General features: G+C 38.4%; 3 protein-coding genes across 11 annotated transcripts; 1 reads left to right on the top strand and 2 right to left on the bottom strand.

Moving 5' to 3' along the window:
* The first annotated feature begins 62,260 nt into the window (after nucleotides 1-62,260).
* On the top strand, nucleotides 62,261-102,020 carry NOCT (nocturnin). Of its 2 annotated transcripts, none has more exons than XM_020967487.2 (3): nucleotides 62,261-63,021; nucleotides 97,682-97,951; nucleotides 99,971-102,020. In XM_020967487.2, the coding sequence occupies exons 1-3, from the start codon at nucleotides 62,757-62,759 to the stop codon at nucleotides 100,804-100,806; spliced, it is 1,371 nt and encodes a 456-aa protein (XP_020823146.1). In that variant the 5' UTR covers nucleotides 62,261-62,756; the 3' UTR covers nucleotides 100,807-102,020. The 2 variants fall into 2 exon arrangements, with proteins under 2 accessions (XP_020823146.1, XP_020823147.1); XM_020967488.2 differs by lacking the exon at nucleotides 62,261-63,021 and adding an exon at nucleotides 76,345-76,484.
* Nucleotides 102,021-108,544: 6,524 nt separating this feature from the next.
* On the bottom strand, nucleotides 108,545-234,254 carry ELF2 (E74 like ETS transcription factor 2). Of its 7 annotated transcripts, XM_078148942.1 has the most exons (10): nucleotides 196,505-196,710; nucleotides 187,793-187,845; nucleotides 168,821-169,057; nucleotides 166,230-166,395; nucleotides 126,416-126,529; nucleotides 124,745-124,918; nucleotides 119,956-120,042; nucleotides 115,415-115,607; nucleotides 113,109-113,456; nucleotides 108,545-112,639 (listed from the first exon to the last, which is right to left on the bottom strand). In XM_078148942.1, the coding sequence occupies exons 3-10, from the start codon at nucleotides 168,890-168,892 to the stop codon at nucleotides 112,012-112,014; spliced, it is 1,782 nt and encodes a 593-aa protein (XP_078005068.1). In that variant the 5' UTR covers nucleotides 168,893-169,057; nucleotides 187,793-187,845; nucleotides 196,505-196,710; the 3' UTR covers nucleotides 108,545-112,011. The 7 variants fall into 7 exon arrangements, with proteins under 7 accessions (XP_078005068.1, XP_020823139.1, XP_020823142.1 ...); XM_020967480.2 differs by lacking the exons at nucleotides 187,793-187,845; nucleotides 196,505-196,710 and adding an exon at nucleotides 233,865-234,254; XM_020967483.2 differs by lacking the exon at nucleotides 187,793-187,845 and having other exon boundaries at nucleotides 124,745-124,882; nucleotides 196,505-196,711.
* Nucleotides 234,255-258,607: 24,353 nt separating this feature from the next.
* Nucleotides 258,608-280,061, bottom strand: MGARP (mitochondria localized glutamic acid rich protein). Of its 2 annotated transcripts, XM_020967507.2 has the most exons (5): nucleotides 279,917-280,061; nucleotides 271,953-272,056; nucleotides 270,488-270,593; nucleotides 267,509-267,970; nucleotides 258,608-262,124 (listed from the first exon to the last, which is right to left on the bottom strand). In XM_020967507.2, exons 1-4 carry the CDS (start codon nucleotides 279,999-280,001, stop codon nucleotides 267,528-267,530), a joined length of 738 nt encoding a protein of 245 aa, XP_020823166.1. In that variant the 5' UTR covers nucleotides 280,002-280,061; the 3' UTR covers nucleotides 258,608-262,124; nucleotides 267,509-267,527. The 2 variants fall into 2 exon arrangements, with proteins under 2 accessions (XP_020823166.1, XP_020823165.1); XM_020967506.2 differs by lacking the exon at nucleotides 258,608-262,124 and having other exon boundaries at nucleotides 264,397-267,970.
* Between the last annotated feature and the right edge of the window lie 8,297 nt (nucleotides 280,062-288,358).

Here is a 288,358-nt window from a genome sequence, read left to right as displayed (position 1 = left end):
TTCATGCAAGTATTCCCATGTTTCTCTCAACTACTCAAATGGATCATTTCTTATGGCACAGCAATGTTCCATTACACACACACACGCGTGCGCACGTGTGTGTGTGTGTGTGTGTGTATTCCATTTATAATATGGAATAAAGGGCACCTAGGTGGCACAGTGGATAGAGCACCAGCCCTGAAGTCAGGAGGACCTGAGTTCAAATCAGTCCTCAGATCAAACACTTGACACTTACTACCTGTGTGATCCTGGGCAAGTCACTTAACCCCAATTGCCTAAAAAAAAAAAAGCGTGCTTTCTTCACAACAATCTCATGATGTAAGTAGTCTGATGAGATTTTTCTCCCATTTTGCAGATGATGAGACAGAGGCACAGAAAGTTTGCCAGGATTCACACAGCAGGCAAGTGTCAAAGTCAGGATTCAAACCCACATCTCCTCTACCTCAAATTCAATGTTCTTTCAATGTACCAACCACAATGACTCTGTGAAACAAAATTTGAGGGATACAAATTGAAATGAAGCATGGATTCTGCCTCCATCATGCTTCAACTCCAGTTGTGAGGGAAAAGATACATACACTTTTAAAAGGTGCCTAAAAATAGATGATAGTATAAGTTAAGTGTCAAATAGTTGATACAGATGATAAATGTCATCCAGTAGAGACTGTTGCAGTTATTGTATTTGTGTCTCCAAGACCTAGCATATAGTAGAATGTCACTAATGCCCATAGTGTTGTTGTTCAATCATTTTCAGTCGTGTCCAACTCTTTGTGGCCCCATTTGGGGTTTTCTTGGCAAAGACACTGGAGTGCTTTGCCATTTCCTTCTCCAGTTCATTTTACAGATGAGGAAATTGAGACAAACAGGGTTAAGTGACTTGCCCACGGTCACACAACTACTAAGTGTCTGAGAGGGGATTTGAACTCAGGAAGATGGGTCTTCCTGACTCCAGGCCCGGCACTCTATCCACTGTACCACCTAGCTGCCCAAATGCTTGTTGGCTGATTGATTAATATAAGAGTTTAGAGGGAGAGAGATCATAAGGGAGATGTGGTAGCCAAGGAAAACCTCTTATAAGAGGTGGAAATTGAATTAAACCTTAAAAGAAAGTTCATATAAGGAGACAAGAGGAGGAGGACATCCCAGGCCAGAGGCACAGCATGAATAAAGGTATGAAGACAAACATATGAAAGGAATAATTGGTGTGGAAACCAGTTCACCTAGGGTAGAACATTAGTGCAGAAAAATACTAAGGTACGGGAAATGAGGTCAAATGATACAACGATATAAACAAACCTCAAAGCACCGTATAAATGTGAGCCATTATTACTTCAGACTAGACAAGGGAGAGACTAAAGGCAGAAATTCCAATTAGGAGCCTCTTACAGCAGTCCAAGCGGCAAGTGATGGGGACTCAGGGGCACGCTGGTAAATGTTTAAAGCAACCAGATCTCCAAGTGGGAAAATGTACACACAAAAACACTTGGAAGTTGAATCTGTACTAAGATTTTCTTCACTGCTTTCTTAAGTCTACACAATCAAAGAAACAACAAATCAAGCCCTGATTTGTAGGATTTGCTGATTTTTGAGGTGTAAACGCTCACACTGAAAATTTAACAATCTCGGCCTATGCAGGTAAAAAATAGCTCCATCTGACACACCACCGTGAGGATTTAAACTAAGGTGGTTGTAGTGTGAGGGGAGAGATGGGAGAGATATTGCAAAAGTAGGACCAATAGTACTAGCAACTGATTGAATGACAAGGGAAAAGCCACAGATGGATCAGAGCTTTCAAGCCTAGATGACTAAGAGAATGATGAGGTCATCCATAGACACAGAGCAGTAAGCAAGAAGAGCAGGTTTCCAGAAAGATGATGCATTCAGTCTTGAATGTGTGGGGTGCAAGGTGCCGTGGGCATTTTGACAATTCTTTTTCTTGTTGGACAAACACCTCTTATTTTCCTTCTATGGGAAAAGAAAGCAACCAGCGGATGGAGACAGGGCATGGGGAATGCAGAAGGGGCCTTTTGATTATGTTCTTCTAGAATGGGGAAGTTTACCCTTTGAAGCTGGACCAGCTGAGCTGTGGCCAAATTGTAGCTATTTTAAGGCAAAATTCTTGTCTTCTATATATTAATATCTCTCTTATTCTCATCTTCTGTCTCTTTCCCTTCTGTCTATAAATAAATATGTTTAGGTCTCCGCTATCAAAATAAAGAGAGAGGGAGAGAGAGAGGGAGGGAGGGAAGGAAAGAAAGAGAGGGGGAAGGAAGAAAAGAAGGAAGGAAGGAAGGAAGGGAGGAAGGGAGGAAGGGAGGAAGGGAGGAAGGGAAGGAAGGAAGAAGGAAGGAAGGAAGGAAGAAGGAAGGAAGGAAGGAAGGAAGGGAGGAAGGAGGAAGGGAAGGGAAGGAAGGAAGGAAGGAAGGAAGGAAGGAAGGAAGGAAGGAAGGAAGAAGGAAGAAGGAAAAGAAATCTGTCTCCTGACCCTGATAAGCCATCAACTTACTGTCCTATCTCTTTCCTTTCCTTCTCTATTAAATTTTTTTTAAAAAGTGCTCTACGCTGAATATCTCAATCCCCCACAATATGCCTTCTGTCCCTAACCCTTTCTAAGATCTCTTCCTTCCAAGTTCACTTAACAACTTTATCTAATCCAGTGACTTTTCTTAGTCATCCTCCGAGACATTTGACGCTAATGACTTCTGATAATCTCTCCCCCGTGGCTTCTGTTACACTACTACCACCTGGTTCTCTTAACTCCCAGACAACTGCTTCTCAGTTTTCTGCCTTTGTTGCTTTCTCTTTTCATCACCCAAGTAGGACTGTTCCCCAAGGCTCTATCCTCTGCCATCTTCTCTCCTCTCTCTTTACCCTCTCCCCTAACAATCTTATCTATGCCCAAGGTTTCATTATTACCTTGATGCATATGATTCCCATATCTATATCTTTAACTCAGATATGGGCAATTATATTTTCAAAAGCCTGATGAAAAGGGCAGCTAGATGGTGCAGTGGATAAAGCACCGCCCTGAAGGCAGGAGGACCTGAGTTCAAGTCCTCAGACCAAACAGTGGACACTAGCTGTGTGACTCTGGACAAGTCACTTAACCCCAATTGCCTTAAAAAAAAAAAAAGCCTGATGAATATCATCATCTAGACATATTGACCACTGGATACTTCCAAGTCAAATGTTGAAAACTGACTTCGTCATCTCTCCAAAACTTTACCCTCCTCTTACTTATTTCATCACCATCCAAGCACCTGAGCTGGAAACCCTGAGGTCATCTTTTAACTCACTCTTCCTACTCTCTCATTCCCCATATCCTAAATTGTTAAGCTCTGTTGGGTCATCCTCATAATAGCTTACAAATCTGTCATCTTCTTGTTCCCCCTGCTGCTACCCCAATTTAGGCTGCCATTACCTTGCTTAGGTTACCATAAAACTTTCTCAATTGGTTCCTGAGTCAGTGCTTTGTCCAATCTATCCTCAAAGCTGTCAGAGTAATCTTCCTAAAGCACAGATACGATCCTCACTGCTTTGCTCAAAGAACTTCAGTGATTCCTCATTACCTATAAGATAAAAATTAGAACTCCTTACTCTGTATTCCAAAGCCCTTCCCAGTCTGGCTTCAATTTACTTTTTTTCTTTAGCCTCAGTTCATGAGACTCCCTTTCATATACTTTATGTTCTAGCCAAATATATTGTTCCCTGATCTCAGCTTGCCCTTTCCTTTGCCTATGTAGACACCAAATACTCCTGCTTAGAACAAAGGACCTTGTCCATCACTACCACCATCTTTAAAAATTCGGCCTATGGAAATCCTTCTCCTTCAAACTCCATTGTGGCTCCTTCCCCATCTAGGATGCCTTTTGTGATCCCTCCCTGCCATATCCCTAGCTAGCAGGGATCTCTTTTTCCTGGAATCCTTCAAGCCATTCTAATCAACTTCCCTATAAATTAAATAAGATATTATGATTACTTTCATACATTCCCATACCCCTATTAGATTCTAAGATTCCTAAAAGCAATGAATCTCATCATTCTTTTTTTTTTTTGCTCATGCATAGTAAATAACTAATGTTTGTTAAATTCAGTTGAATGACTCTGTAAAGTGGTCAGTTCCTATGCTTATGGACCTAGTTTTATATTATTTACTAACAGTTAGTAAAAACTCTTAGGAAATCCTTAACCTTACCTCAGTTGTTAACCTCAAGCAATCAGTCAATAAATATTTTTAAACAATGATTAATGCCACTTGTTGTTCAATCATTTTCCAGTTGTATACAATTCTTCATGACCCTTTCGGGGGGGGGGGTGGCAAAGATACTGGAGTGGTTTGCCATTTCCTTCTCTATTTCATTTTACAGATGAGGAAAACTGAGGCAAATAGGATTAAGTGACTTGCCCAGAGTCACACAGCTAGTAAGCGTCTGAGGCCTGATTTGAACTCACGTCTTCTTGCTCTATCCACTTAGCTGCCCCCATTATGTGCCAGGCACTGCGCTAAATGCCAGCTATTGAGAGACAGAGACAGAGACAAAAAGAGAGAGAGAGAGATAGAAACAGAGATGGGACAGAGAGAGAGAGACAGAGAGAGATACACACACAGAGGCATTTTTAAAAAAGACAGTTTGTGCCCTCAAGAAGCTTATAATCTAATGGAGCAGAAAAATAGGCGAGTTCTATAGAATACTGAACTGACATCTAGGCCACTAAGGGGAGGAGAAAGGTTTTTCACTAGGAGGGTTAGGAGAACTAAAGAGAGCAGACTATCCAGTGACAAAGGAATGATTCATGACTCTGGATTTTCTTGTTTCGTCAAAGCATCTCGAGTGTTACAGTCATGAGGACAGAGCCAGCCCACTGACGTGCTGATGACTACCAACAGGCAAATGCTTATCCAAGCTGAGTGAAGCGGAACAACTGATGGTCCTTCATGGTGGTCTGAGGATACTGAATGCCAGCGTGTCCTGATTTTATTTTATTTTTTGTTTTGGGAATTTGGTTGCCAGGTAAATAGATAGAGACACCCGTGACCTTCCATGACTACAATGTTGAGGTGAGGTGGGGTGACAGAATTAATCCCTGGGAATTTCAGGCCCCAGATACTTTCTTTAGCTCCTTTTTATCCAGACCCATGGGCAGCTTCCCCGCTCTTTCGAAATCAGCCATCTCTAACAAATCGCTTGGACTTCATCTCAGTAGTAAAGAACAAGCATGATTTATTTAAAAGAGTAAGCATCACGAGAGTCAGGAAGGACATCAACACCAAGAACTCTCAATACCTGTGACCCAAGGAGGCCACTTCATCTCTTCTAAAATCCTCGAGGAAACCGGGTCATAGATCCAGTCTATCACCATCATGTACCTGAGAAGATGTTGGGTTGGCCAAGACCAAGAAAGGACATATAATCAATACAAAAAAAATCCATAAGTAGTTAAGTAACATTAAATGGCTGGCTTAGCCTAAGTATTTGGCAACAGAGGGAACAGAATCTATTCTTGAATGTAACCGTACCTATATTTCAAACCAACTGCCAGTTCTGTAAGATTATAAATAGGCTGTGCTAACAGTAATAACTTCATTCCAGGAAGCCTGTTTATTACAGGATCCCAAGTGTCAAAGGAACAGACATATAGAGAGAGCTGTTATTAACCTGGAGCTGTAAAAAGATCGATGGTGTAGTGTAATATAGGAAAATGTGCTGAGCCAAGGAAAGGCGATGGCCTGTTCACAATTACTGGGAACATGTAGCCTACAGAAAATCACAGCTGCAACAAGGGATCACCTTTCTAAAGAAAGTGGGCCTTTCATTCTCATGTTATAAAGTCTTTTTACAAACCTGGATATTCTTTTCAAAGGGAAGGTGCTGAGACTGATTCACTCTTTGATTCTAGCATTTCTGGTCATCCTCACTGTCCCCCTCCCACCCAAACCCAGACTCTGTCCCTGGGACCCTTACCTCTGATATGTGAACTTTCATCTATCTTGTCCAAAACCAGCTCTCCACACTTACTTCCTTGACATTTCCAAACTATATCAACCAGTGGTGTGCTGATAAATATTTAACAATGGGCTCACGGGGAGGGAGGGAGTATTCAGAGAACATTTTTTAAGTTAATAATCTGCATTATTATTATTTTCTCCATTGCTTTCTTAAGGCTAGACAATCAACAAAACCATAAATCCAGCTCTGATTTGGAGCAGTTGCTGTTTCCCAAGGTGTAAATGCTCACATTAAAATTTTAACAATTGGCTTCAGGAGCCAACACAAGTTGGCTCCATCACCGCCCTGAGTCCACAGCAGACATGTACCTTTTTTGCAATCTTCACCCATTAGAATGTAAGGCAGTAACAGCCACATTGTACGATGACTAATATTGGTAGACTTAGCCCTTCTCAGCAATGCAAGGATCTAAGACATCTTCAAAGGCCTCATGATGGAAAATGCTATCCACATCCAGAGAAAGAACTATGGAGTTTGAATGCAGATCGAAGCATACTATTTGCTATTTTTTTTCTTCTGTTGTGTTTCATTTCCTCTTTCTGGTGGTTCCTCCTATTGGTTCTAATTCTTACTTACATCATCACTAATGTGAAAATATGTTTAATAGGAATGTATATGTACAGCCTATATCAGATTGTGTGCCATCTTGGGGAGGGATGGGGAGAAAAATTTAAAACTCAAACGCTTATGGAAGTGATTGTTGATAAATCAAAATAAATTATTAAAAAGATTTTTTTAAAAGGATGTAAGGGTGGACTTGCCTGCGGAAGGAGGGATTGACCACAGACACTATCTTTTTTCCATCTCCCCATGTTATAGATGAGGGAATTGAGGTCCAGGTAAATTAAATAACTTGACCAAGAATATACAACTGTGTATCAGAACTGGGATGGGAACAAAAGTCATCTGAGTCGGAAGCCAAGGCTCCTCTATACAAAGTTGCTTCAGAACTAATCCTTAAAAAAAAAAAAATACTTTTTACCAGCTAACAGAAAATCTGATGTCCCCACTTTCCTCTCCTAAAATATATGACCTATCTTTTTATCTTCTTCATCAATGAGCTGAGTGAGGATATATATTTTATAACGCTTAATTTGCTGAAAGCATGTTATAACACTTTTAAGAGCTAGGATAAAGCAAAGCTACAACTTTCCTGGGTCCTATGGTATTCTCTCTGTCTAGTCTTGTACAGCTTTTATAAATAATTATGTGTTAATAAATATGTTCAGCAAGGATGAGGATGGAGTTGCTGACAGAGAATGAAAATTGGCAGGCACAGAGAATACTAACAAAAAGTTACATTACCATTTAAGTACATAAAGTCTTCTGGTTTGGGTTTTTTTTTTTAAAACAATCCCTGCATTCTTTCCAATACTGTTTTGAATAATGTTAAGAAATTTGTTAAAGGTAGCTAGGTGGCATGGATCACTGGGCCTGGAGTCAGGAAGACCTGAATTCAAATCCAGCCTCAGACACTTAGAAGTTGTGTGACCCTGGGCAAGTCACTTAACCCTGTCTGCCTCAGTTTCCTCATCTGCAAAATGAACTTGAGAAGCAAATGGCAAACTACTCCACTGTCTTTGCCAAGAAAACCCAAAAGGGGTCACAAAGAGTCAGCTACAACTGAAACAAATGAACAACAAAACAACAGAAGAAATTTGTGCCAATATCCTCCTAGCTTGGATGATGTTCTTATTTCATTAAATACCCATGTGGGTATTTTTCTACCTGTCAGTTACTGATGCCTCCTTTAATCCACACTGAAAATTTACCCTTACTAGGGCATTCAGATTGAAAATAAAATAGGACAGTCCTAAACTTTAGCAATGGTTCCCATGCCCTGAGGCCTAAGAGAAATGAAAGTGGGACTTCTGATCAATTTTCTATGATCTGCCTCTCCTCTTCAAACATCAACATCAATGCCGAAAAACAGAGAGTTCAGAGTCATGGGACCTGGCTTCAGATGCCAGCCCTACCACTACCTTAGACAAGGTAATTCATTTCCCTGGCCCTCAGCTTTCCCATTTTAAAAATGAAGACTACATGACCTTCTGGCTTTAAATTTTTTTAATATATTAAGGTTCTAAGGTTGTCTACTACAGAATGAAGCCCAAAGGGGAAACAGTAAAAGGCAGAGATAGACATGATAGAAGGGTAAGAAGACTCTCTTAGTTAATGTGAGTGGTGCCAATGTAGGTTTCAAGGGGTAGGTAAGCTTAGCACGATGACTTGCATATAGTAAGCACTTAATAAACACTTTAATATTTATTAACATAGGCCAGAAAATACAAAACTGTCTTATGTAATCAACAAGACAACACACGTTAAGTGTTTTATTAGTTTAAAGTTTTAATTATTTATTAAAACTTTGCCTAAGCTTGCATTGTCAGCTATGTCCAATGAATTAGTTCATTTTGTTTAAACTCCAGAGAAGGATGAGAGAGGGCTCAGGGGAAAATGATAGGGATAGAATTAAAAAGTACCATACAAATGTTTTAAGCTGTTCCTGACTTCCCTGAATATAAATCAAGTTAGATAATAATGTACGTAAAATGCACTACAAATTGTAAAGCACTGTATAAGTATGAATTATTATTAAATGTGTCATGTAGGACACAGAGGAAAGACCACTAGTTATGGACTCAGAGAAGCTGGATTCAAATCCTTTATGAACCTCTCTGGGTCCTCAGTTTCCTTATTTGTAAAATGAAGGGGTTGGACCAGATGTATAAGCCTATAAATCCAAAGAGGGAGATGAATAGCGTTGCTACCTCAGGTTTTCTCCATAGGCTTAATGGAAGTTAATATAGAGGAGTACTGGAATGGTAGTTAGAGAAATTGTAATGTGTCAATATTATTTCTAAAATCAGTCCAATAAGCATTTATTACACTTGTGCTACACAGAAGGCATCATGCTTGACACTAGAGATACAAAGCATCTCTTGTCCTTAAGGCATTTATATTCTACTGGAGGATACAACATTTACACCTAGCAGTAAATACAAGATAATTTGAAGAAGGAGAAAGGGGTATTAAGGAAAACTTCCCAGAATAGAGAAGCACCAGGCTGAGCCCCAAAGAAAAACAAAGGATTCTAAAAGGCAGAAGGAAGGGGGGGGGAGAGAGAGAGAGAGAGAGAGAGAGAGAGAGAGAGAGAGAGAGAGAGAGAGAGAGAGAGAGAGAGAGAAAGAGAGAGAGAGCGCACACTCCAGCCACCAGGCACAGGCTGGGCAAACACATGGAATGCTGAATTCAGAAAACAGTATATGTAAGCCAATGTGGCTGTTAAAAAGAGGGCATAAAGTAAGTTGTGAAATAAGATATTTGTCCTCCACAGAATATCTCCAACCAGGTAATTGTCTTGTTTTGGGGTTTTTTTTTTCCTTAGGTGTTTCTATTAGAACAGAGAAAAAGATTACTGTCTGGCTGAGTTCAAGTGAGGTGACAAGGACCACCAAACAATCAATCAGTAAGCATTTATTAAGCACTTACTATGTACCAGGCACTATGCTAAGTACTAAGGATACAAAAAGAGGCAAAAGATAGTCCATGCCCTCAAGGAGCTTATGATATAATGGGAGAGAAAACACACCAACAAATATATAAAAAAACAAGCTATATACAAGATAAATAGTAAATAATTAATAAAGGGAAGGCATTGGAATTAAGAGAGGCTAGGGAAGGCTTCCTGTAAAAGATGGGACTTTAGCTGGACTTACAGGAAGCCAGGGAAGTCTGTGGGCAGAATTGAGGAGAGAGAGTCTTCCAGGTATGGGGAAACAGCCAGAGAAAATGCCCAGACACCAGAGATAGTCTTGAGAGGAAGAGAGGCCTCAGATCTTTATCTCCCCACCATGAGTGCCCCATAAGTGCATAACTCTGTTGTTGTTTCTATGTCTATTGTGTCTATTTTTTGCTGCCTTTAGGTGAAATGATGTGAGCTTCAATAGGTCAGGAAAGAGAGAGCTATCAGAGGTCTTGGAGTAGAGTCTGTTCCAGAATTGCCAGAAACCAGATAATCAGAAGTGAAGTCTCAACTTCCTTGACCTAGGCCCATCAAGGTGGGGTGGATGAGATATAGAGACTACATAAAGTTTGAGCCCATTCTCCCAGGCACCAACATGGTAGAGGGGAGAGTGTGCCCCCAAGCAATGGGGGGAAATGTTTGTACTTCTGTTCTTGCTTCTTCTAAGTAAATATTTCTTTGTAAAAGCTAGAAAGAAAAAAGAATCATGAGGAAATGGGGAAAAAGAAAAAAAAAACCTACATCCTTTAAAATTTTGAATACTGGTTTTTTAACTTTTAAAAAATTAGGCATTAAAGCTTTAACATGTGATGGGGCAATGCATAACTTTAGAGAAGTCCTCTGAGAAAACTCAGGCTTCCAGGGAGTTTGGTACACGTCTGAAGTCAAATTGGAAAAAAAAAAAGTCATCAAGGATTCCTTACCATTAGGAAGGAATTACTTCCTTGAGGATTGAGCATTCACTTTGAAATTTTCACTGAATACAAATTTGCCAGAACTTTTATTTTTAATATAGAAGATATCTTTCATACTGAAAAATAAGACAAGTATTTGCTTAGAATGAAAAATCAGGTTACTGTTAGAAAATAAGATCTTTTGATCAAGTATTCCCAAACCTCACCAAGGCCAAAGTGAAGCAAATATAGAGGATTAATCAGAGAGCCTGGTCAACTTGATGAAGTTAAAAGGATAATGCCATTGTTTGGGGGCTTTGATTATGTGAAGAGGATTCATAGGAAGGCAGAAATATCCCCATGGACCAAGGCCATAACTAGAGTAGAGCAATCACGATTTTGCACAAGACTCGGAAATTTAGAGGACTCCAAAGTCCCATCCAATATGGGCACTCCCAGTCTCCAGCCCTCTTCACCCCTGCCTTCCTGCTACCTGCTCAGAAGTAAACAATCTTTCAGCCCCACAGAAACATTACAGTGCCCTTGGGTGTGCTTTCTGCCCCCTACCCCAACTGCTGTGCTACAGGTGAGCTTCCTTCCTATCCTCCCCCTTCCTCTTTCCTTTTGCCCTGCTTGTTAAAATTCCTAGTTATGGTTAATGATAAGGACTGAATTTCAGCATTGAGGAGGATTTGATTAGAAGAGATTATTGTGTATTGGAGTTATGTTGTACCAGATCTATTCAGTCATCAGTATGCTAGCCTGGTGGACATTAGAAGAAAGCTAAGTCTGAGGCAGAGCAAAGAATGGACCTGGATCCCTAACAGACATGAAGGCTGTACATCTATCTGCCCAAACTCTCCATACTCCCACTGGTTACTAATAGCAGATCCAGAGAAGCAATAAGAAGCCTCACAACCAAGTGGGCCCAAAAGGCGGCAGTGGTGGAGCAGCCTGAACTCAGTCTTCTAGAAGAGTGCAGAACATTCTAGGGCTCAGTCTGCAGAATACAGAAGAGAAGAACCTAAAATATAGGCCAAGGTTGGAATCAGAAAATTTGGATTAAAATCCTGGCTTTTCTACTATTTGCAGTCTTGGGCAAGTCATTTCCTTTCTCTTGACCTCAGTTTCTTCATCTGTGAAATGGGAGCACTAAATTACAGGGCCTCTGAAGTTCCCTCAAGAAGTAAGTTGATGAAATTGGATTGAGTTGTACAACTCCTTCCCCCTCCTAGTTTCTGTAAAGTCAAGGACTCCCTTGTCTCCTTTCCCAAACATTTGCTGAGTTTCTTTTCCCTCATTTCCAATATTTATTTTGGTGAGTTCTTTCAAAAGTACAAATATTTCCTTAAGGTATTGTTAAAGAAAATATGCAAACTACTTTGAAATTTGGGGATGGATACTGGAATTTTAACTTAAGTTAGTGCTATGTTATGAGCCAGTTTGAATTTTTGTGATTCAGAAGAAGCTCATTATGAATAGTTTTGTTGTAAAAGGTAGATGCTATGCCCTATGCATTTGTAATCTGGATTGGATTTCTGTGTTACATTTAAAATCAATAAAAATGTTAGAATTTTAAAAAGAAGAAGAAGAAGAAGAAGAAGAAGAAGAAGAAGAAGAAGAAGAAGAAGAAGAAGAAGAAGAAGAAGAAGAAGAAGAAGAAGAAGTAAGTTGATGATCCTAGGATCCAGCTATGGAAAAGCGATGTGGTCATCTCTCGATCCAGGAACTGAGAGCAACTAGAGACAGCAGTAGAACAGGAGAGACCCTGGACCCAACCAGGTGGAGAGAAAGGGAGCAAGCATGTGGTCCTGAAGCTGGAAGAGCAGCAAAGGACTGAGCTATGACATGGGGGAGCAAATAACTAGACAGTGAAGATGTAGGAGAACGGGGGTTGTGTTTACAGCAACCCCAAATTCATTTCCTTTTTTGACAAATTCAAAACCCCTAGGGTAGTGCAACAAGATTAGAGACCTCCCCAGTGGGAAGATGGGACTTACCAACAGAAAGAAGAATTGTTTTTATTGTTTATGGGCAATTGTGAGTCCTTCATGTTTTGTGCTTTCTATAGAAGTGAAATAAAGACTGTTCTGTATCCTAAATATATTTTAATCTGGTTGCCTGCGCAGGAATTGAGAACTCATCAATCCATATCTGTAGAGACCTAGAAGTGAGATTAGCAGGGGAAGCTTTGGTAAGGACAAAATGACCTAAAGATTTTGGGGCAGCCTCATTGTCCCCTGCTACAGGTCTCCATAAGACCAGATCTCAGGGTACTAGGCCAAGACTTACACAAATATTCTAACTTTATCCCTAGCAGAAATAATGATAACAACATGATTCTGTTTGTCAGATTGGGGGGGGGGGACTTCCTTCCCCAGGAAGGATAACTAACAGACTAGTACAGACCTCTGTGTGAGATGTTATTGAATCACCATGAAGTATGTAATTATTATAATGGAGCCAGCAAACAGTGCCCTGTATGCTGCATGAGGAAGCAGAAATAGCATTTAAGAAAACAAGCATGTGAGGAGCACCTGTACTACACTAAGAATGGACAAAGAGGTTTCTGCTAGAGGAAGAGCAATTTTTCAAGAGTTGAGGGATCGAGTCTTTCTTTTCCCAAATAAATATCCTCTTCCCAATTACCCTCACCCACCCATCAGAGAGACCCCCTCCCTTATAAGAAAAAAAGGATAGTTAAGCAAAACAAAACCAACACTTTAGCCAAGTCTGACAATGTATACTTCACTCCATATCTGCAGTCTGCCACCTCTCTGCAGACAGGTGGGAGGCATCCTTCATTGCCAGTTTGAGGATTAGCAGCTAAATGCATTGAAAACACAAGCGCTCAGGAGATCCGAAAAGGAAGAAATCCCTGTGAATTAGAGCAAACCACGAAGGCTTCATGGCATGAGAGAAATCTGGGGCTGGCTCTTGAAGGGTGGGTAAGACTGGATGGGACAAAGGAGGAGGTTTGGAGAGATGGTGTGAGCAAGGGTTAGCCAAGTTGTGTTCCATGGAACCCTGGGGTTCTGTAAAATGAAAAACATAAGAAAACTTCAGTGCTAGTGGTAGTCGTCTTTATTAAGTTTCTTTATTAAGTTTCATTTTATATATGTATCGCCAAAGATTTGATACAGGTGTCATTTTTTTCAGGTGAAAACAGGCTTAATTTCCTCTGCTTTGCTACAAAATTTCCCCAACTCTTTGCCCCTCCTCCCCCACTCCTAGTCCATGAACTCAGTGCCTCCATTTATGGTTCTGTATTTCAAGCCCCAAAGATCTCTAAGACCAAATAAATCAAAACAATGGAAGTAAGTGAGACAGAACAAGATATGATTGGCAATGAGCTGACCAACCTGACTGGGCCAGAGATGGTTTGGGAAAAGGAATAGTTGGAGAAAAGGTGAAAATGTAGGTTGGAATGTTTTTATAAAGGGCCTTGAATTCTAAACCCAGGAGTTTAGACTTTATCTTACAAGTACTACTATGATATCAGGACCACCTCAATTTCACGAAAAAGAAGGTGTGCTTTTATTGAGACTGCAAAAGGAATGCGTTTGGTCACCATTTGGGGTTTGGCTATGTCGCTTCCTTTTAGGCAACAGAGAGCCATTGAAAGCTTCTAAGGTGTCAAGTACCATGATCCAAGACCTGTTTTAGGAAGATTCAATGTAAGGCAACATCGCACAGTTGAGAGAATTGGGAATTAGGAATTCGAGGACCCAGGCTGAATCCTACCACTTGATACCAGTGTGACATTGGGCAAGTTTCATAATCTCTTTTGGTTTGTTCCCATTTATAAAATGCTTTCCACTGGAAGCCCCTTGAGGTTAGGGCCTGTCTCGTTTTTTCTCTTGGAATTGTCAGCACCTAGTACAACATATAGCATAAAGTAGACATTGAATCAATACTTATTGATTTGGAAAATGACAGGGTCAGAGTAATTTATGATCGGGTTTTGTCAGCCTGGATTTTCTCTCTACTAATGCAGCTCCCAGCCCCTACACACCTCAATAGACAATCTTCCTGACTACCCGTAGCTCCAAATCTGTTACCTGTGGCCAACATGGTTATGAATCACTCTTGACTTAGCCAGGATGGTCTTGGAGGACACAAATACAGTCAATTTCTGGGCCAATACTCAAAGCTTTCCAATTGGATAGGGCCCTTGACAGTGTATGCTTTGCCAACACTCAAAAATTAAAGATCACTTCTGAAACATAATATGGCAAAGGAAGATTTCAGTAAAGGAATGTGAGAATACAGGGCAAAGGGTTTGTTTGTTTTTAATCTTACTGCATGCCATATTTTATCAGTACGATAATGTGTTCCTCTTCCAATTTTTTAATGTTCTGAGTACAACATAGGTAGTAAGCTGGAAAGAACCTCAGAGGCCATCTAGTTCGACATCCTCCTTTTACAGGTAAACTGAAGCCCAAGGAAGTGAAGAGATTTGCTTAAGATCACATGGGAAGTAAGTGACACTGATAGGACTTGAAGCCAAACCCAATACTCTTTCCACTGTACTATGTCAAGTCTTCCTTGACATGTTGATCCATGATAACAAACCCAAAATCATGTTGACATTTGGAGAATGTGACTATAGAAGCTAAGGGAAGAAAGCAAAGGTTTGGTTCTTTTTAAATCTATATTTATAATCCAAAAGTTCATTTACTTGACTATTCAGGGCCCTGCCTGAAATTTTCAAGTCCCATAGAATTCCCAAAAGGGTCATATGCTTCCAGTTGAGCTGCAAGACCCATAAATCTCAGGGTGTGCAGATAAAAAACTGGGGTCAAGGGGCAGCTAGGTGGTGCAGTGGATAGAGCACCGGCCCTGGATTCAGGAGGACCTGAGTTCAAATCCAGCTTCAGACATATAACACTTAGTAGCTGTGTGACCCTGGACAAGTCACTTAACCCCATTGCCTAGCCAAAAAGAAAAACTAGAGTCAAGTATTTGTGACTTTTTTACCCTTCTGCATGAAAGAAAAGCACCGTTTGACACACATACTGCCTCAGCAGCAGAGAAGCAAAGTTTGGTACCTGTTATCTCCTCCTCCTGCATCTCTCCCTTTCCCTTCCCATTCTCAATGAAATGTCTCAATTCATAAGATTTAATCAGGAGGGAATTTACATTGGAGCCTTCCACCTATGCTTTCGTGCCCACACCTACATAGTATTGGCAGCTAGGCTGGCATGAACTCACACAAGATGACACAAGAGTGAGAAATGCTAAGTTAAGAGACAAAGTAGGAAGAAAAGGAAAGGAAAAGAGGAAGGAACATGGCATGGTGGACCAATTCCTATGGAAGGTTTTCAAGAACCTGGAGATTTTTCCTCCTCTCTTACAGGGATTAAAGTCGAATACTTGTAGAATAACACTGAAGAAGCTGTGGGGATTTTTCATCTTCCCATTTGCTGTCTGCTTTGAGATTCAATGAGTTCCACACCCTATCCATCCATGAAGATCTCCCCCTTCCTTCATGGGAACAGAATTTCTAGGTCCTCTTTGAGTCACCCGAACACCATTCTGTCATCATTTTTCTCCTACCTGCCTGGATACTCCTTCTCAGTCTTCTTTACTGAGTCGTTATCCATACTCTGCTGGCCTAACTGTTGGTGTCTCCCATGGCTTTAGATAGATACTTTCTCTTTCTCAGGGAACACATCAAATCCCTGAGGCTTCAGTTTAGCAAATGATTCCCAAATCTATACATCCAGCCCTGACCTCTCTCTGAAACTCCAGGCTCACGTGACTAACTGCCTATTAGACATTTCCTTTTTTCTTCATTAATTTATTTATTTTTAGTTTTCAACATTCACTTCCACAAGATTTTGAGTTCCAAATTTTCTCCCCATTTCATTCTTCTTCCCATTAGATAATTTCAAACTGGATGGCACATAGCGCTCTCAAATTCAGTATGACCAGAACAGAACTTACTCATCCCAACTCACCAATCTTCCAAACTTCTCTATTTCTGTCTAGTGAACTACCATTCTTACAGTCACCCAGGTTCCAAACCTCAGTCAACCTTGACTCTTTACCCTCTCTTATCCCCAATACCCAATTGGTCGCCAAATCTCATTAATTCTACCTCTACTACTTTTTTCTCAACAGTGGCCTTCCTTCTACCTACACAACCACCACCACCCTGGTTCAGGCACTCATCACCTCTTGCCTGTACTGCTGTAACAGACTTCTAATTGGGTTCCCTCCCTTAAGCCCCTCCCCTCTCTAATCCATTCTCCATACAGCTGCCAAAGAGATATTTCTACCACAGATCTGACCATATCATTACCCTACTCAAAAAAAGACGGCCTATGTTTGTTTCTAAGCTAAATACACACTACTCCCTTTCATACAGTTCTCCAGACTGGCCTACTTGCAGTCTCTCATTCCGTTTCTCACATCCACGCCTTTGCAAAGGCCGTTCCCCATAAGTGAAATGCATTCCCTCCTCTTCTTATTCTCTGAGAATCTCTCGCTTCCTTCAAAGCTCAGCTCACTCACCACCTCCCCTGTAAAGCCTGATCCCTCCACCTGCCAATTCCCTTATTTATCCCTGAAATTACTTTGTACTTCATTTGTGCATACTTTGAATTTATTTATATGTGTCTATGTTATTTCCCCCAACAGAATGCATATTTTTTGAGGGCAAGAACTATTTTATTTTGGTCTCTGTATCTCCGGGCCTAGAAGAGTGCCCGATGCACAGTTAGCCTATAATAAATACTTATTGAATTGAAAAGTGGAGGTGGCATTTAAGTTGGGTCTTGAAGGATGAAAAATATTTCATTTGGCAGAGACAAAGAGACAGCTGGGTCATATGGTAGAGTCAGGGAGACCTGAGTTCAAAGCTGAATTCAGACACTTACCAGCTGTCTCCTAGTAACCCTGGATAAGTCACTTAATCTCTGTTTGCCTGTCAAATGAGGATAATAATAATAACACCTACTTCCTAGGGTTGTTGTGAGGACCAAATGGGATAATAATTGCAAAGTGCTTGATGCCCAGTAAGTGCTATATAAATGCTAGCTATTACTATTAGAGAAGATATTCTAGCAAGATGGTAGAGAATCATGCAGGGACTTGCCTGAGCTCTTTTCCAAACCCCTCCAAGCACCTTTAATTAATGCCCCAAAACAAATTCTGGAGCAGTTAAACCCATGAAAGGACAGAGTAAAACAATTTTCCAGCCCAAGACAACTTAGAAGGTTATCAGGATAGGTCTGTTGCACTGGGGTGAGAGTCCAGTGCAGGCCAAGCCCCAGCAAACCAGCAGTAGGCTTTGGGGGATGGGGGGTGGTGACTGAATCAGTGCTGGCAGTGGCAATTTCCAGACCTCTCAGACCACAGTTGGGAGGGGGAGGGGAAGGGAAGGTCAGACAACTCATCAAGAGGAGATTACATGGATCCCTTTGCTGGTACCAGTGGCAGGAGTTTGTTGCTTCACCCAGAATTGGATCTGGGTCACAGTTCTAGGTCTCAGTCCCAGGGCAAGGAGGAGCATTAGCAAACCAGAGCTTGATGCTGCAGGGGAGACTGGAACCCTAGTCAGAGCTCTAGGGTGGAAAAGAGTGCTTGTGGTCACCCGCAGAGCAGAGCACAGGCCAGGAGAGTAGCAAATACACCTCTCCCTAGATCAGCACCTTGGAAGAGCTGAAACCATACGGATCCTCAGAATTATCTCTGAAAAGAGCTGCACAAAAAACCTGAAGATTGAGACAATGTCCCCTTCATTCTGGAAGCAGAGCCCTATTTAAGCATAGAATTAAAAGGCAAGAAATAGGCTGGAAAAAATGAACAAATAGTAGAAAAGAATCCTGACAATAGAAAGTTTTTATGGTAACAGGGAAGATCAAAACACAAACTCGGAAGAAAACAAAGTCAAAACTGCTACATCCAAAGGCTCAGAGGAAAACATGAATTGGTCTCAAGCCATGGAAAAGCTCAAAAAGGATTTTAAAAATCAGGTAAAATAGATGAAAAATTGGGAAGAAAAAGAGGAAAAAAATAGAGGATATTCTAAGGCCAATTAAATCCTAGGTAAATCATTAGCTAAAAATGCTTAAAGTGTTATCATTCATAAGCTTTTTTTTGCATTTTGATTGTAGACTTCTAACTTTAACAAAGATGCAACATGATATATAATGGAAAGAGCTCTGGTCTTAGGGTCAGAATAGCCCAGTTTGAATCTCAACTCGGCCCAATAATTTGCAGTGATATTGTAAACAAGTTAGGCTTGGGGGTGAGAAAGGGGGAAAAATTGACCACATGTGTGACCTTCTCTTTGAGCCATGGTTTCCTAATTTGTACATAAGTTAGACTATGTGTTTAGCCTCATGCCTGGCACTTAGGAGGTGCTTTAATAAATGTAGCTTGATTGAATGACTAAAGTGATATCTATAGCCCCTTTCAATTTCAATTCCTATGATCCAAAAGAATAGACCTCCAATGATAGGACTGCAGGGAATGAGAAAGATATTTTTGGGTGGAGACTCCTTGGTGTTTCTTAAAAATCCCCCCATGAGGGACAGCCAGGTGGCACAGTAGATAAGCTCCAGCCTTGGAGTCAGGAGGACCTGAGTTCAAATCTGGCCTCAGAGACATGACACTCACTAACTGTGTGACCCTGGGCAAGTCACTTAACCCCAATTGCCTCACCAAAAAGGGGGGAAAAAAATCACCCCATGAAGGTATCTACTTACTCTGCCTACCCATAGAGCTCCTCAATACCTATATTCATAACTTTTTTTCTCTCTCAGTACAAACAATAATAACAACAAAAATAAATTAAATGAGAGTTAGAATTGGAAGGGATGTCAGAAACCATGTAGTTAAAGTTCTTTGCTTTACAGATGAGGAAACTTAAGCCCCAGAGAGGTTGTGACTTACCTAAGATCACACCGGTGTCAGAGGCAGAATTTGAACCCGGATCCTCTGTCTCCAGACTCAGCACTCTTTCCACTGTACCACATTGCTCTGAATCCACTCTGGGGATTCAAAATTCTAATTTAAAAATTGTGATCCAGTTCTCAGTTTCCTCTTCTATACAAGGAGGAGGGGAAGAGGGAAGGGTCAGACTAGATGATCTATCCCTTAGGCTCCAAGTCTCCGAATCTATGAATAATGGATTCACCTGGCTGAAGCATGGGCTGAGTATTATGCAATAAGCATTGTTTTCCCTAAGTACTTCCACATGAGGAGAAATCAGAAAAGAACTGACAGCTACATCCTAAAATAGGGATTTTGTCCAACAGTGGCTTGGGCCAGGTTGGTCTAAGCCAGCCTGGCGTTCATTAGGATTGCCATAGGTAATGACAAAGCTAGCTTCAGGCGGGGATATATGTCTCCTCCAGGAATCGCTGTCCTGGCGCAGAGTGAGAAAATTACTCTCTGGAGCTCCATTAATTACCAGGCCCCTGGCAACGGGTGGAGAAATCACATTAATGCTTCCTGCCCAGAAAGGTCACATTCAAGTGTGGGAAGTCAGACCCATGCTAGATCTTAATGCTGTTTCTAGTTATTTCCCTGATAACAGCTCCCAGGAGATGGGCCTGACTCTGTCCTAGAATCACCTGCACAGGGTAATTTGCAAGATTTATGGAGCTCAATTTTTCAAATAATTTGCTCTCAATTTTCATCGGGCAAATTCCTCTTTCTCTGATAAGTACTGGGACATATGGAGCAGGTAAATGTTTTAACACACAGGATATAAAATAAGATTTTTCTTCTAGATCTGATGGCCCCATTTAAGGCCTTCAATTCCCATTTTTCATTACAGCAAGTGTTCTCAGGCAAGTGGTGGGAATAGTCAAAAAAAAAAAAAACTCCGCAGGTTATCAAGTCAATCTTAATAATAGCAGCAGCAGCAGTAGGCAGCAACATCACCTCCAGCAGTCATGGTCTGGGACTGGCAGCCTGGGAAAGGGAAAGGGATGCAGATTTAGATTTCTACCCTAAAAATTATCCAGTCCAGTCTCCATATATTACAAATGAGGAAACTGAGATGGAAAGTGATTTAGTGTAAACAGAACTTTCCTTAAAATAATAAGTAGTATCTCTCTAAAACCAAGAGTAAACATTATTCTATAATGGAGATATGCTAGAAGCCTTCCCAATAAGATCAGGGGTGAAGCAAGGATGTCCATTATCACTACTATTATTCAATAATGTATTAGAAATGCTGGCTATAACAATAACAGAAAAAAATAAATTGAAGTTATTGGCTTAGGCAACAAGGAAACAAAACTATCACTCTTTGCCAATGATATCTTCATATTATTTATATTTATTTAGATATATATGTATATATTTAGAAAATCTAGAGAATCAACTAAAAAACTAGTTAAAATAGCTAACAACTTTAGCAAAGTTGCAACACATAAAATACACCCACATAAATCATCAGCATTTCTGTATATTACCAACAAAGTCCAGTAAGAAGAGATAAAAAGAGAAATTCAATTTAAAATAACTGCAGACAATATAAAATACCTGGGAGCTTACTTGCCAAGACAAACCCAGGAACTATATGAACACAATTACAAAAACACTTTTCAAAAAAAAAACACTTTTCACATAAAGTTAGATTTAAACAATTAGAGAAATATTAATTGCTTATGAGTAGGCCAACCCAATATAATAAAAATGACAATTCTATCCAAATTAATTTACTTATTTAGTGCTGTACTGATCAAACTATAAAAAATTATTTTATAGAGATAGAAAAAAATAAAATTGATCTGGAAGAATGAAAGGTCAAGAACATCAAAGGAATCACCGACAAAAAAAATTTGAAGGAAGGTGGCCTAGCAGTACTACATCTCAAACTGTATTACAAAGCAGTAATCATCAAAGCAATCTGGTACTGGCTAAGAAAAAGAATGCGGGATCAGTGGAATTTTAGGTACAAAATATCCAACAGTAAATGATCATAGTAATCTAGTGTTTGATAAACCCAAAGATCTAAGCTTTGGGGGAAATAATTCACTTTTTCAGAAAAATTGCTGGGAAAATTGAAAAACAGTTTGGCAGAAACTAGGCATATCAATATCTCATACCATATACCAAGATAAGATCAAAATGGGTGTGTAAATTCGATATAAAAGGTGATATCATATACAAATTAGGGAAGCATGAAATACTTTACCTAACAGATCTATGGATAAGAACTTATGCCCAAACAAGAAAAAGCATTACATGATATAAAACAGATAATTTTGACTACATTAAATTAAAAAGGGGCTGCATAAATAAAACCAATGTAGCCAAAATTAGAAGGAAAGCAAGGAGCTGAGGGGTGGAGGAAATTTATAGTGGTTTCTCTGACAAAGGCCTCATTTCTCAAATATATAGAGAACTGAGTAAAATTTATAAGAATATCTACTTTGATAAATGGTCAAAGGATACAAACAGAATGTTTTCAGAGGAAGAAATCAAAGCTATCTATAGTCATATAAAGAATCTTCTAAATCACTGTTGATGAAAGAAATGCACGTTAAAGTAACTCTGAGATACCACCTCACACCTATCAGATTGGCTAATATTACAGAAAAGGAAAATGACAAATCTTAGAGGAGATGTGAAAACATTGGGACATGAATGAACTCTTGGTGGAGTTGTGAACTGATCCAACCATTTTGCAGAGCAATTTTGAACTATACCCAAAGATCTATGAAACTGTGCATATTCTTTCACCCAGCAATACCACTACTATGTCTTTATCCCTAAGAGATCAAAGGGAAAAGAAAAGGTCCTATCTATACAAAAACATTTATAGCAGCTCTTTTTATGTTGGCAAAGAGTTGGAAAATGAAGAGATGTCCATCAATTAGGTAATGGCTGAACAAGTTTTAGCATATGATTGTGGTGGAATATTATTGTGCTATAAGAAATGATCAGCAGGATGGTTTCAGAAAAACCTGGGAAGATTTATATGAACTGATGCAAAGTGAGCAGAGCTTAGAGATCACTGTACATAGTAACAGCAATACGTAGGATGATCAACTGTCAACGACTCAGCTATTCTAAGCAATATAATGATACAAGACAATTCAAACAACTTGTGATGAAAAATACTATCCACCTACAGAGAAGAAACTGAGGGAGTCTAAATGTAGATCACAAACTTTTTTTTTAATTTTCTTTATTTTTCTTGCCTTTTTATCTGTTTTCTTTTGCAATATGGCTAATATGGAAATATAATGGCACATATATAATCTATATCAAAGTGCTTCCCTTCTCAAAGGGAGAGGAAAGAAGGAAGAACTTTGGAACAGAAAAATTATTTTTAAAAGTTTTTCAAAAATTGTTTTTTACATGTAATTGAGAATAAAAATAAAATAAAAACATTCTTAAGGGGGGAAAAAGTAACACAGGTCATACAGACAGAACTAGAATTTGAACAGAAATGTCCAAAGGCCATATCCAACATTCTTTCCAGAGCATCACCAAGTTTTCAGTGGATTTCTCTTTGCCAAGTTCTAACCCTCACCCATTACACCATACCCATCAGCTAGCATTCTTTCCCTGAGACACAAGTTGAAAAAAATCTTACGGAGTGGTGTGATGGTAAATGTTTAACACTTGCCTTTCCAGAGGGGAAAAATTCTACCTATGACTGACTTCTAAGTTTAATTTTCATTATCAACATTTTCTCCATCATTTTCTTAAGTCTAGACAATCAACAAATAATATATCAAGCCCTAATTTGTAGTTGGCTGATTTCTGAGGCATAAATGTGCACAAACAATCACTTAGGAGCTCATTTTGAGCTGGCTTCAGGATGCCCCTGGACCCAAGGCAGCTTTGCAAGTAAGTCTCTGAAAGGAAAGAATGATAATAGAAATAATTGCCTAATGAAAGGCAGTTCAATTCTCTTCAGTGGGTATTCACTGAGTGCCAACTATGTGCAAATTATAACACTGGGCACTAGAGATAAAAAGACAAAAATGACAAAGGCTCCTGTCCTCATTCTGCTGAGGAATATAGAACAATTAAGTAAATAAAGCATAATTTGAGGAAGAAGACTGTACCATAAACTAAGAAAATTAGAAAAGGTTTCCCTTAGGAGGTGACACCTAAGCTGAGTCTTGAAGTAAGTTAAGGATTTTAAGAGTCAGATGTGGGGAGAGAAAGCCTTTCAGGTATGGGTGACAGATAGCCTACGCAAAGTCATAGAGGTAGGAGATGGACTGCTGAGGTCTGCAGCAGCAAGTAGAACAATATGGCTAAAATAAGAGTGCAAGGGGCAGCTGGGGGTGCAGTAGATAGAGACCAGCCCTGAAGTCTGGAGGACCTAAGTTCAAATCTGCCCTCAGGCACTTGACACCTACTAGCTGTGTGAGCCTGGGCAAATCACTTAACCCCGATTGCCTCATGCAAAAAAATAAAAATAAAATAAGACTGCAAGAAGGGAAGTAACATCAAATAAGTATAGAGAGGAAGGCTGGAGCCATATTATACAGAACTTTAAATGCCAAACTGAGGAGCTGGCATTTCATCTTAAACAGAAGTTACAGGCAGCTACTAAAGATTCTTGAGCTATGGAACAACATAGTCATACTTAACTGCAAATGTTAAGGAAAATATATTTCACATGTAAATATGTCAGTGTGTTTGTACAGAGTATAAGGTTTTTGCCCTTTAGAACTAAATCAACTGCCGTTACTACTTTTTTAAAATAAATTTGATATTTATTTATTTTTAACATTCTTTTCTTTTTAAATTTCGAGTTCTAGATTCTCTCCCTCTTGCCTACTCTTTCCCCACCCACTGAGAAGGCAATCAAAATAATATCAATTATACATGTGGAATCATGAAAAACCATATTGGAAAAAAAAGGCAAAAAATAAAGAAAGAAAATTACACTTCAATTTGCACCTAAAGTTCATCAATTCTCTCTCTGCAAGTGGATAGCATTTTTTCATTATGAGTCTTTTGGAATTATCTTGTATTGTTGTATTGATCAGAGTAATTGCTATCACTATTAGAGTTTATTTTATTGACTGGGGTAATCAGAAAAGGGAGATCTGAGGCTTACCATCTGGTACTCTAATCTTGGAACATAGAGCAGGGGTGGGGAACCTTTGGGCTTGAGGCTCTAGGTCCTCAAGTGTGGCCCTTTGACTGAATCCAAACTTCACAGAAGTTACAACGCTAGAAGTTTGGACTCAGTCAAAAGGACACACTTGATGACCTAGAGGGTCACATGTGGCCTCGAGGCTGCAGATTACCCACCTCTGACATAGAGTCACATACGCTGATAAACAGCTGACAGCGCTTATTCCTCTCTTAGCTAAATAGGTTGTGTTACATTGTGAAAGTGAATAAAGTCCACTTGAAATCCAAATACACATTTGGGAATCTGGGTTTGACATTCTATCTGGCTACCATGCCCTGTGGTGTAAAACCCAGTCCTACATGGGGCGCAATGTTTACGTATATCTGATATTGCTACAGCTAAAGATCTACAAACTGTTTTACATACTTTATCTTATCTGGACCTCTTAACAGACATTTGAGGTAGGTTTTTTGTTGTTCATATGTCTTTCAGTAGTGTCTGACTCTTCATGACCCTATTTGGGGTTTTCTTGGCAAAGATACTGGAGTAGTTTGCCATTTCTTTCTCCAGACCATTTCACAGATGAGGAAACTGAGGCAAACAGGGTTAAATGACTTGCCCAGGGTCACATAGGTAGTAAATGCCAGAGGCTAGAATTGAATTCAGAAAGATGAATCTTCTGACTCCAGGTCCCATACTCTATTCACTGCTACCTAGCTGTTCCTTATTAGACTCATTTTACAGATGACGAAAATGAGTTCCAGAGAGGTCAAATAGCCTGACTAGAACCACACAGTTAGCATGTAAGAGGCCAGGATTCATAGGATCAGAGATCTAGAGATGTACAAGGCCTTAGAGACCACATAGTCCAACCCTGGAATGTTACAGTTGAGGAAACCAAGACCCAAAAAAACTAAATGACTTTCCCAAGGTCACATTGGAAGTGAGTAGCAGAGGTCATACAGAAGTCTATCTGACTGCAACTCCAGCACTCCATTATGGACAGGCTTCCTTATCTATCACAAAGTTCTTCTGCTCCTGCCCTGGGGCTCTGCTTGCTCCAGATTTCTTCCAGTTCTCCATAACTAGACCAACTCAGACTCACTTGCTGCTCCCCAACCACCTTCATGCGGCTGCTGGATACCACCCCTCATAAACACTTTCCCTCTCTAGGTCTTGGATCAACAGTCAAATCGGCAATACCATTCCTGGAAAGGACAAGCAACTCAATTTCCCTATGGCTCAATTCACCAAACCAGTGATTTTCCAGATCAAATTACCCCTCCACAGGCCCCTATTCCCATAGTTGTCTTCTTTATTCAGAATGTAAGCTTTTTGAGGTCAGGGATTTTGTGTGTGTGTGTGTGTGTGTGTGTGTGTGTGTGTGTGTGTGTGTGTGTCTCCAGTACCGAGCACCGTAGTAAACACTTAATAAATACTTTTTCATGTATTATTGCTTTTTCATTTCCTCAATCCTATTCAATAAGGCTTGTGAGAGATGATCTCTCAAAAGTGAAGCCTCCTCAGGGGATCAATAGTTCTTGTTAATATTTCTTGATGGTTGCTTTCAAAACCCTCCCCCATGCAGACCCTGTTTGTTTGGTTTTTTAAAGGCTTAGCAGAAAGAACAGCCCTGCCACCTTTTCTTGACTCTGGGATAAGGGGGAAAGGGGGTTAGGGAGGGGAAATTGCAATAAATTTTGGTTTCCTAGGAATTACCTAACTCATGAGAATTCAGCCCTAAACCCCCTCCTGATCACCACACCGCTGCTACGTCAGCATTAGGTTTACTAAATAAGGACACATATGTTTGATTGGCTATACCCTGTTTCCTTGTTCTTTATCTTTGAATTTTCGTGCCTAAGAATGTAAGCCCGCCTCCCCAGCCAATGGGAATAAGGGATAGTGGTGGTTGGAGGTTTGTTTGCGTTAGGGCATATAACCTCATTTTGCTTTCTGAGCCTTGCCTCTCTCCTCCTGGAAGTGTACCGGGGAGCAGACGCCCCTTCTCTTGAGATTGTAATAAAAAGTAACCTTTGCTTCCACCTTGAGAAGTCTCTGAGTTTAATTGATTTAGAGTCGCTGTCCCACACAGCCTGTATCAAGCGCTTTCAATGTTCAGGGGATCCCATGTTCTATACTACATCACCTTCCCAAACTGCTGCCCTTCTATTCCAGGACCTCCCCCTTATTGGTGGGAAGAGTAAAATGCTCTGTGGTCTTATACTATATACAAAAAGCATCTTTTTCTGTTGTAGTCCAACTTCAAAGGAGATTCTACCAGAACATTGCCCTGAGGATGTAGCAAAGTATCTGAACCTTTGAGCAAGGATATAAGTGGAGCATGCAGCTTCATCATAGAAGGGTATCAATTATTCACTGGTCTCAGAGTGTATATGGTAATAACTCTGCCAGTGAGGCTGGAGGGCAGAGGAGTTCCAAAAAGAAAATTTCTATGGGAAGTAGAATCCTACTGTTCACTCCTGCAATGTGGATTCCTCACAGCACCGAGGCAGGTGACAGTCTCAAAAACACAATCCAATAGGCCCACGTTCATTAGCAATGTCTGTGGTTGACATTCATCGCCTCCTCAGTCCCGCAGTAATATCTGAGCAAGTTCCAGCCCATCTTCAGCTTAGCAGTAGCATCCTACTCCATCAATCATCTCTCCAATCTCTTCCTCTTTACTGGTTCCTTCCCGTAAGTTTATAAACCTGCTTTTCTAGAGCTTTTCTTAATCTCTTCTAATCTTAAAAAAGAAAAAAAGAAAGAAAAACAGCTTTCCCTTGATCCAGCCATGATTCAAGCTATTACATTTAACTGACAAATTTCTAAAAAGGTCTATATTCATTGTCTCCTCTTAACCTCCTTTTCCTCCACCCCCCCCCGCCTTGTGACACACTCTTATAATTCTCCTCTCTTCCATCTCTTTCACTGATAGCTCGTCTTCCTCTTACCCCTTAAATGTGGGGGGGCCCCTGAGGATCTTTTCTTGCCCCTTCCTTTTTTCATCTACTCACATAGTTTTGGTTATCGCCCACTTCTGTGACAATGACTCCAGAATTTGGATCTCTACCCCCTAACCATCTCCACCAGGATGGACTGCTAACACTTCAGTCTCAACACATCCAAAACTGAACTCATCCTTCTCTTCCTCCTCCTCACAAACCTTGGCCCTACTCCTACCTTCTCTCTCTGCTGATGACACCACCATCCTCCCATTCCTTCGAGGTAGATACTTAAGAGTCTTCTTTGACTTTTCCCTTCCCCTTAATCCCCATGTTCAATGAGTTGCAAAGTCCTATTGATTCTGTCTTTACAGTTTCTTTTGTACCTGGCCTCTCCCACCCACTCCCCCTGCTACCACCTGAGCTCAGGCCTTTACCCCTTCTAGGAATAGTTTTTCAATTGTTCATCTCCCCTCTCTCCTATCCTGTCTCTAGACTATCCTTCATACAGCTGCCTGGGTAATCACTTGGGTGTGCCTGGCTGAGGAGTTCAGGGACCCCTTGCCCCAGGGCCAGCTCCTGGTAAGATATAAGCATAGCTTTCAGTGTCACAGCCTGTGACTTGTTTACATCTCTCCTGCCTTAGAGCTCCTACAGAAATATTTTCCCAGATAGGAGGTCCACACCAGATTCAAGTTTTAAGAAGGAGAAAAGTGAGTTAACAATTCACAAGACTCTTCTCTGAAACAATTCAGTGTTTACAAAGTATGTTTCCCACAGAAATACTATGAAGTACAAGTTTAGGGTGTTCTTTTGGTTCGGTTTGGTAGGGGGTAGGGGATGTCTATTTCTGGATTAGACCAAGTGTACATAGAAGACATTCATATTGAAAGAGCCTCAATTTTCGGGACATTGAAGGATCATTTCACATGCCAAAGGTGAGCAAAAGATCTCCAACTTTCTTAATAGCCCCCCAAAAAAGGCAAACAAGAGAAAATCAACAACTGTATGCTTACTCTCCCATTTAATAATTTTTTTATGAAAATCATCTAATGAAGGTTATCGTAAATGAAGGTATTAGGGAGAAAAAGCAGGTTTTCCCAAGCAATATTCTACGATAAACCATATCTTTATCATCACATAATGGACTTAAATATGTAGAGAATTCAAGACAGGAGCCTACTCTACCGATTATTAGCATACATTTGATTTGGTAAATCCAAATGCCATTTTAAAGAGATTTCTCCAACAAGTCATCTCCCATTCCTATGTCACAATCATTCAAGCTATTTCCCAGCTCCAACAAGGTATCTCCCATTCCTGTATCATAATCATTTCAAAGACATAACAGAGATAACCTTATTTATTGACCTTCTGATCATAAATATCAAACAAGGCATAAGGTCTTCCCCATGCTGATAGAGGATTAGGTCATCACAGAGTCTAAGAGGGCTGATGAAGTCTTCCAGATCTTCCAGTTTGTGGATATCCTCATCCCAGTTGCACCAAACCCAGAAACATTTCAGAACTTCCTAGAACATACCCATAACCATTCAAAAGAATTTAGCCTAGGGGCAGCTAGGTGGTGCAGTAGATAGAGCACCGGCCCTGAAGTCAGGAGGACCTGAGTTCAAATCCAGCCTCAGACCAAACACTTGACACCTACTAGCTGTGTGACCCTGGGCAAGTCACTTAACCCCAATTGCCTCAAAGCAAAAAAAAAAAGTTAAAAAAAAAAAAGAATTTAGCCTAACCATCCACATAAGAAAATCCAAGTGGATGAAGAGTGTCTATTGTCCAGATTATGACACGCAGTTAGGTAGACCACATTACAGAGCCCATCCCATAAACTTAGAGATTTATTTGGGGCACTGGGAGGTTAAAAGACTTGCCCAACACCATGTAACCAATATGTGGCAGAAGCAGAGCCCAAACCCAGGTCTTTGGGCTAATTTTCTATACCCTATACTACACTGCCTCTTTAAAAGTATAAGGGGGCACAGTCTTCATTAGTAAAGAAAGCCCCACAGTGGGAGCTCCCTATACTAATGAAATCACAAGTCCAATTTAAACACACACACACACACACACACACACACACACACACACACACACACACACATTTATTAAGCACTTACTATATGCTAGGCACTGGGAACTTTAGAAATATTATTTCATTTGATCCTCACGATAATCCTGAAAGGTAGGTATTGTTATTATCCCCATTTTACAATTAAGAAAAATGAGGCAGACAAAGGTTAAATGATTGCCCAGTCATACAATTAATTAGTCTGGATTTGAACTTAAGTCTTCCTTGCTCCAGACCCAGCAAATACTAAATACTAAAATACTACATGTGCACACACATGTATGTTCATGTGTACACATAAGCACATATATACACACGTGTACATATACATATCTTATATGCACATGTATAGTTATATATACATATACATGGGGCAGCTAGGTGGTACAGTGGATAGAGGGCCAGGCTTAGAGTCAGGAAGACCCGAGTTCAAATCCAGCCTCAAACTTTTACTAGCTGTGTGATCCTGGACAAGTCACTTTGCCCTTGTTTGCCTCAGTTTCCTCATCTGTAAAATGAATTGGAGAAGGACATAGCAAACCACTCCAGTGTCTTTGCCAAGAAAACTCCAAACGGGGTCATGAAGAGTTGGATGTAACTAAAACGACTGAACAACAACAATACATATGCCTATCTTAGACGGACACTACAAATGAGTTCAGCTCAAAATAAAACAGGAAGAAAAGAGCAGATTAGATTGCCTTCAAGAAATCGCAAATGACCTCTAACTTCTTCCAAAAGCAAATACTTATTTTTTCTTCGCTTTCTTTTTTCATCAAATCTAATTTCTTTTAATTAGCAAACTTTTTTCCTCTTCCTCCCATGTCCCCTTCCCCGCTAAAAAAAAAAAAGCCCTCCTTTTTAATATATTGTAATTTTGTAATCATTATGGTATTCTAACACCAGTATTGTAGCATATCTCTGAGTCATGAAACACTACAGCCTCCAAAGAAATGAAAATTAAGGCAGTAGAAAGATAGGTGCATGGCAAGAGCCAGCAGGCCGCGGCATAGGGTATATAGTGTGGTGCAACGGAAAGAGCACACTTGCTCTGTGATCTGAGACTTAGCTTCAAATCCTGGCCTAGAGGGATGAGCTAGACTCACTGGAGGTGTGACCTCTTCTTTGAACTTCTTTGAATCACCATTCTCCTGATCACTCAAGCCAGAAACTTAAGAATCATCCTTCACTTTGTTATTTGCCTCTTTTCTAATGTTTCTCTTTTTTTTTTTTTCGAGGCACTTGGGGTTAAGCGACTTGCCCAGGGTCACACAGCTAGTGAGTATCATGTGTCTGAGGCCAAATTTGAGCTCAGGTCTTCCTGACTCCAGGATCGGTGCTCTATCCACTGTGCCACCTAGCTGCACCCTGCCCCCTCAATGTTTCTCTACATAACCTAGGTTTCAAGCTTATAGTATTTGCATAAGGCTCTCCTCACTTGTGGAAATACATCATTCTCTCCAGAAAAGAGAAGAGTCTTATGCAAATGGCCCAGATTGGAAACCTGGGTTACATCTACAATAATTAGTCCCCTAAAGTCCTCTTCAGATTTCCTCCTGTCCTGTGGGGGTGACCCCCAACATCTCGAAGGCAATGTCAGAGGAATACGAGCACTAGCAGGTCCCGTCAAGCTAGAAATGCTTTGAAAATGAGCCTGGCAACAGACTATATATCTGTTCTCTGACAACCAGCTCAGCCATGTTCAGAGGAGCTCGATACAAGGCTAGTTGTATGAAGGCAGAGTTTTTTGGTCAGAGCAGCTTGAAACCAGCCTCCTAAAGCATGGAGAGGATACAATCTGTTCTGCTGCAAAGAGGGACCAGATGGATAAAACCATAGAACCTGGAGGCTTTAAAGGATATAGTACATAATAGTAAACACTTTTTCTTAAAACACTATGTGTATGGTTATGCATATATAACCTATACCAAATTGCTTACCATCTTAGGGAAGAGCAAGGATAGAGGGAGAAAATTCAGAACTCAAAATTTTATTAAAATTAAGGTTAAAAATTATCTTGACATGTAACTGGGAAAAACAAAATACTATTTTTAAAAAGACTGTGTAAAATTGTTGTTTATATGGGATGGCTCTCTGGGAGGGAAGAGGAAAAAAAAGAAAAGGGAAAATTTAGGTGATATAAAAAGAAGATATCAATAGCATTTTATTTTAACCCCAATTCTCTGAAATCTTGACATACTTGAAATCTTCGCATATCGTGTATTCCAGTTAGACTAGAATGAGGGAAAAAAGTCTTTCCCTACAATCTTTTATTCCTATTTGTTTACACAAAATCATCAGTCATGCCTGGAATATATTGCCTCCTTATCTCTTCCAGTTTCAATCTTTCTCTTCCTTGGAGATACAGTTCAAGAGCCACCACCTTCATAAAGCCTTCCTGGATTCCCTACCCCACCCTTCAAGTTAAAGGGTTCTCTCCACTCCTCAAATTTTCTTGGAGCACTTTGCCTAGATGTCTCCTTTGTCCTGGTCACACTCTACTTTCAACTGTACTTATCTCTGTGTATATTCTATACCCCTCTAGAAGATTTGTAGGCTCCTTAAAGGCAGAGATATATTGTTCTTCATTGTTGTAGCCATGGCACCTAGCACAGTGCTTTGTACAGAGAAGATGCTTGATGAAGGTTCATTAATTTCATATGACTTGCCTTTCAAGAAATTTACCCTTTATCTCTCCATTGTTTTCCTTGAAGGAATTCTGGGTGAACAAAGCTGTATTTCTGCACAAATTGTCTTCTTGAATTTCATTGGGAATAAGAAGAAAAGTTCTAATTTGTATTTAGGTTTTGTTATCCCACCATTAAATTCCACAAATTGCCTTCTTTTCTTATTAATAATCCATTCCCTTTATTTTTCCTGTCTAGGGGAAGGTCACTTGCCCTCCCTGTCCCTTTCCCCATTCAAAAAATGACTTCTGAAACAGTAAAATCTAAGTGCTGAGAAATGGTCCTCTAGAATCTTAATGAAATAAAATCAGTTCTGGAATCGCAGATATAGTAAGGTCTAGATACTTTTTTTTGTGAATGGCACAAGATGACTTTTGGTGGGATGACTTTTGTCTAAGTCTGAATCAAGGCCAAGTGTGAACTGATTAATCCTTGCAGTCATCTGGCAGCTAGAAGATTTAGGGAGAAGTTTTCGTGGACAAAGGAAAGTCTATTTGAACAGAGTAAAATCAACACGAGTATAAGTTGGCATCTTCCCTAAGCTACAAGGGGACTTGAGGTTTGGGGGACAAAAGCGAGCCCATAAGTGAATAGAAATCCCCTCCGCAACTTCCCTGGCAAGAGTTATCCAATATACCTCTTGAATAACAATAGTGAAGGAAAACTCATTACCTACTGAGATAGCTTGTACCATTTTGTTACATCTCTGTTAGGAAGTTTTTTTAAAAAGAAGTCTTAATTGATGTCTTTTGATTTTTTTACATCATGATGGTTTCTCTCAATATCCCTCCTCCTCCTTCTCCCAGATAGCTATGTGGGTTTTTCTTTTTTAAGAAGAGGAAAAACTCAGCGCATTGTAAGAGTCTGTAAACATGGGCAAAATACAACTCTGCAAAGGTATGAATGTTTTCTTATACCTCTTTTTTCAAGCCGTGCTTGTTCTTTATAATTTTGCAACATTCACTTTTGATGTTGAAAGGGGTGGTTATTCTTTCCATTTACATTTGTACAGAGAAGATGCTTGATGAAGGTTCATTAATTTCATATGAATTGCCTTTTAAGAAATTTACCCTTTATCTCTCATTTACCCTTTATCTGTCATAGTCACTGTGTATAGAAAGTTTTATTTTGTTTTTATCTTATATTAAATGGAAAAAAGTATAACGTGACCCAGTATAGCAGAACACCAGAGTCAAAAGCCTTAAATTCAAGTGCAAGTTTTCCTCCACCTCTAAAATGAGGACGCTGGATCAGATGATCTCTGAGTCCATCTGGCTCCATCATTGTGTATGTTTAGGCATCTGTGAAATTTGCTATTCAACTTCCTCCTACTGCTCCTAGTTTTGAACTCTAATGACAGCAAGATTAAGTCTCATACCTTTCCTGTATAATAGCCCTTCAAATACTTTTTTTCTTTCTATTTAAAATAAATTTATTTATTTTTACATGCATTCATAATCTGTTCCTCCCATTGTCTCCTTCCACCCCTCCACCTCTTCATTCAACAGTAACAAAAAAGAACCCATCCCTGCCCCCAACTTTTCCTTCTCCATCTAAATAAGCATCTCCTATCCCTCCCCTGGTTCCTTTTGTGAACTGTTCTCCAATCACAGCATGTATAAACACAGAGATGGTTTAAGAATTCACTCAAGGCTCTGGACATCTCTGAACTAGAAACTGATTCTAAGCAGACAGATTAACCACTAACCTACAAAGCAGAGAGCAGCTGACAAATGTTCTTTTGTAAATAAATAGAAACATCAAGAAAGGCAGAAATTGAACAAGATCCATGAATGACTTGAAAGACATATTTCTTAAAGGCCCCTGTCCAAATGTAGATCTATCCTCTTTAAGGAGTGGTAAAATGGTCAGACAAGGCAATGAACTCATTTAAACTGCCTATTAACCTCTCCCCGCTTAAGTTTCTGAAGATACTAACAAGATAGGTCTAAAGAATTAGCTTCCTATCATGTGCTTCCTCTCATGGTAATCTTAGCTATCATCCCCCAAGTTTCCTGTGGCCATTTTTAAGCACTTGGTAATCACAGAAATCAGCTTAGGAAATGTTTGAGCTATTCTCATGGGGACCTAGAAATGGCAAGATACTTTGACATCATTGGAGAAGTAAACAAAGATTTCTGGCAGATCTACAGGCTGGGGCTCTGGAACTGAACAAATTGAAGATCATGGCATTGACCGGACAGAGGTCAAGGTTAAAAAAATAATGGGACCAAAGAGGAGAAGAGGCCAGTTTTAAATAAAAGAAAATATTCAACAGATTCATAGCAGCATTTTCATTTAGTTAGCAGAAAACTTGAAACGATTTGGGTGCCCATTGATTGGGGGAATAGCTGAACTGTAGTGGTTTGACTTAATGAGATAGCCTTGAACTGTAAGATGTGTTGAACAGGAAGAGCTGAAAGAAAGCTGGGAAGATTTACATGAACCAAGGCAGAATAAAGGGAGCAGAACCAGGAGAACATGCATAAAGATTACACCAGGGTAAATGAAAAGAACACCAAAAGCCACACTCTGAAGGATCACAACGAGAGGTGGGGAACTGCAAGACCAGAATATTGTGTATATTGTCAGACACTGTGAAACTTAGTTTTGCCTAACAGGTTTTCTACTACAAGAGGAGTGTTCATGGCATAGAAAATGTCAGCACAGTGGGATGAATGGGGCATGTGGAGTCAGGAAGGCCTGGGTTCAAATCCCACCTCAGACATTTACTGGATATGTGACCTGGGCAAGTCATGTATATTATATAGGTCTCAGTTTCCTCATCTGTAAAATGAAGCAGTTGAAATGTATGGTCTTTCCTGCCAGTTTAAGCAACAAATAAGGATACTTCACAGAGCTCTAAAGACTATTGTCTTAAATTCTACAGCAACTTTTTGATATTTTGTGAAGACCATAGAATTTGTTGAACTTTTGAGACTTTCTGGTTTACAACTTTTCTAGAGTTCTTTGTTAAGCTGGAAAGGGAAAGCTTTGGTTAAAGCAAAGCTTACTCAAATTTGTTAATAATGGCATAGTCCAAATAGCCATTGACAGGAAAAGTAAAATATTTTAAGCATTGTGCCTGCCATTATTTTTTTAATGGTAGATTTTCTTTTTATTTTTTAGGGAAAAAATCCATTTGTAGAATAGGAAAAAAGCATAGTATATATTAAAAATTCAGTAGGAAACAAATATATTATTTTTTTAAGACTAAGTGAGAACCACTCTTGTGACTCTTTATTTGTTTACTTTTAGTTTTCAACACTCGTTTTTATAAGGCTGCCATTGTTTTTAAAGCACACTCTTTGTATCTGCCAGTGCCATTATCAAAAATCTTTTTTAAAAATATAAATGTATGTTTCTATTCAGCTAAAGTACTTAATTTAAAAGCATTATGTTGCCATCAGATGGTGATATGAAACAATTTATAATTGCCAAGTCATTTCAATTATTATTTATTTAAAGTAAAAAATGTAGAAAAGCAATTTGAATTACACTATCCCTTAATACTGTTTTCTAATACAGCATAGGAAATGTCCTGGACAGCAAAATAACTCTGCCAATAGATGACTAGTTATGAGGGAACCTATTTTCAGTTGCAAGTCTTTTGCTCATTTTAAAAACAATTTACAAATGTTTAGTTTTTGTATCTAATCTGTTAATTAAACTGTTCATAAAATTTATTTTTACCAAAGAGATGCAATTCATTATAATGAAGTATTGCAGGAAAAAAAACTTTGTTTTATAACAGAAAGAAAGAAAAAGAGAAAGGAAGGAAGAAAAGAAGGAAGGAAGTAAAGAAGGAAGGAAGGGAGAGAGAGAGAGAGAGAGAGAGAGAGAGAGAAATCTATGGTCTTTAAACTCCCTTCCAGCTCTAAATCTACAACCCTATGATTATGTATAAAAATGGCTACATTGTAAAAACATCAGGAAGAAGCCTTTTTACTTGGTGACTGTATAGTAAAAATTTGACTCTGCAACATTGCTCACCTGGAAAAATGAAGAATGAAGACAATATTACAGAATCTCTCTCCCTTACCATTCCCCCTCCTCCAGTACTCTGGAATACACGGTTCTTGTAAAATGGAAATCTTACTATTTACCTTGTAAATTGAGAAATAAATTGCATAATGAATAAATAATTTAAAGTATAAGGCATATGACTGAAACAAAGGAGAAAATAGATGAAAAAGTAAAGAAAAAATATATCAAGAGCTGTCCAAAACAGGAATCAGCGACCTCCAGAGGTAGTGGGTTCCCCTTCAGTAGAGATCTTCAAAAGAAGTTTGGATAATCAACATCCAATAAGCATTTATTGGGGTAGCTGAGTGACACAGTGGATAGATCACTGGGCTTGGAATCAGGAAGACTCATCTTCCTGAGCTCAAATCTGGCCTCAGACATTTACTAGCTGTGTGACCCTGGGAAAGTCACTTCACTCTGTTTTCCTCAATTCCTCATCTGTAAAATGAGCTGGTGAAGGAAATGCAAACCACTCCAGTATTTTTGCCAAGAAAACCACAAATAGGAGTCGTTAAGAGTCAGACATGACTGAAACAATAACAATAACATTCTCATAAAAAACTCTGGGAGATAGGTACTATTATTAATCTCCTTTTAAAGATGAGGGAACTGAGGTAGATAGAGGTTAAGTGACATGCCCAGGGTCACACAGCTGGTAAGTGTCTGAGGTCATATTTGAACTCAGGCTTCCTGACTCCAGGTCTGGCACTCTAGCCGCTATGCCATCTGGCTGCCCTGGAAATAGACAAAATAGAAAAGGAGCGGATTAGATATTCTACAGGCATGGTGGAGAAGTCAGAAAGAGTGTCATGGTAGTGCAATTGGGTGAGCAATGAGGTATCTGAGCTGAGCTTTCTCCTTAAATGGAGGTTTGGAGTTCATGGCCACATACTTCAATTAGAGAAGCAGAGGGTAGCAATGAGATGGAGTGTCAAGGCTTACAGGATGATGTGGTTATTCCAAAAATGAGCTTCACATGTCAGTTATAATGTAAAGGAGATCATTGTTCAGGCATGGATTGGACTAGCTGGTTTCAGAAGTCTTCCCGTAGGATGCTCTGATGCTCTGATATGTTCTTCTTAAAAGACTTAGCCCCTATTGCTCGCAAATCCACTCTAGAGAAGGAAGTTATTTTATGATTGAGCTCAAATTATGCTTGATATAAGAATGGGAAGAACTGTCAAATGTTAGGAATGAAGATTTGGAGAGCAGAGAAGCTGGTGCTTCAGTTCTTTTTTCTTCTCAAAGTCTTCTTGAAATTTTACTTCCAGAGACTGATTAGGTGGCTGATTCACATGGAGAGGTAACCTGGCTTAGTGGGAGGAATGCTGCTTTGAGGTTCAAGTCACAACTCTGAAATTTCCTAATGGTGTGACGTTGGCCAAGTCCTTTCTGAGTCTCAGTTCTCTCATATACAAAATTTCAGAATAAAGATCACCTGGAATGTGGTGAAAGAGATTGGGCATCAAAAGACCTGGGTCCTCATCCTTGATCTGCAACTTAATACCTGCTTGACTTTGGGCAAATCATCTCTCCTTTCTGAGCCTCAGTTTCTTCCCCTGTAAAATAAACAGATTGGACTAAATGTTTGCTAAGATATCTTTCTGCTCTAAATCCTATCATCATAGATTTGGAGTTAGAAGGGATGTTAGGGATTATTTCTCTAATCTGACCTCCTTAAAGAATCACAGAATTTGAAAGCTGGAAGTGACCATCTAGTTCAACCCATACCCAAAGAAATACCTGTTATAATTTGCAAGACAAGTGGTCTGCCAGCCTCTGCTTGAAGACTTACAAGGAGGCAGAACCCAAGGCTTTTTGAGACCACCCATTTTGGGACTACTTTAATTTTCCTAGTATCAAATCCATTTACTTCTTTGCAATTTCTATGGATTCTTTCTGATTCTGCTTTCTGGGACAAAACAGAACAAGTCTTCTCCCACACATCCACATGACAGCCCTTCAAATACTTGAAAACAGCTATCATGTACCCTGCAAAGTCTTCTTCTCTCCAGATTAAACATTCCAATTCAATTCATTCAACCAATCCCTATAAAGTATGGACTTGAGGCTCTTCACTATCCTGTTTGCCTTCCTCTGGACCCATTCCAGCTTATCAATTTCCTTCTTAAACTATGCCACCCAGAACTGAATAGAATATTACTCCTAGAAGCTATGTCCTTCCTTTCACTGAGGAGAAAACTAATACCAAGTGAGATTAAGAGACTTATGCAAAGTCACAGAGATAAGAAATGGCAGATTCAGGATTTGAAGCCTGATCCAAGATTCTCCCAATCCAGTGCTCTTTGCATTGCACTACACTGCCTCCTTCTAGTACTAGCCATTCCATGGGATTTTGAGAGGAAAACACTTTATAAATTTAAATAAATGTATGCTATTTTTATTTTAGTATTCATTATCTTGATTATCATCCATTAACATTTCCAAAACAGCCTATAAGCAATCACGTGACTATGGCCTGATGACCAAGCTATTCAGCAAGTAGGTCACAAATTGGGCCTACAAGTAGCCCAGGTAAACACAGCTAAGCAAGTTAGAAGTCATCAGATACCCCCAAAACAGAAGAAGGAACCCTGAAAAGATCCTGTTCTTGAACTTGAAAACTTGAAAAATTCTGAGAGCTCAGGGACCCTACAGTGGTACTATCAAAGCCCTTGATAAACTCAGTAACTGCTTCTGGACCTCAAGCCCTAGGTCCTTAAAGGGGCAATTCTGTTATTCTAATTCTATGATTCACTATAGTATGGTTGATGTGGGAGGGAATATAGGATCATAGAATTAGATCAGTGAGGTGGAGGTAAAGAAGGCATGCATTCCAGCCATAAGAAACAGCATAGGCAAATGTCCAGAGACAGGAGTTCAAATGTAGAGTTCAAGGAACAAGTAGTCCAGTTTTCAGGGAAGTAGAGCAAGGTTATTGATATGAAATAAGTTTGAAAAGGAAAACTGGATTCAAATTGTGGAAAGCCTCAAATGTCATGCTAAGCCTGCATTTTATCCTAGGGATGATAGAAATTGACTGAAGGTTTTTAATGAGCTGAGTAATCATGATGGCCACAATCTGGAGAAGACACTGGAAACAGAGCCACTCATTATGGACATATATTATAGTCCAGGAAAGAGGCTGGACCAAGGCAGTGGCTCTATGTGTGGGGGAGGGAGAGAGAACTAGAGAGGAATGCAAGAGATGCTGAGGAGCCAAAATAGATAGGACTTAACTTGTTATGTGTGATGTGAGACTGAGGGAAGAATCTAGCATTACTTTGAGGCCAAGAATCCAGGTGATTGAGAGAATGTCTATTCTCTCAACAAAAATAAAGAGGTTTGAAGGATTGAGTTTAAGCAAGAATGAGTTCTATTTTCAGGTTTAATCTGAGATGATAACAGGTCAGTGACATCCAGTAGGCTATTGGCAATGCAGAACAAGAGTTCTACTGAGTTTACAGCTTGCACATAAGGATTTGGAAGTCATCTGCATAAAGAAGGAATTCTTGTTCAAATTGTCTGAATACTACCACTTTCTTATTCCTGGAAGCTATGCCCTTCCTTTTGCTGAGGAGAAAACTGATATTGAGAGGTTAAGTGACTTACCCAAAGTCACACAGATAAGAAGTGGCAGATTCAGAATTTGAACCCAGATCCAAGATCCGCCCCCCCAATCTAGCTCTCTTTCCATTGTACTACATTTGGGAGGGGAAGGGGAGATGGAGGAAAAGCCCACAAATGAGATTGAAAAGCACTTTTTCCAAAAGAACTTTGCATAAGGCATGTAGTATCATCCACATTTTATAGCAGAGGAAATTAAGATCCACAGGTCACAAAGGTAGTGGGATAGGGATTGGGACCAACATCCCCTAACTCCCAATTCACCAGCCTTGCCACGCTACCAACAGTTCAAATGAGACAACTCGGCTGTAACTAAAGGTTTCTGATCAAAAAGGAAATTTCCCTTTCTCAAGTTTCCCTGGGTTTTGTTACCTAGGGCAACTTCTTTCTCTCACTTCTCCTCCTACATGTTCACCATTCTTCCAATCATTCTGGTTTACAATGTCAGATTCATCTTCATCTTTCCCCTCCCTCACCCCCCCATATCTATTTGGTTGCCAAGTTTTATTGATTCTATCCCAGCTATTTCCTTCTCTCTACTCATGTGGCCACCATCACAGTTGAGGGCCTCATTATCTCATCACTAAGTAGCCTCCTAATTGGTCTCTGCCTTTTCTCTCCCATTTCCAGTTTATTCCACACAGCTGCCAAATTGTTACTCCTAAAATATAATTTTTACCATGTCATTCCCCTAATAAACTCCACAGTTCTCTATTGTCTCTAGCATAAAATGCAATCTCCTCTCTGTGACATTTGAAACCCTTCACAAACTGGCTGTATCCAGAATTATTACACTTTATTCCCCAAAATGATCTACCTGCTATTCTTATACATGACATTCTAAAGTCTGACTCCATTCATTAGCATTAGGCTGACCCCTAAGCCTGAAATAAATTCCATCCTCACCTCTGCCTCTTAGATTCCTTAGCTTCCTTCAAGGGTGAGTTCAAATGCTCCCTCCCATATTCCTTGCCCCAACTTGCACTCCCTCCCCAAAATAGTTTCAGTTTACTTCGTGTATACTTTATAATTATTTATCTGGTGCAGGTTGTTTTCCCCTCCCCAAAAGAATATAAGCTTCTTGAGGACAGGGACAGATTTTTTTTTTGCTTTGTATCCACAGCGCTTAGCACAATTCTTAGCATGTGGCAGATACTTAATCATGCTTGATGAATGAGGAGATGAATGAATGAAGTGATTTCTCTCACCTGACCTCATATCCTTTATACATATCTTTCATGTTTATTTGATTTTTAGTCTACAAATCTGTGTAGGAGGCAGATGTTCCAGGAAGAGTCCCCAGAATACACAAGTATAGTCAGGTTCTAGGAAGCTGGGAAGGCTGTGAGTACTGACCCAGAAATGCGCTACATGTCTGTTGTCCAAGGACCAACCTAGCAGTGTTTGGAAAGATTAATCACCAGATTGGCTGTGAATTTGGATGAATTTTGAGGTCGTGACAACTTGTGAAACTACCTTTTAAGTCATATGTGGTTGTGACCTTTCTTGATGGATAAAAAACCCATAGTGGTGAAATCATGGACTTTCTGGTATGATGGCACTGAAGTATGCTTTTTTTTTTCAATTTGGGCGAAAGGAATATTGTGAATGTCAGAGAGACATGATAGAATTTGTAGCATTTGGCGAGGTCAATGCTATATTCTGTACAATGGCAGAGCCAGCCATACAGATGCATTTTTACTTCTATTGTGGGTGTCAGTAGACAGAGAAATTAAAGGAAGCAAAATAAGATTTTGCTGTTGGTAGTAATTAGACTGGTTGCAACTGTGAAGTCCTTGGGCCAATGAAGTTGTTTGTGGGAAGATTCAGACCCAGGTAAGCCTGCATATAAACCTCTCCATTCTTTAGTGGGCTCAGGAAAGGCATGACTGCCTTGTTTACAATGCCCAGGAGACCCTGCTGACATCAGTGTGCCTCTGTGTGTGTCTCTTGGTACCTCTGAAAAGGCATATAGGAGAGTTGTGTGGTATGTTTTATGTTCTCCCTACCTTTGGAGAATACTATGGCTGTGCCTAAAACCTCTCTAAGTGGCTGAAGGTTCAACCTTCTAATACAGATGAGCATACGGTAATAAAGATTTTCTGCAGTGGTCTGGGCTGTATCTCTGGGACAACATTTATCTGAGACTCTACCCCATCAATCTAGGGGTATAGAGAGAGCTCAAATTCATAGATTTTCAGAGCACCTAAAAAAGATTCCCCTGTGTGACATACTGGACAAGGAGTCATTCAACCTCTGACTGAGGAATTCCAATGAGGAGAAATTCCTTGACTCTGGTAAAAGCCCCATTACATTTGCTATTAGCTCTAATCATTAGAAAGCTTTTCCTTGTATCACACACAGACACAGATACACACACACACACACACACACACACACACACATACACACATGAAATTACCTCTTTGTAACTTCCATACATGTCTCCCAGTTCTTCCCTCTGAACTTAAGCAGAGAAGGTACAATTCATCTTTCACCTGAGGTAAAGTTCTAGAGTCTCAAAGATTCCCAGAGTAGGTGATGCCACCCCCAGGAGGTGCTGGAATAATAGGGAGAGGGGGTAGTAGTAGCCTCTGGTGCAATTGGGGGGTATTGAATAAAAATAAGGGGGCAGTGGAAGCAGTGGGAAAGAAGAGAAGAAAATTTTGAAAAACTACTTCTACATATTTCATCTGTAATGTAATAGAATTAAAGTTGTAATGATTATGTTATTTTCTGAATAAATACACAAAATGCAAGTTATAACCAATCAGTAGTCAACTCCACCAACAGGTCTTAACAAGCAAGTGTTGGCAGGTGAGTCTCATGCATGGTCAGGAAGTCCAGCATGCATCAGCAGGAATATGTGCGTGTAAGGCCCGTTTACAATACGATACTATGTGGTTACATAATGCAATATTGCATCATCAAAATTTCAATGCAGGAAAAAACCCACAAATTTACAATAAATTGTTAAATTTAAGATGTGTCTTTTTTAATATTTTATATTTTTTTGAAATGACACAAATTTTGGAGAAAAAAACATTAAGGGGTTAAAGAAAGTAGATTTCTAAGGTGGTGTTAAGCAATTTTTTTAAAAGGGGTTAATAGGCCAAATAAGTTTAGGAACCTCTGTTCTAGATAAAGCAAGAAGGAGGTAAGGGCCAAGAGTACAATAAGAAGCAAAAGTGAAGGGAAGCAGAAGAAAAGCAAGTTTGGGAACTCATCCCAGAAATCACAGTGCTGTATTGTGCTTAGGCTACATGAACCATTTTGCTCAGAGCTCCAGCAACTTTCCATGTCCCCCTGCACAGCTCCTGTCCCAATCCAAATTATCTGCTGGATGACACACCATCAGTTACGGCCACAGGTCTTAGTCCTGGAATTTGTAATATATATAATATATGTTATATTTATATATAAAATATATAAAGAAACCAGGCCGGAGAAAGAAATAAAGCCATCTCAGAGTTTCTCAGGGAAGTTACATGTTTTTTTTTAACTTTTTTTTAGGCAATTGGGGTTAAGTGACTTGCTCAGGGAAGTTACATGTTTTTTTTTAACTTTTTTTTAGGCAATTGGGGTTAAGTGACTTGCCCAGGGTCACACAGCTAGTAAGTGTCAAGTGTTTGGTCTGAGGCCAGATTTGAACTCAGGTCCTCCTGACTTCAGGGCCGGTGCTCTATCCACTGGGCCACCTAACTGCATGTTAACATGGAAACAGCAGAATATAAATGAATATATGAACAGATATACCCTATAGGTTTTGTTTGGTTGTTTGCTTTTTTTTTTTTAATGTTCATTTTGGTTATGGGGGTGGGGGAGCACTAAAATAAATTAGGCTGCAGAAAATAAAAATACTAATAAAGATATAAAATACCACTTAGGTCATTTCTTTATAATATCATCTATCATTATGATGATAGATGACTTGAAATATGGAAATAATGGTGGAAATTTTGTTAAAGGGAAAATATCCAAACAACAAATTTTCTTTCCAAACCTACAAAGTGTAGGTTTTTTGTCTCTGTATCATCAGTGCCTAGCAAAGAGTCTTCCACATAGTAGGCACCTAATAAATGCTGGCTGGATCAGATCGAATTGAATTGAAAACTTGGTTGCTAGATAGTCAACTTTCTTTTGCTACCTAAAAAGCATGACCTCTGCTAGAAGTTAATAAAGCCGCCTTACTAACCTCAGATGAGTTCCCGGCAGTCAAGTTGTGATTATTTTTAATTATTACTGTCATCAATTTAAACACAAAACAAAACAAAGCTCTGACACAAGGCTCTGAGTACAGCTCTCACTGTAATTGGTATGTATGTCTGTTGAGGAGCAACATTCCAGCCACCTCCTTATGTAATCCCCTCCCCTTCCTGGAGATGAAAGTACTTGGCTACATGCACTAGATACTGAGTGAGGAGATGGTAGACCTGGCTTTGAAAGCCTTCTGTATCATTATCTAATTGGCTACTTAGACAAGCTCTTTAACCCCTTAATTGGGGGGGGGGGGCTGGCAATCTCCAGTCTTCCTGATCTATATCTATATCTTGGACCCAGAGAGCTTCAGAGGAGAGAGTGAGGCTGGTGACTGCACAGCCCTCCCTCATTTAAATCCAATTGACTTGCAAGTCATGGCATCACCTTCCTGATGTCATGGTCCTCTTCAAGAACAGAGACAAACAAGAACAAACCCTTAATGTCTCCCATTCCTCATCAAGTAAAATGGGAGACTTGGAGCACTCAGATTAGATGACCATGGAGTCATAGATTTAGAGTTGGAAGGGATTTTAAATGCCATCCAGTCTTACCCCCTCATTGTACAGATGAAGAAACAAACTCTGAGTAGTTAAATGACTGCCTGTGGTCATAGAGCTAGTAAGTATCAAAGGCAGGATTTGAACCCAGGTCTTCCAGCACTCTATCCACCATGCTATGGAAATAAAAGTAGCTCCCCTCCCTACCTCACAGAGATGTTGTGAGGATAATACTATATAGCAACTATGAAGGTACTTTGGAAATGATAAGAAGCTACAAGAAGGTGAAGTATTATTAAGGGGCTGGATCATATTTGGGAAATCACCCAGTGCTTTCAATGATCCCAAACAATATTGTTGCAAAAATCTATCTCTTCAGTGGGAGTATGCCTCTGTGTCTATTCTCTCCAATCCATCCACCCTATAGCTGCCAAATTGACATTGCTACAACAGGGATTTGGCAATGCCATTCCCCTACTCTAAAATCTTCCATGGCTCCATATTGCCCCTAGACAAAATGCAAAATACCAATTCCTCAGCCTGGCATTTAAAACCCTCTAAAATATGGGTAGGCATCTGGGTGGCTCAGTGGATAGAGTGCTAGGCCTGGAGTAAGGAAGACCTGAGTTCAAATCTGACCTCACATACTCGCTAGGTGTACGATCCTTGGCAAGTCACTTAACCTCTGTTTGCCTTAATACACTAGAGAAGGAAATGACAAACCACTTCAGCTTCTTTGTCAAGAAAACCATCTGGACAAAAAAGACAATCTATGGGGTCACAAAGAGTCAGACAAGACTTAACAACAATATACATACAAGTGTATATACATATATATGTATGTATGTGTGTGTATGTGTGTGTGTGCTTGTGTGTGTGTGTATGCACATATACATTTGTATGTGTGTATATATGTTAAGTCGCTTAACCTGTTTGCCTCAGTTTCATCATCTATAAAATGAGCTGGAGGAGGAAATGACAAATCACTTTAGTATCTTTGCCAAGAAAAGCCCAAATGAGGTCACAAAGAGTCAGACGTGACTGAACAACAACAAAAATAAGGCCTTTGTGTAAGTTTCCAAGCTTTTTTCACATTACTTCTTTTAACGTACTCCGTACTCCAGTTAAACTGGCCTTCTTCTTTGTTCCCATATTCATTATTCCATTTCCCACCTCTTCATCTTTTTCACAGGTCATCCCCATATCTGGAATGCCCTCCTTCCTCACTTCTACTTCATAGATTCCTGATCATCTTTCAAAGCAAAATTCTGGTTGGGCATGTTACCAGTGGTGACTCAAGTGAGGGGAGTGACTCAGAAAAGACAAGGATTTGAAGAGAAACCTGTGAGGTTGCCATATAGCAAGAAGGAGAGACAAGAGATGGGCAGCAGTGTTACACTGATATTAAAAGAAAAAGAGAAGGCCTCTGGTCAGGATTTATAGCAAGATATGGACAAGAATCATACCAAATGAGAAGATATGGGGTCTTACAATTTCTTTGCAACTAGATGAAAGTTAATCTGACAGGCAGTGTTCTCAACAGGGAAGAAGCTTGAGGAAAAATTATACAGAGACACCAATCAATCAATAAGCATTTATTAAGCATTTAGTGTATGCCAGGGCACTTTTCTAAGTGCTAGGGATACAAAGAAAAAGTAAGCTTCCCTCAAGAAGCTTACAATTTGTTTGGCTTTTTTTTTTTGTGAGGCAATTGGGATTAAGTGACTTGCCTAGGGTCACACAGCTAGTGTCAAGTGTCTGAGGCTGGATTTGAACTCAGGTCCTCCTGACTCAAGGGCCAGAGCTCTATCCACTGTGCCACCTAGCTGCCCCAAGAAGCTTACATTTTAATGTATATAGGTGGACATATATGAGATACGTTAAAAAATCATATAAAGTAACCTTAGACTTATCCCATGGGATAGGAAACGGCAAGCAATTCTGATTACTATCATCAGAGGTCAGCTGCTCAGCTATCAGGGGCATGAATATATTTCCCTTACTCTTCATCTATGAAATGACCAATGTCGGAAGGAAGGAAGGAAGGAAGGAAGGAAGGAAGGAAGGAAGGAAGGAAGGAAGGAAGGAAGGAAGGAAGGAAGGAAGGAAGGAAGGAAGGAAGGAAGGAGGAAAGGAAACAGGCATTTATTAAGCATACCATGTGCCAGGAACTCTGTTAAGCATTTTACAAATATTATCTCATTTGAACCTCACAATGACCCTGAGAGGGAGGTGCTATTATTATCTCCATTTGTTCTAGTGAGGGAATTACAGCAATATATCATAAAGATTATATACTATAACCAGGCTGGATTTATACCAGGAATGAAGGGCTGGTTCAATATTAGAAAAACTATAAGCATAATTGACCTCATCAATTTGAAAACAACAACAACAACAATTACATGACTGTATCAATAAAAGAGGAAAGGCTTTTGACAAATTATAACACCCATTCACATTAAAAACACTAGCATACATAGGAATAAAGGAGCTTTTCTATCCCCATTTTACAGTTGAGGAAACTGAGGCAGTGATTTACCCAGGGTCACACAGCTAGTAAGTGTCTTAAGCCTGGATTTGAATTCAGGACATCCTGACTCCAGGCTCAGCATTCTATCTATTGAGTCGTCAATTGACTCTTACGGTAAATATACTATCTATTAATATATGTACTAATCCTTTAGAAGTCTGTGATCAATGTGATAGTCTTCACTAATAACAATAGCACATGAGTACATATTACTTTAAGATTTTCAGTGCTTTAATATGTTATCTCATTTGATTCTGATTATTTCTTTCAACAGTGTCTCCCAAGTTTGAAGTTACTTTGCATATATTTTATATTTATTTATCTGTATCAGCAGAATGTAAGTTCCCTGAGACCAGGAATCACTTTATTCTTATCTTTGTCTTTCCAGTGCCTGACACATGCTAGTCACTTCATTGATGTTTGTCAAATTGAATTTTGGATAAATCTCTCCTTCACTTGCATATTCAAGCAACTTCTCTCTCTGAGAAAATCTTTAAATTTGTCCCTCTAACTGCCACTAGCCTAGTGCAAGCCCCTTGTTTCCACTTGTCTGATTTATTGTACTAAATGTATCCTAACAGTTGCTCTCATTTCTACTTTCTCCCCTGCCCAATCCATTCTTCACAAGGCTTCTGATTTACCTTACTTATGTATAGATCTGAGAGACAGCACAATTGAGTGGGGAGAGAGCTGACCTTGGAATCAGAAGACAAGGTCAAGTCTGGCCCTATGACCCTGGGCAAATCACTTAACGTCTCAGTGTCCAAAAACAGTTCTATAAGACTATAAGTTGCAGAGAAGGTGCTGACCTCCATTCAAGAAAGGAGTTTCCTCACTGGGAATTCCCTGCATCAATGAAATCACAAGGTTGGCTACCAAAAAAAAAAGTCTGGATCTGATTATATCACTTATTGTAGTTCTTAAAACTCTTTAGCTGAATATTCAGAACACTGCCACATAACTCTAGATCAGGTCTTCTTAAACTTTTTCCACTTATAACCCCTTCAGCACTTCTCAAACTGTGGGTCCCAACCCCATATGGGTCTAGACCAGGGGTAGGGAACCTGCAGCCTCAAGGCCACATGTGGACTCAGAACAAATCATTTTATTAAGAATATGTAATAGTATATATTAATATTATATTAAGTAATATAATTAATTATATTAAATGTAATTGATCATATTACTAAGTAGATGTAATTTTATATAATGTATTAATATAATTAATAATATTACAAATTATTGCTCTGTGAAGTTTGGTTCAGTCAAAGGGCCACACTTGAGGACCTAGAGGGCCACATGTGGCCTCGAGGCCACAGGTTCCCCACTCCTGGTCTAAATAATAGATTATATGATTTAGATCTGGAAGGACCTAGACAACTAGTTGACTAAAAGCCATCTAGTCCAATCAACTTGTTTTATATATAAGGAAATCTATGCTCAGACAGGTAAAATAATTTGACCATCTTCACAAAACAGTAGAACCAAGAACAGAAATCAAGCCAAGTTGGACTAACCCACTTCTAAATGTATTTCAGGGGCAGCTAGGTGATACTGCAACTTATAGTCTTATAGAACTGTTTTTGGACACTGAGACGTTAAGTGATTTGCCCAGGGTCATAGGGCCAGACTTGACCTTGTCTTCTGATTCCAAGGTCAGCTCTCTCCCCACTCAATTGTGCTGTCTCTCAGATCTATACATAAGTAAGGTAAATCAGAAGCCTTGTGAAGAATGGATTGGGCAGGGGAGAAAGTAGAAATGAGAGCAACTGTTAGGATACATTTAGTACAATAAATCAGACAAGTGGAAACAAGGGGCTTGCACTAGGCTAGTGGCAGTTAGAGGGACAAATTTAAAGATTTTCTCAGAGAGAGAAGTTGCTTGAATATGCAAGTGAAGGAGAGATTTATCCAAAATTCAATTTGACAAACATCAATGAAGTGACTAGCATGTGTCAGGCACTGGAAAGACAAAGATAAGAGGTTAGGGGTCCTGGAATTCCAAAATCACGGCACATGGGTTCTGCCTACCAGAATTCAACCCAAGCCTTCTTTCAGCCAAAAACAAGGTTTATTGAAGATTCACCATATTAGCTAGACTCTTAAGGAATCTGAGTCTGTAAGCTATTGGCTAGATTGCAAAAATCTGAGCAGTGGCTAGATTTTAGGAATCTGAGCATCTTAATGGAGACAAGATGGACCTTATATACAGAAAGACTTCGGGAGGGACCTAGGAGTGGCCAAGTAGTCTGAGGTAACAGAGCTCCTCCAGGGGTGGCCAAGGGAGAATGGAGCCTAAATAGAATTAAGGGTGGGAAATGGCTGGGGGCCACTGGGAGGTAAGATAATGGAAGGCCAGGCTAGGTTAAGGGTAACAGAGATTAGGCATAGCCACAATAAAAGGCCAGTTGATGGGACTGTAGCCTCAGGGAAATGCCAGAGATTAGGCCCTGTGAAAAGTCCAGGGTTTTTCCTTTTGGGGGTCCTGATCCCATCTTGATCACTGTGGTCTACAGAGTGCTGGGCCTGGAGTCAGGAAGACCTGAGTTCACATCCAGCCTCAGACACTTAAAAACTGTGTGACTCTGGGCAAGTTGCTTAACCCTGTTTGCCTCAGTTTCCTCATCTATAAAATGCACTGGAGAAGGAAATTGCAAACTACTCAAGTATCTTTGCCAAGAAAATCTCAAACAGGGTCAGGGAGAGTCAGACATGACTGAAATGACCAAGTAACAAGAAGTGTGTCCCACACTTTCCCACGTCTATGACTTTGCTAGACTGCTCCTTTTACTTAGAATTGACCTTAAGAAATAAAGGAGCCAGGTTGTAAAGTGTTTTAAATGCCAAACAGAAATTTTTATTTTTGATCCTGAATATAATATGGAACCTTTCAGATTTATTGAGTTAGTGGGTAAAAGGACAACATGCAGAAGGTTGACAAGATGACAAGACCAGACCTGCATTTTAAGAAAATCATTTTGCCAGCTATGTAGAGTATGGTTTGTGACACTTAAAAAGTTTGAGAGCCATAATGTGTGGGACAGCGACCCCAACCCAAATTCAACTCAGAGACTTCTCAAGGTGGAAAGCAAAGGTTACCTTTATTACAATCTCCCGAGATGGCTGTCTGCTCCTCCAATACAAGTGGTGGGGAAGAGAGAGAGAGAGAGAGAGAGAAGAAGAGAGGAAGAGAGAGAGAAGAGAGAGAAGAAGAGAAGAGAGAGAGAGAGAGAGAGAGAGAGAGAGAGAGAGAGAGAGAGAGAGAGAGAGAGAGAGAGAGAGAGAGAGAGAGAGACCCCCGTAATAGGGGCCACCTTATAAAAGCAATTCTCCGCCCACCACAGCAAAGTCTCCACCCACTATGCAAACAAGTCTCCACCCACCACTATCCCTTACCCCCTTAACTGGGGGTGGGCTTACATTCTAACTGGGAGGTAGGGCTTACATTCTAAGCTCGAAAGTTTCTTCCTATCCCCTTAACTGGGAGGTGGGGCTTACATTCTAGGCACGAAATTCAAAGACAAGGAAAGAGGCCTGACGCCAAGGGCAAAGGGCTCAGGTTGGGGGTGAAGCAGGGCTTATTTTTTCTGTTAAGTGCTTAAAAACAGGGTCTGAGTGGGGGAGGATTTTGAAAGTCGTAATCAAGAATTATTTGACCCTTTAAGGAGCCTTCACTTCTGAGAGTTCATTTCTCACACTACCTTCTGAACCCATTACCTTAATTACACTGAGAAGTCTTCACTGGGACATCCCATTCAATAATTTCTGGGGAATTACTCATTTTATGAGGATAGGAGTTGAGGTGGAAAGTGAGACTGTACTGAGAAATATGAAATGACTCACCCAAGGTCACATAGTAGATTATGTGGCAGAATCAGTGATAGGACTTAACCATTGGCTCCCAATCACTGCCATCACAACCATCACACCATAGCTGATAACTGAATCTTTCTTTCTTTCTTTCTTACACTGAGATGTATTAAGTTTGGATAGAGAGAATCTGAAAAGGAGGCAACTAGGTGGCTGATGAAGGCAGGTGACTACAAAATTCAAGGTCTCTTCAAGTTCTGCAGGTGAGGGAAGAGGGGTGGTGTTCAAGGCAAATAGAGTCTGGAAGAGAATCAGTCAAATAGAATATCAGGCTCCAAAGAGAGGAAATAATTTCCATCTGGACATACACTCAAAGGAGATGGACAGTAGGACAAGTTTACCAGTAGTTTTCTGTCAAGAGTACTGAGGGGAATTAACATTATGACCTAGGCTTTGTGTGTTGGCCAGTGGTTGTGGTGGTAGTTGTTGTTATTGTTTTTAATATCTCTATCCCACTCAAAATAAACTCCTATTTATTCTTAGAGAGAAGTACAAGGGATTCTAGGAGATCCTCTTCCACTGGATCCCATACTTAAGAAGATGCTTCAGAGAATGTTGTTAACTAGAATACCCACTTAGTCTGATAGTATATAACTCATATGATGATGGTGGTGGTATATGACTTCTTATGGGACCCATAGCAAGGCTTTGGGGTATAAGACAGCAGGTCGTAGACGCTATCACTTAGCAAGTGGGATTATTTCATTAGTTTATATTTGTGTTGTGACTTAACTATGTAATATTCTTATAGTAGAAAGAATACTCTAGGAAAAGTCAAAATTAATAAATGGATGAAAAAGCATTTTTCTACCACTAAGACTATCTATGCCCAACAAAATTTTTTTTTGATTGCCCAACAAAGTTTTTGACTGCAAAGACAGACCCATATGTATAAAAATGTTTGTAGCAGAATTATTTGGAATAACAAAAAGCTAGAAACAGAATTTTCATTTAATCACTAAAAAGCATTCATTTAATCAACCACTTATGTTGCTGTTTAATCATTTTCAGTCATGTCCAACTCCTCATGACCCCATTTAGGGTTTTCTTCACAAAAATACTGGAGTGATTTGCCATTTCCTCCTCCAGCTCATTTTATAGATGAGGAAACTGAGGCAAACAGGGCTAAGTGAGTTGCCCAGAGTGACACAGCTAGTAAGTGTCTGAGGCCAGATTGGAACTCAGGAGAATGAGTCTTCCTGACTCTAGGCCTAGCACTCTATCTACTGTGCCACCTAGCTGCCCCAGTCAAGCACTTACCATGCACCAAATACCATACTAAACTCTAGTGAGATGGTAAGGTCCAGTGGTCCTTAGGGTGCAGTGACAGAGAAAAGGATAAGACCTAATAATCTTAAGGTGCAGTGACAAGACAAAGGATAACACATAGCCACAGAAAAGTAGCAAAGTCCAGTTGTCCAGATGGCAAGTAAACTACTTTGGCTGGAATGTAAAAGGAAATTAAAGTGAAATACAAACACATCTTCTCTAGTGTCATTTGCATGATAGGAAAAGAAAAGCTAGTCATATGACAAGAAAGGGATAACAGGTAAACAGCCAGAATGTTCCACTTGTATGCTGAAAATGTTAGAAGAAACTGAGCAAATCCACCCACTGTGGACTCAGAGTGAACCTTTGGGAAAACACAGAAAAGGGTCACATTGGATGGGCTGAAATCTTCATTGTCGGAGGGAGTTCCCAAAAGGTTGAGATCACAGATCCACTAGAGAGATTCTGCTACTATTAGTTGGGCATCGCTTAACCTCAAAAGATGTTAGTTTCCTTATTTGGGCAATAAAAGAGCCACATTAAAACATTTCCAAGGTCCTTTCCAACTCTGAAATTCTTCTAACTGTAATTCTGAATGACTGGTCTTGAGCCCAGATTTAACATTCTGAATCTCAAATTGAGTTGCTTTCCTATAGAACTAGACCTGCTTGAATCTAAATCACCACTTGTGAGCTGTGAATTAGTTCACCATTCTGGAAAACATCTTAAAATGATGCAAGAAAAGTAACTAAATTCTTTCTACCCTTTGACCCAGAGATTCTACCATGAGGAATATAACACAACAAGTTACTAACTGAAAAGAAAGACATAGCTGTATAAAAATGTTTATAGAAGCATTATTTGTATTCACAAAAAGCCAGAAATAAAATATGTCCAATGAGGAATATGTGCCCAGATTATGAAATATGAGCATCTTTGAGAGAACTATCACTAGGGCAGGGTGACAGGAGCTTTGCCCCACTGCACCATAGTTTAAATGGCATAATATTTAATGCACTTGAAATATTTCAGCAGCATAGAAGTCAGTAAGTAAATGACTCTCACTCTCAACTAAATTTGCCTTAATTAATTCTTAAATTACTTTCCCATCATGCGATGTTACCCCAGGCACATTTCTTGCTGGTTACCTTGGGTGCCAAAATTAATAATTCATTACTCTAGTAATGAAACATTACTGTGCCATAAGGAATTATGAACATGAAAAAGAGAAATATGGAAAGACTCATATGAATGATGTACAATCAAGAAAATAATCAGGGGCGGCTAGGTCGTGCAGTAGATAGAGCACTGACCCCGGAGTCAGGAGGACCTGAGTTCAAATTCGGCCTCAGACACTTGACACTTCCTAGCTGTGTGACCCTAGGCAAGTCACTTAACCCTGAATTGCCTCACCAAAATCATCATCATCATCATCATCAAAAGAACATTATAACAATGGCTACACCAGTCTAGATGAAGATGACATGGAAACCCTGGTCAAACACAAAGGTTAGTATCCAACTGTCAAAGTTGAAGGACATATCACTTAAACCACTGATAAACTGTTTGGGGAGAAAATGTACTTTGTTGATTTGAAAGGGGTTAAGGTGCCATTAAAAGCATTTGTCAGAAAGGGTCTGTTGTGTCAAAAACAAAATGTATTGGCAATTTTTAAGGTTAAACATGTTTGTGCTCTTATAAATCAACCCATATTAAAAAGTGTTTGCTTAACCCTCATTACCGACAGAGAATACTCTGCTTCATACATTGTTCACCTCTGACCTGAAATGTGGTACCTTGTTCATATAAGTTAGCTGATAGATATCACTCTAACCTTACTTGATTGCATGTGTTATAGGATTAGAGAGAATATATTGCTTCCCCAAAGTCCAAATCTGAATTCCTTTCTCTCGTCATCAAATTGCATAGGCAATGGTGCTTTATATCTAACAGGTAATGAGGAAAATGGCCAGGCTGGAGTGGAAGGTTACTAAAACCACAGAGAGCAGGTGAAATGGAAATAAAATGTTATATACAGTAACAGCAAGATTGTTTAAGAACAACTTTGATTAGCTGTGTGACTCTGGGCAAGTCACTTAACCCCAATTGCCTAAAAAAAAAAATTTTTTAAAAAAAGAACAACTTTGAGCAACTAAGTCATTTTGGCTATTATAAATACCCAAATTTACCACAAAGGACATGTGAAGGAAGATGCTATCTGCATCCTGAGAAAGAACTGACAATATAAATGTGTATAGAATGGTATATATGTGTGAATGCATATGTGTGTATGTGTATTTTATATATATATATATAAAATATATGTATCTAGTGTAGTCATCTCTAGGGTGGAGGAAAGGGAAGAAAAAAGGAAAAAAAGAAAGTTACATGATAACTTTATTATATATTTAAAAGGAATAGCAAGCTATACATAATAGATTTGCAGTTTTACGTAGATCAGCTTTTTTTGTATTCTATTATGTTATGGAAATGCTTGTTTTATTTCCCAAGTTCAGAATAAAAATAAAATAAATTTTTTAAAAGTTTTAAAAACTGAAAAAAAATGAAATGGATGAAACAAGATGGTAGGAGACTGAACTATAATGTCTGTAAAGTGTCATACAAACCTTAAAGCACTACATAAGTGTGAGCTACTTCTCAGGAACTCACTGTATGATACTCTATACTTATATCACTTAACCTCTCAGAGCCTCAGTTTCCCCATCTGTATAATGGTGAATAGTAATATTTACACTATATAATAATATTTACACTGCCTAACAGGATTGTTGTGAAGAGATCAAGCTTGCAAATCTTGGGCCTTAAGTAAACATAAATTCGTGATGCTCCATCTTTCACCTCAGTGCCTCAATGTGATCCCTCCCAGATATCTGTAATGAGCTCCCATTTCACCTCTATCTCTTGGAATCACTTGCTCCCTTCAAAATACAGCGCAGGTGATATTCTACATGAGACTCTTCCTGATTCTCCTAGTTAGTAATCCCTCTTGAACTTATTTACATTCACTTATCTGTGTATATGTTGAGCTCCTGTAAACTCTTTGAGGCCAGAGATTGTTTCATTTTTGTCTCTGTATCCCCAACATCCAGCACAGTGCTGTGGACCAATTTTACAGTCAAAAACAGGGCCGTTATCTGGAGCATCATAGTGAATGAGGGGGAAACAGCTAATAATGGTTGACATACATATAATGCTTTAAGTTTTGCAAAGCTCTATGTACTTATTGTACCTCATTTGAGCCTTGTGATAACCCTGTGAGATAGATCCTTTCAGAGAATATTATCACCATTTTACAGCTGGGGAAGCAGAGGTTTAGAGGGCTGAAGTGACTTCAGCACACAGCTAGTAAGTACTAAAGTTGAGATTTGAACCAAGGTCTTTCCAACTCCAAGACTAGCAAGTATCTAGGCATGTAGCATGTATCTAGCATGCATCATGTATCTACACAAGTATAGACTACTACAACAGTCTGCTGGAAACTGTGCAAGGAGAGATAACATGACCACTCAATATATTATACAAGCAATGATGACATCTCAACCCCAAAAGCTAACAAGCTCTTGGCCTATCTTTCTAGAAGCACAGTTTTCAGTATGAGAGATGTGAGCATACCACACGCATTACCAGGTAGATGAGTTTCCTTAACTTTCTCCCAAAGTAAGTTGCCTGAGTTATTTCTCATTAATTAGAATGTGGATAAGAATAAGAAATGTGTCCCCTAACAATGAGTTTTTTAGGAAAGAGGTGAGAGGGTTGTGGGGGCAGGGGATGGGGGGGGAGAAAAAGCATTAAAGGACATGAATGACCTGAGAAATCCAATTTCTGCTCCTTGGGAGGGTAGAGAAGGATATTATATAGTGAAACATCTTTTAAGTGTAACTATTACCTTCAAGATGGCCTTGCTTGTTTTCTTTAACATTTACTCTTTGTTGTTTGTTTTGTATAGTTGCATCAAGACTGAAAAAGATTATTCGTTAGTAAATTACAGTACAGTTTTTTTTAAAAAAAGGTCTTTTGTAACTTCACAGTTCAAGAATTAATCTTTCCTGCCTACGGCCATTTAAATGGGATTTCACCTTCCACAGCAACTCCCTCTCTGGACCAACAAGATAAAGTGTGTACTGGTTCAACCTGCCTAGTCCATTATCCAAGATTACATATGAGTAAACTCCTCTCAGGCCTCTGCATAAATGAAAAATCTTCTAAATATATGAGTCCCTAACAATTGAATATCTGAGTGATTGATCCATTAAAGATTATAAGATTCTTATTCAGTCAACCAAACAATTTATCATCATCACCAAGAATGTTGAGCACTTGATTCAAAAGACGTTTTGTTAAGCAAGAGCTGTATCACTGTTCTAGGATATAGGTTAAAAAGAAGAGCTGATTGATTTCATGGCATGAAACCTAGCCTTGAATTTCAGCTCTAAAGTATACTAACTAGCTGTCACATCTCTGAGCCTCAGTTTCCTCATGTGTAAAATGAGAATAGTAAGGCAGGTGCCACCCATCTCCTATGAGGCTATTGTGGCAAAATTTCTTTGTAGAACTTACAGTGATATCTAGATATGAGTAAGTATAATACATTCTAATCTATAGCAAAACCTTTTTAATGTACCAGCTATTAGTCTTTTTTTTTACTGAGATCTTCAAGTCATTTTGTAAGATTTTAATATTCATTAACAAGGTAAGTCATGTCCATATAGAGCTCTATTTTCCCATAAACCCTAAGTTCCTTTGTATTAGTCAGTTAAATGCTGCTGGAGCTGCACTAATTTATTCTGGCTGAATCTGTCTTTCTTTCATCCCGAGGTGTTCTCTTCTGAGTTGCTCCTATTGTTGCTGTTTGCCTTCTTCTCAAAGAGGACCATGACATCAGCAAGGTGAAGCTATGACTTGAAAGTGAATTGGATTTAAGTGAGGGAAGTTCTGTGCAAAGTCACTAACCTCATCTTCTCCTCCTGAGCCATCTGGGTCCAGCCACACAATGTCAAGTGGTGAGATATAGATTAGGATGACTGGAGATGGCCCTGGATGCAGTAGGAGACCTTGGTCTTTTAAGCTGAGATCTTTCCCAGGTCTCAGTTTGACTGAGGCAATGCCCATTCAGTGACTAAGACTAGATAAGAAATCCTGAAGCAGAAAAAGGTGGAGAGGAGGGAAGGAGGGAACCTTCTGGCCCTTGCTTTCTGGTTAAAGCTAATTGGTCGCTGTGTTATTCATTTGTAAATCAAGTTGCAGTCATAGGGGAATTGAAAGTGGCTATCCAGAAGAGGAACGAATAGAGATAGCTGTCCTTTATATAGTGTTTTACAATTTATGAACAGTTTTAAATAGTTTAACCAGGGCAGCTAGGTGGCACAGTGGATAGAGCACTGGCCCTGGAGCCAGGAGGACCTGAGTTCAAATTTGGCCTCAGACACATGACACTCACTAGCTGTGTGACTTCGGGCAAGGCACTTAACCCCAATTGCCTCACCCCCCAAAAAAAACCAGTTTAACCTTATTTGTATGTATTCTGTATGTGCTTATTTACATACAGCTGTCTTCTCCAACAGCATGTAAACTCCTTGAGGTCAGGAATTGTCTCATTTTTGTCTCTGTAACCCCAGTGCCTTGCACAGTGGCTGGAAAACAGTGTTTTAAAAAATGCTTGTTTGATTAATTGTTAAACAAAGGTCAATCTTTTTAACACCAAATTTGTTTTAGTCATACTATTTGGCTGCTCCTCATGGGATACTAGCTTCTTCAAAGAATGAAAGCTGATGATTGCCTTGAAGGCAAAGGAGAATCACGTGGTAGGTGAAGGCTGGAGTAACCTGGTGTGCTCCACTGTTAAGGTCAAGAGAATGAAAAGAATGTCCATGGCACATTGAGTGAACTCTCCATGGGGCAAATTTAGGGGAGGATGGATAGGCAAAAAGTCATGGCTTTAGACCTGGGAAGGATTTTAGAGGTCATCTAGTTAAACCCACTTATTTTATAACTAGGGTGAGAGAGTAACTGAAACTTGGGTGATGACTTGCTCACGATCTGGGACAGTAGAAGAAACAGAGCTATCCTTTGAACATGGATAAGAGTCAGCTTCCTCTCAAGTCAGTTGCAATTTTCATCGATGGAGGAAGTATCCATCTCATTGAGATCATATATCTATTAGAGCATTAGAGTCATTTCTTGTGAGCTGAATTTTCCATAATAATAAAAAACAATTCTACTTACATTTATAATTAATCACATTTTTAAAAAATAGGCCTTCAAGATTCAGTCTGATGTTTCTTTTTTTAAAGTCTTGAAACTCTAACCAACACTATGAATGATATAAAAAACACAAGAAGAAACAGGAAATATTTTTGCTTTTGCTCTTTTATTTCCTTTTTTTATTGATATGTTTTGTTTTTACAGTAATTCATTTCCAAATATATTCCTTCTCTCCAGTAATACACGCCTTGTTTAAGACAAAACAAAAATATTTTAAAAAAGAAAGGAAGCAGTTCAGCAAAACCAATACATCAACTATATCTGATAATTATCTATACCCACAGTTACTTTTGTATTTGTGATGATCTCTCAAAAAAAATGAGATTTATGTTTCTTCATTCCAGCATGCTATCCATTCTTTGAGTCTTCTAGAGCATCTTCCATCCCTAGTTATCATCTGAACAAAATAGGAAAACATAAAAAGGCTGATTTTCCAAAAATTAGAATAAATAATACTTTGACCTTTGAAAGATGTCCTGACATGGTATGATACACTAAGGAGGAGGGTGGGGTGAGACTTCCTCTCTCCTGTGGTTTTTTTACTTATTTACTTATTTGAATGAAACTCAAAAATAGAACCTAAAATTTTTACTTCTACCCTGATACAAATTTCTAAATTATATAGACTGGAGTTGGGTGTCTATTATTATTTCAAAGAAGAAAACAACAACAACAAAAAAGCTAAAGATCCTGTGGATGCCTGGATAAAAAACACCTGCTGCAAGGCCCCTGAAAAAAAAAAAAAGGTCTTTGTAGTAAAGGATGTGAGGGATAAGAGTCTCAGAAGGATTTAATGCACATATTTGCAGGCCATTTCAATTAGCTTCCTGTTCAAATGCAAAACATAATCCCCTGGGACTCTTGTTTTCTTGGGCTCTGGCATAGCCACACACCTAACTCTTCCAGCTATGGTTAACTGAACCCCAAATTCACAAGAACCTGAGAACTAGACCCTTCTCCCAGGCCCTTCAGAATGGCAGATTTCATCCTTACTCTTCAATGTTACTCTTCCTAACTCTTCAATTGGTGCACCCCTTCCCAATATAAAAAGTAAAAGGAAATCCTTTAATTTTCCAGATAATGTTCAAGATGTTTGTGGTCCTGTCTTACTTCAGTTGGCACAGTTGAAACAGGCATAAGTTTAGGAGTAGCATCCCATTTTAGGAACAACAATTCTAAACCCGACCCCCTTCGTGGAGTTTTTGTGAGGAAAGGAATAGAGAAATGGGAGATAATGAGTTGTCATGGACAGGCTCCAACTGGATAATTTCTTCCTCAAGAATCTGGGGTGTCACAGATGTGGCCGTTCCCTTCACCTATGCAGATTGCACCTCCTTTTCAACATGGAGGAACATCTTTGCTAGCGTCCATGGCCCAAAATGCCCTTAACCTGTGGGCAACCCCATGATAAGTCTTTCCAAACAGAACATTATGGTTTGACCAGTCCTCAGAAGGAAGTCCATCAGTCACTTAGCCCATATTCAAATGCTTTATAGCTTAGTAAGGATAATATTAAAATTTGAAACAATCATAGATATTTAAATAGCCCTTTAAAGTTTACAAAGTGCTTTTAGATACATGATCTCATGTGAGCCTCACAATGAGATTGCTATTATAAATATTCCCATTCTACAGATGAAGAAACTGAGGTTAAATGACTTTAAGTGGACTTGCCCCAGGGTCAGAGGCAAGCTTTGAACATAAATTTTCCTGACTCCAAGATCAGTTATTTTATATCTGCTACACCAGGGCCTACACAATGCCAGCATAGCCTTCAAGAACCCAAGCCATGATGAGGCTTCAAACAGAGAATTCTGGTGGCAGACTCCAATAACTATTCTCTTTAAACTCTGTAAATCTTGATAAAACTGTTATACACAAGAGAAAACAAATGCTCCAATTTTTTATAATTTTCTGCATGAAAAAACATAGCATGCTTCATATGTGTTTGTGTGTGTATAACAACCTCCTAAGGAAAGCACAACTTTTGAGGTGCTTTTAATAATAACTACACTTCAAAAGAATACTAGGAGAAATATTTTGACAATTTGTGTCAATTTGACACAAAAATCTACTTGATCCCTTGAGGTATTCTTAAATTATATTTTTTCTTAATTTTTCAAAAAACATTATACATGTTATCCTATATAATGCATAATTGACAAAGCAAGTATTATTTTTTCCATCTTACAGATTGGGAAACCCAGGCAGTGAAGGGTGATAGGATTTGTCATCTCTTTAGACTCCCAGGCTCAGGTGCTGGGTTTATACTAATCTACCTACACACTCCCTTTGGTACTTGGCTATTATTACAACCTTAAGGTCCATATATACCTTAAGACCATATAAGATTTTATTTTTTACAGACACAGAAACAGAGATAACTTTGTTCAATAATCTCTGGTTACTAATGTCAAGGGAGGCACAGATTTGCCAAAGGTCTTTGCTGCTGTCATAAAGGAGGCCCAGCATTAAGTTCAAACAGAAGAATTCAACCTAGAGATCATTGAATTCAGAGGAGAAGAAATCTCAGAAGCCACCTAGTCAGAGGAGGAAATGAATGCCTGGAGAGGTTAAGTGATTTGCCCAAATTTTCACAGCTAAGAGGTATGTGACAGAGTTGTGACTTGAATCCAAGTCCTCTGATTACAGACTCAGTGCTTTGCCAGTTTTTTCTCGCACGGCAGTGGGGATGGAGAGGGGATTGAGTCCCTCCAAATGCTCCCATTTGCAAATGGTTTTGTGTTGTTTGCTTTATAGGTTCCTCAGCTTGGTTCCAGCCTACTTTTCCAGACATGTGGCATTCTTCTCCTTCATTCAATCCATCTATCAATCAGCATTTAGAATTTAGCACTCACTGTAAGTTTCAGCCAAAGTAGATTACTTGTCATTCCATCTCCCAAGTTTAGTTTAACTATCCACACTGGAAAAATCTAGTCGATGATGAACAAGAAGAGACTGAAGTATATTACCAATTATGATTTGGAGCACAAAGACCAGGAAGGGGTGTAAAATACTTCATCAAAAGGATTTATAAGCAGAAAAAGAGCAAGATCGAGGAACATCAGATAGCCCTGGTGCTACACTGGTACCCAAGTATAATTGAGGAGCCCAGCACTTGGAAAGACTTAGAGGGGAAAGCATTGATGGATTACAATCTGCATCGCTGAAAGAAGTGCCCACATCAATGAGATCACAGACCCATCAAAAAGTATTAAGGTGCTTCGAAAAGCATTCTGGAGAGCTTGTGACAAGTGTGAGCCGTGGGCAACATAACAGAAAAGCCACGGACATATAATGCGTGCCCTGGGGCTCTGTGACCTTTGCTCTAGTTCATGTTCAGACACACAGAGAAACACACAGATACACGCACGCACTTTCTCTGGGCCCCTGCCGCAGAACCAGCTTGGGACACCCGGCCTGGGGAGAGCGCTTCCATTCCAGAGACCGGAAGGGGGGAGATTTTAGTTTGCAAACCCCGAAACTGGCCCTTTATCCTCCCAGAAACCTAGTAACCCTTGATGTTCAATCAGATAAACAAGTTTTTCTTTCTAGGACTGTGTAGTGCCCCGCCCGGGAAGCCGAGTCCGGCTGGGGCGTGGGGCCCATCTTCCCAGAACACCCCTCCCCTTCCTGCTTGGTAGCAGCCCATTTCGTCAAGGCCCTGCGCTACCCCTCCCGCTTAAGCCTTCTAGCCTTCGAGGTGCGCCCAGCAGTCGTTGCTGCTGTCGCCGCCGCCGCCGCCGCCACCACCGCTGCTGGCTCTGCTCTCCCTGCTGCGCCCGCTCCAGCTGCTCTCTGTCCTGCTGGCCCCGAGGAGGAGAGGAGCCTTAGAGAGGGAGAAGAGGGCTCGCCTCAGCCGCTCGCCGGCACAACTTTTCCCCTGCGCTTGCATTCCCGGCCCCGGCTCCATTGTGCGGGCGTCGGGAGCCTACGGTGAATGCTGATGGAGGAGGCTGCGGGGGCTGCGGTAGCAGCCGGGCAGCTCTGAGCCCAGCCCCTCCTGCGGCCCCCGCCTCCCCGAGCAGCAGCAGCAGCAGCCCTCCCTCCATCCATCCTTCCCTTCCTCTCTCCCTCCATCCTTCCCTCCCGCTCCGGACCGGTGCTCGGTGGTGTCCTGGGTCGCCTGGCGGTCTAGTGCCATCGACCGGTTCGCGCCCTCGCGGAATGTATCAGAGCCCGACCCGTTTTTGCTCGGCCCTGCTCCAGAGAGACGTGTCCAGCCTCTGCTGCGTATCCGCCTCCAGGCTGCGGAAGCAATCCCCTTCGCCCCCCGCGCCTCCGCGATCCCAATCCCCTCGGTCCCTGTCTGAGACCGGTGCTCCTCCTACCGCTCTCCATCGTCCTCCTGTTCCACCACCACCACCACCACCACCTTACCTGGCGGCGACCGAGCTGGCTTCTGGTCCCGGGAGTGCGTCCTCCAGGACAGGTGAGTGCATGGAACGTTCGCGGCGGCAAGGTTCCTTTTGTGGAACTCGGCCAGCGGGCGCATAGAACCCCAGGGACAGAGTGGAACGCGCGTTCTTGCCCCGGCGACTGGAAGACGCCTGGGAATGAATGGGAAGCCCCTGTCTGCTTACCAGTCAGCCAGCCAGCCTGTCTAACCAGGTTGATTGGGAGTCAGATTCTCTCCTGGAGAAGTCCGAAATAACGTAATCAAAGGTTGCTTGTTGTTGAACGGACCCTACCTTTGCTTAGGTCTTACATCACATAGAACAGGAACAGGGTGTCCCTTATTTGGTACTTGGACACACTGGTTTCAGCCGTGTGTTTGCTTCGGTACCTTTCTTAGATTTCCTCTTTTAAAAGATGGCAGTGTGTCTCTCAGAACTGTGCTGGTTAGCTCTTTTAAACATCCTTAGCTGCAATTTTGTATAAATATCTTTTTGTCAGTGATAGTTCTGAGTCTAAGTTAAGGCCAAAGTGTTTGATTCCAAAACAATCATTTGTCCTACATTTCACTGATTTTAGTCTCAGCAGCCTGATCCCATTTATGACAAATATTGTCTGTGTGACCCTAGGCAAGTCATTTAATCTCTGCATGCTTGGGGGCATGAGAAACTATACGTTGCAGAAAAAGTGCTGACCTGCCTTATTAGAGGGAGTGTTCTTACTGAAAGTCTTCTTACCCTGGGCCAGTGAAATCACTTGTCCAGTCTCAATTCTTAATTTTTAAACGATGAGTTTCTTTGTACTGCTATTTAGTTACTATCCTGATTACTGGTATGTATCTAGTTCAGACTTAACTCATTTTGCTTTTGTTGGGATAGTGAGCATTTCTTGTGATCTCCTCTTCATCAGATAATTGTTTCTTTGTTGTTCGTAGTTCCCTGATTAAGAATTTGCAAAGGTTGAAATATCTGTATTCTGAGAAATGATTTTACGATTATCTTAATGAAACCAGAAACTTCCCTTTCCTTTTGCCTCATATTCTACCTGGGGGGAGGGGAACAGGAAAGGGTCTACAAGTCACATACCTAATAAGCATATTTTTTTTTCAGTTAAAATTTTTGATTTCACAGAATGGGCATCCTCTGTCATTAACTTTCCTTCCTGTTAAAACTAAGGTATTGGTATTTAAGACTTAAGTATTATGAAACAGTTCTTTGGAGTTTCATTTCCAACCTCAGTTATATTGTAAGGAACAAGTATGCCAAATTGCAGAGCTGGGAAAATGTATTAGAAGAAATGTAGCTTTCTTTTAGTAACTAAAAATTATCATCTGAGGTTAGATGTAGCAAATGTTATTTAAATGTGTTCTGAAATTGTTGATAAACGTTGGGAGGGTAGGACATTTCAGTGTAAGACCTCATTCAGCAATAATTTTTAAGAACGAGCTATTGAAAACATATGCTTTTGAGTTTAAAATTTTTCTCCCCCTTCCTCCCCAAGACAGTGCACAATCTGATATAGGCTATACATATACATTCCTATGAAACATATTTTCACATTAGTCATGTTGTAAGTAAGAATTAGAACCAATAGGAGGAACCACCAGAAAGAGGAAACAAAACTCAACAGAAGAGAAAAAAATAGCAAATAGTATGCTTTGATCTGCGTTCAAATTCCATAGTTCTTTCTTTGGATGTGGGATAGCATTTTCCATCATGAGGCCTTTGGAGATGTCTTAGATCCTTGTATTGCTGGGAAGGGTTAATGTTGAAAACTTTAAATGGACACGAATGTTGCATTATTTTTCTGAAAGAGGCTGTGATGTCTATAAATTATAATGAAGCTGCTCTAGCTGAGTCTTTCTTTCCTGACCCTGTAGATAACAAACCTCTTAGCGCCTTTTTGTATCCCATTAGGAGAGGCCTGCACTTTAGGCCAACTTGATGCTGTAGAAAGTGATACATGTCTAGTCCCCTAGGAGGCAGAGACACCATTAGCTGGTTTTGGGGGTGACGGCTAGGGGAGACAGAATAACACTGTTACTGAGAGGCATCCTGGTTATGAAAGGAGTGTTAATTAAGACATCCAGTGTTGTCTTTCTGTTAGCCTGGGATGCTTTTCCCTGGGAATTTGAAAAGAGTCTTTACTGTGAAAAAGATCTGAGGTCAGGAAAATGAAAAGAAGGAAGCTTGAAACTAGGAGAGTCCTCCATGCCTATACTCATGTGGAGGGCCGCCCTCAACAGTGAGCGACTATGAAGGAGAGAAATGTTTAATCATTGTGCCAGACAGTTAAACAAGAAGGAGCTTTCATGGACTCACAGAGAGTTACAGCTTGAAGGGACCTGAGAAATCCAATCTAGCCTATTCATTTTACAGAAGAACAAATTGAGGACTGGAGAGGGGAAAATTACTTAAAAGGTCTGATCAAGCAGCAGAACTGAGACTTGAATCCACATCCCAGACTTCAAAATCCATTGCTCTTTCTACGATGGCACACTGCCTTCTCTTGTTCAGTTCAACCCCACAAATATTTATTGATAACTGCTATATTCAGTCACTGACTTTGTTACGTGTTAAAGATAATGAAGACCTTCTTCCCCCCCCCAAAAAAAAGGAATGATCTCTGCTTTCACTGATTTACATTATATTGGAACCATTAGAAAGCAAGCCTTCCAATTTCCAGTTATTTTTCTACACACTGATTCTTTTTAAAATAGCTATTTCCTTGTTTAAAATCTCTCTGTAAAGGGAACATTTTGTACTATACATGTTGAACTGGTTCTCAGGCTATTGATCCGAAGATGGCACATTATGGAACCCTGAGTTCCATGAAGCTAACAGAGCACAAGCTCTGTCAGCAGATTCTGTCCACCTGGAAAGGCTTTAAGTATGGGTCTGGAGAGGAAATGAATGTCTCTTGACAAACCTAGCCACATTCAGAGGATGGTCCCAGGTTCATGGATGTTTCACCCTCCACATATCTTGAAATCCATCCACTAAGTTATAGAGTAGAGGTACCAGCCCAGGTGACATTACACGTCCTTGAAGAATGAACTCCTAAAGGCTTGTCAACTTTATTTTATTTCCACCTGGTATCTGAAATAACATCCATTCATCTATATATTCATTCACCCACAAATGCTCAGCACCTGCATCATATAAAAATGCCGCTAGGGCTGTGGGAGACACTAAGTCATATAAGGTAAAGTCCCCACTTCAAACAACCTCAATCCAGGTGAGCTCATAAAACATGTACCCAAACAAGAAACATACAAGGCAATCTAGATGTCACAAAATGTACCAGCAGATTGCTCTGGGGTGGGGCCAGGCTCAAGGGATGACTTCTGTTCCAGGAGCAAAGGATGACTTTTGAGCTGGGCAGGGACGGATGAATGTGTTTCAGTAGAGATTGAGGGAAAGTTTTTCTAAGTGGAGGACTGCACTTGTACAAAGGAATTCAAATTCTTGCTTGGCCTGCAGGGCTGTCCCTCCACAATCCTAACTCACTTGCAAGAGTAGGAGTTCTTAAACTGAGGTCCATGAAATTTTAAAAAACTATTTCAACGTAAGTGGTTTCTTTTGCTCCTGGAACAGAAGTCATCCCTTGAGCCTGGCCCCACCCCAGAGCAATCTGCTGGTACATTTTGTGACATCTAGATTGCCTTGCATGTTTCTTGTTTGGGTACATGTTTCTTTGTGATCCTGTGTGTTTTAATTTATGCATTTAAAAACATTTTTCTCACAAGGGGTCCATAAGTTTCACTGGACTACCAAAGAATCCCATAACATAAAAAAAGTCAGTTGATAAACTTTTATTAAATGCCTACTATGAGCCTGGCACTTTGCTAAGTGCTGGGGATACAAAAAGAGGCAAAAGACCATCCCTAACTTCAAGGAGTCATTCCCCAGTACATCAAAATCGGATTAAAATGTAATTGGGAACAACTTAACAAAATAAATAAACATAGTACAATATAGATAATGTTAATTTGTGTTTTCTAAGTCAGGATTCAATATGGGGCTGCTGGGATCTTTACATCTAGGAGAGTTGTGACTCTCCTTTCTTTTTGAGTTTGACCCAACTGCTCTAGTGAACCAAGTGAACCCCATAACCTCCTTCCATGCACTCGTTCCCACCAAACTGGATTATTCTCTGGTCTTCTTACACACACACACACACACACACACACACACACACAAAACCTCATGCTTTGTCCCCTTTTTGTGTACTCAAGTCATTCCCCATCACTAGACCTTCCTTTTCAGTTAAATTCTTCACAAAATTTTAAAACCAAATGAAAATTTTGCCTTCTGATTTCACCATGAGTATTTTCACCTCTCTGATGATACTTAGATAATGTTCGTATTAGTTATCTGTGGGTTTATGTCCTACCAAGCTCTGTGAGGATTGAGACCATATCATCTATACCTTTCATCTTCCTCAGCTACTAGCACTGCACACAGTAGGAACTCACTGTTTGGATTGTAAAATGGATGTAATAGTGGAATAGAATGGAAGCTCCTTGAGGGAGGGGCAGTTCCCGGTCTTTTTTTGTACCTCCCCCCACAATTTAGCAGAGTACTTTGTGCAGGACATGAATATTTGTTGAGTTATGTTAATGATGATACCTTGAATGACACTGTCAAGAACAAGTAATCATTGAGAAGAACAAAACATTTCGTAACCTTGGAGAGCTATATATAAATGTGAGCCAGCATTATTACTTCCTCTTGTTGATAACTACTTTCTCATGTTCCTGCTTTACACTCATGATTTACAGACTCTAAACCCCAGGACTGTCCCTTTGACAGAACTCAGAGATCATAAAGCAGTTTGCCTAAAAAACACCACTTCAAGATAAAGTGGCTAAAATACAGATCAGGGAATGAATAGCAGTGGGTTTGAAATCTTGCTCTTGCCAGAAATCTTGTTCCTCCTCCCCCTCCCTCTACAACAAAGGGATGGGCTGCATTTTTTCTCTTGTCCCTTTTTTCTTCCTGCAAACCTAAAGGCAAATAATGTCTGGATTAAGCAGCCATACTTAGTTTGTGTGAGTCAACAGTTTAGGAGGAAGGGGAAGGTGATGGACAAGGTTGTAATTTATTTGTTGAGAGTAAATTGTTCTGGCCTGTGGGAGGACTGTGTCCCTTGCCTGCAAGCAATATTCATGAGGTCTCTAGCTGGATAAAGCTTCTAAGTTGGTTTCTTTGTTTTACAAAAATATAAACCCTGTGTGTGAACCTCTGAAACATCTGGTAGGTAATATAGCCTGAATGTCAGAAGATGAGAAGAGTAGAAATAATAGCCTGATAGATCAAGGTTACCACAGATAGACACCTCTAGACTAGTTCAGCCCCACCTCCACCACCACCACCACCACCACCCCCATTTTACAGAAGATGAAAGTGAGTCACTTACCACTAGTTAGAAACAAAGCTAGGATTTAAACCCAGGTCTTCTGACTCTGGCTCCAGCATTCATTTCACCACATCGTCAGTCTGCTAGAGCCAGACAGCACCCTGTGAGACCGTGCTTCAATTTTCCTGCCTTCTAGATAAATATATTGAGAGTGTAATACCTACAGGACCCTTTATCCTCATCACCAGAATAAAGGAGAGAAATCTTTATCAGCCAATCTACAAATATTACTTGTTCACCTCTGGGTCTTTTCCAATCTTTTCTTTTGGATAAATTTTTAAAATTTCTCTTAAAATAGAAACTGGGAGGAGTGAGGAGCTTAATGTTATAGATCTCCCTTCCATGCTATTCACTCCCATTGGTGATCATTCCAGAAATTGGGAAGGGAGGGAAAATTGTCCAGTTGTTAGCCACTGCAGGTCTTCTTGGGGGGAAGGTACCAGCACAAGGTCCTAGATTTAGAGCTCGAAGGGACCTTAGAAATAATGAAATCTAGTACCCTTAGGTTATTTATTGTGTTATGGATGCTTTTAAACAAAAAGTTTCTCATTCTTTCCCCATAGAATCCTCTTTTAGGACAAAGTTAAGCAAAAGGATTGACCATGTTGGCTTTTATATATGCCTTATTCCACATATGCCATATATTCCCTCTCTGTTGAGAGGGGAGAGGCATGTTTGTCATCAGTACCCAGGAGTCAAGAACTGCTCCCATTTTACAGATGAGAAAAATGAGGTTGAGATAGATGAAACAACTTACTGAAGGCCACACACAAAGTAGCAGAGCTGGGATTTGAACCCAGGTTTTCTGACTCCAAATGCAGTGCTCTTTAAATCAGTCAAGCAACCAGCATTTATTAAACATGTCCATGTACTAGGCACGTTTGTACTGTGCCATTTGCAGTCTATTCCAGTACACCTGGGGAGAGAGGGTCTATTGTGGGCAAAAAAATGTGGTCTCTGCCCTCAAAAAGTCCATAGCCCAAGGAAAGAAGGAGTAATAACAGAAATGAAATGTAAATCAGGTGTTCAGTTTCGTGATACCAAGAGAAGAAAGGAGTAGAAGTTGTCTGGAGAAGCTTGGAGAAAAACAAATTCTAGGTGGTGAAATAGCTTGATCATTGGCCCAAAGGTGGGAATGAACATGGGAGAGGACTTGGAGCAGATCATTCTAACTGCAGAATGTGACATTTAAAAACATTGAGAGACATAGTTTCTGGGTAATTAATCATTTTATTAATAATGCTAGCATATTACCAATAAAATGGGTCAGTCTCAAATGCCAAAGACCAATCATGGTGGTGGGGCTCAAGTTTACTGGCCCTTAAGAGAATGAGTGTTCCTGAGGGTGGCAGTCAGCTCTGATTGGTTAACAATGAGAGAATGACTATTAAAATGAGAGATGGACCTCTTCTAATGGGGGGGGTAACTTTGATTATGTCATTTACTTGTAAATTGCCCAGCCTTGGGCAATCTAATCAAAGAATTTATTCCCACCTATACCTATATAGAATGTAATAATGGGCTTCCCCTTTTTGTGGTGGCCAAGACTTGGAGATTGAGGGAATTTCCAGCAATTGGGGAATGGCTGAACAAGTTGTGGTATATGATTGTAATGGAATACTATTGTGCTATAAGAAATGATGAGCAGGCAGATTTCAGAAAAACCAGCAAAGACTTACATGAACTGATGCTGAGTGAGCAGAACCAGAACATTGTACACAGTAACAGCCACATTGTTCAATGACTGACTTTGATAGACTTAAGCTCTTCTCAGCAATGCGAGGATCTAAGACAATTCCGATAGATTCATGATGGAAAATGCTATCCACATCCAGAGAAAGAACTATGGAGTCTGAATGCAGATTGAAGCATGCTATTTGCTCTTTTTTTCCGTTGTTGTTTTGTTTTGTTTCTTCTTTCTTATAGTCCCTGTCTTTGGTCCTAATTCTTCTTTAGAACACAATTTATGTGAAAATGTTTAATTTGAATTTAGGTGTAGAGCCTATATTACATTGCATGCCCTTTTGGGGAGGGGAAAGGGAAGGAAGGGGGAGAAAATTTAAAACTCAAAGCTTATGAGAGTGAATGTTGAAAACTAAAAACAAATAAATTTTTAAAAAAATAATTGGGCTTCCCCACCTGCGTGGAGTCTGAACTAAATTGAGGAGAAACTGGGACTCTTTGTACTATGTACCAAGTCCCAACACTCTTTGTACTATGCTACCTAGAAGTGTCACGTCATGATGACATTTACGTTTTCATTCAATCTAAATTTACAATAAGGGTCTAGATTTTTCTTTTGAAAACTGAAGAATTTAATGTTTTTTTAAACCCTTTTTTAAACCCTTATCACTAAGTAAGTTTCTCTTTGAATATTCTACCCTATTATAGACCTGGAGATGGAAGGAAACTCAGAGGTCAGCTAGGTTATTCCAACCCTCTCATTTTACAGATAAAAAAAACCTACCCTCAGAAGTGACTTTGTATTTCTCAGTGTCTGACATACCAACTCTTGTCTGAATGCACCTGCACAAATCTGTTCTCTATGCCTGGAACGCACTCCCTCCTTAACTCCATTTCATAGAATGAAAGAAACACAAATTCAGAACAGTAAGGGAGGGACCTTAGAGATCATCACGTTTATTTTGTGAATGAGGAAATTGAGTCCATGAGAGGTTAAATGACTGGTCTAGGGTCATACAGTCTGTGTGAGAGGCATGATTTGAACCCACATTTTTCTAACTCCTAGGGCAATATTATATCCACTATTCCATACTGCCTTTGACTTTGAATACAGTAGGCGTTTAAGGTTTCATCTAAACTGAATGCCACACCCCTGCTCAAGACCTTTCTTGCCTGCTGGTCCCTTCCTCATCATCAAGTCCAAATTCTTCTACCCAGACACTCCCAAATGAGGTCAAATTGCAACAGTCCAACCCGGACAAGACTCCCCAGTAGACACGTTCCTCTTGAGAGAAATGATTATTTCTCTCTTATGTTAATGATCAATTATTGAATTGGGACCAGAATTTTTTTCAGAAGTCTGTAAGTTGTCAGTCTCTGAAGAACATTGCTGGTAATGACATTGAATTAACTTTCTCCCCAATCTAGTTCAGGCTCCACCCTGGTGGGGAAGCCCATTATTATTTTTTTAATTTATTTATTTTTAGTTTAACATTCACTTCGTAAGCTTTTGAGTTTTAAATTTTCTCCCCCTCCCCAGGAAGGCCATGCAATCTGATATAGTCTCAACATATACATACATATTAAACATTTTCACATTAGTCATGTTCTAAAGAAGAATTAGAATCAATGAGAGGAACCATGAGAAAGAAGAAATAAAACAACAATGAAAAAAAAAGAGAACAAATAATATGCTTCCGTCTGCATTCAGACTCCATAGTTCTTTCCCTGGATGTGGATAGCATTCTCCATCATGAGTCTTTTGGAGATGGCTTAGATCCTTGCATTGCTGAGAAGGGCTAAGTCTGTGAAAGTTAGTCATTGGACAATGTGCCACATGTTGTGCCAACAAATGTTATTGCAGTGAATTTCAAACTGAATCAGGAGCAAATGCAGTACAGGGTGTACGAGGGGACTGTTTGGGAAGGATTCAGCAGCTAGATTTGGGAAAGGCCCTGGGAAAGAAGGATCCAGTTTTTCCCCTTTACAAGACAAGGGTAGTTAATGTGTGGGTAGTACAGATGGAGAATTTTATTTTAAAAAGTGTTTAAAATCCTCCCTTGTGATTTAAGATTGGTACTGGATTATGGGTGCTCTTCATTCATTCAGCAGTCATTAAGTATTAAGTGCTTCCTATGTGCCAGGCACACTGTGTTTAGGCTCCTGAGAAACAGGCAGAAACAATAATCCCCTACCTTCAGAGGACCCTTTTTAGCCTATTGGGGAAAAGAACATGTGTGTGTGTGTGTGTGTGTGTGTGTGTGTGTGTGTGTGTGTGTGTGTGTGTGTGTGAGAGAGAGAGAGAGAAGAGAAAGGAGAGAAAAGTGCAGTAAGAACTAGGGGTTCAGGCGAAGCCTTTTGTAGGAACTGAGCCTTAAAGGAAACTAGGGTTTCCATGAAGAAGGGCCCATATTCCAGGTATGGGAGACAGGCTAGACAAAGCTGTAGAAATGGGAAATGAAATAAGTACAGGGAATAGCATGTGGACCAGTTTGGCTAAACTGTGGAGAACGTGAAGGAGAATGATGTCTAATAAGCCGGAAAAAAAAGGTAGGGCTTTAAATAGCCAAACATAAGATATTATTATTAAATTTTATCTCAGGGCCTATAGGGGACTGGTAGAGCTTCTGAGTAAAAGATCAAAATGGTCCACAAACTTACGCAAAAAAAATTTTTTTTTAACCCAATTCATTTCCTTAGAATTGGTGGGGAAATACAACACGATGGAGTACATGGGGTATCCTGGTTCTGCTTCTTCCTTCCTGTGTGTTCTTGGGCAGGTCAGTTCACTTGACTCATAGATAATGAAGAACTTTGACCGGATGACCTCTAATCTCCTTTCCATTTCTAGACCCTGTGATTCCAAAATCATGTGAGATTTCATTTTTGTGAGAATCTGTTGTCAACTTCTTGAAATGCCCCTGACGTCTAAGTTAGTACTTAGTTATCTCTTTTCCTTCCCCATCATCAGCATTCGTGACTCATTTTCTTCTCTTTGGTTGGAGATGATGAGTTGGTGGGGAGCCTAAAAAGGAATGGAAGATACAGAAAGGAAGCCTAATTTGAGACTTTAAAACAAATGATATCTTAAGCCTTTAGGGCATTTTAAGTTTCCAAAGGACTTTGTAAATATGGTGTCTTTTAACCCTCACAATAATTTTTGTTAAGTAGGTGCTATAGTATCACCCCCATTTTAAAGCTGGGGAAAAGAGACTGAGATTAGGTGACTTATTTCATGTCCCATAGCTGGTAAGGACTTGAATCTGAAGTGGGATTTGAACCAGACCTTTCTGACTCCCAAGTCCAGTGCTTTGTCCCATATGCCAGATTGCCTCTTAGAAGTGATATATTTTAATCCTTCAAGATTACAGTCCTTTCATTTTTACTAAAGCTGATTGAAAGATCTTCAGTGGTTTCGTTAGTTGCTATGGTCAAATAATTGCTTCCCTGGTGGCGAAGAGCTTGTTGGAACTGTTGCCTGGAGTAGTTAAAACCTTTCCAGTCTGATCGGACTTAGATTTTATTACATAACCTTTGAGATTCCAGATTTACATCTACCTCACAAACAGAGGCGTCCCAGGGGAACTGAACTGAGGAATTTTTTAAATGGTGAGACTTTTATTAACTTGGGGGGTTTTTTTTGGGGGGAAGATGACCCTCACATTAGTCTATGAGTTCCCTGAGGGTGGGAACTGATTTTTCATTTCTTTGTATTCCCAGGGATTGCCATAGCAGGCATTTATTAAAAACTCATTGTTATTAATTTAATAAAGTGTGTGTGTTGAAATACTGAGTTAATCTTTCTCTGTCTTTGGGTGAATCCTGTATACCAAATGCTTTTAGCTCACAATCAGTATGATCCACTGGTATGTTATCACCAGTTTGTCTAAGACCTTTACGTTATCACACTGTCTCATTTAAATCCAATTCCCATACAAGTCAAGACATTACCCTGTGATGTCATCGGTTCTCTTCAAAAAACCAAGGACTAACCACAACTAGGTAAAGTCAAAGACTTTGCCCGAGGCAGTGTGGCATAGTGGGTAGAGAGCTGGCCATGGCTTTGGGAAGACCCAGATTCAACTCCCAACTCAGTCACACACTCTGTGACCTGGCCAAGTCGCTTAACCAGTACTTTAGGCGATCTAAGATATGGTGAAGGGGACAGCTTGCATTGGTGGAGAGCCCTTGTTCATCTGGAGTTGTCTGTACTAATGAAATCATAGGTCTAGATCTTAGCCTAAATTGCTTTGCAGTGGGCAACTAATCATCGGGGTTGCTACATGGATCCCTTTAACATGCATCCCTAAAGTAGCATTATTCATGTAATCGGCCTTGATGAGGAAATAACTATTAGTTCTCTTAGTGTGCAGCTGGGTCTAATAGGGGCTGGGGGGGGGGGTGGACTCCCCAGATAGAAGCCCTGGCTTTGCCTCACACCTTGGTTAGAGCCACTGGGTCTTACTCTCAGATTACAGCTCCTCTGTAGTTGTCTGAATATTTGTTGTTCAGTTGTTTCAGTCACGTCCAATTCTCCATGACCCTGTTTGGGATTTTCTTGGCAAAGATACTGAAGTGATTTGCCATTTCATTCTCTAGCTCATTTTACAGATGAGGAAACTGAGGTAGACAGGGTTAAGTGACTTGCCCAGGGTCACACAGCTAGTGTGTGTGTCTGAGGCCTGACTTGAAACAGATCTTCCTGACTCCACCTCCAGCATTCTATCCAAAGTACCAGCTAGCTACCCGTATGCCTAAATATACACTTAGCTATTTCTGTGTTGCCCTTCTTGTTAAAATGTGACTGTTTGAACCTGTCTTTGTATCAAAGTGTTCTTAGCCCACGACCAGGCACGTAGTGCTTCATAAATGCTTCTTGACTAACACTAGCTATGTGACCAACACAAAGTCACGTAAACCTAACACCAATTTCCTCATCCATGAAATAGGCATAATAAAACTTGAACCACCTACTGAAACTGTTGTGAGAACCACATAGTAGAGCTGTGAACTGGTCCAAGCAGCCTTGAAAACACTTTGGAATTATACCCAAAAAGTCATTCATACACTGTACATACCCTTTGACCCAACTATGTCACCACTACTATGAACATACTGCAAGGGAGGTCAAGAACAGAGGTGTCTATAAAAATATTGATAGCAGCGCTTTTTATATTAGCAAAGACCCAAAAACAATCGATTAAGGAATGGCTGAACAAATCATAAGAATGTAAAGGGATTATTGTACCATTAAAAGAAATTAACGTGAAAAATTAAGAGTTGATTTGATCTAACACAGTGAAACTAGCAAAACCAGCAAAAGAATTTATATTCCTGTGAACTCTAAAATATAAAGGAAAAACAGCATTTAAAGATTTCAGAGCCTTGTTCAATGCTGTGACCAATAGTGACTTGAAAAGAATGGTGGTGCAGTGGATAGAGAACTGGCCCTGAAGTCAGGAGGACCTGGGTTCAAATCTGGCCTCAGACCAACACTTGACACTTACTAGCTGTGTGACCCTGGACAAGTCACTTAACCCCAATTGCCTTAAAAAAAGAGTGGTGATAGGCACATAAGTAACCAACGTATACAACTTGTTTGGTGAATCTTCATCCTCATTGCGTCTCCTAGACAAACACACTCGAATACAGCATAGGACATTCCTTATTCCTTTGGCCCAAACAGCTTTGTTGAGTCTGGTGTCAATGCCTACATCTGGAGTTCCCATTTCTTTCATGGCAAATTTGCGGATTTCCTTTTAGAGCCTGGGGAGCTCACTTTTTGAAGCCTACTCCATGAATCCTCTTGTGAATGTTTTTTGTTTTGTTTTGTTTTTTTAATTTTCTTTTGGTCTTGTGAATGTTGATGGTATACTCTGGTCTCCACCTTACTGATGGCAGAACATCCCTTTTTCTCTCCACCTTTATTTTCGGGAGCCATCCTGCCCCGGACCAGGTCAGAAAGGACCCCACCACCACCACCACCACCACCACCACCTTTTTTCCCCCAAATAACTCACATTTACATAGTGATTTACTCATGATAAAGCACTTCCTTGCAACTAACAGCCCTGTGAGAGAGGTAATTCAAGTATTATCCTCACCTTACCGTTGGGGAAATAAAGGCTCTTTGAGGTTGTAACTTACCCTTAGTCATACAATAAATAAGTGTTGCAGCCCGGATTTACTTTAATTACATAGTAATGCCTTTTGTTTTTACATCACAATCATTTCCAGATATAACCTCTCCCCCACACCCACACCCACACAGTGAGCTTTCCTTGTAACCAAGAAAAGTAGTTGAGTAAAACTGGCCCAGCAATACCACCTGATGGACTATGTGACATTCCACACCCACATTACCCCGTCCCCCACCCCGACAAGGAAAGAAGAAAGGTAAGTTCCCTTATTTCTTCTCAGGGGCCAAGATTGGCATAGCCTGGTTTTGAGCTCCGGTTTCCTGACTCTTGTACAAGTATTGCCATTCTTTCTAGAACACCATCCTATCTTTCTTGGAAAGGAAAGGCCTTCTAAGATGCTATCCAGAAGATAGGAATTGAAGAAAGGCAGAAGATGGAATGGGAAGGAAGGAAAAAACTGTACTTCTCTGTCTCCCCCCCTTAAAAAAAATTCCCTTTCCTAGAATGTCCTGATCCTACATTATGAACTTCTCAAATGTCCGCAAACATTAGCATTTCAGTCTACAAAGAATAGGAAAAAAGGATTATGGATGAAACTGAGTCTTTTATTATATACAGCTTGTGTTTTTTTTTCTTGAAACAGTAATTAAGACCGTAGGAGAAGCACTGCCTTGTTACCTGTGTCACCTGAACTGCCTTCTGCTCTCTTCTTTGTATTTTTAAAATGTTTTCTTTTTCTTTTTTTTTTGCATCATTATTGTCACCTACCTATTCCACTCCCATAGTCCTCCTTGCCCCCAAAATAAAAGCCTTCCCTTTAAATAAATAAGCATAGTCAAATTAAAAATGAGTTCACACATTGGCAACTCTTGCCATGTCCATCTCATTCTTCACTTAGTCCTTTGCTTCTCTTCTAAGAATTGGGAAACATGCTTCATCAGTCTTCTCGGAGTTGGGAATGGTTGTTTCATTAGAGTTCTTAAGTTTTTCATAGTTGTTTTCCTTTACGTTATTGTAGACATTGTATATATTGTTCTCCTAGTTCTGCCCACTTCACTCTGTATCATAGAGTTCTCCTCAGGGCTCTCCAAACCCTTTCCCTTTTGTCATAAGAAATGACAAAAGGCATTCCATTACCTTTCACATGCTGTAACTTGTTTGGCTATTTCCCAATTGATAGTCAATCACTTTTTTCTCAGGGCTTTGCCACTGCAAAATATATTATCTTTGATCCCTTTGGGATATAGGCGTGTAGTGGTATTGTCCCTGAATGAAAGGGTATGTGCACAGTTTAGTGACTTGTAGGGCATAGTTCCAAATTACTTTTCTTCAATGGTTGAGTCCATTCATAGTTCAACCAACAAGGCATTAGTGTGTCTACACTCCCATAATTCCTCCATCAGCAGTCATTTTCTTTCTTTGTCATCTTTTCCGTTGTAAAAGGTGTAAGATAGAACATCAGAGTATTTTGCTAAATTGCATGGCCCATATTGTTACTTGGAGCATTTTTCATGTGGCTGTTGAAACTACTGGTTTATATATTTTGACTCTCTGTTGGGGAATAGCTCTTGTTCTTATATTTGTATTGGTTTCCTATATAACTTGACTGTCTTTTTATCTGAGAAATTACCTACAAAGACTTTTACCCACAAAACTAATTCCCTCCCAGTTCTAACTTCAGTTTGCTTTTCATTGTATCCACAACTAAATGTTATTTAGCTCAAGAAGATATCTGGTTAGGGACCAATTAGATGAGCTAAGAGGAAGACTGGTTGGTGGTGGGCTTTCATTTTTGGAGGGAGGGATGGGTAGTGAGTTTTGGAAAATTCATACTGCCTACAGAGTTGCAGAAATGGGTCATCTTCATTTTGATAAATTCTTCAACATTCTCATCCAGCACTTTAGTAGAGGGTCTGCTTTAATTGTCTCGTTGCCTCATAGGCCCTAATATTTTTAGACCTGTCAAATTGACTGGCCTGTCTGCCTTTCATTCGACCTCTCTTACTATGCTGCGTGATTTGTGTCACCATCTTGTAATCTGAGACCAAATGTATGCTGTGACTGCAGTTCATACCAAAGGAAGAAGGCATGTTATTGGCTATAAGTGTGGATGGGAAGAGAAGAGAGGGGTAGATCAAGGGTCTGAGAATTCTTTTTCTTCTTGCCTTTCAGGCAGGATGTTGTTGACTCATGACCTCATCTAGTCTCTGTCTCAGTTGACCCACATCAAAATGAGCAGTTCTATTGAAATTACAGAATTTTAAGCATCCTCATCACAGTAAATGAAGAAACTCTTTCTCTTCATTCTTCACAAGATTTAACATGAGACAGATCTAGGCAGAGGAAATTAATTTTGGCCGTGTATTCTTATACCCACCCAATTCTATTCAATCACTTTTTTTTTGCCCAAATACTGGGCTTTAGGTTCCCCAGTCCGATGCTTTTCCAGTAATATTTTGGGCAATTTGGAAACAGCTATAGAAGCAATGCCACCACCACCCCCCCTTTTTTTTTTTTTGCTTTTTGGTGAGGCACAGTTAAGTGACTTGCCTGTGGTCACACAGCTAATAAATGTCAAGTGTCTGAGACTGGATTTGAACTTAGGTCCTCCTGACTCCAAGGCTGGAGTTCTACCCATTGTGCCAACTAGCTGCCCCCCTCCATTCCCTCTTGAGAGCTAGTAAGTGGCATAAATATTAAGTTAGTATCTGGCCCAAGTTCATTTCCATCAGATGGATCTTTTTCATATTAAATCTTAGAAGGAAATGAAAGATTTGCTCATCCACTGTCACTAGCATATTTGAAATAATACACCTGTTCATTTTGGCATGAGGTGGGAACTAGTCCAGTGTGTAAACTTGACATCTCCAAAGCCCTGGGATATTGAGGCAGACTCTTAAGCATGCACAAGATGAAACGGTTCCAAAATCTATATCCAGTAGCATTTCCACATTACATAGAATTTACGTGTTACTTTAGATGATGATGATGGTCATGAAATCATTTGCCATTGTCATCTAGTCATGAATGGGTACCACCTCATGACAGCTTTAAAGATGACACAAGAAAATACATTACCAGAGACAGACTGGGAGTGTTCGTTACTCAGCACAGAGCAAGCCTATCAAAGCTTTTTGGACTGTACAAGAAACCGGGTTTTTTCCCCTTATCTTATTGCCACACACTTCGTATATTTGAAAAATATCTAGCTCTTTTCTAGCTGTTAATTTTTGTTGAAAAAAGAAGTTAGAAATAGTGTTGACACTTTGACCTGGTACAGGTGCATTGTTTGTATGGATTTTTTTTTCCTGTCAGAGTTAGAGACTAAGACAAAGAGTGTTAAACTTCTCTTTTTCCTAACAAATACTACAATAACTATGTATATGGTATAAGAGAAAGGGGTTTTTTTCTCCTTCTGAAAGTTGAGTGCAAAATAAACATATATCATTGTCATAGCTAATGATGGCATTGGATAATTAAATAAAAGTTGTCTTAGGAGGAAAGGAAAAAAAAAAAGCTAGACTATTTTCCACACAAATATGGCATATTCCCTGCTGGGTGTGATTTGTGACCTCATTGCGATGGTGCTGTCGACCCAGCCTGATTCAGGCTGATGCTTCATGTTTGGTATTGGAATAAAACAAGACACTTATAGACCAAAAGATATTTATCAATAGAAAATGAATGTTGCAAAATAACAAAGAATATGCTTAACCCCAAAGAAGTAATAAGAGAAAACACATTCCCCTATTCCTTTGCAGAGGTGGAAGTCCGGAAGTGTGGAACATTGCCTGTGATGTCACACACACACACACACATATATGATAAATTTTGCTGAATTTTTTTCTCTTCTGCTGTTTTCAATCTTTGTTCTGAAGGGACATGGGAAAATTTTAAAAATAGAGAAGGTATCTATAAAAATTTATTTAGAAAACAAAGGGAGGCTTGCTTAGCAATAGCATGGAAAGGTTATTCAGCAAGGATACAGCATTGATTCCATTGAGCAAAGCTTCTTGGTAACTTTGTTCCCCATGATGTTATACTTTTCTTAAGCACATGTGTAACCTAAAGATGGTGCTTCTGACTCCCTTTGCTGGCTTTTGTACTGAGACCAAGTCATGTCAAATCAGCATTTGGTAAGTGCTTACTGTGTGCCAGGCACTGTGTGATACAACTGTGTGATACTACTAGGGATACAAGTGCAAAAAAAGAAAAGGATAATCCCTGCCCTCAAGGAGTTTACATTCTAATGAAAGAAAAGGACCCATAAAAGATGGCTGAATCCAAAAGAAGTCCCAAGAATGAAGCATGTCTAGTATAGGCCCTTTCTCTAAGTGGAAGTTCTGGGGAAAACTAATAGGGAAAGGGGGCCACTGGGATAAAGGGAAAAGCAGGCAACTGAAGAAGCATGATGAGGTCCAGTGGTAAGATATGTCAGTTCCCTGGGTCAATAAAGCCCTTTTAAAGGCTACCTTTTAAAGTAGCTAGCCTGGGTGGGAAAGAGCCTTAGGAAAAAGGAGGCCAGTCTACTATCCATATATGGGGACTACTTCCATTGGTGCAGATTTCAACCTTTCTCAAGCCATACTTACCCCCAAAGTTTTCTTACGGTACATGAAAGAAACCATGGAGTACCCAAGCTCTGGAAGACCTAGCAAACTGGACATGTTTTGAGTGTGGCCCCATAAGGAGATTATCACTCTTGTCCTGGTATCAACCTGAGTACAGAAACCTATCCTTTACAAAGAAGACTGACCCCTAGGTGATTAATTTCATTTTTTTATTTGTTTGTTGATTTCTTTCTTTTGGACATGGTGGCCTACTTCCTTGAGGCTGATGGTTGTAAAAAAGGGAGAAGTCATTTCATATCCTAATACAGAAAAAAAATTGTTTTCACAGTTCTGTTATCTTTGGATGGAAAATGCAGGATTCTCTTTTCCTTTCTACTTACCCTTACCTTCTGCTATACAATCCATTAAACTATGACTGCATCAAATTCATTTCATAGTGTCTGGTTTGTAGGTTCCATGACCTTTCTTATGATGTATGTAAGGATAAGTTTTGCTCCTTAAAATTTGGTAACAACTGTATTCATAATTTGATCTTTCTCTTTTTATGATCTTTGTGTGTCAGAAGTTTATTTCTCCTAAGAAGACGAATCCCTAGGGAGCCCAGGTAGAGACTGAACTGGTGACTTCACATATAGACTAATGGCCACATTGATTGGTTACTATCCTCGAAAGCAAAGGTTCCTAATCTAGAGTCAGACAGCTTTTTTTAATGTATTAGGACATATTTGGGTATATTTCAGTATAATTTTATTTATGCATTTAAAAACATGATCCATAAAAGGGGCCCATGACAGGAAAAAGGTTACTAATCCCTGCTCTGTTAGCTGTGTAGTTTTAATTGATTCTCAATTTCTTTTGCTTTACCCATAAAACTAAGTGAGAAAGTCCCTATTTCCTCTATTTTTCTCTTTTTTTCTAAAACTTAAATATACAATAAGAAAAGAAAAAAACATTATGAACTTAAATATTCATTTTAACTTATAAATGTCCACTCTGGCGCAAATGGCACCTAACCTTGATAAAATTGGGGAACATTCCAGTTCCATATTTTTATCCTCCCTCAACCAGTTAACTTTGCTTAAAGATCCCAAGTGTAAATCAGGGAGCAGAAATTTGCTTCCCACCATTTACCATCCTGGAAGCCCTATAAAGGAGGGTTGGCACACCACCACCCCTACCTGAATGCACATTTGGAATACCAAAGCACCCTTCCTTTCCTCCCTACAGCCCATAGTAAAGAACATCCTCTAATAAGTTTCATCTGGACACTTAAGTCTTGTACTTGGGCTTTCTCCTTTTCCTCTCTAGTTCAGACACCAGGTTACCATATAATCACTCTTATGGAGAGTCCTTTTCCACTAAGTGAAATAGGCAGGAAAAACTAATAAAGTCTCATTTAAAACTCCTCAAACTCACACCCATCCTCCATTCAAATTCCTTCAATAAATGGACCTAATTCACATTGCCTGCCCCAGTAAGGGATTTTCTAAATAGGCAGTAGTCAACATCATCCCCTGCCTAAATGTGTGGATATATGTGGCAGGTTCCATTACTTAGGACCATATAGCATTAGAGTTGGAAGGGGCTAGTCATCAAACCCACCCACCCATAGGATCCCCAACATAGGTGCAGAACTGAAAGAAATGTCAGAGGCCATCTCATGCAACGTCCACAGTTTGACAGGAGAGAAAACCGAAAACAGAAGTGATTTGTCTGACCCCTCTTAATTTAATGCCTTCTTTTTCTCGCCTACTTCCAAGTTGTCCTGAATGTAACTTCTTTGTACATATTTGTTTGCATGTTGTCTACATTGGCCTGAGCTCTTCAGGAGTGGCGATTTGTTTGGATTTATTTATTTTTTGTTTTCAACAATCACTTCAATAAGCTTTTGAGTTTTAAATTTTCTCCCCCTCCTTCCCCAAGATGGCATTCAATCTGATACAGGCTGTACATATATATGGGATTGTCTTTTACCTTTCTTTTTATCCAATGCTAGGAGCAGTGCCTGGCACAGATTAGGCCCTAATTAATGTTTATTGACATACTGATCTCACACAGATGTAATGTCAGAGGTAGGATTTTGAACTCAGGTCCTCTGACTTCAGATCTGCTGTTCTAGGCACTGTACTTCCTCCTAGTACTCCTTCTTGTTGTTCATTTTCAGTCATGTGCAATTCTTTGTGACCCCATTTGGGATTTTCTTGGCAGAGATACCAAAGTGGTTTGCCATTTCTTTCTCCAGCTCATTTTACAGATGAGGAAACTTAGGCAAACAGGGTTAAGTGACTTGCCCAGGGTCACACAGCTAGTAAGCGTCTGAGGCCAGACTTGAACTCAGGAAGATGAGTCTTCCTCACTCCAGGCCCAGCACTCTATCCATTATCACCTAGATGCCATGAATTTAGGTGGGTACGTAGAAAATAAATAGAAGATAATTGTGGAGAGGGAGGAAGAGACACACTCAGGGATTGTGTAACTAAATTATTGCAATTCAGTTACTGAAGCAATAAACTAGTTAATTTGCTAATATTTTATTGACACTAATATAAGTATTTTGGACTTTTTGTGCTGTTTTGGTAGAATTGCTTTGGAGTTTATCTGAGGGTTGTAATTTTTCTTGATTTTCTATGTTTCTTAACCACTTCTAAAATTTGCCCATTACTTCTAGATAAGTTATATTCTAAAATTATGGGTTATTGCCTTCTTGATGATGGCTGTTATGGGAATTTGTTGCTGTCCTTACTCTTTAAAAGTAAACCTAGGGGTTATGTATCTCCGTGTTGATATGTTCTTTTTTGTTTTTTGCTTGTTTGTTTGTTTGTTTTTAGGCAGTTGGGGTTAAGTGACTTGCCCAGGGTCACACAGCTAGTAAGTGCCAAGTGTTTGGTCTGAGGCCGGATTTGAACTCAGGTACTCCTGACTTCAGGGCCTGTGTTCTATCCACTGAGTCACCTAGCTGCCCCCGTGTTAATATGTTCTTCGACCAAAAAATGCTCAGCTTTATTAAATAGTGTCCGTGTGAAACTTCCTAAATCATCCTCCGTAGACTGTCACCACAAATTTTTCACCTGAGAAATCTGTGTTATTCATCACCTTGCCATTACGTTTGAATTTAAGATGCCTACAGAGGGAAGGAGTATGTGATACATGTGTGTGCCTGTGTGCGCCCAATATCATTGTCAACTAGGTGATTAGAACACTGGACCTGGAGTCCGAAATACTTAATTCAGATCCAGCCTTAAACACTCAAACCCTAGGCAAGTCACTTTACCCTGTTTGCCTCAGTTTCCTCACCTGTAAAATGAGCCAGAGAAGGAAATGGCAAACCACTCCAGTATCTTTACCAAGAAAGAGTCAGACGAAGAGTCAGACACAACTGAAACTACTGAACAACAACTAATATGTGATGTATGTTTGTATTGTGTGTATGTACATTCATACATACATGCATGCATAATGCACAAAGCAGTATTTCCCCATCCAAACCACATCAGAGAGCAATCCTGAGAGCTGAAGTAGAAAGAATGGGGTACCCCCTTGTAGAGAAAAGAGGGATGAACTTGGAGACAGGCAACCTGAGTTCAAGTTACTGTTGTTGTTCAGACATTTTCAGTCATTTCTGTCTCTTTGTGACCCCTTTTTGGGGTTTTCTTGGCAAAGAGAGTTGTCATTTCCTTCTCCAGCTCATTTTACAGATGAGGAAACTGAGGCAAACAGGGTGAAGTGACTTGCCTAGGGTCACATAGGTAATAAGTGTCTGAGTCCAGATTTGAAATCAGATCTTCCTGACTCTAGACCCACAGCTCTATCCACTCACTGTATCATCTAACTGCCCTGGTTCCAAGTTAGCCCTGCCATTACTTCATTATGGTCTATGGAGGATGATTTAGGAAGTTTCACGTGGACACTATTTAATAAAGCTGCAAAGTGAGGAGTTAGGACTAGGGTCAAAGGACCCTTATTAGAGCTACAAGTCTTGATCCAACTTCATTGTGTCATGAAGAGAGAGCCTCAGAGCCCAGAAGACTGCATTACTTTCTCAGTATTTTAGTCAGTGTTTCAGATGTGATGTTAACTTGCACAGGGAGTTTCTTCATGGGGAGTTCCAGTCCCTGTCTCTATACAGGTATACCACATACCCTGACCAAAACTTTATATTTGTTCTCCCTGGGCTGGTGGACCAAGGGACTGTTTAGTTCTGTAGGCACTGAACTGGAGGGAGATGCCAGGGCACGAAGTTCAGGGTCTGTGGGTTAGGCGCCTAGGCTGCTTCCATGAAAACAGAGCAAATGGATATGGAAATAGCCAGGACTCCTGTCCCCCCACCCCTCAGCTTCCAACGTGAATTATTTGGGGTAGGAGAGGGAGCGTGTACTTCCCAGTTAAAAATCTTCCTTTCATCTTGTGCATATGTTTCTGCATTTAAACATGGTTGATCAGATTTTGACTTGCCTGTGTAGAGCCCTCTTGGGTCATAAGCAGCAGATTACATATCCAGATCCCTCTCCCAGAAAGGCTGCTGGTACCAAGCTCTGTTTTCTAATGCATTACCTCCCTACAGAGGATTTAAAAACTCCAGCAGGGTCCTGCTACTGTCCAGCCATCTAGTGGGCTTGAAGAGAGGTAGATTGCAGTTTGATAGAAAAAACTTCCCAACCATTTAGAACTAAACAGAAGTGGGATGGGAGGAAGCAGTTTCCTTCAAGCAAAGGCCAGATGATCACTTGCAGGGGATTTTTTTTCTTCAGAGTGTTATTTGTGCTGCATCTTTTCCAACTCTGAAATGCTCTCACTAGCTGAGGATACTCTGAAATCTCCATCCTTGAGTGGATGTTTGAGCTGGTTCAAGAAATGACCAGTAGATGGCATCATTGGACTTACCTATTTCAGAGAACCTTCGTTTCCTGTTACTGTTCTTCTAGGGCTTTTTTGGTTGTTGTTTAACCTTTCTTTTCCTTTCCCTCCCACCCCCTAGGAATTTTCTTGAGTCCTCAGGCAGCCTTCTGACAGGTTGCAGTTTGGTAATCCTGGCCTTTGTGCATTGTTCAGCTTTTAATTGGCACATGTGCAAAAGCAGGGGATTGTAGCCTAGGATTGACAGCTGGGAAAGATTATTCACAATCTACCCAACCTGCTGTGCTTATCAGCAAAGAAAATATTCTGTAAATAGATGACTATGGCAGACACTCAGTGCTGCTGGAACAGGATTAAAAAATAGATTAGTGTTTGTCAGTATGCCGAAGAGCTTATGAAGGAGCTCTCTGTCTGGTTGGGGCAAGTTTAGGGTGTCGTATTTTTTTTTTTAATAAAAAATTGCAAGTACCAAGATTTTAAAAGCATACTGTAATTGCCCAGTACTGCACACCCTGCCCCTTTCACCACCTTTCTCATAATGAGCAGGAATGCAGAGAAGAAACAGGTAGAGTCAAGTTTGGAGATAAATTTTTTTGCCTGTGTCTGTGTGGTCTGATTAAATTAAGCCCTTTGCAATCTTTTCTTAATTTTTTTCTCTCCTCTTTCTCCCTACCCCCCCAAAGAAAGAAGAACAGCAAAATCCTTGTAATAGATATGCAGAATCAACCCAAGACTTTGATTCCAAATCCACTGCTCACTTTCTTATATTTCCTTTATTGCGAACAAGACAGTGTCTAGATGAAACCTCGAGTTCTAGCAATAGGCTTCCTTATTTGGGGTCCAAAACTGACTTCTCTTTTGCAGAATTCTACATTACATGACTCTAGCATAGTGATATCATTTTGGTCCTCTTTGAGAATGAAGGACAACAATTAGCATTACATGGTTGGGGAAAAAAAAGATACTGAGAAGAGATTTGAGTACATTTGAACCTTCTTGGATGAAAAAAAGAAAGAAAGAAAGAACTGGTATGGATCTGAGGTGGCAGCAGTGGGCCTGGAATCAGGAAGACCTGAGGTCAGAGCCAGTTTCTGGCACATCCTAGCTGTGTGACCCTAGGCAAGTCGACCTCTGCTTGCCTGACAAAATGGATCCGCTGGAAAAAGAAATAGTAAACCACTCCAGTATCTTTGGCAAGAAAACCCCAAATTCAGTCACAGAGGGCCAGTCATGACTGAAAAACGACTGAACAATGGATTTGAGGACTTCTGAAGAGCTTGGTCACTTTGCTAACTTGACTTCAGCTAGATAATACCAGGATACTCTACCACCAGCACCATGGGCATCCTTAACTGGCATTTGTGAACTTGGAAGGGGGCAAAAATTTACATCTTTATTTTGGCTAACCTTTGATTTCCTTCATCATCTTATGGGGTTTATGCATTTAGATACATTATTGTAAGTAGAATAAGGGGTTCATAAGCATTACCAAGACTGCCAGAGGGTTCCACTTAGATAACAGGCATTTATTTAGCACAGTAACAGTTACTGTGTACGATGTTCTCCTGGTTCTGCTCGGTTCACTCAGCATCAGTTCATGTAAATCTTTCCAGGTTTTTCTGAAGTCCACCTGGTCATCATTCATTATAGCACAACAGTATTCCGTTGCATTCATATACCACAACTTGTTCAGCCATTGCCAAATTGATGGGCATGCGCTCAATTTCCAATTCTTGGCCACCACAAGAAGAACTGCTAATAAACATAAGCAATGTGCTGATAAGTTTTGGGGGTGCAAATACAAGCAGAAAGATGGTTGCTGCCCTCCAATAGCTTATATTCTATTGAGGAGAGGCAACCCATGCTGGGGGGAGGGGTTAAGAACAACCTAGAAAAGGTTTAAGAATGTCTGCTCTACAAAGACGCTGAACTCAAGATAAACGAGGGTGGGTGCTGAAGGAGTAGGAAGAGCTATGAATTTGCCAAGAAAAGGAGAAAACCTTGCTCCCGAGAAGTAGGTGGTATTAGATGCTTCCTGAGGAAGAATCTTCATCTATTGGTGCATTTCTAGGAGTCAGTAGATGTCGCAGGTCCCTCCTGACTCAAATGATCCTGCCGAGTCTATTTCATAACATAAGGTAAAAATAATTAATGCCTTCTTTTCTTTCATGGTAAGACTGTTAGGGAAGTGTAGATCTTCTGCAAAAACTGCTATTATCTTTTGTTCTCTTATCTGTACTTTACTCCTGTTTGGTTTTGTGCGTTTTAAATAAAACCTGAGTTAAGTATTTATTGATTTGCCAAATACCACCAGACAGTTTCTGTTTTCCTTCTCTCCCTTCCTCCCCACCCTTTTTATGACTTAAGAATTATAAAGAGGAACATTTTGGGTCAGTGGGATGGAAGGACTTCCTAGCAGTCCCAGCTATCATCCCAAATGGGAATGGGGGCCTTGCTGCCAGGGCGGCCTGGTCAGGCAGCTGCTGGTCTCTCGAGTGTCGAAGCAGAAACTGGATCACCATCTGTCATGGGCTGCATGTAGGAGGGGAATTTTTTCATTGGGTGGGAGGTGGAGGTGGGTGACCTCTAAGGGGCCCTTCCAACTGCCGATCGTGTGTCACTTTCGGACTTAAGAACCTGTCATGGCTCCCTGGTACGATGCCAGAGAAATGTTAGCAGCAGTAACAGCCTGTTCACAGGAGGAAGAGCTCGCTGTGTTTGGGGAAGGAAGGCTTCATGGAAGAGGTAGGATGCTATGATACCATACTTGGTGTGCTGTGTAATTTGTAGAGACTCCAGCTTTTGCTACCTTCTTTGATCCTCACAACAACCCTGAAAGATAGGGATTTGGGATTTATCTCTGTCTTAGCGAAAAACTAGAAAATAGGAAACTGGGTATTGTGGAACTCTGGTTTAGAAGAGATCTGAATCCAGCACTGCTTCTGGCTGCGTGACACTGGCCATACCATTCCTCTGAACCTTGGTTGTCCCCTCTGTAAAATGGGAATGATAATGCCTATAGCACCCATCTCACAGGGTTGTTGTGAGAACCAAACCAATAGAATGCATGTAAACTAGTCTGCAAAAATGCTTCTTTAACCATCAGCTCTCAGTGTTGTTGTGTTTGAGGAAATAGGTCCAGAAAAGTGGAGCGCTTCTCCGTGGCCAGTAATTGTCCATATTTTAGTTGTTTTGTTGTCATTTCATTCTGCAGCAGTCAGATGTCCCCAGTTAGAATATCTCCCGGCCAACCTTATGCTGACAAAGAGTCAAGTGTTCAGGTAATAGACATTACCCTTTTAGGTTTATTTCTTGGGTTGGTTTTTGCATGAAATCTTTCTCAGAGCAGTGATCTTTAAAAAGCTGTATCCCAGCTGGGCATGGTAGTGCACGCCTGAAATCCTTTCTGCTGGTGAGGCTGAGGCTGGTGGACCTGTTTTTTGAGCTCAGGAGTTCTGAGCTCATTGGGTAGAGGTCAACACCCATGTGATGAGCTCCTTGGGAGTAGGAGCTAACTATGAGAAGGGCCAAGTGGCCTGGCTTGGAAATGAAGCGGGTCTGAACCCCTGTGCTGGTGATTAGTGGCATTGGGATCTACTGCACTTTCAGCCTGTGTTCAAGGGGAGACTCAGTCTGCCCCCCAAAAAATCTCCTTGAGGCACCTTTTGTAGCACTTTTATTTGCACCTCATTGAGAGCCTTATCGTGAATTACTTTGTATTTATCTGTATTACATCCCCTTCTTAGAATCCAGGAGGGCAGGTGCTTAATATATATTTACTGAGTGATTGTTGAAAGGTTTTTCAGTATTTCTTTTGTTAGCTGAAATGTAGGTATTTGATAAATGTCGATTGAACTGTTTGATTAACACTAGGAGTGACTGTGCTAGCTCTATCCACTGCTCACATTCCTCCTTGGTTGGCTAATAGGCGCAGAATTTCCAAGGGTGTGGAACCTCAAAGCCACATGTGACCCTCTAGGTCCTCAAGTGCAGCCATTTGATTGAATCCAAACTTCACAGAACTATAATATATAATATTAATATAACTAGTTATATTTATATGTTAATAGATTATAAAATATATTAGTTTTATTAAATTATATTTTATGTTATATAGATTGTAATATATTAAATATAATATCATTATGTAATTAATTATTATTAATATAATCTTATATAAAGATATAATAATATCCTTAACAAAAGGATTTATTCTGTGAAGTTTGAATTCAGTCGAAGTTCCCCACCTCTGGTTTAGCTACTGGGCTCTGCCCCCACAACCTTAGCAGCACGTTGTTCCAATGGCTCCTTTGAGGGAAATTCTAAGTGAGCCCCGAGTTCAGGTTTTAGGGCTCTGCCTGGGAGAGTTATATGATAATTCACAAAACTAAACTGACTTGATTACACCCACTCCCAGATCTTTTAACTCCCACAGAATAGCTGGGTTTTCACATGGTACAATACAAAACCCCTTTAGGGTTGTCTCTTCATGCACTCTCGGATCTCAAGTAACAACGTGCCCATAAACAATAGGAATAAAATAATTTATAAAAAGAATACCAAGCTTGCAAAATACCACCAGCAGTGATGAATAGCAAAATATGACATAGTTGGGGAATTTTCAGCTTTGCTCATCAGCCACTGTGCTTTGCTGCCTAAAACTGGGAATCTGCTACCAGTCGGACATTCTTCCAATAAAGTCCCTTCTCTGTCTACTGTGGAGATGCCAGCTACCTCAGGGGAGAACCTGGTTGTTTTCCAGTGAGTTAAAGAGTATCTTCCTTGCTGCCTAATCTTTGCACTTGGGCTCCTCTTCCATTGTTCTGGTGCTCCCCAACTTTCTGCCATGACACAGCATATATCCCTTCTCTTTTCTTCCATAATTAGAAGCAGATTTTATCTAGTCTTTTATCCTTTTGAGTTGGACATTCACTCATACCCCTCTACTAGAGGGAGAATAGAATCATTGTAACCTTTTCCACATCATCCCTCTACCAACACCTCCCTTGAGGCTCACTTAGTCCAAATCTATCACCCAGTGAAGATCCTCACAGCTGCTATTTATGGAATCCCCAGACATTTTACTTCTTAAGGAGTTCAGCCCTATAATCTATGATCTTATGTTCTCTTCATTATGAAATGTAATGGTCTCTTCTCTAGCTTCGTTCTTGACTTTTTAAAAACATTTGACAACGTTGAGCACCCTCTACCCCCTGGATATGCTCTCCTCTCTGGTCATCAGGACACTTTTCTGTCTCAATTCTCTTCTTACCTTTCTTGACTGTTCCTAGATCTCCCCATCCACATCACGTCACTAACTGGGGCCCAGGGCTTTGTCCCCTCTCAACAGAACTTCACATAGCATACAGCTGAGGTAGCCCTCTCTCCCTCAGGGAGCTACTCTTTATAAAGTGAATAGAAGTTTATGAGAGGTGCCCCATTCCTCCCTCAGGGTTGAGATTTCACTGGACCTTGCAGAATCAGCAGCCATATGATTGTAATCTATAACATAGCACAGCGTAGAATATACATTTGTATACAATGTAATGAGGATAATTAATTCAGCGTACCAGGTGATCACTTTAGCTTGCCAAGTACAACAGATATACAACACAGTCTGTCATAGATATAGCACAATGCAAAACATCACCTGCCATGCCATCACTTCTAAGCAGAACACATTGAATGCACATATCAGTACACAGATATATATAAACCCCAAATCAGATATGTATGTCAAGAAAATAATGAAGCTGGAGCCTCCTTAGCATGTAGTAATTACTGCTATATCAACAAACATGCAGTTACATATAAACAAGCACAGGTGTAAACATGTGCATTTTAGGCTCGCAATACATCTAACTTTCACCATGGGACACCAACAGCTGGGGTAATCACCGGTCACGGAATCCAGATCTGCTGAAGGCTGATGACCCATCTGCCCTCTCGCCTGTGTTAGCTGATGGCAGGGGATTGTGCACCACGTCCTCATCAGAACTCCGTCTTGTCCACCTACACGTGAACTTGGCTTTGGACAGTTTGCAGCATTATGAAGTGAGGGGATACAAGAAGAATGGAGGAGGGACTAGAATGAGTTAAAATGGTTCAAGAAATTTTTTTGAGTTCATGTTCTTGTTGATTTCTACCCTATTTGACTTTGCTTTCTCAAAACAATTACATTTATTCATTTATTATATATATATATATATATATATATATATATATATATATATATAAATATATAAATAATTATATATTAAAATAAAAATCTGTCACACCAGAAGGAATGAGATGAGAGGTTTTCAAAGTTGTATTGTCAGCCTAAAATAACAAAGTACCTTATCTAGAGTTACAGGGACTCATTTTGTGTGTATATACATATATAAACACGTACATCCGGCCACAACCCATCCATAATTTCAAATCTTTGAGATAAGGAATACTTTTTATCTAATTAAATATGCATCTAAATATCTTGTTTAGATAGAAGTCTCAAGCTCAGAGGTTAAGTGATTTCCTCCAAGTCACAGGGCAGCCGTTGTTAGAGGTGGAATCTGAGTCAATCTTCCTTATTCCACTATGAACTTTCAGGAAAATTATAGTTCCAGGCCCCTTATCCCCCTTTCTCTATGTCTATGATATATAGATTTGCCAAATAGGTTGGTAAGAATGACATTTTAGACACATAACAAACAGTTAAAATCTTTACTCTCTGAGTGCAACTTGAATTGGGAAGTAATTTTGTTCCTCCTCCTACAGCCCAATTTTTCTTCTTGTGTTCTCATTCCACAGTGAAAACACATTTATTATATATAGGCTTGTCATCTTGAGAGCATGGTAGGTGGTAGGTGTTTGACTTTGCTTTGGGTAACCCTCCAGAGTTAGTCTGATCCATCTGTGGTTTCAGATTCTGTCAGTAAAGTCTGCCAAATAAGCACGGCATTTTATGAATAAAACCTTTTGTATTCTTTCACTGAAGGTATGGAAGTGGGTGTGGGGGATACCTGTAACCTGCTGCCATAGAACCATGACCCGTCATGCCCAAAAGCACTTTCATGAAGGGAAGAGCTTCTACTATAGTATTTTTCTAAACTTTGAGGTTAAGGTCATGTGGAACACTCCCATTACTGAACAGAATGAGGGATTTTAGGATTCTAAACCCCTCCCAACAAAGCACATTTAGGTTGGCCTGATGTTGACTAGAATTCATTCTGAAGCAGAAGTTCTTAACCTGGGGTCTGTGAGCTTTTATCGATAGATAACTTGATAGCTATCTTAATATAATTGGGGGTTTTGTGTGTATAATCCAAAAGTATTTTATTTTATGCATTTCAAAATGTCCCTTTGGAAAAGGATCTTAGAATTTACAAGCCTGCCAAAAGGGGTCCATGACACAAAAAAAGGCTAAGAACTCCTGTGCAAAGGAAGCAATTTGGCATTTTAACTCAGTTGTTTCATTACAAAACTTGCAAAGAGATGTATTCAAGGAAAGTATTTCAGTAGGCATTAGTTGAATAGCTGTCGACTTTTAAAGTATTTTTTTATTGCTGTTTTTTGTTTTTTACATCATCAAGCTTTCCCAGTATCTCTCCCCTTCCTCCTCCCAGAGAGCCATCCCATATAATAAAGTGTGTGTGTGTATGTGTCTGTCTGTCTGTCTGTCTTAGCTATTGATTCTGAATCCCAGCTTGCATACTTCAAGGATCTATAATTTTGTAGGTGTCAGCATTCTTTCCACGATGCAGACCACCACCTCTCTGTAACTTTATAGATGGTTATCCGGAATTGTTTGATCTGAAAGATTCTTTTGGCCAGCCTGATGAAGAGTTCCCCGCCCTGCTATTCCCTTATCCTTTCCAGACTTACCTGGCATCATACTTAGAAAACAATTATATACTTCATCACTAGGCCTTTTCTCAAAGTCTTTCTAGCATGGTTGAACTTACCAGAACTCGTACTCTGATGCTACCATCCTCAGGAACTTAGAGTCACCTCTCTAGCTCAGGATGAGCCATCCAAGGAATATGAGCTCATCCCTAATTGGACCTTGGAAAATCACCTCTACTCCAGTGATTCTCACAGTGTGGGCTGAAGACCAACCCCTAGGGGTCCCCAAGACTCTTTTAAAGGTGGGGAGCCTGCAGTCAAAACTATTTTCATAATAGTACTAAGATGTTATTTGCTTATTCAAATACTCCTTCCTTTTCGAACTGCACATCTGTGTGAGGCTGGATTTTCTTAATATTTCAACCAAAAAAAAAATCACAGCAGATTGAGTGCAGAAGCAGATAGGAGAAGCCAGCTATCTTCTAAGCCAGACATGAAAGAGTTTTGCAAAAAATAGGTAAAACAGCACCACTCTGCACACTAATTTTTTTTTGTTTGGGGAAAGTTATTTTTCATTAAAAGTTTTATGTTAATGTGTAATGTATTGTTATTTTTTGATGAATTAATAAATCAATATTTCAAAAGTATCTGCTTCCATTTGTATACAATAAATAGTGATAGACATAACCTACATTTAAAAAAAAAAGCTTGTTGGAAGAGAGGTCCTTATAAATTTTTAAGTATAAAGGGGTCCTGAAACCAAAAAGTTTGAGAACTATTACTGTTATCCATCCCTGGAGAAATGTATTTTGTCTCTGAAAAAGGCCCTGGACTTAACTTGAGCTTCTGTGCCCCAAGGGCAGTAAATGTGCTGTCTTACAATAAAATGGGGTGAACCTTAAGCAATATAGTCATAGAATCATACATTATACCTGGAAAAGACTTTAGAGGAAGTCTCAAGTGTAGGAGCATTCTAAGAGATTGAATTGTGAATTTGGCTCCTGCCTTTCCAAGAGCCTTCTAACAGGAAAATAGATATCCATTCATCAACAAACTTTGAATATGTTAAGGTGACAGGACATAACTCCTTACTTCTCATAGGAAGGCAGGCAGGTGGGCATAGTTGCATGAGTACTGGACTTGGAATAGAATCCTAACTGTATACCTGTAAGTCATTCCACAATTTCCTCATCTGTAAAACAGTGATAATACCTGCAGTCTCTACATATGGAGATTATCTGATGCTGTAATGGAATAAGACATTAAGTGTTATGTCAGCATTAACCTTTGAAGGATATGGGAAATCAAAAGAAGTATAATAGTTGTTACCATGGTTTAGATATTTAAATAGCTCAGTAGAATGCCATCAAGCCGTGCCCCAATCCTGTGCCCTCTCTAAAAATACAAGTAGAGCTTTGTAAGGAGAAAAGGAGGAACCAGACAGACTGGTGAACAGAACCATCACCACCTATGTCACTAGCTAGATGTCATATGCAGGGTGTCCCAAAGGTCTTTGCACATGTAATAACTTCAAAATTATAAATGCTACAAGTTTACAACAACAAAACCATACTGAAAGGATTATTTAAATTTGTCATACATTTATTCATTTTGTGAATTTTAAATAATTTTCTATTTTCATTTTAACAAGATGGGGTGGCACCCCTGTCATGAATTACATATGGAGCAGTTTCTGATGATACTTTTCTCTGGCCAGTGGGTCACTAAGGAGGTCCTATTTCTCAGCAACTTTGGTCACCAGATCTATCTCCAGTGGATTTTTTCCTATGGGATCAAGTCAGAACTGTTATGTATGCATCTAGACCCAAGTCATTGGATGACCTTAAGGTTCAGATTACAAATGCAATTCTTTAAGTCGGAGCAGCAGCTTATGAACTTTGTTAGAATATTCAAAAATCAGCTAAAATGGTGGATAGCACAAGATGGTGATTATGTTGGATTTTAATAAGAAACGTTAAGGTTTTATGTAATTAACCTTTCCAGTGTTGAATCTTGTAACTTTTTAGCATTGGTACTTCTGAAGTTATTAAAGCTTTAAATTGCACTAAGACTTTTGGAACATTGTATGTGTATATTGTACACGTGTGTGTACACACACACACACACACACACACACACACACACACACACACACACGGACTTTATAATAACAACTCCCTCAAGAATCCCAGGAACTAGATAGCATTCCTCAGGGAGCTAAAATGTAGTCACCCAAGAAATAACAGGATTAAATCTGGTATCTGTTCTTAAGGGGAGTGGATAAAGCACTTGACTTGGACTCAGAAAGACCTAGGTTCAAATCCTGGTTCAAATATGATGTGTTGTTTCTTTGGGCAGGACATTCAATCTCTCACTGCACCTCAGTTTACTCATAAAACAGGGATAATAACAGCACCTATTTCATGAAGTTATGAAGATCAGTTAGATGATGTATATACAATTTGTAAAATTCAGTGTGCTATATATATGTCAAGTTATTATCATAGGAGTAGAGTTCATAAGGACAACATTGCTAGAGAAAAGTAGCCTAAGCTCTTCTTTAATTTCAGTGTGGGGTTAAAAAAAAACTATGACTATTAATAATTTAAGTTTTAAGTTTTTCTAAGTTATATGTTTCTAAGTTTATTCTTGCTTAGGTGAGAATGAGCCACAGTAGATTATGAAGTTGTCCTAGATTAGAAGATCCCCATAAATTTAAATGGGGCAGCAAGTGGCTAGAGTCTTAGGACACGTTCAGATCTAGCCACAGATACTTAGTAACTGTGTGACCCTGGGCAAATCACTTAACTCTGTTTGCCTCATTTTCCTCATCTGTAAAATGAGCTGGAGAAGGAAATGTCAAAACATTCCAGTATCTTTACCAAAAAAAAAACAAACCCAAATGCAGTCATGAAGAGTTGAACATGACTGAAATGACTGGACAACAACAAATTAGTTTAAATGCAAATACTTCCCCTTTTTTAAATTAATGGTAGGAGCTAAACAGATACTGCTGCTAATAAGAGCCCATTTATATAGGCCTTTAAAACTTGCAAAGGGCTTTCTGTAGATTTTTATCTTTTGATCTTTACAGTATGCCGGTGATACATGTGCCTATTTTATTTTATTTTTGTGAGGCAATTGAGGTTAAGTGACTTGACCAGAGTCACACAGCTAGTGAGTGTTATGTATCTGAGGCTGCATTTGAACTCAGGTCGTCCTGACTCCAGGGCCAGTGCTCTATCCACTGCCCTATCCACCTAGTTGTCCCTCAGGTACCTATTTTATAGAGGCAAAACCTAGGCTTAGAGAGGTTAAGGGACTGGCCGTAACTGTTATTAAGTGTCTAAAATGGGATTTGACCCCATCCAAGACTTCCTGGCTCCAAGTTCAGTTCTCTGTCTACTATAGTAGTTGCCTCATAATCTTAATTTTTTATTCTAAACACATGTATTTGCATGGCAGCACTGAAGTTTATATACATGTCTATAAATACACAGATAAACACACAAACTTATGTGGTATAGGCTCTGGACATCTTCTCTGGCTGTCCTCCATGCCAGGAATGTTCCCACTCCTCTGCTCTAAATACTGACGTCCCTGGCCTCCTTTAAGTCTTGGGACTTAAATCTCACCTTCCTCAGGAAGCCTTCCCTAACCCCTCTTAATTTCAGAGCCTTCTGTCCATTATTTCTTATTAATCCTACATATACCTTGCTTTGTATATATTTGTTTCTTATTGTCTCCTCCATTAGATTGTAAGCTCCTTGAGGGCAGAGATTGTCTTTTGCCACTTTTTGTATCCCCAGTGCTTACTATAGTGCTTGACACATAGTGTTTAATAAAGGTTTATTGATTGATTATACATACACATATACTTGCTGTAATTGGGATCAGTAAATTACTTAAACCCCTTGGTTTTGTAAGAATAATTACTTCATCCGGAAGTTCATTTAAAGAGTATAAATTAGCCTTTATGGCATCAGACTAACCCCTCCCTTCCCAACCCAGAAAATACCTTTCAACCTGCTCCTAGAAAAATTAGATTTTTGTCAGCGAAGATGGCGGCTTTGGCCACACATCTGCTTCTGTGCCGTGGGGGCAGTCAGAGGTCTCTCTGACACTAAATGGGATGGGTTTGCAGGAGAAAGAAGGGCAGGCTAAGGAGCCCTGTGTATAACTGTGCTTTCCTTTCCTATAGCGTATCCCATGGGAAACGGAACGAGCAGGCTCTATGGTGCTATCGCCAAGACCCTGAACGGCTCTGCAGCCACCCAGCACCCAGAGTGTTTGGTGCCGCCTGACTCAGGACAGCTGGATCCCATAGACCCCAAAGAGCTGCTTGAGGAATGCAGGGCAGTCCTGCACACGCGGCCTCCCCGGTTCCAGAGGGATTTTGTGGACTTGAGGACGGACTCAACAAGTAGCCACCCACCCATTAGGGTCATGCAGTGGAACATCCTTGCTCAAGGTATGTTCAGTAACTACTGCCCCTAGTACAGCTTAGCTTACTATGCCAAGGAGTGGTACATGTTTGTTGAATTGTATACCATCCATCCATTCCTCCTGCCGCCCACACACACACACACACACACAGCAGATGTGATTTTTAAAAATATATAGTAAATCTTGTTTAATATATTTAAATCTAGTTTAAAGAACCACCTCAAAGCCATTGCTGAATTACAGATAGAGTAAAAGGCTATTATATCCTAGGACCTAGCCAGAAGAATTTAGAGGAAGGACCTTAGGAGAGGATCCACCCATGTTGCCCCTGCCTCCATCGTATTTCACTGTCTTTCTTTCCCCTAATAACCAGGGTTGCTTCCTAGCAAGTAGTGTGCTTAGGCCTTTGAAGACAGATGAGGCAGGCTTCTGTAGTACAGGGAGGGGTGGGAATCTTAGCATTCCTACCCCTTGCTTCTCACATCTCTCTACCAGCTAATTTACAATGCCAAGATCATAGATGCACTGATGTATTAGAATGTATGTGTGCCACAGATAAAATTTTACATGTATATAAATTTACAGTGTTGCCATGCAAATAAGTGATTAGAATAAAGCAAATGGACAGCACACTTCTTGGAAAGGTTGTATTAATGAGGGACTATTATTACTTGTTTTAAAGAAAGGCAAAAAAGTTTAATATCAAAGATATAATATCTCTTATTTGTCTGCCTTTAGGACACTGCATTATTATGTAAGAGGGAACCTTTTTCCAGATTAAAAATATATATGTGTGTACATATATAAATATATTTATATATAAATGTGTTTGTGTATATATGCACAATACATTCACATCTATTTAGTTATGTGTATGCATACAGATAGATAGTAACAGAGGGAAGTGGTATAAAAGATGTTGGAGAAATAGGTGACTAGGAAAGAAATATAAACTGGCCATGCAGGGACAGCAAGAGATAGCCTGTGTGTGCTTCACTGGTGTCCATGCAAAGGCAAGAGGAAGATCCCTAGCATAGACACTTTGTGGTGAATTAATGGGAGGAAATGGGCGAGGGCTGCATGGCATAAGGCCTGCATGGGTGATCTGTATCACTGGAAGGAAAATACATATTCACTTAGATCAGAGGTGCACACAAGTATTAAAATGTATACTTACCATAGATAAATTTATACACATAAATTTATAATGTTGCCACGAAAATTAGTGGTTAGAACAAGAAATAAAATTTGCCTTGATAATAAACCAGCCTGTGGGCTAGGAAGGGGAAAATGTTGACAGTTTGATCCAGTTGTCACTGAATAGGCAAACCCATTTGACAAAATGTAGAATTCTGTAAGGCATTTGCCTTTTGAGGTGACATAGCATTTGAGGGTTGAGGGAAAACACAATTTGGTTACAAAAGCACAGTCTCCTTGTTTTTACCCAATACTCATTCACCATGTGAAAAAAATAATTACCCCATTCTTATCTGGAAGAAGTTACATAATGCTTGTGGAGAGGGACCACCCAAAGTACTCAAATATCCGACAGATTCGTGATCTCAATCTGTGTACTCTCTCCAGTGATGCAGATTGTAACCTGTTCATGCTTTCTCATCATGACTCTTGTCCGTGGCTTCTCATAAGTTGATCACAGATGATCCATCCACCATGTTGGGTAGATGCCTTTCTCACCCTCTGTTGACAGCACAAGGGTAGCAGTAGAACTGGTCTTGTCAGTTGTCCCATACTCTTGCCATACATATGACTAGCCCATATTCTTTTTCACTCATACATTTCTATGATGACATCTTCTACTACAGTTTTTCCTTAGTTAGTCCTCATTTGCTTACTCACACCCACCATGCCTGTTCCTGTTGTAGAGACTGTAGCGTGTCTTAGCCACACAGCTTATCTATCACTTACAGTGCAAGGATGGCCAAGCTAGGCCGCCAGTCTTTTGGCCTCATTAGAGAAGGAATCTCTAGAGTCCATAGAAGCCTCTGATCCTGTAGCTGATAGCTGACTGACTTCTCTGTTTCAGCTCTTGGGGAAGGCAAAGATAACTTTGTACAGTGCCCTGTTGAGGCACTCAAGTGGGAAGAAAGAAAATGTCTCATCCTAGAAGAGATCCTGGCCTACCAGCCAGACATCCTGTGCCTGCAAGAGGTGGACCACTACTTTGACACTTTCCAGCCGCTCCTCAGTAGATTGGGCTACCAGGGTACCTTCTTTCCAAAGCCATGGTCACCCTGTCTGGATGTGGAACACAACAATGGTCCCGATGGCTGTGCTTTGTTTTTCCTTCAGAACAGATTCAAGCTGGTCAACAGCGCCAACATCAGGTTGACTGCCATGACTCTTAAAACCAACCAGGTGGCTATAGCACAGACACTGGAGTGCAAGGAGACGGGAAGGCTGTTCTGCATTGCTGTCACCCACCTGAAAGCACGTACTGGCTGGGAGCGATTTCGGTCTGCACAAGGCTGTGACCTCCTCCAGAACCTGCAGAACATTACCCAGGGAGTCAAGATCCCACTTATTGTCTGTGGGGACTTTAACGCAGAGCCCACAGAGGAAGTCTACAAACACTTTGCCTCCTCTAGCCTAAACCTAAACAGTGCCTATAAACTGCTGAGTGCAGATGGACAGTCTGAACCACCATATACAACCTGGAAGATCCGGACATCTGGGGAGTGCCGGCACACACTGGATTATATCTGGTATTCCAAGCATGCTTTAAATGTGCAGTCAGCTCTTGGCTTACTCACTGAGGAACAGATTGGACCCAACCGGCTACCATCCTTCAATTACCCTTCTGACCACCTGTCTCTAGTGTGTGACTTCAGCTTTAATGAAGACCAGGACCGGCTTTTATAGCTTGTCTGGAGCTACATTTTTAGTCACTAAAGTCTTAACTAGGGAAGTGCAAATAAGAGGTTGCTTGAGAGAGGATTCACTATCTCTGAGCCTCCTTTTCTGGCATGGCCTTTGGGCAGGGGGAGACAATTTCACAACCTTTTTGATTAAAATCTCTATCAAAAAAAGGTGTATGCACCCCAGTTTTGGCTTGTGGTATTTTCTCTCCCCTCAGCATTAGCTTTTGATGAAGTAAGGGAACATGTCATTTATTTGAAACCTTTTTCTTTCCTGAGGACTTGGTGCCAATGTGGACTTGTTTGATTGAATTTTCCGTAACTGAGGTTGGGTGCACATTTAAATACTATTTTTATTTATTTACAGACATGAACAGGAAAGGACTGTGCATGGCCACATTATTTTTTTTTAACATTGCATTATAAATGACATAAGCAAATGTTTGGAGACTTAGCATGTGAGAACCATAGAGGATGTTGTGAAGCCAATGAAGGTTTCATGGCATTCTCCTTAAGATAGATTTAAACATTTTTGCATTTAGTTTGTCTGATAGAACAGTGGTGGTACAACAGGTTTAGAATAGAACATTTGCCCAAGGGTTGTCTGTTTTCAAGTGGAAGAGCCATATCACGTGGGGGGTACTGTTCCCTTTCTTCCTCTGTATTCATAGGAGGCATTGTCTTTCTCCTGTGTCCTTCCAACCCCATCCCAGCCAAGAACTACACATATCCACATCCTCTTTATGTACATGTATGTTTCATGCAAAGATGTGAGTCGATCCAAATTACTTAACCACTACTTTATGTGTTTTTACTTATCTACTAATTTATTGGGGTGACCTAGTCCTCTCTCTTAATTCATTTGACCTAATTCTGTTTTATAAGTGACACTGGAATTTTTCAAGAAAAGGGTTTTGTCATTTTGTTTTGTTTTAGGAGCTGTTCTAGTGTGATGCCTGAGAAAATCAGGGGGTCCTTCCTGTCAGTTTGCAAATTGGAAGGTCTGTGATGTTTTAGGCTGTAAAAAGATGGACAGCCACCTAGGGCCACACTGAAATTTGTGGTTTGACTAGAAAGAAGACCCGGACCTCTGTACTGGAGATAAGAGTTGGTCAAAATTAACATGTTGCCCAAAAAATGACCAACCAGCTACACTTGATAAACCATGAGTTGTATAAATGTTCCAAGCTGTTTAATAAAAAAAAATTTAAAAGCTGAGCTCCTGAAATCTTAGTCTTTTTTAAATCTTAAAACAGCTATCTCAAGCAAACTGGCTTTTTTATTTATGGTCCAGTTTTCTATACCAGAAATTGTCCAGTAACACACAAAACATACTTTAAAATGAGTAAGGTAGGTGATAGCCCTGCATGTCTTCCTGATAGTTGCTGACATGGTTACCTTCACAATACGAAAGAATATCCCAAAATGGGTGAGTCTGTGTTGTTACACTTGATTTAAGTGAGTCCTTATCTATATATTATAACATGTGAAAGTACTAATTTAGGAGGAGGGACAGGTAGGAGAAGTCATACCTACAGTTATCATCATGGAACCAAGAAAACAGATTTGTGTGGTTATATTGATGTGGGTGTTAATGATGTTTGAAGACAGTGTGATTCAGAGGAAGGGTCAAAATAAAGTTGAGGTCATAGGATCATAGATTTTGAACTGGAAGGGGTCCCTAAGGACATCTAAACCATTTCCTTCGTTTACAGGCACTAAAACTGGAGCCAACAAAGATCACACAGATATTAGCATGTTCTAGTGCTAAGCTTTCAACTCAAATCACAACGAACAATCTCTGCTCTACCACAGTGCCTCTGAAGTTCAGTTCAGCTCAGATGACTTGGGTTCAAATTCTGTCTTTGATACTTAACCAACCACCTGTGTAATCACTGGGCCTCAATTTATTCATCTGTAAAATGAAAGGTTTGAACCGGATGGTCTTTTGAGATCCCTTCCAGCTCAAAAATCTATTATGCTATAAAGCTTAAGAATTGATGTGATTTGGAGAAAAAGTTAGAGAATAACCTAAAACAGACGTAACTCTGATAGTGTATATAGTAAGGCAGTGGAGTAAAGTGGATAGTGTTGTGCAAAAGAAGTGAAGACCTGGGTTCAAATCCTGCCTCGTACACTAGCTGTCACTGAACTGCCCTCAGCCTCAATTTCTTCCATCTATAGAATGGAGTTAACAATAACATTTACTTCAGGGTTGTTCAAAAGAGATAACATGTGAAGTGCTATGTAAATGTTTATTATTGTTCTTGTAAGAGCTAAAGTGTTTGCAATTAGAATCTTACATGCTTACCACCAAAATATGTGGTTTATTTTAAGGTACTGTAGCCATCTTGTTCAACTGGGGAAATAACCCAACATAAGTTCTAATGTGGCACACTGGAAGGGGCAATTATAAAATTCAAATCAGTTCTGCCCAATCAAAAGTATCACCTTGGGAACTGCTTTTAGATCAAATAAGAATTATATGAAGGTAGTATGGAAATGTTCTATACAAACATAGGACCAACTTGAACTCTTCTTGAACAACCTTGTTTAATAGTAACTATGGATCATCTAGCTGTCAAGTACCCTGGGCTCTATGCTGGTCCTTTCCTTTCTCTTTCCATCTTGGGTGCCTCTTCCCTTGGTAGTCTCAAATGTGTCATTCTTCTGCCATTCCCACGGGTCTTAGGAATAAGTAGATATGGATATTAACATTTTCTCTTCTACTCTGTCACTGTGCAGCATACATTAAACCATTCTACCTGGTAGCAGAGATCACTAACAGTCACAGGAATCAAAAGAGAAAGAATTAAGTAGTATTGTGGAAGGAGATAGATAGGATGCTTTCTTGATGAGAGTAGATTAGAAAATTGATAAGATGGAGTAGTTGTGGGGAGGATGTCTGCTGGAAATCTTTCTGCTATGAAACATTGAGCATCTGACCTTGATTTCATGGTAGTTTTTAAGAAGGCAGAGGAAGTGCTATTCTGACTAGTAGGGAGGAAAAAAAACTACTTGACAATGTGGAAATATGAAAGGGACCTAAAAAATGGCTGTCATTTTAGAGCTTGTGAGGTTTGAATGAGAGGCAGCTGGGCTTAAGCATGTAACGCAGACTTCAGGAAGCAGATTTTTTAAAATTCAGAGAGGAAAAATTGGACTTCATTCCAATGAAGCCAGTGCCACCTACCAAAAGGAAATGCAGCACAAGGGCACCCTAAACACTGAAACTCTTTTTCTTTGTAAGGACCAGTTACAATTGCACAGCCAATCAGGGAAAAGAAGGCAGCAGGGTTTACACAAAGATTCTGTAGTTGAAATGTGCAAAGGACATTTATACAAATGTACAAAAGCTAGAAAGAGCAATAAGGGGCAGGGATCTAGGAATGGGGTCAGGCAGGCTAAATCCCAGACTGAACAGAGGTTAGCAAAGATAGAAGGTTTTCAGTAATTGAAAGGGAAGTGGGGGGCAGACAGACTCAGTACTGTAATTTTAGCTAAATATAGTTAAAGTTAACACTTCTGTGTTCATTAGTGAAAAATCTTTACAATGAAAAGTGAAAAAAACAATAACAAACATGGTTGAGAAAGAACGAAAGTCAGCAAGAGAGAGTGACAAAGTCCACTCAGCTGCTTCAAATGAGTTTGGGTCAGCAAAGGCTTGTTGACTTAAAGTCCTGAGACTGGGACAAATTTAATCCTTGGGCTTTGGGAGACCTGGCAGATATGATTGAAGAGAATGTCAGTCATCTTTAAAAAATGAAAAACAGGAGAGATACCTGAAAACTGGAAACAGAACAACTGTCTGATTTTCAAAGGGAAAATAGATCCTTGAAACTATAAACAACTTTTTTTTTATATCAAGTAAATACGACGTTAATTTCCAACAAAGATCTCACTTTAGTTTACTGGTAGGGACTTAAAAGGAAAGCAAGTTTTCCTAAGAGCAAGCATTAAGACAAGCTCTTAATCCATAAAATGAGGGATTAGACAAGAGCTGTAGGGGTTGTTAACCATTTTTTGTCACTGACCCCTTGGGAAGCCTATAACCCCCTCCCAATAATGTTTTTAAAGGTACAAAATAAAATGCATAGGATTACAAAGGAAACAAAGATGAGTGGAAAAGATTTTCTTTTTACATTCAAGTTCAAAGGATCCCCCTCCCCCCCAAATCTTATTATGTGGATTCCAGGTTAAAAACCCATGGACTAGGTGATCTCTATGGCCTTTCCAACTCTGGACTGTACAAATTCAACCTTCAAAGTCGTCAACTCACATGTTATCTCTTTTGAACAACTCTGAAGTAAATGTTATTGTTAAAATGTTATTGTAAAATGTTGCCATTTTAAAAAGCATTTTAATATCTCTTGGACCTAACTTCGATGAGCATTTGACCTCAAACAATATTACCAAGCTCAATCACCCACTTTATTCAATTCAATAAGCATTTATTAAGCACCTCCTATATACCAAGTACTATACAAGTACAAACAAAGAGAAAAGGACATAAGTGCCTTCCTTCAAAAGAGCTTACATTCTCCTGGGGAGAAATAGCATATACTGTACATGATAAACACAAAATATACACAGGAAACACAAAGCAGTTTCTGGAGCAGGGGATGCTATGCAATCAAAACTGAGCCAAATTAACCAGGGTGAAGTTAGAGGATCAAGGGGTGCTAAGTATTCCATGAGATGAAGGCAAGGAGAAGAGTTCTAGGCACGGGTAACAAAAATTGAATTTATCTCATTTGATCCTAACAACCAACCCTACAGATACAATTATTTTTATTTTTATAGATTAAAAAATGAGGCCCAGAGAGGTTGAATTATTTGCCTATCAAAACATAGTATCAAGTTTAATTGGAATACACAGATCTCCCTGACTCCAAACTCAAAACTCTTTGTACTACCAGGGCATCATGCTGGTGCTCCTTTTTGATGCAATGCTGAAATGAATGAGACTAGTCTTCAGGCTTTGTCCTTTTAAGAAATTTTTTTTTGAAGACCGGGAATTAAGTCAAAACTTATTTAAGACATAACAGGTTTTTGGTTTTTTCTTGCTTTCTTAATAGGTGAGGGTGAGGGAAGATGAAAGGAGAGAAGTCAGAACTGAAAATAAAATGGAATTTTTTTAAAAGTTATTTAAAGTTAAATTTTGTCAAAGATATTCAAAAGAATGTGGCCCAAGCTCTTAAAATTATTATGGCAAGAATTTTAGGAATAATTCCAAGAAATTTAGAAATATATAATTTTTAAAATCTAAAAAATTAGGAATGATGGAATAAGTATATCTTCCTATGACTACTTTGGATTGACATTCGTGTGTCTATAAATTTTAGTGTATTGATGGCTTTTTTTAAAAAATCAGTCCCTTTTTTTGGATTAGCATGCAGAACTACTCATATATAAACCTTTTTTCCACCTAGGCAATCATAGCCTTACTTAAAGAAGTCCAGGGGAGTTGTTGGAGAAGCATGGATCAGTTGACTTCAACCAGGTTCAATAAGTAACGAGTTTTAAGGGGGCAGCTAGGTGGTGCAGTGGATAGAGTACTGGCCCTGGAGTCAGGAGAACCTGAGTTCAAATGTGACTTCAGACAAACAGTATTAGCTGTGTGAGCCTAGGCAAGTCACTTAACCCCATTGCCTAGCAAAGAAACAAAAACAAAAAGTAGGGTTTTAATTCTGGCATTCCTATTCCCAAGTTCAGCCCCTATGTACTGTGCTATATCCCACAACCACAGATCATGAAAACTGGGATGAAATGATTTGTACACCAACACCTTCATTTCATACATTTAAAAAAATGAAAAAAAAAACCTTTGGGGTGTGAGGTGACTTGAAGGTCACACAACAAATTAGTGGCAATGCTAGGACTATATCAACATTTAGGAAGCCTCTATAATTGACTCATCTGGGTTTTAGGAAATAAACTACTCTCATATATAACATTATAGGTATCATTAATAATGCTATTGTTTCAGCATAAATTTAGTAGCTTTAAAGTAAAAAGTCAAAGTTCAAATCAAGACAGTTTTGGCATACAAGCTGTGCTGTTGGCTGCAACTTTTGATCTCTGTGTACTCTTCCTGATCAAGTTACCCATATGTGATGGTTGGATATTTATTTTAAGGACTGTAACCCACTTGCTATATGTAAAATACCTTGGGAATCCGGCTTTCATCCCCTCTATTGAACTAGACCTGGAAAATCCAAATCCATCCTCATTTTCCTCTATCCCTCTTCGGCATTTGATCACTTTCTTGGTGAATTCAGTTTAGGATATTTTGAGCTTGAAGTGCCAAAAGGAAATTCAGGTGAAAATGTTCAGCAGATGATTGGAAATGTGTTATTATAAAGGTCAGGAAAGACGTGTGGGGTGGAGATACAGACTGGAATCATCCAAATTAGGGTTATAGGGGGAAACTGGAAGTGAAAGGAGCTGTCATGGAAAGATATAAAGGTAAAGAGGTAGAGCAGAAACTTTGTAAATGTTTACAGCAGTGTGAAGAGAAGAGTCACTAATGCAGGAGGAAAAGCCCAGTAGTACTGAGGCTGAAGCTAAGAGAGGTGCCGCTTGGTGGGATAGTCAGTTGCAGTTCAGAGAGAGTGGAAACTCAGAAGAGGCCGTTGTATTTAGTAATTAACAGATATGAGAGGCATAGTGTCTAGAGTAATGGAGGTGGTAATCCTGTTGCCCTGGTCACACCACATCTAAAGTTGTGTCTTCAGTTCTGGCTGGGTGGCATTTTAGGGACTTTGGCAAACAGGAGCTTATTTAAGTGACATTCAAAATGATGGACTGGAAGTCAGTATCAGCTGAAGGGACTGTTTTTTTAAGTGTCAAAAAGACTATTAAGGGGGCTTAGACTTGTTCTGTTTGACCCCAGAGAGCAGGACTAGGAGGTAGAGGAGGTGCAAAGAGGAAAATGTCACCTGAGAGAGAACTTCCTAGAAGCTGGAACAGAGGTGGTGAGTTTTTCAAGTGGAAGTTTATTGGAAATGTAGCAGGGACTTCTATTTAGTTATGAATTGGTTTAGATGATCTGAGGTCCCTCTTAAATCATGTGATTCTTGACACTCCTTTCATGATTTTACCCTGGTTTTCCCACTTCCAATGACATGCTACCCTCTTACTTCTTCCACCCCAGATTATAGTTATTTACAAAGACTCTTGTCACCCTTTGGTTTTCTGTTTTTCTGTCTTTACACAAACTTCCACAGAGCCTGTCCATTGTCCAGGACATCCATGCTGATGATTCCCCTCTATCTCTACGGCTACCCTCTCATCGAAACTATTTGTCCCAAATGTCCAACATTCTATGCTAAGCATTCTACTTTGATGCTTCATTTTCATCTCAAACACAAAATAGCTAAAACCAAATATGTACTCTCCTTAAAGATCATTTTCTGTTCCCAACTTGCTTATAATTGAGGTTTAAAACCTTGAAAAAAATTGTCCTTCTCCCTCTTCTCATAACCAGTTACCTTGTCTGGTTGAGTTTAATTTTTTTCCATTCTTAGCCTTACATCACAGCTGGATTACCCCCACACTCAGTTACACCTATCCCCTCATGTATTCTCACCCCATTGGGCAAGATATCATCAGATTAACCTTCTTAAAACATGTCATCGACTGCTCAGAAAACCTTCAACAATCATTTCTTACCCTGCCTAATCAACTGATTCACCAAATACCTTTCACAAAACAAATTAAAACTTACACATACACAGTGCTTTATAGTTAACAAAATTCCTTTAATGTAGAGTCACATTTGATCTACAACCACTTTGTGAGAAAGCAGATTCAGGGAGGCTATACTTTGCCTTAAGTCACACAGCTTCTAAGTGATTTGATTCTAGGCCTATTTCCAATGGTTTTTTGGCACTACCTAAAAGTATTCACCAATCTGGGCTCACCCTAACCATCCTAAGTGTATTTCCTACTCCCTCGCATATTCACTCTGCTGCAGTCACAGGCTGAGCTTCTAATGCTTTGAACACATTACGCCGATTCCTGCCTCTGTGATTCCATCTTTTCTGTTAACTGCCTTTTATGGGATACTACTACTTTCCCTTCTTCCTCTGTGCTCATGATGGTCCCAATGCCTAGAGTGCACTCCTGCTGCCTCTCCCTGCAAAGGAATTTCTACCCATCCTCTAATGAACCTGCCTTGAGAAATCTGTAATGGCCTTTCCCCTTTTTGACCTAACATAGTATTTTGCTTGCTCATTTCTTAGGCTTGTATTAGTCTTATATTATTTCATTTCATGCCACATGTCATTCTCATTACTTTGCTAGTCCTTGTACAACAACAGTACCTGGTTATGTTTCTTTTTAAATTTAACTGATCTCATCTCCCTTCTTACCTAGGTAAATCCTGCCTTCAAAGGCTTGAGCCCCATTTCTTTTATGAAGCCTTTGTCCTTCCAGCCTTCACAGTTCTGTCTCCAAACTTCTGTGGCATGTATAATCTATCTCACACCATTTCAGTTGTTCATCACATCTCCTAGAGTATATGGTAAGGTCCTTGAGGACAAGAAATATTCTTGCACTTATATGCACCATGGTGGACACTGTAAGCACTGAAATACTGATATGTTGATAATCATATCTGACAAGGATTTTATTCACATTAGGATACTGGTGACTAAGACATTTTATTTCTACCATATACAAACGTCCTTATTTCAATTCTGTCCTTTAATTGGTTCCAGTTAGAATCTCACCTAATCCTAACATTTACCCTTCCTAAGTGCTAAAAATTCCTATTTGTAAAATGCAGTTTGTGTTGAGAGTATAACAATAACCGTGGTTCTGCTGAACTGTGTTCTATATAATATGGGTAGAAATAAGTAACTGCTGTCACCGGAGATTGATGCTGGCCTGGATGGTCTCCCTTAGGTATGCCAATCTTTAGTCTTGTTTTATGTCTCTAGAGTAAACAGCTTAATTGGAGGCAGTGTTGAAGATGGGAAAAGAAAACAGCCAATGGTTGTACCTAATTCTAGAGGAATACCAATGCCTGCTTAGCATCTTTACCACTTCTTTAGCAACACTATGAATTTTACCTCTCTGTAGCTCTCTAGACAGATAGATACACTCCCTACATGATATTTGTTTTTTTCCAAGTTGAAATCCCATTTTGCAAAGTGATCATCCAAACTTAACCCAGAATGAAAACAGGAAGGACAATGTGGGCATCTGGATTCCAGCTTCATAGAGGGTTCGGTACTTCATTTTTTATTTCCTATGCTAATATGGCATCTTAATGCTGAAGTTATGCTCTTCTAATTTTATTAGTCTTTTTTAAAAACACTGGAAAAGAAATCAGAAGCTCAAGTTGTGACATGGTGTTAAACTTCCAAAGCCTAACTATAGATTACAGTGCCTATCCTGCCTACCTCACTTGGTTATCGTGAAGATCAAATGAGATAATGTATGTAAAAACCATGCTGCTATACACTGTAAAGCACCACACACGTGTAAGAGATTTATACAAAGAAATAGTACTATCAACAGCTTATTAAACCTGTGAATTCTTCCTTCCCTCTTTTAACTCCCAGGATAGAATTAAAACAGAACCAGGTGTCTGTATCTTTTGATAGTCACGTCACTGCTATCCTGGCTTAAACGACAACAAATCGTAAAGGCAGGTAGATTAACTCATTCTAACAGTATGAAGTAGTTTTTGAGCAAATGCATAATTAGGAAAGATTAAAACATCTCTATATTAGCACATATACCACTTTTCAATAGATTTGTAACTAGTCATTTTCCGTTTTTGTTTTTTTTAAACTTAAATCAACCACCTTTAATATGATGTGTTGTCATTTTTAAAACACTGGAATTCAAACTTCATTAACATTAAGATCATAAAGAAATGGAATGGCAAAAGCACAGCTGATACCTGCTGAATTCATAACTAATAGAAACGGAGGCAAAATCTCTAGGTAAGACCAAGGATTTCTATTACAGATGGCAAAGAGTTTTTCTTAAACCAGCTTCTGTTATCTGCTAATCAAAGTTTTTTAACAAGGTACATCATAAAGCAGATGCCATAGTAACCATAATTACTTTGTTTCCATTACCTCTAAACATCGAAAATATCGCCAGAGACCAAACAAAGCACAAAATAAATTTCATTTCTATATTTCAGTAAAACCTACATGAATACACTTTGAAACAAGAGTACAACAAAATATAATATACTTCAAATGTTGAATATACAAACTATTATAGTTCAATTTTGAACACTGGTACTTTCCCTCCTTTAAGTTGAACTAAAAAAAGAAAAAAGAAAAGAAAGAAATACAGGTTTAAAACTACCTGACAAAAATTCATGCCAAGCGTGAACTTTCTAGTGAAAGAGTAGAGCTGAGACTGAAATGTATGCACAGATGCCAAGGCTGGGTGAGTGGCACAGGCATGTGTCAGCAAAGGCCAAAGCCAGCTGCTACTATGTCCACAATTAAGAAAGCAACAGACTAAAAACTACCATACAAAATATGTTACATGTAAAGTCTATAACAATACTGTGCTAGGTACAAGATTTTTAAAATTTTTCTTTTAATAAAAAAAGCTTTACACAAACAAGCCATTAGCTTATTTCAAGAAAGAAAAACTGAAAATCAGTCTAAGGCTTTTGTTTTAAATCAGCTTAAGCTATATGATACCAAAATTCCACTAGGTCTCTCTTTTTCTCTGTTGTTCTCTTTCAGAAGCTTTTGGATCCATTCTTCAATTCACATTCTAAAATACCTATATTAGCAGAGTCTTCACATAGCACCAGTTAAGTGAGTACTGTGTTCACACAGTAATAATTGCTGGTATGCATAAAAAAATGCATCAAAATTTGCTATTTGTAACAATGAGACCATCCTTCCCTATCTCCCTCCCCTAACCTAAAAGATCACCTCTTACAGAATTATTTTAGTGTTCCAAGTCTTAGTGTAACTTGATAATGTAGTGAACTGCTTGGTCCCTTTTTCAATCCTTTTTCATATTTATATGTTATTGTAAGAGGCAGTTTTCTGTCAGCATCTCAATGTGTAGTTTATGTCCCACTTAAACATGGGATAAAGGTAATTTATTTCCAGTAAGTCTCTGATTGCATTAAAAAAGTTGCAAAGTCTCCATAAATGTTCTTGATGATGTCCCATCCCCTGTCCATGTTTCATCAGCCAGGCAGTCAAGAGCTGCCTCACTTCTCACACGTCACCGTACCTTCTGGTCTCACTGTTAGTGGAAGAGCAATGGTAGAAGGAGCACTGACCACTACCACATGGGTCACAGCCTTGCTTCCATCTGCTGGCTTCTCTTCCTGTACCAGCTGCAAAGTCTTCACTTCAGGCTCCTGCTTTACAACCACTGCATCTGACTTAACCTCTGGCCCTTTTATCACCGCACTGATGACTCGGGGTGGCGTGTGGCCAGATGCCTGCTGTGCAGGCACTGAGAGTCTCATTACAGGTGTCCCATGGGCTATGGACACCGGGGTGAGTGCTCTTACGGCCAATGGGGTCCCAACTATATTAATGCTTCCTGATCCAGTCAGACTTGACTTTGTTTGCAACTGACATTGTGCGAGTTGCGTAGCTGGGATGGTGATGATTTTGGCAGGCTGCATTGTGATTTTGTCTCCGTTTTCAGCAGATGCTGGCACCACTGTAGGGATTGTCTGAATTACCACCTTTGGAGTGGTTGCTGTTGTGGGGCTGGTGCTGGTTATTAATGATGAGCCTGCATTGACTGACTGAACTGCCACTGTTGAAATTTTCTGTCCCAAAGAAGTCATGACAACAGGCACTTGCATTGCCACACGAACTGTCCTGTTGAATAAAAAAAATTTAAAAAAACATTAACAAGTCTTGGGGGGGAGGGAGAGAACTAGCAAAAATATGTATAAATATAAAAAAAAACAGTGCCCTCAAATCCCCTAAGTTTATTTTCTGGTAATTCCTACAGTGTGAAATAAAATAACTCTGGTTTCCCTCTTACTTATCTTATGAACACTGTAACTGTAGAGCACCCACCTAAATTTCAACCCACTTTCTTACTAAATATCAAACATGAGAAACAAAGTAGGCTAAAATTATAATAGTTAGATATATTAATCAAATCATGTTAGCTGAGAAACATTTGTTAAAAGTAAAACCACATTTTTAAAAAGTATTTTTCAAAGTCATAGCACTGAGAAATTCAGAATACTTAAATAAAAAAATCCTAACATTTTTTACCATTGTGAGATTGGTATTCTCAAGGTAACAGTGACAAGAGAGATAAGATAACAGCACTTACCTTGGGGCAGCTGTTGCTGAAACAGAAGTGGTGGTGGAAGGAGATCTTGAAGAAGCCTCATGCCCAGGGGAGGTGATGTTCACAACTCTGGCTACAGCTTTCTCAGCTCTGGTACAGTTTAAAGGAGATGAGTTCTTTCCACGTACAGAAGCTGCTGCTTTCAGGAGGTTTTCGGCAGTTAACGAAACACGTTCAAATGATTTTTCATCAGTAGTTGCCGATAAGTCTTCATTACACGCATCACTTTTGTCATCATCTATGACAACTATATTTTTTGGCATCTCCTTGAATTGATACACAAGCCTTTGCCCTTCTACCTTCGCAAGAATCCCCCTTTGGTAGTAGTATCTGAAAGAATAAAGCACCAAATGAGACAATTTTGTTATATATTTTATGTAACACTTTTGTGCTAATATATATACAATATAGATATTATATCCAACTATGTTTACATTTCATGCTCTTAATAAGTAGGAGATTTATCTATTATACACTGCTATTAATTACACTGTAAAACTGATTCTGTTCAGAAACACTCCTATACCAAGACAGTAACTGCTTTCATTTTGGGTCCTTTCAAACTCCACTATTTCAGCCTGAGCACTATGTGTCTGTATGACTTCCCCTTCCTCCCCCACATATCATCTTGAATAGGTGTAAAAGGCCCAGGAAAATAAAAAGGGGGAGGGCCCCCCAAGGAAGGGTGTCATTTGGCAGAGAAATGATTTCCTCACTCCTTGGGACTCCCCACCCCACAATTTTTTCCCCTAATTGGGAAACTAAAAAATGTATGGTTGTATATTCTCTAATTTATATAAATTACATATAAAATGTTTCAGATAAGGTATCCATTTACTGCTGGCCTTTATTTCCCCAAAATTACTTTAAAAATATGCAACTGCATACTTTTGAAGTATTCAAATAGCAAGATTTTTATTTAAAAAATTATCTACAGTATCCAATTGTTACAATTCCTATATAATGAGGAAAAGCAGTACAGTACAACTCCCAAATGCAAAAGCAAGATGAATTTCTGCCTCCAGGGATGCTGCCATTTTCACAAGAGAAAGAAGGATTCAGTGCCTTCTTTGCTTGTGGACTTTGTTGACTTTTGATCTAGTAGTTGGTAGGTAGGTAGGTTCCTGTCCTCCTGCCTAGGCCTCAAAGGACTGGGAGTGGAGTGGATACTGGCAGTAGCATTCATTAATTCCTGTAGAGATCAGAAACAAGGAGCTTATTGCCCTGTTTGCTCAAAAGGCTCAGGACAGAGAAGAAAAAGAACAAATCTAAAGGTCTTAGAGTTAGAAAGAAATTTGTTACTTCATTCCTTTTAGCCTTGTAACTGAAATTCACAAAAGAAGATGAAACTGTTTAAAATAAAAGTAAATTTGCTACTTGGTTGTATTAAGCATATTTTCACAAACTATGTACATACATTAAATTCCTACTACTCTAACAAATCATCTATTCAACCCCTTAGCAGTGAAATATAGCAGACAGGGCTGCACACTGTTTGGAGTGAACTCAGAAGACCATAAGATTAACAATCTATGGTAAATGCACACACCTTCCTGTTCATATGCAAATTAAATGCTAAACAGTTATTTCGGTTCTCCCTGGTACCCTCCTTATCCCAACCTGACCAGCAAAAGACCAGCTGATAAGCAGATGGAAGGGAACATTTCTATACTTCAAGTTATTCACAAAAACAAAAAACTACCATGTTTTTCCAAATGAAATGGACATTTCCAAATACTTGATTCTGGACAAACTGTCCAGAAAATATTTAAAAATAAATTCAGTTAGCAATTCAACATGTCACTGTTCTCTGAGTTAAGCATTTTAAAAATGTAATATGGAAAACAATTCTGTGGACAACAAATCAAGTTACAATATAAATACATGCTGTTCCTAAACCAACAAATGAACTTAAGACTTGTCTAAGGACTTTTAAAAAAAACAAGTAATACATTTCTCCAATACTATACCCCCAAACACTCTACTACCACCACCAACAAAAACACCACCATATACAATTGTGTTTTTCCCCTGCTTAGAAATTCCTGGAAATGTTACACCCTCAACTCTTAACACGTACAATAATGTAACATTACTGATATCAAAAGGAGACACCCGCATGAAAAGTGAGCATGCTTCCCAAAATGAATTAACATTTGTTTCATATTGTTGACTTAAACTCACCAATTACTGAGATTTTCTTTACTTTAAAAAGTGGTTTTTTTTTTAAATTATATAGCTAATGAACTAAGAGGGTATGTTTATATGGTTTGGTTTGGTTTTTTTACCTCAAGGCCCTTCCCATAGTTTCATAGTTCATGTCCGGTTTGTTCTTGTGCTTTCCCCAGAGCTTGGATACAGCCTTGGAATCCACAAGCTTGAAAATCCCCTTTTCTCTCTGTGTCCACTTAATATATCGAGGACAGGTGTTTTTGTCCTGAAGGAGATCTAAAAGGAACTCCCACAAATATGTTGTGTTGCCTTTAAAAACAAACATAAAAGCATTTTAGGCATATATGTATATGCGTGTGTGTGTGTGTGTGTGTGTGTATGTATATATATATATATATATATATATATATATATATATGCATGCTTAGAATATCATAACGGTAACTCACTGGGGTCAAATACTATGCAACATTATTACTTAATTTGTGTATTTAAGCAACAAAAGAATGAATGTATACAGTAAAATTCGATTATGAAACATTTATATTGTCTCACAGTCTATATTACAGATATTGTCTAAAATTCTATATTTGTCCCAAATCTATAATTTCGCCAAACTTTGTGATGCAGATCAGCAATATCTGAAACTTCTTGTTTTTAGCAAGTTGTCTGAGACCTTGAAAAGTTAAATCATTACAGAGCTAGTATATGTTAGAGTAAGGAATTCAACCCAGGCAGTTTTGTTGTTGTGTTTTTTTTTTTCACTTGAAGGCTGACCCTACTACACCATGCTGCCTCTAGAATTCACAATACTGTACATAGTCAAGTCCATTTGCTGTACAAAGGTAGGCTTACCACAACTCCCAGCACAATGGAGGCATGTCTATAATGGCTTGCTTAAATTTTTAAGTAAGGCTCAAGTAGCATGACAAAGTAGGAAAAAATCCTACAGCATGTGGAGTCAGGTGACCTGGGTTCAAATCTTGGTTCTGCTACTTACTTCCAGGATGACCTTGGGCAAGTTCCTTAAAACTATCAGGGACTTAGTTTCCCCATCTGTAGAATGAGATTGGACTGGATGGCTACAGTTGTACAGCTCTAAATTCCATGTTCCTATGAAAGCCAAAGTCCAAATTATTCTCATCCAAACTTACATTAACTTCTACCAGCTTCAATTTTGTAGAGATAAGCAAGCATGTAATGGCGTTACAGAAGTTTTAGATTACTCATCAAGTACTGGATGCAGACTTTTAATGTCCACACACGGATCAATAAGAGCAAGGCCTACCTCTCATGTGAAACAAATTTCTCATACATTACTTTTTAAAATTTTTATCAATTCCCTCTGATTAGTGAACTGGTACCAATTCAAAGAAGGCTTAGGAAAGGTCTTCCAGACAAACAGCGGCCTATCAAAAAGCTGCTTCAAAGTACACTTCAGATCTGGGAGAGTAGGGTTACATAGCTCCTGAAGAGCAGCATGGCATGCAAACAATTCAATGAGTATAATACTAAAATAAAAAGCAGATGGTACCTGTAAATTCCTTCAAGAAGCAGAAGATAAATTACAATATTTCATGGAACTGTAACAACTTGGAGAAGGCAAAGATTCCCTCTTCTGAGCCCTGTCACTTTGTGGATGGATAAGCTAAGAGGGGAAGGGATCTGCCTCAGGTCACACACTCACTAAGTAATAGGTTGACTAAAAGCCAGAACTCCTGGCTCTCCCCCTTGTACATCATGGGCACTTAAAAATATTTGTGGAATTGTATTCATTCCACCTCTTCCACCCTTCATTTTCACACCCTTCATTTCCTTTTAGACTTAAAAGTACCTAAAATTCTAGAACTTTAGTAGGAAAATGCTTAAAAGTGTCCAACTAATTTAATCTCAAATTTTGCACTGGTTTGCTGTATTAAAAACTGCAGATAATATAGATAATTTGTTGATCTTTCATAAGATCAACAAATAATCAGTAAGGTGCTAGTCATTAATTCATACACATATTAAGTGACTGGCACATGCAATGCCAAAGTGCCATAATAAGAAATATAAGAAACAGCTCCCTTACCCCAAGAAAAGTTAGAAATACAAGAGGGAAAATAACAAACATGTGGAACATAAATAATGACACAGTAAATTTTACAAAGGAGCACATAGGTTCTAATAAATCAGCTACAGTACAAGATGACATCAGCCTGGGTAAGCTTCATGCAGGAGATTCACCACAAGACTGAGCTGGCAACACAAAAGGCAAAAGTACAGAGCAAGGAAAACATAAAATATCAGAAGGACAAAGATTTTCAAGCTGTCAGTGGCAGATGTAAAAGCAGAATGACATAAAAATAGTTTTAATTTGTTATGTGTAAAAAAGAAACAATATTTGTGGTATTCTCTGATTCCTTTCTATAACTTGACAGCAATTTATATTTCTTCAGGCTTACAATGGGCTCATGCAAAATGAATTTTGTTCTGGCTCCCAGGAGGTTCATGTGAGGTCCACATTCATTGTTTGCACTAGAATTCTACCATACTGCTTGAAATGGTTATAATTTAGACACCCTCTTGTTATAGTGATGTGTGCTGTAATGGGATTTGACCTGTATGCACCAGAGGACATTAACTATAAAAGGTTATAATTCCTATAAGTTACTGTTTTGAGTATAATATAAATAATTCAAAGATGGGCTTATCATCAAAAGTTAAATGCAATTCTAATCTAGCATTATCCAAATTAAAACATTTGGTTATGCCTCCTGGGCATTTTAAAGGGAGTCACCTTATATACATCAAGGCCTCTATACAAACAGGTCCACTTACAAGGTGGAGCCAGTCCACCTGAAGTTGGCAGGCAGGAACTTTCCAAAGGTAGAGAAATTTAGTGTGAGAAGCTTAAATACAAATAATGAAGTTAAACTTCAATTTTAAAAACAGCTGAGATTTAAAAGTCTACATAATTTTGTCTTTGAACTAAATGGCATTTAAAAATAAATTTCATCATTAAATTAACACTTAACTCGAGGTTCTGGAAATTAAATTATTTTAAAGCTCTGAAATCAAGCTGCAACTGCCAGTCTGCAAACAGAACTATATATAATTCTAAAAAGCAAAGTTTCAATTTAAAATTTTCTCCCTGCCAGTACCCCCTGCTGCTGGAGAAGCTTGAGGCTGGTAGATGCTTGAGACTGGGAGTTCTAAGCTATATTGTAAAATGCCAAGTAGGTGTCCAATCTAAGTCCTGCACCAATAGGTTGAGTTCTTGAGAAAAGGGGCCACCAGCTTGCTAAGAAGGGGTGAATGGGCCCCAGTCACGAATGGAGCAGGTTAAAACTCTCATGCCAATCAGCAAGGGAATCAGGGTTTATTATAAGTGTGCACTGGGAGAACCAGTCTCCCTTCTAAAAATTTTCCCTAACTCTATTTGAATGTCTATCCTTTCAGAATTACTGATATCAGAATCATGAGAATCTTCCCAATAATAGTGTATAAAAGAAATTAGCTTCAATGCTATTCCTTCATGATACTGATTTGGGGATGGTGAAATGACTTCAGGCAGGCAAGGAAATAAAAGGAAAAGTAAAACTCCCTAGATGAGCCTCAAACTTGATTATTGGCTTCTAAATAACTGAGAGTTTGCTGCAACCATTATTGAAAAAAATAACTTATTGAACTAAATGCCCAGTTTCTCAACATGATTATATATTTTCTCTAATTCCCATTCAAATATTTTCAGATTAAAATTTTTTTAATACAATATCCTTTAACTATAAATAACTTGCTGATTTCAAGGATCAAATATGTTGTTTCAGTAAAATAGAAAGTAAATGTTGCACCCCAAATGAAAAGAATATGAATTACATCCATTTACTAAACATTATGAAAACAGTGGTGCTGACCATTTTAAAATCATACTTTAGTTTTTGTTTTTGTCGGGGCATTTTTTTTTAATCAATGATGGTTTGTGTATGAGAAATTATATAAAGGACGTCAATCAATCAAATGTAAAAGGGGAGAAAGAAGTGGGCCAATTACACAGAGAAGGTGTAAGATGAAGGGACAGACAGCCTAAGTGAACTCTAGGAAATATTAAAAGCACTGGAGGAAAGCCCTGGAGGATGCTGGGTGAATACTATACAGCACATTTATAGAACAACTACAAACAAGAATCACATAAAATGAGAAGCCATGGATACGTTGCAATCTGCACCAGTAGAAATAGTTACACCAATCAGATTATAAATCAATATGAGGAACGATTCTGGAAATCTCTAAATGATTTGTGTCAGAAAAGCAATATTGCAGTAATGCTTTATTATTCAATACTTTGCCATATGCTTTACTCTGACCTTGAAAAGACTATTCCAAGCAAGAGAACAATCTAGTAAGGTCAGTACTATCTCAGGGTGCCTTTTAATTGATATATATCCTGGAAAATTTAAATTTGCCTGAATAAAATTCTCCCACTAAAAATTTACATACTGAGAAAAAAACAAGCCTTAGTTTAACATACTACTTTCTTTAACAACAGTAGCTGCAATATAGTCTACAATAACTGCAAAAAAAAATTCATTTCATGTGCATCAATAAGTAGTTTTTAAAAAAAAAAATGCTATGTAAATGTCTGCAGTCAAAATTTCTACACACACACTCGAGTTACCTTTGCCTTCTCTGGGTTTTTTCTTGATGCCTAATTCAGGTGACCCGTTGGAAACAGCTGGTTGTTGGGTCTTTGGTTTACGGCCAACTGTAAAAAATAAAATTTTAAATAAAATTTTAAAATTGGGAATATAAGAAATATAAAATAAACAGGAAATATAGCCAGTGGAAACATAGCTACTAGACTTCTAACACATTTTTTCATAGAAAAGGGATGTTAATTTCCTGATTAATGCAATCTACACGTTACTTAGTAAAGAGTTTTGAGGTTTTCACATTATATTGGGGGGGGCGCCTCAAGACAATTGGGGATAAGTGACTTGTCCAGAGTCACACAGCTAGTAAGTGTTATGTGTCTGAGGCTGCATTTGAACTAAGGTCCTCTTGACTCCAAGGCCAGTGCTCTATCCACTAACTACGTAGTTGCCCCCTACATTATATTTTTTAAGCAATTTTAGATTACCAAAATTTGGCACACTCTTATTTGGCAATTACTGCTATAGTAAGAGAGTCTCTTTACTAACTTCTATTTGAATAGCAATGGCAAGAATCCAACTGCAATTCAAAAAATACTTAATTGGGGTGGCAGCTAGGTGGCGCAGTGGATAGAGCACTGGCCCTGAAGTCAGGAAGACCCGAGTTCAAATCCGGATTCAGACCAAACACTTTGACACTAGCTGTGTGACACTGGGTAAGTCACCTAACCCCAACTGCCTGGGGGGGGGGAGAGAAACTTAACTGCAAACTTTTTTGACTATTTTCTGTCATACAGGTTTGTATAAATCTGTCTTTACCTACCCATCTCAGAAGCTATGATCTAATGAAAAACTCAAGTGAAACGAGAAGTTGTCATTTTGAAATTTTTAAAATGCTAAACTTCTATCATTCATTTCTCTTTTGACCTGAAAAGCACAGCCTATTTTTTGAGTCAACTGTAAATTATAGAGATGAATTTTCCCATTACATATTTCATAGAACCAGCAATTTAAAGCTGAAAGGGACCTACTCTTTCCTTTTGCAGATGAGACACGCGATTTGCCAGGGTCACAAAGATCTGTAAGGGACAGGAGGAAGACCTGAACCTGGGTCGTGACTGTAAACGTGGCACTCTTTCCACCTTCTCCTCCCCGTGCTCTTCATCTTCCATATAACAGCGGATCCCATTTCAAGTTAACAGTTGTATAAATGGCCTGGATTCCTTCATTTCTGCTCAGCTATTCACGAACAACAAGGCCTGACTGAAACCTCCCTGAATGTATACAGGGTAGTTAAATCCTATTATAGACAATGCAACTTTTAATAAAGGATTTTTTTAAAATAAGTAAAGTTTGTGTCCTAACAAACTGTCTAGAGAACTGGGGCTTTGTTTAAAGTAGTTACAAGGATTTAAAATCCTGGAGAACAAGAAAATGGGTAGCAATGAGCTGCCTGATATTGGAGGTATACAAGCCAAAGCTGTACAATCTTTCTCAGGGACAATAACTCCCATGTACAAAATGCTTTAGGCTTATCAAGTTCTTTTCTCATAAAAGCTTCTGGAGATAGGTAGGTTCTACAGGGTGGGATACCTGTAATACCAAGAAGCTTGGAATAGAAGACCTGAATTCAGATCCCAACTTCTCTGAGCTTCAAGTGTCCTCAATCTACAAAATGAGGGGGCTGGATGGACTTTGAAGGTTCCTAAGGTTTTTTCCAACTCTTTAAAATTCTATGCTTTCTCTGGCGCCCCATTCTGGTAACAATTTAAATAAAATTATGTTACAATGAACTCCACAGAAATATATTTTTTATTATAGTGGAACGGTTACAATTATTGTACTGCTCGCTGTATGTTTCATCTCTGCAAATAAATGCGATTTTCAATATTTTTTTCACTGGATTTGACTTATATGTGTACTCAAAAATATTTTAGTTCAAGAAGTGGGAAAGATCCCTTAGATCCTAATTAAAACAACATTACAATAATTAGATAACTCATTGGCAAACTTGTACAACAGATTATATGGATGACATATCTTTCATTCAACTTCCAGTTGACATTCTTACCCACTCTGCTTACTGAAACCTTCTGTTGACATTGTTATCTTTGTTTATTCTACCATATAATCTGAAAGGAATTGGAATGAAGGCCTCTTATATTCATTAAACTAATTTTCCTGAAGGTGTAGACAGCACAGCCTACTGGATAGAGAGCTGGCCTCAAAGCCAAGAAGACTTGTATTTAAGTCCTACTTCTTACACATCCTGGCTGCATGACCCTGGGCCAAGTCACCTCAAACCCTCCATTTTCCAGGAAACTAAGCTGTGGAGGTCTGCTACACTGCATTGGTAGAGGGCGCTCCCCATTCAGGAGTTCTCTATACCCATCAAATCACTGGTCTAGTCCCTATCCCTACCCCAGAAAAGGTTTAAGTCTGAAAGTTAACAAACTTCTTGGTTTACACCTGTCTGAGAGATATTCCTATCTAGCTGCAGCACAGAACAAGGAGCCAGAGAGCAGCTGAGCATGTGAGGAGGGTGAAGAGAGTCACTTCCTGAGTCAAGGTCATTGTCACAGTGTGCTTTGTTTTGTCTGTAGTGTACTCTGACTTCCTACATCTGATAAATCCATATTTAAATATAAGAACTGAAACATACTGCAAAACCCAATGCAACATTATTTCTTAGGATCATAAATCTAGCAGAGGATGGGACCTGAAGCCACCTAGGAGAGGCCAACCCTCTCATTTTAAAAATCAGCAAACTGAGGTCCAGGGAGATTTACTTTTCCCCAAGGTCACTTATAGGGGAAAAAGCATCAAAGGTGAGATTGGAACCCAGTTCCTGACTCCAGAGCCAGAACTTTTTTTTCAGAATCATGCTAATTTATCTCTTCAATCCATGTGTCATTTGTGTTTCCTCAATGCACTTCAATAGCAAGGGGCATATTAAATAATGTGTTTTTATAACCCTATAATGACTATTTTTTTAGATTTTACCTCTGTAGTTAAACAATTCTGTTAAGTATTCACTAGGTAATCTGGTATATTTTCTCACACACACACAGAACCATAAAAAAATGTTTCCTCAAATTACTTGGAAAAATTGATTTCTTACTAATTTAAACAACTTTTTTATATTATTTATTCTTACAATTAACAAGATTAACTTTTTAATATGGGAATTTCTAGTCTGTTGAATTCAAACATAGATACATTCCCCTAATAGAAAGATTTGCTCAGAAGCAAAAGAAAAAATTGCTACATTTCTGTCTCCTTATCTTTCACTAACATTTTCATCATCTAATCCTCAACCCAGATTCTCTAAAAGTTAAAAGTATTTTCACAATGATAGCAAGAGTTCGAGTAATGGGGGAAGTTAGTATAATACAGGCAATATATATATTAATATGTAGCATCTATATAATCTAAATTTATTTACAAAGATCGGTGCTTACAAATCAGACAATGCCTAAGAATATATTTTCACTTTTTACATTATATTCAGAAATTACTGTGGTATTAGGGAAAAAAAAACATTAACAGCCCACTCCCAAAACTGAACACTATTATAATGAGGAAAACCAATAACACAAAACAAGTGATACAGCACGACCACATCTTGACAGGGTAGATAACGTTCTACTCCTGTCATGATCGACCTCTGATAAGGGGAGAAATGTATGTTTCATTCATTCTTTGGAAGGTACCAAAGATACTCTACAATGAATTTGATTAATTTAACTTAAAATGCATATTGGTCAGTATGTCACAGACTTGTGATTTGGTTAACATGGGGTAACTCTTTCCACTAACACAGATCACAATCCATCCATAACTTAATCTTAGAGTTATCTGAAGCTCAGGATGGTTAACTGATTTGCCAATGATCAGAATATCAGAAGGGGGATTTGAACCCTTCGCTCAGAATTTCTGTCTCCCTATTTCTATGTCTAGCATTCTAGCTACCATACCACATTACCTTAAGATGCCATCTCCTTTCCTCTTGGCTACAAAGTCAAATCCTATAACACTTGCAGAGGGGAAGACACACAATTAGGCCCCCAAACATCATCCTGTAATATAGCTTTGTCTCCACTCATCTGTGGTTTGTGATTGAGAGATTCAGTTGCATACAACAAACCACAAGATAAAGAATGACTGAAACCTAAACACATATATATTTGGCTGTCAAGTGCACACTTTTAAAACCCATCAGATTTGTTTTGCATAAACAACTTCCAAATCTTGCTGGTTATTAGAACAAAGCATTAAAGTATTAAAGGGTTTAAAGTATATAATCATAAATAGTAACAAATCTTTCCACTTAGTGTAACTTATTTCAGACTAAGATGGGAGGGAGAGCTTCTATGAAGATGAAAGGGATAAAATACTCTATCTCAAGCAACCCAGTACTACAAAAATTCATTAAAGAAAGTTGGTATATACAACAAAGGAAAGACAACATAAAATATAAAAAGGTTCCTTTTTATTATTTATCTGACATCTTTGAAAACATCAGGTGCCTCCTAATTTGTACTAGTACTCTCTGATTCAAATACTACATCAGTTTAAAAATAATGCAAATGTAATAAAGTGTTTAGTTTAAGAACCAAAGTAAAATTTTAGTTTGAACCAGGGTTCACTACTGATTATACCATCAATCAAAATGATACATTGTAAAGAAGTGGTTTAGGACAACACTTATTTTTAAGACGTGTACTCAGTTTTTATTAGTTTCAAATTCTTTTTCCTGAAGAAAAAAAAATAAATACGTTCCACAAAGGCACCTTCAACAAAAATCTACTCTACCTTTCTTCTTTTTCATTGGCTCATGGATATCTGGTGAGGTTGGAACAGGAGAGGTATCCATAGGTTCAGACTCCTCCGTTGACACTTCAACTACAGTCTCTGTGATAACATCTGGTCTCATAGCAGCATGGATAAACTCTGGAGTAGACACACAAGGAGGAACAAAGACTTCCACTATAAAAAAAAAGTTGAAAAAATTACATTTTTATCCCCCTCCCAATAAGTTTTATAACATAGGACAATTAAAACTTCAGAAGAGGTATTAATTATGATTCAACTTGGCAGTAACTTTAATGAGGCTTAAGATATAAAAGACCAGGCCATCTTTCATTCCCCTAGCCTATCTATGGTTTTCTCTCTAAAAACTACGGAAGTAAAATAAAATAATTACAGACTGGTAGGCATAATCTTGTAATCATAGAAACTGCCAGTGAGACTTTGTATTTAGTGTTTCTCTGACCTAAGAAATATAACTTTTGATCACTTTAAAAAATATGTAATATGTAACTTTAAATTTTGTATAAACAGTAAAACTATATTTTTGCCTCTAATACAGAGCATATTGTCATGCAAAATATAGATTATGATCCTTAAAATTCCCTTTCATACTTGATCAAAATACATCCCTTTTCTAACTAGAAGCTTTTCTTACAAATTACTACAAACCTTCATCAATGTCAACTCTAGGAAATCTGGGCCATATTCAGTAAGACTTAAGTCAAATCATCATATATTTCCTGCCGCAACATTTTTTTATATAGGTGAAATCAAGACAAAAGTAAAGAACCACTTAAAGGGAAAAGCTGTCACACAAAAAGTAAACATGCAGCCCAGGAGATCTCTAGACAAAGAGAAAAACAGTCCTAGTTCCACAGAGACTACCTGATGATAGAAGAATTCGATTATAAGCCTATAAACTCTATGGACAGCTAAGTGGCACAGTGCCAAGCCTGGAGTCAAGAAGACTCCTTTTCATGACTTCAAATCTTGGCTTCAGACACTAGCTGTGTGATCCTAGGCAAGTCACTTCACCCTGTTTGCCTCAGTTTCTTAATCTGTAAAATGAGCTGGAGAAGGAAATGGCAAACCACTCCAGTAGCCTTGCAAAGAAAACCCCAAATGGGGTCATGAAGAGTTAGACACAACTGAAGGACAACTACAAAATCAAATTATGATTTTTTTTTTAAAAAGCACTAGTTTGTGAAGCTATCTGCTTCTCCTTTTTACTCACCCCTTTGACTCACTGCCTATCTAATGGCTAGAGGGAAAGGGAGAGGATTAAGTCCCCAATCACCATATTCTGGGGAGCTCTATGCAGCTCTATGCCCTGTCTGCTATGGTTTATGACCAATCTAAAGAAAATCAGAATATAGTATAAGTAGTAACTCTAAAGTATATATATTTGGCATACTTTTTTAAATCTATAATTTTTTTAAACTTAAGGGTCTTATCTCATTGATTATCAGGATGAAACATTCAATAAATATTCAAAGCTCTGACATAAATGTATGCACACCTATATATCAGTCATTATTTTTGACCAACTAATCATACATGTAATTAGTAACTACAATAATCCATTTATACTTTTTACAGTCAATTTTCTTGAAAACTGAAACAAGTACTATAACATAGTTAACACAATAGTCATCTCAATGGCAGTTCACCTACCAGGACTTGTTGCATCCCTCAAGCAGGTTGGAGACTCCATGTGGAGCAAGGCTTCAGCAGCTTCAATTGTCTTATCTGTGCAGTGTACATTACTACCATGAACTGATGCTTCAACTAGGAAAAAAAAATCAAGTACACTCCATTAAAAAAGTCATTTCAAGTATATATTTTAAAATAAAAGAAACTCACTCCAGATGAAAAATTTTAAACATCATTAAAAAACGATTAGTATACACTGATTAACTTGAATACAGTCTTTAAAAGTTTCAAAGCAATAAGGAGTAGGCGGTATCTAAGCTTCCTAAAATGAATGTTAATTTTTAAAATATGTATATTTTTCTGGGGACTACCCAAAGGAAAAACAAATTGAACTCTCAAACCTTGAAATTTGAACTCTTATGTCAATTTTAAGCCAAAACTAACTAAGGAAAAATAAGCACGGTTACAGATTAACAATTCTATGAGATAAAAAAGCACTTCTATCAATATGCTATCCAATACCATGTCTAATAAAGCTCTGGGTCTGGGTCCCAAGCAAGTCCCTAACTCTAATCCCATTCAAAATAATTAAGTAGTTCTATTAACCAATAGAACAAATCCAAATTTCACTGTCACATTATATACCCTTCTGGGCACACAGGAATGACAAGTGATTCTACTCTTTACAAGAAGGGTTGATTCACTCCTGGTTTAGAAACATCCTGTCCACTGATGATGTAAAAAATGAACCCTAGGATTAGAAACAGTCTACTTTATTAAGGAAAATCATTGCCATTTCTCCTATAGTAACCTTTCCCTTCCTCCTGAGGGACCTTTCTGGGCTCCTCAGAGAGCAAATCCCTTTATTCTCATGAAGACATCCCATCTGCTTTATGGGAAAATGAGTGGTGGGGGGGAACAGGATCCAAAGTGCTGAAAATATGTGCCTTTGTATCATAAAAACAATTTCTATTCAATTTTAAAGGTAAAATAAAAACACCTTAGTTGAACTACTATTTTAAATGCTCCTAACTAACCCCACTACCTTCTCATCAGCCTCCAATTTTTTGGACAACATTTTTAAATTCAGTGACCCCATAACCACCTGTTGCACATCATCTACACTCTCACTAAGGTAGCTGTGCTTCTGCAGTTGCTCTTTCCATTTATGGAAATCTGCTCAAAGCTCAATCGTTCCAGAGAGGCAGCCAACATCTGAGTAAATCTATCTTTAGGTGACCCTGCTTACTCTATCTGCAGCTTCACTAAATTAAAGAGGGTTCAATTAGTACTTCTATCTGAACTTCAAAAAGGCAACTGACAAAATAAAATCTTTAAGCTGGAGTCAACCTAAAAGAATATAATCACAGACCTATTCAATATCACATTTTAATGCTATTTAGGAGGGGAAATTTTATATTCTAGATTACCTACAAAGAAGCTGAATCACAAAGAACTTGATCTAAGTAAACAGTAATAATTTTAAGTGTAACTTTTACTCAAAAAATTGCACGTGTGTGTGTATACACACACATTCTAGCAATTTTACCATTTTTAAGAAAAAGTAGAAATAAGAGTAAATTCCTTATCAAGTTATTTTATTAAGACATATCCTAAAGTGCCCAAAATATATATTTTGAAATGGGAACCTAAAACATTCAATAAAAACAATATCTGGAAACAAAATTCTAGTAGTTTAAAAAAATTTACACATGAATCCTATTTTATAAAGTCAAAAAGGGAGGGGATATTGGTATAAGTATGCCTCCCAAACCACAAATTATTATATTGCCCTTGATTCTTAATTGGATCAAGGTAAACATGCAAAAACCAAAATTTACTTAAACTCTTAAGTTCCTTAAGACCCTGGAATATTCCTTTAAAACTTATTTTCTACTCCTCACTGAGAAATTCCTAAAAACCAGGCAGGCAAAAATAGAGCTAAACAGAAAACTTTGTTCCAACAACCAGAGTATTATCCAAATAGAGATTTTGTTCCTAAGATCAAACATTATCCCCTAGTCAAAAATAATATGAACTTGACTAGCACTTGAATACACATATTATAGACAGGAAATGTTAAACAAAAGTTTGTATATTAAAACATTCATTTTTCATTCCATTATAATGACTCAATCATTAAAATAAGCAATATAAACCAGGCTGTGTTCAAAACTTGAAATATGCAAATAACAATGTGTATAAATGCAAACAATACAAGCAAATGGCAGGCATATTTAGAAACTGAAGAAATCCCATTCATCACATTCATTCCCATATCAAGTTTATGACAATAATACTGAACATGATCAAACAGAGGATACAAGCTCAGTCTCTTGAAAGGCACTTTCCGGAAATATGTGTCTTCTAAAATCAGAGACTACCCACACTGCCATTTTATCTATGTCTCCTATCAGCATTCCACAACGTAACTCAGAATAATCACAATAAAATTACAAATTTCAAATATGGAAATGGACAACAAAAATGTTTCGAAGTCAAGGGATAATTGTGTAAGAAGGCTATACTACAGAGTCTAAGTCAACAATGTGTATAAGAAGTAGCCAAGAAATATATCAAGATGATGCATGAAGGAAAAAGTAGATAGATGGCCAGCATTATATTGAAAATGAAGAATAAAACAATGAGGAGCTGGAAGATTATAGTGGTTTCCTCAAAAGATCCAGAAGGGAGCCTCATCCTTTATGGATGATTTATAAAAAGACATAGATAATAATCATACAGAACAAGAAGGAAAAGGTTGACATTTGCAGTGGTAAAAGAACCCAACCCACATCAACAAAAATATTAAGAAATGTTTAATAACTACTTCAAATTCTCTCCACCTCAAGTTTAGAATCATAAATATAGTGCTGGAAGAGAGCTCAAGACTTCATTTAGTCTAACTCCCTTCATTTTACAACTGAAAAAAAACCTGAAGCTCAGAGACACTAAGTCAATTAGTCTAAGTCATACAGAATATGTAAGTGGACAAGCCAAGATCCGAACCCAAGGTCCACTGACTCTCCATCACGTAGTGTATCTGCAAAAATATGCTTTGCTTTGAAAATAGTCTGTGATTTCTGAATGGCTTTTTAATCTTTGTTAACAAGGGATGGCTGTTTGCATAAGGGAAGCAGAGGTACATATGTGTGTGTCTACACACACACATATATATATATATATATGGAAATGAATGTGATATCTAAGGAAAGGCATTAATAAATAAGATTAAAATTTTTTAAAACCTACCTACTAGTCCAAATTGGACATCTAGATAACTGACTGATCACCAAAGAAACAAAAATGTAATATTGCCTCTAATAACATGTAAGAATTACTTTCTGATATTTATCAACCATGATGTTTTATCCATATCAATAGTTCAATAAAATAGAAAATAAATGTTATCACTGAATAAGTTTGAACTTTGGTCTTAATGATGTACTATATTTTTTACAAAATATTAGTCAAAAATCAGATTTTATTTTGCTTCTTAAAACTTGATTAATTGGTTACTGTCTCTTAGAGATGGGTCTGAACTATTTCACAGAAGGGAAAAATAAAAAACCCTCCCCCTAAAAAGCTATGATTCCTCTGGCACAGAAAAACTTCCAATGAGGGAAATTCCTTCTACCAATGTAGACTGGCTCCTGAATGCAGGCAAGCACTTTTTTTCAGTCTCCCTTGCTTGGTGTTGCTACTGCCGATACTCCAAAGAACAGACACAACGGGAAGAGAACAGGGAACACGTTTGAGGGAACAGATTCGGAAAGGGAAGTTTTGATAACAAAAAAAAAAATTGCTTGTGTCCCCATGCACTCTCTGGTGCATGCCTTGTTCCATTTCTTTCTAGTCCAACAGTGCTATATGGTAGATTATTCCAAGCTCTCTCTCACTCAACAGCTGTCAGAAAACACCAAACTTGGTCATTCAGTCTGACAAGAGGCATACCTCAGCTTTAGGGAAGAGAATCCCAGCAATAATCTAGTTTACAATAATGTTTTGGAGCAAAACTAAAAGTCAGTAGCATATTTAATTAGAGGGCAATGGAAAGAGTGAAAAAAAAATTTCATTAATTACTGTACCTCTAACCAGCAAGAGGATAAACTAACATTACAAGGTCATCATTCAACGGAGTCTCTTGTTTACAATAGCTTATCCTTTAATGCCCTGTAGCAACTATCATAATACTACAGTGAAAAATAACACCAAACATTAAATGCTATAGTAAATTTTCATCTTCAAAATCAGTTTTTACTCAGTGTAAAAACTGAGTAATTTTTTTCTTTATAATATTTTAAGCCCTTTTTGAGATTATGATTACTAAGTTTGAAATTCTGTGTGGAAGAATCCAAATGACAATTGTGTGGGAGAGGAAACACTAGATTTGAGATCAAAGGACTAAATCACAACTCTACAGATCACTTGCTACCTTGGGCAAGGGTGACTTAAGCAAGTCCTTTAACCACCTCAGTAAAACAAGAGTTAGATTTGCTTATCATTGACGCACCCTTTTTGCTCCCAATCCAATGAGGAATTTTTTTGTGCTTTTTCTTAAACCAGACCAGTGATTTTATCAGATTTTAGATAGCTCCAGGCTATCCAAAGCTTCTATCGTTTATAGTTTTAGAGTTGCCTGGGGGCAGTGAGAGGTTAAACTCAGGGTTAGACAGCTGATAAGCTGTCAGAGACTGAACCTGAACCCTCATCCTCCTCACACTGAGGCCAGCTATCTCTCCATTTTGCCACACTCCTGATCTATGAGGAATTACAGTATCCAGTTTTCAGAAAAGAAACAAAATTTCACAATAAGATACAAGTTTCCCATAAATATCCATCTGCAGCTTTCCCAACATTTAAGCTGTAACACAGGCTAAGTGTAATTTAAGTAATTATCTAGATAATTTAGACACCTCTCCCCATCCTTACCCCCAGCCCCAAAAAAACAACTTACTACTAAGAAAAAAAAAAGGGATTTTCATCCAAGCTAGCCTGATTGGCTAATCTACTTTAACTTGAGTTACATTATTACTGCTTTCCTCTTTACTTCAGTAGATACAAGCTTAACATGACTACTGAAAACCAAATGATTAAATACTCATAAATTAATTTTAAAAGATAATGACATTTCCTCTACTGTTTTACACCAACATTTTTTCAACCATTTCCTCTAAATTTGTCTTTTTCAACCTACTCTCTCCACTAGACCGCACTGGTAACAGTCTAGTCAAGAATGTAAAGCACCTTTTACAGTACAGAGTTCGAGAGTTAAAATTAAAAAAACTGAGATTTTATTCCCACCTAAGCCACTTGCTAGGTATATGATCATGGACAGACAACCTGAGCCTCAGTTTCTTCATCTCTAAAATGGAAATAACACTCAAACTACCTATGCCAGGGAGTTGCTTTGAGGAATATGCTTTGAAAACCTTAAAGTACTAGGTATGTGTTCATTATTGAATTAATAATAAACATTTACTAATTATCAAGTTATTAAAAATAGCTGTAAAAAAAAGTCTAGCTGAAGGAATAGTCCAGTATTGTAAGAAAAGTTTTTAGATGTTCCATAGTCTAAACCCAAATGCCCCAAATTAAAATATTATAATAAAAAGGATACAGGTGCTCTGGCAAACTGGTGGTAGTATTTTGGTCCTCCTCCAGGAAGCTTCCCTAATAAACACCAATCACTCTCATCAACACTACTACAATTCCTTCTCAATCCAAACTGTTTGCTAATACACTCTGGCAATTACTATATTCGTCTGAACAGCTTTAAAAAATCATGTTTAAGTTCATCTATTCCCTTTTTGTACTGTAAAATCCTCAAGGACAAGACTGATGTCTGGATATACATGTTGACTCTCCATCGCATAAAAGATTACTTTTAAAAAAAAATTTGTCTATTTCCTAGGGAATAGCAATAGAGATTGGACCTGTGATTTCATTGGTACAGGGAATGTTAAATGAGGAAACTCCCTCTATGAATGCAGGTCAGAACCTTCTGTTTCTCTTCTCTCCCTCTATTTGACAAGCAAACAAAATTAAAGTGATTCTCAGGATCACAAGATAAATTAATGATTAAAACACAAATTTAGAACTATGGTCTTTAATCTGAGCTGGGCCACCCTCCCTTTCCAAATTTTAATTTATTCAATTTATGTAATTAACCTTTCGCAAATTAGTAAACCTGTCTCAAGTTTCTTCCTAAAATAGGAAGCATAAAGTGAGCTAACTCACTCAAATTACAAGCAATACTTAAGGAAATAACTTGAAAAATAATTTCACATAATCCTTTTCTTTGAAAAATGTTACAATCTTGAAAAGCAATTATGATTATAATGCTATTTCTTAATACACTAGTCAAAGACAACAGAGCTGGAAAACAACTTCTTTCACCTCCTACTGGAAAACTCTCCTGTGTTTTCAGACTTGTTAGACCTAATGCTCAGCATCTCCCACCACCCCTGCCATTCCAAACAAAAAAGATACATGACAGATTTAGCCATCTGTTTCATTCCCCAAAGCTTGTGAAATTAAACTTTTTACAGGCTTAAGAAACAAACTCAGGTGTTCATGACAACTTTTCTTTATTACCTTCCCAATCTACACTAGTTTCTCAAGTGACTAGAGTGCAACTTAACTGCAAGAAACTATTGCTGGAATTAAAAAGATTTCACACACTTCACACACAAGAATAAAGATATCCTCATACCAAAGTTTAAAATAAATATTACACTAGCACCAGGAATATAAGGTTAAAACACCCCCCACACACACACAAACTACCACACTGAAGATTAAAAACCATGTGGTTGACAGACTAAGGTGAAAAGAACTGTTATCAACATTTACTAAGACACTTCCCCTATGAAGTTAGAAATTTTTTTTTCTAAAATGATAATTTTATTTAGCCTACTTCAAAGGTTATATCATTGCTCATAAACATTACTCACCTGTCCAGATTTAAGAAAAAAAAACTAACATTTCTTTCAATCCCTTTGAAAAGTGTCATAAATCTTACTAGCATTTTATTTCAGAGGATGAGATTCAATTAAGAAACCTTACGTTATTCAGCCGAACATCTTCGTTTTGCCAAAGAAACTGAGGCAAAGAGAAGTGACATGCCCAAGGTCACACAGATTTGAGCAAGGGAGTGGACACCAAATCCTCTGCCTCCAAACCAGCACTTTCCAACTGCACCCTCAATTTTAGATATGTGGTGTATTTTTCCTCAAGGTAAGATTAAAATCCACAAATTTACATATCCTCATGAAACTATAGGCGCATAAAGAACTTAGTTATGTGCTTATATTAAGTACTAAATTTTATTTCCTTTCAGCATTTACACCAGGAAGAAACCAGGAGCAAGATATCAGTTATACCCAGTGTTTGTGTGTAAATTTCTAATCTTCCTATTAGAATCAATTGAGATACCTAACAGAACTGAAAAGAACAGAAATTAATGCTTTCTCAGTTCTGGTGGTGCAGGCACAAAATATGGAAAGCATATAGGTTCTGCTCCACTAACATGAAGCCCAAAAGGGTGGTGTGGGCGTTATTAAAGCTTTCGATGTAACTGAAGTCCGTGCCCTTCCGCTGCAGCAGCGGTGCAGCACATCCCCCACCCTTGCGGCCACTTCCGTGTTTACACTCCTCTTCCCTCCAATTCCATGCGTACATTGTCAGCTTTACTCCCGCCCAACCTCCATTGGTCCAGCGCAGGCCAGAAGACCCGCCCCCAGAAATTAACGTTCTTATTTGGAACATCCCCGAGAAGGGATTGGAACGGAAGCCTTGTCAATCTCGCCGATTCTGTCCTCTCTGCTGCGCTTCCGCTATGGTGGGAGGTTTGGGGGGGAGGGGAAAGGGGGCGAACACCGTGCTGAGACTTCCCCAGGGCCGAGCCTGCCTCTTGCCTGCCCGCCAACCCTGCTGGTACCCACTACTCACATAAAAAATAAGGCAAACTGTGCCTTTTTATGCATCCCCACCCCACTGCTCAAGACATACCACCACCTCCCACCCCACAAATAGCCCCCCACTCTTCGCGAGGGGAGGGGACTGCGTTAGGTTTCCTCCTGTCCTTCAACTAGCAGGGCTGGGTTCAGAGTCACGGGCCTGAGCAGGGGCAGCCAGTTCAGTTGACTCCCTACCACCGTGACCCTTTGCGGGACCGTTACTCCTGAAAGTGCACCAGGTGCGAGGGGGCGGGGAGCTGTTTTGGCGGGTATCCTCGGCCGCTCCGTTTCTACTCTACAAGAGTCATGGGGAGGGAGTGGGAGTGGGGGGGGAATCCTAGAGCCCCCTCCCCTGGGGCAGCCGCGGCCTCTCCGGCCAGACAGCGTGGCAAAGCAGCGGAGACAACAGCCGTGCTCGCTCCCTCGCCCACTTCCTGGTTCCTCAGCAACTGGGGCGAAGCGCAAACTCTCCCGTCCGGGAGTCGCCAACTTGAGCGCGGCGCACGTTCTCTTGCACCGGCTGCCGGCGCCGGGCCCGGGACGCAGCGCCGCTGCTGCCGGGGGCAGCCACGGAGCCCCGGCACTGAGGACTGGGCAGGTTATTCACCAAGGTGATCACTTCCTGATTCGTCGCCTCCATTACTTCATTCACTGCTCCCTCTCCAGCCCGACCTCCCAGCGCCTCCCGCTGCTCCCTGCACCGGCCACCGCCGGAGAGCCGCCTCCCGCCCCTTTCACACGCCGCCGCCGCCTGCACCCGTGCACAGTAACACAACTTGCCCGGTCCTTACCGGCCCGGATGAGCAGATCCAGCTGGTTGGTGGGCCCCTCATGCAGAGAAGTCGCCATGTTTATCCCGGGGCTGGAGCTGCTGCTGCTGCTTCACATTGACTTAACGCTGGGAGCAGCGGCGGCGGCGGGGGAGGAGGCGGAACCAGCAGTCAGAGGCGCACACGCACTCACACTTGCACACACACATACAGAGGGATCCTTGCGCGTCCTCCCGACAGGAAGCCGAGGAACCGGCCCAGCTCCCAGGCGTCCGCCCGGCGAGAAAGCCCAGCACCTAACGGTAGGAGCTGCAGCGGCGGCTCGACTAGCAACGCGATCCTTCCGCCCTGCAGCCCAGACAGGAAGTCCCCGACATTCGCGCACGGCCGCTCCGCCACCCGCAGCCGGGGGAGGAGACTCTGACACCTGAGGCTAAGGAATCTCTCCCGGGCCTGGGACAGTTAAGGGGCTGCCCCGGACTGGAGAAGGCAACGAGAACTGTCTTCTAACTGCCCCGGATACAAGAGAGGCAGGCAGCACATTCTCTTGGAAGAGATTCTCGTGCTGTTTCTTGCAGCCTGGAAATGGCCATGCCTGTTTTACCTTGTTTTGGCCATCGCCGCGCTTGCTGGCAGTTTCTGTCCCTCCTTCAGGTGATGGAGGTGGTAGTTTTAAAGAGTAACCCAAAATAGTCATGCAGAGAAAATTATGTTCCCATAACTTTTCCGGGAAGGAAAAAGTGCTTCTACTATTTTCAAAAAAACTCCTGTCCTCTTTGAAAAATTGTCAAAAACTTAATATTGAGTAAACAACAAAACTGACCAATCTGTCATGCATGAAACCATTCGCAAATCTGTCAAAATATATGACCCTTCTCATTAATAACTGGCTTAGAAACAAATCTGTCAATGATGACGCACTTAGACTAAATATTCTCTCATTAAGGGCAAAAGATCTCTGCAAGTACTGCCAAATAATATATAAGCACACAATTCCTTGCTACTAAATAAATGTATAAAATCAAGAAACCGAGATAATTTGGAGCAGAAAAAATATTAACTGTCGGCAAGTTACAACGTTCTTCAAGACTAGGCTTTGAAAAAGTGACAATGGTAGCTGACATAATTTTGAAGGTCTACAAAGCCTTTTCCTTCCAAATTCCTATTAATGAGAGGGAAAAAATGCCTGACTACACAATAGAAACCTGGCAATTATCGGTTTAACATGATCAATATGTAAAAGAAAACAGGTTATTTTTGAAAGATGAGTTTAGCCAAACTCTTCATTGAGTTCAATTTTTTTTAAAACCTAAATTATCTGACATTACACATACAGCCTACAAGTTACGTTCAGCTGTTTACCTAAATGCAATGCCAATTTATTATGATAGATTTCACTGCATCATAAGGATCTCAAATGCCTTTAAATATATACTTTGAGTCAACACAGGGTTAGATTGGATTTAACATTTCTATCCCTTATTCCTCAACACATACTTATAGATCTAAAATGTACTTGTGCTTGCTATAGATCTGTCATAAGCTAAATCTGATTCTACTTGTTCCAGGAATGTCTACCAAATCTGGAACAAAAACTATAGTAACAGCACCGTTTTCACTTCTGTTCAATCACTATTAAAAAGCACTGGTTGATAAAGATAGAAGCTGGTAATTTTATCAGATGAAACAGGAAGGGGAAGGGAGAGCAAATACCAACAATACTTTCTGGTTTTAGATAATTTACAACTAACATTAATTTCTATTCATGGACTGGTGTTTTTTCATGTAGTTTGTAAGTGAAAATAGTGATGCTGGTCACTTCTACATTTCTTCTCAGACTGGCAGGTCAACTTAGTTTAAGCAAGCTCAAATAGAGAGACCTCCTGCTGATGTAGGAAAGTGTCAGTTTGAGGTTGGTCCACAACACATATAATTTATCAGTCATTTGTTTCTTGCTATATAAATGTATAGAATGTACAAACAATGGAATGAGTCAGTCCCTGTATTTTAGGGTAGCTGGGGAGCTGGGCCTTAATCACTTCATAGTACTTAGTACAGACCTACAGGAAATTATGCCCTTAATAAAGATTTAAAGATAATCCACTCAATCTTCACTTCTGTTAGGACTGTCAGAGAGACAGTCTGTGATTGTCAGAGAGAAGTGACCAGAAAAATAACTTAGAGATGATCTTTTATTTGTACATTTAATGTCTATGTAAAATTTCCGCATACTTTCTTGTAATTATGTCCTATTCAGTTAACAACTTTTAGAGATTAATTAATACTGAGAAGAATGGTTGAAATTACCAGATTATCTTTACAACACTTCCAGCTCCAAAATGTCATGATTCTACACACAAAAGCAAAGTTAATCGCTTTGGTAATACTTAAGAATTTCCTCAGTGCTTTAATTCTCATTTTTAATTACTATATTCAGGTAAACTTCCATTTGTGCTAATACACCTGCAGTGAAGTTTCCACATCAAACTTATTTTCGTGTCCCAGCAGATAACCCATAGTAACAGTGCTTTGTTGATCGGTTACAATGAATCAGATAATTAAAAATGCTTTCTTCCTCAAGTCTCTCTCCATGTAATTTGTCAACTTTTCCTAAAGACTTCAAATGTTTGCTCAGCAAAAAAGGCCTAAATTCTTCAGAGATCTTGTTGCTGTTGTTGTTCTATCAAACAGAAATTGCCCTTCGGCTTGTTTCATCTTTCAATCTGTGAGCAATGTTATTTTACTACAGTATGATATAAGCTCTTAACAAAATGAGTCCATCAACTGGGGAATGGCTAAACAAACTGGTATATAAATACCTGTAATATTACTGTATTTTAATCAACAACAAATATGAGGACTTCAAAAAATATGGAAGGATTTGTTATGCAAACTAAAGAAAGATGAACAAAGAAAATACTCATAACTACAACACTGTAAAAGATAATAAAAAGTATCTGAAGTCTGAAGAATTGTAATAACAATTTTTGTCATGGAGAAATGACATGGAACATTTACAGAATGCTCCTCCAATGAACAGGGAGAAATTACAGATATGAAAACTGTAGCTGTGGAATGTAATATACTGTCAGAAAGGGTTGTTGTGTCCATTGCCTTTACTTAATATTTGTTTTTGTTGTTACAAGGAAAGATTTAGTGGAGACAGATTAAAGGGACATGACTGTTGTAAAAACAAAAAAGACAAAAATGAGTTTTTCCTTTAAAAAAAAGCGTGTCGGGTACTGAAGGCAAGGATTGTTTCCTTTCTGACATCTTAAATATAAACAGGTTCTCAATAAGGGTTTGTTGTTCAATGAATGATATCCAGTAGGTTGAACTTGGACTACAACCCAAGAAAATTTAATTATGATTTAGTTTTTTCTACCTCATAGGGTAGAAATCTAGAAGATGTTTCCATCCAGGCAGTGATATCTGTGGGCCAGGTTGTTCTTGAGCATGTTTCTTTTTTCTGATTTTTAGCAAGACAAAATACTTATGCTGCCACGTGTAACAATCATTCACGAATTATCGCATCACTTATTATGGTTTTTGTCTGAGATGTGAGTCCTCAGAATTATTTCCAAATAGAATTTATTATTAAGTTGCTACGTGATATTCAAAGGCTGTATGTAAACACAAATTCAAAGACCTGGGTTATTTAATCTGTCAGTGTTATTGTCCTAAAATGCTTAGACTACACCACTCAAGTCATATCTTAGATACAGTAAATATCTTATTTTCTTCATTTCTTTAAAGTCTGCAATAAGTTATATGTGGCTTAGTGCTTGAGAGGTTCTACCTTTTATGTTGACGGTTTCAAGACTAAGTCAATTTTTAATTAAAATACAATGGGAATTCAAATCAAATCCAAGTCAGTAAAATCCCAGGGAATACCATATTCTTCCAGAGTACTGGAACTTTATTATATTCCAATATACAGACTATTGTCTGGGCTTAGAAATGTTTATTATAAAGGGTTTTTACCATAATTTCATTTGACTGTCAAATTTAATTGGGAAAAAGGTCTAGCTTGGCCCCTAGCTATTATCAACTTAAAATCAAATCAATTTAGATATTTCTGCTAAGAGTTTAACAACTTCATCACCAATATTAAATATAAATTAATATCAACTTATTAAAGTTTTTATATATTCAAATTGAAAAATGCTTACTAGCTCACCTTCCAAAAATTCTCAAAAGAATCCTTTTCTCTCATCTCTAACCTTAGAAAGAACTATGTTCTTTTAAGCTTCAAATGAATGCCTCATGATTGAAGCATATACAAACTACATTTAGAATTAAGATAAATATTTTCAAATGTTCTATAATGTCCCAGACTTGGAAACTGAAGACAGTCTTATTAAACTAAAAGAGGAAAACATCAGAATTGAAGTTTATTTTGGATTTGATTGATAGTTAAATTTTGAGATTCTAAATATATCAATATATCAAAAATTTTTGTTGATATTAGTGACTGACATCACTTAACTGATCTTTCATGGTATTAGTTTCATAAAGTAGTCAAACAAATCCTCTATTACATCCTTCCACTTTTCAGCCAAAGGAAAAAAACTATTACACTGACAGTCAAAAAAAAATTGACTGTATTCTATGATCCAGTGATAATGGCCTCCTTACTATCTCTCACATAAGACATTGCATTTTCCAACTCACTGCATTTTCAAAGGCTGTTCTCTATGTCTGAAATTCTCTCTCTCCTTGGCTCCACCTCCTGGCTTCCTTAAATCTCAACTGAAATCCTACCTTCTACAAGAAACCTTTTCCAGTCCTCCTTAATCTCAGTGTCTTCCCTCTGAGACCATTTCAATTTTATTCTATATATACCTTGCTTGTACACAGCTGTATGTTGTTTCCCCATTAGACTGAGAGCTCCTTGAGGGCAGGGATTGTTTTTGCCATTTTTTTAGTAGTCCCAGCACTTAGCACATTGCCAGGAAAATAGTATTTAATAAATTAAATGCTTGGTGACTTATTGACTTGGATAATACAGCATAGCAAATAATTTTTTACATGATTTACATTTAAATTTGTAATGTATTTTAGTATTTAAATATATATATTTGCATAATTTTCTGAGAATGCACAACACTTCAAAGAAAAATAATGATACTGCAAAAGGAAGTCCTGACCTGGAGTAAGCTTATGAAGCCTTTCCATCTTGCACCACTAATTAAGCCCTCTTTATTAACAATGATTATGGGATAGACAGTATCACTTCCTAGAGATGAGCTGCCCTATTTTTTTTAATATTTGTAGTCTGTACTACCAACACCTTTTCTTAATGCAAAAGCAATTACACATTTTGTCTTTAAAAGCCTTTTTCTTGGTAGTTTAGCCACCAGAAAGGGAAAAACCTGGAAATGTTCTGATAAGCCACAGGGCTGAAAGAATAAACAAGGGTAGTAATGTTAAACAATGGAAGTAGAAATACAACAGTTACTACTATGCCTTCTCTTATCCCATAAGTTATTCTAAGATCAGAATTTTGTTCTTCAATCAAATGCTAGGTGTTTAATACCTTTCAGTGTCAACCTGTTGCCTACTATCTATCAAGGAAGGTCTGCTGCCTAGAACTAAAAGCTCTCCAAAACATGGTATACCATCCTATCTTCCTTTCCCAACCTCATATTACTCTCCTTCACCCACTCAATGCTCAAGCCATTTACCATCTCCCATATACATTGGGAGGAAGCTAGACAGTTCAGTGGCTAGAGCACTGGGCCTTGAATGAGGAAGACCTGAGTTCAAAAGCAGCCTCAGACACTTACTAGCTGTGTGACCCTGGGCAAATCACTTAACCCTGTTTGTTTTAATCCAAACCCCATGGACAGTAGGGTCATGAACACTCAGACACAACTGAAAAACATATACCTTCTACATTCTTCTCACCTTAAGCCTTTATTCGTACTGTTCCCTATGTTTGAAATTCTGCCATCTGTTGGATTCCCACCCATCCTTTAACACCCAACTCAAATTCCACCATCTCCAGGAAGCTTACTTCATAACCCTAGCTTAGAATGACCTTTCTTCCCTCAGATATTTATTTATATCTTCTCTTATGCACTTAGCATATAATATTCTATTACTATTATTTGTGAATGTAGTTCATTTCCCTACTAGACTTATATGTAAGCTCCATGAGGGCAGGTACTAGCTTTCTTAAACTTTGAAGGTCACCTACTATTGACCACAATTCTGAGCACACAGTAAGTGCTTTACAAATGTTTGCTGAATTCAATTCATTTAAAATAACAACATTACTAGTTAGTTCTTTAGAGGAAAGGAAAAGACCCAAAGGCAAAAAAAACCCAAAAACTTATGGAGCAAAGTGAACCTGCTACCACCAAAACCAAATGTGTCTTGAACAAATTTCCCTTGCCACACTGACCTAAGTCTTCAGATTCCTCATCAAACTACCAATTTAATAATGCCACAGGTACCATCAAGGGGATAATTTAAAAAAGAATCCACACGGAATATATATCAAGAAAACAAAACAAAAAAAATTACTTGAACAAAGTAGACAGACTATGGTACATTAATGAAACTGAATATATTACCCTAACAAATGACAACTACTTTTAATTAAATCCATATAAAGCAATCCAAAATAACAATTCAGCAAATGTTTATTAAATATCATGCTAGGTAGGACCTAGGAGATACAAAGATATAAAGAAAAAAACTCCCTCCTTCAAGGAAAATACATTATTTCCACAGAGATCTAAGTGCAAACTAACATGAGAAGGGAGAAACACTAACAACCAGGGGATGAGGAAAGGCTTCTAAAAGAAAGTGACCCTCGAGTTAAGCTTTGAAATTAAATGAAGGAATCTAAAAGACAGGGATAAAGCAATACATTCCATACATGAGGTATAGCCTATAAAAAGGGAAAACTGGGAAATGGAATGGCAAGTTTGTTAGTTTACTGACAGAATGTAGAGTATAAAAAGAGGAAATAATTGAAGTATATGAAGTGAAGTGAAATAATTCTAGAAATGTAGACTGGAATCAATCAGAAAACCTCAAAAGATGAAGAGTTGCATCTTATCTTAAGGCTAGAAGGAAACTCCAGAGATTCGTAGTGAGACCTGTGTTTTATAACCATTATTTTGGAATAGGGATTGGATAAGAGAGAAACAAGAAAGAAGAGAGACCAATTAGAATGCTAATGCAATAGTTCAGTCACAGGTAATAAGGGCCTGAACTAGGGCTGTGGCCATTTGAGTGAAGAAAAGGAGACATATAAGAAAGATGTAGAGTTAAAACAAGATTTGACAAATAATTGAATATGAGAATAGGAGAGGAGACTGAAGAGTCAAGAATAACTCTAAGGTTGCAAACCCAGGTAAACTGAAAAATGTGGATGCCCTCAATAAAAATAGAGACGTTTGGAAGAGGGGTAGGTTTGGGGGAAGGATAAGTTCTTGTTTTGAACACACTGAGATTAAGATGCCTACAAGACATTTTAGGAGAAGATTCCAGACTGGAATTTAGGAGAAAGATTAGGGATAGTTATATAGAACTGAAAGTCATCTGCATAGAAATGATCATTGAACTCATGGGAGCTAATGAGATTATGAAAAAAGGAAACACATGTCCATGCACATGTGAAACATGTCATACATTATATTGTGCATGTATCATATGTATGTGTATATATGTATGTTATATATATAAGGGCCCAAGAAAAAAGTAAAATATATGTACTGAGAATATTATGCTGTATATATACTGACTACAACTATGTAAAAATATATATTTAATTGTTTAACTGTAAGAACAGAAAAGATTCAATAAAAATTTATTAAGCACCTACTACATTCAAGACATTGTTAGTGGCATTTGATATCCAGATTTGCTTCATTTTTTGGTTTTTTAAAATTTGTATATTTGATCATACAGGCAGCTAGTTGGCATAGCAGATAGAGCACCAGGCCTGGAGTCAGAAAACCCAAGTTCAAATTTGGCCTCAAACCCTTACTAGCAAGTCACTTTGCCTCGTTTGCCTCATCTATAAAAATGAGCTGGAGAAGGAAATGGCAAACAACTCGATTATCTTTGTCAAGAAAACCCCAAAAGGAGTCACGAAGAGTCAGACACGACTGAAATAACTGAATACCACCACCACTTTATCATACATATCAATTGCCCAGGTAATCTAGATAATTCAGGGAAATACACAACTCTTCATTCCTAATATCTTTTCAATCTAATTTTCTCCACTTCATTTCTTAGGCACAGCTTTAAAGTTAAAATAATAAAAGAATGAAAAGAATTCAAGTTCAGAAAGTTGTATAAAATATTTTTTCCATAATTGCATTAGATACTGTTTTTTTATAGATACTAAATTCTTCAGAGTGATCTTTCATAAACTTTGAATAGCACAAATTTCTTCGTCTTCAGGATATATCTGATCAATGAAAATTCTGTGGAACAGATTATATATTGCATATGCTACCACTAACTACTCAGACAGTACTCCTGAAAAGCTAGTGTTTTATTCTGTTAATACATATAATTATTAGACTAATGCTTTATAAGCACCATGGTTTTGTTTACTAAAGAAATTCAAAGAAAGCACATCCTGATTTTCTACCCAGGGAATATGGGAATTCTATAAAAATAGAAAGAAGCTAATTGGATCCTAAGACAAAACTCTACCTTAATAAAACCTAGTGAAAGGGTTCTTTCCCTTTCTTTGCCCCGCTGATTTTCCTGTAATGTTGAGTCATTTAACCATTTGCTGCTATGATTTTCATATACAGAGAAAGCATACTAGTCCTGATCCCTAGTTAAAATGGGTTTGTGCTGAGAGAAAAATGACACATAATTTCTTTTAGCAGCTTGAAAGGAGGAATTAACAAATTAAAAGACATACTAACTATTATTACATTTCAAGAAATCTATGATTTCATGCTGTGAGCAGGCACATCTGGTGGTGGAAACACTAGACAGTCTTCATATGTGCTGGTGACTAACCTCACAATGAGCCACTCCTAGTAACATTAATATTATAACTAAATACCAAGGTGAATGAACAACATATAAAATTTGTGCATGTAAGCATGTATGAACATGTGTGTGTATGCACGCGCACGCGCACACACACACACACACATGTATCTTGGGTTGAGACAGCATATGGACAATGAATTGGGCCCAGAATAGAAGGAAAAGAATGGACTGGATTGGCTCTGAAAACTGCCAATTACCCATTTAGTCTTCCTCCTCTTCTTCCTCCAGCTCCACCAGCTGTTAACAGATAAAATTTCACCTTACCCTTAAAGGCATGGGATGGCTCTCAAATTCCTTCACATCTTCTAAGCATGCTTTCTTCTCTCAGCCAATCATCATGCTCTCTTGCCCACTTCAGGGCCCCAAGCTCTGAGAGGTGACCTTTTACTGGGCCAGGGCCAGGCCCAGGCCTTCACATATTCTGCTGCATTTCCTCACCATGACAGACTGCACATCCTCCTCAATCCCTCTTCTAACACCCCACTATGGGATATCTTCCCCCATTAGGATATAAACTCCAGACTGTCAGACTTTATCCATCTGTGTATCTAATGACATCAAGCTTCTCCCGAAACAAAGGTCCATCTTTTTAACACTAATTTTATACCAATGCTTAGGGCTCATCAGTCAATAAGCATTTATTAAGTGCCTACTACATGCCAGGTACTGTGCTAAGAGCCAAGGATAGCAAGAAAAGCAAAAGACAGTTCTATTTTCAAGCAGCTCACAGTTTAATATGGGAGACAAATACTCCATTAGACTGTGAGCTCCTTAAGAACAAGGTCTATCTCCAGCAAAAAGAATTACAAACAAACAAGACATATGTATGTGTGTGTGTGTGTGTGTGTGTCTGTCTGTGTTATATGTGTGTATAATTATACATACATATAGATCAACACCAGTGTCTTCTTTCAATTATTTCCAATTTATCATATACAATCTTTAATTTATTACATATATACACGATATATATGATTACATACACATAAATGATATATGATACATGCACACACACATATGATAAATTAGAGATAATCATTTGAAAGAAGGCACTAGTATTAAGGGGAATCAGGAAAGGCTTCTCATATTGGTTGGGATTTTAGCTGGCACTGGAAGGAAGCCAAGAGGCAGAGGTGAGGAGGAAGAACATTTCAGGCATGATTTATCTGCAGGAATTCAATGTTGATAAAAAAAAAATTTACCTAAAGTGTTTTTCCTACATTGTTTCACATTCATAAAGCTTTCTGCATTAACAAGAAAAGCTCTAACACAAAAAATCACTTACCTTTACCCTAATCAAGCACAGAAGGCCCAGACATCTCAGTTGAATCAAAAGTAAACTATGTGTGAGTATTTTATCAATTTGAAAGGATGATAGGGGCTTTGGAGAGAATCAATCATATTCCATGGGAATATGTATAAAAACAGCAAGCTAATTTGGCAGCAATCAGCTAAGTAGCTATCAAATCCAGCACTAAAGGACTCCTTAAAGGAAACTGGGAGGTGGGGAGGAAGGCATGGTGGTAGGAAGAAAGAGGGCAGTCTCCTCATCCTTCACTGACCAGAGGACAACCTCGGAACCTCAAAAGGTCAGAAGATATGGAATTCCCATCCACTGGTGGCAGTGTCCCCAAAGAAGCAGTGACTAGAAGCAGCACCTGCATCAGGAGCTAAGACAAATCAAGGAAAGACAGCTCAGGATTCTACAAGAACAAACCTCGACGCCCAGAAGAGACCTATACCTAAGGCAAATTTCATGAGGACTCCAGAAAGGTAGAAAATGACTTCTAGTAGCTAAGAGTTGGCACACAGGTTCCCTACATGTGTGCCCCATTAACCACTTTACTACAAGTTTGAGTTCACTCTCCTCAGGAACCCTATATGTATAAGGAGACAGTATATCTCAGGCTTGGAGGAATTGCCTTTGCTATAGCTGCTTAAGTGTCTGGCCTACAATCAGTGGTAAGCACACTGGTAGGGGTTCATGAGTAGCACTTATAGAAACTACAAAGCTATGGGTAAGTCATAGAGAAGTGCTCAGCCACTCTCTGGGGAGAGTGAGTCCACCACTGTGAGCGGGAATTGAGGAATTCACACTAGAGGAGAGATACATGTACACATATATGCGTGCATGCACACACACACACACACATTTTTGGTTTGTTTTTAAAATACTGTGCTTTCAAAGTTTAACTCATGATTTATCAGTAGGAATGCAATGTATATACCTATATACTATACATATCTACACATGCTTACATATATGCACACGTATGCACTATACACATGAATTACATACATGAGTTTATTTGTAGAAAAAATTTGGGGAGTGGAGATTAGTTATAACATTATGTCTACACAATATACCCAGCATGTATACAGCATACAAGTATATACACAAATGTATGTGTGTACACATATGTGTGTGCATTTGTGTTCTGTATCTGCTGGATATACTGTATAAATATCATGGTATAGCTAATCTCCACCCCAAAAATTCTGCTAAAAATAAAAATTTATTTGAAATACAGTACTCAGCAGAAAACATGCTCTCAAAGCAGGATTTGATCATATGACTCCTTTTTTAAAATAAAAACTTAATCATACAATGAAGTAATTCTTCTATATCCCTTATTCCATGAAGAAATAAGACAAAAGGACCCAAAGTACCAAATTTTGAAACATACCATTTTTTCTGCATGCCTTTACATAGGTACTTTGCATACTTAATATTTGTTAAATGAATGAATGTTCCCATTAGTCCATCACTGGCCCGTAACTCAAAGCCTTTCCAGCCTGGTATAACCTCCCAGTGTTTGTACTTAGCTCAAATAAAGAGCTTTAAAGAACCTAGAATCAGTTCTAAACCACAATTCTGGAGTAGGTCCTCAGTGGAAAGTAAATATAGACTTGTTAAATGCAAGACTACATATGAAAATAATTTTGTGACCTACTTATCTATAGTAATAAAACTACAAGTTATCACTTGTTTATGAAATACCAAAAAACATGATGGCTGATGGGAAGATTAGTTCCTTGGCAAGTGTCTATTTTTAGAGTTTAAGCTTACTTGATTAAATACTTCAACAATTTGTAGGTATTGCAGTTCCTCCACTGACACAGATCACAATCACTATAGTTTTAGTAGAGATTGTTTTCAAAATCTGCCAAAGCCAAAAACTTCAATATTCTACAGCCAACCTGATTGTTTATCTCTCCAAACTTAGCTAAGCTGATCCTTAATCAATAGATAATCCATCACCAGATTTGTACTAAGTCTTTCCAGCTTGGTAGGATTATCCCAAACTTGTGCTCTATGAGGAATGATTCTAAAAAACTATAGTCATAGGGGCAGCTAAGCGGTGCAGTGGATAGAGCACTGGCCCTGAAGTGAGGAGGATCTGAGTTCAAATCTGACCTCAGACCAAACACTTGACACTTACTAGCTGTGTGACCCTGGGCAAGTCACTTAACCCCAACTGCCTTTAAAAAAAAAAACCACAGTCAGCTCTCTAAACCTTGATAAGGCATCAAAATAAGTCATATGTGGAGTATAGTTCATTATATATACCAGTAAATTCTTAGAGATGATCAACTTCGAGCAAGTCCCTAGGTCTCAGTTTCTTGCTAGGTGTCAGTTTCCTCATCTATAAAATGAAGGGTTTGGTCTAGCCACCTCTGAAGGCCCTCTGAAGTCTAGTTCTATGATCCTATAAACTATACAGTAACACACTTTATATAATTATATAACCCTTTTCCTAAGTGTTAATTCACAACCAAGAAAGTGTCAATTAGTTCTGACACTGAATGATCATGAAGAATTCTATTTAGAACTGTTTAAAGTTAGATGCCAAAAAGAATTTAGAAAATTTACATAAGATAAATACATGTCTCACTGTGAAGGAACAAATAATGAAGAAAATACCAGACAATTCCAAAGCTTCTATGAAGAGTTCTGAAAATACTGAGTAGCATTAGGAGGGAAATGTAGCTAATATCCCTTCTGTCTGGCTTTAGGTTGCTAATGCATTTTATGTTATAGATTTTGAGTTAAAGGGGACCTATAAAGCCATATAGTCCAACCCCACCTCTTATTTATAGAGAAGACAGCTAAGGTCCAAAGTAGTAATCACCAAAAACAGGATTTGAACCCATGGCACTAATGTCAAGATTGACATTGCTGAATAGTATAAACCAATAAAGAGCAGAAAAGAAAAGAAGAACTAGCTGCTTAAAAAATTGTACAGAATGATCAGTGATAGTTAGAACAGGTATACTCAATAAATTCAGGCCGATGGATGAGATGGAGAGAAGAAACACAGGAGTGTGCTTCCTGCTTCAGGATCCAGAGCTGTCCAAGCAGCTCTGGTGCAGTGATAGGATAGGAAAGCAAATAGTAACACTTCTGTCAGGAAAGAAAAACACAAAATTAAACATTATTCTGCATTGTCTTTTTTGAATCTTTACAGAAATATTCAGAAGTTATAGGTATTACATACTGCCAAAATTTCTTATATGTTATTATTAAATGGCTGCATCGTCCAGAGGAAATTCATATATGAAATTATATTGACTACCACAAACAATACAGTACTGTTTTCCCCAAAATGTTTTAACTTTGAAACAATAGTTTCATTTACATAAATCAGGCCCTTAAAATATTAATTATTTAAGCAAGGATTAAGAGTAAATTAATATCAGATATATTTTATAGAAGTTTATTTAACAACCTAAGGATAAACAAAAAATGTTAACGCAACTAAGATACTCATGCAGAGACTTGGGCTTTTTTTTTTTAAACAAATATTTACTTAAACATAAGTTTATGAACACTGGGCAGAGGCCAAAATATATAGGCAAGAGACAGATGTGTCAATTCCCTAATAAAGCCCTCCTACTAAACCTCTTTCAAAAGTCAGCAACAGAAAGGACATCACCACATGTAATCTTGGTACGTCTTAAGGTTTTTTGGTTTTGGTTTTTTTTTTTAAGGAAGGCACTATATAAATTTTTAAATCACCAACTATTCCTACTACTAAAAATTAAGATTTCTGATCACTGCCAAGGAATTGAAATCCAGCTTACAGAACTCAGGTTTATTTCCCCCCACACACACCCCAATCACTCTCTATAATATAGAAATGTCACCTTTTAAAACCTATAACACGGTATTAGAGAACGAAAAGCTAAAGGTTGCAGGCTTCAAGTTGACATAGAGAATGACTAAGAGAGATTCATGCAGTTCACTAAAGGAAAAATTTTATCTCTAGAATACGTCAAGCTAGAAAATCTGAATTTAAACTTCAATACATCAAGAATCTGTGATTTCGTCAGTATGGATACTTTCTTCCACTGATGAAGAATGAAATCCCTCTATCACTGAGTGAACAATCTTTTAAGAGCTATAGCAGGAAAAATCAAGGCCCTAGAGTTGATTTTAATCAGTCTGAAGTTACCTAGTCTGGTCCTCAGATCATAAATACACAGTCTACCACTAGGCATATACAAGAAGGCCTGACATCTGCCTTAGATGTCAGAGCTCACACTCTACTGGCATGGTCTCTGAACATTCAGGGGCACCTCCATATCACAATGAGGCACTGAATATCACATGAGCAGTAAAGTTATATATTAAGAAACTGCCACATAGAAACGCTAAGTAATTTACCTACTGTCAATCATATGAGTCCATAATAAAGAAGTGAAAGCTCTTCCTCCTCTCAGGCCAGAATTCATGACTTACTTAGTGAATTATAAACTGCTGTTCCTTGAAAAAGCTACTGTCCCACTATTATCTGCCCTCAACCCATTCAAAAATTATGATGATAGATTATGCTGATGCATCTATATTCTCCTGTAAGGGCACACATTTGCAAGACGGCTAACTCAGAGTGTTATGGGGCCCAGGCCATGTACATAAAACAAAGCAAAGATGACAGACTGGATCCATAACCCTGATCTCACCAGCACTGTTCTAAGCAACTGAACTAACAGAACATCTTTCAAAATATCACTAGTATTGGGGCATAGGACTAATATGTATATCATAGACTAATCTTGATATATCAATTATTTACTTAAGAAGTTTGTTTGATTCTAGGCAACATGGTGATACAGTCAATAGAGTACTGGACTTAGACTCAGGAGGACCTTAATTCAAATCTTGCCTCAGATCAGACACTTACTAGTTCTGTGACCCTGGGGAAGCAGCAGAACCTCTTTCAGTCTCAGTTGTCTCATCTGTAAAATGGGGATAATAATAGCACTTTACTCACAGGGTTATGAGGATCAAATAAGATAATACATAAAGTGCTCTGTAACCCTTAAAGTAGTACATATGCTATTATTATTGTTGTTGTTGTTGTCATTGTTGTTTGACCACTAGCATATCTGAATTCTTGCAATAGTAAGTCATATTGAAAGGAAAAAATCTTAAGACAAACATGCCTGACACATAATAAGTTTAATAAATGCTTGTTGATTTAACTTGAGCTCTATCTAGAAGGGATACAACAAATACAAAGATAAGTAAACATAAGGTAATTAAGGTCATTTGAAGAGGAAATGAAACTGAGAGGGGAATAGAAAGCTTCTAAGAGGTAGTAACAAAGCCCTTTTATAATTAATATACATAACTGACTGGGATTATAAAAATATACCAAAAATTCCATTATAAAATGCTTTACTTATTCATGGATTTGACTATGCTACATATCAAATCAGGTCTCCCATATAAAAACTGTAACAATGAATTATACACAATTACATACAAAGAATCTCTTTTATTATAATGCAGAATGCCTAGTGCCAATAACAATAGATAGATTTTTTTTAATATAGCACACAAAACACATAAGCTGAAGTAATCATTGCTTTATCTGTTATCTAACTCAGTGATGTCATTAAATTATCTAGTGCTTTACTTACTAAACTGTAGTATTACCAAATTATTCCCTACTTTCATTCCATGTTGTCAAAAATATATCAAAGAGCAATTTTCCTACTATATCAATGATTGAAAGACATTATATAACAGCTGACATTTAAGATTTACCAAATACTTAATGGAAATTATCTCTCTCAATCTTCACAATAAGCCATTAAGGTAGGTAGAACAGTTATTATTATTCTATTATTTTCCATCTGCAGCTCTGAAGGGCTTTCACTCCATCAAACAATGAGCACCCCCCTCAGTCTCCCTCCGAGTTTCTTTTTTGTGTACTTTCAGACCAGACCCTACTAAGCTCCAGGAAGGCAGGGACTGTCTCTTTTTCCTATTTGTATCCCAGCACAGTGCCTAGCATATTTTAAGTGATTAATAAATGTTTATTTAATTAAATTGAATTATTATCTCCATTTTATAGGCTATGAAACTGAAGTTCAGAGTGGTTAAACCCATCATCACAAAGCTAGTAAATACCACTGGCAGATCTTAAACCAAAGGCTCTTTTGAATCAAGCAAGGTAAACAACAGACTAAAAATAATGTTTGTTCTTATTCAGTAGTGCGAAAGGAAAACTACTGTAATAAATTCAAAACACCAACATGAAACCATGGATAGCTGAGAATTACATAACACTTAGTTTGGAAAGGGCGTGTGTGTGTGTGTGTGTGTGTGTGTGTGTGTATAAAATCTCCTTTAATTCTCACAAGTCTGTGGGAAGGATGCTATTGTCATCCCCATTTTATAAATAAAGGAAATTGAGGCACAAAGCAGTTAAGTGACTTGCCCAAGGTCACACATCTAGTAAGTGTCTGAAGCAAGATTTGAATTCAGATCTTCCTACCCCAAGATCAGCATTATATCCACTACATCACCTAAATGAATACATCACATTCTTGCAAGACACTTCCTTCCCCAAGTTTCAACAGGCATTGAGAAGGTCACTGTTCTAAGTTGCTTTAACACCAAAATGAAATGTAGTCATGGAAAACAAAGAGGAGTGCATTTACTTTGAATTCTTCTGGATGTACAAATATTACCACCACACCTTACCCACTATTACTAAATATCACCCCGTCACATTTCCTAAATCAGTTCTGGGTCATCATAGGAAACTTAAACAGTTATAGCTGGGAGCTATGTTAATTCTCCACAGAACAGGAAAAATAGCAATTAGTGTTGGAAAAAAAGGGATTTTTCTGTTCTAGTATAGATTAGTTTATTCTCTCCTTCCCCTGAGGAGAATCTAAATTCAATGACTTTCAAAGGAGTCATTATTTTAATTTAAAAAAAAAAAACGAGTATGGAAAAAGCAAAGACGGCAAAATAAAACGGCAAATGACATCAAAACTCCATTATTCTGGGTTAATCTATATTAATTCCCATCAAGATGGTACAAAAGGAAACAAACGGAAAGAACGCCCTATGCTGTTAGATGTAGGCCCCAGAATAAAGCCATATTTCTCAACAGTTTTTTGCTTTCCATCTTATTCTCATGAAAAATCCTAGGTAGTTGTAAACAAAGGGATTATATCTGAGTATACCAATTGAAACTGAGAACTGAATCAATTATTTGGATGAGACCAAAATTTATAATTGAGACACACTGATGACACCTTAAAAATGTTATTGGGAAGGGCTGAATTATCTGGCTAGTCACTGTGATTCTTCATTAAAGAATAAAAATATTATTAGTTTAAACACCACTAAAATGGATTATGGGATCATTCTTACAAGGGCTAGGCTGAAGTTAATCTCTGTACTTTCAATGAGAAAATGATTTGCTAAGCAAATTAATACCATAAAAATACTGAAAGAGGAATTCTTAAGCTTAGAGAACAAACTCTTTAAAATTACTTTAGAATCATTCATATATGCAATTGATAAGGTAACTACAAAGCATGCTATTATTCATTAAAGAAGATTCTTGAGGGATTTCTATATGGTAATAATTCGTTAACCTAAACTGAGCTATTCATGTACTTCAGATTGATAAAATCATTGTTAAAATGTTAATTTGTATTAAACTATTCTCAACTAACATAAGTTAATAACATTGTTAGATAGATACCACCTAACACATGAAAAGAGAAAGCTGGATAGTGTCAAAATTCTCTCAAAGAAATAAGCATGCACTGGGACCAGACAAAAAATGAACATCTTTTAGCGGCACACATTCTAGATATAAAAAATCTTTATATAAAAGATGTTTCCAAATTGTCCCACTGGGTAATTTCATGAATGTTTTTGTTTTCATTTCTGATCAATCTTCATTTGGAAGTAGTGCCTAACACTTTTATCTTTAAATCTCTTGGTTAAAATTTCTCTGCAACAATCTATGTAAACAATTAGTTACATGCAACACTCATTTTTAAAGAATTATTTTACAATTGAAATAGTCACCAAATTCACCTTTTTTTTTTTTGGCTAGGCAATGGGGTTAAGTGACTTGCCCAGGGTCACACAGCTAGTAAGTGTTATGTGTCTGAGACTGGATTTGAACTCAGGTCCTCCTGAATCCAGGGCCAGTGCTCTATCCACTGCGCCACCTAGCTGACCCTAAATTCACCTCTTTTGTAACTTTACACCCTACAATGTATGCAAGTTTACTAGCCATGACAATTTCTAATACGGAACATGGCCAAAATGATATGACACAACACAGCATGCAACATATCAAAAACTACAATTTGTACCTTCTTAAAAGTAACATACTAACTCAAAAGTGTAATTTTTTTTACTTAAAAGCATGTAAATACCAAAATTCAATTTAAAAGATAACACGTAATTAAGAAAAATATATCATTTATTAATTTAAATAAATGTGCTGTATCAGAAGAAGTGGTTTTCTCTCAAATTTTATACTATTTTCAAATTCCAGTTTCTTGAACACTATAAACAATTTCTGTAAAATTAAATATTGATCAAAAAAGTTACTTTTTAGAAAATTTATTTTGAAACACTGTCAAGATTTATAGAGCTTATTCAGCACACAGCACCTTTCACAACTAGAACTTATTATTTTCCCAAACCTTGATCTTGATGCTGAATGGCCAATAATTCTACTGATAAGATATAAAATGACAACTTCATTAAAAAATTAAATAAATCTTTCCTCCAACAATATTTTCTGACTGATAGATGAAGAGGAATAAAAACTTTTCCTACACAGTTACAATTCTAACATTTCTAAAGTCTGAAGTAAATGAACTTAATGAACAGTTAAAAATAAAAATTCTAGACATTTCAATTCATTAGAAGGAACTTCGCAAGTATGCTAAATTCTAAAAGATGATATAGTCAAAAGGAAACAATTTCAAATTAATAAACAAGAAATCTAGAAACAGAAGTAAATAGTGGAGATGAAAAAAAGACAAAGATGCTCAGTAGTAAGTAGCTCCCATGCAGTACAGGCCAAGAAATAGCCTGGAGTTTTATCTATGAAAATAAATAAAGATTAGGAATGAGGGAGATAACTTAAGGCATCAAAGTGTTTAAGGGAAAAGTTTCAGAGTTTTTAAAAACATTTAATTAATAACACTGCTGTATTACTATTTGCTTTCGCCTACCTTTAAAAGGTATCATCACCCTTTAAACAAATGTAGGCATATAGCCAATGTATTTTCAAGATTTTAGTTGAAAGTTAAGTTTTAAGCAATCCAAATAATTTATAAACAAACATACCAGCACTGTCTTCTTTCTCGCTCACTCAAGTTTCACCTTCAGGTTATCCTGGGGTTAAGGGGCTCCTTTTCAGATCCCCAGTTTTTCATGAAGATCTTCTACCTCCCCGTGGCAACAATATTTTCTACTTAAAACAGTCCTTTTTGTGCCACAGGGAGGATTTCTGATGATACAAAGACAAAAGGTTATGCCAAAAACAGTTCACCATGAAGTCAAGTAAATCTTTAATCTCTACAAAGGAGAAATCTGACTTCTTGGGAAATCCTTCTATGTTCAGGAGGAAAAAAAACCCTATTCTAACAAGCTAAATACTCAATTAACAAAAGGAACTTCCTTCTTGCTAGATCTTTCAAAATGTATTATGTCATTTAATCTTTAAACTCATATAGTGGTACAGTGGGAAGTATACAGGTATTGAAGTCAGAGTTGTGTTGGTTTTCAATCATTTCCAACTCTTCATGACCCCATTTGGGGTTTTCTGGCAAAGATACTGAAGTGGTTTGCCATTTCCTTTCCAGCTCATTTTACAGAAGAGGAAACTGAGGCAAACAGGGTTAAGTGACTTGTCCAGGGTCACACAACTAGCAAGTATCTGAAGGCACATTTGAACTCAGGTCTTCCTGACGCCAGGCCTTCTGCTCTATCCACTGTACCACCTAGCTGCCTTGTGAAGTCAGAGTAGGTTGTTTCAAATCTACATCATGTACTGCTTACTACTGGGCCCCAGTTTCCTCATCAGTAAAATGAGACAGTTGGACCAGATACCCTACAAAATTCTTCCTAACTCTAATCTATGATAAACTCTCATTGATAATTACCTAGAATGATAAAACTTTGTTTTTAAAATACCACTATCCTAGAAAACAAGCAACAATATTAATTTAATACATTTCTGCCAAGAACTTCCAATAATTTAAAGAGAAAATTCAGCAGCTTAAAAATACAAAATGCAGCATTATCAAGATGTTCATGAGAGAATGCACATACATAAATAAAAGATCCTAGTTATTTCAGCTTTTATTTTCATTCATCATTCTATTCTGATCTCTCTGTAGTATACTGACATTTTTAAAAGGATATATAAAAAAATAACAGCCTTAAAGTACATTTCACACCCACTCCCAAAATCTTCCATCCAACATCCTTTTAGATCCCTTCCCTAGGACTCAGAAATAATTTACTCTGTCATCCACCCTTCACTCTCATACATAACTTACAATGTCTTTTATAGGAAAAGTGTTCCCATTGAGACAATATCTCAGGGATGAAAATGTAGTAGAATTAGGAAACAAGTACATCTATCTGCATGCTATCAACATGATTTTCAGCTGCACTGTCATCTGAAGTAGCTTTAAAACAGTTCCCTAGCATGTGCGGCTTCAGGAAACGCCCTCACTCCCACCCACACCATGGGCCACCAGCAACACGCTTTCTTTCATTTAAATTAAGACTTACCATTATCAAGATAGGAGCTATGAGCTGTTTCCTAACAATTATCAAGGATCTTAACTCACCCATCCACCCTCCACTGCCTAGTCCCCCTAAGTGCAACCTGTGGCAACAAAATATGGTCAAGACACCTGATTCAAATGGGAAATCAACCAGGAGACCAGTCTCATTAGGACCAAAGTCAAAATAGTACTTAAGTGATATAATGATAAATCAATGATTTTCAACCTTTTTTAAACTAGCAGTACATTTGTAAATTTGACATATGCAATTCTGACATGGCTAAAACTTTTTAGAGAGAAAAAACTGGGAATGAGGATCCTTTATACCAGTATTTCCTAACTCAAACTATACTGCAAACCAGTAAAACATCTAAATCATCTACCATAGACAGCTTTACCTATAACCCTTCCTTCCCATTCCACTACACACATACACATTCCTTTGTCCCTGGGAAAACCAGGAGGAAAAGGGAAATAAAAAGGAAAGAGGAGGGAAAAAAAGGAGGAGGGGGAGGAGAATCAATATTTTAAAGTTTGGAGTAGAATAGTTCACAACCATCAAAAGGCATAAAAATGAAATTTAAAACATCCAAAGGAAAAAGTTTCCTTTTTCTCTATGCTCTGCCTTGAGAACACTTTCCTCATGTCCACCAAACCACCTAAAAATCACTGCTTTAACCAATGGTGTGGGAGGAACCTCTCAAAACCTACACAACTACCCAGGCCAAACCTTTGTTCATCAACGTAGCTATAGTGCTGAAGGTTCTGTCACAAATGAAATACTTATTAATACTTCTTAGACAGAAATAACATAGACACTTTAAATACAGTATGGTTTTGGTGTAACACAAAATCTAAATTGCTGAATTGTTGCTTTCATTTTAAAAATTATCATGAGGTGTTCAAAATAAAACATGTCCATAAAACTAGAAGATGTTTAGGCTTATACATAGCTCTTCAAATACTAGTAAAATTCAATTCAGTTCAACATGGAATCTACTTCGTATCTGACAGTGGGCAAAAAAAAAAAGTGTTCATGGAAATACAAAAGACAAAAAAAATACATGACTCCTACACTCACGAAGCTTATAATATTACTGAAAAGGTCAGACATATAAAACAACCAGTGTGTAACGCAAAAACAATATTGTAAGGTGCCAAAATGTATGATACCAACAGTACATGAAATAGAAGATAAGGTTCTTTCCTGAGCCCTCTTTTTTTCTGTACACCTCTCAGTAATCATTAGCTTCACTCCTCCATCTCTAAATTACATAATGGACATTTCAAATTGCATGTCCTTAAAACATCTCAAACTCAACATGTCCAAAATTCAAGCGAATTATCATTTCCCCAAAACCTTCCCCTCCTCCAAATGTCACTAATTCTGTCAAAAGTGTCACACATTGCTTCTAGTCTCCTAGGTTTGTTATCTCAGAATTATCCTCCCTCTTCCTCCTTTGCCTCGAATTTACAATCAGTAAATTACCTCCAGACTATCTCTCAAACTCAATCCCTTCTCTGTATCCACAAAACTACAACTTCAGGTCAAGCCTTCATCAACTTTCACCCCAATACTGTTCAACAGCCTGACTGATCTCCTTGCCTCAAGGTTCTCACATTTTAGACCATCCTACACATTACTACTAAAGTGATTTTCTTTGGATGAAGACTGGGCTCTGTCAATCTCCTACCTGATCAATTCCAGAGGCTTCCTATTTGCTCCAGAATCAAGTATAAACTCCTCTATGCTGATTCAAAGCCTTTCACACCCTAGCCCCAATCTTTCCAACATCACTCAATATCGCTCTCCCTTCCATACCCTGGAATTCAGCCAAACTGGCCTCTGTTCTTCACAACATGGCATTCTGTTTCCTACCCTCACACCTTTGCACACACACCCTCCTCCCTTATCTGCCATGCCCCCCTCCTCACTTCTACCTTTAAGAAGCAGCTCAAGTACCACATTCCACATGAAGCCTTTCCTGATTCCAACTGCTAGCACTTGCTCCCAAACTTACTTGTATTTAACTATCCTGTACTTTATTTGTATACATTCTCTTTATCATGTCTACTTCTATATACTTGTCCTATTAAAACCTCAGCTACTTTAAAGTAGAAACTATTTTCTTTATTCTATTTGTATCTGCAATGCCCAACACAGTGCCTGGCACTAATTAATGACTGACTTGTTTGACTGATCATTTTCCGTAGGTTCTATTATCATCTCTATGTAGATCACCCACAGATCTATGTATTTAGCCTATCCTCTCTCTTAAGGTGCAGCTTGTGTCTATATTTACTGTATTTTTATTTATTTTGTTAAACATTTCCCAATTATATTTTAATCTGGTTTAAGCTGCACTCAAGAGGTTTGCCAGTCTCATGCCCCAGGAAGAAGGCCACATCCTCCCAGATTTCAGGGAAACAAGATATACTAAAGTAAGGTAAAGACAGGTAAAGTCTAGAGATACATCTTTAGGTACCTCTGTGCAATTTTATATTAGATTTTTGGGCAGCTAGGTGGCGCAGTGGATAGAGTGCTGGCCTAGAGTTAGGAAAACTCATCTTCCTGAGACACGCAGGATCCTGTGACCTTCAACAACTCACTTAACCCTGTTTGCCTCAGTTTCCTCATCTGTAAAATGAGTGAGGGAAATGGCAAACCACCCCAGTATCTTTGCCAAGGAAACCCCAAATGGAGTTACAAAGAGTCAGACACAACTGAAAAACAACTGAACAAATGTTAGATTTTAAAGATAATATTTAATAACCTAGCCTAAGGTCTTTAAAGTTTTGCATAATCTTCAAAATAAAAGAGTAAAAATTATACTTTAACAAGGTAGTAAATTTCCCCAATAGGTATGAATAAACAGTGCTCAAAAGAAGATGTGCAGGGGCAGCTAGGTGGTACAGTGGATAGAGCACCAGCCCTGAAGTCAGGAGGACCCAAGTTCAAATACGGCCTCAGACCAAACACTTGACATGCACTACCTGTGTGACCCTGGGCAAGTCACTTAACCCCAATTGCCTAAAAATAAAAAATAATGAAAAAAAAAGATTTGCAAACTATTAACACCACATGAAAGAATACTCAGAATCACTGATTAGAAAAGAAATGCAAATCAAAAGCACTAGGAGATTTCACCTTATAGCCAACAAACTGGAAAAAGGGACAGTAGATGTTTGAGGAGCTGGGAACAGACAAGCACACTAATACACTATAGGCAGAGCTGTAAACTGGTCTAACCACTGTGGAAAGCAGCTTGAAGTGTTTGAAATATCCATACCATTTAACCCAGAGAGCCCAGTGCTAGGCATATACCTCAAGGGGGTCAATGATAAAAAGGCCTAATATGCATCTAAAAGTTTATAGCAGCACTTTTTGTGGTAGCAAAGAAAGGGAAATAAACTGATGTCCACTGCTTAAAGAGATGGCTAAACAAGCTATGGTATATAAATGTAATGGATATTACTGCTACAAGAAACAGTATAATGAACACAGGGCATGTCAAGACTTACATAAACTGATGCAAAATGAAGTAGAACCAGGAAAACAATATTCAAATGAAAACAACAATGTAAACAGAAAGAACAACAACAATCCAAATAGAATGCTATAAAATAATAGAGCATTTTATTTGCACAACACTATAAATATTTCTCATATGGTTCATAACTACCCTGGAAGGCAGCTGCTATTATTATTCCCCTTTTTACAAAATAGGAAACTGAGACAGAGGTTAAATTCCTTGCCCAAGTTTACACAGCTGGTAAGTGTCTTCCACAGGATTTGAACTCAGGTGATCCTGACTCCCATGTCCCAAGTTTAATCTACTACCAACTAGCCAGCTTAGTTCCAAAGAAAGTATATCAGAATGTACTCTTCTCCCCTCTTTATAGAGCTAGAGGTACCGCAGGCGTGGAAGACTACCAATAATGTGGACTTCAGTGATATATTGGTTAGTTTTGTGGAACTGGGCTTTTTTTTTTTTACTCTTTCATATAAGGGATAAATTGGGAAATGTGGGTGATACAAAAACAAAATATCATTTTTAAAATTAGTAATCATCCTTTATATGCAAGTAGCATTCTTTTGTAATCAGTTGCTCTTCCCCTTATTTGATCCAATGGTCAACCCAACATAATGGAGAGCTTTGTTAATGTGCAGAGCTTTCTGGCCACTGTTCAGGATATGAAATTGTTGGGTGGATACTCAAGTGTGTTTGAACACTGGGTTTTACTCTAAACTCACTGTGTTTGTTACTTTTCTCTCCACTAATTCATAACAATGTGAAAGAATAGTAAAAAAGCTCCTTTTCAGTTCAACTGGAAATACTAAGAAATAAATTTTTTCTCTAGTCTAGAATCTGACCAGACTTTACACTTAAGGAAAGTCAGGAAAGTGTGCAGGTCAAAAACAATAAAAACAAAAGCCTGGGGGGAATAGATTAAGGATAGTAACCAAACTGAAAACAAAAGATACCATCAGAATCTCTCCAATAAACTTACCCATTCCCTAAAGGATTAGTTTTATGTCTACTTAAGGGCAATACTCTTTTGCCTTCTTTTTCCTTTCAAAAAGTACTGGCAGAGTAGTCAAAGATAAAGTAGTTTAAGGAGAAGATTAAGTGACTATTGTTCAATTAGATGAAACAGAATGCTAATCAAATACTGTATTTTTAACATTTCATTCCTAGTTCAGACTTCCAATAAATGTGACCTCAAATTATCTAGCTGTAGAAAGTCCTACAGTTTAAAAAGGGGGGGAGGAGCATTGCAGGGAGAAGAGAAGAACTGTCAGTTTGGACATTTCCTTAAACTAGAAAGAAATGCTTGGATTTAGAATAAATGTTTAATTAATAAAAATGTTTCTGGCAGACTTATACCTAAAAAATATACAATAAGATACCCATCTTGAGGAAACTATACTAAGAAAATACTTGGCCCATATTTAAGAAGAACACTGGCAAAGTACAAAACACAGCACCTTCTAGGTGAATTTTAGGTCAAAAATCCTGGTTTGAATTCCAGCTGGGCTACTATGTTAATTTGAGCCAGTTATCTAACCTCAATGAACCTGTTTCTTGAACTGCAAAATGAGAAGGTTGGATGAGATCATGTCTAACTTTTCTACTCACACTCATATTTGTTGTCACTACTAAATGGCCTCCTAATGACCAAGCCTGTAATCACTACCAAAGAACCACCTAGATGTAGACACCTATTGCTTATTGCTATAGTCCCAAAAGAAATAGTCTATCATTGTAAGGCTTAATATTGTTGAGTAGTCTTACAGAGCCTAGAAAATGTTGAAATAGAATACCTATAATTACAACTACTAATCAAATGTTGAGATTATACTATATATAGATGAATAAAAATTATCAAATCAGCAATTCTAAAAAGTGCTTGACAGAACGCTGGTGTCCTACATGATATTAACAGAAGTTGTACAAGAAAATTTCTATCCAAATGCACCATCTGGAAAAAGCTATCCATCCTCTAACTCATCAAGGGCCTCCAATCCCACCAGGACTATCCAGGGCTATACCAAGCCTTTGGGCTTCCCTTCTTTTCCAGCCTCAGGTCTAACTTCCACCCTGAATTCAAGAGGATGACATAGCCCAGAAGAAGAGATACTGAACAGAACAGACACTGAAAAATTACATCACCACAGAAATATACATAGGAAACCATACCCACCCTCACTCCACTCCACACTCCACCACTCTTCCCCTGCCCCCTCCAAAAAAAAGAGGTTAACTGCCTTAACAGTGACCTTGTGATGTACTTTCATTTCTGCCCATACTTTGTTGAGAAAGCTCTGGCCCTGGCTAATAACATACCTGCCCACCTTGGGTGATCAGTTATGGAATCTGGAATCTGTCAGCATGTTTCAAAGCCAAAAGTATTTTACAGTCAAATTACTTAGAAAACACTGAATGAGAATTAAATCATTAAAGCCTCTTATATCCTTGCTTCTCCTAGCAGAATCACACTAATCGGGAAAATAGCTCTTTTTTGAACACTTCTTACATGACAAGTCTACATAGCACAAAATTAAATGAAAAGCTGGAATCTAATTGAGATGTGTGAGCCAGGTAGATAGACAACCTGAATAATTTAGTATGAAAATGTTTAAATAGCATGAATATAAGAACTTAAATGATTCTATTTTTAGTATTAATGCATAGACTTAGACAATCCGAATTGTGGCGTATAGAATGAAACTTGCATTAGTTTCCTGGATGTACAAGGAAAAATACTGGTCCTTAAACTACTTTGTTTTATTTGAATCTCAACTTACTAATCAAAAATATTTAACCCATCAGAAAAATTTTCCCCTTCCCTCCTCATGACTTTGACAAGAAAACTAATTTTAATATTGTTAATATCAAATATAACATTCCCTTCTCTTAAAATTAATTTTCCTGTTAACTTATATGAAAGTAAGTTTTTAGAATTTAAAGTACAAATTTAGTTCACAAAAATTGATATCTTTCTTATAAAAAAATCAAGCAGATTTAAGAAAGAACCTTAATACAAAGAATAACTTCTATTTTCTAAGTGTTGAAGTTATATTCAGTCTCCAACTCTCTTGATAGAAACATTTGATTCTTTAAATAGAAATGAATTAAAGCCCAGATTAGATGACCTTGAAACTGATCTATGCCAGTTAAACATCTTTATAAAGTTACATTCAAGAACTTGAGGGGAAGGGAAAAGGAGAATAAGAATTTATATAGTACCTACTATGTGCCAGGTACTGTGCTAAGCACTTTTTACAAACATTAGCTCTCTTTTACTTTGAGCCAGAATCTAAATTAAGATTAACTTTTAAAATAATTTTTATACAGGATGACACTTGGTTCATTATATGCCAAAAGCATTTTATTTTTCTGTTAAAATAAATCTAAAGGGATTATTAATTCTTTTTCCAAAAAAACTTACCCCTAAAGTGACAATATATTCTTTTAAGCCAACTTTGCCATATTGCCTGAAAAAATACTACATATTTTGCTAAACTCTGGAAAGAAAGGAACTGAAAATAAACTGATCCCTGGACAATACTCAAATTGATTATATAAATCACTTTTTCTATTAAGAAACTAATTTTTAGCTATATTAAAATAATCATAATCCTAGGAACAAATTAAGCTTAGCAAGGCAACTCCAATATCATTAATATGGTAGCCATTGCTGTTTGTTCACATGCGTGAATCTAAGATCAGAATATCCAGGGGTGCCCTCAATTTCACAAATTTCACCAATACATAGTTTTTGTTTTTCTTTAAAGCTTCAAACACTATGCTACTGAAATGATCTTCTTTTCCTTTTTATTTGACCACATTTTCTTCTAAAATAAAAATTTTCATCTGTTTCATTTAACGTCATAGCTTCTCTTTTTAGTGGTGGAAGTAAAGGCCTCATGCAAAATTTCCCTTTCTTCACCTCACACCTTTTCCATGCAGATTTCACCTGGGTCCCTTATACCTGCTACTCTATTTCTTTGCTTATCACTATGCCTGTTATTTTAAATAATGTTCACACAGTTAAAATTTCAAGTCATACTGTTAACACTAAAATAACTTCATATATTTATTTTAAAAACTTCATATATTTAAATTATTCTGCTAATCATTTCACATGCAAATAATGGCGAGTTCATCTGTCACAACACTTATAACTTTATCCTGCCAAAAACAAACTGAAAAGATACCCAGCTTCTCATCACTTACAATAAACTCCTAAAAATGATCAGAAAAGTCATATATCCTCCCATTGTATTTGTACCAGTTCTGTGCTCAAAGCCTCTCTATGAAACACTAAATTAAGTGTTTGACTATAATCAAATAAATTAAATAACTGCCAATTCTCCACTCTGTGATATTTATGCAAATATAGGCAATAATAATGGGCACTGGATTAAAAACAGCAATTATTTCATCCACATGTACAATACAAAAAACATTAAATATAAACGAAAAATAGCAGAACAACTTGTGCCAGGGCCATTTCTATCTAAACTCCCAAGAAGATGAGAACAAGATGATGATTGATCATAACAAGAAAAATACCATCAAAATCATTTCCCCTACATGGTAAAATAACTTGAGACCCTCAAAAAACTCAGCAAACCAACAAAAAATACTCTTTGGGGAGGACAAGTGCCATAATCAGTACATTACTACTATCTGTATTTTCAGATTTACATAATTCAGTTAACTATGATTATTAGACAATTCATGTTGTAGTTTATTTAGAACCTGTGTAAGCTTATTGATTCAATATTGTTGATATCTCATCTCTCATTATTTACTCAACATGTAGAGAAATCCATTTGAAAGCCAATATTCAACCATATTCTATAAGAAAGATTTAGAAAATGGCAAACATTTTGCAATAGTCTGAAAGAGTGATCTGTTATTACCAGAATGAAATGGGTTGTTAATTATGTAGGAGGTCAAAATAAAGAAATTACCACCTTACAAGTTCTTTTTTACCATATAATTTCATTCCCAGATTATCAGATAAATACCTATGTCAATAAAAAAAAGTATTTCTAAGGACAAATACAAATTATTTTTGGATTGTAAATACCTTCGATCTCTTCCATTGGTGAGAATAATGAGTAAACCCTACTCTGTTTTTCACTTGTTGGTAAATAACTATGTCCACCATTAAGCTTATTTACTACACTGAAGTTCTTTAAACAAGGCATTTTGTGGGCATAATTAATTCTATTCTGGGGCAACTAGGTGGCGCAGTGGATAGAGTACCGGCCCTGAGGTCAGGAGGACCTGAGTTCAAATCCAGCCTCAGACCAAACACTTGACACTAGCTGTGTGACTCTGGGCAAGTCACTTAACCCCAACTGCCTAAAAAAAAAACCCAAAAAAATTTAAAAAATTAATTCTATTCCACAAACATCTATTAGATTAAATTAAATAAATATCAAAATAAATGTATATAAGAACTTCCATTTGTTATTTACACCATATTTTTAAAAACAATTTTTTCAGAAAGTAACTTTTAGAGGATTAGCGTAAAGCAATGATGGCAAAATGGATCAAACAATTCTGCTTTTATGCTCCCCTCCCCACCACCAACGAAAACTTCAAGTAAAATCTTAAAGCAAAAAATAAATGGCACAAAATCTTCCAGCTATGTGAAATGCTTTTTCTATATGCATTTCTAGATTACGAACAATTGTTTAATAAACTATTAATACTAAATAAATGCTAGAGGGTACTTTCCCCATTCATGAGGGATAGTTTCTAGAGATCCCTGAAAAGACAAATCCATTAGTTTTTTTTCTCCTTACATAAAAATGCTACAGACATGTCCATTCTTTTCTCCAAAGCTCTCCCTTTTTCAAAGAATGTTATTTTAATTCTAACGAGAGATGAGAAAGATTGCCTCTATTAGGTGTCAATGTATTGGACTACATGCTACTTTTCCTTTTTGCCTCTACAAGTAGGTTAACTCAGTGGAATGGAAAAAACACTAGTGTGGATCTTTAGTCAGAGGGGCTGGGGTTGAGTGCTGGCCTTGCCTCTCCAATTCCCTCTATGACCCTGGGGTAGGTACCTCTGTACCCCTGCTTCATCACCTATAAAAGGAGAGGATAAAATTAGATGACTTCTGAGGCCTTTCCCAGCTCTGAATTTATTATTCTGTTACTGCTGTATGCAAGAAAGAAAAGGGCATCAAGAATGAAAAGCAGGATGCATGAAGCAGCACTTGCAAAGTAAATGCAGAAAATAATTTCGGTCATGAGGTCCATGACACAGGACAGCACCCTAAACAAAGGAGAATTATATAAAGCTTTCCTGGTGCTTCTAGCAATAAAACTCCTTTAGCAAATTATAAGGTAAAACTTTCCATTAATTCCAAGCTAGAAGGAGCCGCACTATATAATTTACATAAGAATAGTGAATCCCACAAAAAGACTTTATAAAAAAAATTTGTTTAAAGATCTACCTGATTCCACAGTCTCAGTTTCAACTTCTTGCTCTTCTGCCACATCTTGGATCATGTAAGTCTCATCATCATAGACTAGAACCTGGGCTGCATAGCCCTGGTCTAATCTGGCACTTGGAACTGGCTCCACAATCACTGCTGGATATTTGGACACTTGTTCACCTTCCTAAAAGAGCAAATTTTTTTCTAAATGAAATTTATTATCCACAAACCCTGAAGTCAATCACAAATTCTTATATACTAAATCTGTACTATTTTGTACACAGTTAATATAATTTTTTTTCAAAATAAGCAATTAAAGAGATCATCTGATTTTTATGTCTCACAAGTGGGTGGGAAAGGTTTTATTTAGGATTGAGATTAGACATCAAAAACAATTCAGAAGATGAAGTCCTTAAGAATCTGTACACTAACACTGATCAGTAGCAACAACAACAGTCAAAAAACACTTTGAATATAAATCAGCTTTATAAACTTTAAAAGACCTTCCCAAAAGCTGGGTTAGACTAGCAGCTAAATCTTGTCATGGTGTGGTGGGAAGAACACTGACTGGATTTAGAAACAGCGCAAGACCAGGGACTAAATGAATCCTGGCTTTGGACAAATCATTTCATATCTTTAGACCTCAGTTTCCTTCTCTATAAAACAAGGAGGCTGGATTAGATGATAGTCAAGATCCCCTTCCAACTCTAAAATCCTTTGGTCCTAGGAGGATCCCCTACCTACCTTACCCTCACTGCTCAGGTCATCTGCTAAAGCAATTGATAAAAAGCAGAGTGGGAGATGGGAAATGACTAGAATTGATCTCTACTCATTAGCAGCTACAAGATTGATAAAATGTTAGAGCAAGAAGAGGGATTGGTGAATGACTTTCCCTCTGTACCCAAAGACCAGTCTAGTTCTGTTCAAAAGTTGTATCATATCCACCACAAGGTGAATTTTTCAGCCAGAGAAATTTTTGGAAGACCATCTATTAAATTATAATGGGGTTGTGATCTGTGTCAATGGAAGAAGCACCCAGACAGGAAAAAAAAATCATGGATTAATAAAGTATGTTAAAATCCAAATTTTTATACAGAAAAATTTACTATCTTTTGGAACATAATATACACTATGGGAAGATAAGTTGAGTTAAGGTATAACTCAGACCTAAATCTAAGTCTCAAATTCAACAACACATTCAAAAAGTCTGCAACTGACTTGAGACCTTCATCAAGTCACGTAACCTAAGAGTCTTGATTCCTCATTTGCAAATAAATATGTGTGTGGAGGGAGGGTAGAGAGGACCGATTGCACTGTATGAGCTTTAAAGTCCTTTCCACCTCTACGATTTTGCTATGTCTCTTTATTTTTATATTTTTCCCCCTATGTCCCAGAAGAACAGGAGATAGAGACACAGAAGAAACTAAACTACCAATGCCTCAAAATACTATGTTTAATACCAACTGAATGTTTCCTTATTCACTGATTACATTTAAATTTAAACTTTCTATACACTGTACTGCTGACTGTATTGACAATTATTACTGCACTAGAAATATTTGAAGGGAAGAAAAGAAAAAAGTAACAGAAAAACCTAGTTTGTCAGTCTAGACAAGTATAACTTATGAGGCAGCTGGTAACACCGTTCCTAGAGTCAGAAGACTGAGTTCAAACTCACCCTCAGATACATATTAAACATGTAACCCTTGCCAAGTCATTTAACCTCTGTTTGCCTCAGTTTCCTCAACTGTAAAATGGAAATAATAACAGCATCTACCTCACAGGGTGGTTGTGAGGACCTAATGAGATAGTATTTGTAAAAAGCACTTAGCAATGTCTGGCACACAGTAGGTACTATATAAATACTTATTCCCCTTATTAAAATTTATATGAAATCACACTATTACATACCTAACTCCCAATGAAAATTAACTCTAAAATAATATATTTATCATGATAGTTAATGACTCTAACTTTGTAATTTTTAAATGTCTTTAAAATTGTCCTATGAAAGTCCAAACCAGTATCTGTTTAAAATTAATAACTTAAGGGTTAAGGTACCCCCTAATCGCAAAATCATGTTTCATAGTTGCTTCTCTCATCTCAATTCTTAATTCCATGTATACTATCCTTCAACAAAAGTAATATGATGCTCCATGACACCATTAAAGAGATGTAGCATTAAAAAGAACACAGCCTTAAAATCTTTAGACCTGGGTTCAATTTCAGTGCTGGTTCATCCCCTTATGAGCTATGTAATACTGGGCCAATCACTAACCTCTCTGATCCTCAGGTTCCTCAAATATAAAATAAAGATCATTAACACCTGCCTGGACTGTTGTGAGGATAAAATCAAATGAGATAATACATACGAAAAGAGCTTTGCAAACTATAAAGCACCATATAAGCATAAGATATTATATTGTTTCACCGTACTTTTATTGTCCACAATTTAAAAGTATATGAGGCTATATATCATGTCTCATGTATAGGACATTCTGCATGAGAAAAATTGTGCAACATGTTCTTATTTAAAATAAGAATTACCTATGAATTTCTACATAATAAAATATAAATGCAACTTAAATGGAACACAGTGAATTCCAAACCTCTTGATTTTCTATTCCATTGCTGGAAAGCTCCAAAACAGAACCCCCATTGTCAACCACTGCAGATGTCATTATGCGTTCCCTGGGGAAGCTTCGAGGGCTGATATTAAGATATACAAAGTTTCATGGATAGTTGTCAATGCTGCTTATCTGTGATATCATATTTTACTTTCAATGAGAGACATGGAGTTTGGTACATCAGAAATCCACTCTTCTCAAGATGGTTAACCAAGGAGTCTAAAAAAATTGGAAAAATTAAGAAACAGTTATAAACAAAATTCAAGAAAAATTAAAGTACTTAAATATTTTTAAACGCTGTTTCAGTTTTTACTTTTTTCAACTATAAAAAGGTGCTAAGTTTACTATATCCCTATGTCAAAAGAGGGCACTAATGAGCATATTCATATTTAGGAATATATCATCCATAAAGGTGATGACATATATAAAGATTAAGAATAAAACTTTTATCCCTTTATAGAAGTTATATTTTCCTTCATAAAGTATTCAAGTAGTATATTCAACATGTTCTTATATAATGAAAACTATCTGACAACCATCCAGGTCTGAGAATGATATGTCTTTGGCAAACCACTACTGAAAATACGTACCTAACTCATACAGTAAAACGAAGGCTATTTTTTTAGTTTTCTATACCATTCCTTTTATTCTTTAAAACAGTCAAAAGTAATGTACAAGATGTGACTACAAAGTGGTAAGATAAATTTGTATGGGTAGTTTATGATGCAGTCTTATGGTTAAACAAGACATACCATATACTATATTTTACTATAAAATGAACTGATTTAAGCTGCTTCCATATTGTACTTCCAAATGTAGTCACTGGAAACAATTATAATTTAAAATATCTGTGATATCTTCTGAATTATCAGACCACTGTCTCCCTCAAATATTTTTCTCTTTTGTTTCAAAATGATTTCAAACTGACTTAACTCAAACTTTCTTTTCATTGAATCTATAAAAACAATTTATGCAAAAGACCAACCCTAAAAATTTTTAGGTGGACTGATTTTTAGAACTTAATTTCCCACTGTCAAAGGATAATGAGATAGAAGTTTTCAAAGGAAGAAATCCAATTTATCAACAATCACCAAAAAAATGTTCTAAATGACTAGTAATTGGAAAAACTCCAAGCAACTTTGGGGCTACGCCCTGCCCCATCAGATTGGCAAAGCTGACAAGAGAAGAAAATGATATATGTTGGAAAGGGCTGTGGGAAAAAGGGCAAACTGCTACTGTGGAACTATGAATTGGCCAGACATTCTGGAAATCAGCTTGGAACGATGCCCCCAAAAGTTATTAAACTATGCCTCTAACCCAACCTGCTATACTATTATTAAGCCCCACTACTTCAAAAAAAAAAAAGAGGGAAAAGACCTATAAGTACAAAAAAATGTTATTGTAGTTCTTTTTATGGTAGCCAAAAACTGGAAACTAAGGGGGTGTCCTCCTACTGGAAAATGGATAAACAAACTGTAATATGTAGTCTGTATACAGTATGAATGGAATAGTATTGTTCCATAAGAAATTAAGAAATGGACAGTTTCATAAGAAACTGGGAAGACCTCTAAGAACTGACGCTGAGTAAAATGAGAACTAGGAAATCAATGTATACAATGCTGACATACGAAAAAACATCTCTCAAAGACTTTAGATCTTTGATCAACAAAAATAATAAGCCATAAACACAAAATGACTGAACAAGAATATTCAGAGAAAAACAGAATTCAGAAAAATGAATTTAATAACATATTAAAAGATGTTCTTCTCCAGGTGTGGTCAATGCTAGCATTTGTCTTGTAAGACTATGTTTTCTGTCTATTGAGGGCTTTATTTTTTCATTTTCTTCTTAGTGGGAGGAGAATTGGATGGAACAGATAAATAAAGGATGTCTTTGCAAACAGATAGTAAGAGGCATATGAGAGAAACTTAACAGGCTGGAAAAGCAAAACATAACAATAAAAATAATTTAATAAAAAATGTGATGGAAAAATGAAAGACAATGATAAAATTTTAAAAGAAATTTAGTTTCCCACATACATATTCTCACTTCAGAGCTATATTTCCTAGGGGGGAAAAAGTTGCTACACAGTATCATAATTTGTAGCAAACTTTTTAAAACACAAGATTTAAAAAGCAACATTGTACAATGCTAATGATATTTTATTAATATTCTGCTAAAGAATTTCTAAAGTTTCACTTAACCCCAATTGTCTCACAAAAAAAAAAAAAGAATTTCTAAAGTTGACTACTAGGGCCACTAAACCCTTGAGGTGAACCAACACAGAATCCTATCATTTTCTAGCACAGAGAGAAAAAGAGAAATTTGAAAGGACACTTTCATTCCACTGCCTAAGTTTATTTAAAGCTTCCAGTCTCTCTGCTTGATCAATGAACAATGTGAAAAGTAATATGTTCGATGCTAGGGAAAAATTTTAATAAAAACTGTAAGTCTTATCAGACTGGAGCTCACTTTTATAATAAAGAGCACATCATCACCCATTCTCTCTTCCTTTACTCCTGTCTGATGAAGAGGTGATCCTTCTGCTTGCCAAGATCAACCTTCTTGCATGGTTGTATATTCCCTTTGATGTTCTCTATTTCCATATTCCCTAGTACATAACATCCCTCCCACCCCCCCCCTCTTTTCACTCTAATTTTCACTCTCTCCCTTTCTACTGATTCCTTCTATGTTGCCTACATATTGATCTAGCACACTAAGTGAATTTTCTATAGAAGACTTCTGAAAAGTCATGGATAAAAAAAATGCATAGGATGAAAAAGCATGAATGAGTGGTGAGGTGTACCAGTAGAGGGAGTACTCACAATGATGAAGTCACAAAACTAGGAAAGAGCTCAGAGAAACTTAGAAAGAATCACTTAAGACCAAAGAATGAAGAAAGCAGAACCAAATAGAACAATATACACAATGCCAACAACAATGGCAATGAAGACAACTACTCAACTGCAACAAAATATGATGTACAAAAATGTTACCTAATTCCTAAAGTAAAAGCACACATCCCTTCTGTTAACAAATGGAATAAAAGTAGAAAGTAGCATGAACTATATCAGTCACAATCATGATATCAAGTGACTTTAGCTTTTCTGGGAACATAACTTATAGGAGGTATTTGTTGGGAATATGAATGGGTCAAATCAAAAAGTATAAATTTTTAAGGGACCACAGAGCTAATGAAATATTAAATATTTCCACCAAACCACTCCTGAAAGCCTTCTCCACTAGTGTCATGCAGGTGATACCCTGAGTTGTGGAACGCTTTCACAAACTAACAAGGCTTTGTGTACTCCTGCTGTATAAGGACCAAACAGCAAAGTTTTGGGAAAGGCTCATAAACAGAAGGTTCAGTACTATACGGATTTTTTCTAAAGTGAGAGCAGCTTATAAAACAATGTAAAAGGTTGTGATCTATGTCAGTGGAATAAACCACACAAATGAAATCATGAATCCTTCATGACACACTGTCAGTATCTTCAAGAGAAATAGTAGGGTTTCCCTTAGAACTCCTGAAATGATATCAGATGAAAATGAAATTTAAGTAAGCAAAGTTTTGAAGCTTTAAAGAAATGAGGAATAAAACTATCTCCAAGGATTCCTAGAAAATGAAGAGGAATTTGTCTAGCTTGGGAGAGGATAATGTCAATGCAAATGAGACCCGTGCTTTTATGGGGAAAATTCAGCTACTAAAAGCAAGGTGACGCTTTCTCAACACTTGTTGTAGAGAACTTACTAGAGCACTGAGAGGTTGTGAATTGATCAAAGACATAAAGCCAGTATTTGTCAGTGGGCAGGATTTGAACCCAGGTGTTCCTGATTCCAGGTCAGTTCTTGATCTACTATACAAAGCTGCTTCACTTTTATACAACTCACAGGTTAACAAAGAATTTTCCTCACAACCCTATGAGATAAATTGTGTATTCTTTATCCCTATTCCACAGTTGTAGAAAATGAGGCTCAGAGAACATGGAATGACTTGTGCAAGGTCCTCGATTCAGCAAGTATCAAACCCAGGATCCTAAATCATGTCTCTCCAATTCTTGAGCAATCTGAGATTGTACCCAAGTCTGAGGTTATACCCAAGATGCAGCTCTGAGAGTCATTAGGGGAGGTATGACATCTATGGCTTCATTCAAGTCACTGATAAAATGTAGAATGGAATAGGACCAAGGAAAGATCCCTAAAGATATCCACTAATATCTTCCAATACTTCCAAGCTGACAATGATCCATCTATTAATCACTGCACTTTGGGTCTGGTCATTTATTCACTTCCAAATCTACCTAGAGGCAGCTAGATGGCACAGTAGATGAAGTGCTAGGCCTGGAATCAAGAAAATCTGAGGTCAAATACAGCCTCAAATACTTCTTTCTACAAGACATTTAAGTTTTGTCTGCCTCAGTTTCCTCAAGTGTAATATGGGGATGATGATTAGCTCCTACCTCCCAAGGTTGTTCTATAGATGGAATACGCTATTTGTAAAGTACCTAGCACTTAGCAGATGCTTAATAAATGCTTATTCCCTTCCTGCCCTCTGCCTTCAAATATGCATGTTTGAACAAATATAGATATTTCCTCCCTTGCAAAAACCTCTGATTTGAATCTACTGTTCTTCCAGTTATTTCTTTCATTTATTTATTTATTTTTACTTCTTACCTTCCCTTCGACAAGCATGGATTAAACCTCTATTGGATATGGAGCACAGTGCTAGGTATTGGAAGAAATATAAAGCTAAGAGCTCTCAAAAAGTTTATGGCCAAATGGATGAATATTAGGCATAAATACATTGTATAACGCATTTATTAAACATTGTTTTTATAAAGTTGGAAAGCAAAAATGCTATTTAAATTCTGAGGAAGAAAGGAAAACACCAGATCAAGGAAGCCTCCTCGTAGAACTCAGCATTTGAATTAGGCTTTAATTGATGAGAAGAATTCAACAGGCAAAGAGGAGGAGGGAAGACACTACCCACATGGGTAACAGTGTGAGGAAAGGGATGAAGGCTAAAAAATACCAGATGATTCAGCTTGGGGGGAGGGAGGAGGAGACGAGTATTCCACTTTAGCTTAGCACAGCATGACATAGTAGAAAGAGCTCTATATTTGGGAGTCAGAAGATCTGGGCTTAATTCTTGATTCAATACTTACTAGTCGTGTAACTATGAACATAAAAGTCTATTAAACTTGCCATTTCAGTTTGCTCTTTGTTCAAATGTGGGTAAATAATGCTAGATCTACTTACCTCCTACAGTTGTTCAGGAAAGTACTTTGTAAACCTTAAAAGTACAATATGAGAGACACCATGATGTAGCAGATCACAGTCTTGAACTTTTAACAGGAAGACCTGAGTTAAAATCCTGCATGTGGCACTCAATTTGCATGACCCCGGGGTGAGTTGTGAGTTGCTTAACTTCTCTAGGACTCTGTTTCATAATCTTTAAAGAAAAGGACAAGACCATCCCAGCTTCAAATCTATGGACCTATAATCTTACACAGATGGGAATTACTACTACTACTACTACTAAGTATAGCACATGGAGATGTACAAAATACATCCAAGAAAGGAAGGACAACTCTAGATTCTGCATGGCCTTAAATTTTAGGTAATAATGACTTACTGAAAATTTTTCAGCAGAGGAGCATGACCAGATTAATGCCTAAGGAAAATTATTATGGCAGTAGAATGAAACACGGCTGAAATTCTCCCCATAGGAGTGGCCAGCTCCCTCTGCCTCCACCTCCTCCTCTTCTAAAGTTTCTGCTCTCTTAATACCAATCAAAGCCAATTTTCCTCCTGTCTTTCTGACCACTCCTTCAAAGTCTTTGCTGGCTCCTTTCTCTCCTAAATATGACTCAGTTCTCAACCCTTTGTTCTTCTCAGTCAACCCTAAAAAGTCTCATACACTCCTCCAACTTCAATTGTTATTTCTAAGCAGATTCTAATCTCAAATCTTTATTGGCAAACTCTGACTCTCTCCTCATCTTGTCTCCCCATCCATAATATGATTACAGTTAAGGATTCTTGCCATCATCTTAAAATTTAAAAAAAATTCTCCAAATTTTATACCTCTCTACTCAAAACCTCAGAGACCAGCCAGCCTTAGACAGTTGATACTTACTGTGTGACCCTGGGCAACTCACTTAATCCCAACTACCTCACCAAAAACAAACCAACCCTCAGAGTCCTCCTTAATTCTTCTCTTATACTCCCCAAATCTAATCAAATTTACAGAATATGCATTACACAAAATTTCAGTAATTATAGACTACAGCCCCTTATGTGATGCAAAAATTCCCTATATAACATCCCTAACAAGTGGCCATCTAGACTCTGCTTAACTATTTTGAATGACAAGGAACTCAAAAGATAATTCATTACATTTCAAACAACATTAATTATTGCAAATTTCTTCCTTAGGTTGAACTCAACTTACCTCCTGACACTTCAACCCACTGACCCTAGTTCTTGCCTCAAAGTCAAGCAGAAAAAAACCAAATCCCTATTCCACATAAGGGCCTTTTAAACATTTGAAAATAGTTACTCACGTTTCATGGACAAGATAGTAAATTTTAAAGCCAAACTTTCTAATTATACAAGCAAAAATGTAATGGATTAAAACAGTCCTTCATCACAATGGCTTATACAAGTAATAGAGGAAATAAAAATTGCCATGAAGCATCATAAAGTTGAGCTAATAGCATTGAAAATTGCTCCCAATTTTAAATAAAACTTAACAATAAATAATCATATCCACATTAAGGATGTAACAGTGTTAAATTCAGAATAAACTGATTTTAAAAGATTTTTTAAAAGTCATTTGATTTGTATCATTAACACTAAGCTTTTTTTAATTTTAATTTTATTGCAAGAGTTCCAAAAGTGTGAGGCAGCTAGGTGGCCCAAAGGATAGAACACCTGTCCTGGAGTCAGGAGGACCTGAGTTCAAATCCTGCCTCAGACACTTGACACTTCTTAGCTGTGTGACCCTGGGCAAGTCACTTAACTCTGATTACCTCACCCTCCCCCAAAAAAAAAGAAGAAAGAAAGAAAAGAAAATTCCAAAAGTGGTTTTCTTTAAAGTGAGGTGTTTTCCAAAAGATAGTTTGGCTTTCAAAAGAGGCTTTTAGAAGAACAAAAGGTCCAGAATACCAAGGGAACTAATGAAAAGAAAAATGCTAAGGAAGGTGTGGCCTAGCTGTTCCAGATCTTTAATTATATTATAAAGCAGCAATCATCAAAATTACTTGGTACTGGCTAAGAAATAGAGTTGTGGATCAGTGGAATAGCTTAGGTATGCAAGACACAGTTGTCAATGACTATACTAATCTACTGTTTCAGAAACCCAAACACCCCAACTTCTGGGATAAGAACTCACTAATTGACAAAAACTGCTGGGAAAACTGGAAAAGAGTATGACAGAAACTAGGCATAGACCAAAATCTCATACCATATATGAAAATAAAGTCAAAATGGGTACACAATTTAGATATAAAGGCTGACATTATTAAGTAAACTGGGAGAGCAAGGAATAGTTTACCTGTCAGATTTATGGAGAACAGAAGAACTTATGACCAAACAAGAGCTAGAGAACATCATTAAATGCAAAATGGATAATTTTGATTACATTAATTTGAAAAGGTTTTGCACAAAGTCAATGCAACCAAGATTAGGAGGGAAGCAGAAAACTGAGAATCTTTACAACCAGTGTTTCTGATAAGGGCCTCATTTCTAAAACATATAGAGAAGTTTATAAGAATTTGTAAGAATACAAGTCAAAGGATATGAAAAGGTAAGGTTTTCAGATGAAGAAATCAAAGCTGTCTATAGTCATATGAAAAAATGCTCTAAATCACTATTGATTAGAGAAATGCAAATCAAAACAATTCTGAGATACCACATCACACCTATCAGATTGGCCAACATGACAAAACAGGAAAATGGTAAACAATGGAAAAGATGTGGGAAAATTGGAACACTAATGCATTGTTGGTAGAGTTCTGAACTGATCAAACCACTTTGGAGAGTAATAAACTATGCCCAAAGGGCTATAAAAATGTGCACACTCTTTGACTCAGCAATAGCATTTCTAGGGCTTTATCCCAAAGAGATCATAAAAATGGGAAAAGGATCCACATGTACAAAAATATTTATAGCAGCTCTTTTTGTGGTGGCAAAGAATTGGAAATTGAGGGCATGCTCATCAGTTGGGGAATGGCTGAGTAAGTTGTGGTATATGAAATGTAATGAAATAGTATTGTGCTATAAGAAATGATGAGCAAGCAGACTTCAGAAAAACCTAGAAAGACTCGTAGAGACTGATACCGAGTGAACTGAGCAGAACCAGGAGAACATTATACACAGTAACAGCCACTACTAACTTTGATAGACTTAGCTCTTCTCAGCAATGCAAGGTTCTAAGACATCTTCAAAAGTCACATGATGGAAAATGATAACCACATCCAGAGAAAGAACTAGAGTTTGAATGCAGATTGAAGCATACTCTTTGCTCTTTTTTTTTCTTCTGTTTAGTTTCGTTTCCTCTTTCTTGTGGTTCTTTCTATGGGTTCTAATTCTTCCTTAAAACATAACTAAGGTAAAAATATGTTTAATAGGAATGTATACGTAGAACCTCTATCAGATTGAATGCTGTCTTGGGGAAGGAGGTAAGGAAGGAGGAGGAGAAAATTTAAAACTCAAAAGCTTATGGAAGTGATTGTTGAAAACTAAAAATTAATCAACCAATTTAAAAAAGAGCTAGGCTTTTAAACTTACTATTTTTTTCATAAACAAAACAACATAGCTATTTTCAAATATCTGAAGGGCACTTATGTGGAATAGGAATTGGGTTTATTCTTCTTGACTCTTAAGGCAAGAACTAGGACCAGAAACTTTGCAGAAAGTTTGAGAACTCTTGCCTTAAAGATTACCAACTGTATTATAATGATCATTACCAAGTTATTTTAATATACCTTGAATATAGTTCTTCTGGGCAAGGAGACTTGAATTCATTTTAAAAGTTTGGTACAGACTTATGATATTTCCTCACCTATATAAACAGATTTCAATTTACTCTTTGCCATGTCTGTTTTACTCTTTTCCAGTTGGAAAATGTTACATCATTTATAGAGCTCCTATGCTACATTCTTTATAAAATGTCTACATACATTAAAACTAATTTTGAAAGATAAAGATTTTTGGTATCATTAATAATATTGCATTTTTAAACCAATCTCAAAATATACTGCAAGGGAGAGATGGATAGAAAGAGTACAAATGACAAAAACAAAACAGTTCTTAACTTCAAAGAACTATTATTACTTTCTATTAGGGGGACTCATCGCGTATTCATCATATAAATGTACCCCTCCTCCTCTGGCCTCTACAAGTACTTACTGGCTTGCCAGAGGGCAAATGACTACTGCTTCTGTCGCTAATAAAAAGCTATTATGTATAACTCTGAGGGGTTCAGGATTTTCTAGTAGTCACTCAGAAGTCCCCAAATGGTGTGCTTCCTACTGATAGCCAGACAACCACCTTTTAGAAAGGGGTACTTAAAAAAATTTTTTTGAAAAAGAAAAAGAAAGGGGTACTTACTAAGCAGGTCCTGCAGAGGCAGTTAATACAAAAATAATGATCCCCAAAAGTGTGGGACATACTCTCCCACAATCACTTAGATGGTCTATGGGGAAAGTGGGCTCAAGCTTAAAGTACATCTGGGTTACTCACAACCCCTAATTACTGAAGTTCTTTTCTCTCTTCATGGAATATTCATGAAGTCATCCTTACATGTAGCAGCTCTCAGACGCGTTCTAAGAGTCTTAAGTTGTTTCTAGTATGTCATAGGGGTCTCTCCCAGCTCTTACAGCCTCTGCTCAACCACAGCTACTGCTCCCATAAGAATAAATCTTAAACTCATGAGATCATCCCAGTGGTCAATGCAGCTGGAGGGAGGGGAGTAATTTCCCAATCACCATTAGACTGTAGGTCTAATGCTCTATGAAATGCTCTAGCTGGAATGCTTGATTCTATGCTTACTAGCTTAACTATGATATTTGTAGGCACAGAGGTATATTTGATTCCTTTAACCAAGACATCCCAATAGATTTCCTTTGTGTCTTCACTGTCATATTTTTGACTAGTAGAGTCAATTAAGCATCTTGAATTTACTCACACATAGTTTACACTTTTGATTGATTTAAAATGCTGCCCCCTCCCCAAATAAGTATAAAATATATTCAAAAGTCAAGGTAATGAGGAAAAGGAAACCGAGTATCTGGGAGGGGGGAAGATATCAAAATATGCATCATGTAGGAGATGGTGCTCAAACTGAGCAAGGAAGAAGGCCAGGGATTCTAAGAGATGAAAATGCATTCCAGGCTAGGTGAACAGTCTCTATAAAGGCAGGAAGATGGGAAATGAAATTCCCTGCATGGAAAACAAATAGGACAGTTTTACTAGAATGTAGGGTTTGGAAAGGGAATGTGAAATGATCTGGAATGGTAGGCTAGAGTCAGACTGGGAAGGGTGCTGGGTGCTCCAAAGAGCTACTGGAGCTTTTCTGAGCAGGAGACATGGTCAGGTTTGTGATTTAGGACTATCACTTTAGTGCTCATAGAGAATTTTTTAAATGGTGGTGCTCTCAATATAAATAAAGAATTTAGGAAGAGGAAGTAGGTTGGGGGTGGGAAGTGGGAAGTGATAACTCAATTCTGTTTAAGACATGCTAATTTTGAGATGCCTATAGGGCATCCAGATTGACATGCTAAATAGGCATTGGAGAAGAGGGAAAAGAGCTAAGAGGAGAATCAAAGGCTAACCTTTGGAAATCATTTGCATAAAATCCTCTGGAGCAACTGTTAAGATTACCAAGGGAGTTTGACCAGAAAAATGACAAGACAAAATGACCAAGACAAAATCTTGAGGTGTATCTGCAGGTATATCATGGATGATGATCCAGTAAAGGAAAATGTGAAGGAATAGCCAGAAAGGTAGGAGAAAAAACATTAGTATCACATATTATAGGTCATCTACAGCGACAAATGCTACAGTAAGGTCAAGAATCATAAGGACTGTGAAAAAGACACTGGATTTAGAAATTATAAGATTACAGATACCTTGTTTGGAGATAACAGTTTCATTCTATCATAGCTGAGGTGAAGAGGCAGTTATCAGGGATAGCGATTTCTGGGATTTCTGGGAATGAGTCTTCCAAAGAGAGGAGAAACAGGATGGCTTGAAGGGATGGTAGGGTCTAGTTAAGAGTTTGTTTTTTTTTTAAAGGATTAGAGAGATTTGAGTGTGTACAGTAAAGGGAAAGCCATCAAAAAAGGAAAGACTGAATATACAAAAAAAAAAGCCACAATCTCAGCCCCTAAAGCCAATGAAGAACAGTAATTCTGAACTCAAGACTATCCTTCCTTTTAAATGTTTATACAAATCCCTCCCTCCTCTCCTTTCCTACCGCAGCCACTCTATGTACTAGCTTCCCAGGTTACAGGGGTTGACTCTTACCATTCTGTAGGGACAGCATGTAAGAATTAAAGACTGTACACTATGACAGAATATTCCTTAATGCTAGGATCTTAATGTATAAATTTTGTTATACGTTGAAGGCGAAATATTTCCTGAATATCTCTCTCAAATTAAAATGGAAGTCAACAATGACCACATACATATACTTAATTTTCACCTAACTTTTCAGGAATTTATATAATGTATAAAGTGAACTCAAGCTTTAATGTCCTCTTTTCTGTCCAGCCCAGTTTTAATGTGTGGATTCTCCTTCTTCATATTTCAGTGGAAGCCCAAGAGATGAAGAAGGAAACAGACTACTAATGTTCACAAGAAGCTAGCTTGAAAAGGACAGAAGTTATCCATAGAGAAGAAGGAAAAGGCATATGAAACAGCTGGGAAAAGAACAATATCCTAATCTGATATTACTGAAAGCCAGGATTTATGACTTTCTATTTAACTTTTCTTATTTGAAGAAATAAAGGAACAATCCCTTTGCAGCAGGATATATACAAGCTTCCCAGCTGTTTCTACCCTGAGGTTCTCTCTTCTTCATACAAGAGGACAGCAGGAAGCCTGATAATTTGTGTGTGGTACTAATAAGAATCCTATCACTGAACAAAGCGGGCGGGGAAAAAAAAAAGCAAATTGGGGCTCAGGGGTGTTGGAATCATACCTAGCACACACCACAACCGAGAACTTCAGAACGCTGCTTTCATGAGCAGGGAGAACACATGGAGAGGAGGGAGGACAGAGGAGGTAGGAAGGGTAAGGAAAAAATATAGTGGAGAACTGGGGACAGCTTAGTTGGCTTAAATGAGTCTCAAAGCCCAGGTAAACACTGTCTGTAGAATTGGGCGGGAGGGGAAGGGCAAAGGGAGGGGTCAAGATCTGTGATTTCACTAGCATACAACTTCCTGTAAACAAACCAAAAAAAAAAAAAACATTACTGTAAAATGACAGCATTAGCAATTTTAATAACACAATTATTTCACTGCATAAAACTTTGAATTGGGGCATCTAGGTGGCCCAGTGGATAGAGCAGCAGCCCTGAAGTCAGGAGGGCCTGAGTTCAAATGCTGCCTCAGACATTTGACACTCTGTGTGATCGTTCCCTAGGCAAGTCACTTAATCCCAATTGCCTCACCCCCCAAAAAATAAAATAAAAGCTTTAAATTTAGGGGCAGCTAGGTGACATAGGGGATAGAGCACAGAGCCTCGAGTCAGGAAGTCCTGAGTTCAAATATGCCCTCAAACACTTACTAGCTATATGACCCTGGGCAAGTCACTTAACCCTGTTTGCCTAAATTTCCTGGTCTACAAAATAAGCTGGAGAAGGAAATGGCAAACCATTCCAGCAACTTTGCCAAGAAAACCCCAAATGGGTCACAAACAGTCAGACACAACTAAAACAACTGAACAACAACTTTGATTTGCCACAGCCCTTTCCCCAACTGTCCTCTCTTATCCATATTGGATTTTTTCTTATCTATTGTCTCAATTCCCTGACACTACTAGCCTCTACACTTTGATATTTAAAAACATAACACCTGAGCTATAGTTTTCTTTAAAAAAAAATTGGCCTCAAAATGAGAACTTCTTTTGCTTAACATATATATATATATATATTTGTTTTAAGGATTTTTTTTTTGCCCTCAAAAAAGGGAGTGGGGTTGCCTAAGGATAAAACAGGAGAAAAACAAAGACTCACTGAAACATTTTTTAACTTTAAGAACAGAAGAAGACCAGAAAGAATCCCAAACATGCAAGGCAGTATTCAAAGTTACATGTTGATTTTATTACACTGGTTTTTTTTTTAGTGAGGTAATCAGGGTTAAGTGACTTGCCCAGGGTCACATGGCTAGTAAGTGTCAAGTGTCTGAGGCCACATTTGAACTCAGGTCCTCCTGACTCCAGGCTGGTGCTTTACTCACTACACCACCTAGCTGTCCCTTTTATTACACATTTTAAAAGAAAGGTAAGCTGCACATAGGAGATTTTTCAGTTTTATGCAATACACATATGTATGTGTGTGTGTGTGTATACATACATATTCATAGATATATATCCGTTTCATTTGGTGTTTAGTGTTTAAACTTCATAATTTTTAAAATAAATTTTAAAAGAAAAATGTAAAAATATCGGCCCCTTTTCAAGCAAGCTGCCACATAAATCAAATAAATAATATTCTACAGTTTAAATTCCTTTAAAAAAAATCTCTTTACTGACTTCAACTTCCAAATTGTCAGTCCAACTATTTTTCCTTCTTCACATTTAGGAATCTTTTAACAGAGGAAAAAATCCAGTGCCCTCAAAAGGGCACCTAAGTAGTATGTGCTGGGAATACAGTTCATTCTAGCAGCTTGAGTAGAAACTTAAGTTTTTCCTTCTTAGAGAACTGAAAGATTAGACCCCCAGTAAATAATTTCATGGGGATGAGAATTAAGTAAAAAATAATCTGCATTTAATGAACACAAAAAATAAAAAGGACTAAAAAGTGAATTAACTAGGAAATTAAGGAAAACTGAGTACTGTATATCATTCAATAGCCCTAGGCTATACTTTGCCAGACTAAAAGGAATAATGACTACTTGTAAGAATCTATCAACAAGCTCAGGTAAATCATTAAGAATTGTACTTCAGTGGCAGCTAGATGGCACAGTGAATAGAGCTGGGGCCTAGGAATCAGGAGGACCTGAGTTCAAATCCAGCCTCAGACACTTAACACTTATTAGCTGTGTGTGACCCTGAACAAGTCACTTAACCCCAATTACCTCACCAAAAAGCAAAAAAAAAAATTGTATTTCACCTTTACAATTAGAAATAGAAAGAAAAAAATTATTTTAAACCGGGTCGCCTGCTGAATTAATTCTAGGAATGTCCAAAGAGGAAGTTACAAGAATGGCATGGGAACACAAACAGGAGGCAAGTAAGCATGTGACCTATCATAAAGGAAATGAGCTAACAGTTCACAGGAGTTAGTCACAGCTTCTTGCTGTTATCCAAAGCACATATCTGATGTTATAAAAATTCTAGATATGAAAAAACAGTTAACAACCACCACTCCTTTTTCTTCTTCTATTCTACTCTTCTCCCATTTGCTCTGCACCTCCAAAAAGGGGGGGAAGGGGAGAATGATACATCAAATTAGCAGAGATGACAAAAAAGTAAAAATAGCAATCATTGGAAGGGTTGTCAAAGGACAGGTACACCAAGTATTATTGGTGGAGCTGCAAACTGGTCCAGTTATTCTAGAAAGCAATTAGGTACTTGTAACCCCCCAAAATTGATAAACTTTGTATAACTTTGTATATCCTTTGACCCAACATAATATCACTATTAGGCTACGAATACTCCAAAGAGAACAAAACAGAGGAAAAGGACCTCTATGTACAAAATACTTATAACAGCACTTTTTGTCGTAACAAACTAGAATCAAAGTAGGTACCTACCTATCAAATGACGAATGGCTAAAACAATTCATGGTATATGAATGTAATAGAATATTGTTGTGTTATAAGAAATAACCAGTATGACAGACTCAGAGAAAGCTGGGAAGACATAAACAAATTGATACATAAGTGAAGAGGAGTGAACAAAACTAGGTGAACAATCCATACAATGACCACAATAATGTAAAAGAAAACAACTCTTGATCAATACTGTAAAGTCAGAGGAATGATGATAAAGCATAATGGATAGTCTCATGTAGAATGAGACTTACATTTTCAGGCACAGTGTGTGGATTTGTTTTACTTGACTACACTTAAATTTGTTTCAGGGGAGAATGAGTTGGGTAGTAATACATAAAAAAAGAATGGAAAAGAGAATCAATAAAACATTTTTAAAATTCCACAGGGCAGTAGAAGGAAGTTCAGAAGGGAACACAGCCAAATAACACTGTTCTTATTACTATTCTGTTCAATTCAATTAATATACTGTTTTAAAATGTATATAAAGAACAAGGGAACTATCTAGTCAAAAATAACAGAATCACTTGAATTGCAAAGTACTAAAAACAACTTGAAAATTCATTAGTTAATGAATGGCTAATATATAGAATACCAAAATAATGTGATATTATAATGGTATTAGGGAAATAAAGACTAAACCTGTGTATTGGTATAGGGAACTCTCTACCCAGGCAGATTTCCACCTTCACTGTGGCCTTAAAGTTAAGTGACTTGCCCAAGGTCAGAGGTGGGACTTGAACCCAGGCCTTCTTCACTGGCTTTGAGGCCAACTCTCTATCCATTACATCGAATCCCATCTATAATTGTACAACAAATTATAACTATAAGGAATTTATATAAAAATTTTCAAAAGACACAGTTATGTGAAACTAGATACTCAAAGCATTGGGCCTACATCAAAGGACAAGCAGTACAAGGGGTAGACAGCTGGGCCTGGAGTACGGAAGACCTAAGTTCCAATCCAGCCTCAGAAACTAACCCTGAGCAAGGTGGCATAAAATAGGGATCATAATAGTATCTCCCTTGGTTAGCTGTTATAAAGACCAAAAGAGGGCAACTAGGTAGCACACTGGATAGAGCACCAGCCCTGCAGTGAGAAGAACCTGAGTTCAAATACGACCTCAGACACTTGACACTTACTAGCTGTGTGACTCTGAGCAAGTCACTTGACGCCAGTTGCCTGACCAAAAAAATAAAATAAAGATCAAATGAGACAAATGTGAAGTTCTTTGTTTTAAGGTTTGTTTTTTAAGATTTCTTAAAGTTGGCGGGGCAGCTAGGTGGTGCAGTGGATAGAGCCCTGGCCCTGGATTCAGGAGGACCTGAGTTCAAATCCAGCTTCAGACACATAACACTTACTGGCTGTGTGACCCTGGGCAAGTCACTTAACCCCACTGCCTAGCCAAAAAAACAAAACAAAACAAAAGATTTCTTAAAGTACTATGTAAATACCAACTATCACTATAATGAATAAATAACAGAATTAGACAGCATGATATAGGGGAAAAGGGCTAAATTTAGATGCTCACAATCTGGATTGAAAGGCTGACTCTATTCTTCCCTGATATACTGAGTATGATTGACACCTCTCTTGGTCTGGATCTTAGTTTCTACAATGAAGGGGCTGGTCTAGATAACCCTTAAAATCCCTTCCCGCTCTAAATCTATGATCCTATGTCACTGAGGAAGCAGCTAATTATGTATTTTGAACATACTATATATGTACATAGATTCATCTTAAGTACAAAAAATTGTTTTTGTTTATTTGGTTTTATTGGTTAAAGTATGTCTCTCTAAAAATAAATTAATTAAGGGCAGCTAGGTGGCGCAATGGATAGAGCTCCAACCTTGGAGTCAGGAGGATCTGAGTTCAAATGTGATCTCAAGACACTTGATACTTACTAGCTGTGTGACCCTGGGCAAGTCACTTAACGCTTAAAAAAAAAAGTCACTTAACCCTGACTGCCTCACCAAAACAAGCAAAAATAAATAAATAAGTTAATTAGTCATTCAATGTGTGTGGGGGGGGGGGCTCCCAGTCATAGTCTCTGACTGTCACAATTGATTATTTCAATAATAGAACCTACCTCCCAGGGTTGTTGTGATAAAGTGAGATAGAATTTGTGAAACACTTTGCAAATCTTAAAGATAAATACTATAAGTGTTATCATTATTTCTACTTTCCCAAGATGGACTTCAACTAATCTAACTTTATTAAGCACTAAATTCAAATGAAGGAAGAGGAAACAGGAAGATGTGAATGAGCAAGAGAAAAAGAGAAGAAAAATCTGTTAATACAATGCTTCTATTAACAGTTCAAGTCAGAGAATTTTCTTTAGTTATTTAATGTTGATATAAAAATAGGTTTGGAATCCTTGGGACACAAAAGAGGTTTTAAATCCATTACAGACTAGATCTACTTATCTCATACTTAATTATATACCTATTAACACAATCCAATAGTCACCCTTTTCTATTCGACAAGTTTAAAACTGACAAAAAAAATCCTCTCTGACCAGTCAATGACTAAATAATTTTACTAAATTTGAAAACCAAAACATAGATAACCATTTCTGTGTAGTCATGGTCTTTTCACTCATACATATCATGTATTTATTATAGTTTACAAGAATCCTAATTTTTTTAAGTATTTCTGAATCCTGAACACTCTCATTTGGAATTGAGAAAAATAAAGGGGAAAATTGACAAGTGGAACAAGTTTACATCTTAGGATCTTAATGAAAACTCTGCTAAGGAGCTCCCCTGCAAGTCACTGTCCTCAAAAATGTCCTTCACCATACAATATCCCCACCCTCAACACCCTAGTTTTACAGGCATTGCATGGGCTGATAAGCAGCAACTGTTATGCTTAATGTTGATAATATTAGGTTAACAATCAAAAGATCTTCACCTAAATGCTTTTATTAGAATCCACTTATTAATTATCAACAGCATTTACTAAGTGCCTACTATGCGTCAGCCACTGGGCTAAGTACTAGTGATATAAAGATAACAATGTTTTAGTTTCTGTTATTAAAAGAACTTACATTTTACTAAGGGAATACAACATGTTAACAAGTGAGTAAAACCAAAACATACAAAAGAAATATCTCATCAGAGCCTTGATGAGGACTAGAGTTTCCAAGAGAGAAAAAGCTGAGTAGGGAGAGCATTCCAACCACAAGGGCAAGCCATTGTAAAGAAACAATCAGGAGACAGAATGTCATTTATAGGAAATAGAAAACAGGCTGAATTGGTCATAGCCCAGAGTGCAAGAAGGTGAGTAACGTGTAATCATCCTGGAAAGATAGGGTAGAGCCAAATTTTGAAAAGTTTTAAATGCCAATCAAAGATGTGTTTGTATTTTATCATAAAGATGAGGAGCCCCTAAGCTTCCTCAACAGGAATGACCTGGTGAAATCTGGCTTTAAAGAATATCACTTTGGCAGCTGTTTGGAAGGTCACAGGATCATACCTCTACAGCCAGAAGAGACCTTCAAAAGGTTATCATATAGCCCAACTCCTTCATTTTAAAGATGAAGAATCTCAGGACTTCGGAAAACAAGTCTTATTTGCCCAAGGTCATACAGGTAAGGATCAGCAGAAGGATATGAACCCAAGTCTTACAAATGACTCCCCAGGCAACACAGATGGTAGAATGGAGAGAATAAATTTGGAAAAGAGCTCTTAAGAGGCTATTATAATAGTGTAAAGCCACCGGTTCCCCATCACTGACCTAAAGGAACTGGGAGAAGGGCCTGTACTAAGGCAGTTAAGAATGAGAGTAAAGAGAATGGATATAAGATAAAATGCTGAAGAAGCGAAATCAATAAATTGGGCAAGTGATTAGAGTGGGGTGAGGTAGAATGAAGAGTTTAGCATGACTCTAATGTAACAGGGAAAGTAAAAGAAAGGGTAGGCGTGGGGCAAAATACAATGAGTTTCACTTACAACATGTTGAGTTCATGTTTGTGTTCGTGGAGATGTCCAGATGGCAGCTGGAACTAAGGAGAAATTAACGTTAGATATATAGTTAGGAGTTATCTGCATAGACATGATGATCTAACTCAGTGGAAGCTGGTGAGATAAGATAAGGTGAAGAGAGAAGAGGGGACCAGGACAGAACTTGGGGCACACAGATGCATATGGGATAGGACACAGATAACTAAACTACAAAAGAAATTGAGAACAGGTACAATAGAAAGAGAACCATGGCAGAGCAATATTACAAAAGCCAAAGAAGGAGAGAGCATAGAGAGGTTAACAGGTAGTCAACAATGTCAAATACTAAAAAGAGGTCAAGAAGGATAACTGAGAAAGGGCTATTGGACCTAGCAATAAAGACATCACTGAAGATCTTGTCTGGAAAAGTAGTTCCAGTAGAGTGATAGAGATGGATGTCAGAACACAAGGGGTTGAGAAGCGTGGGGAAATGAGAAAGGGAAAGCAAGAGTAGAGACAGCTTGGCTGTGAAAATAGGATAACAGCTTGAGCAGATGATAGGATCAAACAAAGATTCCTTAAGGATGGGGAGAACTACCACAGGTTTACAGCCAGAAGGAAAGAAGAGGTTGGCACTAAGAGAGAAGGGATGATCAAAGGTGCAAGCACCTGGAAGAAACAGAAGGGTATGGCATCAAGGACATAAATGAGTATTGGCTTAATAAATTATAGTATAGGAGTTTGAGGGCATATTATTGTACCCTAAGAAATAACAAAAGGGTAGGCAGGGTAATTTCATACAAATCTAGAAAGAGCCATATGAACTGAAGCAGAATAAAATTGACAGAATCCAAACAATTTATGCAGTGACAACACTATTTATTGTAAAGGGGGGGGAAAAAACTTTGAAAGGCTTAAGAACTCGGAATGCAATGACCAATCACAGTTCCAAGACCACTGATAAAACATACTACCCATCTTTTGAATGTGAAGTGATGAACTCAAGGTGCAGAATAAGATATTTTCAGATATGGCCAATGACGAGATTTGTTTTGCTTAACTATGCATATTTGAGACAAGGGCTTATTTTTCTTTCTTTAAACTGTGAAAGTCAGGAATGAGAAGAGAAGGGCAGGCAACAGGCCTACCAAAAAAGAAGTTCATTAAAGCATTTTTTCAAATGTACAGAAGAGATCATAAGGAAGGTCAGTAGGAAATGCAAATAAGCAAGACTGCTTTGAAGGTAACATGCTGCAAATTGTTTGTATAGCTGAAGGGAGAAGCAAGCAGTATGTGATGCACATTCAAAACTGCATATGCAATCTTCTTTTTCTGTTCTGCTTTGTTAAGCTCAGAATTTTTTTTTCATGTAAAGCAAGGGAAGATGGAAGAGGAAGGGGAAAAAAGGCACCTTCTAATTACAATAGTGATGTTCAATTAAAGTTTCCTAAATTCCTATAATCATCAAAAATAACTCATATCTCTAATCCTTTTAGCTTGACAACATATTCCCCATAGCAACCACTGGGAAGTTGACTGTACAAATATCATTATCCCATTTTACAGAGGAGGAAATTGAGGCAGATTAAGGGATTAGACATTCATTCATTAGACATCCTGACTTCTTTATCAGCATCCACTGTATCGCACTGTCTCTCAAATGTCTAGATGTGTACTAGGTAAAACAAAATCTGCCACTATTTTTAATCCCTTTGAAAAATGTCAAAATTTGTATACAAAGAAAATTGTAAGAAGAAAAATTTTAAATTCGATCAAAATCTTAAGGATCCTGGTGAAAGATTTTATGTATTTCTTATTAATAGGGAAAATAATTGAAGTTTAACTCCAGAACCTTCATCCAAAATCCTAACATAACAGGCATCCAACAGATATTCTATAAATATTAGTGCATTCGATAATGTACAGCCTTATTTGTATTTTCTTAATAATACAGAGGTACATTTTGAACATGTGCCAGGCATTACACAAATAAAGCCAGACATTTCTTTTGGCTGGGCAATGGGGTTAAGTGATTTGCCCAGGGTCACACAGCTAATAAGTGTTATGTGTCTGAGGCCGCATTTTAACTCAGGTCCTCCTGAATCTAGGTGCCACCTAGCTACCCCAAGCCAGATATTTCTTAAGACTATCTTGACTACATAAAAACACAAAACATTTATTTAACATTTAGATTACTTACAATGAAAAAGATAAATAAATATTTATTGGGGTAGTGAGATGGAACATACCAGACTTGCATACTTACATAAGGACAAGATTTCCACTTTCAAATTAAACAACAATGAATCACTGAGACAGTAGGCATAGATTGGAAAATTAATTTGTTTTATAAGTTGGTGATGAGTGTACTCAAGATTTATTTAAAAACTGTATCAGAACAAGAAATGAAAAACGGCGAAGTATATTCTTTTTAAAAAATCAAATTTATGTTCCATTACTAATTATATCTTAAAAATTAATGCCAGAGGCTCCATTTTGATCATTAACCAACAGAAGTTCAAAGTGTCATGGTACACACAGCACAGATTGGTCTTTTTTAAAGAAACCATCCTGAATTTTCCTTTTTTACACATATATTGCTATGATTTTAACTTCTATAATATTAAGTTAAATTTCTTAAATTGGATATATATCTCAGTAACTAAATTCATCATAAAAAAAGATCCAAAAAATTTTGAGCTCCAACATCAGCTCTGTAGGCTAACTCCCTAAGAGCTTTTAATTGTCACTTAACACAATTTATAAATGAGATTTTAAGACCAAGGCCTTGGGCCTACAAATGAGATAAAAGTAGTAATCACTTTTCATGTACTTCCAAATTTCCTTACTTTTCAGTGACCAGGAATGAATGAAAGCAAGCGCACCAGATAAATTACTAGATCATCATAGACCTAAAATGAGAATTTCTATTTTTTAAAATGTGAAAATTATAATCTAACAATGCAGATTAACACAACTAGCCCAGTGCCTAAAGGAAATCAAATTGGCCCATTTTAAACAAATCATGTGAAGGTACTACAAGAGGACATACGATGAACCAAAATGACATTTTTAAAGTTCTGGCTCTATTGTTGTTTAGTCACCCCTCTCCCAAGTTTGCTCCCTGTTCTTTTCTATTTCAGAGCAGAGTAGAAGGTTAAAAGGAAAAGAGCAAGTGTAATTTAGGGACTTTAAGACAGAAGTACTTTAGAGTTATCCAAAATATTGGTAATAAAGAACATTAGGAGCACTGCTTTCTCATCTTTGGAAAAACAAAGATGCATGCTTTAGATTGCTAAGGAAAATTGTCCAAGTGTATAGTTTAAAATACATTTACATGATTAGAAATTTATGAGAAAAGCAAATTGTTCGCATAGAAATTTGTGTCTGTGGATGTAGTTTGGATGTGTGACAAGAGTCATAAAGATAGAATCAAAGCACAGATATTAGAAACGATACTAATAAATGTGGGTGAAAATATACTGAAAAATATTTAGTGTCCAATTATTTTTTTAATATATTTACATGGTTGAAACAACAAATGATTTCCAGATATTCTACTGCACGTTAAATGTGTGTACCAGTATAATTAGGCCCTTACAGATTTGCTCAATAAAATCTTACCATAAATATACCTGAAGAGTGTTGTCAACACTAATTTTCCCAAGCACTCTAAGAAATTTGTAACATATACCTGTTGCATATTAAAAAAGAACAACTATTATTATTACTCTGTATGTTCAATTTTTTAAAATGCCAACTAAAATGAAATTCTTTGCAATGCTAAACTATATCATACTTCAAAAACAGCCATTGGCATTGGTTGAAATACGTGGCTAATGACTAAAGAGAGGCAGATAAGTGGTACAGCAGATAAGAGCACTGGGCTTGGAATCAGGAAGAATCTCCATGATTTCAAATCTGACTTCACACTAGCTGTGTGAACCTGGGCAAGTCACTTCATCCTGTTTGCCTCAGTTTCCTCATCTGTAAAATTAGCTAGAGAAAAAAATGGCAAACCACTCCACTATCTTTGCCAAGAAAATCCCAAATGGGGCATGAAGAATCAGACACAACTGAAATAACTAAACAATAATGACTAAAGAACAGGAAATGCCAGATACATAAAAATTGGTATTAGTATTGAAATATCCCAGAATCAGTTATCTATTTTAAGATACTATTGAAAATTCTGAGATATCAAGTTTCCTGTAAAATTTTTAAAAGATCTCATTTCTTTTAAAATAAATTTTAAATATATAATAAACTTCCATTCAAGAAATATGAGACAATTGTGGTACAGAGGAAAAAAAGCAAGCGACTTGGAATCAGAAGGGCTAGGTTCACACTCTACCTCTGAGATTTACTAGCGGTAGAATCTGTCAGTTTGCTCATCTGTAAATTAGTAATGACAATTAACCTGTATTACCTACATCACTGAATTACCAAAAAGCATTTTATGAACATAAAGTGCCATACAAATTTAAGCTATCATAAGTATTGTAAATTTATATATGGTAGCATATCATCACCACTGTAAAAAATATATTAATTAGGGATGACTGTAGAGATCACGGTAAGTTTCCCTTAATTAGCCAACTCTTCTGTGCTTTTAAAATATAATTCAATTTAGGAAACTGATTTGCTCAGACAGAAACATATTCTATTATGTGAAATAGGGTTCAACTTACAGTAAAAAATGTAAAAGTTAACATTACTTCATACTAAAACATACGAAATGTATTTATGGAATTTTTTACCTCAAAGTCCATAGCAAAAGAAAAATATTTTCTTATTGTCCCACCTCAAATCTGTCTAGATATGATGCTTTTAAAACCAAAGTTACAATCTGTTGAAAGATTTTAAATTTTTGTTTGTTTCCTTTTTGGTAAGGCAATCAGGGTTAAGTGACTTGCCCAGAGTCACAGGGCTACTAAGTGTTTTGTGTCTGAGGCCACATTTGAACTCAGGTCCTCCTGACTCCAAGGCCAGAGATCTATCCACTGGGCCACCTGGCTGCCCCCAAGATTTTAAATTTTTAACAAATGCTGACTGACATATTTTGGGTAAAAGCATGTCTGAGAAAGAAGATGGTATCAACAAGATTCTTATCTATTACTCTGATCATACTGTACTAGATATCTAACACTTAGGAGACTAGTATTTTAAGGAAGAAAAAGAAGGGGGAATAAAAGATTTGTATCTTAGTCTTTGTAGGCATAAACACATTTATAAGAAACAGCACACGGATGTTATTTTTCCTACCCAGAAAATGCTATTCATGTTATTCACACTGAGCTGGAAATTAACATTTTGGAAAATGCCTCTGAAATGTCTGTGCTTAAAATTTAACAAAACATAATTATTATATTTCCATCTTATTTATCTCACACAGCGTCTAATGCTGATTCTGACCTCATATGAATGCATTAATGGCAAATTATTACTCTATTTTCCTATTTTTCTCCCCATTTACAACCTAGCATAAATGATGGATAGCAGCTAGGAATGGCATGTGTACAGTTGTGCAATCATTGCAAAGGACTTGGTTGAATGGCCTAAGTGGTTGAATTTATAACAGAATCTCAGACTTGGACATCTAATACAACCCAAACTTGAACAAGAACCTTCTATAACACCATCATCCTCAACAAGTGGTCATCTAACAACCTCTACTTGAAGACTTCAAGTGATGGGGAACTCACTACCTTTTACTTCAATTAAACAGAATACTTCTAAGTATCACTAAATATTAAATAACTGTAAGTCAGCTATTGTTGTTAAACTAGTTTTCCTACAGAATCAAGTTTGTATTCAACTTATGAAATTTAGTATTCTGTTGTGAATAATGAACATACATAACTGTATCACAGAATGAATATAACACCGAATAAACTTTGAACATACAAACTCAAAACTATTTATTTCAAACTAACTTAAAACTGATATCTTTTTAATATAAAATTTACTTCAAATACATAAGACATTCAATTGTGTTTCCATTTTTCTATGTAATTATAGCTATTTGAAGCCTAAAAATGATAAATATTGTACGAATGACCTATGTTTCAATTTTTAAAATACAAGATGGTATAATTTATTATATATGTACACATATATTTATATTTCAAATTAACATTATTTTCTAGGTGCAGTATTAAATGGCCTCATGAAAAACATCATAGCCCCTGGAGTCAGAGGTCATGGCCAGTTACTTAGCTGTGTGATCAAGGGCAAGTCACTTAATCTTTCTGGGCCTCAGTTTCCTCGCTTGTAAAATGAAATAGATTAAATGATCTCTAATTTCCCTTCCAGTTCTAAATCTTTGACTATCGAAAAGTTACAGCAGAACAAGGGAAGCACTTGAAGTACTTGTGTACTTGGTTTTTCACCATCATAATTCATGACTACAGAAGCAGCCGTTAAATAGCTGACTGAACTTGAATTCTTTTCTCAGAAGGAAGCTGTGCATGAATATTAGTTTTGCCACTCAATCCAGGGTTTCCTGAAGCTACAGTGGGCAATTAAATCATCTAGGACTCCCACGGTCTTAGGACTTGGCAGAAATCTCCAGATCCCATGGCACAGAAATCTGTGGGGACAAGTCAAAGATTCTTCAGCAAAGACAGGTGGGGTTTTGTTTTGTTTTTTAGCTTCCACACCCCCTACATTAAAGCTTAGAAAATTGCCACTGTTCCCACCACCCAGAGGAGCCCTAAGGGCCTAACATATTACAGCAATAAGAACAACAGCCCAGAATTTCCAAACCACCTCAGTGGTATGGATGAGATGACTCTCTAGCAAATAGAATCAACCCAGAAGGTGGCAAGTGGAAATGATGCTGTTCTTTTTGACTCAACATTGGAAGCCCACATATCCGATGAACAGGTAAAGCTATAAAATAGTGACATGCCCACTTAACTGCTAATCAAAGGATGGTCACATCCTGTACACTCAATATGGAAATTTTGGGGGGTCACTTAACAATCATTCTGGCAGCCCAATATATTAGAAAAATTGTCTTCACTGTGCTAGGAGTCAGAAAATCTGTTTGATTAGCAGTTCTGACACCAGCTATGGAATAGGCAGGTCACTTAATCTGAACCACAGTATCCCCGTTTGTAAAACAGAGTTAATACTTGCACTATCCTACAAGGCTTTTCAGAAGAAAATGCTTTATAAACCTTCAAATATTATATCTATATAAGATACGTATAAACCACATATGTAAATTTATCATCTTGGGAAATCATTGTCACCCATTTCAGACAGGGTAAATAATAAATTACTGGGAAAAAAAGGGCTAGCCTCTTTTTGTTACTTGGAATTTTTAATATTTTGCTAATTTTTATACTCTGTCCCTCGTGATAGATCAACCAGTAATTATTCTGACTTGCATTTGGTTGTATTTCACTGCTAGCTCAGTTTCCATTCCAAAACTCCTACTTTTTATTTTAAACTAACCCTACTTCCAAAAAAACTCAAAGAAACATAATATACCTATGTCTGTTACTAAAACACTTCTTCAGTGATTCTAGGGACAGTGAACATGAATAAGGAGATAGAAAGAAAAGTAAATCTGATTAGAACTACGATTACCGCCCATCAACGGATTACAATTTAACACCTAGAGCTGATATGAAACATTAAATGAAAACAAAATTCACTTCGTTGAATAAAATTACATAGAAATACACCTCTTACTCCTGTGGTAAAGTGCAGCCAGGTTCAAAGAAGTTCCTGCCTAATCCTAGTATTTAGCTACTAGCTAAATGTGCTAGCCACAAAGATGCTAGCACATGAGAAGCGTAGAAACAGTGAAGAGCCAACTACTCTATTAGGTCTTTTCTCTATTTCCTTTAATTACCCATATAAGATACTCCAAAAGAGCAAACAGGACTCGATACTCTCCTCCTGGCAAAGGGTCCCGGGAAAGTAGTTCTCCTAAGGGATGGCTCCCTCGACAACACCACTACCCCCTGCCCTTCCCTTCCTCTGCCTCCGAGTTTTCAGGACAATTCCTGGATGTCCGAGGCAGGAGAGAGAAGCCCCGCACTCGCGTGGAGGAGGAGCGCCCTGTCACCGGCCTCCGGGATCCCGAGAAGGGCCCTTTGAGACTTTTTTCTCCGAGTCTGGTTGTGTTTTAAGATAACGAGATTTCGCAGTGAGCCACCCGCGCTCCGGGAGGAGGGGAAAGGGCACGGCAGCCGCACAACCTGCCGGGCTGCCCGGGGGGCCCGAGGGGGCCTGGTCCGGGGAGACGGGCTACAGCGGGCCGTAGCCTCCGCCAGGCTGTCCCGCCCCGAGAGCTGAGCTGCCCGTCGCCCTCCGCCAGGCGCCCAGCTCCCTTCCGCCCCCCCCACACACACTCACACTCGTACACACAGCACACTCACTCACTCACTCTTCTCGACTTGGTTCCTCCGAAGCCTGACCCCCGCCCTGCCCCAGGACCAAGGACTCGCGGCGGCGGCGGCGGCAGAAGCGGGACATAAACACGTCGAGACGAACGCGCACCCGGCCCATCCCCCTCCCGCCCGGGATCCCTGGGCCCGGGGAACTCGCCCCCCGCCTGCCTCAGGCCCCGGCCGGCCGGTGTCACCGCCACTGCTGCCGGAGCACCTCGGAGCCAACCACACCGGCGGACGCGGGGCGGGGGGGAGGGTGGAGCGTGAGCCCCCATTCTCTCCCTCGCCCCCCCCTCCAGCTCCTCCCTCTTACCTGCGAGTCGAGTCCCCGCCGAGGGCCGCCGCGCCTCGGTCCCTCCCCGCTGGGCCGAGGGGCAGCCGCGGCCGTCGCCGAGGGCCAAGAGTCCGAAGGGAGCCGGCCGGGCCTCCCCGGCAGCAGGAGCAGCTCCACAGGGAGAGGAGGAGACAAAACAGCGCCGCGCCTCCTCCCTTACACACTCCTTCACTCACTCCCTCTCTCACAACCGCTCCCCCGCCCGCCCGCCCGCTCCACAACAGCTCTCCCCCGCCAAACGGCGGCAGCGGCGACGGCGGCGACACTGAGCCCGGCGCACGCAGGAATGGTCCCCCCCAACTCGCCGCCGCCGAGCTCTCCCCGCGCCCGGCCCCCTCCCTGCAGCCCGCCCAGCTCCGCCCCCTCCGCCTCCTGCTGCCGCCACCAGGACACACGAGTCCGCCCGCCCCGCTCGGCTCCGCGCGCGCCCCCCATACTCGCAGATCCCCAGCGGGAGGGGGAGCGGCGCAGCCGGCCCCAAGACGCACTCGGCTCCGACTGGCGAAGGCCAGCGTCCGGGCCCGCGCGCGGGCCCCCTGCTCCGCTCTGTCCGACACCTGGACTGGCTGCTGCGTGGAATCCCCGACTCTTCTTTCTCTCTCCTTCTTAAAGTTCCCGCATCCATCTAAGTCGCCCACCTCGCCCTACCCCACCCCTCGCACGCGAAAACTTCCCACCTACCCGCCCCCCACCCCCTACACCACAGGCCGGTGCTCCCGCCAGGCCCTGTTCACTGGATCGCGGGGCTTCTGGTCCAAGCCACGTCCAGCCTCACCTTGGCCACCCCCCTCCCCGCAGGCAGGACTGCCCCTCCCTCGCACGTCCCCAAACCCCCCCAGGCCACGCTCTCCACTGGCAGTCCAGGTCTCGCTGCCCTGCGTGCTTCCGCTTTTGCGGGGCTCTGCGGGGCTTGGTCTGTGCACCTGCCCAGGCGCACGGCTGCTGCCCGTACCCCGACCTTCCCCTGCCTGCTTGGATTCGCCACACCCCGAATCCCCCCACCCCCATTATTATCTCCTTCCATCTCCTTCCTTAGGAGTGGATCCAGACCCGGGCAGTTTGACAGTTATGGGTTGGGGGGAGGGGGCAAAACATCCAGCGCTTCCCTCGCCCTCCTTGCCTCCGCCCCTCCAGGAGTGGAGTGGGCCAGTTAACCCCGCCCCGCCCAGCCCCGCCCCCAGCCGGTGACGTGACATAGTGGGCCCGCCCCAGGACGCTCCCCGCGCCACTCCTCCTTCCTTCCCCTCCCTCCCGATAGCGTCACCTCCTCGCCCGCCCCGCTGGCTCCGCCCCATTCCCAGAAATTACAACCGACTCAACTGCCCGGCGGCGCGGCCGTTGGAGTTTGCGCCGGGCTTCCGCCGCCTGCGTCGGGCCGGAGCTGGCGCTCAGCCGCCTCAGGACGCTTCGGAGCGGGCCCGCGCGGGGCAGGACACTGAGGGCGAGGGAGCGGGCGCGCTCACGGCTACGCCCCTCCCCTCCCCCCCCACACACACTGCACGTTCCGCCGCGCTGCGCCCCATCCCTCGCTGGAACTGAGGCGACCGTACTGGGCCTGCCGGACCGTGCCCAGAGTTTCTCACGGAAGGGCTCCCGTTCCTGTGCCGTTTTCAGACCCCAGAAAGAAGGCGCTTCGGGCCCTGCAGTAAGAGGATCCGAAATGGAAAGTTTTGTTCAGTGAACTGAAGATCCAGGGCGGAAGAGGTGGTGGACTGTCGGTGCGGAATGGGGCGTAGCCGACCCGGCCGTGTCGTGGCTCGTTTTGTTGGAAAGAAGTGTCCCTGCGAAGAGAGCTAAGGGAACCTAACATTGATGGTGTGTTTTAAGAGATCGAAGTGCTTTTTTAAAAAAAATAAAAATAACAAGAAGGTAAAAGCGGCTAGATGGGACGTGTAGTTAAGAAGACCAGATTTCAAAACTGGCCTCAGATACTGACTAGCCCTGTGATTCTGGGGAAGTCATTTAACCTCCAACCTCTGTTTGCCTTAATACACTGGAAAAGAAAACAGCAAACCACTCAGTAGCTTTGCTAAGAAAAACCCACGGACTGTATTGGGGTGATATGGGCTACAGGGTCTCGGAAGACTCAGATGATTGAACAACAACAAATCGTGAACAAACAGTTGGCTAGCATATAGCAAGCACGTGCACGCCTCCTGTGTTGTACCATCTTTCTTCCCGATCACGGGGAAAAAAGCTCTGCTCTTCCAGCTTTTTAAAAAAGTGCTGACATTTTGAAGGTTCCCCTAAAGCCACTATTAAAAATAATATAACTTGAGCCTTTCTTCCCCTTTCCCCGATTTTCTTTTGCATACAAATTTAAGTCGACAAGAATTTTATTTCTGCTCTGCAGAATTTTGACAACAAAAGCTAAAGCTTTTCGTTATACTACCTCACCATATGGTTGGTTTGTTGTTTTTTTTTTAAGTCCAAAGAGTTTTCCCACCATCAGCTCTGGGGTCTACTGAATCAACTTCCTAATTTTACAGCTGAAGCCCAGAGAGTTGAACGGACTTGGCCGTGATCTCCCAGGTATTAAGTGTCAGAACTTAGAAAGAGAGCTCAGATCGTCTGACTTCCAGATTTAGAGCTCTTTTCATGATACCAAAGTGAAGTGACTTGCCCCAAATCACCTAATTAACTAAATGTCAAAATTCAAACCTAGGTTTCCTGACTCCAGGATTCCTCTAATAGAGTGTACTATACTACACTGACTCTGTACTTGATTATTAATCTCATTTAATCTAATAGATGGTTGAACAAAAGTCCTAGAGAGGTGAGCTGATTTGCACTTGATGTCATAAGTAGGATCAAAACTGAGCAATCCAGCTCCTTTAAATGCAAATCTTAATGCAGTTCAGGAAAAGAAAAAGGGAGGGGGTGAAAGCTTTCCCATATTACATATCCTTATCAGGCATATTTTTCTCTGGGGTGGGAAGACAAACTTCTGCAGTGAGATTAGTTAGGATGGAGTAACAAGTATTTAAACCACATGTAAACTTGATTTGAGGGGCTAGAGAACACAAACTGGAATAGAAAATGAATGCAACTCCCTCCCTTATCACAGAAATTGTCTCCAGAGCTTGACGCCCAGGGGCTTCTCGTTCCCCCCACCCCAATGGTGAACATCTGCCGCTTTGGGGCCTTGCACAACTGCTATTATCATACCATCACTGGTGCCGTTACCAGAGTAGCTGCACTAAGTCTTGGGACAGATATAAGACTTACTATTCTCTTCAATCCTTCTATATTTCATCTTCCCTCCCAATTCTGACCAAACTTTCTTAATCCCTGAACTGAAATAATATTGGAGCCAATAACCAGTCCCAACAGGTTCTTTAAGGAAAAGAAGGGAAAAAAATAACCCTTTATAAGAAGTGAATTTGTAACAAGAATCAAAATGTTGAAAAAGCAGACTTTTTCGAGATAGCAATATATTTTTTCATGTTGTTGTTTAGAGGTAACCCTGAGTTCTTCAAGGCTCTACCCACAAAGCACAAGGTCTGGTAAGTAGAAAAAATGTTTTCTTAATAGAGGCCTAGGGAGGAACTGTCTAAGTGTGGAAAGGCTTATTCATCCTCAGAGAAATGGCCACCAGATCATGATTATTTTTTAGCCTCAGCAGTTCCATAAAGGCATAGAGAGATGGCACTTTGCATTGATGGAGAAAATGCACATTTATGAAACAAATAATCTTTGAATTATTAAAGTAAGAAATAAAGGGCTTATTCCTCATGAAAACCATTGCCAACTTTTATATTTCAAAGGCCATTTGTTGTCTTCAGGTTTTTTCTTAAGTGCCAAAAAAATGGACAAATGCTTTTTCTCCTTGTAACACACAATGAAGAGTATTTTTCATATGCTATCCAAACAAAAATGGCAACTTTGGACTGAAAATAAGTCCATAAGGTCTAAAGTCCTATTTTTGGGGGTGTTATCTAACCCAGTAATGATGTAACTATAGGTAATGATCTTGAGGCCTGAAAATTCAGTGGTGCCAATCTTCTCTTCGTTTATCTAATTAGACCTTTAACCAAAAAAAAAATATGTTGAAAGAGAAAAAGTGTTAGAAAAAGCGAAACAACAGATGCTTAATTTCTCTTTTCCCTGTTGTTTTCATTTTTTAAATAAGAAGTATTTTATCCTATCATCAAATCACCATCTGATTGTGTTGTTCAGATCATCATTATCTGCTACCAGAAAACACAAGCAGTGCAATCATTCAGAGCCTGTCATTAACCCTAAACCTTTGTGGGCTGATTGTAAGCTCTTTAAGGCAGGAATTCCCTCTTTTTCTTTTTATTTCCACCGAGCATAGTTCCCTGACACTTGGTAAGCACTTAATAAAAGCTTATTGAAACTAATCAAATTGCCTTCTTTAAAAATATCTAGATAACTTAGAAGAACCTGGTAAATTGATGGTTAAAATATTACTGGGGAAAAAATGCACTAAAATGTTTAGAGCTACTAACTTGGCACCAATATACTGAAGTTGACCTCAGTCCAACACATACTACAAACATGCCCTTTTCTTTTCTCTACATCCACTCTCATTTGGAAATATAGTACTTTAGACACAAGAGTTTCTCTGAAAGACTATTTTAGAGCTATACTCTAAACTTTCAATTCTCTGCTATAATACCTAAACTAAATGTGTGCCTAGCTAATAAATATTTCATTCACGATTAATCAGGTAAGCAAGCTAAAGATAAATTAGAAAAAGTTAAAATAAAATAATAATTTGAGAAAGTTCAAATGTTTCCTATGTGCCAAAACTTGCTTAGAAATGCAGCCAACCAGGGGTAAAATTAACATATGATATTTAAGGAGAAGAAAATGTTTTAAATCCCACCAACGTTTCTCCAGTCCATTTTGACAGATGTCCATTGTCCTTAAGCTTAATCCTTCTTGACTGACCAAAGTCCCCCAAAATGGCATCCCACCAGGCTTAGTCCCTCCACATCCTGGATCAGGGGTCTCCAGTATGCTGATTATTAATTCCAAGGGGCTTGATTTGAGGGACTCAGAAATACAGACTCTTTCTTCCCCCAGCACCTAGTTAATCGCCGCTCTCCACCCCTGCAGTCTCCATCAAAAGAGATAATGTGTGTAAACCTTAATGTTTTTGCAAAACTTAAAGGACAATATAAATGATAGCTATTATTATTCCATCAACTCTCCCTCCCTCGTGGTACAGCTTAATGCTTGGGGGATGGGACAATTAGCACTTCCTCTGAAAGGAGAGGCATCTTTTAAATATGCTCCAAACTCACCTTTCTTCTGTCCCATTTCATCCAGAAACTGCTTCCTGCCGGGTGATAGTGTGCTGAAAAGCCTTTTATCACTTCGTTCTTGATAATATGTTAGTAAATACTTCAATTTCAGTACTTTAAAAAATTCCTGATTTCATCACTGAATACTCCTTTTTTGAGTATTGTAACCCTTTCTCTTTAATGGGAAATCTTCATAAATTGACAGTGCGGAAAAAAAAATCATCAACTAGTGATCAATCTTCCCAACTTTGTAGAATACAGGATGCCAGCTGAAAACACCAGAAATCTTTCGCTGCCTCTGGGTGAATGGCTGATGGTGACAAGGAAGGACACTACAAGGAACCAAAAGAGTAAAAAGCAGGGAAAGATCTAGATGGAGACAAGAGTTTTCCAACCTGGAGGGGAGGGGAGGGAAGCAAAGACCAACATTCGTAGATATTTTCAATTACAACTCCCATGTGCATGTTCTGCTTTTTTCAAGCGAAAACAAAGTTCAAATAAAGTCAACAAGAATGAAACTAAATGGAGACTTTCTCCCCAACTGCCAGTAGATGCAGAATAGCCATCATTTTATCTAGTGTGCTGAAACAAGGTCTAATTTGAGTCAGCCTTTGATCAATCCTGAAGCAGAATTATTTGTCATTGTGACTATGCTCATGATGGAGTTGAGTTGTTGTCACTCTGCCTGTTTCATGTGAATAGGAAGTAAACTCAAAAAACAGTCTTTAGAAATTGAAAGTACCATAATATCTGTTTTAATTTTCAATATAATTCACTTTGGTAAGTACAGCATAATAAGCCCTTTAAAAAAAACACTATCAAAAATTGCAATGTTTTGCAAATGGTGATAAATAATCATTTTTTCATCTTTGACAAATTTAAATTATCTTTTTTAAGTGAAAAGATCTTTTTATAATGAATAAATGCATAAATGATTTGTAGGGAAAAAATGACTGGAACTAGTACAAGCAAAAAAAGTGGGGGGAAAAACCCAGTTTAAACAGAAATACAAATTAAAAAGCCCAAATCCCAAATATGTGATTCACTGTATTTATTATTAGGATTCACAGATGCTGTTATTGATGGAATTGGAAAAGCTATTGTGATTGCTTTGTCAGTTAATAAGCATTTAAGTGCCTATGAAATACCAGGAATTTACTAACCGGGGATACAAAGAAACAAAAGACAGTTCCTGCTCACAATCTAGTGGAAGAGAGACAGCATGCAAATAAATGTGTATAAACAAGCTATATCCAGGATAGATAGAAAATAAGAGAGAATAGGCACTAGAATGAAAAGGAATAGGGAAAGGCTTCCTGTAGAAGGTGAAATTTTAGCTAGGACTTGAAGGAAGTTATCATTGTAGGAATACTTAAGCTACAAATTATATAAAACCTTAAAAATTGATGTTACACCTCAAAACTATATGTTCAGAATACATTGGCAGGACAAAAGAACTTTCCAAAGAAAGATGCTTATAATAAGCAAAAACAAACCTTCAAAAATCATATCTGTGACATTAAAAGGATTGCTTATTAGCTTACTAATAGGGAGGAGGGGAAAGGGATTTAACCTGTGATTTCATTGGTATAGGGAGCTCCAATTGAGGAAACTCCCTTCATCAGTGAAGACCCGAAGCCTATCCAGCAATTGGTAATCTTAAGAGAGTTACCAGAAACACTGAGAGGTGACTTGCTAAGAGAGATAAAGCCAGAATTGTCAAGAGTAAAAAACTGAATATAAGAGATAAGGGTATGCTGCTAAATGTTTTATCAACCAGCTCTCTGGAAAAAATATATATATACACATTTTAAAATTTAATCTGAATTATTAACATTTTCCCCATTACTTTTTTAATTCTAGATAATCAATAAAACAATAAATCAAGCCCTAATGTGAAGATGAAATTTGCCAATTTCTGAGGTATAAACACTTACACTGAAAATTTACAATTGGTTAGTGCTGGCTCCCACAGAGTATCTACAGATATTAATTTGGTGGAAACAATGCTTGACAAATTATATGCAAAGTAGATTCAAATGGTTCCACTATTAGACAATTTGATGGATAGAATTGCCCATGTCTTTGCCATACGAAAATGAAACAATAAAACCTTCCTGTTTTGCATTGCACATAGATAAAGCAATAAATATAGTCAAGGATGGTTGGTTGATGACATATATATAATTGTTGAAATTTATGTTTGGTAAGATGAGTTACTTTACATACTTACTGATTAAAATGTCAGTGTAACACAGTGGAAAGACTATGGGTTCTGGAGTTAGAGAACCTGAGTTTAAATTCCACCTTTGTTATTGCTTATATGACCTTGAGGAAGTCACTTAACTTCCCTGGGCCTCAATTCCTTCAACTGTAAAATGAGGAGGTTGGATTAGGTGGCAAAATAACAACAACAATAAAACTATTTTCTTCCTTCTTCATCTACTCTGGATGTATGATCCTATGAGAAAATTTCAATGTAGTTGATGGATTTTTTTAAAATGTACATATCTTTGTTTCAAAAATCTCTTTCATTTCCAAGAAAATGTCTCTACCCTGCCCTCCTCAGACAGCCATCTTTTGTAACAAAGAACAAAAGGAAAGAGAAAGCAGCTCAACAAAACCAATCAACACATTAACCAAGTCCAATAATATATGCAATGTTCCATACACAGAGTACCCCCATTTGTAAAGAAGGGAGAGAGGCATATTTTTCCCACTGCCCTTTGGGGCTAACCTTGACCATTATAAGCACGTAGCATTCAATTTTTTGGTTATTTTCATTTACCTTGTTTTAGAATTGATGGATTTTAAGATGAAAACTATATAATATGGGATAATTGTATTGGAGTGTACACTGGTAGAGCACAGGACAAAACAAATCTACAAACCCTACTAAAAATGTGACTCCTTTTGAAATCTGTACATACTGTGTGCTGCACAATCACTTGTATTCAGAAATACGAGTAAAGCTCTACATGTACCTTTTTAAGGTGATATATGAATAATCAGCTAAAAACAAAAAACAATCAATTAAAAGAAAGACTCTTTGTAAAACTGTGAGATGATATGGGGAAGAACACAGGACAGTTTTATATTATTGCACAATACCTTTCCTTAAATGTTGGAGAAGATGTGTTAAAATTGAAACACTAATACATTGTTGGTGGAGTTGTGAAATGATCCAACCATTTTGGAGAACAATTTGGAACTATGCCCAAAGGGCTACAAAAATGTGCATCCAGCACAAAAATTGATCCAGCAATAGCACTTCTAAGGCTATATCCCAAACAGATCAAACAAATGGGAAAAGGACCTACATGTATAAAATTATTCATAGCAGCTCTTTTTGTGGTGGCAAAGAATTGGAAATTGAGAGGATGCCCACCAATTGGGGAGTGGCTGAGCAAGCTGTGGTATATGAATGTAATGGAATACTATTGTGCCATAAGAAATGATGAACAGGCTGACTTCAGAAAAACCTGGAAAGACTTATATGATCTGATGCTGAGTGAAGTGAGCAGAACCGAGAGGAGTTTGTACATAATAACAGCCACATTATGAGATGACTAATATTGTTAAACTGAACCCTTCTCAGCATTACAAGGACCTAAGACATCTCCAGAGGCCTCAGGATGGAAAATGCTGTCCACATCCAAAGAAAGAACTATGGAAGTTGAATTGCTATCACTTATTTTCACCTTTTGTTGAGTTTTGTTTCATCTTTCTGATGGTTCCTCCTATTGGTTTTAATTTTTACTCACAACTTCACTAATGTGAAAATATGTTTAATAGGAATGTAAATGTAAAGCCTATATCAGATTGTGTGCCCTCTTGGGGGGGGGAGGAAGGGGGAGACAAATTTTCAACTCAAAAGAATATGGAAGTGATTGTTGATAAATCAAAATAAATTAATAAAATCAAAATGCCTTTCCTTTCTCATGCCAAAGTACTTCAAAGGATATGTGAGCTGAAAAGAAGTCATTTTTCTTCTGTGATAAAATGAAGTAAATTCATTTTACAACAAATATTTCTTGATGAAATTTTCATATTTGGTACATATTTTTGGAAAACTGAGTATACCAAATCAGCCAATACAAAAATCCTCCAATTCACTAGAGGAGAGTCATTAAGGTGATGTCATATTTTTTATAGCCAGCAAACAAGCTCAGTGAGACATTGTATTCTATACATCTTTCAGTCAATTATGTGGTAATAAAGATGTGGTCTACTGTTTTGTATCATTTCCAAAAGATTGCATGTTTCTTTCTAATACCCTCACCAAGGGTACCCTTGATGCACGTATCTCATAAAATTTGTGTATGCTTGTAAACATGCGAGATGATAGTTATTAATGTCTTTTTGGCTACCTTTTTCATATTAAAAGCAATGCTTTTTCCATGCCATTTGCAGTTTCTCATTCAGACATCTTAAAAATGGATCTCTTATCCTCAGAACTGTGTTTCCTCCAGCAAGAACCCAGAACAGCTAGAATAGTCTAGCTGCTTTTCCCATTTTTAAAATCTGCTTTAACATTTCTAATTCATCTATAATTATATCTAGTATTATAATGTTAGAATCGAAGTGCGGTAATTCCACTGTCTTTGATGATGAGAAGTTTGTTAGCTAAATCTTTACAGATCGTTTGCATCTTTTTTTCCGCTTGTTGCCTTCTTTCCAGTTTTAGCTTTAAATTTTCCAAAATTACTTTGTGTAGTTAAGCGCCTTACCAAGTATTCGTTGAATTTATTTTTCCCTCCAATGCTTCTCAGGTGATACGAGTTGAGTACTGCTCATTATTTCCTACTATCCTTTCCAATAAGATTTTACAAACAAATTTATATTCAAAACCCCTATTGCCTCTGACTGTCATCTCTTTCCAAGTTAGTAAAGAGATCAGTGTTTTCTTTTTTTTATTTTATTCATTTTTTAAAAATTTTTTGGCAATTGGGATTAAGTGACTTGCCGATGGTCACACAGTTAGTAAGTGTTATATGTCTGAGGCCACATTTGAACTCAGGTCCTCGGATTCCAAGGCTGGAGCTCTATCCACTGCATCCTCTAGCTGCCCCCCAAGTGTTTTCTGTTGAAACAATTGGTAGGCTCTTTTGGTCTCCCTGTTCTAGCAAACAATTTAGATCAGTTAAACTCCTGTACAAAATTGTTACACTGAATATTGTACTCTCTTACATCTATTTCCCATTTATAGCTATAATATGTTTAAATAAGTAAACTTGGGAGTTGTGTTAACTATACACCATTCTTTTTTTCTCTCTCTCTTTTTGGTTTTGTATGCATTGTGATCTTTATCTTTGTTCTAACAAGTTAGTGGTCTGACTACACAGACAGCTGATTCAGGAAAAAACTCCCATATCAGCAATGAATCATTTCCTGTCAAAATAGAATCAAATGTACCTTCAAAATAGAAGCATGTACCTTCACTACATGCTATGTCCACTGCCTTCTGATTCTTTTCTCAAAGAAAGCATTAATTCTGTGTAGGTGTGAGACTCTCCTTCCTAACTCTTGAACTGTATTTTTCACCATCCCTGCCCACCTTTGCACTAAAGTCACCAGTTACCAAAACACATATTCATTTAATTTGCTGGTCTTTATCAAGTGCTTCATAGAATTCCTCTACCTCTTCATCTTCTAAAACATATGCTGGCACATAAGCTACAATTATTTCACATTTATTACTTATTTCTCTACATAGTTGTTTGCATGTTGTCTCCCCCATTTGTGAGCTCCTTGAGAACACACTTTTGCTTTTCTTTATATTCCCAGCACTAAGCACAGTATCTGGCCTGTAGTAGGTGATTAATAAATGTTTATTGACTGACCGAAAGTTATTTTCAAAGAATTTTTTCCAAACACTTGCCATGAACACTAAAATAAGAGAAGACCAGACATCTCTTGAAATGATGTTTCTTTTTGCCTTTGGACACATGATAACAGGAACTTCACTAACTTTTATTTGTCTTGCCTATGAGAATCTATGAGCCATTCTTCCGTCTACTGCAGCTTCCTTTTGCCTTCTGTTTTCAACTTACATTAAGAATTTCAAGGTGGGTAAAATTATTTCCTCTAATAGTACATTAACTTGTTGGTCATTGTTCAAGGATCTCACATTACAGTTAGAATACCAACAACTGAGTTAAGATTTCTAGACAGTATAAGCTTAACACCCTCTCCCCACTCTTTCTGCCATTTTGGCAGCATCACAGAAGTAGGAATACACAAAGACTAAAGGGCACTTCGCTTTCTTTGTTTCATGGGTTGCCATTGCCTAGGAATTCATCCCCAAGGTGCTAGACTATTCGTACTTAGTCCTGGTTAGTACTGGTCCTCAGAAAGTAGGTGCCATGTGTTATTGGAATGTTACCTGCAACCTTGAGGCCCCAGGGTCACCTCCATACCATGATAAGATGTCAGAATAGGACTGGGCAGAGAATAAACACTGGTTAACATGTCCCTTGTGTATACGTTATTAGGCGTTTAGAATAACAAAGGTGAAGTGAAATCTATTTATAATGATAGTTTCAATATTTTTAAAAAACGAATTCAAACTGTTGTTAGCACGTTCAATACATCTTAAATACTTTAAAAGTTATGAAATAAGGCAAAAAAGCTATCTTTGAAATTATTTCCTGGTGGCATTGATAAGAACCTTGTGAAGGAATAATTTTTAAATTATTTTCAAGTGAAGTGTACTTTCAGATGAGGTATATATGAAGAAACAATATCTAAGCAACTCATTTTCACAGAAAACACATCTGGAAAAATTACATATACATGAGAATATAGCTGAGCTTCCATAGTTAAATTTGTACTTTCTGTTTACATTACCTTATTTCACTTGGAGATATTATTAAATCCTCAAAAATAAAATTACCGGAATAAGAATGTGACAAAAAGAAATTTTAAGTTTTCATGTTGGTCTTTGCCATCTCTCGGGTCAGAATTTCATAATTCATATAATATATGAAGAGTAAATGTTCTGATTTGTAAAATGAAAGACAACACCTGAAAATAAAAAGTTCATACTTTTCTTCCCTTGAGAGTGGAGGTTGAAGATTGCATTCACTTAAATGACATGGCAGCAGAGTTGTGAATAACCTTCTTGTGTAACCTAGAAATGGTAAGACTGAGGTATGCTAGAGCTGTTACTGGTGCCTAGGTAATGCTGTCCCATAAATGCAACTGAGAATTTTCCCAGTGATTTATGGTATGACATGCACTTTTTCCCTTTTTAGAGAAGGCAGAACAAAAAGCATTTGCCCACTGCTCCAGGAAGGCCTGCATGATGTATTGGTACTATGAAAATTAGCCCAGAGAGCTTTTGTAAGAGTAGATTCCAGGGTAGTCCAACCCTGCACACATGATTAACAACTAAACCACTACATCAGCTTCATCTAATCCATTTTACTACTATCAGTTTAATATTCATAACACAATAATATTGGGAAATCTAGATGTATTCAAGGTGGCTCTGGAAGAGAGACTGGATACAAAAACACCAGTTAGACTACTGTTGTAATCCAGAAGTAAAATAATAAAGTCCTAAATGTGAGTGGGGTAGTGTTCTTAGCTTTTCCATTAGCTTAACAACAGACACTTAAGTGCTTGTTATTGCACAGAGCACTGTGCTACACAATAGAGATATAAAGATAAAAACAATGCCTGCACTCAAGGAGTTTATACCTTGTTGGGGGAAACAATAAGTACACAGATAAATATACAAAGTATATTTCTGGGGATGGATGGATGATACATAAATGGAACAGAAAGAGAAGAGATAATGACTTTTGGTTGGGTGGTCCCAGTTTACTCTCAACTACTTTGGATCAACATTGATTTTGTGATGGTACCTCCATCTTTTCAATAACTCAGATTTACAACCTCAAAGTCATACTTGAATTCCCTGACCTTCAACTCCAAAATCCAAGCAGCTGTCAAGTCTTATTAATTCTACCTCCACAGTATCTCATCTGTTCCTTAGTTCAATCAATAAACAAGCATGTATGAATAAACATAGGCATTGAGGAAGCAGAATTATCACTTTTTGCAGATGCTATGGTGGTTTACTTAGAGAACCCTAGACAGCTGACCAAAAAGCTAATCTAAACAATTAACTTCAGCAAAGTTTCAGGACATAAAACAAACCTACACAAATCATAAGCAGCAGGAATAGATAGAGAAATTCCATTTAAAATAACTACAGACATACAAAATACTTGGGAGTCTATCTACCAAAACAAACACACACACACACACACACAGAGGAACTTTATGAACATGATTACAAAACAGTGTTGCACAAAGGCAAATATAAATAACTGGAGAAATGCTAATTGCTCATGGGTAGACCAAGCTAATTTAATGCCATACCAAAGTACTAAAGAATGACTTAATGGATCTAGAAAAAAAGTAACAAAATTCATCCGGAAAACAAAAAGTCAAGAAAACAAGGGAATTATTTTTTAAATGAGAAGAAAGGAGGCCTAGCAGTACCAGATCCCAAACCATACTATAAAGATGTAATCATCAAAACAGTCTGGTATTGTGTAAGAAATAGGTTTATCAGTGAAGCAGATTAGGTATACAATTTATAAGAAATAAATGAGCACAGTAACCTAGAGTTTGACAAATGCAAAGATCCCAGCTATTGGGGCAAGAACTCACTATTTAATAAAAACTGTTGGGAAATTAAAATATGGTCTGGCAGAAAGTAGGCATAGACTAACACCTTACACCATATACTGAGATAAGGTCAAAATGGGTACATGATTTAAGCATATAGGGTGATGCCATAAGTTAATTAGTGGAGAAGGGAAGAAATTTTCTATCAGCAATATGGAGAAGGGAAGAATTCAAACAAGAGATAGCTTCAGAGGAGGTAAATTGGATAATTTTAATTACATAAAATTTAAAAGCTTTTGCACAAACAAAACTAATGCATCAAAAGTTTGAAGAAAAACAAGAAGCTGGGGAAAATTCTTATAGTAAATTTTCCTGATAAAGGCCTCATTTCTAAAAATACATAGAGAATTGAGTCAAAGCTACAAGAATACAAGCCATTTCCCAATTGATAAATGATGAAAGGATATGAATAGGCCATTTTCAGAAGAAGAAATCAAAGCTATAAACAGCCATATGAAACAATGTTCTAAATCACTAATAGAGAAATGCTAATTAAAACAAGGTACCACCTCACAACTATCAGATTGGCTAAAATGACAAAAAAGGGAAATGACAAATGTTGGGGAGGATGTAGGGAAATGGGTACATTAATGCACTATTGGTGAAACTCTGAATTAGTCAAACTATTCTGGAAAGCAATTTGTAAGTATGCCCAAAAAACTATTAAACTATAAATTCTCTTTGACCCGTGATACCTCTTCTAGGTCTGTACCCCAAAGAGATCAGAGAAAGAGGAAAAAGGCTCATATGTACCAAAATATTTATAGCAACTATTTTTGTGATGGCAAAGAATAGAATATCAAAGGGATGCCCATCAATTGGGGAATGACTGAACAAGTTACAGTATATGATTGTGATGGAATATTATTGTGCTATAAGAAATGATGAAGCAGATAGTTTCAGAAAAACCTGGGAATATTTGTATGAATTGATACAAAGTGAAATAAGCAAAACTAGGAGAATAATTCATACAGTGGCAGTAATACTGTAATAATAAATTGTGACTTAGTAACTCTGATCAACACAATGACCAACCATATTTCAAAAGGACTCATGATGAAATATGCTGTCTACCTCCAGGCAGAGAACCAGGGAACTCAGAGTGCAGATTAGAGAATTTTTTTCTCTTTTTCTCGTCTTTTTTTTGGGGGGAATGGGGGTGGGGAGATATGGGTAATGCAGAAATTTGTTTTGCATGACTATACAAATTCCTTGTAATGAGTTCTGTTTTTCTTGCATTTTTAATGGATGAATTAGAGAGGACATGAAGGGAGAGAATTTGGAAATGCGAGGAGGAAAGTTTACATTTAAAAATAAATAAAATTTTAAAGAAGTATTTATTAAGTGCTTACTATGTTTCAAGCAATGTCCTAGATCCTGGGGATACGAAGGAAAAATGGAACTGTCCCTGCCCTCAAGGAACTTGGATTCTATCTAGTTTAAGTACCTGATACTCTATTGCCTAGACAGTCAGTCATAAGAGATTCCTAATTGGTTTTCAGACTTTTAGTTCACTCCTCCTGACACCTTCTTCAATCCCTCCTTCAACTTAGCTGCCAAAATGTTATTAGTAAAGCACTGCACTCTCTATGTCACTCCCCTGCTCAAAAAAGTGCCAATGTTTCCTCATTTCTTTTAGGATAAAATACAGACATCTTTTCAGCACTTAAAATCTTCCATAATCTGGCTCCTCCTATCTTGATTCCACATCATTCCCCCTCCTGAGCCCTACATTCCAATCAAAATGTCCTGTTTGTTTTTCCCTGTACATGACATGCCATCTCCTGTCTCTGTCTTTGCACAGGCTGTTCCTCAGACTTGGAAATGTATTTCCTTCTCTTGTTCTCATTTAGACTCCCTAACTTCCTCTAAGGTTCAGCTCAAGTACCACTTCCTACTTGAAGCTTTTACAAACCTCTCCTAATTGCTAGTGTGCCCCTGCCAAATTACTTTGTAAGCCTTTTAAATGAACTTATCAGTGTATTTATCAGCTCTTCCCCATCTCAATAGAACATTACTTCTTTGAGGTAGGAACTGTTAGCAGAATATGGTGGAAAGTTCACTGGCTTGGGAGTCAGAGGACTTAGCTTTAAATACTGGCTCATCCATTTACTGGCTGTGTGACCTTGGGCCCCAGTTTGGTCATCTGTAAAATGAAGGGGTTGAACCAGATGGTCTCTAATGTCCCTTCCATCTCATCTACAATCTTGTGACTGTTTTCAGTTTTATCTTTTTATCTTCAGCACTTGGCACAAAGCAGCTTAATAAATGCTTCTTAAATGAATGTTGTTGGGGGCAGCTAGGTGGCACAGCATCGGCCCTGAAGTCAGGAGGACCTGAGTTCAAATCCGGCATCTGACCAAACACCTGACACTTATTAGCTGTGTGACCCTAGGCAAGTCACTTAACCCCAATTGCCTAAAAAGAAAAAAGAAAAAAAAAGAATGTCGTTGAATGATTCTGCGGACTGAGAGGAAATGGTTTGCTTCACCTCACAACTCAGCACAAATTAGAGATGTCACTATCAAGTATGACAAAAAACAATCAGACTACCACCATACTGTCCTCATCTTATACAAACTGCCTCCCCCTCAAACTCAGCAGTGATAGGACCAATGCCCCTTCATGGATTAAGCTAGACTTTCCCTAAAAGGCACAAAGCTAAGACTTGAGGGGGAGGCCGGGAAGGAGAGGTAGGACAAGGCTCAAGCTATGACTCCCTTGACTCCACTTTCTGGTAACCTCTGGATGTAATGAGGTGACTTCTTGGTCACTTAAAGGACATAAAAGGGCGCATGCAGGGAGGGTTGATGACTTTCAGACTTGGTGGATATCCCTAGTCTATACTGGGTCTTGCAGACCAGACATGTTTTCATGGGCTATTACATCCTTTTTAAATAATCTTGCTATGTTAGAGCTAAGTAAACCTTCTTTGTTCAAGGAACTTTGAGTACCTCATTTTGTCCCAGCACTGAACCTGAACTAAGAAAGTTCTGATGTCAGGCCTTTCTCTTAGGCCTAGCATGAGAGGAAAACAGACAAATTTTTCTTGACCATCCTTCCCATTAAAGCCAATATATTTACCAATTATCTTAAACAATTTTCATATTGCTGAATTTCAGACAATTGAATCCCTAGTTTAGAAGTTCTTAACCTTTTTCATGTCATGGACCCCTTTGGCAGTCAGGTGAAGCCTATGGACCCCTTCCTTCTCCAGATATTTTTAAATGCATTAAATACATAAGATTACAATAGAAACCAATTATATTGAAATATGGTTATGAAAATACTTTTTTTAAAGAAGTTCACAGACAGTCAGCGAGGTGGCGAAGTGGATAGAGTCAGGAGGACCTGAGTTCAAATATGGCCTCAGATACATGATACTTACTAGCTGTGTGACCCTGGAGAAGTCACTTAACACCGATTGCCTCACCAAAACAAACAAACAAAAAAACAACAAAAGTTCACAGATGCCAGGTTAAGATCCTCTGGCCTAGAACCTGGAGAATTATTGGAAGAAAGAGATGAGAAGAGGTTCATATTGCTATATACCCATACAGTTTGTTATTGTAAAAACATGTAGTCTTAAGTATCCACTTTCAGGGGAGTAGGGCCCAAGGCTGGACCGGCCAAGACTCATACATGATCTTGAGATAAGAGATTAGAGCCAGTAGCTAGAAACAAGAAAAGACTTCTATTGTTCTTTGGCTGTAGGGTGTGTCTCTCCTTCAACTCTGCTATTCAGTGGGGACCTGGGAGTGGAACAACAAGAGCACAGCTTCAAAACTAGAAAAGAAGTTAGTATGGGATGAGAAGCCATGTGGTAAGCAGCACAGACATATATGCCTGAAGCTTGGATGGCCTAGATGGAAGAGCTGATTTGATCACCAAGGGCTGAACCTGCTGAAACCATCTGACCAACATTATTAGCCATAAATGAATTCTCAGAGAAGAGAGGATGTATATGAGAGAGAGAGAGAGAGAGAGAGAGAGAGAGAGAGAGAGAGAGAGAGAGAGAGAGAGAGAGAGAGAGAGGTGAGAGGAAGGAGGAAGGGAGAGAGAGAATAATTATTGGAAGGGAGCTCAAAAGGCATTTAGTCCAACCTCTACCTAAAAAACAGTCCTTTCTACAGCACCTTCATCTAGTGGTGATTTGGCCATTGTTTGAAGACCTCTACTAATAAGTGATAACCCCCTACTAACAAAAGCAGACCAGCTTTTGGATAGTTCTGTCAGCCCTAAATGTTAGAAGTTTTTCTTTATATCAATACTGAATTTGTCTCTGTGCTTTCTACCTGAATAAGAAGGCTGCATATTCACAGGCACCCTTCAGTGCTTTCCAAAACCTCTGTAGGGTAGTGAAAGAAAGTGTAGGGGAAAAAAGGGAGAAGGAAAAGAGAGCTTAGAAACAACCCCTAACCACTGAACCTTCTCTTGTGACAGAAAAACAAAAAAAAAATTAAGAAAAAACATTCAGCATGTGTTTTAATAGTTTTTCTTTGGGTTAGGGGAGAAGGAAATAGTAACTGACTTTAACGTAAAAATACATCAACGTAACATAAAAAGGCATCAATTATATATATATTATACACACATATGCATATATGTTTCATTTAATATGCATATATGTACATATATGCATATTAAATGAAAGTTGAGGCATAGCTTGGTCAGCTAAAATCTATAGCAAAACAACTAGATTTGAGCTAACATATAATAAGTATTTTAAAGGGCTTACTTTAAAAAGATCCAGAAGTTAGTTTCTGTCCTAAGAAGCTTACATTCTATCAAGGAAGACAAGATACACATACATAAACATGTACAAAAGAAATACAAAGTATTTCAGAAGGGAGAGTGGGAGCACAGGAGAGCATCAGGAAAGGTTTTGTCTAGGAGGTAGTATTGAATTGAGTCTTGAAGGGAAAGGAGGAAGTGCATTCCAGACATGAGTAGGGGAGAGAGGGAGCCCAATACAAGGCATAAAGAATGACATGGAATGCTGTGTGTGAAGAATAGAAAAAAAAGACCATTTTGGCTAGAGCATAGGCAGTGGAAAGGGGAATAATGTATAACAGGGCTGATAAGACATAGAAGGGCGAGGATGCAAGAGCCAAATAAAAAGCCAAATAGAAGTTTATGTTCTATCATTAAGGCAATAGTTCCTGGAATTGATTGAATAAGGGAGTGAACTGTTCAGATCTGATCTTAAGGAAAATCCCTTCAGCAGCTATATGGAGAATGGATTGAAGTGGGGAGGAACTTGAGTGTGGGGAGACCAGCAAGGAGGTTATTGCAGTAGTCTGAGGGCCTGAACAAAGGCGGTGGCTGTGTGAATCCTTAGAAGGGGACAGATGTGAGAGATCTTGTGAAGGTCGTTTGGCAACTGACTAAATATATAGAGTGAGAGAGAATAAAGAGTAGAAGACAAAAGTTGAAATTGTGAACCTTGGAGATGGGAAAGATAGTGGTGCCCTATGGGAATTTCAGCAGAAGGATGCATTTTGGAGGAAGAAAGATAATGAGCTGTGTTTTGGAAATAATTCTGAGAAGTCTGTGGGATATCTAGGGTCTATCCAAGAGGGATTAGAAAGGTACTCAGTTTACAAAACAGATCAAGTTTGGGACATTTTAATTTCTTCCACATACAAAAAAGAAAAAATAAAAACACAAGACTCATTAGCACATATTTTCGAAATTAAAACATAAAACAGTAACTTATAACTTCTATCATACTTTCCCAGGAGTTTGCTACCACAAAAACATCAAATATTTTTGTGAGACTCCTAAACAGCTATTTCACTTTTATCTCAGCTCTGCATTTTCCAAGTAGCTTCCTCATCAGCTAAATCTTCTTCCAAGAGTATACATGGCTTGGGCTCATTCATCATCTCTAAAGAAAGGTATAGTTACAGAAAACTCTTCCTGCTCCAGCTGAGGGACCCAAGAGGTCTCAAATCCTCAAACTCCTAAGGTTGGTTATCTGTGCTCAAGTAAATAAACACAAAGCAAAAGAGGCAGCTCAGGGTTCACAGTCAAGGCTCAGGCTCACCTAAGCAGCCTGTGTGTTAGTTTCCTTATTGAAGTAGCCAGCAGGGGGGAGGTGAGGGAGAGAGAGAGAGAAAGAGAGAGAGAGAGAGAGAGAGAGAGAGAGAGAGAGAGAGAGAGAGAGAGAGAGAGAGAGAGAGACAGAGACAGAGAGACAGAGAGAGAGACAGAGAGAGAGAGACAGAGACAGAGACAGACTAGCAGAGTCCTCATGGTCAGCACACAAGAACCATGTCCCTGAGGGTCTAGTTATGCCTTTTAAGATCTACTAAATAGGTGTTTCTTCATGGCTTCTGTTGAATCCTTTTTAATACAATGACCTGTCATAGGGTGGGGAAATAGGGTCATACTTTAGTATGGAGCCAAACTGCTTTCCCATCCCCATGAAGCAAAACCCATGTTCCAAATGGCATGGCTTCCATTATATTATATCTATATATGATAACAACTAGACGGCTGGGTGACGTAGTGAAAGAAGTCTACATCCAGACTCAGGGAGACCTGAATTCAAATCCTGCCCCAAACAGAGGCCTGCCTCCCAGCTGACCCTGCCTGATCCTATCTATTAGGGTAAGGTTACAAGAGATAGCTAACCTGAAGAACAGCCTTTCTTGTTACTAGCTCCAACAACAGGTCCTTCTAATCAAGGGATACCCCATCCCCTATTACTCTTGTAACCCCACCCTAATAGGATTGTCCTTGCTGTTTCAGAAACCTTAAGGAAGGTAGCAAACAGGGTAGGGGCTGCAATGCAAACCAGGTTAGGGGCAAGATAGAGAACTACAGACAAAATGAACTTGCTTTAGTTTTCTCAGCAACCCACAATAACTAATATATATCTATAAGACTTATTTTTATAGCTGTTAACCTCAACATTAAAGAAATAAGGTGAAAACTTACTGATTGCTCTGTAGCATTTTTGTTTATACTGCATCAGTCTGATTGCCTCTGCTCTGGACAGAGTGCAGGACCTGGAGTCAGGAAGACGGGAGTTCAAATTCAGCTTCAGATGCTTATGAGCTATATGACCCTGGGCAAGTCATTTAACCCTGTTTGCCTCAGTTTTCTCACCTGTAAAATGACCTGGAGAAGGAAATGGCAAAACTACTCCCAAAAGGGGTCATGAAGAGTCAGACACAAGTGAAAACAATCCAACAACTTTGTAGCATTCTTGTTTTACTAAATCAGACTAATTTCCTCTACTTTTAACATTATCAATAAACCTTCATTGAAATAGAGATCTAGGGTGGTCTAGGATTGTCTCCCTTTTCTATTCCAAGTCTGGAGGGTAAGTTAATGGGGAAGCTCTATAGCTGTGCAATTAACTGACATGTTGTTTTGTTTTCTGAGGCAAGTTCATATTGTAAATAGTCAGAAAGGCATTCAAATGAATGCCTATCAGATATTTATTTGGCACCTACTATGCCAAGTGACTGCACCAGGTTCTGGAGAGAAACAAATTAAAATCACTTTAAAAATGAAGTAAAAAAACTAAAGAAAACAAGCTTCAACACTTGTTGAAAATTATCTAGAACATTCTTAGAAAAGAAGGGGAAGTCATTGCTACTCTCAATACAATATGTCTACGAATCATTAAAAATATTAAGGGAGAATTATAATAGTATGCCTATAACATTGTATTTTTAGATATCTCTGGCCTTTTTTTTTTGTAAAAGTCATGACTGCTTTCTCACCCTGCAAAAATAACTTTCTAAATACAACCTTAATTAGTCATTTGAGTGACTGAAGATAATTAATATTAGAAGACAGTCTTCCACATTTTTCTGGACAGAAAAATAATGCATTCTGTACAAGCTTCCTGCAGCACGAAGAGCTTGAGCTCTTCTCTGCACAGTCTCAGGAAAATTGAGGACAGGAGCAAGTACAAGAGGTAAGGGAAACTTAATCAATCTATCCCAGAGGTGGGGAATCCGTGACCTTGAGGCCACATGTGGCCCTCTAGGTCCTCAAGTGAAGCCCTTAGGCTGAATCTAAACTAGTTTTGGATTGAGGACTTAGAAGGCCACATGTGGCCTCAAGGCAGTGGGTTCTCCAACCCTGATCTAGATCTATTTTCTTTGAATAATCCTTTGAATTAGAGTACCGAAATGGTATTGCTTTCAAGTTTTACTTTTACATACTATCCCAGAAGATTACATTCTCACTGTCCTTCCTCCCTTGGACTGGTCCCCCTAAAATGTGTGTGGAGGAATTTTCCAAGTTCTGTGTCATTTGCATGATGCATAAAAATGAGAATTAATTGAGGTTCTGTGTTGTTCCTAAGAAAGCCTTTTACAATTGACAAAGATCTTAACCAGCCCCAGATACTAGTTATGTGATCTTGGGCAAGTCACTTAAACTCTGCCTCAGTTTCCTCATCTGTAAAATAGGAATAATAATAGCACCTACCTTCCAGACTTGTTGAAATATTTGGAAAGTGCTTTGCAAACCTTAAAGTGCTCTATATATGCTAGCTATGATTATTATTCTTGTTGCTGAGGTTATTATCTTGAAACTACTGTTCAGGAGCTCTGGGGTTTCAATCTGGTATGTAAAGGCTAAACAGCTGGAATCACTTGCTCATAACTTTATCAGGCCCCACAGTAATTTCATTTCCTCTTTTTTGAAAGGATCACTAGCCTACTATATCAGAACAACAGAGTAAATTAGAGTTTAGCAGAGCATTTGGCAAAGTCATGCTATTCTTGTAGACAAAATGAAGAGATATCAGACTAGTAATCAATCAGTAGTTTGATAAAAGCTTCAAAGGCCTCTAGCAGAGGTCTCAGGAGGCATTCTACATCCTCTGACATTTAACATTTTTATCAATGACTTGGATAAACCTATAGCTGGCATGCTTATCAGATTTGCCTGTGATACAAAGTTGTGGAAGAACCAGACAAAAGAAGAGCAAATATACAAAAAAGTTTAAAGGGCTAGAATATTAGATACACTCTAATAAGATGCAATTTAGGAGATGTAATTACAAACTTTTGCTCTTAGGTTCAAAAAAGTCATCTTCAAAAGTACAATCTGGGAGAGTCATGGGTAGGAGTTCATCTGAAAATGATGGTTTTAATGGATTGAAAAGTCAATATTAATTAGCAGTGTGACATGGTAGTCAAAAGGACTTATGCAATATTAGACTATATCAAGATAGGCACATTAGAAAGAATTAGGGAAATTTTGGTCATGACACATACAGTGTATCACTGTGTTCAGTTCTTGGTACCACGTTGTAGGCAAGAAGTTCATAAGCCTGAGAACATCCAGAGGAGGAAGATCAAGAAAGTGAAGGCCCTTGAGATCTGCCATATGAGGCTAAGTTGAAGGAAGCAGCAATGTCTAGTCTACAGAAAAAAAGGCTTAGGGATGATGGGATCTCTTCTCAGATATTTGAAGGGAAAGCATTCATATTTAGTGGCATTTGTTAAGTTCATAATTTTAAAAAATTGAAAGATGTAAAAAGAAAGAGAGAATGCTATACTCAAAGTCATAAGATCTAGGTTCCAGTACCAAATGAATGTTACACAAATATGGATTATTATTATATACTTACTAGATGTGTAACCTTGGGCAAATGCTTAAACATATCTCTGCCTCTATTTCTACAACTATAAAATGATAACAATATTTATACTACCTGCCTCATCTCAGTTTGTTGTGAGGATCTGATAAGATGAGGTATTTGAACATTAAAACAAAACAAAACAAAAACAAACATTTGAAGAGCTTTCTACTTAGTCCCAGAGGCTAGAAGTAGAAGCAAAGGTTAGACATTGTGAGGCAGTAAACCCATGAGAGGCAGTGTTTATAGAGCACTTTAAGGTTTGCAAAGCACTTTACAGGGGCGGAGCCAAGATGGCGCAGTGAAAGCAGTGACTTGCTTGACCCCTCCTCCAAACCCCTCCAAATACTCATAAAAAATGGCTCTAAACAAATTCTGAAGCAGCAGAACCCACAAAAAGACAGAGTGAGAAATTTCCAGCCCAAGACAACCTGGATGATTGATCAGAAAGGTGTATCTCGCCGGGCTGGGAGCGCAGCAGCGCAGCAAGGCGTGGGCGTGCAGGCCGCTGCGAACCTGGAGCAGGCCTCAGAGGACTGAATCAGGGGCAGCTGTGAAGGTTTCCAAACTCCTCAATCCACGAATGCCAAAGACAACTTAGAAGGTCAGTGGGAAAAGTCTGTTTCTGTCGGTACTGAGACAGGAAGGTGGGGTTTCAGCTCCATTCCCCAAGAGCTGGCCGGGCGGGGGGGCAGCTGCTTCCCGAGCTTCGGCCCACAGACTGAGGGGGAATCCAGTGGCTGATCAGAGAGGGATTGCAGGGATCTCTTTGCCAGTGCTGAGGCAGGAATCTCTTGCTTTGCCCGTTTGGATCTGGGTCACAGTTCTGGCGGCAGTGCTGGGTGAGGAGGAACGTGGCGTGGTGGAGCTTGAGTGGCTGTGGAGAGGAACCCTTCCTCACAGTTACAGGACAAAAAGGAGTATTTGTGGTCACAGGCCAGGAAAGGAGTAAACACCTCACCCCTTATCATACCACCTTGAAGAACTGAAAATTTACAGGTCCCTACAAGTATCTCTGAAAACAGCTATACAAACCCCTGAAGCTTGGGACAGTACATTCTCCACATTGGAAGCAGACTCTTACCTTAACAAAGAGTTTAAAACTCAAGTAATTGGCTGGGATCATGAGCAAGCAGTGCAAAAAGAGTCAGACTATAATCTTACTTTGGTGAAAAAGAAGATCAAAATATACAACCAGAAGAAGACAACAAAGTCAAAGCTCCTACATCCAAAGCCTCCAAGAAAAATATGAATCAGTCCCAGGCCTTGGAAGAGCTCAAAAGGGATTTTGAGAAGCAAGTAAGGAAGTAGAGGAAAAACTGGGAAGAGAAATGAGAGTGATGCAAGAAAATCACAAAAAACAAGTCAACAGCTTGCTAAAGGAGACCCAAAAAAATACTGAAGAAAATAACACCTTAAAAAATAGCCTAACCCAAATGGCAAAAGAGGTCCAAAAAGCCAATGAGGAGAAAATGCCCTAAAAAGAAAAATTGGCCAAATGGAAAAGGAAGTCCAAAAGATTACTGAAGAAAATACTTCCTTAAAAATTAGAATAGAGCAATTGGAAGCTAGTGACTTTATGAGAAATCAAGACACTGTAAAACAAATCCAAAAGAATGAAAAATTAGAAAACAATGTGAAATATCTCATTGGAAAAACAACTGACCTGGAAAATAGATCCAGGAGAGAGAATTTAAAAATTATTGGACTATCTGAAAGCCATGATCAAAAAAAGAGCCTAGACATCATCTTTCAAGAAATTATCAAGGAAAACTGCCCTGATATATTAGAACCAGAGGGCAAAATAGAAATTGAAAGAATCCACAGATCTCCTCCTGAAAGAGATCCCCAAAGGAAAACTCCTAGGAATATTATAGCCAAATTCCAGAGTTCCCAGGTCAAGGAGAAAATATTACAAGCTGCCAGAAGGAAACAATTCAAGTACTGTGGAAACACAATCAGGATAACACAAGATTTAGCAGCTTCTACATTAAAGGACCGCAGGGCATGGAATATAATATTCTGGAGGGCAAAGGAGATAGGATTACAACCAAGAATCACCTACCCAGCAAAACTGAGTATAATCCTTCAGGGGAAAAAATGGTCATTCAGTGAAATAGAGGACTTTCAAGCATTCTGATGAAAAGACCAGAGCTGAATAGAAAATTTGACTTTCAAATACAGGACTCAGTGGAACATGAAGAGGTAAACAGGAAAGAGAAATCATAAGAGACTTATTAAGATTGAACTGTTTACATTCCTGCATGGAAAGATGATATTTATAACTCATGAGACCTTTGTCAGTATTAGGGTAGTATATGGATAGACAGAGGGCACATGGTGAATTGAAGATTAAGGGGTCATATCTGGAGAATAAAATTAAGGGATGAGAGAGGATTATACTCAGAGAAGAAGAAAGGGAGAGGTAGAATGGGGTAAATTATCTCACAAAAAAAACAGAAAAAAGTCTCTTACAGTGGAGGGGAAACGGGGAAGGTGAGAGGGAATGAGTGAATCTTATTCTCATAGGATTTGGCTTAAGGAGGGAATAACATACACATTCAATTGGGTATGGAAATCTGTCTTACCCTACAGGAAAATAGGGGAGAAGGGGACAAGAGAGCAGGGGGATGATAGAGAGGAGGGCAGATTGGGAAAGGGGGTAATCAGAAGTAAATACTTCTGAGGAGGGACAGGGTCAAAAGAAAGAATAGAATAAATGGGAGGGCAGGATAGGATTAAGGGAAATAGAGTTAGTTTTTCACAACATGTCTACTGTGGAAGTGTTTTGCATAACTGCACATATACAACCTATATTGAGTTGCTTGCCTTTTCAATGAGGGTGGGGAGGGAGGAGAAGAGAAAATTTGAAACCTAAAGTTTTAAAAACATGTTTAAAAAAATGTTTTCACATGCTACTGGGGAAATAAGAAATACAGGAAATGGGGTACAGAAGTCTATCCTGCCCTACAGGAAAATAGAAGGGGAAGGGATAAGAGAAAGGGAGAGAGATAGAAGAGAGGACAGACTAGGGGAAGGGATATTCAGAATGCATGCCATCTTGGGGTGGGGGGAGGGGGGAGATGGGGCGAAAATTTGGAATTCAAAAACTTGTGGGAGTGAATGTTGAAAACTAAAAATAAATAAATTTATATTAAAAAAAAAGCACTTTCCAAATATTTCAACAAGTCTAGAAGATAGGTGCTATTATTATCCCTATTTTACAGATGAGGAAACTGAGGCAGAGTTTAAGTGACTTGCCCAAGATCACATAAACTTGTATCTTGGGCTGGTTAAGATCTTTGTCAGTTATAAAAGGCTTTCTTAGGAATAACACAGGGTTGATGTGTTTCCTTCCTCATCTATAAAATTGGGATTACAACAATAGGGTCTGCCTCATAAGGTTGTTGTGAAGATCAGATGAGATAATACAAAGTACTCTGCAAACCTTAAAGGGATAAATATTAGAGATCATTATTATTGTTTGTGGGTTTGTTTGTTTTTTTCCTGGAGACAATTGGGGTTAAGTGACCTACCTAGGGTCACACAGCTAGCACGTTTCTGAGGTTTGATTTGAACTCAGGTCTTCCTGACTCCAGGGCTAGTGCTCTATCCACTTCAACACCTAGCTGCCCCATCTATTATTATTGAAGCTTGATGTAGCCCTTTAGCTGTAAACTCATTGTATGAGTTGACCTCAATGGGACACCCATTCTGAACCTGAATATGTAATTCTGCAAGTCCCCACTGTTACCTCACACCAATAAAAGTAGATTTATCTAGGGATGTACCTGTAAATGTTTAGCAACCATCTCTCCAGGAAAAAACTGTGTATATAATACAGTTTTAAAAGTTTAATCTGTTATTAACATTTTTTCTATCACTTTATTAAGTCCTGACAATCAACAAAACAATATTTTTAAGGTGTGAATGCTCATACTGAAAATGTAACAATAGGCTATATCGAGTTGGTTCAAGCTGGCTGCAGCACAACCTTGCCTTATCCCTCTCTTCCCCCATTCCTATTATCAGTACCATTATTCAAATCATTCCGGCTAGACCTTCAGAGGCCTCTGAAGACCCTTTCAATTCTGAGGTTTCAGGATTCCCTGAATAGTAGATCCTGAGAAGGAAAGATCAAGATTATTTGAGTCATCATACATACCATACTAATTCAGACTTTCCCCCTTATATTTAGAAGTGAACACACAACAGGGACATTTTAAGTACTTGTTTCCTTTGTTTATATGTAACAGTTTTACAATCCACGCAGCCAGGAAACTTCTTGTAAAAGCAGCCCAATCTCAGTAAAATTTCTAAAATCTCTAAAACAGATGTTTTGCACTGAAACCCAGCTACTTTTTAACACGAGAACAAAACATTTGCTTATGCATTTCTGACATATTTTGGTTGCTGTTTTGATCAAGGCAAACTCTCACAGAAGTGTCAAACACAGCTGGCCTCAGCTACACTGCCAAGTGTGGAGGAACCAGATTAAAATATATTTGGGAAATATTTAACAAAATAAGCAAAAATACAGTAGAACATAGATAATGTTAATATGGAGTTTTGTCAATATGTGCCTGCAGGGATTCTTACGCACAGTTCAGTGGTCTACTGTTTCTTTTTGAATTTGACACTACTGTTCCACAGCACACTAGGCAAATGTAACCCAGCCTTTGTTTGAAGACCTCTAGGAAGGGGGAATGAAATCCATTATCCCTTAGCCTCTTTGGGTCAGTTTCCTCATCTGCAAACTGAGAAGGTTGGACTTGATGACTTCTGAGATTCCATCCAGGTCTAAATCTATGCTATTATATGATTTTTCAAGGCAACTCATTCCACCTGTGGAGACCTCTCATTGTTAGGAAGTTCTTCCTTGCATCAAGAAATGAATTCTAATCCAGTCTCTGATATTAACTAGCTGTGTCCCAAGGAGCAGGTCACCTAGCTTCTCAGTCTTAGGCTCTTCCTCATATGTAAGTAAAATCGAGATAAAATCTGTCATTAACTACCTCCCAGGATTTTTGTGAAGATCAAAATATACTAAGTGCTTTGTAAACCTTAAAGAATTGTCTAGGTGGCATGTATTATTAGATCTACTGAGTTTCTTTATAGGTTAGAAATTGTGAAGTGGATTTGGAAAATGTGGGAAATGGGTGCTTGTGTTTTATTAGCTTGGGAATGATACTGCTGAGAATTAAATGGGCTTTAAGTTATCTTGATTCCCTGGAACTCAGTTTCATCTGTAAAATTAGGATTTAATGACCTATAAAGTTTAACATTCACTGATTCTATGCAGTTTCTTCTTTCATAACATAAAGTTTGGATTAGATGCTTTCCAGTTCCAACACTATATTATATTAAGATTCTATTTTCTCTTCCAAATGTTCCATTTTCTTCTAATTGTGCCCTTTTCCTTCATAGGACTTAAGTATTTTTTTCCCTGTGCTAATAAAGTCCATGTTTGTTTACTTTTTTATAATATAAGGGCTGATTCCCATCTTTTCACACTGCTGTTGAAGTGGAAAGTTTGGCTTTTGAAAGAGAATATTTGTTTAAGTTATTATGCAGTCACTGAGAGCTGTATTGGGTTATCTTCTCTCCTGCAAGCTCAGGAGGACACAGATTGACATTTCTTCTGGTATTCTCCTTTTCAGCCAGAATTGTGAACGAGTAGTAAGAAAAATGTCATGTCAATAGCATTCTTGGAGAAGCCACTCATAGTGAATGAAAGAATTATGGCAGTAACACTGTGAGGCCTTCCTTGGTGCTTCTCCCCAAAAGACACTCAAGGATAGCCTCACTTCTGCTTTTCTTGATATACTTAAGCACAACAAAACAACGACACTGTAACTATGCCCTTTGGGGAGTGGTGGCAGAGGGCCCTAAATTGGTCCATGTGTGATGTTTCCTATCATTTTATATGTAACTCATGGCCCAACACCCAAAATTCTGTCTCTGGCTCATTTTGCTCTTACACAGTTTCTTCTAGGAGCCTCAGGATAATGTCTAGGTTTCTACAGGTGTGAATAAAAGGGCCCCAGTTACTTTGCAAACATTCAAGGTAACAATGCATATTGCAATAGGACAGCTTTTATCTTACTCCATAGACAGAATCTGTTGAGGTCTTTTTCAGTTGTATGTAATTCCTCATGATCCCATTTGGGGTTTTCTTGGCAAAGATACTGAAACAGTTTGCCATTTCCTCCTCCAGCTCATTTTTACCGATGAGGAACTAAAGCAAACAGGATTAAGTGACTTGCCTAGGGTCACACAGTTAATAAGTGTCTTAGGCCAAATTTGAGCTCAGAAAGATGAATATTCCTATCTCCGCGCATGGCACTCTATAAAAATGGAAAAGCCATTCTCAGTAGAAGGGCCAGAATATAGGTCGTAGGTGGATTTGGTCTGCCAGCTGACCTCTGAATTAAAAGAACAACAAAAAGAAACCAATCTAGGAACTTTTATATTGAACTTATTTGCAGGAATCTTGCTTCTACAAGGCAAAGAAGGCTTAAAGACAGCAAACAAATGGAACAAGGTTTAATCTAATACAGAGGATGTTATAGCAAGGCTCCTAGACCCGAAGATCAAAGACTGAGTAGTGAAAAGGGAGAAGAGGACCCTTATAATTCCAGAAATTACTCTGTTAGAGTATCTCAAGTGCATCCAGTGCCCTGCCCTCTTCCCCTCTTGGCTCTCTCTTTGTGGGCCTGCCTGTCCTCAACCTGCATCCATAGGATGTTTACAAGTTAGGATTCTCCAGAAGGGGTGGCTGTTGGAACTACTCAGAATTCTAGGAATAACATCTCTTCCTACTCTAAGCTTCCTGGGTCCCCACTGCTCTGCTTCCCATTGACAGATTAGATTGCTGACTCAGTTAACTCAGCATTAAGTATGTAGTACATGTAATAAAGCTTCAATGTCTCCCTGATATTGGACAGAACTAGGGGTAGGACAGGATAAAGGGGCAGCTAGGTGGCAAAGTTGATAAAGCACTGGGCCAGGAGTCAGGAAGACTCATCTTTTTGAGTTCAAATCTGGCCTCAGACACTTACTAGCTGGGTGGTCTTGGACAAACTACCTAAGTGTTTCCCTCAGTTTCCTCCTTTGTGAAAGAAGCTGGAGAAGGAAAGGGCAAATCACTCCAGTATCTTTGCCAACAAAATCTCAGAGTCACAAAGAGTCAGACAAGATGAACAGCAATAAAACAGGGGCAGAAGCATTCAGGGCAAAACCACAGCATGCAATACTTCTCTCATTTTTACTCCCAGGCTCTTCAGATTCACATTGCATGTAGAGAAGTGAATAAATACTGCTTTAAATATGACACTCTCTCGGGTCTTTATTTATCTCTGGGTTATTTGGGTTACCTTGGGCTGGCTTAAGAGGAAGTGAGTGTTGGTGCTACCACCAGATGGTTTATTGTCCTCTCAGTTACTCTAGCCCCAGGCTGTCCTCTGAATTAAGCATTTTAATGAATCTATTAAGACCAATTCTATCTTCTTCCATCTCTGCTGCTCCCCAAGTGACCACATAGACAAGTCGAACATGCTCAAAATAATTTTTAAAATTTTTAAAAAAGTTTTTCTGCATCAAGGAGGATGAATTCCAACATAAAAAGTAGGGGTGGAGGAGGGAAAGGGAACAGAACACTCAATGGAGGTAGGAAATGATCAACAAGGCCAAAGTCTGATAGCTAGTGATTCATCTTCACAGCAGGAAGAGCTTCCTGCTTGAGATAGGAGAGGGGGGCCAGTCATAAGTACTGGGCAGGAGCAGGGGTTGAAAGGCGGAGTGAAAAATTGTCTCGCACACTGGATCCAGTCCACAATAACATAGCTAGCAACACATCTATGGTGGCTCATTCTCACAGTCCCTCTGGATGCAGGCAATGGAAAGGAAACAAGTGCCTGTACATGTTCCTCTTTCTCAGGATGGAGACTTTGTCCACCCCTCTTAAACTCCACTTCTCTGTGCACTTCTTCCTAGAATTCTCCATGCACCAATGCTAGTCCCTTACTATATGTATAGCCTCTGGAGTTTCCCCCCCCAAATATCCCTTGCTGTGCATCCTGTAATTGCTGTGCCTCAGAAAGTAGGTTATATCAAGCGATGTGCTGGAGCCAGCTAAACTGGATTGTGAGAGCTAATTGTTAAATTTCCAGTGTGATCATTTGCCCTTCAGAAATTGGAAAATGCTACAAATCAGCACTTGATTTATTGTTTTGTTGATTGCCTAGGCTTAAGAAAGGGACAGAGAAAATGGTAACAATATAGATTAAAATTAAAAATGCTTTGTGCATGCATTATTTACCCCCCCAGAGAGCCAGTTGTTAAACATTTAGCAACATAGACCTTATATCCACAAAAGTATTTATTCAAAAGGCAAAGCAAGCATAATTATACATTCCACCTAAAAACCTCTTCTATCAATTCATACAGTGTCTATGGTATAGTTAAGTGGGCACATCCTTAAGGTACCAAGGCAGTGAGTCACGCGTAGAGATCACATGTGGCCAGGGAAACTCACCACTCTGGAGCTACCGGCCTTGATAACCTTTCTTTCTTAGAGCCAGTCCTCACAACATTCACTGAGGTGCTGGACAGATGGCTGCCTTGCTCCTCAGCAAGGCTGTTCTGCAGCTGGGTTACTCTACTGCTATTCCTCTGCCTGACCAAGCCAATTCATTACTGCAGGGCCATTTGCAGACCACTTCTCTGCTAGCCTGGTACTCTTCATTTTGGGAGACATGTTTTGATCTTTCAGAAAGGGCAGAGATCCTTAGCCTTGTATTTGTGCATTCTCTATTTCTACTCCCTTGGCTAGGCTCAGAGGGGTTTCTACTTCCCAGGCAGCAGACGATAATGCAAAGTGTAGCCTCTCTTCTCCCAGGCTCTGAGGTAGTTTCATAGACTAACCTTCCTTAGTCAGCCCTGGGTTAGTTACCTCAGTGAGAGACCTCACTCTAGATTAACTAGCATATTTACCAAATCCTTACCTGTGCAGTCCAAGCTATTACCAGGAAATGTACATTTGTCCAATAACCATAAAAGAGTTGGGGGGGAGGTTCCTAGTTATTAACTAAATTTTCCTGTTGGATATATGCAAACGAGCAAATGAGAAACAAAGCCTTATTTAAGGGCATTGTCTCTTTGCCTTACTTTCACAGAGTTCGGTTTTTTTGGTTTCGTTTTTTGTATGCAAATTTGATGTTTGTCTTTGCTCCTTTCAATCATCAGAATTGCCAGAGTATGAAAGGGGGCATACACAAAGTCAAGCACTTTAGAACTGAAGAGCAAAGATAAAATAGGATACAGAAGCCTTAGTGTCTGCAAGAAATAATCAGTGTTGGGAGTATGTTTTATATCTATGAACTCTACATGCAGGAGGAATTTTTAACTCCAAAGAATATTACAAAGGGACTTGAAACATTTTTTTAAATATATAGCAATTCCCTATAATTTAAAAAAAAGAGAGGAGAGAAAAGGAGAAAAAGGCCTACCAGTAAAAATGAAATTGAATGATTTTCAGTGTGCCTATACACTAGTTTCTTTAAATACTTCTTGTTATTTGGGGATCAATTTAATTCAATAAGCATTTATTAAGAACCTACTAGTTGCCAGGCACTGCAATGGACATATGTGTGGAGAAAGTTGGGGGGTTGGGGATAAAATTACAAAATTACAAAACCAAAAATGTTCCTGCCCTACAGAAGCTTCATGAACATTAAGAGAACAGCCAGGAATGCCTGACAGCACAAGCAGCCACCATGGAAAAAGGGCTAAGTCTAAGAACCATACCCACCGCAACCAAGCCTGCAAATGGCACAGAAATGGCATCAGGACACCTAGGTTACAGAGATAAAAGTCTCTGAAAGGAGCTGACCCCAGGTTTCTGAGAAACATATGCTTTGACAAGAAGCCTAACAAGAAAGAATTGAAGAAAATGCAGGCCAAAGCCATCAATGTATGAACAGAGGCCACCAAGGCCCTGACCATCAATGTCTTCAAGCCCAGGCTCCTCAGGCCCAAGATCACCAAGCCCACAGGCCAGCACCAGAGGTACAGGCTCTAAGGCTGCTGCCAAATGTTGCCAGACTCCAAAGTTTCTACTAAAAGCCCAGGTCCCAAGATCACTAAGCCCAACTCTGAGGTTGCCATAACCACTGACCATCAGGTTACCAAGCCTACTGACCCTAAGGTTTCTGAGTCCACTGACTTGAAGTTTGCCAAGTCTGCTGATCCAAAGGGGACTAAGCCTATTGATCCCAAGATCACTGAGTCTAACCCTAAGGTCATCAGATCTGGCCCCAAAACACCAGGTCTGACACCATAGTCTCTAAGGGAACAGAGTCTGATCCCAAAACCACTAACTCTGTTCCCAAGTCTGAAACCAGTCACCAACTCTGACTCTAAAGTCACAAGGCCCAGTGATTCCACTGAATCAAAGCCTGCTGAGCCCATGGACCTTAAGTCTACGGAGCCACTAACCCTAAGGCATCTAACTCAAAGATGCTGGAGCTAAGGCTAGTAGTCCCAAACCTTCAAAACACAAGCTTCAAGATAAAAGTACTTGTTTAAACCCTAAACTAGGGAGTGATCATTTACTATTTGAACAAATAAAGGAAACGGTGAGTCAAAATTCTGTGTCTCCCCTTATTGTTAGTAGTTTATGCATAAGCTTTTGTAAAGGCTTTTGGGGCCTAAAGGATTTATTGCCAACATCTAGAAAGGGTTTGTGGAGGGTTGGGTTTGGTTTTTTTTTAACTTTTACCCTTTTTTACACTTTTACTCAGGTCAGTCAAGTTTGAAGATCCAGCTTTTGATAATTTCATTCAGAAAGTGAAACTACATCTAAAAGCTCAACCATGTTTATTATTATTGTTATTAATATTATGAACCTAATAAGCACTCACAAAAACAAAGAAACATGTAAAACAAAGGGTAAAATCTTGCCTTTAGCTTTTAAACAAACAAGAAAAGAGGGAAGAAAATGTTTTTATTCTGTGTCCCTTTCTAGGTAAGTAGCATACACCTGAGTCCATGACACAAAAAAGGTTAAGAACCCAGGGGTACTTAGGTTCAGCTCACTTCACTCTGCATCAGTTCATATGTTCCTTGAATTTTTCAGCTTCTATGGTTTTATTTTAAGAATGACTGAAGAATCTTAAGCATTTATTGAGATAGCAGAAAATTAGGCAATCTAGTAAAAAAAAGTGCAATAGTAATAAAGAATTGTGGAAAGAAAACTCTGACATGGTCACTTTATAAGAAATACAGCAAAAGGTGTCTAATCCTCCACTTGCTCAGCAGTTTCTGACTCTTTGTGACTCCATTTGGGGATTTCTTGGCAAAGATACTGAAGTGGTTTGTCATTTCCTTCTCTGGGTCATTTTGCAGATAAGGAAACTGAGGCAAAGAGGGTTAAGTGACTTGCCAGTATCACACAGTTAATTAGTGTTTGAGGTCACATTTGAATTCAAGTCTTCCTAACCTCAAGCCTAGCACTCTATCCACTGTGCCACCTAGCTGCCCTTTCTAGCACTAATGAATTGTAAATCATTTACCCTAGAAGGGATTTCTAAAGCAAGGGGTATTGCTATTATGATTGCGCAAAATCCAAGGATTTGTAACATCCTAATGGAAGCTGGATCTTTGTTTTTTAAAAAAAAAGTGAATTGTATGACAAAAACCAAACCCCAAAACCATTGACATTAGGTTCAGTTTATGCTCTTAGTGCCCAACAGAAAATATTTACATTAAAAAGTCTTTCATAAAATGACAAAAATTTGGATCTAAGACATCTCCAGAGGCCTCAGGATGGAAAATGCTGTCCACATCCAAAGAAAGAACTATGGAAGTCGAATCGCTTCACTTATTTTTAACCTTCTGTTGAGTTTTGTTTCATCTTTCTGATGGTTCCTCTTATTGGTTTTAATTTTTACTTACAACTTCACTAATGTGAAAATATGTTTAATGGGTATGTAAATGTAAAGCCTATGTCAGATTGTGCGTGGTCCTCGGGAGGGTGGGGGGGAGAAAAAGGGAGAAAAATTTTCAACTCAAAAGCATATGGAAAAAAAAATTTTAAATAAAAATTTAAAAAACAATAAAAAAAATAAAATGACAAAAATTTGATTCCAAATAATGGATAATTGTTGGAGACTTTAATTTTAGTTATAAACACAAACAGGGATAAACCCAGGCACGGGCTGGTAAATGTTTAACAACCAGCACACTTTTAAGTTTAATCTTTATTATTAACATTTTCTCTGTCACTTTCTTAAGTCTAGACAATCAAAAAGACAATAAATCAAGCTCTTAATTTGTATCATCTTATTTAACAATTGGCTCTCCCAGAGCCTTTAGGACCTGGCTTCAGGACACCCCCTCAATGCAACCCCTCTTGTGAAGCTCATGAAGAGACACATTTTGCAGTTACCTTCATATGCAATATAATCCCACATGTAGCTAGAGAGGATAAAATTCATTTGCAAGAGATTATATACTGTGTTTTTCTAACATACAATCTACTCAAACTAAATTATACTTTGAATGATTTTGGGTAAGTTTTATATCAACTGATTTAGAATAGTAATAACAAGCTCAAATATACCTGGCCAACTGCAAGCGCTTTCAAAATACAAAGTATAATAAAGGACTTGAATGGGAGCTTTGATTTTGTCACAAATGGAATGCAAGACTTTTCTTTGTAACAAAATAAAGCAACAGCTAAGCTTTTCTCAATAACGACTTCTGGGGAGGCCACTTGATATATGGTGGGAAAATGATAACATTGAAGTTACAGGACCTAGATTCAAATCCTGTTTTTGTTGCTTATTACTTTTGTGACTTCAGACCTTCCTGGTGCCTTAGTTTCTCCCTGTATAAAATGAGGGGATTATATTAAATGACCTCTAAGTTCCCCTCCAACTTCTGCCAATTTTTTTTCACGTAGTATCCTACAAAACAGATTTTAGGAGTACATTGAAAGTAATAGTTGTAATTACAAAATATTAAAGTGGAAGGGACCAGAGATACAGGCACACAAGCATGATGCTTGGTTTTGTATTGGAAGAATATACATCATGGTCATAGGTAGAATCTGACATCTAACACATTCTGTCTTGCTGTTACATTGTTTTTTAACTTTCACTTTGTTTTATTATTTTTTCGATGAATAATTAATAGAGCATTTGTTTTTCTCTCACACCAACCTTCAATTAAAAAACAAAACAAAACAAAAGCACTGGCTATGTCCATAAATTATGTCTCATTCTGTACCCTGAGACTATATTACCTACCTCTATTGTAGAAGAACCTATGCTTCATGCTGAGGTCTCTGGAATTGCAGCTGGTCATTGTGTTGTCAGAGTTCTTAAGTCTTTCACCATTGTCTTTTCAAGTTGTTATTGTTTAAATTGTTCTTCTAGTTCTGCTTGCTTCGCTCTGTATCAGTTCATAACAAGTCATCACAGGCCTCACTTGAATCCTCTCATTTCATCAATTTCTTATGGAAACTGTCTTCTATTATATTTATATATCATAAATCATTCAGCCATTCCCCCCAGTAGATAGGGACTCCCTAAGTTTCCAGTTCTTTGTCACTACAAAAAATCTTTAATAACTTTGTACATACAAGTTGTAGTAAAATCATCATGTTATTTTATTACTTAAGTATTTTTGTGAGATCTGCCCCCACTTGCTAATCCCCCAAATAGATTTACTTTTAAAATTTACTTACCTGCATATATGCTGTTTTCTCTCCCCAAAATGTCATCTTCTTGAGGACAAAGACTGGTTCTCTTTTTATAGGATCATAGCCTTAGATTGGAAAGGGCTTCAGAGGTCATAGTTCAACACCCTCATTTTTACTTGTGAAGAAATTAAGGTCCAGAGAAATTGAGTGATTGTCCAAGGTCCCACAGATATAAGCGTCAGAGCTGAGATTTGAACCCAGGATCCGTGACTTCAAATCTATCTTTGTACAGAGAAATGTCTAAGGCTTAACAAGTATTTATTGCATGGATGAATCAATTTAGTCCACATGTAGATTAAGGGATTGTTTTACAATAAGGAAACGGAGGCCCAGAAAAGTCAAGATATTTACCTAACTTTACAGTGGGCAGTAGAGCTTGGGCAATCATCCAAGACTTGCAAATCAGTGCCATCTGCACTTTGTTACGCTGTAGCAGCATTGCCTCCTGTCTGAAAAAAGCAAAGAGGCAAAATAAAACAAAATGAACTCTGGCAAAGGGGTGGGCTCTGGAGAGTGAGGGCAAATCCTCTGCAAGAAATCGAAGAGGTTGGACTTCTGAGAAGCAAACGTAAGTCTCTGAGAAAGTCTAAGCAGACTTGCAACAGTTTTTTATGAAAGAGGGAAAGGTTGAATGAAACATTAGCTTCCTTTATCTCTGCATCTGACACATAAATATAGCCGATGAGTTTTACCCACACCTGGCAAATACCCTGGTGTAAGGCTATGAATCTGTAAAATATTATGTTCTATATTCTTCAAACCTCCCAAATTAATTTGAAATTGATAAATTCCTAGACTTTCATCCACCTGAAAAGTATCAGACCATCACAGAAAAGAAACTAGGGGAAACTTAAAAAAAAATCTTAAGAACAACAAAGCACCAGGAAACATGGGCTATTCACAGAATTTTATTAAAACCAAAATTATAATAATTGCTATTTAAAATTCCAGTAAGTGCTTAGTAAACACTTACTGGAATTATTCCATTTCCTGGAGGAAAAAAACTGGAGGGTTCTGAGATCCACCCATCATTATGGAGAGAGAAGGGGGAGTATCCCTAGACAGCTCCACACTCTTGGAGAGAAACAAATGCCAGGACTACCACGAAATCTCTTCTCTCCAGTATCTAGGAAGCTGGGTCAGGTATCTCTATCCTCTTTGGGGCTACATGGATGACAAGCTCTGCCACTGACTCTCAACATGCTTCTGTTCCTGCCCGAGGTATACATTAGCTATTGGGGTAAGGGAGGAGATTAGAGAGGATAATCTTCAGCTGCATAGCTTCTCCATACCCTGCCCCCCCACCACCTTACTCCCAGTTTTCACTTAGATTGATGTATTGTGTTCCCTTTTATAGGCTCAGTACAAAGCAGTGGCTTCGAACTACAATAACCTTAGCCAGCCAAATCACCCTTCTCAAGCTGATGAGGTACTCCTTATCTGCCCCTTATCTAGAAATCCAGCATTTCTAAGAGTAGAAATAGGGCCTCCTTCCTCAGAGCCGGAGAGTGAGGTGCCAGAGGCCTGGGACACAAGAGTCTAGGCCAGTTTTTTCAATCCACCAATATAGCCTGAGACATAGCCTAGAAGTAAATTAACTCCTTCAGCAAAGATACTGTTTTCTATAAGCAAGGAGGAACTCTGCCCTTCGGCTATGTCAAGTCCGAAAGTGAACTTGTAGACACTACTTTAGATTTGAACCCATCATCCATGGAAATGAAAATAGTATAGGAGAGAGTGTAAACCCCAGTTATTGGGGAGGAAATTTTTGTACATCTATTCTTGCTGTATCTTCTCAGTAAATATCTCTATGTAAAAGCTAATTGATATTAATTGGTTCAGTGATACTGGGGCACTAATCACTGTTAACTATTATCGGAGAGAACAGACTCAAACTGGAGTTCAAGCTGATAGCATTGGAGAAGAATATCTAGAACCCTAGAAACCTGAGGGGGAGATGCAGTCAGCAGCACTCTGGGGACTCAATCTACTAGTATGTGCATTGGGAAAGATCAAAGTCTCACTACCTAAGTGTTAGCTTATAAGAAATTCCTTCTCTAATACTGTACAGTTTTCACTGTGGTTTTTGGTACAACAGACTCTCAATTATTCTTTATGTTAAAGAAGCCAAAATACAGATGATCACAACAGGAAGATCCAAAAATAATTTATACTTAGTTTTTTAGGATGTTCTGTGATATTTATACTTAAATAAGAATGTACCTAATAATGGTCTGGAGACTTGTCACTTCAAACAAAACAACAAAGTAAACCAATAAGGGATAACTGAAGACAGAAGAGTTAAGTTTCCCATTTCTTACTCCATGCTTTAGATCTGGGGTGGGGAACCTGTGGCCTCAAGGCCACATGTGGCCCTCTAAGTCCATGGGTACAGCCTTTTGACTGAGTCCGAGTTTTACAGAACAAATCCTTTTATTAAGGGAATTTGTTCTGTGAAGTTTGGACTCAGTCAAAGGGTTGAACTTGAGGACCTAGAGGGCCACATGCGGCCTTGAGGCCACAGGTTCCCCACCCCTGCTCTAGACAAACGGCACCACACTGATGCCAGGCACCTACAGAAAGAAAGCAGCCTGCTTAGTAATGGCACATAGTATAGGGGGGAAAGCACAGGGCTTGGGGTGAGGAGAGACTTGGGTTCAAATCCTTCCTCTGATGCTTACTAGCAGTGTGACTCCAGGGAAATCACTTACCTTCTCTAGTCCTCTCTGTCCTCACACATACAACGAAGACCTTGAAAACCTGTAATTGTTGGTCAAATGAAATAATACTCAAAAAGTGCTTTTCATCCTGGGGGATCCAGTGTGGAGGGGCTCAGGCTAGTGACTTTCATTCCCTTCTTTCCTCTGACAGCTTTCTGAGTTGCTGGAGTTCACTACCATGCCCCAGAACCTTCTCCAATCCCTTCTTTCCACCCCCATTTTGATTTTGTTTGTTTTCTCTCCCCATTAGGTTGTAAGCTCCTTGAAGGCAGGATCTATTTCTCTTTTTACTTATATTTGTATATACCCAACACTTAGGATAGTACCTGGCAAACTACTTAATAAGTATTTAATAAATGTTTGTTGCCTATTCTTGCCTTCCCTTTAAACCTAAAATCCAATGTGAAATATAGTCATTATTATTACAATATTTGTTTTTCATACTCTTTCTAGGTTAGTTTGATACTAATCTACCAGTCCTGCTTCCAGCCTAACCCTCACAGCCATCATGTGAAGAAGAGGCCAGTCATTCCTACAACTGCTAAACATGGGGCAGGCAAGCCAGCCTGGCTGAAACTGCAAGGCCCCCTAAGGGAGAAATAAGAGGCTGCATGTGCTAAGCAAGTCAGTCAGTCCCTCTCCCCTCCACCACCTTGACCATGATATTCCCTCGGCCTCTGACAGAGACTGTCTAGGACCCTGAATTCAATAGCTTTGGGAATAGAAATGCATTCTGCCCAGTGCCCTCAGCTGTCATCCTGAGAAGCAGACCCTATGCAGATGCAGTCTGGCAATTGCTCCTGAGGACCTAGAATGACCACCAGCGTCCTTGGTCCTGTCAAATTATTCAACAGCAGAAACTCATATGGTTTCATCAGTGGGAATGACATTAAAGAAGGGGCATTGCCATCTGCTTTGGGCTTCACTGTAAGGACCTTGAGACCATATGTGTTGTCTCCCCATGTGTAGAATGTGAGCTCCTTAAGGGCAGACTGGCCTATTTCTCTATTTGTATCCCCAGAACTTAGCACAATGCTTTGCACATAGTAGGTGCTTAATGAATGCTTCGTTCATTCATTCATTCATAATTAAAGATTGAATTTAAAATTTTTTCTTGATAAAATGTAGACTCTACATAGAAATAAAACTAACTGTAACTACTGAGTAGTATCAATATATTGCTTTTATTCCCTATTTTGCTTGATTATTGCAATAAGAATATGAAAGCAAGAGTTGCCAGGTCCATTTTCATTGAGAGTTTATTAAGGAATTCAAGATCGAAGATTAGAGATGGGATCTATGTGTATATATGTATACCTATATATGTGTAGAACCACTCAAATATCTAAAAACCTTTAAAATAAGAAGCAGATCCTGCTTCTTGTAGTGCTCCCAGTCTCCTTCCTCTTCCTCAGCACACTATACTTAACAATCATTGGCCACTACCATTCCATTTTGGAAGGAAGAACACAGATGTGTATTGGCTTTTTTCCTAAAGACCAGTTGTTTACAACCTCTAGAAACTGAACCTAATCTTCAGTTTATTTTTAAAATGTTTAAGAAAAAAATAAAATGTTTGAAGAACTATGTAATTCATTGAATTTTCAGCTTATTAAATAGAAAATAATCATGTAGTATTAAGCTAGATTTCCTAAGTTATTAAAATATATATCCTCACTATTATTTGTGGTTATCTTCACAATTAATATTTCATTGGCATCACACTGTTTTAGTAATACTGATGTTTTATTAGTAACTGTAGTGCAGAACTATTGTCAGAAGAAGCTATTCCCATTGTGTTTGTGATAAAAAAAAAAAAGAAAAATTTGGATCCAGCAGGGTGCGCCAGACGTCAACAATTCATCAATATCCTGTCATGTGTATTAAGGGAAAAAAAATCCTCCACAAAGTCCTACTCAGAAGACTCATTGGAGTATGAGATTGACCTTGGTGTTCTGAAGCTAAAACTCTAGTTGCTTCTACCATGTTGAAGAGGTTTTGAATGTTTCCCCAGCAACAGATTTCTACTGGTCTCTAAAGACCTGCTTACCTAAGAACAGAGAAACTCATCACTGATCAGATAACCAGCTGGTGATTAATTCTGACCATGTTGCTCCCCTTTTCAATAAATTCCAGAGCCTCCTCATTGCCTCTAAACTACACACTCCTCTGCTCAGCTTTTAAAGCCCTTCCCAACTTACTATAAACTATCTTCCAAACTCATTGTATATTTCCCTCCCTATCCCACACTCTAATCTAGCAAAACTGACTTTTGTTTCTCACACATCACACTTCATCTCTTGCCTCCTTGCCTTTGAATTGGCAAGCTTCTGTGCCTGGAATATACCTCCTCCTCACCAGCATCTCACAGAATGCCTCTCTTCCTTCAAGAGGCATCTCAAGCACCATAAAGTCTTACCTGATCCTCTCAAATGCTACTGCTTTCTCTTCGAAACTACCATGTAGTTAAAATCTTGTATTTATTCTCCTTGTTATTTGTCTGGCTGAGATCTCCAGTCTCTCTACCTCTCAGTTCTTTCCCAGCCCAACAACCCTGGACTGGCTACTTCATTCCCTTCCCCATCCTGACCCCTTGGTGAACCAGTCAAAGCTCTACACTGTCCTTTTGTCTTGAGTCCCTTGCCCCCTATACTATCTCTAATCTTGCCCTCCCAAGCCACAGCCTTTGATTACGCTGATTATCCACTGCCTTCACTCTTATCCACATAATGCTGAATGAAGCTGGAAGAGGAAAAAAAACATGCTAACTGGATGCACTACAAATTTATATTTCCAAATCTCAACTGGGCAGTCACTATAGTAAGGCAATCTCTTTAAATTTCCCTAATCAATTCACTGTCCCATTCACCACAGAGGCTTTTCTAAACCTTTTCTTCCCTCTTTTATTTCTAGTTATTCTACAGTTTATTGCACAGCTATTATAAAATTATCATATAACTTCTCTACAATTATTTTATTCTTATTGTGAATTATTGTTTCTCTGCTACATGTTTAGTACATAATTATTGTACAATGTAAGAGTTTGGGTTATTTGTATGACAGCTGAATTGACTATTTATATCAGACTGCTAGGCCCTCCTCCAGGTATTGGCCTTGAGCCAAGTAACAGCCAATTGCATTTACTTGCTAAAGATCAAGCTGATTACTTATTGGGCAAATGTCACATATCAGATAAATGTGCCATTTCTGCTCAGATAATTCTCCCTGGGTCCCAGAAATCCAAGGCTCTGAGATATACAGGGGCATGGATATAGGCAAAATTCTAACCACCTGGAAGATTGCCCTGGTACCTCTTAACAAGTATGGCCCCAGGTAGGGGCACTTCTTCCCTCTTTAAACCTTCCATGGCTCCTCTACTCCTCTGTCTGCCTTTTTAGCTGAGAACCTTGACTCATGCTTCATTGAAGAAAAATGAGGCTATTCATTGAGAGCTCCCTCTTACCTCCTTCTATTTCACATCACTCAGATGCCTTTTGTCACTATCTCTTCACCTCTCTCTCACATGCCTTTGTCAAGGCAAACCCTTCCACATGTATATGTAATCCCATCCCCCCCTTCAACAGATTGCCCCCTTTTAAAAAATTCCATTTCTCAATAATCTTCAATCTCCTTCTGTCTACTGGCCACTTCCCTGCTGTCTAAAAACATGTCCATATTTCCTCCATCCTCAAAACATGCAATTTGATCCATCTATCCCCACTAGCTATTATCCTAGGGTCTGAAGTTTCCTTTTGTGATTAAACTCCTTGAGGAAGGCGTCTACAATCACTGCCTCCCTTTCTCCTCACTCTTTAACTCTCTGCAGTCTGAATTCTGACTTCATTATTTAGCTGAAACTGCTCTCTCTAAAATTATCAATAGTCTCTTAATTGCCAAATCTTATGGCCTTTTCTCACCCATCCTTCTTGACCATTGCTGTCTCTGACACTGTCAATCACCCTCTCTTTTCCTCGATACTCTCTTCTCTTTAGGTTTCTGTGATATTGATATTCTGAGTCCACTGGATTTGGGCATTTCTGAGAAACCCTGATTTCTGACTTGGCCCAACCTCTTATTTATACTCATATGCATCATGATTAAACCTTTCCTTTTTTTTTTGTCACTGTGGAGAGGGGTGGGGTTGGTGGTGGCATTAGAGGGAGCTTCATTCAGCCCCTAATTATTGGATCACTGACATATGCAACCTGCCCCCCTCCTCCCAGTACAGGATATGGCGGTCCTTTGAACATCATTGTGTTAAAGATTTCGTTTCAAATTATGATATTATAAAAACAGGTCGTTGCTTTAAAAATACAAGGGATCTAATTCATGGGATTGGGTCTTATCTTTAAATATATTACATATTTATATAAAATGTTATAATTTATATAATAGGTAATATGTTAATATATAAATTATAATACGAGATACATATTCTAACCTAATAAATGGATATTCAGTTAGAATGGCATATAAAGTCTAGTAAAGTACTTAACCACACTCTCATTTCTGAAGTAGGTGAATATATTAAAAATAAGTTTGGAAAGACTTGTATGGATTGATGCTGAGTGAAATGAGCCAAACCAGGAGAACATTGTACACAGTAACAGCCACGTTGTGGGATGACTAATATTGATAGACTTAACCCTTCTCAGCAATACAATGATCTAAGACATCTCCAAAGGCCTCATGATGGAAAATGCTATCCACATCCAGAGAAAGGACTATGGAGTTTGAATGCAGATTGAAGTATATTACTTGCTAATTTTTTTTCTTCTCTTGTGTTTTGTTTCCTCTTTCTGGTAATTCCTCCTATTGGTTCTAATTCTTCCTTACAACATCACTAATGTGAAAATATGTTTAATAGAAATGTAAATGTATAGCCTATATCAGATTGTGCACTGTCTTGGGGAGGGAGGTAGAAAGGGAGGGGGAGAAAAATTTAAAACTCAAAAGCTTATGGAAGTGATTGTTGATAATTCAAAATAAATAAATTTTTTAAAAAGTTTGATACCTTTTAACAGCAAGGACCTATAATTTCATTAGAGTGAAAACTCAATTAATGCAGATCACAACCCACATACAATTTAGAAAAAAGTTTAAAGTTTCCTGAGGATCATCTAGGAGGGGTAGTGGCTATAGTGTTGAACTTGGCATTAGGAAGGACCAGGTTCAAATTCTGCCTCAGACAATTACTAGCTGTGTGACCCTGAGAAAGTCACTTTACCTTGGTCTTCCTTAGTTTCCTCATCTGTAAAACTAAGATAATAATTGCAACTTCCAAGGTTGTTGTGAGGAGCAAATGGGATCATATTTTTAAAGCTCTTTGCAAACCTTAAAGCACCATATAAATGCTAGGTGATCTAGCAGGATAAGATACCAGACACTAAGGTCCTTTCTCGAACTAAACTGCCAAGCTTTGAAACTACAGAGTGCAATTCCGATGGGCTGTCCATGTTGTTCAAATGCCAAATGGACACTTGCCAAAAAAACTGTTTTATGGAGAACTCAGGCAGGACAAGCATTCACATGGTGGTCAGAAGAAGCGATACAAGGACACTCTCAAGGTCTCTCTTAAGAACTCTGTAATTAGGGCAGCTAGGTGGCGCAGAGCACAGAGCACTGGCCCTGAAGTCAGGAGTACCTGAGTTCAAATCCGGCCTCAGGCCAAACACTTGACACGTACTAGCCGTGTGACCTTGGGCAAGTCACTTAACCCCAATAGCCTAAAAAAAAAAGAACTCTGGAACTGATTGTATAACATAGGAGACATTGGCACAGTACTATCCAGCATAGTGTGCCCTCATCAGAGAAGGTGCTGTGCTTTATGAGCAAAGCAGAACTGAAGTAGCTCAAAAGAAATTCGAGATGCACAGATTCAGAGAATCTACCTCAAGTGTTCATGTGCACTATTTGTGCTCAACCTGTGGTAGAGCATTGCAAGCTCATATTATTCTGATCAGCCACAGTTCGATGCATTGTAACTTGACTCTAGCATAGCGATGTCATTCTGGTCCTCTTTGAGAATGAAATACAATAACCAACCATATAAATGCAAACTACGATTGGCTCATAATCACACATTTTCTAAGTGAGAGGCAAGATTTTAACCTAGATTTTCCCAGCTCCAAATCCACTATCTGTTCATTATGCCATATTGCTTGAAAGGTCTTCCTCTGGGCCATGGGGCTAGAGGACGGCCAAATTTGAAGGTATGTGTAACTATAGAAGGACTAGAAAGATATATAGATATAGATATACACATAGGTATATATACATATATGTATGTGTATACACACATGTATATATTGTATGTATATATGTGTGTACCTGATACCTGATGAATAATATATCAATGCATGAATATATCTGTGTACTTATTCATAAACTTTTATTACTTGAAAACATGAAAATAATACATTGCTACCTCATTAAGAAGGTAGGATCTATGTGCTCTAGGTATATTAAATGAAATAAGGAATAGTCAATGAAAGAGTTTATTAAAACCACAGTGAGCTGCCCCAGTTAATGGTGTTTTGATTACATATCTATAAGAATAGAAGAGTCTAGATGTCAGCCCAGTAATTAGGGAAATCTAGTGGAGCCTTGGGGAAAAGGAAGCAGGTGAACTGCATTCTGGACAATTGTTGGTCCTCCTGATCAGCACGTAATGTGGCATTTAAGGAGGAGGAAGGGCAGTTATGGTTCCCAGCAAAGTCAGAGATTGGCCACTGCTACTGCCATGTTACCTTTAGGCAATATTAGATTATCAGAGCCGAGAGCAATTTTTTTGGGTAGGCCTTCAAATATCGGCAGCTGTGTGAGCATCCTTGGGTGTCTTCTCCTTGTGTCTGCTTTCTGTGTCCTCTTTGGTACCCAGACTCATGGTAAGGCAGCCATGAGAGGGGATGCATCTCTCCTTTCCCTATTTTGTGTACTGTGGTTGTATTTAGTACCCAACTGGGCTAATATGGTCATGGTAAGAGTCTAGGCTACACATCTCTGAGAAGGGGATTGTCTGAGAATGTCCCATCAGCCAAGGACATATCTATGAGCTCCAAGGCTAGCACTCCACAACATGAAATCTTAACAAACATAGAGACAGAGTAATAAATATCCTAATAATCTTTAACAAAGAAAAAATTCCCAGTAGCCATTGTAAGAAGTGAAATTGAGACAATCTTAAATTTTCTATTGAGCTTGAGTCTCCTCAGAAAGGGGAATGACGTCATATACCTCTCTGGTGATATAGAGAAAAATCTGGTTTTATAGATAATCATTTTCCTAGCTACTACACTGGCTAAATCTTAGATGAAAAATAGTGATTACAGTAATCACAAACAAGGGCTATTTGAAAAATCAAGGCTCTTTTTCCCTGCTGAGCCCACAAAGTCATATGTCTAGAACAATTGTGGATATAACCAACTCTAGTTGAGATTCTTAGGGAGGAAGTAGTTATTAATATTGCCACTTGACTGATAATAAAGTTAGTTTGATAGCTTCTCCATGATCACTCTGCAAATCTGTAAAACTAGAAACAAAATAAAGATATTTTGATATCTCCAAAAGTGTTGTCCCACTGGCATATGACTATATACATCTTATTAAAATTATTACTTTCACTTATTACACATCTAACCATTTTTAATAGCACTGAAGTAGCTATTATTTATTTTTTGTTATATATTTATATCATAGTAAATATATTATACTTGTATATCAAATATGTTACATATTTATATTATATTATAATCATATATTATATCATATATTTATTTGTATATTATATACTTATTTATATATTATATATTTATTTTTATATCATCTAGTTTTAAGTAATGAAAGATGATGGAGATAGTAGTGGCATCTACAAACAGAAATACATGGAGGACATTAACTATATACCAGCAGGTAGCTATGAAATTTGAAAAAAATTTTTAACTGTATTTCAATATAATTGGATTCCTTCGTGATCCTATTTTGTTTTCATTTATAAACATTGTTCTGAGAAGGGATCCACAGGCTTCACCACATTGCCAAAGGAATGCATGATTCAAAAAAAGATGAAGAACTACTGATCTAGAGGGAATCGCTTGTGAGCTTAAATTAGATTACTAAATTTCCATAACAGTGAAGAACACCTTTGGCAAGCACATATTTTATTTCTTGCTTCTTATTAATGTTCCGACAGTCATTTTGTATTTTCTTTCTTTACATCTCTTCATTGACACGGATACCATTCCAGTGCAGGAATTTATTATATCATACCTGGAAAGTTGCAATTGTTTAATACAATACAATACAATGCAATGCAATGCAATACAATACAATACAATGCAATGCAATGCACCGCAATACAACACAACATAATATAACATTAATATGATATGATATTATATGATGATATGATATGACATGATATGATATGATATGATACTCCTTGCCTGTAGTTTCTCCCTATGTTGGTTAGTCCGGCTGCCAATGTGGTTTTCCTAAAGCACGGCTATAACTCTCCTACATAATAAATTTCACTATTTCCCTATCAATTCTAGGACCAGATATAAACTCCTCTCTTTGATATTTAAAATTCTTCACACCTAGCCCTTTCCTATATTTCTAGTTTTTAAAGATATTACTCGCTTTTAGGAGGCAGCTGAGTGGTGTAGTGGACAGAATGCTGAGCCTAGAGTCAGAAAGACCCAAGTTCAGATCTGGCCTCAGATACTTACTAACTGTATGACCCTGGGCAAGTCACTTAACCTTTATCTGCCTCAGTTTCCTCAGCTGCAAAGTGGGGATTTAATAACAGGATCTATCTCCCAAGATGAAATGGATCATATTTGTAACGGGCTTACCACAGTGCCCAGCACATAGTAGGTGCTTCATCAGTGCTTGTTTCCTTCCTTCCTTCCTTTGCCTATTCTAGCCATCTTGGCTTATTTGCTTTTCTTCATACACATCACTCCATCTCCCATATTTGTGCCTTTGCATTAGCATTCTCCTCTCCTTAGAATGCTCTCCCTCCTCATCTTCACCTTGTAGAATCCCTGGCTTCTTTTCAGATTCAACTGAAGCATCACCTCCTAAAAGGGTACTTTCTTTATCCCAACAGGTGCCAATGCTTTCCCCTTTAAGCCTCTCTTCCATCTACTCTGTATTTATCTCGTACGTATCTATTTATGCATATGCTATCTCCCCCATTAAAATGTAAGCTCCTCTAGGACTGGGCTTCTTTAACTTTTTCCACTAGCTACTCCTTGTTGGCATTGCATAGCCTGAGGGCTTTCACAATGCAAAGTGTGCCATCTTTGCATTCAGAACCAAGGCTGCAGTGAAGTTGCAGGATGCAATGCTGGCTAGCACTGTCTGATTTTTAATTAATTTTTGGTCATTCAGAAACTTTTTACTGTTGCCAAATTTTTCACAACCCCAGTCATGACCCACAGTTTAAGAAGCACTGCTTAGGGGAACCAGTTGTGTTTTTTCTTTGTATATACCTAGAGCTCAGTATGAGCTCTGGAATATAGCAATTGTTTAATAAATGCATGATTGACTGATAGAACAAGTTTATCTCTATTACGTCTTTTTTTTTGGAGGCAATTGGGGTTAGGTGACTTGCCCAGGGTCACACAGCAGTCTGAAACTGGATTTGAACTCAGATCCTTCTGACTCTAGGGCTGGTGCTCTATTGACTGCACCACCCAGCTGCCCCTCTGTTATATCTTTCAAAGATTCTTATATAATTTTGGTGGACTGTTCATGGGTTAAGAAAAAGGAATAAACTGATGGACAACCCATTGGTTTGTCTTGGTATCTCTGTGATATCAAAAGAACACCAGTGAGGCCCACAGCATGTTGGATACATTCTCTGTAGAACCCTTATGGGAGGACAAGAAGAGGTGCACAGGCTAGGCAGGCATAGGAGGGAGGGTTGTGAGCAGCATGAAGGGAGAGAACATCGAAATCTATGAGATCATCCATTTGAGTCTTTGAAATGAAATTGATGGATGGAATATATCGCAATAGAGCAGGGCTTCATCCCCCTCATGTTGCCTGCCAGTAGTCTCTCTCCCACTCCAATCCATCAGATTCAGCCACTAGAGTGATTTTCCTAAAGCACAGGTCTGACCATGTCACTACCAGCTACTCAGTAAACTCCAGTGGCTCCCCATTGCCTACTGGAGTGAATACAAAATGTTCTGTTTGGCATTCAAAGCCCTTCACAGCCTAGCCCCACTCCTACTTTTCCAGTCTTCTTGCATCTTCCTCCCCAGATTGTCCTCTTTGATCCAGTGATACTGACCTTCTGGCTATCCTTGAACAAGATACTCTTTTAGAGCAGGTAAATGTTAAAACTCTGGGAATTTTCTTTGGCTGTCCTCCAGGCCTGGAACACTCTTCCTCCTCAACTCCGACTAATGACCTTCTTGGCTTCCTTTAAGCAACAACCAAAATCCATTCTTTTATTCGAAGCCTTTCCCAGCCACTCTTAATTCCAGTGCCTTCCCTCTGTTAATTATTTCCTATTTATCCCATATATAGCTTGCTTCCTTGCATGTATTTGTTTGCACGTTATTTCCCCCATTAGATTATAAGCTCATTGAGGGCAGGGACTGCCAATTGCCTCATTTTGCCTCCCCAGAGCTCAGTACAGTGCCTGGTACATAGCAGGCACTTAATAAATATTGATTGGGAAGAAGTCTGGAGTTGGAATCAAGGAATCTGACCATGGGCAAGTCCTTTCCCATCTCTGGGATTCAGTTTCCTCATATGTAAAATAAGAATATCCGACCCCGTGATTTTTAGGTCCCTTCCAACTCTAGATCTGATCTAATGCTCGAATTCCTCTGAGTTTCCCTAAGTCATATTTTAGACAGGACCTTACATAAACATCATTTACCCTGAAGCCAGGAATGTCTCTCCCTGTCCCCACCCCATAGTCTACATTTCTTAAGATGAAACAGGAAATTACTTCAAGAATATGCTTGGAATCATTTATTTTAAAAACTGCTGATATGAAGGCAGTTTTTCATTAATATTTGCCGAGGGGGATAAAAAAGCAAATAATGGAATAATTCTAGTAGATCCCAAACAGGAAAGATATTTTCTTTAACTATATTTAAGGCAATTGCTCTTTTATCGATAATAATAAATAATAGCTAGCTTTCATATCACACTTTAAGGTTTGCAAAGTATTTTGTAAATACTGTATCATTTGATCCTTAGAATAACCTTGGGAAATAGATGCTATTATTGATCTTATTTTACAGATGAGGAAACTGAGTCATGCAGCAATTAAGTGACTTGCTTGGGGTCACATAGCTAGTAAATGAGACTGGAATTGACCTGAGGTCTTTTTGACTCCGGGTCTAATGCTCTATCCATTGCTCCTTTGTGTCTGTGAAATTTCTAGCTCTACTCCACCTACTTCCTCCCTTATCCTAAAAGTCTCAGTAGGGTAGGGAGCACCTCTCTGCTCACCTCCAAATCCTTTCCCTTGTCAACTTCCTGGACAGCAACCTGCCTCCCTCTTTTGACTACTTCGCCATACAGGAGCTGTGAAAGCAGCTAGTGATATGCAGCTTTTCTGTGGGCGGAGGAAGATGTCAAGATCCAAACATACTCCCTAGAGAATGATATTTAAAATTGAGAAGTATGTGAGAAAAGTTACAAAAATGCTTATCACCTTTGATCTAGCATTACTACTACTGTGCATATATTAAAGTGAGGCCAAAAACAAAATCTCTGTATGTCAAAAATATTTATGACATCAATTTTGGTCCTGGAGAAAAAAAAATGACCAAATGCACTTCCCTCATTTGGGTAGAGAGGTGGGGGACCATTGGTGGGGAATGCTGCATACATTGTCAGATATGACCACTGTGCCTATTGCTTTTGCTTAACTGCTTTTTTCTTTATTACAAGTGGGGGCTCAGTGGAGTGAAGGGGTAATATACTTAGAAATAGCTGTAATACTTTTTTGATTTGTTTTTTTATGTTTTTTTTCTTTTTTCATAAAATGACTAATGTTGGAAATATGTTTTCTTTATTGCACATGTATAACCTACATCAGATTTCTTGCCATCTTGGGGGGGAAGGGAAGGGATGAAGGAAGAAAATTTGGAACTCGAAATCTTTGAAAAATGAATGTTGAAAATTTTCTTTACATGTAATTGGAAAAAATAAAATACTATTAAACTTTTCAAAAGAAAAAAATTTAAATGACTATGATGAAAAACTAAATGATATCAATAATAATAATCACTAGCTTTTATATAGTGCTTTAAGGTTTACAAAATGCTTTATAAATATTATCTCATTTTATCCTTACAATAACCCTGGGAGGTAGGAGCTATTATTACCTCCATCTTACAGATGAGAAAACAGATATGCAGAGGTCAAGTGAATTGCCCATAGTCACACATTTAGTAAATGTCTGAGGCAGTATTTTAATTCTTGTTTTCCTGACTTCAGAGCCAGCACTTAACTCTGGACCACCTAGCTGTGATACAGCAGAAAACATGTTGGCACAAGCGGCAGAGACTTTAGTTTGAATTCTTCCTTTGATGCTTATGACCTTCAATGTGGAACAAGTCACTTAAGATCCTTGACCTCCATTTCCTCATCTGTAAAATGAACAGTTTGGATTTCAATGAACTCCAAGTTTTCTTCCAGCTCAAAATCTATGATCAATGCAGCTCTTTAAAAATTCATAATACTTTATTTTATTTTTTAAAAAAACTGAAAACAAAGTAGGTCAAGAAAAACAAAGGGTAATAACTAAACAAATTGTGGTGTATAGATGTAGTGGAATATTACTGCACCTAAGAAGACCAAATACAAGGTAGAGAAACTTGGGAAGACTTGTATGAACTGACACAGGACAAAGAAAACAGAACCAAGAGAATAAGATACACAATGACCACAACAATTATAAAGGAAAACAACACTAAAAGGAATCAGAATTCAGATGAATGCCGTGACAAATCTTGATTCCAGAGGACTAACTAAATTTATTCCCTATCTCTCAGGCTACGCATATGAAATGTCTTATAGGCTTGTATGTCAGACATGGTCAATGTATTTATTTTGTTTCACTGTTGAAAGGGAAGGTTCTCTATGGAGGTGGAAGGGCAGGGTAGGTATTGTGAAATGACTGTGATTTTTAAAAAACCCAAAGTACTAAAAAAAATTTTAAAAGAAAATAATGCCATGTAAGCAATCAACCAGATGTCAATGACCATGGTTAGGGCAGTCTTTTTAAAGGAATAGGAAAGGTTCTTTAAAGGGTAGGTCTCTCAGTCATTTTCCAGTGATCAATTCTGCCTCCTGAGGTAGAACTCATGCCTTTCTTAATGTAATGGATTGCTTTCCTGGCAATGAAATAAGCAAATGTGCTTTTTTTTTTTTTTGGTGAGGCAATTGGGGTTAAGTGACTTGCCCAGAGTCACACAGCTAGTGAGTGTTATGTGTCTGAGGCCACATTTGAACTCAGGTTCTCCTGACTCCAGGGCTGGTACTCTATCCACTGCACCACCTAGCTGCCCCAAATGTGCATTTTTTCTTTAGGCTTCAAGATACACTTCTGTCCCTTTGTGCATGGATAAAATTTATTCTACAAAAACCATCCGAAAAGCAAAGACCCATGAACAAAAGCTTTATATTCCTTTCCATTTGTGTGCATCATGCTTGTTATGTGGAAGAATTTGTACTGGTAAAGAGTGGACTGGATAATGACAAATAGATATAAATTACTATTTTCTTTTAAAGGAAAAATGCATTAAGCTAGCATCCATATTAGTGCTGGGGATTCAAGTGGAGTTAGGATTGGATTCAGGCAAAGTATAGTCCAAGAGTGGACAACAGTTTGAAGACAGCTGGATTTGAAGTCAGAAGACCTGGATTCAGATTCCATCTCTAATGATTTCTAATTATGTGACCTTAGACAAGTTATTTGTCCTAACTGGGCCTAATCTGTACAATGAGGAGGTTAGGTTAGCTAGGTCTGTTCTACTTCTAGATCTTATATTCAAGTACCAAGTGCTAATAGAATTAATAAGTGTCCACCCTGTTTACATGGCTATTTCCCTTAAGGAGAATTGCTAGGTGATAGTCACATGCAACCAAGTTAGGAGAGTTTGGAAGGCATAATACCATCAGAACGCTGAGTCATGTGAACTATGTGAGCTCCTTGTGGAATTCAGACCCTGCCTGTTACCCTAGTTCTGAACCTGACACACAGGGCACATCTCTTTGCTCAGTCCTCAACCTCTATTTAGACTTCTGCTTTTGGCCACTTCCTGTGCAGGAATCTTCCAGTTCTGACTCTTTCTTCCAGGCCTTGGAGGTTTCAGGTTGACTATGAAAGCCTCTCAACCCCTACCTATGGCAGGTCCAGCTGCTGTTCCCATTCCAAAGCCAGGGTGGAGGAACAGTTCAATAATTTATAAATCTATATGAAAGAGATATTAATCACAACACATAACTGAATAACTTTGACTTCTGGGTCATGGCATTGTCCTAAATGCTTGGAGTGCATTTATTTATTTATTTATTTATTTGGTGAGGCAATTGGGGTTAAGTGACTTGCCCAGGGTCACACAGCTAGTAAGTGTCAATTGTCTGGTTTGAGACTAGATTTGAACTCAGGTCCTCCTGACTCCAGGGCTGGTGTTCCATCCACTGCGCCACCTAGCTGTTCCTTGGAGTATATTTAATAAGATAGTCTTCGCCCTAGTGTCATTTACAGAGATAAATACAATGGACCATACTAATCCTGGGAAAATTAAGTCCTTCATATGCTAGTGATCTAGCACCTATAAAAACAGTGCAACATGATGGATAGAGTACTAAATATGCAGTCAGAAAGACTTAGGTTCCAAACCCACTTTAGAGTTTTACTAGCTGTATGATACTTGGGATGTGAAGGGAGTATTAGCACTTTTGCTGTGAGGGATGCTCATCCACCTTTGGTGTTCCCCTTCCAGTCAACACTTACCTGTGGCTATAAGACATTGTACCATGCACAGTAGCCCACACACCTGGGAAACCTTCTCAGCAGACAGGCTAACCCAGGTTTAGGGTGACCAAGAGGCCTGAAATGCATCAGTGCCCTAGAGGGACATCCACCCTAAGCACGTGAAGACTTCCCCCAGCAGAATAAGCAGATGAGGACAACTTGTTCCAACATCCATGAAGGCAGCTGAAGCAGGTGCTATGGAGTACTTACAGCTTGGTCAGACATCAGAGACACCAAGGTCATCCACTGCATCCTGGGTCATTGCCACTCATCTTCATTTTTGTCTTGCCACTGGGCTTGGTTGACTCTGGAAGAGAGAGAGAGGGTGACAACTTTGTGCAACTCTGCTTCACTTAAATCCAATTCACAGGCAAGTCAAGATATCACCCTGTGTCCTCTTTGAAAACAAAGGACAAACAAGAATGATACTAGTTAAGTTTTAGATCTTCAATTTTCCCAGTCTCTACCTCAGAGGGTTATTGTGAGGATCAAATGAGATAATATATAGTAGGTATTTTTAGAACCATAAAGTGCTATATACATGTTAGCTATTATTATTATTACTATTAGGGCATGTTTTTGGAATTGCTTTCTACCAGTAGTGATGGAGTTTTCTTGTACTGTTTACACTCTCAGGCAGAACCCCTTGTGACCAGGGTCACACATTTACTGGACATCTTACTGGGACTAGGAGAGCAACCTTTGGCTATGAAACAAAGCAAAGCTAATTGAATCAAATCAGGATCTGACCCACAACCTTGGAGTCACCGGCCTCATTGGTATCATATACTAACTAGTACATAATACGCCCACAATGCATTGCCCACAAGTGCAGAGATGAGCTCTGCTTCTGTTGTTGAACTGGTCATGCATCAGGAGCCTGCTATTATACTCTGCTTCATTAAGAAAGAGCAAACCAGGTCAAGTCATTGGGTATTTCCTGAACATTCAAAGGGTGAGTGTGTTTAGCTGACTTTGAGAGGGTAGAAGTGATAGGGAAAAAAGGTTGTTTCAGACATGCATAACATGCTATGAAAACACTAAGAAGTTGCGGGAGTGTAATGGAGGTGGTGGGGGAGAGGGGATGGCAAAAAGATTTGCTCAACTGCATCAGAGAGCGTAGACAAAGGAACAGTGGGAAATAAGGCGCATTTGTGTAGGGCTTAATGGTGAAAATGTTAGAAGCCAATAACAGACTGATTTCTCTCTGCAAACTTTCTCAGGAAGAAATCACAGTATGTATAGTCATGAGTTATGGGACACTGTGATCTCAGGAGAATTAAAATTGCAGGTGCTCCAAAGGTCACTGGAAAAACAAATGGTAGGAATAAGTAGAATATACATATGATCAATGATGAGTTGTACATGAAATGTGGCACAAGAAACATCATCAAGGACTTGTCTGATGGGAAAAGAAGCTGGGCCAGTCATGTAGCAAGAACAAATGGTAACAGATAATACTAGTGTTGTGATATCAATGAAATGTTGAAAGATGTCCAGAAGGCTTACTGTGCATTTGGAAAATCCAAAATGAGATAATGAAATATACCTCACTCCATTCAACAAAGAGGCAAGAAACCTTAGGACCAGCTTGTTGCAGACACTCTTAGATAAGGACTCTGAACCCATTGTTTTTGCTTAACTGCTATCCTTTGTGACAAGGACATTTTCAGTTCTAGGGATGGGATAGGAATAGGGTATAACTACAAATAATTGTGATACAAAATTTTTTTTAAATCTTAAAACTTTTTTTTAAGAAGTAGAAGGACTAGATGAACAAGATTTGGAACCAGAGAACCAGAGTTTAAATTCCAGCTCTGCCACTTATCATTTAGGCATGGCTTCAGGCTTTAGGCAAATTATTTAACTTCTCTGGGTCTGTTTCCTCGGCTATAAAATGAGGTGGTTGGCTAGATGCTCTCAAAGGACACTTCCAGTTATAAATCTATGCTGTTATATGACAAAACCCACAAAGAATAAGAAGTTACAGATGATTTGCAATCTTCAAGGATAGAGAAAAGGCCCACATTGATGCGATCATGGAGTCACAGAAATAGCAAAGTGCCTGACAAGTGACTTTGAAGGAATATGATAAAACTGTGCATGTTTAGGGTCAAGCAAAAGAGTAAGGTGTCAAAGGCAGGAAGGCTCTCACAGAAAATGCTATGAAAGTTCAGTATTAGGGATCATTAGAGCCAAAACAAATTCTTTCTGGTAGGAGTGAAAAGGAAGACAGACCTGTGAGCTGTTTAGGGAGAGAGTCTAGACCTGTGATTTCACTGATACAGGGAGCTCCCAGATCAGGAAACTCCCTTTACCAAGGCAGGTCAGCACCTTTTCAGTCACAATCAGCCAGCATTTATTAATCACTTACTACATTCCAGGCACTGTGCTAAGCAATGGGGATATAAAAGAAAAGCAAAAATATGGTCCCTGTACTCAAAAAGTTCATATTTTAATGGAAGAGATAAAATGCAAAAAATTATAAACACAAAAGATATACAGTTATCCCTTACACATCATGATTTTCCTTCACTGCAGTTTCAATATATTGTGAGTCAGCATAAGAAAATAAATGGGAATTGAGGGGAGGGGGAGTTTTGTGAAAGCCACAAACAACATACAAAGGCCAGCAGACAACACAGAAAAAGTCTAGAAACTCAGAAATGCATAAAATATATGTATAGTATTATATAATGTCAACATATTTGTCTTTTAATACCATAATAATTCAGACTTCTCTGATCTAAAAACTTTTATGTAGATTTTCCAGATTGCGGGGTCAGGGGTGGGTTGGGGATGCCACACCCCTAACCTCTGCAATGTGGAAGGGATAACTGTATAATAAAAGATAACCTGAGGGAAGGCTCTAGCAGCCTTACAATCTTAGAGGATTACTTGGGAGACCCAGGGTCACACAGCTAGTACATGTCAAGGATTTGAATCCAGGTCTTCCTGGCTTTTAGACTGGCTGTCTGTTCCAAGCTGTGCATGTGTTATGAGCTGTTTAGAGGAAAAAAATTTATAATTTAGGAATTTATTGGCTATAGGAAACAAAGGAAAGGTGGGAAGCAAATGTAGTTGTGATACTCAGAATACGCATGGCTCCTTGCCAGGCCCTTTGGGGTTTCAAGTTTTCAGGTCAGATGCAGTCTGTCTCTGGAAGGCAAATGCTCCCTTAACCTCTTTCCCAAAAGGGATTTAGTTTGAGCACTAAGCTAGTTCCAGCCTGTCTATGACTGACAAAGTACTATATTCTCCCTCTGGTCCTGGAGGAGTTGAATGTTAGGGTGGAGGTGGGGAGGGGAGCATAAAGCCGGGATATTTTCCTCTTTTCTTCTCTTCCTTCAGAAGAATTATTAACTTAAAACCTCCTGGCCTCAAAGAGACATATAGGGTCCAGTGTTAAGCATAAAGCTGTGACTCATTCAAGTCTTAAGCATATGTTTACATGAATTAAACAGAAGTATAGGACAAAGGCACCTGGCTAGATGAGTAGCATCCAAACACCAGAATTCCTGATGATGCTCATTTTTTGTTCTGATTTAAAAAAAATAAAAACAAATCCATGTACCATTCTGCTTCCAATTAATACTGAGTTATGAGGAAATGGGGAAATTGAGATTTAGGGAAAAGCAGGAAATGGAAAATTGTGACTGAAACCACTAAAATGAATGAGATCAGAGAGTTAGAGAGACTCTAGGGAGCAATCATTTGCTGGGAATTTTTTTCAGTCTAGTTTTTAAAAGTGATTTTAACAGTGCAGGGACCTCCAGGTATGGGCAGTCCCTCCTATGAAGTAGATCAGCAAGTCACCAATAACTTGAAGTTAGAGGGCTTCCTAGAGCATTGAAAAGGGAAGGGACTTGATGAAGTTCACACAGCCAGAATTCAGAGGTAGGACTTCCTACCAGGTCTTCCTGACTTTAAATCCAGCCATGTTGCCTCTCTGATTAAAGTTTTCCTCTGTGAAAATCTTTTGAAGTGAGAGAACATTCAATCATAAATGTGTCTATGAAGAATTTTTTCTGAGTGTTCAGAAGGTCCCCTATACTGGTTTTGTTCTAGAATGATTTTTAAGGAAAACCATGAGATTTGTTGTTGTTTTTATTGTTTGTGGGCTACCTGTTCTTTTGAATGAATAATTTCCCTGACCAGTTTCTAACTTAGGAGAAAACCACTCACTCTGATAGGAAATGTCATGTTCAAATACTTGTGAAGAAATTCTCTTCAGGCATAATGAAGCTAAAATAATCTGAGATGGCAGCCTGATTGAGCTGGAATCTGCCTGCAGCTACAGTTCTCATGTCCATTGGACACCCCTGTGATGCACGCAGCTACAATGGAAAATGCTTCCCAGGGCACTCTAGAACAAAAAAGTAGTCCTCCCTCCACCCTCATCTCATATTAGAGATATTTTTAAAGAGATCAATAGGCCAGGTAAAGATGCTCTGAGGCACTTAAACGAAAGGACACATCTAGACAATGCACCTTTAAAGGCATGGTTTCCTGAAAACAGAAAATAGGCAACCAAGTGAGTGACCCAATCAGATCAGCAAGTTCACTTGAGAAAGAACATTACTGCTTACGCATAATACCCAGGAGGTCTGAAAACAATCATCATTCTATTGGGTGATGGGAAAAGTGTGTGTGTGTGTGTGTGTGTGTGTGTGTGTGTGTGTGTGTGTGTGTGTGTGTGTGTGTGTGTCTAGGCTGATCCCCACATCCTATATCTCGCTGGGAAAAAAAAAATCTCTATAAATTTGAGAAATTAACTTAGACAGCTACCCACTCTGGGAAAGTTTGGGGAAGCTAGTTAGTTTAGGTTGTGTCTGCTCCAAAAAGTCTTAGCATCTTAATTCTTTAGTAGTCGGGGTTATGTTATTCTTGACTTGGCCCAATTTTTTTTCTCCTGGAATGTAGAAGAGACCCCAAACTAATTATGATTATAGAAATTACCTTGAATCACATACCAGAATGATTATGATAATGTAGGAGGGCTGGGCTGTGTAATTTCTTTACTGAAATTTTTATGTAACTACAGCTGGTCTGTGGCATAGGAACTCCAGTTGTGTGCTGTTGTTACTGTTTTAAATCACATCAACAATCAAAATGTGAATGACTGAACAAATTGAGGGATTTGAATGTCATGGATTATCATTACCCCACAAGAAAAGACAAATATTAATAATTCATAGAAACTTTTAAGATGGGTATGATGCAAAGGGAAGTAAGCAGAACCAGGAGAAAATTTACATGGTGACCACAGTACTGTAAGGGAAAACAATATTGAAAGACATTAGAGGTCTGATCAATGGAGTAAAGAGTCATAACTTGGGGTAGCTAAGTGGCTCAGTGGATAGAGCTCTGGTATTGAAGTCAGGAGGACCTGAGTTCAAATGCGACCTCACACACTTGACATTTACTACCTGTGTGACCCTGGGCAAGTCACTTAACCCCCATTGCCTCACCAAAAAAAAAAAAAAAAAAAAACAGAAAAAAAAATCCTCTAAAGTCATGACTTTATGAGGACTAATAATGAAGTATGCCTCCTCAGAGGGGTTGAATGATAAAGAGGAGGTGCTGAATCCATTGCCACATGTGGTCAATGAGTAGCTTTGTTTTGCTTAACTGTGCTTTTTAGCGGCATGGCAAGGGTAGTATGAGCTTAGAGATCATAGGATCATGGATTTGGAATGGGAAGGGACCTTTGAGGACAGCTAATCTAGCCCTTTCACAGATGAATAAACTATAAGTAGCTTGCTTAAGTTTAAGAGATTGTAAGTAACAGAGAAAGGATTTAAATCCAGATCCTCTGACTTGAAAGCCAGTGCTCTATAATGATAGTACTAGGAAGGTGACAGTAATTTTTAAAGAAATCATCAATTTCATTAATTTTTAATATTTTAAAATAAATTTTTAAATTCTTGTTTTTACTCTTTTTTAAATAAAAAATATCATTACATTCTTGATTTAGTCGGCTACATCATGACCACAGGACATTAAAAATCAGTATTGGCTATGTAACAATCTATTTGGTTTTTACCTGTAGACAAGAGATTTACTCTTCATACTTCAAAGGGATATGATTTCATCAGAGGGGTGCTTTCTGCAGCTGACACTGATTTTGAACCAGTCCATGGCCATAGCAGGCCGTTTCATGATTTACTGTAACCAGAAAAAAAATTCACCACCTAGTGGCCAACTTTCTAAACAAGCTTCTCAGACCTTACTTAGCAAGGCCAGTCCTCAGGCACTGTATTTCAGGATTGCCAGGCTGGCAGGACAGAGCTTAGCCTCTGCTGGAATAGCCTTTCAGAACACAGTGTCATCTTCATGGTGTGGCACCTCTTCATATCATTCACTGGCACCATCCCCCTTACACCAAAGGAGTGAGGGACACTAAGATAAAACAGGGCAGACATTGTCAGGGACAGTTTCTGCACTGGATAGATAGATAGATAGATAGATAGATAGATAGATAGATAGATAGATAGATAGATAAATAGATAGATAGATAAAGATATATAGATTTTTTTTTTACTTAATTGCTTATCTTTGTTGCAAGGGAGTTTTAATCTGGGGTTGAGGTAGAAAATTACTCTGGTGTAAAAACAAAAACATCAACAAAAATTTTAAAGTAAAATTATCAAAACCTAATCTATAAAAGTACTTGAAATATTGTGTTGCTATAATCAGGAAGTTATTTGAAATTATTTTTCCTTCTAAAAAATGAAAGTAATAGCTCTTAACTTTCATAGTTCCTAATATTGTTTCATTTTTTCTTAAATGGTTGAAGACTTATAAGCAAAGAAAAGAACATAAGTTAAATATGATATGCTCAGTATGGTAGTTCCATGAAACAAATGGGAATTTCTAGAGATTGTTTTCTAGTGCTTTCTTTTTCTTTTTACAATGAGGGCAAAATCATTCCTGAACTATATACAAAGGACAGTGATGCTGCTATTCAATGATTATCAGTCTCACACTGCTGGCAAAAGCACATGAGTTTTTTATTTTGATAGTCTATGGACATTTGGTACAGAAAGTGTTAGCACATTCATAACTAATCTTCTCTAAATACATTGTAGGTGCTCTAGAGCTGGTCTCAGAATAAATTGTAGTTGGGATATTGAATTTACTTCTACTCCACCCCCAAAGAAAAACAGAATTAACCAAAACATTCAAGATGGCACAATAATAAATTTCTTTCCCCAGTTAAATCAACATTTAAATTTCAGTTACACTTCATCATCCCCATCATCATTATCTTCAATCTAGAACTGGAAGAGACCTTCAAGGACATCTAGTCCAACCCCCTCATTTTACAGTTGAAGAAACTGAGGCCCAGGTGAGTTAAGTGATTTTGTTGTTCAGTTGTTTCATTCATGTCTGATTCTCCATGACTCCATATTGGGATACTGCAAAGATACTAGAGTGGTTTGCCATTTCCTTCTCCAGCTATTTTATAGATGAGGAAACGGAAGCTAACAGGATTAAGTGACTTGCCCTGGGTCACACAGGTAGGAAGTGTCTGAAGCCAGTTTTGAACTCAGAAAGATGGGTCCTTCTGACTCCAAGCCCAGCACTGTGCCACCTAACTGCTCCACGTTGAATGATTTGCCCATGGTCAAACAGTCAATGTCTAAGATATGGAGACTATGCCACATGAAGATCTTTTGCGAGAACTGAGCATGTTTAGCCTGTGAAAGAGAAGACTTGTAGCATCCCAGGAGATGGAGTTATGGAAGTACTTGAATTTCCTAATTATTAAAGCTATCTAAATGTAGAATGGACTACTACTAGAGGTAGTGGGGTCTCTCTCATTGGAGATATTCCAATAAAAGTTCAACTGCTCATCATTGGAGATGTTGTGGAATGGATTTTTGGTCAGATATGGCTGGGACTGAAGGCCTCTGAGGTTCATCCTAGCTCCAGTATCCTCTGATCCTGCAAAACTTAAGCAGGGCATCTAGGAGCAGGCATATCAAGAGAAATACTTTAAGCTGAGATGTAATTTTAACAAATGCAGAAAAGTTGTGGTCAGACCAGACTGGGTGTGTTAAAACTCTTGGCTCAAAGTTATGATGGTGAGGTCCAATGACAAGTTTCTATAAAAATAAGTGACAGTAAATCAAGTCAGTCCTTGTAGGTGTCCTTGAGATACTGCCTGTTGATGGCTTATTGCATTTTGCAGGCACACCTCCAAATACAAATAGTTCTCATTGCCTTTATCTTGGCCTAGAAGATGAAGGATAGTCAAAGACATAGTGTGACTTTGTAATGAGACCAAACCGAGGGATTTATTCTACCCCATATGGGTCTGTTAACTCACTTTTGCAAATGCTTATTCATGAATGAAAATGAAAAAGTTCAGATAATGGGACAATTATCAGCTTAGTGCCACCTCTACTTTCACATGGACACAAATGTTGATTCTATGATATTATACTTTTGTCATACTTTTCCTCCCTTTTCCATATGCTCAGATGTATATGTTTCCTTCTCAAAATGAGTCAATTTTATTTGCTCTGAGTTCTATAGCAAAAGATACTGTAGTGATAGAAATAAATAACTTCTTAACGTGGTATAACAGAGAAAGTGTTGAAATTGGAGTCAGGAATGATCTGGGTTCAATGCCCAGGAGTGGCATGTATTAATTTTGTAACCTTGGATAAGCCACAACTTCTCTGTGCTGCAGTTTCTTCATTTTTAAGCTGGGGATACTAATACTTTACCATCTGCCTCACAGGGTTGTTGCTCTATATAGTGTTCTCTTAGCTTCTTGCTATCTCTGGTATCAACATGTTTCACAACTGGTTGTTGTTCAGTCATTTCTGACATTTCATGACCTCATTTCCTTTTCCGACTCATTTTACAGATGTGGGAATGGAAGCAAACAGGGTTAAGTGACTTGCCCAGGGTCACACAGCTAGTGAGTGTCTGAGGCCAGATTTGTACTCAGGAAGATGAGTCTTCCTGACTCCAGGTTTGGCATTCTATCCACAGCACCCACCTAGCTGCCCCAATATATAACTGATGACAGTACCCTCTAGCTATTTGAATGGGAAAGAGCTAGTAGAATAATACAGGGTAACTATGAGGCAGCCATCTGAAAGCATTCTCTAACTTAGCTTCTTCCTCTGCTAAAAGATAGAATGGTATGGGAACCTGGGAGACACCCTCCTACCCCAGCTTCACTTCTGGTAGAGGTAGACAGAAGGTAAGAGCAGAGGGGTGATCAGAAAGTGGGGCAATGGAATCAGGAAGATCTGGGTTTGAATCCTTCCTCAGACACTTACTAGTTATGTGACCCTAGGCAAGTCACTTGACTGCTCTCAGCCTCAGTTTCCTCATCTGCATAATGGGGATAATAGCAACTACCTCATTGGTTTATTATGAGGATCCAGTGAGATAGCATATGTAAAGTGCATTGAAAATCCTAAAGCTCTATATAAATGCTAGCTGTTCTCTCTGTCCCTGTCTGCCTCCCCTCCCCTGAGATTAAGTGATTTACCAAAAGTCACACCGGTAATAATCACTGAAGGGGATTTAAATCCAAGTCCTCTACTTCCAGATTTAGAGTTCCTCCCACTATACCAAGCTGCCTTTTCAAAAGAATATCTACATACCATGTAATTTAAATGCCATTTTTGGAAAATCTCCTGGTGGGGAGAGGGGAGGAGAAGAGGAGACATTCACTTCTTACCTTCACTAAAGACTTGTAGACTATGGGTCATATATTCCTGATGTATTAGTGAATTGAAGTAAATCAAGTACGTGTGCGTATGTGTGTCTGTGTGTGTGTGTGTGTGTGTGTGTGTGTGTGTGTGTGAGAGAGAGAGAGAGAGAAAGAGAGATGTTGCTTTATTTATACAATTAAGGGAGCACAGCATTTTTCACTGAGGTTGGATGGTGGAGGATAGTGGCTTGGATAATGGAGGAGACTGATCACCCCACTCACCTTTGCTAATGCCAAACATAGGGCCTGCTGGTCATCGTGACGGCCTCTCACCAGCCCAATATCCCAAGTCACAGAAAGAAGCTCTTTTGGGAACAGCCTTGGCTTTGGGCAGGACAGTTGTGAAGTTTCCCCTTCTTATCTGAAGTTAACCAAGTTTTGACAAAATTAAATGCTTTTGGGATAAAATGGCCCATAGCATTCTCAGTATCAGATGGAAGAATAAGATGAATGTATATGTGATTGAACTTTTTTCTAGAGAGCAAGATAATTTGGAGCAGTATATGTATAAGTTGGGAAAGCTCAGAAAAGGAGCTGGCTGTAATGGTTGTTTACCTGGTTGTAAACTGAACTCCCACCCCCACCCCCAATAACACCCAAGGAAGTTGAGAAAAGCATAATTGGTTTTCAAACAGCCTTATATAGGGGTTCCAGACTCTGCAACCAGACTGAGTCCCTTCAGGTGGATGATACATAGGTCCCCTACTTTGTATTCTTTCCCATTCTATCCCTACTCAGTTCTTCTTTCCCATCTTATCAGGAACCTAAGAGATGAAAAAAAAAATCAAAATCAGTTGGCTAAAGCAAGTACCTGTTCCTCCCACTCCCTGAGTCTCATTATATGTTATATAAGTTGAAGCATAAAAAAGAATTTTGATCTAAATAACACAATACTTTGGACTATGGGGTGCAAGTTTATTTTTGTTTCTTTTCCTTCTGAGGCTGACTATCCTAACGAAACAGATCATACCATGAATAGTTTTAAAAACAAGCTATGCTATTTCATACACTGTAAAAATAGGATTCTTTTTTTTAAAAATTATTGATGCTATTTATTTTTTATACCTCAGACACTTCCTTTTTACTATCCTCATTCCAGCTATCATAGTGACTGCATCTGTGTGTGCAACATTTGATACTTGTTGTCTACCACCTCTCTACTGAGAGAGGAGAAAAGTGTTTCATCATTGGTGCCCCAAGAGTCAAGATTATTTATTGCATTTCATCGGCATTCTTATCATTTTTAGTGTTGATTTCTTTTACATTATTATGATATTGTGCAAGTTGTCTCCTTGATTATATTTTCTTCATCCTGGATAAGCTAATAGAAGTCGTTTTATGTTTCTCTTAATTCTGAAGACTAACTTTGTTCGGAGTCCTGCCAGTCTTAGATCTCTACAAACAGCAATGGTTGTTTGCCATTACAGTGACAATTGATGTGCCTAACAATGACCCTGAGTCACTCCAAGGTCCTGAATCTTCAAAGAAAGTCTAAACAATCTCTAGTAGAGTTTTCGTACTAAGTATACATTATTATATTTGTATGCTTTAAAATCAACTCTTATGTAATAAGGGAACCCATCTTTTTTCACTTGCTAATTTTTTTCCCTTTTGATCTGTTTCTTCTTTCACAACTGTGACTAATATGGAAATATGTTTTACATAATTGCACATATATAACCTATATCAAATTGCCTACCATTTTAGAAGAGAGGAGGGGAGGGAAGGAGAAAAATTGGGAACTCAAAATTTTATAAAAATGAATGCTAAAATTATCTTGACATACACTTGGGGAAAAAATAAAATACTATTAAAAAAAACCCAAGGTAACCCGTGTGTGATATGTTCATCAGCTACTAGATCAAACAACTATTTGTATGTCACATATTTTTTACTCTGAACAGAATTATGATAACTCTCTTTGGTGTCCACAAGGTGACCAAAATATTTTACTTTAAAGTTAACAATTCAGAATATTATAAATATCATAAAACTTTAGTAATATGGATAATCAGGAGAAGTGTCAGTTTGAGTTACATTTTTTGGGGGGAGGTTAGGCAATGGGGTTAAGTGATTTGCCCAGGGTCACATAGCTGGTAAGTGTTATGTGTCTGAGTCTGGATTTGAACTCAGGTTCTCCTGAATCCAGGGCCAATGCTGTATCCACTGCGCCACCTAGCTGCCCTTGAGTTACATATTTTTAAAGAAATGAACTTTATTTCCTTCAAACACACAGGATATCCTGCAGTAACTATTAGGGTGTTTTCAAATGGAAATCCTGCAAGCATGCTTATTAGTGAATACAACTCTTCTGTAATTAATAGTATCCTTGCTCACATAATTAATGACTAAAATTCTAAAAAGCAGTTTATTCTCCTTGTAAGTGGGTTAATTGTCATTAACTTAGGAAAAAGACATTTCTTCATGGAGTGATAGGCTTATAGAGTGTTAAAGCTGAAAGGTACTTGAGAGATCATCTACCAGGCATTTATAGGTAAATGCTTAAAAACCAGCTCTTGGCAGGAAGGGGATTTTTGCAGGACACACTTTTAAGTTTAATTTGCATTTTTAACGTTTTCTCTATCACTTTCTTACGTCTAGAAAACCAACAAAACAATAAATCAAGCCCTGGTTTGTAGCATTTGCCAGTTTCTGAGATACAAATGCTGAAAATTTAACAATTGCCTCTTTGAGCTGGCTCTAGTACACCCCTGAGTCCAGCCCCCTCATTTTATAGAAGAGGTTCTAACCAGTAAAAGGTGAAATTCATCCCAGCTGGATTCTAATTACTACAAATTCTAATTATAACAAATTATCGCAGGTGCTGTTAGTATAGTACAAATTAATGAGTTTTGTCTCTACTTAAGAAAAAATGGCTATAATGCATCAATTTGCATCCCTGTGCTATTTGGGGAAGAGGAAAAATACATGTTATTTTAGTCCATAAGTTTTTGCTAGTACAACAGACACCCAAACACAATGAAGACACAGATTCACACCAAAGGTTAATTTAAATCAATGTCATGTAAAAGTGTATCATTGAAAAACATTTTAATTCATTGTATTATGTTTAATATTATTTACAGAATAATTCTCAGATAAACCATTTTAAAAAATATCTTTAGAGTGGTGCATGAAGGAGGATGTACTCCAGGGAGCTGCTGATATTCCTTCTATCAGAAATTGTTCAATTCACAGATGTTGTACAAAGAAGATTATAAACAATTAGAAATCATTTAGCACATTGTGCGTGAAGCATACAACTGTGTGTGTGTGTGTGTGTGTGTGAAGCCTGGAGACATGAGCTCTTGTCCAGATCTGCCTGTAACTCACTGTGTGGCCTTGGGCAAGACACTTAATCTATATAGGACCCAGTCCTCCAAGTCTTCTGGACAAAGGAAGCCAGATTCCGTTATAAAACTACAAGCAGTAATAGATGACATTTATATAATGCCTTCAGGTTTGAACCATGTTTTATAGATATAATTTCATTTGATCATGGTTAAATGTCTTTTTTCTTTCTTTTTAAAATTTATTTATTTTTTTAGTTTTCAACATTCTTTCTTATAAGATTTTGAAATCCAATTTTTTTTCTCCCTCCCTCCCTTACCTCCCCCCTCCCCAAGATGGCAAGCAATCTGATAATAGGCTATACAATCAAATTAAACATGTTTCCACATTAGTCATGTCGGCTTACGTTCATTTCAAGAGTTAAAAACTGGATAAAATGTGCGGCTTTGACTTATTTCCTTCTAATTTGCCCAAGTTTCTCCACCTATAACCTAATGGGAACCAGAGGAAGGCAAAGTTAACTGTTGCCTGTGGTACAATACTGAAGAGGGCACAATGCATGACACTTTTTTTTTAACTCATGCTTTTAATGCTGGAAAATTCCACTTTCCTCAGCACATACATATTTTATTTTGTGATAAATGAAGCCACATGTATAACAGCGAAAGCGCAAAAGCCTCTACAGGACAGGAACACCTTGCCTAGAGCACAAAATGCTTTTTTTATCCCTCCCCTTCCCTGTTCCCTCCCCCCACCTCCATTTCCACTAGGAAGGAGAACAAGCTGTAGAGTAAGAGTTCTTAACTTTGGGTACACAAACACACACAATGTATATATAAAATATATACATACATTGCTGTTTGGGAATTTTTCAGTCATGTCTGACTCCTCATGACCCCATTAGGGGCTTTCTTGGCAAAGATACTGTAGTGGTTTGCCATTTCCTTCCCCTGTTCATTTTACAGATGAGGAAACTGAGGCAAACAGGGTGATGTGACTTGCCCAAGGTCACACAGCTAGTAAGTGTCTGAGGCCAGATTTGAACTCAGGAAGATGAATCTTCTTGACTCCACAACCTGTACCCTTTCCACTTCACCACCTAGCTGGATAGATAGATAGACAGAAGACAGACAGATTGATTAGATAGATAAGTTCAATATAATTGGTTTAATTTGTAATCCTGTATATTTTGTTTTATTCATTTAAAAAATTCTGAGTAGGGGTCATAGGCTTCACCAGATTGTCAAAGGGCTATATAACACAATAAAAGTTAAGAATCCCAGGTTAATAAAGTTTAAGAATCTAGATGATCTATCTCTAAGGTTCCTTCCAACTCTAGAGTTGTGACATTGTTTGTAAGCAAAAGTTGCATTACCATTTGTTAGGGGCTATCACAAAGAGGAGATGGCCTTTTGGTCCCTTCCCACGCTGAGATTTTGCGAAATTTCTATTACCACAAGCTATGTAGGTCACCAACTCTGGAGGAATTATTCTTCCCCCTTATTTATGTGACCCCAGGGCAAAGGGGAAATACAGTGGGAGGGATGACTAAGAGAGTGGGTTATCTCCCCTTCTTTCTTTTAGGGGAGAGGGAAGAAATGATGGTGTTGGCATACTCCTGAAGGCAAAGGGGAAAGTGGGTTTATTATTTTAAATAGCAAGGGAGATCTTTCAAATATCTGAAGAGGTTACAGTAGTAGTATAGGTTTTGAGCTGGAATCAAACTTAGGGATCAACTAGGCTAACTCCCCTCATTTTACAGAGGAGCAAACTGAGGCTCAAAGGTTAAAAACTTGCCTCTGGTCACACAGGTATTAAGTGCCAGAGGTTCAAATTCTGATTCTCCAAATCTAGCACTTTCCATTACATTGGTTCTATTAATTGCTCCATCTTTCCTCTTCACACGGTGAATTGCTTGGCACACTCTTTTTGTTTTGTTTTTGCTTGTACGTTCTAGGCACTTAATAAGTGCTGTTTGAATTGGATTGAAGAACAACATTAAAACAGATTCTACTTCCTTTCATTATTTAGATATTTTCGCAATTTATTTTTAGAGACAGTAAGAGCCTTCACTCAGTAGTTCAAGAGTTTTTACACACAAGTGAAAATCAAAATGAGATTGGGCGAGGAATGTAATTGTCTCACAGCCAACTACATGACTGCCTTATAGGAAAGTTATTTTTAATTTTAGACCAACTCATGATGGCCACCAGTCTCAAATCTGTAGTAGTATACTTGTACTGAGGGAAAAGAAACATATCCAACTATCCCATTTAACATAGAGAAGTCAGACAGGTGAGTTGTAGGTAGGGAGTAGGATAAAATGATTTGGGTTGGGAAGAGATAATGGAAATAGATGCAGCTCTTATCTCACCAAGAACATAAAATGTGCAAGTTCCAATTGAATATCTATAACTGTTAGTGGAATGAATTTGGAAACAATAAAAATGTTCACTAATTTCACTGATTTGATTTCATATTCAAGAGCCACTGTATCCAGGCCCACAAGACTGAAAGGGATTTAACAGTTCAAAATTAAAAGCAATTTGGGATTGTGTAGACAGCTAATTGTAATCACTTTGAATTTTAAAAAGAAAAACACCAATAAAGCAGACCTCTCCAACTCTACTGTGCTTCCCTCACTCTCAGAGAAGAAATTTCCTAGGACATTTACAAATAAATGCATTCCCCAAACCCGTCAAGTGACTCCATAATTTTTCAAAGCACATCAAAGTGTTGAGAAAGTAACCTTGAATGAACAGTAATTCTTCCTGGAATTTACACATAACTCTCACCCACATTCTGACATCTTTCCTGGCCTAGAGGCTTTTTTAGTAGCAAAGGAAGATTAGGTTACCCTTCGGGCTAAGGCAGCCTCAGGCCTGGGGAGGGGCTTCTTCCTGTAACTCAGCCTCTGTACAGGTTTCAGCTTCGGGGGGAGATTTCTTGTCTTCCTCCAGTTCAGTATCTACAGCTGAGGCTTCCTCAGGCTTAGGAGCTTTGTCACTGGCCTCAGCCACCTCCGGCACAGCTGCAAATGTGACTTCTGGCCCTGATTCTACACTGACCATAGCAACTTCACTGATCTCTAGATGAGCTTCGACACTGACTGCCTGAGTCTCCTCTGGACCAGCTCCAACGCTGACTACCAGAGTCTCCTCTGAGCCAGCTTCAACACTGACTGCAGAAGTCTCCTCCAGGGCTGCATCTTCCACATCTGGAATTTCTTCAGCTGTTGCCAAACCAGCCTCCAAAGAAGAAGTATCTTTAGGGGCTTCTGAACTGCCTTCATTGGTTTCTGTGGGCTTTACTTCCTCATCTGTTGAGATTCATTTCATTAAAAGACATACAAAAGGAAAAAAAAAATAGCAGGAAAATAAAAGCCCAAACCGCTTATTTTCATTATAAATATTGTCAAAGTAATAATGTGATGTGATGAAAACCTACTGCTTGTGTTCTACAAAGATAGAAGATAAAAAAACCATTCAATTAGCAACTGCTATCTGTTACTGAAAGTATGATCATTTAAATTCACCAAATTTCCAAGTTGAAAGGGACCTCCAAAATCATCATTCTATCTACCTCTTCTCTACTTTTTGCACAGGTGGTTCCTACACCCCGCTCCCTCCCTGGCATTCCCTCCACTCCTTTGCAGACTACCTAGCTTCCTTCAAAACACATCTCAGCTGCCATCTCCTATACTAATTATTTTGCTGATGCTTCCTGATATTATCATTGCGCTCTCTCTCTCTCTCTCTCTCTCTCTCTCTCTCTCTCTCTCTCTCTCTCTCTCTCTCTCTCTCTCTCAAAAATTAACTTCGAATGACTTTGTACGTACTTTGTGGCAGTATTATTGGTCTACGTGGTTTATCACCTCATATAGCAGACTATAAACTTATAATAAACTACAAATATCTTAACTACTTTTTGTCTTTATACCAAGATTACAACCACATAATAGACCCTTCCTAAGTGTTTATTGAAAGGAATGGAATGGAATTGAGACTACTTCATCCATGGGACTCCATTTTAGGGTGGTTTTGTGGAAAAAGTCCTGTACATGAAATTAGGAAGAACTAATGTTCTTGTAACTCCACAGACAAGTCATTTAACATTCCTGAAGCTCCATTTCCTCATCTGTAAAATGAAGTAGTGCCTACCACACAGAGTTGTAGTGGGGATCAAATGAAATAATATATTTAAAGCACTTTACAAATCTTAAATTGCTACTTGGTGTCCCAAAAAACTTGGTGCAATTTTAAGCTTTAGCTTTAATTAGCTGGAAGATTTATCTAAATTTAAGCTAAAAAAAAAGCTTAAAGATTTATCTTTAAAACTTCACTAAGATTTTTTTTCTTTTGTTCTATTTCTTATCTCACAACATGACTAATATGGGAATATGGTTTACATGGTTGACATATATAACCAATATCAAATTGCTTACTGTCTTAAGGAGGATCGAGGGGAAGGGTGAGAGGAAGAAAAATTTAGAATTCAAAATCTTATTAAAAAAATGACTGTTAAAAATTGTCTTTACACATAATTGGAAAAATAAAATACTATTTTTAAAAAACTACGCTGTCTTTTGGAACACTTTGTGTAAACATCAGTTGCTATTATTATTATTATTATTATCATTCTTTACAAGCATCCAGGTACTGGATCATTCCATTACTGTACAAAGCAAAGTGAAGGGAGAAGTATCATTCACATATTTGTTAGCACAGTGCTTTGCAATACTCTATGAATGTTTTTTATTCATTAACTGATTCATTTTCCCCTCTACCCTATCTTAATAATACTGTATATTTGGATAGCACTTTACAATTCGGGAGAACCATTATCAAGTTGGAATAAAATTTGAATGAAAGCAAAGGAATTAATATAAGGCACCAATTCTATTCTATCTCACTTTTGTCTTTGTATTGTCAGTGCTTAGCATAGTCCCTGGCACATAGTAGGTACCTAATAAAGGTCCTCAGCAATGGAGTACAAAGAAAAAAAAAGTTCCTGCCCTCCTATGCTACTAAGGGGGTAGGGGTGGGAGTAGACAACAGATAAACAAATAAGGAAGTGTAAAACATGTACAAACCGGGAGGAACTAAATACAAAATCTATTATGATACAATTGAAATTTGAAAAGAAAAAAATGTCACATCTCTATTTCCCCAAATTGATCAGGTTAAAGAGGTGCCATTCAATCCCAAACATCTAAATGACTTTGTAGTCTAGTGGATTCTGGTTAGAAACACAAGCAGACAACGACAGTATTGGAATGAAAATGACTTTGTGCTTTGTGGGGAAAAAAAAGACCCAACAACTTTATTCCTTTATCTCAAACTGCTGAGCTAGACAAATATGAATGCCCTGGATTCCATGAACTGAATGAAGCCAAAACCCTGAAAGATAATAGATAATACTTCCAAACACAAAGGAGTCAAAGCAGTTGGTCAGCAATATAGATTCACAGTATCATAGCTCCAGAGCTGGAAGGATCTTAAAGGTCATCCAGTTCAACGCCCTCATTTTACAGATAAGGAAATTGAGGCCCAGAGAGATAATGTGAGGTGTCCAAGGTTGTACAGGTAGCAAGCAGCAGAGTTGGGATTCAGACCTAGTACCAAACTGAAAGCATTTTTATTAATCAAATTTTACCATCCCAAACACATTTCATTAGGTTTCAAATTATATTTTTCCTGTTGAATGAGCAACCTTTCAGTCTCAGATTCTGGATTTCCTCAGAATGGAAAGCAATGGCAAACAGTTCAATGCACATGCTTTAAAAACATAGGATGTTTTGTGTGTCAGGGTAGACGAAAAAGAAGAAAGCTTTTACCTGGATGTTGCAGCGTCTCTGGTGATTCCCTCATAGTACTTTTCACTTGCATGTTATTGATACGTTCTGTGTACCGAGACTGGTCTGATGTGAATGTCCTGTAAGCCTGAAAGCAAATGTATACCTGTATTTAATTCCAGAGCTCTTAGAATGATGATACTGAGTTCTAGTGATATAATTCCCTAGATTTAATCATTAAAAATGGAATATGATTTGTTATGGGTTTCTTGCTTGGAAGAAAAAAGAAGATTTGATACTATGAAATATATGGGGGGTTTTTTTGCTGCCCTTTCTTTCTTTCTTCCTTTCTTTCTTTCTCTTTCTTTCTTTCTTTCTTTCTTTCTTTCTTTCTTTCTTTCTTTCTTTCTTCCTTCCTTCCTTTTTCTTTCTTTCTTTCTTTCTTTCTTTCTTTCTTTCTTTCTTTCTTTCTTTCTTTCTTTCTTTCTTTCTCTCTTTCTTTCTTTGGCTGGGGCAGGGGTGGGGAGGAACTCCTGGGTGAAAACTCTTTCCACTGATGCTGATCAACAATTTGTAGTTTATGGTCTTAAAGGGATCCCTGAAGCACTGGGAGGTGAAATGTTTTGCACATGGTCATATAGCTAAAAGGGGTCAAAGCAGGTCTTGAACCCAGACCTTTCTGACTCTTAAAACCAGCTTTTTGGCCTCTGCACCAGTTCTCTTCCGGCAACAAAATAATGAGCAGGCCATAAGATATGAAGCTGGAAACAATCAGGTGAATAGATTTAGAGCTGGAAAGAACCTTAGATATCATCTCGCCCCCTTCTCATTTTTCAGATGGGAAAATTAACACTCAGACTTGCCCAAGATCATATGGGTAGAAAGCAGCAGATCATGAATTGAAACCCAGCTCTTCTGACCCCAAATCCAGTAATCTTTCCAAACTGCTTTTAAAAGGAAGAAAACTGAAATATTCTATCAAGTGAGATAAAGTGATGAAAATAAGGGAGTGACAATTTAACTTAATAAATCATGTTGAGACCAAATCATACAAACATTTTCTGATTCATCTACAATCCTGACTCACAGATTGCCATCTAGAATAATGCACATTTACAATGCCTCAAGTAATTGGTCGAATTACTGCTGTCATGCTGTTTAAACGAATCTGTATGCAATGAGTAACTGAAGCAGTAAGTGCATAGTGATCTTTCCTGATAGAAAATTTCCTTCGTTTCACATATGGGCTGCCTTCATTCACTTACATTCATGTAAGACTACAATATATGACATTCATCCCAGTGCAATTAGAGTTAATATTTGGGACCATGAACATCACAATTTTATAGTCCATAGGAGTGGTCAAACATTGGTCCCTGAACTTTATAAAACAAAGAAAATTATGATGCTATGAAACTAGCTTTTTTCTAATCATCCCATTGCTTTGCATAACATAGATCATCACCATATATAAGCCCTGTAATATTATAGTTATAAAAACACTTACATAATATCCACCAGCACTAACAGTGACACCAACAAAGAGATAATATATCATGTTTGACCCAGCTAATTCAGGGACTCTCTTAGCTGACATCTGTCGAAGGGATGCTGTAAAAAAAATTTTTTTTACGTTACTTCTATCACAATGGACAGTTTAAAATAATTACATTAAATTACATTAAAAAGCACATTACAAATTCAATTCAGTTCTGCATTACTGATTACTTCATTCAAAGATAAGTTCAGATGCTTATTTGAAACATTTTTATTTCAATATAAACAGATTGTATTTAACACAGAAATGAAACATTTATGTAACAAAATATTTCTAATAAAACTAAAAAATCAATAGAAAGAGAGGAAGAAACACCAAAGCTCCATCCCACCAATTCCCCTGCAAGGGAAAGGAGCTATAAGAAACAGGGAAAAACAGATGCTCATTGACTACATAACTATTTTAATGTTATCTTTTAAAATCTACTAAATCATATAATAAACTTTAGTAGCTATAGGATTCGGTTGTTTTCACATTAGGTATCAAAAATATGGATTTGTTTTCATAGTCAATCTTACGTATGGGTCATAACAGAAATACAAGAAAAGTCTTGTTTAAAGAAATAAAATACAGGGGCACCTAGGTGGTGCAGTGGATAGAGCACCGCCCCTGGATTCAGGATGACCTGAGTTCAAATCCAGCCTCAGACACATAACACTTACTAGTTGTGTGACCCTGGGAAAGTCATTCTGCAAAAAAAAAAATTGGGGAAAGGTTTCTTCTCATTCCTCTCTTCTGGGGCAACCGTGGTCATTATAGTTTCACAGTACTCAGATGAAATTGTGTTGTCATTGTTTTTCTTTCCACTTACATTATGATAGTCCTTGTGTATATTGTTTCCCTGGCTCTGCTTACTTCACTTTGAATCCATTCATATAAATCTTTCTGTATTTATATGTATTCATTAGATTCTTAAGCTCTTATAGCTGACATTCTATAGTGCTTGAAGGTTTGCAAAGCTATTTCCTAATATTATATCTCTTTATTCTCACAAAAGCTCTGAGAGGTGGATGCTATAATTATTTTTATTTTACAGAAGAAAAAATGGAGGATGAAGAGGTTAAGTGGCTTGTCCAGGGTCACACAGCTAGTAAATGTTCCAGATATGATTTGATTTCAGGTCTTCCTGATTCCAGGTCCAGTACTGTTTCCATTTCACCTCTACTGGGATTTATTGAGTAGAATAGAAAAGAATTAATCTCTGTTCATATTGTGAATTTTTATATTTGTACTCCCTATTAGCATGGTTGCAACTCCAGCATTTTTGGATTCATTTGAATAGTAAATGTTGTTCTAAATTCATTTTGATTCTATTTGTGTCTTTGCTTTTCAGAGGTGGCTTGTTAGTGCAGTAGATGGAGCACTGGGCCTTAGGCAGGAAGTCCTTAGTTGTTTTTTTGTTTTTTGTTTGTTTGTTTTTTAGGCAATTGGGGTTAAGTTGCCCAGAGTCACACAGCTAGTAAGGGCCAAGTGTTTGGTCTGAGGCCAAATTTGAACTCAGGTCTTCCTGACTCCATGGCCATTGCTCTCTATTCACTGAGCCACCTAGCTGCCACTATGCTTTGGTTTTTAAAATTTTTTGTTTTTGCAGGAATGCCTCTTTTTGTTAAACATCCCTCTTTTTCCAATGATAATTAGGCCTCTGTTTGCAGGGCATGTCATTTGGAGTTACAGATTGAGCTCCTTTGCTTTTCCAAATATAGTAATATTCCATTCTTTTCAGTGGTTGGGAGGGGTACAGAAAATCTTCTGTTATTCAAATTTCCTTTCCTTTGTATTTAAAGGCCTTTCTCTTGGGCTGCTTGCTGAATTTGCTGTTTGTCATTAGAATTATTACATTTGAACACTATGTGTCTTGGAGTTTGAAGCACAGAGCTGTTATTTTCTTTTTGTTTTTTTTTTTTTTTAGGCAATTGGGGTTAAGTGACTTGCCCAGGGTCACACAGCTAGTGTCAAGTGTTTGGTCTGAGGCCAGAGTTGAACTCAGGTCCTCCTGACTTCAGGGCCGGTGCTCTATCCACTGCGCCACCTAGCTGTTCCCAGAGTTGTTATTTTCTGTAGACAATCTGTGTATTCTTTCAATGGTGCTTTGTTTTGTATATTCAAAAGTTACGGGCAGTTGTCTTGTACTATTTCTTGAATAATGGTGTTCAGGATTTTTTATTTGTCATGTTGTTCTGAGAGACAAGACCCTACACATCCTGCCTTAGAGGTCAATGACTTTGGCTTGTATAAAAATAACATGTTCTTTTAATGTTATTATCTTTTGATTATCTTCTGCCAGATTTTTCTCCACTTAATTATTTTTTCATGCCAAATCTGTTAAACTCTCTTTTACTTTTTTTTGAGAAATTCTCTGCTATGTATTGAATTTTTTTCTGTTCCTAATGAGAGTTTTTTATTTCTGTATTTAGACCCATAAATTCTGATGTATATATACACATATATGTGTGTGTATATATATGTAGTTAGTCCTAATTTCTTATATTATAAATTTAATCTCTCTTTTGAATCCTTCTAGAATTACTTGTTTTTACATGCTCTCTTGGGATTCACAGTTCTATATTTCATCAGATATTGGTCTCCTTTCCTTTGTCTAATAATATCTCTTAAGATAGCTTTGTAATCTCTGTGGTTTTTTTGTTCTGTTTTGTAACTGGAAAAAGGTTTATTAATAATGACAATAGTAACAAATATTTACTTTAATACAAAACTATTAAGTTTGTAATCTCTTTAAGGATGCGGCACTTTTTCTGGTTTTAGGATATTTTCTACTGATTTATTTGCACTTTGAGTTTTTGCTGAGTTTGTTAATGTTTCAACATTTTTTTTCCTTTATATTTCCCCATCACTCACTATATGATTTCCTCCCCTGCCGTGCCACCCCTAGTGGATGCACCCCTAGGGTTGGATTGTAAAGCTGTCTCACCCTTCTCTCATGGTGGAAGATTTAATAATATTCACTGGGCTGGATCCTTACCATTATCAGTGCCTAGAAGGACAGACTCATCTGTAAAATGAATTAATTGGACTCAGTGGCCTCCCAAGTTCCTTCTAACCCTAGATCCATATACCCTATCACTGGCTTTAGCTAAGTTCCAGTCCCCATTTCTGCAGGCCTGAATGCAGCTATGCATTCTAGCCCCTAGCTCCTTTTTTGGCTTATCTCCTTTAGCTAAGTTCCAGTCCCCATTTCTGCAGGCCTGAATGCAGCTATGCATTCTAGCCCCTAGCTCCTTTTTTGGCTTATCTCCTTTCCTTCTGTGGGCTGTATCACTGGATGCACTTTTTTGCAGTCCAAAGGGAAGATGTTGAAGATGTTACAGGCAAAGTCTTTGCAGCCTTAGGGTTTGCTAACAGAGGACCACATCAGACCTGAGCCGGATGGCTTCCCACTCTCCTTCCCTCAACTTCTCCCCATTAAGCAGAATCAATATCTGCAGCTTGTTGCTAGTGGAGGGTAGAAGTGAGTGAGGTGTATAGACAAAGTCTGTGAAGCAAGAAGAGATCCCAATACCTGAGCCTCAGACATAAGGCTGGGGGTAGGTTTGTGTGGTCCCTGCCAGGAGTGGAGGCTGGGTGGAGAGGGGTCCAATTTAAGGATTAGTGGTCTCTTCTGTTAATTTCTTGTTGGAGGTCTCCCTCTTTTTGCTCTACATTTGGGACATATTCCTTTTTGGTAGAGTTTTTGAGAGTTAATGAGGCCTGAGGAAAGTGTCTAGTCAGGTATCTTGTTGATCTACAATTTATTTTTTAAATGTTTATATTGGCTTTAACAAAAACACCATGTTTGCATCAGAGTTTCTGATCTTTTTTTCTTCTTTGCATTTTTTTCAGATTTTGTTGCCATTAGGATTATTTTCACCCCTATTTACAGTCATGGTCGTTATGTATGCTGTTGGTCTGCTTTAAAGGAATAAAGATTTGACTAAAAACTGAATCCTAGCCCAGGTCCCGACCCCATGAGTACATATGCCTATCAGGGACCCTTTCCCAGGCTTCAGGGATGCTACCAAATTAAAGTGTCGTGAATAGCCTTCCATTACCTCTTTTCTTTACACAGAACCACACTCTTTTCTTTGTGCTATGTTTCCTTTTGAATCTGCAATTCTTGGAAGGATGAGAGGAACAAGGCTGTTGTAAACAAAGCCTTTACTTTACATTAAATTGATGGAAAGGGTCCTGCTTTATGTTTTGTGTTTATTTATATAGGTTTTTCAATCCAATGAACATTAAATGCTATGATGTACCAGGTGCTAGTGTTATAAAATTAAAAATTTAACAATGCTAGCACCCAAGGAGCTTATGACTTACTGGGGGTGGCAGGTGGAGGGAACACATTGGCAAATGAGTAAAGACAAAGTAAATACAGAGTAATTTCAGAAGAAACTCCCAACTGAGGAAATTTGGAAAAATCTTTTGTAGAAGATAGAGCTTGAGTTCAATGCTGGAGGGAAGAGGGCATCCAAGAGCTGGGTGAGGAGGGAGGGCAGACAGCCTGTACAGAGACAATGATGGAATGTCTCCTAGGGGACTTTAAAAATCAGCTCTAATATTTACATATTCCTCTTGTTTCTCAGGCATGAACACTAGCATTGATCAGCTTTTGTGAAGAAAAGGACTCCTACTAAGAAATGAAAGGGAAATAAGTTCTCATAGTGAGAGAAGCTATGCTGCTTAGATTAAACTAAATAACTTACATCCCCAAATAAATGAAACAAATGGTTTAATTAATTTAGCTGATAAACTCTTTCCTTAATTTTACATTTTAATTTCCTTCATTTTACAAATGAGGACCTACAGTCTAACCTGAGATATCAGTCAAGAGTAATCTCTTTAATGCAGAAAGTTGCTCAGTTGGTTGATTGGAGCTGTGTTGTGTAGACATAAAACAGGTATGAGACCATAGAAAGGTGACCTGAGGGTTTTGTTGCCTGTGGAGGGGTGTTCTTTTGTTACTAGAAGTTGGGAGCACATGTTTGAAACAAATACTTTATACAAAATTGTCATTCAAAACTCAACCCAAAGTTATGTACTGTGTTCAGGTTCTCGGGTTCTCTGTCCATCTGAGTCTCTCTCTCTCTCTCTCTCTCTCTCTCTCTCTCTCTCTCTCTCTCTCTCTCTCTCTCTCTCTCTCCTTTCTCTTTTTCTCCACCCCCTTCTCTCTCTTCCCTTTCTCCCCTTCTCTTTCCCCTCTCTCTCTTTCTCTTGCCTTGAGGTCAGAACTCTTTCCTTTCGGTCTTTGCAAATATCCTGATACTTTGTAAGTACCTAGCACAATGCCTGCCAGATACATAATGAATGCTTTTTTGAATAGATGAAGTAAATAAACAAAGAACACTGAGGCACCACCTGGATCTTTCTATCTCTTCCTTCCCTCAACCCGAATTGTGAATTTCTAAAGAAACAAGGTCACAGTTTTCTGGTTTCTGTGGATGCAAGAGACAGCTTTTCCCTAACCTTGGCCTGCAGGCAGGCTGTGTACCCTGATCGTATGTGACACATAGAAAGCAAAAATCTCCTGCCAGAAAGCCCGTCTTGCACAACAGCTGTGGACAGCTTTGCCCAGAGCCCCAGCTCATCACCACCATCACCACTGGCCTGCTTCTTTCTCCTTCAGCTCCTTACTCTATAAGAGATGCCTTAACAAAGGATAGGGAAGCTCTAACCTTAGAATTAGCAACAAGTAAGGATATGATCCTGGCCCTCAAAAGCCAAGGATGTTGTTGTCCAACAAGTTGCTTTTGGAGACATCTGCAGGGCACCTAGGGGATCAGTTAATTAAGTAGGCTCTTAGCATTACCTAACATCCAAGGACCTAAGGAACCTTAGAAGCCATCTACTGCAATTCCCTCATTTATGAAGGAAGAAACTGAGCCCCACCCAAAATAGTTAAGGGACTTGCTCAAGGTTACCCAGATTGTAAATGGCCTAGAAAATGGGGTCAAAATTCAAACTGAGTCCTCCTGCTCCAAATCCAGCACTCTTTCCATGAAGGTTGGGACAGAGGATCCCTTCTCACTGAGCCTGGAGAACAGATTGTGAAGCAAAGAGATGTCTGAGGTTACCTTGTCCAATTCCCTCATTTTACAGATGAAGAAAAATGATTTATTATATTCTTCAGGATAAATTATTATATTGCTTAAATCCAACCCTATGTGATTCAAGGTTGATTGCACCCAGAAGGTCCCCTGACCCCAGTAACTATCCAGGAATGCTAGAGATGGTTACAAAGTATTTTGGGTTCCCTCGGGTCCTGGATCTACCCAAAGCATTATTGTTTTGGGTTACATACCTAAAATTTGGGATAGGTCCACCCAAGCTTGTATTTTGGTTTCCCTTGTGTTTTGGCTTCACCCAAATTTTATTTAACATTTATGGTTACTCATATCTATCTCAATCTACCTTGCTTTCAAGCTGCCCTCTTGGCAAAATTGCTTACTGTCGTTGTGGGGTCCCCGATTGGGTGCCCTTGTCTCAATCCTATATAAATGTAAACCTTTCAGAGCATAGATGAGAGAGGGAACCACCTTTCCAGCTCGCTCCCTCTTTCTCCTCTAACAAATAACCTAATAAACTTCTTTCTAAACCTATTTCAGATTTTGGAGTCTGTTCTAGTGAAAAACAAACTGAGGTTGAAAGAGGAGTCAGTTGGCCAAGACTACACATTCAGCCAGTGACAGAAATTCAAGTCAAGGTCCTTTGACCAAACCTAGGGTTCCCCTCCCTTAAGCAATTGCATCACAGTGCTTGCCAAAGCAGCATAGCTGACCAGAAATGGCTTCTAATTAATGGTCCAGTTAAAACAGCTATTCTGTGATTGTAGTCCCACAAATATAATAATAGCTGGCATTTATACAGCTCTTCAAGGCACACTAGTTTATTTGGGCTTCAAAAGGACTCTGCTACAATCTTTATTATCCCCATTTTACAGCTACAGAAAGAAACCAAGTCTCCAAGAACTTAAGTGAGGAGTATTGTCAAAAAACTATTATGTAAGAGATGCAGAACTCCCAGGTTCAGCACTCTTTCCAGTACAACACTTAAAATTATAAAAGACGAGCCTGTAACCCAAAAGAGCCCAGACAGCTATCTTTGACATGCCAGAACTCCTCACTTAACCTCTTTGTGCCTCCATATTCTGCTCTGTAAAATGAAGGTGATTTTTAAAGTCCCTTCCAGCACTGAAACTATATACTATGATCCATGGGAGACTAGAGATTTCAGAATCCATGGCATAAACGGGAGAAGGGAGGCTTTCTGTCCCTTTTCTGGCAAAAAAGGCTTGCAGATACCATTAAAAACTGAGCATTGTCTCCTTGGGCTCTCATTGAAAAAGCCCATTAGCAGCCAGAGCTCTGGCTACTGGGGTTGGAGGCCCTTGCTTGGAATCCTGGCTATAACTTAATAGCTGTGTGGCCGTAGATCTCTTGGGACCTCAGTTTCCTCATTTGTAAGATTAGGAGATTGGACTAAATGACTTCGGAGATGTTTTCTGGCTCTAAATCTTATATCATCATTATCTCCTCGCATCTGTCCCGACTCCCAATCCCTGAGGCAAATTGTGCGCGCAGGTAAAAGAAGAAACTGGAGTCAGTCTCTACTTCTGACGGTCTCCAAGCTTTCAGCGCATCTTTCCTGTGCTGGACTGGGGCGTCCCCAAACACTGGGTAAACTCTTTCCCCTTCCTCCTGCTTCTCCTAGCCGGGTTCGTTCGCAAGATCCGATAGTAAAGGAGGGGATCATATGTGCTTGGGGGAGGCCACAGCTAAACTTCACAGAATGCATGATGCCCTGTGCCCTGAATCTGTCATCTATCCACCTCCACATACCCAGCCTGACAGTCCGACGGCTCCCAGCATCGTGGCTAGTCGAGGCTCCCAGCACTCTGGGGCCGCATCGCGCGCACTCACCGTGCTTCCAGAGCAGTGGGGGGCTGGAAAGCGGGGTCCTCAGGGGTAAAGTCAGAGTCTTCCCAACAGCCCTGCGGAGATACATAGTACCGTACCCAGAGCACCCCAGTCTCACAGTGCGGAGCAGCGCTCCGCTCAGGGAACCACCCAAGATAGTGGGCTGCCCGGTCCCGCCCCCAGGAGGAGTCCCTACTCGCCGCCACTGGCAGTCCAGCCCTCTTCTCAGTGAAACAGGGAGTCTAGAGTAAGAGACCGTCCAGGGCAAATGCTCTGCTCTTGCAAGGGACTCTGTTAGGGCTGGTTCCGGAGCCAATTAAAAGCCATGCCGCGGGCACACTGTCTGTTTGAGTTAATACTGGTTACTTTCCACCCTCTTCAGAGTAGGCTAGGCAGTTTTCAGAACGTCAGGCTATATGACAGCATCCAAGGGAAAATGGTCTATCACTTGCCATATATAATTTAAACTCTCTATATCTTTCCTCACCCTTACATCTAAAAAATCCTAAAAAGGGACACTAGGGCCTTAACATAAGGGAGTTGTGAGACCCAAGAGAAATGCACATCACATCAAGGATGTACTTTAATCTATTCAAAGCAAGCATTTAAGTGCCTTCGTTCCAGGTTAGAGACAGTTTGGCACAGTGGCTAGATCTAGCCTCAGAGCCTGGAAAATCTGCATTCAAGCTCCATCTCCGACACCTATTGGCTAGTCCCTAAACATTTCAGTGACCCCAGGCAACTAACATCCAAAGCTGTAGAACAGGGACCTATTTGCATTTGTAGGGGGAGTTCGAACACCCATGAAATTATAGGTTGGGAGAAAGGGGGCTCCCAAAAAGATGATACAAATGGGAAAAGGACCCACATGCACAAAAAATATTTATAGCAGCTCTTTTTGTGGTAGCAAAGAATTGGAAATTGAGAGGACGCCCATCAGTTGGGAATGGCTGAACAAGGTGTGGTATATGAATGTAATGGATTAAAATTCCAGTGTCTCTAGGACAGAAAATGCTTCTCTATTGCTCTGGATAAGTCAAATAAGTATTTCCATGAATAGGAAATGCTAGACTGTTGGCTTCACGTCTAGCATCCTAACATGTTGTCTTGAATGATTTCAGTATAGTTTGAGTATAACAGATATGATCATTTATACCTTAGAGGCAAAATAATATAGCAAATACAACACTGGATTTGGAGTCAAGAAGACCTGGGCTCAAATTCTCCTGGTGACATACTTACTATCTGTCACCCTAGGCAAACTAGTTAAGTTGGCTGTGCCTTGGTTTTCTGGTCAATAAAATGGGAGAAAGGGAGCTTGTAACCCTCTAAAGTTCTTGCAGTCCTAAATATATTATTTTACGATTGAATTATTTTAACAGCTTCAATAAATATAGCAATTTATTCTTTTCATGATTTCTGCTTTTGCTTGCAATATAGTTTGAGTAAATATGACTTCATTTATGACTTCAATGATTTCAGTCATTTAAGTAAATAAGGTAATTTATGCCTTTAGTGACTTTGGCATAGTTTGAATGAATACGGTATTTTATGCCTGCAAAGATTTTATGTAGTTTAGGTATAGGAAAGAGGGCATGTATGCCTTCAATTATTTCAGCGTAGTTTGGACACAGTAAATATAGTGATTTATCCCTTCAGTAATTTTGGCATAGCTGAATATAATAAATAACAACAGCACATAAATAATAGAGAAATTTAACCTTTCAATGATTCCAGCATAATTTCAGTAAATATAGTCATTTATGCCCTTAAAGATTTTGGCCTGGTTTGAGTACAGTAATCACAGTAATTTATGCTTTCAATGATTTCAGTATAGTTTAGAGATAGTAAATATGGCAAAATTACCTCTGCATGACTTTCTAAATTATTAGATTCCAAACTACTTGAAGGCAGGGACTATCTTATGTATCCTTGTCTTCCCCATGGCACCTAGCACAGTATGTTGCACAGATATGTTTAATATTAAGTTTAATATTTTTAGAATAAATGAAAAATCTTCAATTTCTGAACCTAATTCTAACATTCTCAAAGACTAAAAAAAAATTATCACATACAACCATAACAGAAAACCCTGGTCAGAATTAGCTTTTTAACACTCTTGAAAACACAAAGTTCAGCAAATTCAGTGGGGACCAAAATTTCAACCTGGACAGCTAGATGGGATAAAAGTGTAGAATCTTTAAATACCTTTACCAAATAATGTCTGAAGTCTTTCAAATACTAGACTAGGAATTATAGAGCTAGAGCTGGAAAGAACCTCAGAAGTCCTCTAGTCCAACCTTTTTATTTTACAGAAAGGGAAACTGAGGCCCAGGAAGGGAAAGGGAACTTGTCCCAGATCAAACAGATAGCAAGTAATAGAGTCAAGATTTGAGCCTAGGCCCTGACCTCTGACTGAGTGTGAGATTTCCACTCTAATACAATGCATCCACACCAGTTGATGCTTTTGATCTGATTAGCAGTTAAGTGCAGTCCCCTGGAAACTAGCAAAGATCCATTCCAATGGGGCCTTGAGGGTTTAAAGAATTTGCTGCCAAGGCAGGTTGAAAAATCTAGCTTTTCTGCCACTGAAGCTTAATTATTCTTGCCGTAATAAAATGAATTTTGAAACTTGGCCTGGTTGTCAGGGAAGCATTTTAGTCAAATATAGCAAATCATATATTTGGTTGATTGACTTGTACAGTTTCCTTTGACAGTGTCTGTGTCTTTGCACAAGGTTTCTCTCTCATGCCTAGGATGTTTTGCCTCCAAACTTCTATTTCTTGGAATCTGCTCAGGCATTCAGTGCCCTTCACCTCACCCTGAGGTGGGGAGAGCTGGTCAGAGGCTAGATGGGTATGAAATTGTACTTTTTTCCAAAGCAGGTGCCACTTGATAAGGCCCAGTTGAGGGACCCATGGCTTACCTATAAGGGTTTCCTGGGTGATTGTTTAGGCCTGTCGGACAATATGCTATGCCACAGGTCCATGGTGACCAGTGAAAAAGGGAAGAGAAGGGAATAAGCATTTAAATAGCACCCACTATGTGCCAGGCACATAGTGCTTTTACAAGATCAGAAAATCAACTTGGAAATTCTTGAACTGAAAAGCTTCTGTACAAATAAAATTAATGTATCTGGATTAAAAAAGGTAGTGATTGAATGGGGGAAAAATCTTGGTTATCAGAATTCTCAGGCAAGGGTTTCATATGTATGCATACACATCCATATATGTATACATACATATACAACTAACATACCTATATATGCATACTTAAGATGAAAAGCTATTCTCAAGTAGATAAGTAGTCAAAAGATACGGAATACTCAAAAGATTGCAAACTATTAACAACCATTATGAAAGAATGCTCTAAATCACGAATAAAAATAATAGCTAACATCTACGTAGCACTTACTATACACCAGGCACTTTACAATTACTATCTAATTTTATCCACACAACAGCCCTGGGAAGTAGGTGCTATAATTATTCCCATTTTACAGATGAGGAAACTCAGGTTAAGTGATTTGCACAGGACCAGATAATTAGTATGTGAGATGAAATATGAGCTCATCTTTCTGATTCTAGTCCCAGCACTCTATCCCATGCACCACTTCGCTGCCTCAAATCTAAACAATCCTGAGATTTTACCTCACTAACGGCAAATGGGAAAAGATGACAGAAGACAGGAGGGTTGTGAGAAAATAGGCACATTAGAACAGTCTTCATAGAGCTTTGAATGAGTACAACCATTTTGGAAAGCAATTTGGAATTATGCAAATAATCACATATTATCCAGACTAAAAATGTCCATATTCTGACCCAGAGATTCCATTCCTGTGTATATACATGAAGAAAGTAATTGGTAAGAAGAAAGTCTATTTGTACAACAACTTATTTATACCAGCTTTTTTTTTGTGGTAGCAAAGAATTGGGAACAAAGTAGATACCTATTGACTGAGGGATGGCCAAACAAATGTCGATATGTGAATGCAATGGAATATTTCTGTGCTGTAAGAAATGATAAGCATGATGAATACAGACAAGTATGGACTCACATGATGATGCGGAGTGAAGTAAACAGAGCCAAGAATTCAATATACATATCCACTACAAAAATGTAAATGAAAAGAACAATAACCACAAATCAAAAGTAAATGTTGCACATTTACGAAGAACAAACATAGCCCTATAGAAAAGATAAGGAGACACCTCCCACCCCATTCCTTTGCAGAAATAGAAAGGTGAATCAGTGGAACAGAGTGGAACATAAAATACAAAGTAGTAAATGATTATGGTAACCTTGTGTTTGAGAACTGTAAAGATTTAAGCTTTTGGGGAAAGAATTCACTGTTTTGTAAAAATTATTGGGAAAAGTGGAAAGCAGTCTGACAGAAATTGGATATAGACTAATATCTTAAATCATTTACCAAGATAAGGTCAAAATGGATATATGACCTAAAGATAAAAGAGATATCATAAGTAAATTTGAAGAATGTAGAACCTATTTCCTATCAGGCTTACGGGTAGGAGAAGAATTTTTTTGAGCATCGTGAGATGTAAAATGGATAATTTTGATTACATTAAATTAAGAAAGTTTTGTACAAATAAGACTAATGTGGCCAAGAAGGAAAGCAGAAAATTGGGGGGTAAAATTTTGTAGTTTTTCAGATAAAAGTCTCATCCCAAATATAGAGAATTTTATCATATTTATAAGAATATGAGTCATTCCTCAATTGATAAATGGTCAAAAGATATGAACAGAGAGTTTTTTGAAGAGCTCAAAACTAAATATGGCCACATGAAAAAATCATTATTAATTAGAGAAATTCAAATTAAAACAACTTTAGATATCACCTCACACTTATCAGATTGGCCAAAATCATAGCAGGGAAAAATGACAAATGTTTGGAGCAGATGTGGAAAAATTGGGACACTAACACACTGTTGGTGGAATTGTGAACTAATCCAACCATCTTGGAGAACAATCTAAAATTATGTCCAAAGAGTTATAGAACTATGTACACCCTTTGGCCCAGAAATACCACCATTAGGACTGTTTCCCAAGGTGATCAGGGAAAAAGGAAAAAAAAACCCTATATGTTTTAAAATATTTATAGCAGCTCTCTTTTGGTGGCAAAAGAATCCCTCAATTTCAACTGAGAAACTTGTTTAGACAAGTTGTGGAATGTGCTTGTGATGGAATATTACTTGTGCTATAAGAAATGAGCAGGTTGATTTTAGAAAAACATGGAAAGATGTGCATGAAATAGTGAAGCAGAATATATGAGCAGAAGCAAGAGAACATCGTATACAGTAACAGAAATATTGTGTGAAGAATAAATGTGAACAACTAAGCTACTCTGAGTATTACAAATACTCATATCAACTACAAAGGACCTATGAAGCAGCTATCTATCTCCAGAGAAAAAACTGATAAATGGAAGTATGCATAATAGGGTATTATATATATATACAAAATCTGTGTCAATGGTGGCCTTCTCTAGTGTGGGGTCAAGGGAGAGAGTTTGTAACTTAAAATAACAAAAAATTTTTTTTAAAAATATTATCTCATTTTATCCTAAAAAAAGAGTTTGTTGTAGGAAATGGCTGTCTGGGCTGGGGGAGGTAAGAAATTTAATATTTGGGAGAAATTTTAGCAATGGAAAAAACAAAATATTAACATTTTATTATAAATTTTTTTTAGCAGTCAGCAGAATACTCATGGCTGTTTAACTTCATATCAAACCGTTCATTCATTTCCTTTAACAATACACACAATTACCCATTTAGCACGGCCGAATTGTGAAGGAAAAGATGTTTTCTATGTGCACCCCAACTTATTTTTCTTCCTTTTAGTAGAACTGACTTTTCTCACTTAGGTATTTGCTTCTACTTTTATGTCTACTGGCATAAGAACAGTGTTTCATCTTTCTGGCTTGTAATTGTAAAAGATTCTCTGCAATTAAAAAAGTTGCAAGGAAACAAACAACATTCTTGTGTGACACAATGGCTCCTTGAAAGTTTGTCCTTGTTATTACCAAAGTCTTAATTAAGTTACTGTTAACTTGGTCTTTATATCCCTATCACCTAGCACAGTACCTGGCAGAGTTTAATAAATGATTGTTGCTTGATTGGCTAGCGGCATTTGGAACACACCCATGCACAGTACAGAGTACTGTATTGTGACCCCTAAAAATGTACATGCAGACAGTACTAGTCCTCATTTCCAAAGGGGAAACAAACACGTTTGATTTTACCATTAGTATTTAAAAACTTACAAAAACTAGAGACAAAACCAGGAAATATTAAGGGAGAAAAACAGTACTGTTAGTACTGTTGGCATAAAGAGTACCCCAAGGTGAAGGATGCCCTGGTAAAGAGGCTATCCAAATCCAGATTGGAAGTTTGTTTACTAGCACGGTGGTGAACAGATTTAAAAAATCTTTAGTAAATATTTCTCAAAACAACATAGGTTTGAATAAGTCCAATCTGTGCATGCTGTTTATGTTCAATTTATTTTTCTGTCTTCCATTATTAAATAATTTTCAAAATAAAGTTCATTGCCACACATGCTTTTCAAACTGCAGCAGGCTTGGGCAATAGTCATTATCACGTTGCATCTAATGCTGGCCTTGAGCACATCCATGACACACTTTTTTGCCTGGCTAGGAAAACAGGCACACGTGACATGTTGGCATTGCCTACCCACCATAACTGACAAGATAACCTTTACCTGATCGTGATGATGTTGGCATCTATGATGACACTACACTGGCCTTTTGAATTGATTTAAAGGGCTGTTTTTCAACAACACAAATTGTATTTCTCCAGAGTGGTTTTCTAAAGAAATAAAGAGCACTGTTCAGGGATCTGTTTGCAAGTTAGAAATTACTGCCTTTTTTCTAAAGCTGAATTTCATTCCATGAGATCATAGGCTTAGAACTAGAAGGGACCTGACCTAAGAGGTGAGTTAGAACACTCCTCTCCCACCTATTCTGCATATTAGAATACTGAGGCCCAGGGAAGTTAATTGACTCATACATGGTCACACAGGAAACAAATATAAGAGGCAGGATTTTAACTTAGGTGTTCTGACGAGGTACTGTGCTTTCCACTTATATATGTTCGTCTTCTCAGAGGCCAGACTGTATATTTCTGCTATCAATGTGTTACATATAACAAAAGAGAAAATACGCTAAGATACAAATAAACAGTGGGCAAGTGTTAAGTATAATAAATCTTAATCAAGATCTTCCTACCACAATTACAGGGTTTAAGTTTTAACGGCTTTTAAGTTGCACTAAAACTTTTGTGACACCCTGTTATTTTGATGAAAAGGAAATCAAGGTGTTAAATTACCAAATTTTAACTCCAGAGCACAAAGTCCTCCCCATTTCCATCTGAGGCACTTTATTTCCACTGTGGTCAAATTTTAATTGTGTTATTGAGTACTTCATAAACTCTAATTCAAATGGGGTTTCATCTACACTATAATCTAGGAGGAGGAAAAATTTTATCTTGCTAATGTATGTTATATTCTAGGTTATACCCTAAATGTAACCAGGGCTTTCATTGCTTTATGGTTTTTGACGTTTGTTTAATGACTAGGTCAACTTAGAAATATTATTTAGCTTCTAAATCTATATTAAATAGGACTGACAAGAATAACAATTATCAATTAAAAAATGACCATGACTTAAGGTCTTCAGTTGGCACCACCTTGTGACTTCTTATTTTTCTGGATGGAGGACAGAGAACAACGACTGAAGTTAAAAAAAATGGTTCTCAGTTTAAAGTGATAAAATTAACTGCTACTCTTAACAACAGATAATTTTTTTGCATAGTTTGGAAATAAAGCTTTTAGATATAAAGTTCTTTTGGGTACTGGTTCCAAGTCCCTTTAGGAAAAGCCTTAATCAGAACTGGGATATACTTAAAATATAGATAAGCAAAATTAAAAAGGCAGTGATTTTTCCCACATTAGAGAAAAAATAGAATAAAAATAAGATATGATCGAATGCTCACTAAAACTTATCCAAGTCCAAATAAATGAAAAGGCATGATAAATTATTACAAGTATAATTTTTAATTTCTCTACCAGTAAGCGTCCTCAGGACAAATCAGGTTTGGTACATTTTCATTGATAAGCAGGTGCTTTTCTAGGTCCTCCTCCTTTATTTTCTTTCTTGTGACTTCTCAGAGCACTTCTCTTGCATTTCCCAGGAAACTTTACATTTGACTTGGTATCATAATTACTTAGGCAAGTCGAACCTACCCTACTGGATGGCAAATTCTTCAAGGAAAAGAATCATCTTAATCATTTCTGTATCCCCTCAGTCCCTGAAAATTTATACACCAAGTCACAGACTATAAAACAGACCCACAAGAGGGGTTAGTTAACAGGTTAGATTAAGCACCTGAAACCAGTGAAGAAAGGATAAGT

This window comes from Phascolarctos cinereus, unplaced genomic scaffold, assembly GCF_003287225.1.
Source record: "Phascolarctos cinereus isolate Bilbo 61053 unplaced genomic scaffold, phaCin_HiC Scaffold_9;HRSCAF=440, whole genome shotgun sequence".
Taxonomy (NCBI): domain Eukaryota; kingdom Metazoa; phylum Chordata; class Mammalia; order Diprotodontia; family Phascolarctidae; genus Phascolarctos; species Phascolarctos cinereus.
The sequence above is the reverse complement of the archived record's forward strand: the minus strand, read 5'-3'. Positions and strand labels throughout refer to the sequence as shown.

Coding starts and splice junctions, on each gene's coding strand:
- NOCT (XM_020967487.2), top strand. CDS start 62,757: ATGTATCAGAGCCCGACCCGTTTTTGCTCGGCCCTGCTCCAGAGAGAC. Junction 63,022..97,681: donor GAGTGCGTCCTCCAGGACAG/GTGAGTGCATGG, acceptor CCTTTCCTATAG/CGTATCCCATGGGAAACGGA. Junction 97,952..99,970: donor GTGGAACATCCTTGCTCAAG/GTATGTTCAGTA, acceptor TCTCTGTTTCAG/CTCTTGGGGAAGGCAAAGAT.
- ELF2 (XM_020967480.2), bottom strand. CDS start 168,892: ATGACATCTGCAGTGGTTGACAATGGGGGTTCTGTTTTGGAGCTTTCC. Junction 166,396..168,820: donor ATGGAATAGAAAATCAAGAG/GTTTGGAATTCA, acceptor TTGCTCTTTTAG/GAAGGTGAACAAGTGTCCAA. Junction 126,530..166,229: donor AACTGAGACTGTGGAATCAG/GTAGATCTTTAA, acceptor TTTTTTTCCTAG/TTGAAGCATCAGTTCATGGT.
- MGARP (XM_020967507.2), bottom strand. CDS start 280,001: ATGTATCTCCGCAGGGCTGTTGGGAAGACTCTGACTTTACCCCTGAGG. Junction 272,057..279,916: donor CCCACTGCTCTGGAAGCACG/GTGAGTGCGCGC, acceptor TTTTTTTTACAG/CATCCCTTCGACAGATGTCA. Junction 270,594..271,952: donor TTAGTGCTGGTGGATATTAT/GTAAGTGTTTTT, acceptor ATTTGCTTTCAG/GCTTACAGGACATTCACATC.